The sequence below is a fragment of the Papio anubis genome, chromosome 12, assembly GCF_008728515.1.
Source record: "Papio anubis isolate 15944 chromosome 12, Panubis1.0, whole genome shotgun sequence".
In the NCBI taxonomy this organism is placed as follows: domain Eukaryota; kingdom Metazoa; phylum Chordata; class Mammalia; order Primates; family Cercopithecidae; genus Papio; species Papio anubis.
The window spans coordinates 59,035,348-59,323,705 of NC_044987.1; the positions used below are offsets into that span (position 1 = coordinate 59,035,348).

Here is a 288,358-nt window from a genome sequence, read left to right on the forward strand (position 1 = left end):
AGCTGGATTTACTCCTGGATGGCCTTGGCTGAGGCTAATGTTTGTTAGTCTAACTCCATCCCCACCCTGAAGATGAGGAACGGGAAGAAAGAGGATGTAGAGGAAGTGTTGAATCCCACTTTGGCTGTGCATAACCCCTCCTCCGGTGATAGAAAGCAGGCTGGCTTGGGGAACAATGTCATCCCAATGGGAAGTCCCTCCATGTATCTAACCTTAATCCTGCTATGTGCAATCAGAGCCCATTTCTTCTCCCACAGTCTGGGAGAACGCATCAACGGTCACTGCCCCACCAAAGACAGGTCCAAAGAGTGTCCCCTCCCACCCCCATCAGCACCCCAAGGTCAGCAGGAATGATGTGGCACCACTAACAAGAGTAGAGTATCTGAGATTATTGCAGACTTTATAGAAAACTGCTCAAGGGAGATCCACATTTTCTGGGTATGGGGAGGGAAGGCAGGCCTCAAGCCAATATATTAAAGGAAGGTGACTTCCTGTGTGCAGACGCAGCACAGGCCAGCCATTCTGCCTGCTCTAGAGGGTGGCGAGTCAGGGAGAGGGCATCCTCTCCCCCTCTCACCAATTGTGCTTTGGGATCATGGAGAAGGCAAGGTGCTGAGGTTCTGACCCTGAACCAGGAGGGCTCGTGCCTGAGGCAGGAGGCAAGACCCACTTCTCTTCCAGAAGATATACGGGGTGAGGTGGTGGTGGTAGTGGTGGTGGCAAGGAATCCCCAAGGGCGAAGAGCCACAGGCATGGGAGAGAGCATGGAGAAATCGAAGGGCAGCAGCTTCCAGCCCTTCAGAGCCCACTTCCTGCCCCTCTCTGAAGCCACGATGCCCCACTATCCCTTTCACACACTGAAGGCTCTCTCCTTCCCCACAAGGATCTGCCAGGATGCACCAGGGGTGCATGGCACCTGCACCTATCTGGCAGGACTGAAGAGCTCGTCCTGGGAGGAAAAGGGGATGAGGACATCCCAGGGACCGATTCCTCACTGGACCTTGACTAGTGAATGGCAGGGGTGGCTGCTGAGTGCCAGCACTGGGTATGGGGGGGGGGGGGGAGGTCAAGAGCCTAAGGCTTGGGCAGGGGGATGAAAGTTAGATCGGGGTGAAGAGCTGTCTGAGACTGGGGACCAGCACTGAGTATCGGGAGGTCAGCGCCCTGGTGGGCAAGGCTGAGAGTCGGCTCCACACTAAGGCTAGATGGGAATGTGCTTGCCCCTGGGATGGGAGGGACATACTAGGAGCTGAGCCCCACGCCTGAGCCGAGGAAGAGAAGGGCCTGAGCCAGAGGCGGGGGTGGGTGACGGCGGGGCAGGGGTATGAAATATATTCTTGGATGAGGGGAGGGTGCCCAATCCTCAGAGCCCCAGGGTTGGGCCTCCATGCAGGATGGAGGGCTCTGAGCTCTGGGATGGGACAAAGGGCTCAGAATCCACAAAACCATTCTGATGGGGGTGCTGTGCTTCGAGTCCAGAATGGAATGGGAGGGCCCACGAGCCCCGGAGGGTACTGCGGGCTCCGAGCTGGCGAGGGAGGTCAAGGCAGTCTCGGGTGTAGGAGCTCCAAGCACAGGGTGTTGGGGGCAAGTCTCAGAGCTTTGGCCTTTAAGAACAGAGTCTCTGTGTGAGCCCTGAGGTGGGGAACGGACTTTTAGTGGTTCAGGAGGGAGGTTTCGGAAACTAGGGTGGGCGGGCGGGGTTTCTGTATTCGGACCGGCTATCTCTGGGTCTTTGACGGTAGGAGCTCTCGGAGGCGGGAACGAGAGGGTACGGCTTAGTGCCTCCGAGTCGGGGGAAGGTCTCAGAGCTCGGGGCTCGCGGGCGTCTCATCTCCACGGTTTCGGGCCAGGCAGGGGCAGCTCAGAGCCCCGAGCCCGGGGAGGTGGCGCGGGAGCCCGCGGGCGCGGCGGGCGCGGGCGCGCGGCGCGGGTCGGCGTCCTGCTCGTAGCGGTAGTGGTAGCCCTCCATCTGGTCCCGGCACGCCTCGCGGAGGTTGCGCATCCAGCGCTGGATGCCGCGGCGGTTTAGGTAGAGCACCATGAGGAAGATGAGGCCGATGAGCGCCAGCACCAGCCCGAAAAACACGTAGGAGGCTTCCAGCTCCGGGCCGGCGGCCTCCGCCTCCTCTCCGCGAGCGTCGGCGCCGCTCTCCGCGCAGCGCAGCCGAGCCCCGTCCAGGTCCAGCAGCGGCCGGTCCAGCAGCGCCCGCGGGGCGGCGCAGCGCAGGCGTCGCGCGTCGGGCACGCGCTCCGTGGCGTTGCGCAGCCAGGCCAGTAGGGGGCGCGCGGCGCAGCCGCAGCGCAGGGGGTTGTCGGCGAGCAGCAGGCGCGGCCCGGGGAGGCCGCCATCGCGCTCCAGCGCGCGCAGCTCGTCGGGGCCCAGGCCGGCCAACCCGTTGAGGCTCACGTCCAGCTGCTCCAGGCGCGCCAGGCGCAGCGCGGCTGGCGGCAGACGGCTCAGCGCGTTGCCCGCCAGGCCCAGCAGGCGAAGCTCGGCCAGCGGGGCCAGCGCAGCGTCCAGCGCGGCCAGCAGCGCGGGGCCGCCCCGTACCAGCGCGTGGTTGAGCTGCAGCGAGCGCAGCGCGGGCAGCCCGCGGAAGGCGCCACCGCCCAAGGCGCGCAGCGGGTTGTGGCTGAGGTCGAGCGCCGCCAGGCTGGGCAACCCGTCGAAGGCGCCGTCCTCCACCACCTCAATGTGGTTGTGCGTGAGGCGCAGCGCGCTCAGGAGCGGCAGGCGCACGCCCGCCGCCTGGTCGCCGTCCCCGTCCGCATCCCCGCCGGCGAAGGCGGCCGCGCGCAGCACCGTCAGGTTGGCGCCCACGATGGTGAGGTTGCGCGCGTCGGGCGGCACGTCCCGCGGAGGCTGGCGGAGCTCGGCGCCCGACGCGCAGCGTAGCAGCAGCTTGGGGCCGCCGAAGCAGTAGCACTGGAAGGGGCAGGGTGCCGCGGGCTGGCTCAGCGCCGCCGCCACGAGCAGTAGCCCCTGGAGCCCCGGCTGTCCAGCACGCGGGGCCATCGCGGCCGCCCCCGCATCCAGCGCCCGGGCCGCCGCGCTCACCAGTGAGTTGGGAGCGCCTGGTGGGGGCACGGGTGGGGCGAGTCCTTGACCCGGAGCGGCTGGCAGTCCCGGTCGGTCCGTTCGTTGTCTCGAAAGTCCGAGGAGCCGTAGTTATTGGCTGACTGGCCAGGGGCGAGAGGGGTCAGACGGGGAGCGGAGCCCCCCGCCCCCGGTGCCCTCGCCCTGCGAGCCGGCCTCCGACTTCCGCGGCCGCTCCGGGCTCGGAGCCGAGTGGGCAGGGTTTGCTTCCCCCCTCCCCGCCTCCCGGCCTCCTCCTCCGCCCCCAGCGGAGTCTCCGCTCCCTCTTCGCCGTGGGAGGCGGGGTGGGAGGCTCCCGAGAATCAGGGCTGTCGGCTGCTGCCCTTTCTCTTTACCCTCTCGGCCCCCGTCCCCCCGGGCTGCCGAGAAGTTTGCCTCCTGGAGACTCCGACTTGGTTTCCCCCTCCTCCACCCCCCACGTTTAAGCTGGGTCCTTCCTCCTCCCTCTCCAGCACGTGTGGGGCGGGGCCCGCCTTCGGAGAGCGGGCAGGTGGGTCACCACCAGGAAGAATTCGGGGGTTGGGGAGGACTTTAGAGCTGCTCCTACTACAGAAGGAAGGGATGAGGGGTGGGCTGAGAAAGTTACTTATTTTCCAGCCTCTTCCTAAGGTAGAGAGACTGGAAAATCCCCGGTCTCTGCTTTCTCCTCTGCGACCCTAGTTCCATTAGACCCGGCTGTGTCACCACCCCTGTAGGTCCTGTGGGACCAGCTTTTTCTCCATACCATCCCATCCCATTCCATCATCAGGAGAAGTCTGTGGCACCCGCTCCCCTCCCACCCACCAACTCTGGCTGCTCTGTCTGTGCCAGGAGTTCCCTCATCTGGTTTCCTCCACCAGGCTGGACTCCTCTGCCAAGCACTGCTCTAGGCACAGAGACACGGGGGTGTAGTGATTCTGCTCTTTGCTCTCATTCCCTGCCCCCAAACGTCTTAGACTCCTGGGATTCCGTTGGACACCATCAACCAGTCCCTCCAGGCTTCTCCGCCTGTGAGTGGGGTTTGGGGCACCAGAGGTTGGGAGAACAGGAGCAGATTTTGCAGCATGGAGTGGGGGGTCTCAGAAGGGGCCAGGGCTGAGGTGGGGGCTGAGCTGTTTACAGATTTGTTTTGTTCTGGATTTTTTTTTTTCCCCCAGAACTGGGAAGCTCCAAACCTGATTTAAAGAGACAGGCTCCTGAGAAGGAAGCATTCCTGCTCTTGGCATGAATTATTCAGGCTGGAGAGGCTGACACTTGATCCGCAGGCCATTCGGGTATCAGCAGAGCTGCTTGGGATAGAGGCTCCCCCCTCCTCCCAAGAATCAGTCTCTTTCTCCTGAATTGGGGACGATTATGTTGACTCCTTTCCTGAGGTTATATTTAACAGATCGACAAAAGGATCAATACCACTTAAGGAGAAGAGGCAGACCCTGCAGTGGCCTGGGTCTTGGGCACAGACCAACATTAAGGGGCAGGGCTGGTGATGGTGGGGGTCCCCCAGCTCTCCCCTCCTCCCAACCCTCTCTTTTCCCTACCCCTGTCATAACTCTCCCAGGTATGAGAGCTCAGATGTGCTTCATGCAAGTCCATGCAGACTCATTCATATGTGCGCATAGGATTGTAGGTTTGAGTGCGTCCTGGCATGTGTCCATAAATTGATAAAGACATACATATTTGAATATGCACACTTCTGAGCCCATGCAAGTTCCTGGGTACATTCTCAGAGGGCAAGCTTACAGGCCCATGCATAAGCCATGCCAAACATAGGGACCCAGAGATTGGCTAGCACAGTCAGACCCTACTCCTCCTGCCTTGCACCATGCCCTTGGTCTGTGGAGGTAACAGGCTGGTGGTGTCTTTTCTCACATGGGCACACGTACTCAAGTAGATGCCATTGGGGCTGGGCCCCCAGCTGTAGCACTCTCCTAAACCCCGGCCCACACAGCAACATGCCCAGTTCTGACATCTCCCCTGGTAGGAGGCACTGGGTCATCTTCACTTTTGTGTTTCCAGTATAGGGACTATCATCACAGAAGAGTGTGTAGTGCAGATGACAGACTGAATGAACAGAACAATCTGTTTCCTTGTCTGCTTCCAGGCCCGGAGAAATCACAGACCACTGCCAAGGCTGGAACTCCTTCCCCAGGCCCCGTGGTGGCTGGCCTCAGATTGGCTGATGCCCACCCCCTCTTCTGCTCCCCAGGAAAGGAGTTGCATGGCCACAGGCACCCTTGATTGGGGGGGTGCTTGACACCTCATTTGGGGAAATGAGGCGTGGGGAGAATTTAGAATCATCAGGTGCCAGAGAATAAGGCAAATGTCCTCTGTATTGCACAAATGGGGAAATAGGCCAAAGGGGCCCCAAGGCCCCTGTCAAAGTTTCAGGGTTTAGCCTAGAAACCTGGCCCCAGGGTCCTTGCCCAGGACTCTGTCCAAGATGGTGGGGTGCATCTGAGAGGGTCCTGCACCACAAGGAAGTCTTATCCTGACCCCAGGAAGCTGAGGCTGGGAATGGATGCCGTGGTTGGTCTGGTGTGACCTCAGGCTTGTGTCAATCTTGGGCTGTCACCTTCCTCTTCTGTAAGGTGGATAGGCTTTGAATTCCTGTTCTTCCTGTTTCTCTCAGGGCTGTTATGATAAAGTGAATTGAAAGTGCCTCAAAACAAGAAAAAACATTTCACCTGGGTCTGGGGGCCTAGCACCCATGCTGTCAGACCCTGGATAAGGCATTGCCCCTCTCTGGGACTAATAAGCTCCCTTGTCATTTTTCCCTGTTCCATGTTCTTTCCTTCTCCAACATAGCAAATTTGTGGTAGATGTTAATAAAATGAGTTTCTGCTTGTCTCTCTGTATGGCCTCTACTCAGCCTTCTCTCCTCTCTTCCCACTTTGTATAGGTGTTTCCCTTCTAAATTCTCCTGGAACCAATTTCTCTCTGTCCAAGTTCCCCAAGGAGTCAAATCTGCGAGCCACTGGGGCTGAGGGATCTCTGTTCTTTGGAGGAACAGCGCTCTCCATCTTAGATTTGCCAGTGTTCAGTATGCATTAAGTGTTCAATAAATGTGTGTCCACTTGAGTCTGAGGCTGTGTGTTTATTCTCTGATGCATCTGGTGGAAGTCTCTTCTCTTGGACTGTTTCTTCCAGCTGGGGTGCTCTCTTGATTCTGTTTCTCCAGTCCAGTCTGCTGTCCCTCAGGACTTGTGAGTTTTGCCCCCTTCAGGGAGCCCTCATGTCTTCGCTCTCCATCCTTTGAACTTCATTTATCAATCAGAGGGTTAAGACTCCCCTGATCTTCTTGACTGTCAGCAGCTGGGGCTCAGGACTGGTCTAATTTCTTAGGAATCAGTACAGAGAAGGCATCAGGGAACATTTGCTGGATGAAATAATGATTTAAAAGTCTGTGACTTGAATCTCCCATCCCTATGAGGCAAGCTTGGTGAGGATCAGTCATCTACACTTCATACCAGGAGATAGCCGGATAGCCGCTCAGAAATGTTAAGTGCTTTCCCTAAGGTTGCACAGCTGACTGGGACCTGAGCCCGATAGAAGCTCAGGTTTCTTGCCCATCTCCTTTGCCGCAGCCCCCCTCATCCTAGGATCCCTCTCTCCTGGGAGTGTGGCTGGGTCAGATCCCAGGGGAGCCTGTGGGCAAAAAGCTCCCACCCTCAGGGTTTCCTTAGGACTCGGAAGAAGCAAGGTACCCCTTGCCACCCGTGGAGAGTGATCATCTGCCCTGTGCCCAGATGAATATCCCCCATGTCAGCCACGCTGGATCTCCATGCTTGAATTTATTACTCCACTAGGTCCCAGAGCCCCTCTGTGAGTATTCCAAGATGTTGTCTCTACCTGAGCCTCTAGTGCCTTCACTGGGCCTTTTCTGCTGGCGCAGACCCTGCTCTTGGTGAGCTCCACTAAGCCTTGGTAGGGAGCACAGAGTGTGATGACGTCCCTGAGATCACCCAGCAAGTAGCCCCTTCTCCAGCTCCATTTTGTCATCAGAGGTGTGTCAATATTACTGAAGTCCTTGGACATACCTCAGTTTCCCTGTTGCAAAAAAGTGTGTGTGGATGGGATGGTCTTGGGGGACCTAGTGGTCTTGTGCCCCTTGGCTTTTTAGGGATGGGGGTCAGGGAGGGGAAGGTCATACTGGGATTGGCCCAAACTGGTGCCCCCACCTTCTCAATATGTGACCTTGAACTTGGCACCACCCCAATTAAGGCCTTGGTTGCCTGACTAGAAAGTGGTAGGGGTGGCCTGGGGTCCTTCTGGGGTGGATGCTGTAGCGTCCTGAGATCCAGGCTCCCTTTGTCCTCTGTCCCAGCAACCCTCCTGTTGCCTCGCTGTCCCTCTGTTTCCCCCTCCTCCAAGGCAAATGGAGGAGCAGCAGGCAGCCTGATGTGATGAACTCAGCCATGAGGTAGTAGTGGGGGAGGCCCCAGCTTCTCTCTTCTTGTTTGACTTCCTTGCCATCAGGGATAGGAAACTTCACTGTGGACCTTGCCATTCCCATTTCTCACTCCCCCTCCCCTCCCCGCTGCTGCGAAACACAGGAAAATCCATAGGCCCAAGATTCATTTTCTCCATTGAGTCAGCAGAGGCCCGTGCTGCTTCTGAGGGGCAGGCAACTGGCTTTTAAATAACTCTCTGCTATTTAATACCCTCCTCCTCCATTCAGTGGCCTGGGCCTCTGGGGAAAGGCTGGAATAAATAAGCTGGATGCGTCCTCCAAAAGTCCTAAATGTTCTTGCTCCCACCTCAGTCTTCCCCCCAACCCCCAACTCCCAGACCATTGGAAAAGATGACTCCTTACTACATCTGTACCTTGCTTTACAGTTTCTAAGTGGTGCCCAGGCTGGGTTTGTTATCCCAGTTTAGAATGGGAAATGGACATTTAGAAAAGGAGAGATCCCACTTGACTTTTGGTCTTTGCTGTTGGCTGGCTGTGTGGCTATGGGCAGGTGGGTCCCTGTGCCTCCCTGGGCTTGTGTTTCCTCATCTGTGCTGCAAGGTGGTTCTGCCATTGGGTTGTCATTGGTCCCCTTGGCTGTGTAATGTTATGATTTGCTGTGCTGGCCTAGGTCTCCTTCCCTAATGAAGCTTCTGTTTCTGCACTCCTCTTCAAGGAAAGGCTAAAGAGCAGAGCTGACTGAGGCTAAAGGCCAGCTAGGGTCTGGCCCCTGGGATTCCACTCTGTTGAGTCAGGGACAGGAGTGGGTAGGGGAGACAGGGAAGGGAAAGAAGCAGAGTTGGGTGCCTTCCCTCCTCTCCCCTCCCCTCCCCTTTCGTTATTTCTTTTTCTTTTTTTTTGTTTTTTGAGATGGAGATTCACTCTTGTTGCCCAGGCTGTAGTGCAGTGGCACGATCTCGGCTCACCGCAACCTCTGCCTCCCAGGTTCAAGCGATTCTCCTGCCTCAGCCTCCCTAGTAGCTGGGATTATAGGCATGTGCCACCACGCCCGGCCAATTTTGTATTTTTAGTAAAGACAGGGTTTCTCCATGTTGGTCAGGCTGGTCTCAAACTCCTGACCTCAGGTGATCCGCCCGCCTCGGTCTCCCAAAGTGCTGGGATTACAGGCGTGAGTCACTGCACCCGGTCCCCTTTCGTTATTTCTTGTTTTTGCCAGTAGAGGTTGGGACAGACCAAGGGCAATAACCTGTCTTGGTTCTCTTAAATCCCAAGGGCTCTGCTGCTGTGGATGCAGTTTAATGAGGTGGGAACAAAACCCTCTTCCTCAACTGTGTCCAGGCCCAGGCTCCTGATAATGGAAGTTAGTGGGCCCAGTTCTCCTGGCTTTGCCACTGTTCTGCATTATTCAGAAGACAGGGATTGATATCTCTGTTGGCTATATGAGAACACTGGAAGGTTAAGAGCTGTGCTTGGGGTCATCCCAGATTAATGATGGAACAGGGCCTATAATCTAGGTTTTCTAATTCCTTACTCAGTGTTCTTGCCACTTCCCTGATCCAGGCAGGAAGTTGGGACCTGAGGGATGAGCATAGGAGAGGCAGCTGGTTCTCTAGGGGTGACCTTAGTTTGCCCAACTTCTTTAGCCTCCTCTTGGGTCCTCATGCTCTTCCTCAAATGTACTGAGCCTTCTACTTCTAGAATCACAGAATCTTGGAATCAAAACATTGACTGCTAAGAACCACAGACTCAGAGAGCCATAGAACTGTTGTCCCTTTGAATCAGAACAAAGACTTATGGTGTTGGTAGTATGGGTGGTGGTGAATGAGACACTTAGAGCTTGTGGTAGATTGTTGTATTGATGGTCCAAAATGAATTCTGCCTATCTGAGTCCATACTTTTATGTTGTCCCTCCCCACACTGACTTTGGGTTGGCCGTGTGACTTCCTCTGCCTCTGGTTAATGAGACATCAGCAAATGTGATGCAAGCAGAGTCTTAATAAGTACTTGTGCATTGGGATTCACCTCTTCTTGCTCCCCTGAAACTGCCATGTGTAGAAACACAAGCATGCCTTTTAGAGGAAGAGACCAGAAATAAACCATACCAGCTGAAGAGCAACCAGCTCCCTGATGGTCTTCCACCTGCCTCCAGCCACCTGAGTGACCCCAGATGAGACCAACAGAACTACTCAGCTGACCTGAGCCCAAATTTCTGACTCACAGAATTGTGAACAAATAAAATGGTGGTTGTTTTAAACCACTAAGTTTTGGGGTGGTTTGTTACACAGCAGTAGATAACTGATGCAGAACCTCATCATTGTACGATCTTGGTCATAGATTCAATATGCCCTGACAGTCACAGCATCATGGAACCCCAGGGCCAGAAACGAACCACTGATGTAGAATCCAAGGAACAGAAGAGTCCTGAAAACACCTTAACTCCCACCCAGTGGTACCCTCTCCTTTCACTGTCAGATCACGTGACCACTCACCGTCTTTCAACATTAAGCCCTTTCCCCACCCACAGATGTCCCTTATTCTTTAGCGTTCTGCCCATTCTGTCACACAGTCTTCTGGTTCCACCCCTCAGCTGGCTTCTCAATCCCTGCTCTAGGAAGACTTCCCATATCGATCTGTTTGCTCTGGTCCTGGGAGCCAAATGTGGACTTTGTGGAAAGTAGTCTTAGTATTCATCCCAGTTCCTAGCACGGTGTCTGGCCCAGAACTTATCTTGAGGACAACAACAAGCACCACCAACCACTTCTCACTTTCTGCCCTGTTGCCTCACGACCGGCAGTCCTGGATCTGTCCGTGGTCCTGAATGTCTTTTTCCGTCTTGTCACTGTCTGCATCAGACTGGCCACTTCCCACATTCCCCAAATTCCATTGTTTCCCCCTCCCCCATATATAAATCATTAGCCTGGACTATTAAATGCAAAATAATATGTGGTGATGATGATATATATTAATTAGGATTAGTTTCAACTATATGTGTCAGGATGCCCAAATGAATTTCTTAAATGATAGAGAAATAGAAGTTCAGTTTCTTTTTCTCTCATGAAAGAAAGTCCAGATATAGTAGCCCAGAGTCTGAATGGTCTCTCCAAAGTCATGAGGACCTCACATCCTTCTAGCCTCCCACTCTGCCTTCCCGATAGTCCTCATTGCCATGGTCCAAATGGCTGCTAGAGCACCAGCCTTTCCTCCATGGCAGATGGTGGAAAGCTATAAATAAGGGTACCCCCTTCCCTTCGTTGGCACTCTCTATACTTTCATTCAACACTTTCACTTACATAAGCACACCTAACTAGCTTTAAGAGGCTAAGTAAGATAATGTGTCCAGCAAAAAGTTATGGTCCTTACTACTGAAGAGGAAGAAGAAATAGCTATTGAAAAGCAACTACAAATCTCTGATATTAGTAACGGAACAGAGGTGTTGATGGTGACAGAGATTGTGGTATAATAGTTGTAGTGTTAGTAATGGTGATGGTAATAGTGATGGTGTTGGTGGTGGGAGAGTGGGGGTGATAATGGTGATGGTAGCATGGATGGTGATGAATGAAGCTGGTGGCTGGTAAAACTCAGATCCAGGAGCACACCCTCCCTTACACATTAGCCTGGACCAGGAGAATACTGGGAGATGGACCTGGTGACTACAAAGTGTCTGAGCCTTGGGGCCTGCTCCAAGCCATGCGGGAGTGATTTCTGGCACCCCTGCTATTTGCACTTCATCAGTTACAAGCCTCCCTCCTTCTTGGGTACAAGTTATCCCCAGCAGAACATGAATCAGATTCCCCCATCTAGTCTAGAAATAACTCTGGAATGAAAATTTTACGCCTTAGGGATGTGAAGCAGGAAGGGCAATATTGGACTTCCATTTATTAGACAATAAGCACTGATGGAATTTGTGGTTATAGTTAAGGAAAGCTTTGCTGTGAAATACACAGAGAAACACATGGACACGTAGCTTCTGAAATAGAATCAAGTCATTACAAAAACAGAGAGAGTTACAGAGATAGAGAAAGAAACAGGCCGACAATCAGAAACCAACAGGCACAGACACATTAGTCTCACAAGGATGGCCAATCTGTCTCCCCAAAGAGATAAGGATACCTGGCCATCTTTTTGTTGTTGTTGTCTGTTTGTTTGCTTGCTTGTTTGAGACAGAGTCTTTCTCTGTCTTTAAGACTTGAGTGCAGTGGTGCAGTCATAGCTCACTGCAGCCCTGAACTCCTGGGCTCAAGCGATCCTCCTGCTTTAGCCTCCCAAGTAGCCGGGACTACAGGCACATGTCACTATGCCTGACTAATATTTAATTTTTTTTTGTAGAGACAGAGTCTCACCATGTTGCCCAGGCTGGTCCTGAACTCCTGGTTTCAAGCAGTCTTTCCACCTGGCCTCCCAAAGTGCTAGGATTACAGGTATGAGCCACTGCCCATGGCCCACTCAGCCATCGTACTCCAATGGACAACTTTCATGTTACCAGCTGGGTCCTATGCACTGAAGATACCTAGGAGCCAGAAATAACAGTGATGAGGGGCTCAGAGGTCAGTAACCAATCACAGAAGCGGGCAGTCTGACCTTCCATGCCGCTCTCATCTGCAATGTGATATTGCACTAGTGCACCATGGCCTGCACCAGGCTTTGTGACTGAAGGTGATCAGAGGGGTGAGGCTTGGGTAGGAGGGGGTGTGTCCTCCAGGAAGTCTCCCTCCAGGGGCCCAAGGACACATCTGGAAGCCATTAACAGAGGGACCATCAGGCAGCAGGCTCTGGCTCCAGGTGAGAAGGCGTGATGAGAACATGTGGCAGCCTCCCGCTTGCTGGAGCTGGCACATGGAGGACACCTTGGCACTGAGTAATTCCAGAATCACCCTCTGCCCAGCACTCACCTAGAATGTAGAGCTGTCCACAGGGCGGGCCCTGGAGCTCACCTCCAGAACCTTTGGTGATCCCACCTCCAGTTCACCTCTCGAACCTTTGATGCCAGCTTTTCTGACCTCCGTAGTGGCACTCTTTTTCCAGAAACCCATCCTGATGCCTCCTTTGCCCCTCCCCCCTTAGTCTCTTTCCTTTTCTGCTTCTGCTCAGAGCTCCTATAAGACATTGCTCTGACAGGCCTCCCATTTCCATTGATCTGTGCTTCTTTGGAAGTGACAGCCCTGCCTAGCTTCAGCTGCTGCAGTTCTTCTCTCTGTCCTGCTGGAGCATCTCCATTTCATGGCACTTGCAGTCCTTTCCTAGTGACTGAAGATGTCTGGGTCCCATGGTGGGTCTCAGCCCCCTTGCTGCTAACCCTTGGTCCTGGGACTCATATGAATGACTGTCAATTAATTTCCTGCCACTGCAGCACTGGAGCTCCGAGTTCATGATGGAGCCCCGAGAGATTCCACTCTGCAGACAGATCATCTATTACCACCAGCCTGTACCTCCAGAACTGGGGGCTTCTGCCACCCCGGAACTTCTCCCTTCCCAGCATCATGTTGGCTGTTTACCAGGATGTTCTATTCCTGGCTTCCCCCAGTGGATCTGGTTCTAGGTTGCTGGATTTCCCTGACTGCGTTTCAGAATGATAGAAAAAGCATTTAGTCCCAGGTGGCGTTGGGATAACTTCTTCCAAGCCCATACGGGTATAATAGAGATCCCTGGGGATCTCTATGAGTTCGTCACTCACTGGAAGGCTGTGAGTGGGCAGGAAGACCTTGAAGGCTGGCCAGTGCATTGATTATTGGCTGTCCCACATATTCCTGGACATAGGACACGAACCTCAGAACAGATGGGTGAAAAGCAAGTTGTGTAGGCAAGAAGTTCCCTTGGGGCAACCCCAAACTCTGGGTCTCAGCAGCCCCCACAGCTCAGCCAGGATAAGCAGCTCTCACCCTGTCCTTAGCACAAGGACTGACTGTGGTTGGGGCCTTAGCTTTGCCCTGCCAGTGTGTCCCCATCCCTGCCCTGGGGAAGGGAGAAAGAAGCCAGTTGGAAGTTCAGAAAAGGAAAGGCTAAAAAGGAGCCCACAATCAGCACTAATTAGCCACTGGGAGAGAGGAAAGGAGGTCAGAGGACTGAGTCTACTTCTGAAAGAAAGCATCTGGCAGGCAGAACCCCGGTTGGTCATCACCCCCGACTGCCCAGCATGGGCTTGGCCCCACACAAGCCCATCTGACACTGCCCCAGCCCTGCTAGGGGCAGGGCTCCACCTCTGCCCATATACCCTGTTCAGATCTTCAGACCTTCTTCTCTGGAAGAGACAACTGGCTAAAAGGAAAGAGGGAAAGAGGTGAAAGAGGGAGGGAGGGAAGGCAGGCAGATGCGATTGAGCACCCACTGTGTGCAGTGCACTGAGTTGAGAGCTTTGCATACAGGATTATGTTTAATTCTCACAATGGTCCTGAAATGTGGGTACCTTGGCCCTCAGCCTCCCAGGTAGCTGGGACTACAAGTTTTGAATACAGAGGTAGACACTCAGGTTAAGTAATTGATCCAAGATTACTGAAGAGAGTCTGGTTCAGGCTGTATATGCTGCAGTCTATATTCTCAGTGCTGTGCAATGAGCACTTGGAGGGCAGAGCCCTTGCCCAAATCATCTCTGTGCTCCCAGTGCTCTGCCCAGGCACATGGCAAGTGCTGAGAAGAGCTGTTGAACCTGACAGGCAGAAGAGGCTGAGCCAGGAAAGGACACAAAAAGAGGGAGACGGTGGAATGGTGGAGGTGTAGCAGGTGACTCCCATCCCACGGGACACCGAGCAGGGGACCTCTGGGGGGAGCTTTCCTGGGGCCCAAGACAGCCTTTTACCCAGCCATGGGGGGAGGCGGGGAAGGTAGAAGTGGGGGAACATTGTATTTATTCTCCCCTCTTCTTCCAATTCCCAGGTAGTTACACTGAAGCAGAAAACACAATGAAGAACCTTTAAGCTCTTGCTGGAGCCAAGCCACCCGTGCTGGAGCCAAGGCAGATCACCAGCAGGCCAGCTGGCCCAGAGCCAGCTTGTGGCCCAGGGTTGGGGGACCAAGGGGTGTTGAGGGGAAGAGGGCCTCTGGGTACGGCCACTGTGGGCATGATGCCCTTCCACATGGGCTGGACCTTCTGGCAGGGCTGAGTGTCCCTAACGAGGAAGACAGGCAGTGGCATGGGGGGAGGGAAGTGTATCGTCCTGTGTCCCTGAGCACCCCAGTAGCAACTGGGGAGTAGGAGAGACACACTGTGGGTCAGGCCGACTTCACATAGTGGCTGAATCAGTCCTCACAACCATCACCCTGAAAGGTGATGATTCTCAGTCCTGATTTTTTTTTTTTTAAATGGAGTCTTGCTCTGTCACCCAGGCAGTGGTGCAATCTTGGCTCACAGCAACCTCCGCCTCCCAGGGTTCAAGCGATTCTCCTGCCTCAGCCTCCTGAGTAGCTGGGATCACAGGCGTGCATCACCATGCCTGGCTAATTTTTGTATTTTTAGTAGAGATAGGGTTTCGCCATGTTGGTCAGGCTGGTCTCAAACTCCTGATCTCAGGTGATCCTCCTGCCTTAGCCTCCCAAGTGCCGGGATTACAGGCACGAGCCACCACATCCGGCCAGCCATAATTTTAAAGATGAGGTACTGTGGTTCACCCCTGTAATCCCAACATTTTGGGAGGCCAAGGCAGGAGGATCACTTGAGGCCAGGAGTTTGAGACCAGCCCAGGAAACTTCAGGAGACCTTGTCTCAACAAAAAAATAAAAAAAGGTAATTGGGCATGGTGGCACACGCCCGCTGTCCCAGCTAGTCAGGAGGCTGAGGTGGGAGGATTGCTTGAGCCCTAGGGGGTGAGGCTGCAGTGAGCCATGATTGCATCACTGCGCTCCAGCCTGGGTGACAGAGCAAGACTCTGTTTCAAAAGAAAAAAAAAGAAAACAAGGAAACTGAGGCATAGAGAGGGTAAGTAACTTGCCTAAAGTCACAGTTGAGTTGGAGGAGGGCTGGGATGCCTCCCCTGGCTGTTTGGCTCCAGGCCTGCTCTTAATCATTATGATCTCCTGAGAGGAGCAGCGAGAAGCTTGCCTGCCTGCACCCCCCAGCAATTAAGGACCCCTTGGTATTGTGAAAAATGTCAGTGGAGTGTGTCTGATTAGGCTCATCAGTGCCCAGCATGGGACACATGTGTTTTTAAGATGGATCACCATTATCCCTGGCTGAAGAATTGCATGGGGTTTTCTAATTACAAATTATTCCTGCTGGATTTCATTATGCTTCCTCTTGTACTGGCTTTTTGTATTTTCATTAATCTTATAAAACTTTGAAAATCATGATCAGCCAAGCTTATTTTCTAGGTCTTAAAAATATACAGTTAAACTTTTATTAAGACACAGTATTGTTATATTTTTTAAAAGTTAATGTTTGACTCAATATTACAAAACAGCAATTACTTGAATTTTACCATTCCACAGTTATAATGAGTCAGAAGAGAAAGCTGAACATTTATCTTCCTATAGAAAACCTTCATTCACTCAGAAACCAAATTTTCTGTGGTAGAGAAAAGTTTTCACTTAAGTGTTTTAAACTGTTTTCAGCCAACAACCAAGTAGGCAAGAAGCCTGTGTTAATTTCATAATTTCTAACAGACTTTTCACTGATCACTGAAAATTCTTCCAGTTTAACAGCATTAACAAAGACAGCAGAAAATGAATGGTATATATCATTTTAAAAAGAAGAATATAGTTCAAATCCTACCTAGGAAAAAAAAAATTTAAAGAAGAATAAAGCGTAGTGATCACCAGGACCAAGCCTAGGTTTACTTAAAAGAAGTCAGGCTAATCTCTCATTTCTCTTACTTTGGGAGAACCAAAATTGCAATAGATCAGGGGTCTGTTGAAGTCTTGAGAATCTTGATTTCAAAAAGGCAATTGGAACATCTGCCAAGTGACTTTTTTTTGTTTTTGAGACAGAGTCTCGCTGTGTCACCCAGGCTAGAGTGCAGTGGCGCAATCTCGACTCACTGCAACCTCTGACTCCTGGGTTCAAGTGATTCTCCTGGCTCAGCCTCCCAAGTAGCTGCGACTACAGGCACCACCACGCCCAGCTAATTTTTGTATTTTCAGTAGAGATGGGATTTTACTATGTTGGCCAGGCTGGTCTTGAACTCCTGACCTCAGGTGATCCGCCCACCTTGGCCTCCCAAAGTGCTGGGATTACAGCGTGAGCCACCATGCCCAGCCTCCCAAAGTACTTTTATGGCAAGCTACAGTCGGGATCAAATTGTGATACACTAGGGGAATCCCTGGCTGCCTGGACAGCAGGTGGTGGAGAACAGATAAGTGGATCAATGGCAGCTTAGAGGGAAGACTAGTGCCCTGCTCCGGGCTTGGTCCTCCCTGCTGTCTTGCTCAGTCTGATGTGTTTTTTCAAGCACTTGGATTAGGCCAAATAAAGCATGCTTATCAAATCTCGGGGGGAGAGTGATTATGTCAGACAGCAGAACTGGGTTTCAAAATGATCTGGATTACCTTGGCCCATAGGTGATGACCATAGGTTCATGTTCATGGAGGTAAATGTCAGGTCCTCATCAGGGCTCAAAGGTTGGGCTGAGGGAGAGGAGAAGGAATTATTGAGCACATACTTCGTGCTTTATCCTAACGTAAGATAACTCAGTTAATAGTAAAAACCTTAAGAGGAGGATGTTGTTCTCATTTTATTTTTTTTAAATTATAGATTCAGAAGGTACGTGTGCAAATTTGTTAAACAGATATTTTGTGTAATGATGAGGTTTGGGCTTCTAGTGTATCCATTACCCAAATAGTGAACGTTGTACCCAGTAGATAATTTTTCAATCTCACCCACCTTCCACCCTGTTCTCATTTTATAATGGAAGAAACTGAAAGCCAGAGAAGCTGAGCATTTGCTCAGGTCACATAGTAAGAGATGGAGCTTAGATCAAAGCCAAGGCCCCTAAGACTCTTAGGTCCATCTTCATAAAAAGTTCAGGATGGAGGAAACAGCACTTAATAGCAGTTTATGTGGAAAGATAACAAAACCACACATTTATGTGATATTAGTCCTGAATTCATATGCTAAGTCTTCTCTGAGCCTCTCTTCTGGGGACCATCCTTGAGCTAGGCTCGGGGTGCAGAGATGAAAACTCACAGCCCCTGAGCAAGTTGAGCTCCTGGTCTGGGGGAAGAGCAACCAACACTAGAACAGGTGAATTTGACAGTGCTGGGCATACAGGATACTGTGGGAGTCCAGAGAAAACCTGAGCCCTCCAGAAAACTGTAGAGGAGGCAGTGCCTGGCCTGAGACCCGAGGCTGGATGGCTTGTCTGGGAGTCCAGGGAGGACATGGATTGTAGGTCCCGGCAGGTTGACCCAGTCTGGGCCTCACTTCTGCCCCTCAGTGGTGAGGGGCACTGAGGCCCCGGAAGGGGCAGGGCTGAGGGAAGGAGGTTTGCCAACTCTCCAACAGAAATGGAAGAAGAGAGCAGGAGGGGGGCGGGGCGTGATGGCTCACACCTGTAATCCCAGCACTTTGGGAGGCCGAGGTGGGAGGATCACTTGAGATCAGAAGTTCATGACCAGCCTGGCCAACATGGTGAAACCCCATCTCTACTAAAAATACAAATATTAGCTGGGCATGGGTGCCTGTAATCCAGCTACTTGGGAGGCTGACGCACAAGAATTGTTTGAACCCGGGAGGCAGAGATTGCAGTGAGCTGAGATCGTGCCATTGCACTCCAGCCTGGGCGACAGAATGAGACTCTGTCTCAAACAGAGAGAGAGAGAGAGAGAGAGAGAGAGAGCACGCAGGAGGGGAGTGGGAGTTCTGGAAGGCATCTGAGAGCCAGGCGGGGACACGCCTCTGTGGACTCTGGGAGGTTCTGGGACCTTAGCTCCAGATAGGCCAGTTACTTTGTAACACCCCACTGTGTCCTGCAGCTGATCCTTCAAGTGAGAAGGGCTAGAGACTGGTGTTCAGGGGCAGTGAGCACGTAAAAAGATGTCCTGGGAATCATTTGGAAGAGGAAAAGAGGGCATCCCAGGTCTTTGTGCTCACAGGAAAGACAATCTGAATAACACATATGGAAGTTTCTAAGGTGGGGAATGAGGCCAAGTGGGCTGGAGACAGGAGGTCAGGAGACAGAGAAGGGGGTTGTTGAGATACAACTGGCACTGTCAGCAAAGGCCAGGCCATGGTGGGCCTTGCAGGCCTTGAAGATTTTAACCTTTGTCTCAAAGGCAAGGAGAAGCCATTGGAGGCTTTTAAGTAGAAATGTGACATAATTTTGCTTGCATTTTGTAAAGATCACTCTCACCACATGATTGAAAGAGGTGAAAGGCGATGGTGCTTGTGCTGGGTGGTGGTGAGGAGGTGGGGAGTGGTGGGTGGGTTTGAGATACTTGGGGTCTCATGACAGGCTGGATACAGGATGAATGGGAGGGATGGGGTTTCTGCCCTGTGGGTGGTAGAATTGACAGAGGGAAGACCAGGTGTGAGGTGGCAGACAGGGTGAACTCAGTCTTGGTCCTGATAAGTTAGGGATGCCAAGATATCCAAGTGGAGACATTGACTGGGCAGTGGGATATTGAAGCCTAGAATTCAGGAGCCATGTCAGGGCTGGGGGTGCACAGCTGGGATTTGCCAGCACTTAGAGGATAATTGAAGCTACAGACCCACCATACCTGTATATTCAAGGCCCTTCTGGGTCCCCTAGCTGCTCTGGGAAGCCATTCCTGTCCCCTACGCCACTGCAAGGCTAGCTTAGGGCACCCTCCAGCTCCCTCTGCTTCCCGGTGGTGGTGTCTTACCAGTTTCTGCCACCTGCTCTCTGCCTGCCCCCAGATGGCGCGCTCCTGAGGGCAGGGACCACATTCATTCCTGCTTCCCCAGAGCCCAGCACAGGCTGTGGCTCAGAGAGGCATTTCAGCAGTTTGAGTAGAGTGGGCTGCCAGAGAGGGAAATGAGCTTCCTGTCCCAGAAGGCATGAGAGCCAGGGCTCTACAGCCAGGGGATGAGAGAGAGCCCTCCATTCAGCAGATGTCCTTTGGAGTCTAGTTTTCCAGGATCTGAGTCACCTCCCCAAGGGAAGAAGAAGCGTTTTCACCTGAGTCCATGGTCATTCTGTGGCCTCCTGCAGAGAGGTTTTTAGAGGCTGTGCTGAGCTGAGCAGAATGCCCTCCTCCTGCCACCAGCCTCTTTGGCCCTGAAGCTGCCACCCAAGCATAGATGCCTTGCTAGAGTTTAGCAGAAGCTGCTGAGGTGGCTCTGGTCTGGATTGTTAGGGTTGGCTGCTTGCCCTGCCCAGCCTCCTAGACCTCAGCCTTGGCCTGGGCCCTCCTCCTCCCTGCCGCCTCTGCTTTACCCATGGCATCTCTTACTGCAGTGGCTTAGCTACCGGGGCCGAAGTGGGCCTCAGCCTAGAGATTCTAGGGGCTCGGCAGGGAGTGTACTGGGAAGGAGAAGGAGAGGGAGGAGCTTGGTGAAGAAGCTGGGAGGGAGAGAGAAGGGAAGAGGTTTGGGGGAGAGGAGAAAGAGACACAGAAAGTCAGCACTGGGCTGGGTGGCCTTGAGGTTACCAGCTCCTCCCTAGATTTGCCCAGGAAAAAACTGAGAAGAGAGGGGGCCTGACTTACTAGAGGATGCACGGGGCACCAAGAATCCTCCTTGCACTTGGAAGGGCGAGAAAGGCCAAGCAAGGCAGAGGGCCCTGGAGGCCAGGGGAGGTCGCGGCAGTGCAGGGAGGAAAGGGGGCTGTGGGCTTGCCACTCAGACAAGAAAGATACTGAAGGCACCAGGGAGAGGCCCACAATTCACACAACTGAGCAGCCCTGCCCCATTTGCAGAGGAAGGTGAACCTTGAAGCCTGGGAAATGAGAGATGAAACCAGCAGAGAGGAGGATTCCAGCTACCGGAGCTGGAGTCCTCATAGTGCAGAAGGGCTTGATAACATACACGTTGTTACAAGACGTGGGCACACTGGGCTCTTCCCACCCTGGTTCTGAGTGGTCGGCCGGAGATAACTGTGGTCACTGTGCCCTCATGCTGGCCACACCAGCTTGGTTAGTGAACGCTGCAGGAACTGCCAGGCTGTCCCAGAAAACGCAGAACTACTTATGCTTCCAACCATGATAGGATATGACTATGAGAACTTGAAAGGACCAAGGCATGTCAGTACCGTCACTAGGGTAATATCTTATTTATGCTTGTTTCTTCTTTTTCTTTTTTCTTTTTTTTCTTTTTTGAGACAGATTCTGGCTTTGTCGCCCAGGCTGGAGTGCAGTGGCAAGATCTCGGCTTTATTGTAACCTCCACCTTCTGGGCTCGAGCCATCCTCCCACTTCAGCCTCCTGAGTAGCTGGGATTACAGGCGCTTGTTACCACATCTGGCTAATTTTTGTATTTTGTGTAGATTCAGAGTTTCACCATGTTGGTGGGACTGGTCTCGAACTCCTGGGCTCAGGCAATCCACCCATGTGGGTCTCCCAAAGTGCTGGAATTACAGGTGTGAATCACTGTGCCCGGTCTATGCTTGTTTTTAAAATAAAATTTATTTTACTTTTTTTTTGGGTGTAAAAATTTGAAAAACAGAAGTTGGAAGAAAAATAATTATGCTCATAGTCCCACCATCTAGATACTTTTTTTGATGGACATCTTTCCAGTCTTTTTTCTATGCATATTTTCTTCATAATTATTATAACACTGCTATAATCCTTAAAATGGTTTTATAGCTGGGCACGGTGGCTCACGCCTATAATGTTAGCACTTTGGGAAGCCATGGCTGGAGGATTGCTTGAGCCCAGGATTTCAAGATCAGCCTGGGCAACATAGTGAGACCTTATTTCCACAAGAAATAAATAAAAATCAGGCCGGGTGCAGTGGCTCACACCTGTAATTCCAGCACTTCGGGAGGCTGAGGCGGGCGGATTGCCTGAGCTCAGGAGTTCGCGATCAGCTTGGGCAACATGGTGAAACCCCGTCTCTACTAAAATAAAAATAATTAGCCAGGCGTGGCAGCATGTGCCTGTAGTCCCAGCTACTTGAGAGGCTGAGGCAGGAGAATTGCTTGAACCCTGGGAGGCGGAGATTGCAGTGAGCCGAGATCGCACAACTGCACTCCAGCCTGGGCAGCAGAGCGAGACTCTGTTTCAAAAAACATATATTTATATATATTAGCCGGGCATGGTGGCATGTTCCTGTAGTCCCACCTACTTGGGAGACTGAGGTGGGATGGTCACTTGAACCTGGGAGGTCAAGGCTGCAGTGAGTCGCACCACTGTACTCCAGCCTGGGTGACAGAGTGAGACTCTGTCGGAAAAGAAAAACAAAAAAACCCCAGCCAAACAAACAAAAAACTGTTTTTTAGCTGGGGTGTGGTGGCATGGGCCTGTGGTCCCAGCTACTTGGGAGGCTGAGGTGGGAGGGTCACTTGAGCCCAGGAGTTTAAGGCTACAGAGAGCCATGATTGTACCACTGCACTCCAGCTTGGGTGACAGAGTGAGATACTGTCTCAAAACAAAACAAACAAAAAAACAGTTTTACGTTATTTTTATTTATGATTGTTAAGGTAAAGTGTGCTCTCTCTCTTTTTTTTTAATAGGGAAGTACAGAAAAACATTAGAAAGCTAAAAAAAAAAAATTACTCATGATCCCATCAGTCATCGTGTGAAGACGTTGGAGCATTTATTTCCAGTAATGTTTTTGTGCCCCACACTTTTTTTAAAACGTGTACAAGTGCTTTGTGTTTACAGTTTGGGAGGCAGCATAATGTGTTTATGAATAACAACAACAAAACCCACCAGTTTTTGAGTCCTGGCTTCATCAGCTACTACTAGCTGAGTGACTTTGGGAAATTTATTTCACCTTTATTAACCTCAGTTTCCTCAGCTGTAGAATGGGAGCAACCATTACCTAGCTTATAGAGTTGCCTTGAAAATTTGTGTATATACTACACAGCCATAAAAAAGAACAAGATGTCCTTTATGGGAACATGGATGGAACTGGAGGCCATTATTCTTAACAAACTAACACAGGAACAGAAAACCAACTACCACACGTTCTCACTTATAAGTGGGAGCTAAATGATGAGAACGCATGGACACATAAAAGGGAACAACACGCATTGCAGCCCATTGGAGGATGGAGGGTGGGAGGAGGGAGAGGATCAGGAAAAATAGCTAATGAGTACTCGGCTCAATACCTGGGTGATGAAATAATCTGTACAACAAACCCCATGACACAAGTTTACTTATGTAACAAATCTACACATGTACCCCTGAACTTAAAAGTAAAAAATAAAAAAAAGAAAAAAATAAATTGTGGATATAAAACTCCTGGCAAGGCAGAGGCCTTGGAACCCTATATAGTGCTGGGCCTTTACTGTAAAAAAACAAAAACAAAAACAGCTCGTGGCAATGAATTGAGCCCTTAGTGGGTCCTCAATAAAGGGGCAGCGAACGTTTGCCACATTTTTTTTTCTTTTTTTTTTTTGCTGCATAGGACTAATCCATTGCTTTGTATTTTGAGTAAATCTCCCACTAGGTGAGGCTTTATGGAAACTAGGATCCCATCTCCCCCGTCAAAGTCAAACGTGGCCAGATACTCTTTCACTTCCACTCCCTGCAATTTGGCCGACAGGGTGCCTGGCTCAGGATTTGATGTGAAAATTGGTGAGGCTGGGAGGAAGCTTCATTAGAACTCATTGTGCTTTTGTCATGCCACAGTCTGGGTATGCAGTGGGGTGATGTTCAGAGGCCAAGATCATGCTGTTGGAGACATTGGAATCAGCTGTTCCTATGTTATGAACTTGATTGTGAATTCAGCTGTTCATTCATCTCCAGCTTTCTCATCCATTCTGAGATGCCTGGTGGAACTTTCAATAGGTTTTTTCTGTTTTGTTTAACCTGAGTCAGTTTGTTGCTTGCACCACAATGGTTAGTTCTTATCCACATATTTATTTATTTATTTTGTAGAGACAGGGTCTCACTGTGTTGCCCAGGGTGGTCTCAAATTCCTGGGCTCAAGCAGTCCTCCTGCCTTGGCCTCCCAAAGTGTTGGGATTACAGGCATGAATCACTGTGCCCAGCCAAGGTTAGTTCTTAAATCTTTCCAATAATAAAGTAAATTTGAAACATTAGCTTCAATTTCCAGCCCAAGTTTTCATGCAGAAAGGTCCTGGGGGATATGCTAGAAGTACCATTCTCTGTGCTGGCCTTTTGGACAAAGAACAGGATGACCCTCAGATCTTTGCCTCTCTGCTTGGTCCAGAGCCAGCCTGGAAAGGGGAGGTGCTCAGAGAGGGCTGCTGATGGAAAGAGTAAAGGAGGGAAGGGAGAGAGTACAAAGAAGATTTCCATGTGAAGAAGAAAGCTCCTGAAGGCAGCTTATGTGTGGTGCATTTGAATTCCTAAGGCTCTTGGGCCTCTACCCAATGAATCCTGATTCCAGCAGCCTGGAACAGTTCCAACTCATTTTCCCTTTCTGATCTCACATCCTCCCATGTTTCCCAAGGATGGCACTGCCCAATATAGAAATCCTGAGTGCCATCCAGGACACTTCCCTTGATCTCTCTTCCCCAGCATCCAGCAGTCCTGGTGAGTCCACCTACTAAACATCTCTCAATCCATGTCTTGCCCCCATCCCCAGGGTTCTAGTTTATCCTCTCATCCATCTGCATTTCTCCCCAAGGCCCTGGATTACCATAAGATGTATCCTTGGGAGGCCAGGTAGTTGTCAGGGGCAGGCCCCCAGATGTCAGCTCCCCTCTGAGCAGCGAGACTGCTTGTCTGGATATCTCAGTCCGTAGGCAAGGGGCTGTACACAGGTCTAGCCAACAATTGGAGCCCCAGAAATACCATGTCTGGCCTGAATCTCACTTGGAGCCAAGTTGGTACTAACCAGCTTGAAAAGAGGGAATATTTGTGTGTCCTTCTAGAGTCCCCATGGGTGCAGGGACTGAGTCAGGTTCATCTCTGCTCCCCCACTCTCACCCCACCCCGGTTCTAGCATGGGACATGGCCTGCCATCAGTGCTTAGAAAGTGTGGAATGACAGTCTGGGATGATTGCCTCAATCCTTTCTTGGCATCCCATCAAAAGTGAGACCTAAGCCTGCCTACCTATCCTACCTTGCACCCCCCATCCCTACCTCACTCTCCAGGCTCCATCCACAAGACTCATTCATAGTTCTCTGAATGCGTGCCAACCCACCTCACCCACCATGCCATTGTACATGCTTTTCCCTCCACCCAAAGCCTTCCCTCAACCAGGTCAGCCTGAAGACCTCCCATGAATCCATCCTTCCTTTAAGGCTCAGGGAGTGCAAGTGCTGCCTCCTCTGGGAAGCCTTCTGGAACTGGCCTTGGGAGGCCTCCCTCCCTTGTGCTGTCTCCGTGCCTGCCCATGCAGAACTCTGTTTGCCACTTGGCATGGAGTGTTGTGAGTATGTGTCCCCCCACGAAGCAGTACCCCTGAAGGAACCAGGTTTGTTTCCTTCTGTACCTCCAGGGTCTAGCTGGTACCTAGCCCAGAGGGAATGCCAGAACATGGTAGTTCCTCTTCACTCATACCCACTTTTTGGAGGCAGATGATGCAGCTAGAGAGGTTGCAGGGCCTTGAATGCCAGGCTAAAGAGAGAGGCTTGGCTAGATTTGCATTGTTCAATGATACTGGTGGCTGGGACACCCTCATTTGGGGACTGGACAGTGATTTTTTTCAATTTTGGACCTCTTCCAGCCCAGAGGACAGGGATTAGTTCCTTAGCAGGAAGATAAAAGATGAGCCTGAGCTCATGACTCCCTCCTCTCCTGGACTCCCTTTCCCCTTCTGCATTCACTCTCAAGTCCCAGAGTCCCTCTCTAAAGGCCTGGGATCTGGAATCCACCCCCACTACTCAAGGACCAAGTCCAAACCTCAATCCCCAGTTATGTAAGTGAATTATCTGCTGTCCCCAACCAGCGCCAGCCAGATCTCCTCCTCCTCCTAATTGATTTAATCTTCTCATACCAGAGAGTGGGGCCGGGTTTGGGGAGATGGTGTTGATCAGAAGCCAACACATCAGTGACGTAGACTCATTAATTACAGAGAATCTGGGTCATGGATTGGCTCTTAGTGGCTCTGATCCTCCTCCTCCTCCCTAGTCATTTGGGTCTATGAAAGGACATTTTCAGCAACTCCTCATTCCTCAAGCCCCTGTCCTACATATAGAGAAAGACAAGGGTCCCTAAGACCCTGTCTGTCTCTTAGATCCCCCTAACCCTTAGCTATGAACAGAACTTCCCTGCATTCCAGTTCTGAGTGCAGGACATAGATAAACCTAATTCATTGAAAAATGAAGAGATGAACAAACTATTTAACTTTAGGCTGGGACGATACCTTAATTTACTTTCCACACCAAGCATGCCTCTACTTTGCAGCTTCCTGGATAGAGGATGCCCAGACCCTATTTGTACATCCTCAGGAATAGGGAGCTCACTGCCCTGGGATAATCCTTCCCTTGTGTGATGACTCCACGTAGGAGAAAGTCCTTTTTCACATGGGGCTGGGATACCAGCCTGGTGACTTCCCCTCGGACCCAGCTCTGCTTCCGAGGACATAGGGCATGCCCCAGGACAGCCAGCCAGATCCTGGGACACAGTGGTTGCCACTACTGAGTTTGCTTTTCTCCAGGCTGAACACTTAAGGTTCTTTCACTGGTTTCTCAATTGTTGGACTTTAGAGATTACTCCCTACCGTATCTCCTATGTGCATATCTTAGTTCATTTTTGTGCTACTATAACAGAATACCTGAGACTAGGCCATTTATAAGGAACAGAGATTTATTTCTTACACTTCTGGAAGTCTAAGATTGAGGGGCCCACATCTGGTGAGGGCCTTTGTGCAGCGTGATCCCACGGCAGAGGGGAGAAGGGCAAGAGGGGGTGTGTGTGTGAGAGAGAAAGAGAGATAGAGAAAGAGAGAGAGAGAGTGAGCAAGAGAGGGCTTGCTTTTATAACAAACCCACTTTTTCAATAATGAACCCATTTCCATGATAGCAATATTCATTCCTTCATGAGGGCAGAGCCCTTATGAACTAATCCCCTCTTAAAGGCCCTACCTCTCAACACTGTTTAATTCAGTTTCTAACACATGGACTTTGGGGGACACCATAGCAATGCACAAGTTTTGGATGGCATCATCTATTCAGAGGTACAGAGCAGAGCACAGATTCCAGGGAAGTGGAACAGCTCAGGGCAGGATAGAATCATCACTCTTTTTGGTCTTGTTATTCGATTTCCACTGATACAGCCTGAAATTGCCTGAGATCTTTGGGGGTGTTAACACACTTTGACTCAGCTTAAGCACAGAGTCAACTAACCTCCATCATAACTTTTCTGGCACCAGCAATGGAAAGTTTCTGTGAAAAAGATATTAGGAACATCTCCATGTCCCCCCAACAAATAATTCTCTCCACCTACTCTGACATTTGTCTTTCCAGACAATGATGCAATTATTCATCTACTTGTTTGCCCATGCAACTACCCAACCACATATATATGCAGGTTTGTTACATAGACAAACATGTGCCATGATGGTTTGTTGCAACCTATCACTTAGGTATTATGTACCATATGCATTAGCTATTTATCTTGATGCTCTCTGTCCCCTCACCCTCTGACAGGTCCCAGTATGTGTTGTTGCCCTCCCTGTGTCCATGTGTTCTCATTGTCCAGCTCCCACTTACAAGTGAGAACATGCATTAACCAACTATATATTAACCCATACATTTACCAGCCCAACTAGCCGCCCACATTCCCTTCCATTCATCTGTCCATAGAACACTCATTCACCTGTCCAACTACCCACTCATCCACAAATCCACTTACATTTAATCAATTGTCTACCCTCCTATCCAATGATATACTTCCCTATTATTCATCCATCCATTCACCCACCCACTTACTTACCCACATATTCATCCCTTCATCTACCCTCTCTCCCAATCACCCATACACCTGTATTCATCATCCATCCATCCATCCATCCATCCATCCATCCATCCATCATCCGATTTTTTTTTTTTTGAGACGGAGTTTTGCTCTTGTTGCCCAAGCTGGAGTGCAAAGGCATGATCTCAGCTAACTGCAACCTCCGCCTCCCGGGTTCAAGTGATTCTCTTGCCTCAGCCTCTCAAGTTGCTGGGATTACAGGCGTGCACCACCACATCTGGCTAATTTTTTTGTAGTTTTAGTAGACACAAGGTTTCATCATGTTGGCCAGGCTGGTCTCAAGCTCCTGAACACAGGTGATCCACCCACCTTGGTCTCCCACAGTGCTGTGATTACAGACATGAGCCATCATGCCCAGCCCATCCATCCATTTTTTTAGTGAGATTCTATGGCGTGTCAAATCTTGTGTTGAGTATTTTGTGCGTGCGCTCTCTCTCTCTGCCCTTCCTTTTCTTAGGGGAAGGAATAGGAGCAGATAAAGCAAATGGTGTGAAATACTATAAAACAGAAACAAAGAAAATGCTTTGGAGATTTGGAGGAGAAAGTGGCTTCTGGATGAGGTTATGGTTGCCTTCCTGTCAGGGGAGACATTTGGTTTGGGCCTTGATAAAACAGCAGTATTTGGATATACCCGAGTACATTGGAAGTCATTCCAAGTAGAAGAAGCAAAACATCAAAGACAAGGTGCCTAGAGAGCAGCATTCATATCTTATGCTTTATATCCCTCCTAAAGTGCCTAGTAGAGAACTGGGCACACTTCAGCAACCTAATACATACTTGCTGCTTCATATTGTCTCTCTCTCTCTCCTTCTCTGACAGGGGCACCCCCAACACTTAATTAAGGTGAGAATTCACTCTTTCTCTTTAAAAGATTCAAGAGTTGCCTTATAGATCGCCTTGGGCAAGTCACAAAACCTTTCTGGGATTCTCTGAGTTTGGGGTTGATTTTCTGTCTCTATCAGGTGATCCTTTCCCCATAATCTTAATTACTTATGCCATGCTCTCTGTTCTCTTCAGAGAGATTAGCATTTACACATATGTTTAATGTTATTTTCTTTTGCTAACACCAATTAATGTAATCCTATCTGTTTTTAACTTCCTTAGCCTCGATCTTCAGGCAAGAAAGTCTGTGATATGAATGAAGGGGTAAGTTTGTGGAAATAGCATTGGGGTAGAAGCCAGGAGCCATGAATTCAAGCCAGCTTTGCCATAAGCTTGCTGTGTGACCTTGGGCAAGTCCCTTTCCCTCTCTGTTTTAAAGGTTTTCCACTATAGCACATTAGCACTGAACTCAGCATCTGATATTGTCTAGTCCAATATACATCTTGCAAATGGAAAAACAGGCTCAGAAAGAAAGGGCACATGACCTGTTCTAGATCATATCTGGATTAGTGGCAAAGCTAGGACTAAACTAAACTTCCTGACTTCCATTTTAGGGATTTCTCTACCCAACCACCACATTTCAGCCTTCATTCACAGCCTCTGTATATCTCAGAGACAGCTTCATCTCCCATTTTCATTCCCTAGGAAGAAACGTGTGAATCTTCCAAGTATTCTGTCTGTTTTACTGATTCATGCCTGGGTGGGGGCTGGGCAGGCAGTATTTAAGAGCAAGCATTCCCAGCCTGACGGAGTTAATTATGTTCATCAGGAAGGGAGAAGAGAAAGGAACAAGGCGCTCTGGTTATCTACTGGGCTTTAATCAAATTGAGAAGAGAGGAAATCCATCACCCAGAGGCTGAGGGAGGTGGAGACCTTGGCTTCCGCTGGCTCCGCGTCCTGTAATGGGTTGGGCGCTGTCCAAGGTGCTGACATCTTCACTTACTGCTCTGAGTTGCTGGGAGGAGCTGGGAGAGGCCCCCTCCTGGCCAAGGGACATCAGCTCTTAGAAGAGGGTCCAGAAGAGACTTAGAGAGGGTGTGGGCATGTTGGGAGAGGCTCGAGTTCCTACTCTGCCTCCTGAACCTTTTCTTTTCCGTATATTTGTCTATCTGCTTTAAGAAAAATATTTCTTCTTATGGCCAGAGTCCTGGGTTGGGATAGAGGGAGGGAATACACAGACTCCTTGCTGTCAGGGAGAGGGGCCCGAGCTTGAGGGTGGAGGTACAGTCCTTGAGGACTTCCATATCTTTTTTTTTTTTTTTGACTTAGTATTGCTCTGTCGCCAGGCTGGAGTGCAGTGGCGCAATCTCAGCTCACTGCAACCGCTGCATCCCGTGTTTAAGCGATTCCCCTGCCTCAGCCTCCCGAGTAGCTGGGACTACAGGCGCACACCACCACGCCTGTCTAATTTTTTGTATTGTAGTAGAGATGGGGTTTCACCATGTTGGCCACGATGGTCTCAATCTCCTGACTTCAGGTGATCTGCCCGCTTCAGCCTCTCAAAGTGCTGAGATTACAGGCGTGAGACACCGCGCCCAGCCGAGGACTTCCATATCTTAAAGGGGAGATGTGGCTTCTGCTTTTGTGAAATCGTTAGTCCAATGGCAGAGACATATACTTGCCTTTGGGAGTTTGTTGATCTGATAGAGGAACATTACTGTACCTCTAACTCTACTCAAGTATGATACAAGGGAACATTGGCCCATGTCTACATGGAGCCTCCAGTCTGATGGAGAAGACATGGTCTTCTACTGTAAAATTCCCAGTCTCATTGAGGAGCCAAACTCTTGATTCAGGGGGAAATCTCACATACAATCAGGGAGACAGGATAGACAGATAAGTTACAGGTCTGTACAATAACCAACCAAGGAACTCATATCTTCACATTTCACACTCAAATTAGGTTGTTGGTGTTAGAGATTTAGTGTCAACCATGGAAAGCCTCCTGGAAGAGGTACATTTGAGTTGGGTTAACGGGAAAGGAAGGGACATGTGTCTCTAGACCTTGGGTCACGTGAGAACCATAACCATGTCTTCCCATTTTTTATATTCCCTTTGAAATAAGTATAAGCCTCGTCACAGTGAAGACTCTTCTTTAATAAACAACAACCAGCAGGTAGAGAGTAATGTACCTCTTTGGTAGGCTGGGAGACAGCAGAGTGTGGATGGGCTCAGAATTAGGGAGGAGGGTTAGTTGGGACAGAAAGCCTGAGGCTGGGGTGGGAGAATGATGGTGGAATGACAGGATAGGCAGAAGGAACAGCCCAATGTGTGTCCAGGCCACTGAACCACAGCATTTGGAGTAACTCCCTTGTATTTCTGGAGCTGGTGAGAGACACTTTATTGAATCTTGAATTGTTAAAGCTAGAGACCATTACATTATAAAATCATAGGCTTCTCAGCTTCTAGAGCTACACAATTATGGAAAGTTCTAGTATTAAAATCATAGCATCTTAGCAGGGAAGAATCACAGAAATTATAGAACTGTAAAATATTAGAGCCAGAGAGCCAAAACTCCATATTAGACAATTTTAAAATCCAAGAATCTCAGTGTTAAAAAGGAAAAAGAGAACTCAACAATTTATTGATCCTCTTTATTTGCACTGGTTATGATGTTAGGAGCACTCTCATATGTTATCCCATTTAATTCCTACCACAAGTATTATGTCATTCAGTCCCATACCTGTTCAAACCTTTGTCAGTAATACTGCATTATCAAACACAAGCTTGCATAACCTTTATGACATGGGAGTCATCACATCTGGGCATAGCTCTGCCCTCTGCCAAATGGTGCTAGAAAATTCTCCCTTACGTAAGTTGCACTCTATCTCCCTGTCGTGCTCCCACACCGGTCCAGTTCATGTCCTCTGAGCTACACCGAGTAAGTCTAATCTCCTGCTCACATGACAGCTTTTCAGATGTCTAAAGACAGTCCTTATTTCTTTCTTCTCTAGGCTAAGCTGGCTTGTTGATCATGTAGCTAGAAATGGGACAGCAAATGAAAGAATATTTGAGCTTAAGAGGCCCTTAGAGGTCACCTTGTCTGGATACTTCCTTTTACTGCTAGGCAATATGGCTTTATAGTCAGGATCCTGGACCTCATGTTTCTGGGCCTCTTTATTTTATCCCTAAAATAAAGATAATAGTAATACTGCCATAACAGAGGTGTTGTGAAGATTGAATGAGATGATTCAAGGGAAGCTCTTAGAAGAGCGCTGGGCACACAGTAAACAGCCAATAAATATTAGCTGTAATCACTGGAGGCCCGGAGGGGGAAGGGACTTGCTCAAGATCACACAGCAACTCAGAGGCAGAGCTGGAGTTAGACCAAGGACACCTGCCTCCCAGCCTGGGCCCTTTCCCATTCCACTCTTCCCTCTGTCTTCCTCAGAAAAAGAAAATAGTCCCAGAGGGGACCAGGATACTTCTCACTGAATCATTTAGGATGCAAGGAAGAGGTCACCTGCTTTAGAGTGGCTTAAAATTTTTGTTTCTTAATGAGGCCAGAAGAAGGTGGTACCAGGATTGGTCTGCTGATTCAACAATGTCTTTGATGACCCAGACATTTCCCATTCTGAGCCTTGAGGGTGACTACCCCTGTGATTGCAAGAAGACTGAGTGCCATCAGGAACCATGTCCTCCCAAGCAGGGAGAAAGGGCATGGTAACAAAAAGGGTGTTCTCCTTTCACATCATCCTCTTATCCAGGAGAGAAGCTTTCCCAGCAGACTATCCCCAAACATGTCATTGACTAAGATGAGGTCACATGTCTACTCTTGGACCACTCTCTGGCAAAGGGGAAGGCATTTCCATTGCGGCCTTGGATCATCCCTTGGCTGAGCACCTTGCTATCGGAATGAAGAAGAGAGCATTTGCCATGGGAAGGCAACCAATACCACCTGCCATACTCACCTTCTGTTTTCTCTCTGGATTGCCCTCCTACCTCCTCTCCACCTCTGCCAGGAAGTCTTCCCTAGTTGCCAGGCCCTTGTCTAGGACACCCTCTTCTAATGTAATTGAACGTTCTTTAATTCAAGTTACATTTCACTTTGCCAAAGATCTCTTACCTTATCATGTCCAGATCTTGTCTTCTCAACCAGGCTGTGATAGGTCATTGCAAGAGTTATAGCAGCGACTAATGAATAAGAACCTATTGTGGGTCAGGCACTGGTCTGGGTGCTTGTTGTAACCAGCTTCCAAATGGCTCCCAATGATCCATACCCCCTGGTATTCATGCCCTTTTGTATTCCCCTCCCACATTATACCAGGGTTTGTCTATGTGACCAAGAGAATATGGCAAGTTATGGTATGTTAATTCCAATATTAAATCATAAAAGACATATGGAATCAAAGCTTTTGGTCAACTGCCAACAGGGTACAGAGGCCCAACAACAATCATCGAATGAGCTTGGAAGTGGATCCTCTCACTCCAGTCAAGCCTTCTGATGACTGCAGCCCTGGCTGATGCTTGACTACAGCTTCATTAGAAATCCTCATGAAGATCCAGCACCTTCCAGTTAGCCCATCTGTGGGTTCTTGACCCTCAGAAATTCTATGAAATAATAAATATTTGTTGTTTTAAGTTGCTAAACTTTGTGGAAATTTGTTTTTTAGTTTTGGGGTTTTTTTTGAGGCAGGGCCTTGCTCTGTTACCCAGACTGGAATGCAGTGGTACAATCACTGCTCACTGCAGTCTTGACTTCCTGGGCTCAAGCAATCCTCCCACCTAAACCTCACAAGGAGCTGAGACTACAGGTGTGGGTGCTACCACACCTGACTAAGTTTCTTTTTTTTATTATTGTTTGGAGAGATGGGGGTCTCTCTATGCTGCCCAGGCTGGTCTCAAACTCTGGGGCTCAAGTGATCCTCCTGCCTCAGCCTCCCAAATGGCTGGGATCACAGGTGTGAGCCACTGTGTCAGCCAGGAAATTTATTACTCAGTAGTAGATTACTATATTGCTACTTTATCACATTAAATCCTCTCAACAATTCTGATGGGCGAAACTTATTTCTCCCTTTTATAGATGAGAAAACCAAGGCTCAGATGAGTGCAGTGACTTCCCATGCCTGGTAAGCGGCAGTGCTGGGATTGGCCCTCCTGTCTATTGGATTCCAATGCAGAGGGACCTGGGTTCTGTTTTCCCAGCTGAAATGTCCCCAGCTGCAGGATGAAGGCTGAGGAAATGGGGACATAAAAAGGAAGCCTCTTTCTCTGATGTGTTTTCTCTCTTCCCCCCTTTTTTCATCCCAACCACATTAGTTAGTACTTACTACATCTATTGTGTATATGTGATTCAGGGACAAGTAGGTTTATTAGCAACAACATGGGAGTCTTAGGAGGGGGATACCTGGGCTCTTGAGTGACCTTGGGCAAGTTTCTGCACTTTTCTGGGCCTCCGTTTCTTTACCTACTACATGGCAATAATAATCCCTTTCCTGACTTCTTCACCAGGAAACCATGAGGATGGGGTATAAAAGGACTGTGTAAAATGTGAAATGTAGTGAACATGAAAAAGTTTGTTTGGACTAAGGAGCGCCCCTGACCTAGGGCTCAGACCTGTACAGCCACCTCTGTACAGAGGTGAGGGCTCCCTCTCCTCTCTCACCTGGGGCTAGGTTCAGGATATGGACAACACTGAGTGGCATTGAGAGCGTCAACCCACTTCTTCAGCCTCACCCTCCCCATGCCTTCTCTCTTAAGCCATGCTACAGCCATACTAAACTAGTGGAAATACCCCAAGCCTGCCAGGAGGTTTCTGTCTACTTTGTGCAGTTTCTTCTGCCTTGACACCCTTCCCAACTTCTCCCCTTGGTGCGTTCCCACTCATCTTTCAAGACTCACCTTAGATGTCCCACTTTTAGGATGCCTCTCCTGACCCGGGTACAGTCCTCCTACTTCTCTTGATTGTTGCATCTGCCTCCTGCCTGAGCTCTTGGCCTTCAGCTTCTCTTTCCCGCTCAAAGACCCCATGGTGCAACCAGTGACTTTTCCAACATACAAATCTTGTCATGTCACTCCCTGCTTAAAATAACTGGCCAATGGAATAATCCATCAATCAATGCTTCAGGGGTTCCTCCTTGCCCTCAGGAAAGCGTCCACACCTTCGGCTGGATCTCCATGCTTGGTCCCTGCTGGTCTTTCCAGCCTCTGCTCTCTTCTCTCTCCTTATTGCCCTGCACATGCAGTGCCCTCCAGCCACATTGCTCTTGTCACTGTATCTCAGACACACCTCTCTCTATCTTTGCTCATCCTGTTGTGTTTCCTGCCCATTCCCACCTTGTCCACTTGAGGAAGTCCTGCCTAATCCTTAACACTAGGTCTGATATAACCTCTTGGAAGCCTTCCCTATTGGCCCCAGGAAGAGTCCTTGGCTTCCTCTTCTTCCCTCTCCTGTATGACTAACTACTCATGCTTTTGTTACTGTTTGTCAGCTTGTCTGTTTACACTGAGAGTTTGCTGAGTAGAGACTCTATCTGACACATGGTTGTGTCCCCAGCAGTGCCAGGAGAGGGGCACAGAGCAGACATGTAGGATATGTTGCTCATGTGAGTGGTTGAATGAATGAAGGGTGAGTGAATCCAACCTTGAACCATCACTTCTTGGCCAGCCCCAGAATTGCTGTTTCCTGGGGTAAGCCCATTTGATAGCCAAAGGGGAAGCAGACAGGAGGGACTGCTCTAGGAGGGAGAAAGAAAATCAATAAAAATGTAAATCTGGTTGAGAAAAGCTGTCCCAAGCTGGCTGTGGGGAGAGATAAGACTGGGCTGGCTGAGCCCTGGCTGACAGTGGAGGAGAGATTGGGGACAACGGAGCTGCGGCCAGGGTAGGGCAAAGGAGGTATGTTCCTTCCTCTGTTGTCACTGCCCCCTCCCACCCTGATGCTCTCTGTGTTTATGAAATTTTTTCTGGGACAGAAGGAGAAGGGAGCTTACAAATCCTGATCATCAGGTGTGGTGCCTGTGAGCAGGTACATGATCTTACCCGGTCCTCACAGCTTCTGGGAGATAGGAGCTAGGCATGCTCAACCTCACTTGCAGGTGAGCAAACTGAGGTGCAGAGAGGTTAAATCATTTGTTCATGGTCACACTGTAATAAGTGGCAGAGTCAAGATCTGATCCCAAGCCTGACTCTCTCCACAACTCTATAATCTTTTCACTCCATTAAGGGCTTTTGACTGGGGATCTGGGATTCTTAGGAGGTCTACACCCAGGCATCAGATGGTCTTCAACCTCTGAAATCAAATGCACAATTGTGTATTTGTCTGTGTGTGTGTTTTGTTTTATGTTTAGTGGACAGTCTATGTCTTTGATCAGATCCCCAGAGGTGGTTGTCACTTGCCCCCCATTGCCTGTACCATGTTGCCTTCCTGGAGTTGGTGGCCTTTGAGCTGGGCCTGGAAGATTGAGTAGGACTTTATGAAGTGGGGATGGAGAGACAAGCAGTGGGGTGGGGATGAAGAAGATAACCCAGGTTAGAGGGAACAGCATAAGCAAAGGTATGTGAAGGGGAAATAATTCAACACCTCCAGGCAATGGTGAGGATGTCCATGAGTTCTCTTTCACTTATGTGCATGTCAGTCATGACCCTTGGAGGCCAGCTCATGATGGGTCATCTGCCTGCCCTAGAACTTACCAGCCTCTAGCATTCCAGACCTTCCCAGGGTCTACAAGAAAAGAAACCTCAGGCCTAGGCATCAGGATGTCAGTTCTGGTCTGAGTCCTGTCCTCTGCTGACTTTACACTGGCACAATCTAGCAGGGAGACTTAATGTCTTCTCCTCCCAGCTTCCTGGTACAGGGTAAGAAAGAAAGCTCACAGATGCAAATGCTTGTGGCTCTTCATTGACCAGAGGCTATGTTAGGGGAGAGGACTTCCCTGGGGCCCCCACAAGGCCTGGAAAACCCCTCTGGCCCTGACCTGCTCCACCCCTTGGCTCTCGACCCATTTCTGTCTTGGGTAACTCCTGAGTCTCTTCACCATGGCCAGTTTGGAAGACTTTAGGCACAAGGACCTCGTCTTTTCCTTCAGATCTTGGCTCAACAAAGAGGCAGACTCACCGTGATATGGATACAGCTTGAGCGTCCAGGAGTCTCCCCAGATCCACGGGAGGGCCTCGGTGGTGTGTTCATGTTGTCATATTTTTGTAAAATTTGCAAAGGTAAGATACTTTAACCACAGTAGAAATTACTATTTTCTTCCCACTCCAGCTTCGTTTGTGTTTCAATTTTCCTTTATATGGGATAATTGGAGTGGCCATGGGCACTTCTGGGATCTGACCAAGGGGAAGCTGAGTCGGGGACTGATTTGAGTTGGGTTCATTAGGACATGTTTATGTGGTCCTCTGAAACACAGGATGTATTAATATTTATGTGGTTCTCTGTGTATAGATAAATCATTGCTAGTAATCTCTGTGTAGAGAATAGCTTCTAGGAATTCTACCCACTGCCCAACTCACTTGGCATGGTGATATTAAGTTGCCATATCGTGATATGAATGTGTCTCATGGCACCCAGCCCAGGAAGTATATGGTCAGTAGAGAAGAAACAGGAGAAACCAGGCTTGAAATGTACAGAGCCAGAAGCTAGTCTGTGGAAAATTCTTCTAATCATCGGGGGAGAAAATGTGTTTTAGAGGTTATGCAGGGCAGTTAATAAAAGTATTACACATTTTTGGGGGATTGTGTGATGTATCTGTTTTGCATTCTTTTCTCATTACAGGTAAATATAGGTACTTTGTACCTAATTTTATGTTTATAATTTTGTATATTTTTCTTAAAGAGGGCTCCTCAAATTATAAAACCTTCAGTTCCCACAAGGTCTTCACATCCAACCTTGGCTCCATCATTTATTTTCTGTGATCTTGGGGAACTCACTTGTGCTTTCTGAGCCAGTTTCCTCTTCTGAAAAATGTGAATGATAATTTGGACAGGTGAGGATTCAGAAATCCTCGTGACCTTATTCCATTTTTGAAACCATTAGTAGAAGAAGTCACTCGGTCAAACAAAAATTAAACCAGAATATAAAGATAGGAAAAGATGTAATATACAAGCAATAACGGTGAGCAATGAATCCAGTAAAACTTAAATCTAAGTTAATGGAAATGATGTGGTTGTTGCAAACCTCTAATGCAGTTTATAAAGAAAGAATTTTTGTAATAGAAGAGACATTATGCAAGAACAAATTTAATAATAAGCTGTATCTATAATTCCAGACTTTTTTTCCCCTGCAAAACCTGGGAAGCAAGAGGGATGAAGGAATATAAACATCCTAAAAGCCTCATATTGTTGGAGACTTTGAAATTCTTGGCATTGATACATACATGCTTAGATATTTGTTAAACATTTACAGATACCAACCAGCAAAATAAAAAGGGAATTGGAACTTCTCTACCTCCCTTTTCTTTTATCATGTGGAAAAATCTCAAAGCCCTGGCACTGGGAGCTGCTCAGAAGGCAAGGGCCACATGTGACCCCAGCTTCCCCCCACCCCAAGCACAGGGCCAGGAAGCCACTGCTTGTGGCTCCCTATCTGCTGCCTCCCAAGCAGCAGGTCCCAGTGAGGTGGGGTGGCAATAGGTTGGGCTGGGAGCAGATTAATAAACTCTCTCCTCCCCGCAGGGAAATAACCAGGCCAGATAAGACTAGCCTTAAAACAAAACAAGGGCCGATGTAGAAAAGGATTGGATCATAAGACCTGAGCAAGCCATAGCATCACTCATTACACAGAGCTGAGCTTTACTGCTCCCGGCATTACAGTAATGGGCCTGACGCCAGCCCAGGAATCCAGAGAACCAGGTGCCACCCCCCAAAAAACAGTGTCACAGAACTAAACATTATGCATGCTGCCCCAAGTAACACAGACCCAGGCACTCAGGAGAAAATAGAGAAATTAGGATCCTAGTCACAAAGGTCACAGGGACTTTGGTGGCCCCTGGTCACATGTGTGAAATCTTGGCAATGTGTAGGAATCAGTGAGTGCACGCTGAGTATGTGTTTGTCTGAAATTAGAAAATACCCAAGTGTGGGCCTGAGTCTTCCTCCCTGCCCCAGGGCCCAGACTTGCCCACCCAGGGCCCCTAAGGCAGGTGTTGGGCCTCACCCTCAACCATGGCTCCCTGAGGGCAAGGGCTAGAACTTCCTGAGACGGAGAGTGAGTCTCCCAGCTTCAGCTAAGGCTTCCTGGGGCCCCCACACAGGCCTTCTGAAGGCCCTGCCAAGTCTGGGTGTCCCACACCTGAGGCCAGCTCCTTCCTCCCTGTGGGAGTCTACCCAGGGGCCAGCTCAGTGCTCTGCCTCCAGGGGGCGCCAAAGGGACACTTCTTAAAGGCTGCTGGAGTTGGGGAGGAGACCTGAGTGTACACTGACCGCACAGATGGTCACAGCTGAAAGAGCCTGAAGGCTGGCAAGTTCATTCCCACCTGACAGGAGATGGCTGAGGCTCAGAGAGGGTGATCCAGGCGAGTGCAGACCTGGGCTGGGGCCCAGCATGGGGGGCAGCCTGGCCCACTATGGCTCACTTTGCTATCCAATGGCCCCAGGGAAAGGTATGCAATCTTTCCACCCAGGAAAGCCTGGCTCCAGGACAGCTGGCTGGCTGGGGGAAGGAGGAGGAAGACCCTCTTGCTTCAGAAATGGCCAACACAGCAAATGCCCAAACAACTCTTTGGTTCAGACTAGCAAGCAAAGGCTCAAAAAAGCATCAGTGTCTTGCCTGAAGCCACACAGCAATTTAGTGGAGGAGCCAGAATGGAACACAGGGCTCTTGACACCCAATCTTGGGCAAAGGACTCAGAGGAGGTACTGCTATGGCTGCCACTCTTGGCCAGGTGGGGCCCCAGGACGGCTCACACTCGGGAATCCTCCGGCTTCTTCCCTGGCCCTGACACTAGCAGTTGCTGCGCTACAGCAGGGCTGGATCTGCTCTCCTTGGTCCTTGCCTCTTTGTCCTGCTGCCTCAGGATGGCCAAAACTAAGGCGAAGCAGATCACGGAACCTGTTTTGAAGAAGAACTGGAGGCCGATGAACCTGGGGAAAGAATGGGAACCCTTGAACTCAAGAGCGGCCAGGCCAGGGCATGGACATCAGCAGTCATCACTCATTGTGAAATCAGAGGCACCGAGGCCTCAGGGAGACACTGACCTCTGCTGCAGCTCTTCCCTGAAGGAGAGGGAGAGGCTCTGCAGAGGAGCCCTGGGTGGGAGCAGAGGCCTGGCCATCTTCATCGCCATGTCTTGGACTCTGCTCTGTGGCCTGGGCTGGCCCTGCCTGTCTCCGAGCCTAAGGGCTCAGAGGGCCTGACAAGTAGAATTTTATATTGCCCCATCTGTCCCAAGAACAAACGGGTTCCCGCTCCCCCGTTTAACTATCAAGGCCCTTGTCTGACTTTTCCTCTTCTAGGAAGCCCCCTGTGGACAGTCCCAGCCCACAGGAACTGTGCCCTCCTCACCTCCTCACAGCTGAAAGTGAACAGCTCCTTGTCCCCAGCCCTGCTATCAAGTCCTCTCCACATCCATCCCAGGCCAGCCGCCTCTGTGCCTTCAGGTTCCTTTGAGTTCCCCATTGTACAGATGGGAAGACTGAGCCCCAGGTAAGTCCCATGATGAGGGAGACAGAGCTGGGCCTGAAACCCAGGCCTCCTGTGTCCTAGACAGAGCTTTCTCCCCAGCCCTTCACCCCAAGTCCCTCTTGCAGCATGGCTGCTCCTCTGTTTCTCCCCAAGTTCCTGCATAGACGCTGTGGTCAAGGCCCAGCTCTGCCAGTTATTAGCTGTGTGACCTTGGGCTACTTGCTTTAACTCTCACTTTCTTCATCTATAAAAGGAGGGGGGCAGTGTCTAGCTTGAAGGGCTGGTGAGCTCGGCACTGAATATATAATGGCACCTGTCACCTAGCAGGTAGACTTAAATGAAACCTCCCCTGCCTGCTGGTATCCTGCCTGGGACTCTGAGAGTATTTCCAGCACCCTTCCCACAAGCCATCAAACCAGGTCTCACCGGTTTCGGAGCAGGTCGTTATTGTAGTAGCGACAGACAGCTCGACGCCCACAGCTCAGGGCCCAGTGCACACAGGTGGTGTCGATGGCGCTGCCGTGGATCACGGGGCTGGGCATCCAGGCTGAGGGAGGCGGTGCTCAGGGGATAACGAAGGCCCACTGTCCTGCCCTGCCCCCTCCCTGGCACATACAACCCCTCAGGGGCTCTGGGTTACTGGGGCCTCTTGGCTCTCTGGCCCTCAAGCCCGCCCCACCCCTGTATCTGAGGTAGCTTCCTGATGGGTTGTCTAGTCTCTGCCTATACACCCCACTGTAGGAGAGCTGGGCCAGGTCTGTCACCCCATGGGCTTGTGAGCCCTAAGATCAGGGATTGAGTTCCGCTCATGCCTGTGCCCCAGGCCTGGCACACAGTGGGCATCTGGACCCCATCACCACCAATGGTCCCAAGCAAGATCTTTACCCAAAATCCTCAGGAACATGAACTGGATGCCCACGGCCAAAGTCTTGTCTTCTTTCTTCACTCCTCTAACAAGCAGAGACATGGGCAACATGAGGTTGGAGGGGTTCCAGCCCCCAGGGGCCAGGCATCAATGGTGAAGGGTTCTCATCATGCCCTTCTCTCCCACCACCCAGCACCAGCCTCCCTCCCATCTGATGATCTAAGCTGGGGGGCTCAGGGACGTACCCCATCCCTTTTCAACCTGCAGAGCCTGGTCCCATATACAAGACAACACACCTACTGACCATCAGGGTCCTGTGCTGACCTCTGTATGTTTCTGGTCACAGACATCACTCCTCTTCCTCCACCCACTGGTCCCATCAAATTCTCCCCTTACTCCTACAGTTGGCAAGACCTGGAGCTGGGACAGCCAGACACTTCCCCAGCATCCCCAACCACTGTAACGCCACAGCCTGCGATCCTCTGGCTCCTGCCAGACAACACCAGTGGCCAGCATTTATGGAGCACTCACTACGGGCTCAGTAATTCTGCCCTGCAACCCTACATCACTCCCATGAGTGAGATGTACATTAGCCCCATTTTATAGATAACGAGACTGACACTTAGACAGATTCAATAACTTGGCCAGGATCTCATGGCCAACAGCGGTCAGGGCCTTCTCCACGCAGTCCTGAGGCTGTGTTCTCAACTCCTTTTAGTCAGGCTGCCTGTTGGGCATCTGATTCCTCTATTTTCTCTCCCAGGCCGGCTTGTGTTCTAGATCTACATGTCTTCTAGTATTTGCGAGGGGCTCTATTTCCCTTCTAATTTCCTAGAAAGTAGATAGTGAATAAAATAATCCCAGGAGAAGGAAAATGGAAATTATCTTGCTCTGAGGTCCCTGTGATATTGTGAGATACGTATTTGGTCTTCCCGGCATACACTCCTACAATTCTTGGACTTTTCAAAGTGAGAAGTGTCTTTTTGTATGCTAATAAGTGGACTGATGGTGAGCAGCCCCTAGGGAGCTTCAAGTTGGGGCTTGGTCACCAGAGGGACCAAGGCAGGATTAGAGGGTAGGGACTTTCAGCCCCAACCTCCAGCAAGGGGAGAGAGGCTAAAGGTTAGGGTGACTGCCAATGTCCAGTGATTTAATCAATCATGCCTACATAATGAAGCTTTGGAGAGCTTCCGGATAGCTGAACACACGGAGGTCCCTGCAGGGTGCAGCCAGGGAGGGCATGACAACTCCTCCCCCATACCTCGCTGTGTGCATTGCTTCATCTGTATCCTGTGTAATATCTTTTATAATAAACTGATAAAGTAGATGTTTTCCTGAGCTCTGTGAGCCACTCTAGCAAATAAAGCAAACTCAAAGATGGGGCTGTGGAAATCCCAGCGTATGGCTGGTCAGTCAGAAGCACTGGTAAAACAGCCTGGGGCTTGCGGTTGGCGCGGGAAGTGGAGGGGAAGTCTTGTGGGACTGAGCACTCAGCCTGTGGGATCTGATGCTGTCTCCAGCTAGATCGTGTCAGAATAGAATTGGAGGACACCGGTTGGGGTCCACTGCAGAATTAATTGCGTGCCTGGTGTGTGGGAAAATACCCCCACACTTGTTGCAGAAGTCTTCTGTGTTGATTGTTGAGTGACAGAATAGAAAAACTGTTTTTCTCAGCCGAGTGTGGTGGCTCACGCCTGTAATCCCAGCTGTTTGGGAGGCCAAGGTAAGTGGATCACTGAGGTCAGGAGTTCGAGACTGGCCTGGCCAACATGGTGAAACTCCATCTCTACTAAAAATACAATTAGCTGGGTGTGGTGGTGGGTGCCTGTAATCCCAGCTACTAGGGAGGCTGAGGCAGGAGAATCACTTGAAGCCAGGAGGAGGTTGCAGTGAACCGAGATTGCGCCATTGCACTCCAGCCTGGGCGACAGAGCAAAACTCCTTCTCAAAAAAAAATTTTTTTTTCTCATTCAGTCCTCTTATCCCAGTCCTCACCCCAGGAGACCCTGATTTTGAACTCAGGTGACAATTTGTCAGGGCCAGCAGGCACTCTTAGGATGAGGGCCACAAAGATCTTGGCCCAAAAGGCAGTGCTCAGCATGGGCTGGGTCCACAGTGGGCACCTGATAAGCGCTTATATGTAGCCTTGAAGCAGCATTCAGAATCATGCACCGGACTGACACAGTTTGGTTTCCTACATGCACCTCCTGCAGCTCATCCATTGCAGGTATGATGTCCTCACCTCCAGAGGCCAGGACAGGGCCCTAGGTATGTCCTCCTCTCCCCTGGGCAAGTAGGAGCCTGGGCTCTGGGCCAGGGAACCAGTACTATTCCACCCAACACTTGCTATGTGACGGGGGCCAGCTCCTGAACTTCTCTGAGCCTCAATTTTCTTATCTGCAAGATGGGGAGAAAACCTTGCCTCAGTAGGTTGCCATGGGATGAACACAGTTAAGGCCATGTTGTGGGGGCCAGGACACCCAAGTGGCCTCCTTCCTTGAACTCCCCCCTCAGAATTCCTTGTTCTGCTTCTGGTTAAGGACCTCCTGGTATCCACCTGCCCCTGCCCCACCCCCACCTTCACCTTAGGATGAGCATGAAGGAGGGTGTGTGGGTGAGACAGGCCAGGGCCGAGCCCAGGCTGACCAGGAGCAGGAAGGGTACCACCAGGTGGCTGCAGGTCGAGTCGCAGGATCCCGCCATCACGGGGTTGCCCTCCGCCACGCAGCTGCAGTTGGTATAGAAAACCTGGAGTGGGAAGAGGAGGAAGAGACTTCAAGAGCTCCAAGGGCGGGCAGCTGGCCAAGGGCTTGCAGCAGGGAAGGCTTGTGAGAGGCCCAAGTCCCACGGCCATTTGGGGTAGAGCTGGCTGGGCGTCCGAGATCCTGACCCATTGGCTGAGCAAAGATGGCTTGAGGAGCAGGCACCTCAAGGGCTCTCTATGCTCGAGTTGAGCCTGGGCTGAGGCTGTGAGCAGGGAGAGGGAAACAGAGAGAAAGTAGAGAAGAGGCAGGGACCCAGAAGAGCATCATTCTCCCACATTCTACACCCCAACTGTAAGAAAACATCCCCAGACTGGCCACGCCCACAGGCTGGTCCCCTGGAGTGTTTGATCCCAGCCTGCACTCACTCCTTAGGTAGCCAGGAAAACCTCCAGCTAAGGACTCTGAGAAGTGATCTGGAATGCCAGGGCCCGCGGGCACCCGATAGAAACCAGGCCAAGCCAAGAGGCCTGGTCTTCTCTTTACTTTCCCATAGACCAGAGCTTCTAGACTCATGTGCCCCAGCCACACAGGGCCTCAGATGGGAGACAGGTGTGCAGGGATTAGTCCCATCAGCCCTTAAAGTGGCCAGCTGGCCTGGGCAGCTAGAGCCCTCTGAGCCTCTCACCTCCAGCCCTGGCAGCTGCAGACACTTCCCAGTGTGAAAAGGGTTCGGAATCCCTGAGGTGGATGCTGGGGGCCTTGGGAGAATTTTAAGCCAGGAGTAGATGAGACTGGATGGTACAAAGGGTGTTCTGGGGGCTGCACGGAGGAGGGACCAGATCAGGGATGCAGGCCAAGGGGCCCATCACAGAGTGGGCTTGGGGGTGTATGGATAAAAGGGTTTAGATTTGAAGTTACTTAGCAGGTGGAATAAGAGAAAGGCAGGAGAGAGTGAGCATGTGAGCACTTAGGCTTGGGTGACCAGGCACTCTCCATTGGCCGGCAGAGCCAATGTGCATGATGAAGCTGTGCTGATCCTTCACACAAGGGTCTGAAGACCTTTCACACAAGAAGCTGTGTGACCCCTAAGTGCATATCATCTTACATTGCAGGAAAAGTGGCCCCTGAGCCTCCAAATACAGGCTGGAGATACAATGGAGGGACAAGAAATGGAGAAATGCTAAGGCAAGGTTCCTGGGAGAGAGACATCCTTACCTGCTCCTTTTCTCAAAAGCAGAGGGTTGCTGGGATAAACGCAAAGGCTGGATTTTTCCTGACCCTTGGGTTTTTCCTGACCCTTCAGTTGGGTTTTTCCTGACCCTTCATATTCATCTAATTCCATGGCAGGAAGTTTTTCTCATGAATGACTTCAATCCCTCTGCTGCCTCAGAGTCTCATTCCCCCAGAGCATTCAGCACCACACCTGTGCGGTCACCCACCTGCCCCATCTTACCTCATTCACTCACGTACTCATAAGCTGTTACTGCGCAGCTGTGCTGGGTGCTGAGCCACCCATCCCTGAGCCAAGATGCTCACAATCCGAGGAGGCAGACGTGTCAAGACACAATTCCAGGCCAGCATGACAATAGTCCCTGAGTGCTAGCCTGGTCTCAGCTGCACCCTCCTCCAAATACTGTACCTAAATCCAAGCCTCCGTGATGTTCCAAAGAGGGGGCTGACTGGGAGGCCAGGGCCTTGGTGTCTAGTCCCAGCCCTGGTATTGAGACTCTGGGCAATGTCTGGTCCTTTCCTGGGCCTCCATTTCTCATCTGTACAATGGGCGTAATAGGAATGTGTATTACTGAGTATTTAAAATTGCCTAGGCACTGTGCTGTGTGCTTTCGTGGATAACGTCATGTGGTTCTTTGCTTACTATTTAATGAATTCATCCAGGTAAAGCATTTAGTCAGTACATTCCTGCTCTGTAGTAGGCACTCAATAATATCTCCCCTATTTTACAGACCAAGAAACTGAGGCACTGGTTAAATAATTTGCCTAAGGTAACAGAGCCAGTTAGAGGCAGAACAGGGATTTGAACCGGGTCCCATACCCACAGGAGTTCACTGCTCCACCTGCCAAGGCCTGGGGGCCTCTGGAAGGGCTCTCAGGCCCAGGTGGTGCCTGGCTGGCTTCTAAAGGACTGTGCACCATCAACATGTTCTTCTGCACCAGCCGGTGCAGCCCAGGTCTCTCCCTGGAGGAGCCTCAGCTTTAGATGCTGATGCCCAGCATGAGGGTGGGAGGTAAGAGGACTCTGGAGAGAGGGAGATGTTGTCATAACAACCAGCCTGATGCTGCTGCCCCGACAAATCCCCCAGGCTTCACTACAGCCTGGGGGCCTGAGAAGGCAGACATTGTCCCCCTTTGTCATTTTGGGAAACTGAGGAAAAAGGGGAGGAGGAACCGGCTGGTCTTAGCCTTCCTAAGATTCAGAATGCACTGCTGCTGATTACATTGCCTTCATTTCCCCACTGGGCCCCTTGGCTCTGAGTCCTCAGCTCCTAGCACAGGGCCTGGCCCAGAGGAAGAGATCAGTGAAAGTTTGTTGACTGACTGACTGACTGAATGCTCGCTGGCCTTCTATGTCCTGTACTCTGCTCGCCTGCCCCCACACTATGGCCTCAAGCGTGATCAAACACAGATCTGAACTTGTCACTCCCTTGCTGAAAACCCATCCATCGCTTCCTACTGCTCTCCAGAAAGTCCCCATTCTTGGCCTGGCATTCAAGGCCCCTCTTTTTCTGGGCCCTGCCTTCCCTTCATGAACCCTTGTGCTTCCACTCCAACAGAAATACTGTGTGTGCATGCTTGCACATGTGTGTTCCTCCAAACCTCTGCTTAGGCCATTTCCTCCTGCCTGGAAAGCTCTTCCCTCCCAAGTCCTAGTTTACCCATTCATTCTTGAATGTCTGGCACAAATGCCACTTCCCATGAAGCCTTCTGGGACCCACCCCCACCCAGGGGGGATGTGTCTCTTTTCATCCTTGTACGTACTTGTAGCGACCAGTGGTCTTACCTATCAGCACCTCTGGAATTCCTGTGAGTTATTTCCTTTTGCATCTCCCCTGCACAGAGATCTGGAAGCCAGAATGGTTCACCTCTGTGCCCTGGGCCCAGGCTGGCAATGAAAGCTTTATTTTTATTTTTTGAGATGGAGTTTCACTCTTGTTGCCCAGGCTGGCGTGCAATGGCATGATCTCGGCTTACTGCAACCTCTGCCTCCCGGGTTCAAGTGATTCTCTTCTCTCAGCCTCGTGAGTAGCTGGGAGTACAGGCACACACCCTGACGCCTGGCTAATTTTTTGTATTTTTAGTAGAGATGGGTTTCACCATATTGGTCAGGCTGGTCTGAACTCCTGACCTCAGGTCATTTGCCTGCCTCGGCCTCCCAAAGTGTTGGGATTACAAGCGTGAGCCACCGCGCCCGGCTGATGAAAGCTTATTGAGAGAATAATGTTCTACATCTGCCAACAGAGAGAGACAGAGAGAAGAGAGCTAGAGAGTGAGAGCTTGCAGAGGTGGAGAGTATGACAGGCCCACAGAGACAGGGCAGGCAGGGCCCTGAGGGGCAGAAATTGCCACCAGAGGCCTGACTCACCTGGCTTTTGTCCAGAGCATCCTGGACCACCTGTCTTGAGCAGCCTGCGTGGCAGGGTGTGATGTATTCCACACGAGTGCTGGGGTCGCAGACAGGGTTAAAGCCGTCCGATGGGCAGGAGCAGACCTCCATGCAGCTTGGAAACAGCTCCGGCCCAGGCTGGGCACTGGTGGGAGAGAAGGTCAGTAGGGTTGGCCTGGCTTCCCTCCCTTAGGCCACTAGCGGGGACCTCCTCAGCCCTGTAGCTGAGAGCAATGGCCAGAGATTTCAGCTCCACACGGAGGATTTTCACCATCAGGGCTGCCCGATGATGGTGTGATAGTGAGCTCCTTGCAATGAAGGTGTGCAAGTATGGAGACAGGCCCCCTAGATCCTACGAGCCTTTGAGCTTCTTCAAACATCTCTGCACCTCAGTGACCCTTCTACAGGGTATACAAGATAAATTCCTCCCAGAAGTTAGTGTCGGATGAAGAGTATCTTTTCCTCAATGAGCTTCCTTTCTCCGAAAATCAATGATTGCTTCCTTTCTCAGAAAATCAGAGCTATGAGTGTGGGACCCGACCAGGAGAACTGACCACCCGTGGGATCTCCAGCCTGTTCCTGCCTCTCTGGGCTTCAGTTTCTCTGCCTGTCATGACCATCCTGCAGTCTCACTCCCACAACCCTGTTCACTGTGTCCAGGAAACATTTTAGTCTCACCTGCCTCCCTCCGAGGGCCTGCCCCCAAATCCCCGGGGTGCCCCAGCTCCAGGTGACCAGGGCAAGGTGAAGGTGGGCAGGGGCAGGAGGTCAGAGGGAGGCTTAGTCTGAGGGGGAGGTCACCCTGGGAGGAGGGCAGGGAGGTGGCCCCTGGGACTTAGAGTGTCACCTGGCTTCACACTAGGGGGAAGCACAGCTAACCTGCCAGGGAGAGAGAGGCTCAGAGAGGCTGGGCCTTTCAGGGTCACACAGGGGTCCAGTGGCCAGGCTGCGGAGAAAGCCAGAGGTGGAAGCTGGAGGTCCCTGTCTTGGGCTTGGGGTGGGTGTGGGGCAGAGGCCAGGCTGATCAGTGAGGCTGGGACTGGAGCTTAGTGAAATCTCAGTTCCATGGAGAAGAGGGTGAGCAGGAGCTGGAGACAGTCTCTAGCCAGGGTGCGGAGTGGGGAAGTGGGGCATGGGGCAAAGTGAGCTCCTCTCCCTCCCTGGGGTGAGGGGGCACTCCATCTGAGAGGGAAGGAAGATCATCAAACACAAAATATTTCCTTTTCCTCCTCTGCCAGACAGTGCTGGTGTGTGTCTGACAACGTCTTGGCACATCTCCCTCGGGGTGGGGGTGGGAGTGGGAAGGCTGGCACTGTCTGCACTGAGGGCCCATCAGGAGGCGGTGCCAGGGGACTCTGCCAAGGGAGAGGCACCTCCCAGAACCCTCTGCCAGCAGCTGGAAGGCTGAGCAGATAAGAGTTAGGGGGCCCTTCCTCTGCTCGTCACTCTCATTGACCACCTGGAGCTGATTGCTTCTGTGGGGACAGTCCTGGCTCCAGGCTCTACCCGGTTCCAGCTGTGGGGTAACTTCACCTCTCTGAGCCTTGCTGTACTCATCTGTGAAAAGGGGCCAATAAGAGGACCCATTACAGAGATCCTGTGGGGGTTCAATGAGATGTAATAGGGGAAGACGCTGAGCGAAGGGAGACCTTCGGTTCTTGCAGCTGTTGGGACCTGTGGTTGTGCAGGAATAGGGAAAGTTCTTCTTGCCTAGCTCAGTTGGTCCCAAATGGTCTCTTCAGTGAATTAGAACCCAGAGCTTAGTGAATAAACCGCAAGAATTTAGGTGAGAACACAGGTGACATGAGATGTCAAAGCTGAGGTGTGAAAGGGAGAAGAAAAGAGAGATGGGGCGTGTGGGATGAGCTGACTTTTTCTCCCACGCACTGTTGAACACATTGTGATAAAATATCCATTGACTTTTTACTCTAAAAATCATTTGTTTGAGGACCTGGCTCCCTTCTCAGACCAGGGACTTCCTGAGGACGTGGCTAAAGCCCCCGCTGCAGTGCCTAGAACAGGGCTCTGCACACAGGAGGCCCCAGTCTAGAGAGCGGAGTTGCCTCCCTGTTTGGGAAAAGAGGGGCAGAGAATGAAAGGGGGAGGAGGGAAGGGAGATGGGGGAGAGATCAGCGAGGGTGGGAGCTGGGACAGATGGGGAGGGGCTGGGTGCTCCTTGGCCCTGAGCTGAGCCCCCGACAGCCATGCAGGAGGACCCCCGGTGATGAAAGCTGGCACCTGGGTGGAGGCAGAAGATGCCAAGGAAGAGGCGGGGACAGAAAAAGTTGGGAAATTCTAGCTGAGTGTTGGGCCAACTTAAGCCTGGAGCAGTTTCCAGGAAAAATGAAATCATTCTGGAGAAGAGGCAGGAATGTGATTTCCAACATCCTCTCCAAGAAGGCTCCCAAGGGTAAAGGTGTGATGGAGAATTGTGGAGCTAGAAATCGAGAGACTTCCTCCCAGAGGGTGGAGGCAGGTGCTGCCTCACAGATGGGGAAAAAGAATTCTGTAATTTTAGAGTAGTGGAAAAACAGAATTTCAGCTCCCAAGCTCTAAAACCCAAAATATCAGAGGTCTGCTGTCCAATCTCTTCCCAGTGCCTGAGTCTCCTCTGCAGCCTCTCTGATAGGGGCCATCCAGTCCCTTGCTCACTCTCTCATCTCCTCTCGTCCTGGGATGGAGAGCATGCTCCCTTCTGGGCAGGCCATTCCTCTGGCTGAGCTGGGTCCTGGCTCCTGTGATGCGGCCTCTGTCCCATCTCCGTTGGGCCCACAGGGCTTAGTCACTATGGAGATGCCATCCCATGGGTGGCTCTGCCCTGTCTCAGCCTCCACACCCTCCTGGACTTGAGAGTTTCTGCCCCTGAAGTCTCATCCATGCCCCTTCCAGTGGTGCCTGACACCTACCCTGGAGCCTTCTGGAGCACCCCACTGCTTGACTCCAATCTCAAAGGGCTGTTAAGCAGAGGTGGGGAGGCAAGATTTGAGGCAGCGGGCGCCCCACCATCCTGGCCTCTGCCCAGGGCCCCTGTCCTCCCTGTCCTGTCCTCCCAGGCTTGCCTTCATGTGCCCACGCACACACTCACCTGGTCTGGTGGGTGATGCCCGCAATCTGGTGACTGGGGCAGCCGATAAAGAAGAGCGGCAGGCTGAAGAAGAGGCATAGCAGCATCCCCAGCAGGCAAAGGGCACCGCATCCCACGGGGCCCAGGTGGAGGCGCTTGACCAGGACGCCACCCACCACGATGCCCACGATGACCGAAGGGAAGGAGAGGCAGCCGATGAGCAGGTTGGCGTAGGAGGCTGTGATGGAAAACTGGCGCTCCAGGAACTTGGGCAGGAAGGTGGCCATGCCGGCAGCCATGGATGACAAGCACACCTGGGACAGGACCACCAGCAGGAAGATAGGGTGGCGTAGGGTCTGCAGCAGCACCCTGGGGAAGACTGTGGGGGTGAGTGCAGAGGAGGTCAGGGCAGGCAGGGCAGCCAAGCCGTCCAGCAAAGACTGCCCTCCTGCCCTGCTCAGTTCAAGCAGTTCCATTCCTTTCCAACCTGTCCCATTCCACTTAAATCTACTGCAGTCAATTTTATCCCACTTGATTCCAGTCCATTTATTCTAGTCCTTTTTTATTTTATTTATTTATTTATTTATTTGTTTATTTTGAGACAGAGTCTCTCTCTGTTGCCCAGGCTGGAGTGCAATGGTGCAATCTCAGCTCACTGCAACCTCTGCCTCCTGGGTTCAAGTGATTCTTGTGCCTCAGCCTCCCGAGCAGCTGAAACTACAGGCGTGTACCACCATGCCTGGCTAATTTTTGTATTTTTTAGTAGAGATGGGTTTTGCCGTGTTGGCTAAGCTGGTCTCGAACCCTAGCCCTCAAGTAATCCACCCTCCTCGGCCTCCCAAAGTGCTAGGATTACAGACGTAAGCCACCATACCTGGCCCTTGTTCTAGTTCATTTTTGAAATTCTGTTTCATTTCGTTCCATTGAGTTAGACTTTATCTTATTTGATATATATATATTTTTTTGATTCAATTCTATTCAGTTCCATATAGTTCTGGTCCATGCCATCCTGTTTGATTCAATTTCATCCATCCCATCCCATGTCATTTCATTTTTTCTATTCTACGTATTCATTCCTCTTCCCTGCCCCACACAGTTCTTTCCATCCTGTCCTGCTACAGCTTTTTCCACGCCACCCAGGCCTTCATCCTCCCTTGCGTCCCAAACACAGGTCTCAATTCCTTGCCCTGACCTACCCATCCCTAGCTTGTATTTCTCCATAGCCCTCTACCTAATGTACTATATTTTCACTCATCTAGCTGTTTTATTGTCACCCTACCAGAATATAAGCTTTCTTTAAAAAGATCAGGGGGTTTTGTTTGTTGTGTTGATTACTAAATCTCCAGAGCCTGGGATATAGGAGGCACCTGAATTCATGGGATGAAGGAAGGAATGAATGGATATATGGACTAATATGTAATCAAATGTCAATATGTCTGGGGCAGAATCAAAGACCTCCAGAGAAGGTGAAATCTGAGTCGGCTTGGTGCTGGGAGACTTCCTGGAGGCGGGACAGAGCTAGGGCCTAAAGAATTGGTGGAGCGGGGATCTGGGGAGGTGAAGCAAGGAGGAAAAGAATTGAGTAGGGACCCAGGAGGGGCAAATGCTTGGAGGTAGGAAAAGAAGTGAGTGTTCTGGCAAAAAATTACCTCCCCAGTCTCCTGCTAGCTCCTAAAATGGTGCCTCATTCACTGGTGCCCCCATTGCAAGTCTGCTAAACTGAAGGGCACAAAAGGGTGGGAAAGTCCTTTCCTCTCTGGGCTCCAGCAGCCAGGTGATGCTCATTGGCAGGGGCAGCCCAGGTGAAAGTGTCAAGGACACTTTCTGTTCGACACGTGAAATCCTCTCTCCACTAACATGTGTTTCTGCCTGCAGTAGGCAAGACTGAAGGCAAATATAAGATAGGGAGGGAGAGGAGCAAACCACTTGCCAGACCAGGCTGGTGGGGCCATGGGGGTTCTCTGGGCCAGGTGGGGGCTCCTTCTGTTCCTGCAGCAGCAGGACCAGGGCCTCTGTCATTGGAAGATTTCTGTCTGTCCTCAGAGCAGGGCCAAGTCAGCTGGTTCCCTGGCCCCCTTGGGCCAGGCTAGGATCTGTTTCCTTGGGAGGCAGAAAATAAAAGACACAAACAGTTCGGGCGGGGTGGGTGGGGACTGTGGAATTCCCCCTTTTTTCTGTGCCAGGTCTGCCTCCTGTCCCTGGTTCCTTGCTGCACACCACGCATTTAACCAGCATTAGAGTGAAGAGGTGTGAGGCTCGCTCTGACCCCAGGTAGCTGCTCAGCCTTCTTGCCATGAACTGCTCTGGCCGGGGCGTCTGAGGCCTTATATTGAGCCATGAATTTCAGTCTGGCATGGCCCAGGTTGTACAGGTGCCCCTACTGCATGGTAGAGTCCAGAGAGGGACAGGGGCTCGCCCAAGTTCATCCAGAGGCCAGTGTAAGGCCAGGAGTTTCCTAGGGTCTCCTGACTCCTAGTACAAGGTCCATCCTCCCTTCTATCCTCCCTCCCCCATTCCTGTGCCTCTCTGGCTGCCTGACTCCAGAGGGCTCCATTTCATGGATTGCTTCCAGTCCATTCTCCTGCACTGATCACTGCAGTGTGCTTTATAGCCATCCCCCATCTCTCCTCAGCATCCACAACCTGGCTCCGGAATAGGTGGAAAATTCCTGGAGGGCAGAGGCTATGCCTTTCACTAAGATAGGGCTACCTGCAGGGGAATCCCAGGGCCCATCTCCAGCTCTGAGGCAGATCTTTTCCATGAGACAGGGCTTCCCTTAGCACAGCGCAGTGTCTCCCCCATCAGACAAGTCAGGGCCTCCCTCAAGTCAGTGACTCTGTCTTCTTCATCAGCCAGGAGCCTCACCCAGCTAGACGCCAGGTATCCTCTGTCAAACAGAACAGGTTCTCCCTCAATCTAGGGACTATGCTTCTTCCAATTAGTTAGGGGCTTCCCTTAACTCAAGGGCAATGTCTCCCCCCTTAGACAGGAACCTCCTCTACTTCAAGGACTACGTCTCCCTCATCAGACAGGGGCGTTCTCCATCACAGAGGTCAGGTCTCTTCCATCAGCCAAGGTAGGGTCTCGCTCCATTTGGGGACCACGTATCCTCCATCAAAGAGATTGTATCTTTTGCATTAGACAGGGGCTTCCCCTAGCTCAGAGACTGTCTCCCTCATCTGACAGGGGCCTTTCCTAGTTCAGGAATTATCTTTCCCCAAGAGTATAGGGCACCTCCAGCTGAAGGACCATAGTTCCTCCTCCCTTGGCCTTCCTTTTGGCACCAGGTGGTCAAGGCCAGACCCTAGAGTCAGACTGGCCCCTGGAGCTCAGCAGAAGCCAGGCTGGCTCACTGGCCACAGGGCCTGAGGCACCCCTGCCCTGATTCCCTGCAGGCTCATGTAGAAGCTGAAACTACCAGAGACAATCTGGCCTAGAACACTTGCTCTAGGTTCCAATTTCAGCAGCTTCCCTCCGGGCAGAAGCCCAAGCAGTGATTAATAAGCAATTCAGCAGCACAGCGTTCTGGGGCCTAATAGCATCTGGGGGTGGCCTGAGGCTAGGGAGTCCCAGCCCCTGCCTCTAGGCCCAGCACCATGCATGGAGTCCAAGCCCTCTCTTTCCCTGAGAATGCTGAAAAAACTGGGGGCTAGATTACCGATATCCCAACATCAAGTCTTTTTTTTTTTCAGACAGGGTTTCTCTCAGTCACCCAGGCTGGAGCGCAGTGGTGAGATCACAGCTCGTTGCAGCCTCAAACTCCCAGGCTCAAGCGATCCTCCCACCTCAGCCTCCCCAGTAGCTTGGACCACAGGCATGCACCACCAAGCCTGGCTAATTCTTTAATTTTTTTTTTTTTTTTTGGTAGAGGCAGGGTCTCCCTATGTTGTCCAGGTTGATCTCAAACTCCTGGGCTCAGGAGGTCCTCCTGCCTCGGTCTCCCAAAATGTTGGGTTTACAGGTGTGAGCCACCATGTCCTGCCCCAACGTCAAATCTTAGGAAGTTCTTCCCAAGAATAGGCCTAATTCCTTCCTGTTGCAGAAATCCTCAGTAAGGAATGAAGCAACCCCTGTGGATAGTACCCTCCTAAACCACAGGCAGCTCAGTTTACTATCCTAGGGCATGGTCAGAACAACAGTGGAACAAGAGTAATAATTGAAATAATTGTACCTTATATATGAGTGCAGTTTTTTTTAATAGCATAAAGAGGCTTTCCATTTTTCATCTCATTTGATTCTCATGATAGCCCTTGAGACAGGCAGAACAAGGATTATTGACCCAATCTTCCAGATGAGGAAACTCAATTTAGAAAAGGAAACTAACTTCTTTAAGATTGTGCACTGGTCACTGTTACGGGCAGGACTCAAATCCAAGTCTTCTGACCTGCCATCCGGAGCTCTGTAAGAGCTGGGCACACGGCAGGCACTCACTCAATGCTCCTGGGGTCATGCTCTTGAGAAACAATGGCCTGGTCATAATGCGTACTCTGGTTACTGATAGACTGCGTTCATAGTCTCAGGATAATAGCCTCATGGACCTTAGATCATTGAGTCTCCTCCTTGCTATATAGATGGGGAAGCAGAGGCCCAGAAGAGAGCAGGGATCAGGAACAAAAGCCCAGGTTCTGGATTTTATCCCAGAGCTCTCTCTGCCCATGCCACTGCCTGGGAATTTCACAATTTCCTGATGGCCTCCCATTTGCAGGCTCAGTGGTGGGTGGGAGGGGAGGAAGGGTCATAGAGGAAGGGTCATAGAAGGCCTGACCTTCAGGAGCACAGGCTCAGACCTGAACTCATCTAGAAGCCCTGAGGGTTCTGAGAGCCAAAGAGGGAGGGAAGTGGCCTTGCTGGCCCATGCCTGGCCCATAGGGGAGATTTTGAAAGCAATAAAAAATGATGGTCCAGGCAGAGAGGATTGCATGTGCAAAGACTCACAAGAAGTAGATGGTGCTCACACGGGGTCTGCAGGTAGAGAAGATGAATCAAGAAAGGCGGGAAGGACTGGATCCCGTACAGCCTCGAGGGCCCCTCTGGCCCTCGCTCCCCATAACCTGGTCTAAGCTGACTTACCTTTAATGAACTGGATCACAGTCAGGTTTGGTGCAATCTGGACTAGGCCATCCTGCTTCTTTGTGGACTCCCCAGGGCTCTGCTTAGAGGGAGAATCCTTGTCCTGAAGGAGACATAAAACCAAGGACAGTCTGCTGGATACCAGCGATCCCATTCAGAGTGGGCTGTGGGCTGGGGAGGAGAGCTCTTGGAGAGGAGAGGGTGAGGGCCCTGTCATATCTTCAGGAGCAACTGAGGCCTGCAGTGTTCCATTTGTTCTTGGCCCTACAGGTACCCAACAAGTGGTTTTGAAAGAATGAATGAAATTCTTGTGGTTAAACTTCATCATCACCAGTATCCACATGGGTTAGTTGTCATGACCACTATTAACATCATAATAATCACCAACATTTTTAGGAAAATCACCACCATAATCATCGTCATCATTTCTATTCCTTTCAGCTTAAATATCACCCTCATTCACATCACCCATATCATTGTGACTAAATGACAAATTTAGTCATGACATTACCACCACAATATGATGATTGCTATTGTTATCTCTGTCGTGATCACCACCACCAGCACAATCATCATTATCACTGTCACCTGAACCTCCAGAATCACCACCACCATGATGATAATCAGAATCATCAACGTCATTATCACTGTCTCTATCATCATCATCACTACCATTGTCTTCACTGAGATCAGTATCACCAGCCTCATCTCCATCACCACTTCCATCATCACCACCAATGCTACCCAAAACACCAACACACCAGTCCCGTCAATCTTCACTCCCACTGTCACTGCTCCTCTTGGATGAATCAGGTCATACCCAGAGGATGGGCTCAGCTTTGGGTCCAAGCTGTGAAGATGCCCATGGACACCCTGGAGTATGTCCCTCCACCTGGGTGGGGACCGCCTATGTGCAACTTTTGAAAAAGAGGGGACAAGAATATTGTGTGTGTGCAGGGAGGGGGCGCAATCACCATCTTCTGATTGTCAGAAATAAGAAAGGAAATAATGATAAATAACGGTTAATGCCTACTAAGCACTTACTATATGCTGGGCACTGTTCTTTTTTTTTTTTTTTTTTTTTTTTTGAGACGGAGTCTCGCTCTGTCACCCAGGCTGGAGTGCTGTGGCCGGATCTCAGCTCACTGCAAGCTCCGCCTCCCAGGTTCACGCCATTCTCCTGCCTCAGCCTCCTGAGTAGCTGGGACTACAGGCGCCCGCCACCTCACCCGGCTAGTTTTTTGTATTTTTTAGTAGAGACAGGGTTTCACCGTGTTAGCCAGGATGGTCTCGATCTCCTGACCTCGTGATCTGCCCATCTCGGCCTCCCAAAGTGCTGGGATTACAGGCTTGAGCCACCGCGCCCGGCCAAGCTGGGCACTGTTCTAATGACTAATGCGTAACTTACTGAAACCTCACAACCTCCTGAAGTATATACGTCCCTACCAACAACTTGGAGAAGGAAATAAGCGTCAAAAATCATTTTTAAGAAATGAAGTAGATACCATAATCATCCCTTTTTGTCATGTAATAAAACTGAGACACAGAGAGAAAATAACTTGTTTCAAGCCACACAGATAATAAGTGGTCCAGCTAGGATTTGAATCCAGACATCTTGGCTCCAGAGTCTGAGCACTTCACTGGTATACTCTGCAGGAAGGGGGCAACCAACGCCAAGGGCACAGAGTACTCTGCCTACATTTCTCTAACAAAACTCTGTGAGGCAGATACTATTACTGTGCACATATTTTAGATGAGGAAACTAAATCTTGGAGAAGTTGCTATGGGCACAGGGTCATTTGAATATAAGTGAGCAAGTGGAGTGCAATTTAGTTACATTTTTCTATGTAGGCTGAGGTCAGAATTAAAAGCGAAAAATTCCCTGGAGGAAAACTTATGCCGAGGCCGGGTGTGATGGTTCACAGCTGTAGTCCCAGCACTTTGGGAGCCTGAGGTGGGAGGATTGCTTAAGCTTAGGAGTTCAAGACCAGCCTGGGCAGCATGGCGAAACCTCGTCTCTAATAAAAATAAAAATAAAAATAAATCAGTCAGGCGTAGTGGCTCACCCCTGTAATCCCAGCACTGTGGGAGGGTGAGGCGAGTGGATCACCTGAGGTCAGGAGTTCAAGACCAGCCTGGCCAACATGACAAAACCCTGTCTCTACTAAAAATACAAAAATTAGCCAGGCATGGTGGCGCGTGCCTGTAATCCCAGGTACTAGGGGGGCTGAGGCAGGAGGATTGCTTGAACCTGGGAGGCAGAGGTTGCAGTGAGCTGAGGTTGTGCCACTGCACTCCAGCTTGGGCAACAGAGCAAGACTCCATCACAGAAAAAAAAAATTAGCCAGGTATGGTGGCATACACTGGTAGTCCCAGCTACTCAAGAGGATGAGGAGGGAGGATCATTTGAGCCAGGGAGATGGAGATTGTGTCAGAGGCGTTAGAATCAGAACGATTCCATGTTGACTGAGGGTTAGGAAAAATGAGGCTGGGACTTGCTGGGCTACATTCCCAGAAAGTCAGGGCATTCCTAGCCTCTAGATGTTGATGGTTAAAGGAACAGATTGAAAATGTTTACTAAATAGACCCAGACTTAGGAGTGTCCTGATATCCCGATGTCCTGAGAGCAGAAGCATTCCTAATTTTGCTTTAAAGATAATAATATCGATTCTTGCAAAATATAGTAATTAAGAAAATCCTTGATCACAAACCCTTGTAGCAGAGCACATCTCCCCATGATCTTTTTTCATCCTATATAAACATATATTGTACCTAGGGTGGATGCGTTCCTCCTCTTACCTTCGGGAACACCCTGCTCTGCCTATGGAGTAGCCATTCTTTATTCCTTTACTTTCTTAATAAACTTGCTCTCACTTTATGGACTTGCCCTGAATTCTTTCTTGCATGAGAGTCAAGAACCCTCTTTTGGGGTCTGGATCTGGACCCTTTCTAGTAACAGTTGCAGTGAGCTGAGATCGTGCCATTGCACTCCAGCCTGGGCGATAGAGTGTTTCAAAAAAAAGACTTACACGCAGTGTGGACAGTAGTTTAGAGGAGGCTGCCCTGGAAGGAAGCAAGCTCCCTGTAACTAGGAGTGTGCAGGCCAAGGCTTCCCCAAGTCCAGGGCCAGGATGCCATGGGCCATAGGGAAGGAACTGTTGGGCTGGAGAGCGCTCATTTGGACTTCCTGGTTCTGCCTCCTCTTCCCATGTTGCCTGTGAGGTTCCTACAGGACTTACACTCTGGTTGGGTCTGACACTTTCTCTTTCTTCTCCCATCTCATTTTCTCTGAGATCATCATGAGGCAAATTCTGGATTTCCCCACATTTCAGAAGCTTCATGTCAGCCACCACCTCTGGGGGGATCCCCTGTTCCATGCCTCCCCCACCTGGCCTCCTGATGTGGCTGGTTCAAGACTAGTCTGTCCCAGCAGGACAATTCATTCAAATATTAATTCATGTGTTTGTTCCCTTGGGCTTTTTTCCCTTTCTTCTCTCTGCTTTCATTCCAGCAGGGAGCGGGCTCTGGGGTTCCTGTCCTCAGGGGATGTTTGTGACATGTCAGAAAGCAGTAATAGGTTGCAAAGATTTCCCTTCCTGTCTTTTGTTTCCAGAGTTTGAGTCCCTTGAGGAGATTCTGCTGGGTGTTGTGGTGGGTGTGAGCAGAGAGGGAGGCTCTGAGGATGAGGGGAAAAGAATACCATCTTCCCTAAAATAAAGCCTGGAAAAGAGGAAGGGGCAGAGACAGAGCAGTCTGTGGGTTCCATGAGCAGCAAGGTGCCACGTACCCTCTGAGACAGGGCCCACGGAAGCAATTCACCTCCAAGGGGCAGGATGCACGGTGACCTAGGGAGGCTGGGCTCCCATGTTCCCAGCCTCACCAAGACCTCTTCTCCAAGCACAGTAAGGGAACCACATGGGCCAGGATGGCAAGTGGGCATCACCATAGTGACCACAGTGGGCTGATGCTGATGTCTGCTGAGCGGGGGGCGCCCTGGTGCTTGGGCACTGTGTAAGACACAGGACCTTTGCTTCACCTTGGTCAGAGAGCTCTGAGAAAGGCTGAGATTGAATTTCTTGATGATCTGGCAGGATGGGCATTCACAGTAGAAATTAAGTTGATTTTTAAATAAAATAAAGAATGTCTATTTTATACATGCTTTAGGTCTGAGGCAAACCTTATTTGACAGCTTTCTCCCCTGTGGACCCTGAGCTCTGCAAGAGCAGGATTCACGTTTATCTTGTTTTCTGTTCAAACTCTTGTGCCTAGCAAGGGCCTAGGGTGAAATAGTGGTTCAATTGAAAGAGGAGTGCAAGAGATGGTTCTAACCAGCAGTGGGTGTAGCCAATGCCAGGCTTTTGGGGGAAAAAATGAAAGCAAGAGGAGATGCCATCATGCTCCCAGGGAGTTCTTGAACTGCTGATGGTTCCGAGACAGGCCAAGGGTCCACAGAGCACACCAGGGCTAGCGGAACTACCATTCCAGGACATGCCAGGCCACTGGTATATGGGCTGGTAGCTATGCATACATGAGCCTGCTCCATCTTCACTGGGACCTGCCAGCCATTCCTACACTCCTTTACACATGAGCAAACAAGCTCTGAAGGTAGGCAACTTGTTCAGCATCACATAACTAGAGAGTGGCAGGACTCAGATCCGAGCTCAAGCTTGCCTGAGTAGAAAACTCATGCTTTGATTGGGCTCGCATCTATAATCCCAGCACTTTGGGAGGCCAAGGTAGGAGGATTGCTTGAGGCCAGGAGTTTGAGACAGTCCTGGGCAATATAGCAAGACTTCATTTCTACAAAAATGTTAAAATTAGCTGGGCATGGTGGCGTGCACCTGTGGTCCTAGCTACTCAAGAGCCTGAGGTGGAAGCATCACTTGAGCCCAGGAGTCCGAAGCTACAGTAAGCTATGATGGCACCGCTGCACTCAAGCCTAGGTGTCAGAGCAACACCTTGACTCAAAAAAAACCTCATACTTTATCCACTAAGCCCCCTGAGTCAGACAGCTCTGATAAAGGACTGGAAGAATGTTTGTGGTATGATTTGAAGGAACCTGAAATCCTACCTTTTCTTATTTTTTTGAGTAAGGCAGCCTGCGTGGATTATTCATTTATACCTTAGAGCTGCACTGCCTCATACAGCAGCTACCTGTCACGTATGGCTCTAAGCAATTGAAATGTGGCCAGTCCAAATCGAGATGTGCTGTAGGCATAAAATACACGTTGCATTTTGAAGACTTAGTATGAAAAAAGGAAAATGTTTCATCATTAATTTTTTACTATTATATGTTAAAATGAGAATATTTTAGATATAGTGGTTTAAATAATATGTATTATTAAAATTAATTTCTTTTACTTTTGCATGTGGACAAAAAAATTAGAATTACATATGTGGTTCATGTAACATTTCTTTTGGACATGCTGCCTAAAAGAGATTCAGTGAATCCTTGCTCCCTTCTGAGTCCCATCTGAGCTCTGGGAGAGTGGTCTGGGAGGGGCGCCACAGTGATGGGAGGGTCCTGGATAGCTGAGAGAGAGTGCTGGAGTGAGTGCTGCCCCAGGAAACAGGAGGACAGGCTGGGGACAGACTGATCACTTCCCAACATTTTTTATCAGGAAGGGGCAGGGTAAGCAGAATCTTCTGAGTTCCTTGCCTGGGTTCCCTATTCTCATAAAGAGTAAAAACAACCACAATGTCGTCTGCTCCCATGTGTACATTCCTATTTGGTCTACACTGCACTTTTTTTTTTTTTTTTTTGAGGCAGAGCCTTGCTGTGTCTCCCAGACTGGAGTGCAGTGGTGTAATCTCAGCTCACTGCAACCTCCGCCTCCCAGGTTCAAGCAATTCTCCTGTCTCAGCCTCCCGAGTAGCTGAGACTACAAGCACACACCACCACACCTGGCTAATTTTGTATTTTTAGTAGAGACGGGGTTTCAGCATGCTGGCCAGGCTGGTCTTGAACCCCTGACCTCAGGTGATCTGCCCGCTTTGGCATCCCAAAGTGCTGGGATTACAGGGGTGAGCCACTGCGCCCAGCTACACTGCACTTTCTTATCCATCATGTCGTTTAATTCCCACAATGGTCTGTCTGGTGCAGGGATTATTATTGCACCTATTTTACAGAAGAGAAGACTGAGGCCCCAAAAGGGGAAGTGTCACCCAGGCAGTTATTGGCAGAGCAGGCTCTCAAACCAAACCCAGGTTCTCTAGTCTCCCTGTCTCAGTCCTGTCTCCTGCTGTGAAAGAGCATGGGGTTTGGAACAGGAGAGGAGTGACAGACCTTCAGGGCCTGGGTGGTCAGGGGCAGCATCCAGGGAGAAGTGAGCTTTGGGGTTTGGGTAGATAGAAAGGGAGAGCAGATTTGAAGCAGAGGCACGGTGGTGGAAGGAGCCTGTCTTGTGCAGGACGCAGTGGGGACACCAACCTGATTACAGCGGTGCTTGACTGGGGCAGGGGCTGGGGCCAAAAGACCGGCCAGAGCCAGACTTGGGTGGTTTGGAAGGCCAGGCTGAGATTTTGGCTATATTCTGTGGCTATTGGGAGCCCTAACTGTCCTTAGCTCCTGACCCTGTGTTCTCCACAGATTTCTGCTGCTTGCCCCCTCATCTGTTTTGAGGACAGCTGAGTAACAATGGGCTCCAGAAACAGGAAACGCCTCTGCTCAGTGCAGGGACTGCAGTGCGACCCATCTGGGCTGTGTTTGCCTGGGTCAGCAGCCCTGGATGGAGAAGGCTGCTGGAACTTCCCCTCTGGGGGCTCTTTGCTGATTGCTGCAAGCCTGCTGGACACCATGTGCTGTGTGTGGCTCAGCTCATGGAAGGCCCTCCTGTCTGCTGGGCCCCCAGGGATCCAGGCACTATCTGTGGTGACAGCTGAGTTCCTGTTAAAAGAAGGCTTTGTCCAGGGGCTAGGTTCCCTGACCCACAGAGCCAATGTGGACTCTGGGGTGATATGGAACGCTCTGCCAGCCTCGGGTTCCTTCACATGTCATCAAGGGAAGCACCACGGGGATGGGAGATCTGCTTAACTTCCTCCCATCCCATGAAAGAGAGTGTTTTTTCAGTAAGAGCTGAGTTTCCGTGAAGAATGAAACACGTTCCCAGCTTTCTTCTTTTCTTTTTTGAGGCAGAGTCTTGCTCTGTCACTCAGGCTGGAGTGGTGCAATGACACGATCTCGGCCAACTGCACCCTCCGCCTCCTGGGTTCAAGCGATTCTCCTGCCTCAGCCTCCCAAGTAGCTGGGATTTCAGGCGCCCACCACCACGCCTGGCTAATTTTTTGCATTTTTAGTAGAGACGGGGTTTCGCCATGTTGGCCAGGCAGGTCTCGAACTTCTAACCTTAGGTTAGAAATCAGTATATTAAAGAGACAGAGAGCTGAATTTATTATACATTTAAAAATAACAAAGACACTTTGGGAGACTGAGGCAGGTGGATCATCTGAGGTCAGGAGTTCAAGGCCAGCCTGGCCAACATGGCGAAACCCCAACTCTACTAAAAATGCAAACATTAGCCAGGCATGGTGGTGCATGCCTGTATTCTAGCTACTAGACAGAAGAATCGCTTGAGCCCGAGAGACAGAGGTTGCAGTGAGCCAAGATTGCGCCACTGCACTCCAGCCTGGGTGACAAAGCGAGACTCCATTTCAAAATAAATAAATAAATAAATAAATAAATAAATAAATAAATAAATAAATAAAACTAAGAGAGGGACCAGGGCCAGGTGTGGTGGCTCACGCCTGTAACTCCATCTCTTTGGGAGGCCAAAGCAGGCAGACCACTTGAGGCCAGGAGTTCAAGACCAGCGTGGCCAACATGGAGCCTGTAGCCTATAATCCCAGCTACTTGGGAGGATGAGGCAGGAGAATTGCTTGAACTCGGGAGGTGGAGGTTGCAGTGGGCCAAGATTGCACCACTGCACTCCAGCCTGGGTGACAGAGTGAAACTCTGTTTCAAAAAAACAAAACAAACCAAATAAAACCAACAACTAAGAGAGTATAATTGGAACATTTGTAACACAAAGAAATGATACATTCTATTGATTGGTTATACATTGAAAAATAAATTTAAAAAATAAGACATGATAAATTCTTTCTTGTTTCTTGAGGTGTTGGATACCCCATTTACTCTGATATAATTATTACACATTGTACACCAATTCAAAATATCTCACGTAGGCTGGGCGCAGTGGCTCATGCCTATAATCCCAGAACTTTGGGAGGCTGACGGGTGTGGATCACTTGAGGTCAGGAGTTGGGGATCAGCCTGGCCAACATGGTAAAACCCCATCTTTACTAAAAATACAAAAATTAGCTGGGTATGATGGCGGGGACTTGTAATCCCAGCTACTCAGAAGGCTGAGGCAGGAGAATCACTTGAACCCTGGAGGCAGAGGTTGCAGTGAGCCGAGATTGTGCCACTACACTCCAGCCTGGGTGACAGAGAGAGAGAGACTCTGTCTCAAAAAGCAAACAAACAAAGAAAACCAACCAACCAACCAAACAAACAACTCATGTACCTGATAAACATATACACCTACTATGCACCCATAAAAATTTGAAAACATTTTTAAAAAGAAAATGAAAAAACACAAATTTTCAAATAAAAGAATATATTTAAATCAAAGAAAAGAGAGAGAACTGCACTCCCACGCTTATTGCAGCACCATTCACAGTAGCCAAGATATGGATTCAACCAAAGACTCCATCAATGGATGAGTGGATAAAGAAAATGTAGTACGTATACCCAATGGAATACTATTTGGCTTTAAAAAAGAAGGAAATCCTGTCATTGTGAAAACATGGATGAACCTAAGGACATCATGTTAAGTGAAATAAGCCAGGCACAGAAAAACAAATACTGCGTGATCTCAGGTGTGGAATAAAAAAAGTCAAACTCATAGAAGCAAAAAGCAGAAGGGTAGTTACCAGAGCAAGTTGTTAGTCAAAGGATACAAAATTTCAGTTAGACAGGAGAAATAAGTTCCGGCAATCTATTGTACATCATAATGAGTCCAGTTAATAACAATATATTGCATACTGGAAAATTGCTAAGAAAGTAGGTTTCGAGTATCCTCACCACACACACACAAAGATAAGGAAGTGAGGTAAGGCATGTGTTAAACAGCTTGATTTATCCACTCCCCAATGCATACATAGATCAAAACATCTTGTTCCACCATAAATACATACAATTTTTACTTGTCGGTTGAAAAACTAAATTTAAAAAATAAAAAAGTTAAAAACCATGTAAAAAGGAAAAGCATATAAGGTTAGAAAAAAGACACTTTTTCTATTAGTTTTCCCCTTCAGAGCTGGCCTGCTCCGAGAAAGATGCCAAGAACAAGCCCTCCTGTTTCCTGTGCCTGCGCTTTGGCACTGAACTGCCCACCTCACCGCTTTGCCTCACTTCATTCTTACAAAGACGCCGAGATGCAGATGTTACGGTTATACCCATTTTACAGATTTCAGAATTAGTAAGTAGCAGAGCCTGGCTGGTATGGTGCGGCCACCATATTGCATGGTAGATGCACCTGACAGTACTAGCTTCTTAAGCATATCCTGAGAATGATCCTATGGCCTAAACAGAATGTGCGTTTGGAGTTCTTTTTTTTTTTTTTTTTTTTTTTGAGATGGAATCTTGCTCTGTTGTCTAGGCTGGAGTGCAGTGGCGCAATCTCGGCTCACTGCAACCAATGCCTCCCAGGTTCTAGCGATTCTCCTGCCTCAGCCTTCCAAGTAGCTGGGGCTACAGGTGCACGCCACCATACCCAGCTAATTTTTATATTTTTAGTAGAGACAGGTTTCACCATTTGGCCAGGCCGGTCTCAAACTCCTGACCTCAAGTGATGTGCCCACCTCAGCCTCCTAAAGTGCTGAGATTACAGGTGTGAGCCACCACAGCCAGCCTCATTTGGAGTTCTGAGCTAAGGAATCTGGGAGTGGCCAACCCAGAGATTCATTTCTTATTTATGAAGGACATCTGAACCCCCGGCTCATCCCATGAAACGAAGGCTGTATGAAGGATCAAAGCCCTTTGTTTTGGGTTAAGTGAAGGTGGCCAGGTGGAGGGTGCCATATAATTTGCATGGTTTTTTTTTTTTTTTTTTTTTGAGACGGAGTCTCACTCTGTCACCCAGGCTGGAGTGCAGTGGCCGGATCTCAGCTCACTGCAAGCTCCGCCTCCCGGGTTCACGCCATTCTCCTGCCTCAGCCTCCCGAGTAGCTGGGACTACAGGCGCCCGCCGCCTCGCCCGGCTAGTTTTTTGTATTTTTTAGTAGAGACGGGGTTTCACCGTGTTAGCCAGGATGGTCTCGATCTCCTGACCTCGTGATCCGCCCGTCTCGGCCTCCCAAAGTGCTGGGATTACAGGCTTGAGCCACCGCGCCCGGCCAATTTGCATGGTTTTTACAAATGGTAGTGATTCTCTGTCCAGCCCACCACCACTGGACCACCCTGTATGTAAGTTCCCTCAATAAACCCGATGTCGCCGGGCGCGGTGGCTCAAGCCTGTAATCCCAGCACTTTGGGAGGCCGAGACGGGCGGATCACGAGGTCAGGAGATCGAGACCATCCTGGCTGACACGGTGAAACCCCGTCTCTACTAAAAAATACAAAAAACTAGCCGGGCGAGGTGGCGGGCGCCTGTAGTCCCCGCTACTCGGGAGGCTGAGGCAGGAGAATGGCGTAAACCCGGGAGGCGGAGCTTGCAGTGAGCCGAGATCTGGCCACTGCACTCCAGCCTGGGCGGCAGAGCGAGACTCCGTCTCAAAAAAAAAAAAAAAAAAAAAAAAAAAAAATAAACCCGATGTCTTGTTTGCTGACTCCGAGTCTTCTCTTCAGCCCCTTGAGCATGGTGCCATCCCTATTGAAGTCAACAGGCCTCCAGCATGACATGTGTCTAACCCCTGCCATGTCTAGCCCTGTCCCTGCCACTGCAGGATGCCTTAGACACTAAGGAAGCTCACATGGTGCCTCTTGGGCCTGATCAGCTACCTTTCATCTCTTCTTTAGCCTCAGTCTCCTCCTCTGACAAATGGCAGTATTGGACTAGCTCAGCTGGTTTTTAGGAACAGAACCCTTTTCCCAATTGAAATCTCATTCTTTAGATTTAGTCTTTAGACAGGTATGAAAACACACACTTCAGTCCGAGTAGTTCTATATTTTGTGTGTGTGTGTAGAGGGGTGGAAGGCCCTTAGCCCTGCTCGGTGATACCCCTCCTCCTCCTCCCTATGGTGGTACCCTTGGGGTTCTGTGGGGTTCAATTCAAAAAACCAGTCAAGCAGATCGCCCCAACAGGGCCTCAAGCCATGATGTTAAAGGAAGCTCTATGTGCAGACCTGGTGGTCTGGGGGAGCCTTTCCTCAGCTCTTTGGTGCCAGGACCTGGCTTTGTACAGACCAGTACAAGGGCCTGTGGTGCTGTCCAACCTCTGGACATGTCTTTAACTCTCTATGGGCCAATCCATCCATCAGTGAGATGCAGCGGGGTCTAGAGGCAGTGCCTGCAAAGAGGAGGCACTGGGGGCTAGGAGGCCTGCAGCACCTCAGAACTCACAGATGCTGCCGTGGAGACACAAAGCCCCAGGGAAATGGGGGCTTCCTGGCTGGGCAAATCCTGATAGACCAGCCCTAAGTCCTGGGTTTTAAGGACCATTGCCACCTCACACTCCTGTCCTCCATCTCTGACCATTCTCCCAAAGAAGTACATGGAAATTAACGACTGGAAGACAGTGGACATCACAGGCTTACAGACTCTTAGCCAAAATTGCAGCCATTTAGAAATGTGGATTTGGGGAGTCATAGACCATTCCAGGCACAGACTTTTAGAATAATGTAAGTACTTGAGAAGCTCTATTAGGAACACAGACTTTAAAACCATATAATTTTAGAATCCCAAACTCTCAGACATATTCCAGAAATAACAGACACATAGATTCCTGGTCTCTGTGGTCAGAGTCCGGTGGTGCTCAGAGGCTGGAGAGGGACAGGGGTCCTCATGGAACAGGCTTGCCTGCCAGAAAGTAGCTCTATGGGCCCCTCTGAGCCCCTGACCCAGCCCCAAGGGCAGGTTCTCAGAAGGACCAGAGGGCATGGTGGGCACAGGAGAGTTGCTGGCTGAATGGGAGCACCACCACCACCACAGGGACAGATGGGGAAGAAGAATCTGTCAGGAAGCCCTCAAGAGACCATCTTTACCCCACAGACCCTGCAGAGCCATCTGCCAGGAGTCCTTGGGCCTAGCAGGACCTTGGGGACTGGCTGATTGTAGACAGGAAGACTGAGGCCTAGAGGGAGGTGAGGCCTGTCCTGGGTCACTCCTATGAGGGTCTCTTGGTAGCACCTGAGCTCCGAGGCCACAGATACAGGGACAGAGCCAAAGGCAAGAAAGTAGGGCTCCTGTCCCCTCCCATCCCCTGCATGGCCTCCCCCAATCCCATCTCCTACTCTTCTACTCTACTCTTCATGGGGACTGCTAATGCCCCCTGCCCCCCAGGCAGAGAATCCCATAATCATGGCCATGGGAGAAACCTGAGCTGTCATTCATCATTCCCCATCTCTCTGCATCTGGCCTTCCTTCACCTTCTCAGACCTCCTTGGGGCAGGGGCTGTGGAATGTACCCCTCTTTTCCCCTGTCAAAATGCTCACATATTGCTCCAGAGACAGTGAGTCATTTAGAGATGGCCTTGAACCTGTCAGGGGCAACAGACCTTGTCTGATCTGCTACCCATTTGATAGATAGAGACACTGAGGCCAGAAACCTTCTCTGGGCCACATAATTCTTGTATTACATACTGCCATATCTTTAAAAACAGCATTTACTTCGAAGAGGGTATTTAGGGGACCTTGGAACCCTGAGCCTGGGAGGGGACGCCTGGTGAGATTTCAGGGTTAGCTCTGCCCTTCACTTTCTCCTCTTGCCCATTCTCTCGCCCTGCAGAAGATACACATCCCATGTCTGGAGGTCTGGACTTTCTGGAAGCCAATTCAGCCTCATTGGGCCTTTGCTCCTGGTTTATTCAACTCCCGATTGGTGGCCCTTCTGAGCCAGGCCAACCAGCTTTACTGCAAGCAGACCCGGCCAAGGCAGCCTCAGGGAGGTGGAGGAACAATTCCTCCCACATCAATATTTATTGCCTGAGAGCTGCTGGAAGCAGATCATCATGTTCTTAGCCCTTGTTTCTTTTTAAAGAACCTCTCAACCCCTTCCCTCCCCACTCCCCATCCCCAATGTGCTGACAGAATGAATCCAGACAGCCAGACAGGTTCACAGCTGGGGAGCCAGGGTTTCAAAGCATCATAGAGACACAGCTCTTAAAATTTGAGTCTCTGAATCATAGCAGCTCCGACTCAAGGAATCGTGCATTCTCGGAATCCGAGGCACACAGGATATTGCTCCAGGAGCCTAACCTCAGCATCTTACACAGCAGCACAGAATGCGGAAGTGGCTTGCTGCTCAAGGTCATATGGCTGGCATGTGACAGAGCCCAGTGCAGTCTCCCACCCCTAAACTTTGCTTCTGCCACCTATCCCACCCATGGCTCAACTGGCATTCTTCTCTGTTAAAATTTAGGACTCAATTTGGAGATCATCTGTAACCAGCAATGTAGGCTCTCTCTCTTTCTTTTATGAACATCACCCCACCTCTAAGTTCTAGGAATTTCATCGTATCCAAACTTTGGCCTGAGCTAGGCAGAATCAGAAAGGCCCCGCTGTGGTTTCAAACTGTCTTCTTCCCCTGAAATTGCTCACTCCCTGGCAGCTGCTTCCCCCTGCCTCTGAGACAGCTGCACCCAATCCAGCATCAGCCCAACTCATCACTGTCTTGGGGACATCCCGCAGCAGGGCAGCTATGTGTAGTCCCCAACCTGGGTAGCTCCCAGATGCACCTCTATCCCCTCACTGCCGATGCATGGCTTCCACCTGGCCTGGACCACCATCAGAGCTGTCTGATTTCTCTCCCTGCCCCCACCCTCTCCAAACATATTCAAATGCATCAACCTGACACAGAAATGCTCTTGCAGCAAAAACATTCAACAGGATTTTTATAAATTGTCCCTTTGAAATTAGAATTACTTAGCAACAAGTAAGTTACTTAATTTATGATTGTCTGTGATTTCTCAACAGCCACCTCCCATACTTGGCAAAGAGGAAATCTAATGCACAAATTTTCAGAATGTAATGAAATGTGTATAAGTATTTAAAAAAATTAGTGAACTTGACATTACTGGCATGTAATTAAACTTTTAGGCCTGGCACAGTGGTTCACACCTGTAATCTCAGCACTTTGGGAGGCCTAGGTGGGCAGATCACCTGAGGTTAGGGGTTCGAGACCAGCCTGGCCAACATGGTGAAATGCCATCTCTACTAAAAATACAAAATTAGCCAGGCGTGGTGGCACACGCCTGTAATCCCAGCTATTTGGAAGGCTGAAGTGGGAGAATCACTTGAACCTGGGAGTTGGAGGTTGTGGTGAGCCAAGATCTAGCCTGGCCAATAGGGTGAGACTCCGTCTCAAAAAATAAAAATAAATAAATAAATAAACTTTAAAAATTGTTTCTATTTTGTCATTTTCTTTTTAATTTGAAGCCAATTTGTTGTTTTTCAGGCCTCGTGTTTTTGTGGGTACCTGGAAAACTTGGAAGTCCCTGGTCCAGAATACTCTGTTCTGCCTAGTGGCTCATGTGATCCTGTCCTCTCCTACCAGCTTTGTGACCCTGGGCAAATCCCTGCACTAGGCTGGGCCTCCGTGTCCTCTTCGGAGGAGAGACCCACCTGCCGCAAGAGTGGAGAAGGGGGATTCTAGACACCCTGGAGCATCACACCGGTCGCGACTTGTCCATGAGTCTGTGTCCTCCCTAGACTGTGCCCGCTGGAAGGGTGGAGGCCATGGACTGATCTTCAGGTCCAGCCTGGGCCCTGCACTCCGTGCATGTTTGTCCCCTTCACTGTCCCCGAAAGGGCCAGGTTTATTTCTATAGCCAAATCTTTCACGCAGGATGTTTCTGTGCCTGGAATCTCTGATCCTCTCTCCTTTCTGTGCTTCCACACACCCTTCAAAGTCCAGCTGAAATCCCTCCTCTTCAGGGAAGTCTTCCCAGACTGTCCTACCCACTCTCCCAATTCTTAACATTCCTATGGCATGTTCAGAATTTACAAAAACTTTAAGTGATGAGCACAGAGGCCATACTGTAGTGGTTAGCATGAGGGGCATGGGCTCAGAGAGGTGCGGGTTCTCATCCCAGCACTGCCCTTGCTTGCTGGCTTTGTGATCTTTGTGACATTGGCTCTGGGTCTCCTCAGCTGTGGAGAGGGCAGGTGATATTCACTGTGCAAGGCTGTCAGAAAGATGTGATGGAGCCCAGGCAGAAAGCATAGCGCCCAGTGGGGATGCAGTGTAATTTTTTTTTTTTTTTTTTTGAGACAGAGTCTTGCTCTGTTACCCAGGATGGAGTGCAGTGGCGTGATCTCGGCTCACTGCAACCTCCACCTCCCGGGTTCAAGCGATTCTCCTGCCTCAGCCTCCCGAGTAGCTGGGACTACAGGTGCCTGCCACCACAGCCGGCTAATTTTTTGTATTTTTAGTAGAGATGGGGTTTCACCATGTTAGCCAGGATGGTCTCGATCTCCTGATCTTGTGATCTACCCGCCTCGGCCTCCCAAGGTGCTGGGATTACAGGCGTGAGCCACCGCACCCAGCCGAAGTGTAATGTTACAAAGGAGAACAAGTGGGTGGGGCTGGAGCCTGGACCCAGACAGGTAACATGGAGGGAGCTTACCTTCCTGGCAGGTGAGTCTGTGACTGCTAAGACCTTTCGCCGAAACTGAAGCTCATGTTTTTCTTTGGGCATTTCCTTGGGGAAGAAGAAGTAGGGGATGGCAGCCAGGGCCACTGAGCCAGCAGCAATGAGGAAACCCAGCCACCAGGCACCCACCCATCGGGGGTCCTTTATGGTCAGGCTGATACCACCTGGAAGAGAAGAGCATGGTGACGTTAGCGTCAGGATGATAGGCTGTCACTTCTAAGCCACCATCCTGGGACTGGCCTCTGAGACATGAGGTGGCCCAGGCTGGGAGTCAGGAGACCTGAGTTCCAGTCTGCTCTGCCAGGTGTGTCCTGTGTGACCCTGGGCAAGTCCTTGGCCCTTTCCGAGTCTTGGCTTCTTCAACTACTGAGGCAATGTAGTGCAGTGGTCAAGGCCATGGACTCCGGAGGTGAACTGCTGGGTCTGAACGCCATTACTAACTCATAACCTTGGGCAAGCTACGTAACCTCTTTGTGCCTCAGTTTTTGTCCTTTGTGAAATATAGATATTAGTAGCTTCCAAATCATAGAATTGTTGTGAAAATTAAAGAAATTAATAGATGTGGAGCACTTAGAAGAGTGTGTGCCATAGAGGTACCTGCCCATCCTCCTCTTCCTCCTTCTCATTACTATTGTGATTATTATTCTTAAATGAAGGGTTAGGATTACTGTTGTGTTTCTCAGACCTGTGTTATCCCCAGGGATGTTTGTCAAAAATTGCCTTACCGAGGACCCACTTAGAATGACCACAGAGTGGGGTGGGAAGGTGATCAAGGAACCCATACCTTTAACAAGTTCCCCAGATGATTTAGATCCCTACCTAGGTTTAATTAGAACTAGATTATCCCAGATGTGCCTCCTGGCTGGCACATCTCCTGTCATACTTCTTAATCCCAAGGCTGAGTTGCGTACATTCTCCTTCAATTTCCACAGCATCCGAAAATGCTTCATAAAAATACAAATGAGCTGGGTGCAGTAACTCAAACCTGTAATCCCAGCACTTTGGGAGGCTGAGGTGGAAGGATCATTAGAGGCCAGGAGTTCGAGACCACCCTGAGCAACATAGTGAGGCCCTGTCTCTACAAATAAATTAAAAAGTTAGCCAGATGTGATGGTGCACACCTGTAGTCTCAGCTACTCGAGAGCCTGAGGTGGGAAGATTGCTTGATCTCAGGCATCCAAGGCTGCAGTAAGCTAGGATAGTGCTACTGCGTGAGGGGCAGAGTGAGACCCTGTCTCAAAAATAAGAAAAACCAAATGCTCCTTGATATAACAACCCCACATGCAGAGCTGGTTCCCCTCGTGCTTGATCCTAAGTTCCTCCCAGGCAGGGACCAGAGGACTCAGTTGGCACTTAGCAAATGTACCTGTAACGCTGAGGATGGGTTTGGCTTTTGCAGTGATTAGACTTGATTCTCTCCTTACTTTTTAATCTCCCCTGCCTGCATGTCAGGCTGGTGAGAACTCACACATGCACCTCTCCAGCCCCTCTGCTTCTCTCATATCAGTCTGTGCCTGCAGCTGGCATGATCTGCCTACCTTGTGAAATCCCCCATGGAGAAGGGAGTTTTGAGGTGGCAGGTTGGTTCACAGAAATGTCACATCTGCCTGTGGAGATGCCCCATCTGCCTGGACAATGTCAACAGTCAGAAAACACACCCCCTTGCACGGAGCTGAGGTGTGTTGGGGGAAATCTAGGGAACCCCTGACTCCCAGGACTTTTCTTTCAGGGGAGGGAGAGGTTGCAGCCAGAGCCCACACTCTGGACCCAGCCTTCCAGAAGGAAAGCGGGCGGGGCAGGGCTGTCCCTAGTGGCTGCTGTTCAGAGCTGTGCAGACCTGTCCTGGCTGCAGGCACTTGTGGGCAAAAGCTGGGGAACAAGAAGCAGCGTCTGCATGTTCATTCACACACACACACATTACCTGAGGCTCCCAGGACCTGGCAGAAAGTCTGCAGGTGAGAATGGCAGGAGGCAGGAGGCACCTCTGGAGCTGCTTGGTTTGATGAGTTAGGAGCTGGGATGCCACAGTGACACGCTCTAACAGGAGTACCCTACTGCTCTCCAAGGACTCCAGAGCCCCGGAACCCCCAACACCCCTCCCTCCTGGCCAGCTTCTGACCAAGCGTCAGTCCCACTCCTTGGCCCACTCTGACCACTGCCTGAACCAGAGACTACTGTTTCCCAAATGGTGCCCCTGGCAGTTTCCTAGGCTCTGAGCTGGTCAGAACTAGAAGGATTCTTAGAGGTCATAGTAAATGCCCCATCTGAGAGAGGCCCAGGGTAATACTTTGAGTCACCAAGTTCTGCTCCAAAAGTTCTCTCCAGTGTGCACTGTCCTTTCTGTTTAACTCAAGTCTTGTTTCCCCCTAAAGACGGAGGCTCCCTACAGGTCAAAAGAGTGCGCTCTTTCACCTGCCCCACAGCATGTGTGAGCAGGGGGCTGAGGGCCTGGGGAAGGTGGGGTATGGAACAAGGCGAAGACTCCTAGTAATAGTAGTGACAGCAACCACGGTTCCTCATCTGATGGCACTTTACAGTTTACCTCCACCATCTCACTGGACTCCAATTGCAGCTTTAGGAGACAGACAGGACAGAGATTTTCTCACAGATGAGAAAGCTGAGGTTCGAGAGGCTAAGAGGCTTGCCCAAGGTCAGTGGTGCTGTTAGGATTTGAACCGAGGTTCCCTGGCTCAGTGTCTCCTATGAGAGTGGCAGTCAGTTAGCTAGGGTCTAGCAAACGTGTGCTCCTGAGGCTCACCTTCTGGCATCTGGTTAATGTCCACATAAAGGCGCAGCATGAGGCTGCCCAGCCCAAAGGCCAGGCCTGGCCCCATCATGGTCACTGCAAACAGGATCCCTACAACACAAAGCCTGGGTTAGGATCCTCTGGTCCTGGCTTCCCTCCGCAGACCAGTGCCTGCCCAGTCTGTGATGGGCAAGAACACTCTGTCTCCCCTGGTCAGGGATGGGGAAGTCTCCAGGGCTTCCCTGGACCTTTCCTGGCCAGATGGGGCAGGGGGCAGGGACTCCATCTCCAGCCCCAACCCTGGGTCTCTCTTCCTCCTAGCTGAGCCTGGCCTGACCATCAGAGGCCAAGGGATGAGACGGGTCCTCACCGAGGTAGAGGGGTGAGTTGCTGTTGTGGGCAAAGTCATCGATGTAGGAGATGCCAAAGGGCTGAATGGGCACCCCACCCACGCCCAGCAGGGTCTGCGCCACGAACATGATCCCCACCACACTCAGATGCCGGGTTTCTGTGTAGCTCGAGCAGTTTCCGTTGGAGTGGGTCCGGGCTGGGGCTGAGGTTGTGGGCAGGCACAGGGAAGCCTTGAAGTCCTGTGGCATATCCTCTGAGAGACGACAATGAAAAAATGTTACAACAATAGCTAAGACTTAAATAGCACTTCCCCGGGGGGAGGTACTCTTCTAAGTGCTGTGTGTAAAAATAATTCGAGCCCCACAGCAAACCTCGACGGGGAGTGCCCTCATTATGCCTGTTTCACAGGTGAGGAAACTGATGCTTAGACAGCAACTAGTAAGGGGACAGGGCCAGGATTGGAACCCAGGGAGTCTGGCTTTAGGGTCCATGCTCTTAAACTGCCCTACACCACCTTTCTGACCAGAGGCATTTGCAAGTGCCACAGCAACGGCGGCCCCTGCGTGGGGCGGGGCGGTCAAAGGGGGTGCAGTTTGAACTGGGTCCAGAAGAATAAACACAATTTACCAGAAAAAGAGGGAGGGGAGGGGTGTTCTAGGGAGAGGTCACAGTACAGGTAAAACCCAGGGACTTGAAAGGGCACCGTGCCAGGAGAATGAGAAGTTCAGAATGGCTAGATCACAAAGTGTGAGGGCAAGGCCAGGGTTGAAGTCACGGTGAAGCAGGGTGGGGCAGCTGGGGCTGGATTGTGGAGGGCCCTGGGGCCCTTGGTGTTCACTTTGGGGGAGGGTTCAGTGTCAGCTTGGGACACAGATGCAGTGTACAGAAAAGAATTTCTTAATTTAGTTACCTGACATTTGTTCCCTGGAGCTCACCAATATTTGGTGAGCAAACTTGAGGAGACCCTCACACTATTATTATCCCAAATGTGGCTGTAGAAGCAGCCTTCTCTCTGCGGCCCTCCATTTATGGAGCTGAGACTCTGAGCTGTGTCAGTCCAGCCAGAAGAGCCACTTCCTTGGGCTGCAAACAGCCATGTGAAACAAGGTCAAGAACCTGAAAGAAGCCTTCCATGGAGGCTGCCTGGGACTTGCTGTGTGACTTCACAGAGGCCCTTACCCACTCTGGGCCTTGGTTTCTTCATCTTTCACACGAAAGAAAGAACAAAGTTTACCCAGGTGCTGTGGCTCACGCCTGTAATCCCAGCAATTTGGGAGGCCGAGCGGGGTGGATCACTTGAGGTCAGGAGTTTGAGACCAGCCTGGCCAACATGGAGAAACCCCGTCACTACTAAAATACAAAAATTAGCCAGGTGTGGTGCTACATGCCTGTAATCCCAGCTACTCAGGAGGCTGAGGCAGGAGAATTGTTTGAACCTGGGAGGTGGAGGTTGCAGTGAGCCAAGTTTGCACCACTGCACTCCATCCTGGGCGACAGAGTGAGATTCCATCTCAAAAAAAAAAAAAAAAAAAAAAAAAAAAAAGAACAAAGTTCTCCAGATAAGGAATTCAGAAGTGGAAGAATTCAGCAGTTCAGAGCAGCAGCTAAGGTAGCGCTACCTGGGTGTGTCCTTGGGGCAGTTCCTCCCCTCTCTGAGCCTTGGTTTCCTCACTTGTGAGGAAGTAGTGATAATCCCTGCCTTCTGGGGTCATGAACGTTAAGAGTGGTGGGTGGTGAGCGTGCCCAGGCATGGGGCCTACTAGACGTTAGATGCGACAATTATTAGAGAGGTTATGTCTGCCTTCCCCATCCCTGTGTCCCCAGTGCCCCGCAGAGGGCCTGGCACAGAACACAACTTCATCAGTATTGGATGAAGAATGAGTGAATGGAATAACCTGGACTGTCAGGACAGGAGGGGAGTTTAGAGATCCCCGAGTCTCTCCCATTCTTTGGGCTGTTGTAAAGACGGAGGCTCAGACAGGAGAAGGGATTTGCTTAAGGATTCAGGGGCACCTATTGCAGAGGGAGGTTGTATGGTAGTGAGGATGAAGAACATGTGTGTCCTTGCACAGAAAAACCTCTGTAAAGTGAAAATTCTGTACAAAGAAATGTGAGGAAGTATTGTTTTTTGGTATTCCAAGCAGTTCTCTTGACAAGTTTCCATGCAGGCCTAGAGAACCACTCCGCATTCTTCACGCACGTGCTGGGCTTTCCCATTTCCCTGCCTCTGCACCCATGCCCTCCCCTCCACCTGCAACTGCCACCTTCTCTCTAAGCTGCAGCTCAAGTGCCACCTCCTCTAACCCCTCCAGCTCCCTCCAGTTGCCAGGGTCCTTCCCTTACTCAGGACTCTAATGGCCTCCTCTGGTCACCTCCCAAGGTGCTCGGCTCTATACCTTGTGGCAGAGTTGCCCGTGCTCATGCCAACCCTGCACCCCACTGGGTCATGTCTGCTTCATCTTGTCTCCCCTATCCCTGTCTTCTGGTCTGGTACAGAGTGGGACTTCAGAGGTGTGAGCTGGTGGGAGGGTGAGGGAGGAAGGCTGTTCTCTGACAGTCTTCCTCCCCTAGGAAGGCTTCCTCCATGCCAGGCTGGAGTGTGGGCTCGCCCCTGCCCTGTGCTTCCCTCATCACACAACTGTTTTTTGTTTTGTCTGTCTCCTCTCCCAGGCTGGGAGCTCCCTAGAGTAAAAAGAACTGATTCCTCTGAGAGGCTCAGGCACGAAGTAGGCAGCATTAAGAGTTTGTTGGGTGTTCCACTGGATGGATGAATAGATAAATAGATGGATGAGTAGGTGGATGCATTGATGGGTGGATAGATATGGATGAATGGATAGATGGACAGATGGGTGAGTGGGTAGGAGAGGGAAGGAATAAAGTGAGGGCTCAGGTTGTTAGGGTCATTCTCTAAGAGACAGGCATCCCTTTGTCAAGTAGGGCCTCAACAAAATCCCACTGGGCTGAACATGGCTTCACCATTCCTGTCATTTTTAAAAATTTGTTCATTCACTCATTCATTCTTTCTTTTCCCAATGTCTTTTATGAGGATTAAATGCATGACTACACATTAAGTGCTTAGAGCAGTGTCTGGTGCATAGTGAGTAGTGTATGACGCTATTATTACCACACAGGCAATTCCTGAGGGTCTACTGCATGCCAGGCCCTCAAAGTAGGCTGCACTGTAAATTCACCCCCACTGAAAAAAACCCACAGTGACATACAAGCAGGCCCTCACCCCTCTGCGCAGGGCCTACTTCCTGCCCCACTCCCCAGGTCTGCCAGAGACCCACCGGGGCTGGGGCCTGAGGAGCCGGGTGGGGTGGGGGACTAGCAGCTATCCTGGGGTGCTGGGGCATATCCTGCCCGATGAAGGCCTGTGGGTGGGCCCTAGTGCAAAGCAATGCAGAGGCTCACGTCCCATTCCTGCCCAGCCCTGCTGCTCTTACCGGGGCTGGTGTTGTCGTAACGGTATGGCTCTGAGATGAAGTGCGGGAGAGTCATGAGCAGGCCCGCCAGGGCCACAAGGATAGCCCCATAGCCAATCATTCGCGGTCGGTGCACCCGGCTGCCAAAATAGCTCACAAACACAATCAAGGCTGTGTTCCCCACCTGCAAAGGGACCAGGCGACCCATTAAGGTGGAACAGTGCCCAGGGCTGGGGGCCTGCACCATCCTTGTCTCTATCTCCAACTTCGGTATGCCCATCTGAATAACGGACTGAATAAAAATCATCTGGGTCCCTCTCCTGGGTCCCCCTCAGAAGGGCCGCACTGCCCCCTTAGAGGAGAAAAATGAGGGCAGAGCGGAGAAATCTAGGAGTTCAATTCCATTTTTGAACACAGATTGGACTCCATGTTAGAACATGAGGAGGATGGGCCATCAAATGAAGGGATTTTGAGTTTCAGGAATGTCATAAACAAAGTCTAAAGCCAGGTCAAGGCTTGGATTGGTACAATCTCGGCTCACTGCAACCTCCTCCTCCCGGGTTTGAGCAATTATCCTGCCTCAGCCTCCCAAATAGCTGAGACTACAGGCATGTGCCACCATGCTTGGCTAATGTTTGCATTTTTAGTAGGGATGGGGTTTCACAATGTTGGCCAGGCAGATCTCGAACTCCTGACCTCAAGTGATTCACCCATCTCGGCCTCCCAAAGTGCTGGGATTACTGGTGTGAGCCACCGTGCCTGGCCTAAGGCTTGACATTTTGAGCCTTAGGATCACGATCCTAGGATGTGAGTTCAGGAGGGGACTTCAGAGCTTGCAGGGCAGGGACAGTCTCTGCACCATGAGCAGGGAGCGCATTGGCTCTGCTGCTTATTGGTTGGTAACGGTGGGTGAGTCCCAGACCCTCCTCGCTGGGGGAGTGGGGCGGTGTCGGCAGGGGAGCCAGGGAATGGCTGACCCTGGAAAGGACAGCCACACTCCACAGTGGCCGGACCCTGGAAAGGACAGCCACACTCCACAGTGGCCGTATCCATAGATAGGGCCCTGAGGCCCAGAGACAGGGGAGTGACTTGCCCAAGCTCCCAGAGCAGGGTAAGGACTTTCCCCTCCCACCTCTGATGCAGGTGCTGAAGAGGATCCGGGGACACTGCAGCTGGACGGCCTTGAGTTGTGAGGAATATGACACAGTGAGGAATATGACACATTACCCAGGGGGAGAATTTCATGGGAATCTGCACGGGGGACGGGGAGAAAGACAACTTTCTTCAGGGTAAAAACATCTGGCAGGGGAAGGACTGAAGGACTGGGACACAGCTGGACTCTGATCTCCAAATCCACCCAAAGCAGATCATCTGCTCCTCCCTGGTGGCTGTGGGCCCCACAGGCCTGTGAATCCCCGGGCAGTTCTAAGGACAGACACCCTGCACCATGGTATCCCTCCCCCAACCACCCTAAGGCCCAGAGGTTCTGCTCTTGATGCAGTTTAAGCCTCTCTCACTACCGTTGAAGTGCTTTCTTTGATTCCTTCCTGGGACAGGCAATAACTGGGTGCCTGAAAAGGTAAAGGATGCAAAAGGGGACTGGGTGGATATGGGGACCCTGGCTAGCTCTGAAATATCCCTGGACCTGACACAGTAGAGGTTCCCAAGGGGAGACAACCAAGTCCAGGTCCTAGAAGACAGCTGCAAACGCTCTGAGGTTTCAGGCAGGCGCTGAGACAGGGGTTGCCTGAGGGCACTGGGAGGGGAAGGCCTTAAGATGGGGTAGTGAGAGGGAAGGTTGGTGGAAGGTGCGGTGCAAGTCTCCCTCAGTGTCCACCCCTGTGGCTGGGCGGGGCCTGTACCTCGTTGAAGGAGACCAGCAGCCCTGATGTCTGGCTGGAGAGGCCGAAGCGCTTTTCCACTGTGGAGATGGAGCTCTTAAGGTAGCCGGAGATCATGAGCTGCGCCAGCTGCAGCAGACTGTGGCACAGGACGAACAGCTGTAGGGGGACCGGGTGGCAGGCAGAGGTGGGCAGTGCAGGGGGAGACAAAGAGAGGGAAGGAGGCAGAGAGAGCACCAAGGAACAGAGATGGGGGAACAGAGTCACAGAAAGAGATAGAGAGCGGGAGAGTGACCAACAGAAGAGAGACAGAGAGAGACCAAAGGACACAGGCAGAGGAGGAGGGAGGGGAGAGAAAGACAGACAGGGAAGAAAGGCCAGAGGAGGTGGGGGGCAGAGAGAGATAGTGATTGGTGTAGCTCACAGCTTCTCACACAGGACTAAAAACTAGAAAAGCCATCCTGAGTACACTCCAGGGACCTGGGGGTTGTTGAAGAGCCACAAGACCAAGAGCAGGGTCTTCCCGTGGCCAGGAACGGTGGGAGCCCCTTTGGCTCTCAGAGCCCCCCTTGGCTGGGCTGGGCTTTCCTCCCAGTTCCACCATCCTGCCCCTTTCTCAGGGAAGCTATCCCAGATTCACCCAGATCCTTCTCCATCCCACCCGCACTAGTCCTCTCCCAGAGGGACACTGTAAGGCCACCTGCACACATTGAACGCTACCCCAAACATCCCAGCCTGCCTGGAGTCTCCTCCTGAAAAACTCTAAGAGAATTCCTAAGAGAAGAAAAACTTCAAATGATTAAAAAATAGAGTATTTATGACAGAGCTTAATATATTCACTCTGTTCTGAGTCTCAGTTTCCTCATCTGTACAATGAGGACAACAGCCTGAGTTCCCAGGAATATTGTGAGAACTAAATAAGATCACGTGTGAGGGCACCCGGCACAGGGCCTGGCACCCAGTGGGCTCCAGTGGACGTTGGATGTTCACAGCTGCCTTTGGTGGAGCCAGGACTCCCAGTATCCACATAGGTTCGGGATCCCCAGGGTACTTCTCTATTTCTCTGGGAAAGTGGGAAACAAGGGGTGCCTCATCCTGTACTCCTCCAAGAGCACCCCTTTCCTCCCTGGGAGGAGCGAACACATACTGGCCACCTTCCATGTGCCCGAAACCCAGCTGAGTGCTTTTGTAGATCATCCCTTTGATCCTCACAGCCACCCATTGTATAGATGAGGAAACTGAGGTTCAGAGAAAGTCTTCCTTGGCATTACACAGCCAGTACGTGGCAGAGCCTGCTCTTTTAGACTCAGGGTCCCCTGCCAGGCCCTGAGAGGTACCTTGATGTTATGGAACACACTTGGCCGCACGTCCTGAGGGTCTGGGCTGGCTTTGCCTCCAGGTGTGTTTTCTGTGCCCATCGTGGCCTTGGTTTCCTTGTCTGGTACCTGGGGTCCCTCACCCGCTGGCCCTGAGGGACAGAAAACCAGGGAAGGAGAATAGATAGAATCCCAGAGAATGGCCCTGGCCTGATCAGGTAGCCCTAGACCTCAGAACCAAGGTCTTTCAGGAGGAAGGGTTCTTAGTGGTTGATGAGAATCTGAGAATCAAATCACCTTCAGCCTTCCTCATTCTTAGGTCACAGTTCTGGAAGGGACTTTCCTAAAAGGATGTGTGTCCTTGTGCCCCTACTGACCCAATGCCTACTGGGTACCTATTTCACACTTCACTCTGGTCCCAGCAAAACTTCCCCTCTGGGGAGAAGTTGCTGACCTCCCCACACAGCAAACCTGCAAGTAGTGGCCCCGCGGGAGGGTGAGCCGTGCACATTCTCAGCCTGTCTTGGGTTGTGAGACAGCCTGTGCTCTTGGAGACTGAGTCTGGGCCTGGGACTGTCTGGTTCAGTCTAGGATCAGAGGTCTGGAGCCAGGGGCAGGGTCAAGGCTAGGTCCATAGTCAGGGAATAAAGGCTTTTCTGCAGTGTATTGGAGTAGATTCCAACCCCTGCACAGGGAACCCCTGTGCACGTCATCACAGAGCTAACCAGCCTATCCCCACATCACACCATCAGACCATGTTGCTGGTCAGGGCAGAAAGGGCCCTCCGAGCTCGTCTCATTTAACACCTTTGTGGACAGAGGCCCGAGGGGTGATAACTGAGGACACAGAGCTGTCTTGGACCCTCGACCTCCTTTACGCATGTTGGTTTTCCTCACATGGTAACTACGGTAACCCTCAGTATCTCACTCACTGCAATGAGAGGAAAGTTCAGCCCCTTCAGAGGCATCTCCCAGGGTCTCCTGAGCTCACTCTCAGTGGGGAGCCTGGAAGTCCAAACTTCAGACTCCACCCCTCCATTTAGACTGAAACCACCTGCTCTTCCTGGCAGCCCTGGCCTCCCTGGCTTTCCTCCCCTCCTGCGGCTTCACTTCCTGCCGGAAGCCTCCATTGTTTTACGTCCCTCTCACCACCGGCAGGAGTTTCCTCTCACTCAGCATGCTCTTTCTGGAGCCTGAAAATTGACCTCAGGATTCCTCCTGACCTGGGGGACTCTCACTGTATCTCTAGGGCTGAAAGACAAACTCAGGGAGGGGGCTACAGAGGCCCTGAACCACCACAGGTGAAGTTTTTGTGCTCCTCTTACAGGGTACCTGGGAACCTGAGGATTTTTAAAATTGAGATGTAATTTATAGTCATAAAATCCACTCTTTTAAAAGTGCACAATCCAGTGGGTTTTAGTATATTTACAAAGCTGTACAACTATCTCCACTATCTAATTCCAGAATATTTTCATTCCCTCATAAGAAGTCCCGTACTCATCTGTAGTCACCCTCCATTCCTCCCTCTTCCCTGGCACTCATCTACTTTTTGTCTCTATGAATTTGCCTATATTCTGAACATTTCATATAAATAAAATCACACAATATGTGGCCTTTTGTGACTGGCTTCTTTCACTTAGCATAATGTTTTCAAGTTTCAGGTATTACAAACATTCATGTACAAATTTTTATGTAGATATACATTTTCAATTCTCTTGGGTGTATACCTAGGAGCAGAATTGCTGGGTCATACGTTCATATAAAATAATTCTGTGTTTAACTATGTGAGGAACTGCCAAACCATTTTCCACAGTGGCAACACCACTTCACACTCCCTCCAGCAATGTTCCAATTTCTCTACATCTTTGCTAGTACTTTTATTGTCTGTCTTTTCAATTATAGCCATCTTCATAGAGTACAGGTGGTATCTCAGTGTGGTTTTGGTTTGCATTTCCCTAATGACTAATGATGTTGAGAATCTTTTCATGTGCCTACTGCCACTTGTATATCTTGCTTTGGAGAAACGTCCATACACACAGGTTGAGGAATTTGGCTGAGGAAATGGAAGTGCGTGTGGCTAGGGAGGAGTCCCTCTTGGGGGCATAAACACTCAGAGGAAGCAAAGAACTGTTGAAACAAAACTGACACCTGACAGGAGTAGATGGGAAATTGGCCTAGGGAAGAGGAATGTCATGGGACATTCAGTGGGAGTCACTTTAAAGGCAAGGAGGAAGTAAGGCAGTTCAAAGCAAAGGCGCCCAGAGGAGGTGGAGGGGACCATTTCTAAGCCTCAGCTCCTCTCACTAGCAGCAGTGGGTTACCTGCTGTAGTCTGGGCTCTGTGCCACAGGCTTTCTGTGCACTGGCCCATGAACCCTCTCCACAGCTCTGTCCCTTTGGTGTCTTATTATCTCTATGCTTCCGATAAGGACACCCAGGCTCAGAGGAACTAGCTTTGCTGGTTAGTATTGATCCCAGGACTCAAGTCCAGGTAGGTGTTAAACTCAACGTCACTCAATGCTCCTTGTACAAGTTTGACAAGGGGAAGAAGCACAGTGCTTTTCTCTGTCTTGGCCCAGCCAAACCTAGCAGGTCACTTCATAGGTAGCAGTGCCAGTCCACCAAGGGGCCAAGCCAACCAGATGAGAGAGCGGGAGCTGAGGTTGGGAGCAGAAGTCCCTGACCTGGAGCCTCAGCTCTGAAGGAAACCCAAGGAATGGATGGGGGAGAGGGGTGGAAGGCCTGTGGGCTGGCTCAGAACATGAGGCCCCCAGCTCCAGGCCAGACCCTGGATCCTCCATTTAGCTTCCTGGGTATACTGGAGACATTCTTGCTGTGCCCCAGCCTGTCTAGCCCCAGTTCCAGCCCCACAGCCTCTCACCTGCCCACTCATGGAACATGCTCACCTGCCTCAGGTGAGCTCCCACTCCAGCCTCACTTCTGGCTCTCCCTGAAGCTTCAATCCCGGCCTCTTCTGTCAAGACTCAGAGCCTTCCTGGGATTACTTTATCCTTTAGAGATATGGCTGTTTGTGGAGGGCAAAGTCCACAGCCTGTGCCTCTGGGCAGGGGAGGGAAGCACTGGCTACATTCCTCCTGGCTCTGAGAGGTGCACGAGTCATGTATTTGCGGGGGTCAGTCGGTCACTGAATGGGGCTTGTCAGGCAGGCCGTCCACCCCCTCCAAGACTTTCCTGTGGGCTGGGGTCTCTACTGATGCCCTGACAGCAAACCTTTGCCTCCCTGACTCAGGGCGGAACTCCCCTTGGAAGGATGGTCAAGTCCAGGGCTGCATGTCCTCCTGTGGAAGGGCACTGAGGCCCTGCCCTGTTCTATGGGGACTTTGTCAGGGGCCACCCCTGACAGGAGAAGGGGATGGCCATGGGACTGAACCTGGGCTGGGCTGGCAGTTGCCTGTGGGAATGAGGGGACCTGGGGCAGAGAGCCAAGTCCTAGTTTAAAAAACCCAGTCTCTCTCTCTCCCAGGTGGGCAGCTAAGTTTTGGGATCCCAGGTAGGCCAGGTGGCTCCAGGGGCTAGGGACCCGCAGCAGGTCTGTGTGCCCGACTGTCAATCAGTCACTTGGCTGATCACTCGTGCAGGCACACTGTGTCCACCTGCTGGTAAGCCAGCCAGCCAGCGGGCCACTGTCTTTCAGGAGAGCTGTCCGTTCAGACCGTCAGTCAGCCACCTGCCTGCAGCTCCTCATAAGACAGTCAGACAGGTTCCTGAAAGTCTGTCAGCCACAAACTTCGTTTCCCATGTGTCTGGTCAGTTGGAGACTCCCCCTTCAAGGCTGCCCTTCATGGGTAGAGTCAGCATTCTCCACACCACCGGAGTCTGGGTAATGAGGAGCAGGGTTTCAGAGACCAGCCTGACTGCAAGGACCACCTTCCTTTACCTGTTCTCTGCGGGAAAGGCCCAGGATTCTGCTTCCTTTGGCTGCCTCCCAGCTACAAAGGGCAGATCTCAGGGAAATGTGAGGCTGAGAATAGGCTTTAAGGCCTCAGACCTGGGTTGGAATCCCAGCTGTGCTACAAGCCCATTGTGTGAGCCTGGGCACATCCCTTGAGCTTTCTGAGCCTCAGTTTCCCCATTTGTAAGGTGACGATAACAGTATTTACTGATGGAATTCAGGGCACACTACTCCCCAAATATGGCACCTTGGCCACATTTGAGAAAACAGTAGAAGCAGGCCATAAAACTTAGGATAGTCACACCGCTCTGACCTTCTCCCGCCTTTCACCCTGAAACAGGTCGTAAGATCCTCATTTGAGAGTTACTCTCTTTCTACCTGGAGAAAAGAAACAGCCTTAACTTTGAAGATGCAAGGACACAGAGAAGAATCTGAACAAACAGGCCTTGCTAGATTTCCCCAAGTTTATCACCATTAACACACACCCTCTTTGTGCAATACTTCTCCACAACTATATACTTCTTTTCAAACTTGGCATAAAAAGTCACAAGTTTTTGACATTTTAGGCTAGATGATTAAAAAATAATAAACCAGCCTGGACAACATGGTGAAGCCTCATCTCTACTACAAACGCAAAAGATTAGCCAGGTGTGGTGGTGCATGCCTGTAATCCCAGCTACTTGGGAGGCTGAGGCAAGAGGATCACTTGAGCCCAGGAGGCAGAGGTTGCAGTAAGCCGAGATCATGCCACTGCACTCCAGCCTGGGCAACAGGGTGAGACCCTGTCTCAAAAAATAAATAATTAAATTAAATTAAATTAAATTCAAAATAATAAAAACTAAAAAATTTAAGAATACATGGGTTTTCCCATTTCTTTGGGTCTTCATTTCTGAAGGCCCCCGTGTCATGGAAAACTTACATTAAATAAATTTGGGCCAGGTGCAGTGGCTCATGCCTGTAATTCCAACACTTTGGGAGGCCGAGGTGGGAGAATTACCAAGCCCAGTAGTTCCAGACTAGCCTGGGTGACATGGTGAGACCCCATCTCTATGTAAAAATAATAATAATTAAAGTAAATCAAATTTTTAAAAGCCAAATAAATTTGTATGCTTTTCTCCTGTTAAGTTGTCTTTTGTTATAGTGACTTCAGCCACCAGCCTAGCAAAGAGTGAGGACAAGAAATCTCTTCTCCTCTATACGACCTCAAAGAGGTAAGGCCTCTGCGGCAGCTGGCCTGACATATAGGTGGCCCTTGCTCTCCTTTTCTGGGGGCCATTGCTCTCTTTTCCTGATAAATATTCAAGCACATCTAGGCAATCGGCCCAGCTGGACCCATCCCCTTCCACACACACCTGGTCTTCCTCCAGGTAAACCCCTCCATCCTGACATCGCCATTCATCCGTCTCTGGATCATCTCTTTCCCTCTCTCATTCAAGCCGTAACCAACCACAGGACCCAAGGAACTGGACCCCTTCTCTCCAGGCACACTCACTGGCTAGGAGGCAGTGATACAGGCTTGAAGCCCCCAGCTACAATGCAGGGACTATAATCCCACCTTCCTGGTGCAGAAAGCATCTCCTGAGGACGAAAACCATCTATCCCCACATTCAGCCTGAGTGCTAAAAACCCCAAACTGTACCTTACACATCTACATACACATGATGCTATTTGCTATTTCACTGTCTTCATTAGCAATTTTTTTCCTCTTCCTAGACTGTCCGTCCAAAGCAAATGGTTTGATTGTTCTTTAGAGAAACTTCCTGAAAGATGGATCAGCCCTTCAAAGGAAGAGGCTGTGGCCCTCAGATTCTCAGACTCTCTCCCCACAAAATCCAAAACCATTGAATTGAGATTCTTACCCATCTCCATCTCCATCTTCATCTTGAATAGGGGTTGGGTAAAGTAAGGCTGAGACCTACTGGACTGCATTCCCAAACAGTTAGGCATTCCAGGTCACGGAATGAGATAGGAGGTCAGCACAAGGTACAGGTCCTAATGACCTTGCTGATAAAACAGCTTGCAGTAAGGAATCCAGCTAAATCTCACCAACACCAAGATGGCAATGAGAGTGGCTTCTGGTTGTCCTCACTGCTACACTCCCACCAGTGCCATGACAGTTTACAAATGCCATGGCAATGTCAGGAAGTTACCCTATATGGTCTAAAAAGAGGAGGCATGAATAATCCACCCCTTGTTTAGCATATCATCATGAAATAACCATAAAAATGGTCAACAAGCGGCCCTTGGGGCTGCTCTGTCTATGGAGTAGCCATTCTTTTATTCCTTTACTTTCCTAGTAAATTTGCTTTCACTTTACAGACTCACCCTGAATTCTTTCTTGCACGAGATCCAAGAGCCCTCTCTTGGGGTCTGGATCCAGACCCCTTTCCGGTAACACCAGCAGCAGATGCTGGGCAATCCATTCCTCACGATAACGGCAGACGTCCCCCTCCAGAAGTGTTGGGGTGGGAGGCAGCCAACTTCAAGGCTACAAAGCCCTGCCTTGGGCCCTTCCTACCTCCTAAGTTGCCTGAGATTCCCTGGGCCTGCAGATACCCCTGCCAAGCTCCTGCAGCCCAGCTCATCTCTCATCTCTCCCTCCATAAAACCCCCTCCCAGGCCAATTTCCGCTGGTCACTCTCTTGCATTACTTATGTTTCCCTCTTCTCTGCCTGACTAGGCAATAAATTCCCCCAGGGCAGACGTTGTCCTGTACTCCCCCAGTCCTGGTGGATCATGTTAGTTCCCTGCTGAAACCCTCTGGGTGAGAAGACTTTGGATTCAAATATTTGTTTTGTCATGTCGTAGCTGTGTGACCTAAGACAGCTTATTTAGCCTCTCTAAGCCTGTTTTCTTCTCTGTGAGTTAGTGAGCAGTGTCTATCTCCCAGTGTTTTTATTACGATTAGAGGAAAATGTCCTATGCCTGATATACTGTGGTCCTCAACAATGGTTAGCCCCTCCCCAACTCCCAGCTCCATCTGCAAACTGTGAGTATAGGCTCAGCCCCAAGGAGGTCAAGGTTAGTGGAAGCCAATCCCATCCCATGTACCCCCCACCCTAGTGAGCATGTGTCCCTCATCCCCAGCAAACCACTTATCTTTTGAGGCCTGGCTCACGCCTGGCCTTATGGTGGTTCATGCCTGTAATCTCAGCACTTTGAAAGGCTGAGGCAGGTGGATCACCTGAGGTCAGGAGCTGGAAACCAGCCTGGCCAACATGGTGAAACCCTGTCTCTACTAAAAATACCAAAACTAGCCGGGCGTGGTGGTGTGTACCTGTAATCTCAGCTACTTGGGAGGCTGATGTATGCGAATTGCTGGAACCTGGGAGGCCGAGAGTGCAGTGAGCCGAGATTGTGCCATTGCACTCCAGCCTAGGCAACAAGAGGGAAACTCTGTCTCAATAAAAGAACAAGATTGTTGAATTGAACTAAACTAAATGAAGGGGAAGAGAAGGCTGGAGCATGGGGTCTGTGGGTGGGGACTGCGGTGGTGCACATGAGTTGGGATGGGGGCAGCATGAGGGCCCTGAATGCTCCAGTTCCTTGTTTGGCCTGGCCCAGCACTCTGGAGGAGAGGGAGTCAAAGGCAGGAAGGGGAATGTCTCCAGGCATTGGGCTTGGCTGTCATATTTGGGAAATTCCTCCCAGCAAGACCTTGGGCGGTCTGCTGGGAGGACAATAGCATGCTTGAGGTCCAGCTTTGTGAGACTCCAGCTGTTGTTTCTTGAAGGAGATCTGGCAGGGTCGCAGAGGGGCCAGGCAAACTTTCTGGTGGTTTCCCAGCTCAGTCAGGGACCCTGAGTTGGGACTTTCTGTTCCCAGTTGTAACTCTGGCTACCCCATCTAGACCTAGGATGACCTAAAAAATGGCAACTACAGCCTGAAAGGAGGGTCTCCCTAGGCCTAAAACAAGGAGCCAGAGGCTCAGAGATATGCAGCTATGGCTCAAGGCCATGCTCCATCCGCTCCATGTGATCCCAGCTAATCTCTCTCTGTACTTAAATTGATCCTTTAAGGGGTCCATGTTATCCCATCTCACTCGGATCATGAATCTTTAGTCCTCCAAACACAAGGTGACCCTGGTGACCCTGGGGTCTAGAGAGGACCTCAGGGCAGGCTTCCTGCAGAGCCAGCTCCCTCAGGCCTATGTTCACCAGGCACAGGCTGGGAACATTGGAGCCTTCAGTACAGACTTGTCCAGAAAGAGGGGAAGAGAAGGCCTCTGTTACCAGTGGGGGGCTCGAGTTTGAGGCCCAGCTCTGTTGCCGAGTAACTGCATGGCCTTGGGCAGGTAACAGAGCTCCTCCTGGCTTTTGTTTCCTCATTTGGTTTTGATTTTTTGTTTTGTTTGTTTTTTTTTTTTGAGACGGAGTCCTGCTCTCGTTGCCCAGGCTGGAGTGCAATGGTGCGATCTCGGCTCACTGCAGCCTCCGCCTCCCAGGTTCAAGCAATTCTCCTGCCTCAGCCTCCAGAATAGCTGGGATTACAGGCGCCCACCACTACACCCAGCTAATTTTTTGTATATTTTTTTTTAGTAGAGATGCGGTTTCACCATGTTGGTCAGGCTGGTCTCGAACTCCTGTCCTCAGGTGATCCCACTGCCTCGGCCTCCCAAAGTGATGGGATTAGAGGTGTGAGCCACCATGCCCAGCCACCCTCATTTGTAAAATGGGCCCAGAGTGCTTTGTCATCATAAAAGTGCTGCACATGGCTGGGGGTGGTAGCTCATGCCTGTAATCCCAACACTTTGGGAGGCTGAGGCGGGTGGATCACGAGGTCAGGAGCTCGAGACCAGCGTGGCCAACATGGTGAAATCCTGTCTCTACCAAAAATACAAAAATTAGCTGGGCGTGGTGGCAAGTGCCTGTAATCCCAGCTACTCCGGAGGCTGAGGCAGGGGAATCGTTTGAACCCGGGAGGTAGAGGTTGCAGTGAGCTGAGATTACGCCATTGCACTCCAGCCTGGGTGACAGGGTGAGACTCCATCTCAAAAAAAAAAAAAGTACTGTACACATGAGTGGGGTTATTATGAAAGTTCCCAGGCCACAGATTCTCTGGGCCACTGAAGCAGGGCCACTTCCTCCTCAGATACTTTCTATAGCTCCCAACTGCCTTTAAGACAAAGTCCATGTGCCTAACCTGGCATACACGTTCCTTGTGACTGGGCCCCATCAGCTTCTTTGGCTTAACTTCCCACGGTGTTGCCAGTGGCCCCCGCTCCTCCAACGGTACTGGGCAGCTCACCAGCTCCACAGACATGCAGGTGTAGTCACTTTTCTAAGCATTTGCAGTGCTATCTCCTTCCCTGGCATGCTCACCCTGTATGGGATTGGTGGAAGGGAAGAGAAAGCCCCAGGGCAATGGCATGGAGAGGAAGAGCTCCGGTACCAGGCAGACCTGGGGGCTGGCCTCCACCCTGCTGTTTACTTTGGGGTGAGCTTGGACTTTGCTTGCCCCCTCCGAGCATCAGTTTCTCACCTATTAAAAAGGGGAGGACATTTCACTGGGTTCTCTTAAAGCCAGTGATGCAGTGCTGGAATTTGAACCTGGGACTGCTGGTTCTTTCCCTCGCCCCACCTGTCTGCCCTAGAATGGCTTACATTTGAACACAGATGGGCTGCAGAGAGGAACAGCAATACCGGAAACAAGGAGGGATGAACCTCTAAGAGAGGGTCAACAAACAGCATATGGGAGAGGTTACCCCCAGCTAGAAGAATCTGGAACAGCTTCCTGGAGGAGTTGGCATTTCGAAGAGTTGGAAAACAGGCAAATGTCACCAGGATGGGATGTGGGCAGGGGCTTCCTGAGCAAGGGTGAACAAGCGGGAAAATGAAATCTTTGCGTCACACCATGTGTGTGTCAATGGCTGTCCTGGCACTGGCAGGGAAACTGCTGCCTAAGAGGTATGTGGTGAGTTGGTGAAGGGGCTCTGCTGGAGCCAGATCTGACCTTCACTCCTCTCTGGTGTCTGCCCTGACTGGGACAGCTTCCCCCTCTCCCTTGGGGACTCTTCCCAGGCTGCAGGCTCGGTATCCTACCCCACCCGCATTCCTACACCCCTCAGAGTAGTGTGGTGAGCCTGGCCACAGCCCAGAATGGGTCTCGGGAAGCAAGGCTAGAGGTGGCACCTGATGGCCCACCAGGCAGATGCTGGGGTCAGCTTCCTGCTGTCTGTGTGGGAAGTCAGGGGGCACCTGGAGAATATTCCAGAACTGGGCCCTGCAGGGATCAGAAAAATAGTCCTGGGGGGACTTGTGGTGGGGGGTACAGTGCAGCCAAAGTCTCTAGTTAGTTCCCACACCCCCAGCTCTCCATCCCTCCCATCCACACTGAGCCAAAGCTGATGGGGAATTTGGTTTGTCAAAGGCCCATTCACATCGCCCCCCCACCAAACCATCCCACCCAAACTGACTTCATTCACATCTGTCCTGTGAGGTGCCCTGAGAGGAGGCATCTATCCCACCCTTCCTGCCATGCTACAGTCCCCAAGCCGTGGCTGCGTTCTCCTGGAGTCCCTGCAGCTGCGCCTCAGCTGGGCCTGTCTCCATGGCCTATAAAGCCCTCCCTGCTGGGCTTCTGGGAGCAAGTGGGGCCTTGTCCAAATGGCAGTGAGGCTCACACAGCCCAGGGGAGATTCAACAGCTGGGAAAGAGGCCAAAGGTGACCGCTATAGGGCGTCTAACCTGGAGTTCTCCCGATCCAAAGATCCTTTGTTTCTTCTACCCACACTGACTTCCCAGGAAATGCTGGGCCAGGTGCTCTGTTCCCAGAAACACTGCCCTCGCTTCAGGGGGTTTCCTTGTCACCCTGCAGGCAGAGCTTCAAGACCTTTTTCCTCCAGCCTCCTCCCCTCTCCACAGTAAGAGACCTCACTGTGCAGAGACCCATGCAGGTCTCTGCAGGTCACTCTCAATCCCCTGGTCTTCTGGGTGGATCTTCTGACTGCCTGCAGGTCTGTCTGTAGCTCTCCGGCACCTGTCCCTGTCTGATTCTCTTTCCTGCTTTGTCTCCTTCGTCTCTGTCTCTTGCAGTCTCTGCTGCAGCCCTCTCTCCAGGTTTGACCTCCCTACCTTTCCCTGCATTCTCCTGCTGACACCTGTTGACACTGCATTCTCCGACCTGTGTGCCTCTTTGTTTGAGCCTGCCTGTCTGCACTGTCTAACTACACTGTTCTCTTTTTCTCTGCTCTGTCTGTCTCTGTCTCCTTCGAGAGGGGAAACAGGGCTTGATGAGGGGGTCAGAGGCCTGTCTTTCTGTTGTCCTGTAAGTCTCTGTGTCATCAACAAGGTTTGGCTGGGTTCCCTGGCTCCAGCTGAGTAAATAGTGTCCCTTTCTGCTCCTCCAGTCATCCACTCATTCATTTAACACACCTTTACTGAGCTCTGGCCATGTGCCTGGCTCTGTGCCAACAGCTGTGAGCACCTATCCCACCCACTCTGGCTCTACGGCCTCACCCTTTTCTCTGGGAACATGTTCCCCAGGCTCACTCTCCATGCGCCTTCCTTACTTTGTCTGGACTTACCTATCCTGGGTCCCATGACTGCTGCAGTGCAGTGAGCTCCAGCCCCTAATTCAATCTCAGGACCTGGAGCTTAGCAGGGGAGAGGAAGCAAATCTTCTCGGGGGCTCCTGGAGACAGCAGCAGGTGAGCCACAGCAGGGATGCAATAATGGTGGGAGCTCCAGACACTGGGTCAGTTCCTCTTGGGCCACACAGGACATGAGATTTGTCCAGGCACAGGTTAGGGAGTCCTCCTCAAACTCAACCCCAAGTGTCTCCAAGTATCTGTCTCCCTGGATCACTTGCTCCTTCTGTCTCTCCCTTGCCCTGGCTCCACAGTTGTGCAGGAGGCTGGATTTATTCAAGTCCAGCCTCTCTGCGAGGAGGAAGCTGTGCCCCGCCTCCCTGAGGCTCAGCCTCAGCCTGTCCTTTTCCAGACTCTTGCCTCTGCATTTCCCTTAGATATTTTCCCCTGCTCTGTTAGCAGCAGAGAGGTGGGGGCGCAGAGGGGATGTTGATAGGTCTCCCCAAGCTCCCCAACCTTCCACACTCATCCCCCAGTCTCCTCACTGCACTACCATTTTCCACCCGAGCCCTTCTCCTACCAAGTTCTTGTTCCCTTCACAGAACTTTTGTTGCCCTCCCTTGATAGGAGGGCCCCATGGAGAGCCCTTGTTCCTCCATCTAGCAGTTGTCCTCTTTCACTGAACCCCTGTCCCCCTCAAGCCTACGTCCCCTCTCACTAAATCCCTCATCTCCTCCCTGAGCTCCAAGGATCCAGAGCAAGAAGGGGCTCTGTCCACTAAGTATCCAGTGGCAGCCTGCCTGGGTGGAGCTCATGGTAGAAGGTCCATCAGTTTCAGCCATCTAGGCAAAGGGAGGAGGGGAACAGAACGGAAAATATGAAATTCTCAGCATTTTCTGAACTGAGGACTGAGGATGGAGGTCCAGGAGCCAGACAGATCTGGGTCCCATCTCAGCTGTCATTTGCTGGTCCAGTGATCTCAGACAAGTCCCAGCATCTCCCTGAGTGTCGATTCTCTCATCTATAAAGAAGGGACAGTAATCCCTTGCAGAGCCACTGTGAAGGTTCAGCGAAGGAGAAAGAAGCCAAGCCTGGAGGCCTCTGAAGCTCAGAGAAAGGAGTGGCAGAGGTGGGGCTCAGAACAGGGCAGCAAGGGAAAGCAAATCCACCTTGCCTTTCCCAGCTGGCACAGCACTTTCACACACAAGGCCCCACTGGGTCCTCCCCTTGACACTGTAAGGTCAGGTTATTTATTCCCTGATTTTACAAACAAGGCATTGAGTCTCAGTAACTTGCCAGAGATCACCCAGCTAGTAGGTGGTGGGTGCCTTGAACCTCTAATGCTAGAACCAGGCTTTTCCCTCCACCCAGGCTATCTTCTCTGAAGAAGATCTGGGTTTCCCCAAATCCAAGATACAGAAGTGAACCTGACCCTGTCCCTGGAATAAAGTCTTTTTGCGTGGAATGAGGATGTGGGTTTGGAGTCTAACTTTTGGGGTGCAATAACAGAGAAACATACACCAGCTCCACTTGGCTCCTATTTGCTATATGAGGGTGCTAGTAGGAAGTAGGGAATGTGTGAAATAATCACAGATCTCCCTGGCACTCAGGAGGCACTCAATAGATACTTGTTACATGAATAAATGAGTCTTTGAGAAACAAGAAATGTGAGTGCATGACCATTCATTCCACTGAGAAAGGTCAAGAACTGGCTTGGATTAATAGAAAGACCAGATCCTGATGGGTTTGACCCAGGGTCTGACCTGATCAGACCCTACTTAGGAAAACCAAATTGGGTCTGTCTCTCCAAATCCTTCTGATCAACGTCAGCATTGTGAATCCTCACCAAGATTGGCAGAGGTGCAACCTCCCAGACTCCAAATTACAGTATAAAGATCCCTTTAAACTTTCTGGAAGCCCAGTTACCCCCACCTTGGCCCCAGGGCCTGAAGAAGTTCTGTGCATGAAATGGTCTCGGTTGGGGGGGGGGGGGACCAGCTTGTCTGGCTAAGTTTATCTCATTGATCTTTTTGTTTTTGTTTGTTTGTTTTTGAAATGGAGTCATTCTCTGTTGCCCAGGCTGTAGTGCAGTGGCACGATCTCGGCTCACAGCAGCCTCAGCCTCCCAGGTTGAAGTGATTCTCGTACTTCAGCCTCCCAAGTAGCTGGGATTACAGGCGCATGCCACCACATCTGGCTGATTTTTGTATTTTTAGTAGAGATGGGGTTTCACCATGTTGGCCAAAATGATCTCGAATTCCTGGCCTCAAGTGATCCACCCACCTTGGCCTCCCAAAGTGCTTGGATTACAGGTGTGAGCCACTGCACCTGCCCGGCCTGTCTCATTGATCTTTGAGTCAAGCAATGCACACTACCCCCCAGGGCATGGTATGTACAGTAGCCTCTGGTATGAGCAGCTTTCATTTATTACCTCAACTTTCCCAGGCTGGCAAAGCCTGGTCCAAGAATATTCCTGAACTTGAGCTGTGGAACTGCAGCAAGGGTCAGGTACCCAGGAGCCTCTGAGACTTAGGCTAACATGCCTTCAGACTAGCTCCCTGGTGAACCCCATAGTCAGCTCCTGCTATGCATGGCCCAGGTCTGAGGTTTGACCACATTGTTTTGCACCCGGGCTTTGCCATTTGCCAGTGTGTGGTGTTTGCTGTGTTTTGTTCAAGTATTATAAGAAGGTGCATTTTACAGAGTACCACGATGCATGTGGATCATAACACCATCAGTGGATTCCCACAGTTTACAAAACTTGATGCCTTTTTTAGAGTCATGTGCCGTTGGCCTAGCCCAGTCTGCAAAACTTTGCTGCTTCCAGGGCCCCATAATATTCACAGAGCCCTGTGTCTCGTCTCTTCTTTTTTTTTTTGAAATGGAGTCTCGCTCTGCCACCCAGCCTGCAGTGCAGTGGTGCGATCTTGGCTCACTGCAACCTCTGCCTCTCAGGTTCACGACATTCTCACGCCTCAGCCTCCCGAGTAGCTGGGACTACAGGCGCCCACTACCTTGCCAGGCTAATTTTTTGTATTTTTAGTAGAGACGGGGTTTCACCGTGTTCGCCAGGATGGTCTCGATCTCCTGACCTCATGATCCACCCTCCTCGACCTCCCAAAGTTCTGGGATTACAGGCGTGAGAGAGCCCTGTGTCTCATGCTAAACCTGATGTTGTTCATAACCCCTTGGGCTGTTTGCAGAACCTAATCCCTTACCTTCTTCAAGCCAACCCACTTAGGAAAATGCCTTTTGGTAAACTAGGAAAAATAGGAGACTCTTCATTTTATAGAACTATCTGCTTGGGGGTACAAAGGAATAGTGCTGGGCCCAGATTAAAGACCTCAATGCTGGTCTCAGCTCTGTTATAATCCTGCTGGAGGACTTTGGGCTGATCCTTTGTCCTCTCTGGGTCGCTGTCTTCCCATCTGTTAAATGGAGATCATGGCATCCAACCATCCACCTCAGGCCTGTCCTGAGGATACTGTGAGATTGCCCAGAGGACGGGGTGTGGGCGGGGTGAAAAGGGGAAGAGTGCCCAGAGGCTTCTTCCTGAAAACGGCTCCAAACTGCCACCTCAGCATCTTTGTTCCCACTTCCCTTCTGGCCTAGCAGCCAGGAAGGGGATATCTATAAATGAGCCACGGGCCAGGCAGACAAGTAAGGGCCTCAGCCAGAGCCTCGGCCTTCCCTGCCCCCCGGAGGCCGCCTTGGAGTCAGGCCCTCGCTGTGCAGACACACTCCCATGTATGGCTCGTTAACTCTGCTCAGGGAAGGCTATGTCTTCCTTATTTCACCCATGAGGACACTGCTGCTCAGAGAGGCCTCGTGTCTTGCCTGAGGCTACATGTCAAGTATACAGCAGGGGCTGGGATCTGAGCCAAGGACAGCAAGGATGGATGCCTGGTCCTCAGAGGTTGGAGTGGGAAGGAATGTGGAGCTCCTTTAATTCAACCTTTCCTTTTTTCAGATTGGTAGATTGAGGCCAGGAGTTTGTGGAGTCCACAGGAGAGTCACTGTTTATCTCTCCCTAGATAAGCAGGCCTCAGTCTCTCTAGCTGATCGATGAGAAACAGGCCCCATCCTGCCAAGCATTCAGGGCTTCTCCTGTTTTTGTTGGCACAACTTCTCCATCAGGACACAGCTCATCTCCTAATTGTGAGGAGAGGAGCAGGTGTGCAGGCGGGGTGGGTGTTCAGGTTGCACAGCCACCTAACCTCAACACAGCCCCTGGCTCTTCCAGTGCCCCAGTCTTGTATAGGCCCTGCCGTGCTCCCTGTAGCAGCTTAAACCCCACCTGGAGCTTTCTCCCTACCTCCAACCACTCCCTGGGGAAGCTGCCTTCCCCAGCCCCCACCTCCAGGCTCTTTCACCCCACAGCAGCCTCATCCTAGTTCCAGCTCCCCCCATCTCCCAGCAGTTTCTGCCTCCAGCCTGTGAGAATACACACTGTGTTGAAAACTGTGTCCCTCCCTGAAAGTGGCATCTCTGTGCCCCAGAAAGCGCGTGAGCTTGGGTGTCAGTTTAACCCTGACCCAGTCCAAAGCTCTCTGAGGCTGTTTCTTCATCTGTGAAATAGAGATGAAACGTGACAACTGAAACATCATGAGATCTATACATTTGGAGAGAAGACTTTATTTCTTTTCTTTCTTGCTTTCTTTTTTTCTTTTTCTTTTTTAGAGACAATGTCTCACTCTGTCCCCCAGGCTGAAGTGCAGTGATGCAGTCATGGCCTACTGCAGCTTCCAACACCTGGGCTCCGGCGATTCTCCTGCCTCAGACACCCCAGTAGCTGAGACTACAGGTGCATGCCACCACGGCTGGTTAATTTGGTAAGTTTTTGTGGAGACAGGGTCTCACTGTGTTGCCTAGGCTGGTCTCAAGCAATCCTCCCACCTCAGCCTCCTGAAGTGCTGGGATTATAGGTATGAGACTTACTTCTTATAAAGAGTTACAGCCTACAAGGTGGCCATTCTTTTGGGCTGGGGAGCTCAGTCTTTGGCAGAGTCCAGAGACAGACACTTCAAGGAAGGAGGGGTTAGATAGAAATTTAAGCTGAATGCGTTGCCCAAATACACATATTCAACAGGTTATAGGAGGAGCTATGAATATTCATGAGGTGGTCCTAATGTATGCATATTGAACAAACATGCGTGTTACATATGACCCATGCTCACCTTGGGTTGGAGACTTAACATTTAAATGCATGCATACATCAAAAGGTGAAGCAAGGACACGAAGGACTCAAGTGCGGTGTCTATAAACTGGCCAGAGCCCATCCATGGTCAGCGGTCTCTTATCGGAAAAAATTCCTGAAATCAGTCACTAGTCCAATTAGACCTATAGTTATGGCTGGTGGAACGGGCATCAGTTAGTTAGCGTCTGGCGGTGGAGGAGCTGCAAATTGTTTTACCATTGCTTATCTCAAGACCAGGGCTTATTTAGCTGCTAGAGAAAAAGAGAAATGTTGTGGCGGTGAGAACATAGTTTATTCTTTAGTGTATGGGTGTGGGACTTAACCCTTGCCTGGAGTGACCCTAGGTCTTGTTTATAGTTCAGCATCTTATTGCCACAGAGAGTCCATTCTGTCAGTCTTATGATCTCTGTTTTAACATTAATGCTGCTCAGGTGTAGTGTCTAAGCCACAAAAGGGAGGGGGATAAACGAGGTGTGTCTCTTGTCCCTTCATGGCCAAAAACTCAGTTTTTAAAGGTTTCTCTGGGGTCCCCTTGGCCAAGAGGTGGGTTATCCATTCAGTGAATTGGGGGGCTTAGGATTTTAGTTTTAGTTGACACAAGAAACCTCCTGGCAGGACTGTCCTAAACCCTGTTACCTTGCCCGATCTCCTAAGCATGTGGTACAGCTTCTTCCTTCTGGGAGACTGCCCCCAGCCTCGCCCAGTGACCTGGGGCTGGTCACTTGCCCTCTCTGATCCTTAGTGCCATTGTCTACAAAACGCCTTCCCAGAGCAGTCATACAGCTTGGATGAGCTGATGGATGGATTAGTGCTTCCAAAATTCTGAGAGCTGAGCAGACATGAGCCATTATTAATATGGCAGTGATGGTGATGGTGATGACTCTTATAATTCTGGAAGCAGAGGATGAGGAGGAAGTAAATCATGACACGTACGTGCCAGGTCAGCCTGACCTCACCGACAACTCAGGGGAATAAATCACTAGGAAGGCCCCCTGAGGTAGGAGGAAGCTCAGGAGCAACAAGGGGACTCTGCAGGTGGGCGGGGGGACCACTGTTCACAGTTGCTGTTCTGCAGGTGCTGCAGGACTGCAGCTTGGGCACTGGCTGGCCTTCAGCCCCCAGCCTCGGCTCTGCCACTGACATGCTGGTCAGGTCTCATTCCCTGCCTGGTCCTCAGTTTCCTTATTATAAAACGGTGGAAGGTGGGGGTGCAGGTGCAGTGGCTCATGACTATAATCCCAGTGCTTTGGGAGACCAAAGCAGGAAGATTTCTTGAGGCCAGGAGTTCGAGGCAAGCCTGGGAAACATAGTGAGACCCTGTCTCTACCAAAAATTTAAAAATTAGCCAGGTGTGGTGGCACATGTCTGTGGTCCCAGCTACTGGGGAGGCTGAAGTGGGGAGGATCCCCTGAGCCCAGGAGTTGGAGGCTGCAGTGAGCTACGATCACACCACTGCACTCCAGCCTGGGCAGCAGAGCAAGACCCTGTCTCTAACAAAAAAAAGAAAAAAAAATTTAACGGTGGTTGGGGGTGGGGGGGGGGGGGGTTGGGGGAAGAGTCTCATTCTCTTCTGACCCTGTCTTTTGGAGTCTCATTCTGCTCATGGCCCACATGAGCTAATGGCTGTGCCACTGTTTTCCTAAAGTGTCAAGTGTGGGATTACAGTTTTTAATAATGTGTCTCCTTGGAGAGAGGACACGGTAGAGGGGTGGTGCAGCAAAGGCTGGGAGGGACGCCGAGGGTGGGGGCTGGGGATGGGGTAAGGGGGAGTGGAAAATGCCGGATGGGAGCAAGCCCCTGCTCGGCTGTGGATAATTTGGAAGAAGGGCCCTGCTCCCCAAAGACTTTGCAACACTGCCCCCTGGGGTCTGGAGAGGAAGCCTGTGCCCTGACTTTTCCTCTGAGACTTCAGTCAGGGAGGGGACCTTGAAGGATCACTGTCCAGAGGCTGAACTGGGTGGGCCAGAAGAAACCCAGCTAGGGCAGTCATTGCCTGCCTGCCTTCCCCACCTGTCCATTCCACTTCACGAGCCTCTCAAATCTGCAGCCCTGTCCTGGTCTAGCCCACCACCACTCTTGTCTGGGCCATGTGCTGGCCTCTTTCCCACCTCCAGTCTCACACCAGCCCATCTTCCTGCAAGCCAGAGGGAACTTTCTAACCCTTAAATCCTACATGCCCCGTTCTGTGTAAAACTCTGACCCAGCTCCCAGTGCCCCCAGGAGAGACCATCCTTCTCAGCCTGACACTGAGTGGCCCCTGTCTTTCTGTCCAATCACGTCTTCTGCAGGTCACTATCCTCACTTGCAGATGAGACATTACAGGGGTGTTTAGAGCAAAGAAGGCTCTGGGGTAGCACTTTTTGGGTGTGACTGCTGGCTTCCCCCCTTGGTAGCTGTGTTACTTAATTCTTAGTTTGCACTTTTTTTTGTTTTTGTTTTTTTTTTTGAGACAGAGTCTTGCTCCATCTCCCAGGCTGGAGTGTAGTAGCATGATCTCAGCTCACTGCAGCCTCTGCCTCCTGGGTTCAAGCAATTCTCCTGCTTCAGTCTCCTGAGTAGGTGGGACTACAGCTGTGTGTCACCACACCTGGCTAATTTTTGTATTTTTAGTAGAGACAAAGTTTCCCCATGTTGGTCAGGTGGGTCTCGAACTCCTGACTTCAGGTGATCCGCCCATCTTGGCCTCCTAAAGTGCTGGGATTACAGGCGTGAGCCATGGCGTCCAGCCTGCAGTACTTTTTTAAATTGTAAAGTATATATAACATAAAATGTTAACATAAAATTCAGTGGCATGAAGTACATCTACATTGTTGTGCAACCATCCTCACCCTCCATCTCCATACCTCCCTCATCTTTCCAAACGGAGACTCAGATTCATGTGTTCTTCATTCCACCTCTGTTTCCTCATCTGACGGATGGAACTAATCACTGAGTGTGCTTTGCACGTGCTTATAGGTGGGTAATAGGTATTCAGGTAATGTTACGATTGTTTTCTTCTCTTGAGGAAGCTGCTCTGGAAAGTCAGTGCAGCAGCACCGCATGGAGTGGTCTCTAGAAACCCACGGCCCACCGCCGCCCGGCTTCATTTCTGTGGCTCGGGTACATTTTCTGAGAGCTGCTGGGGAAGCATGCCGCCCATCTCTTCTGGGAAGATGAGTCACTTCCTCTGCTGATGGGTTATGAGCCTAGGGATGGGGAAGGCAGGAAGCAGAGCACAGGCAGCTGCTTCTCGGCTGGTCGGGGCCTCCGTAGCGGCTCACATAAGAACCATGTGGCCAGGTGGATTCTCTCTGGTGTCTGGACAGGGTAGGACACCCTAACTTGCCTGTGTGCCAACTGTCTCAGGAGGGGCTGGAGCAGGCTAACTTCCTTCCATCAGTGCTGCTTATTCAGAGCACATCAGTTTGCATTTTGCTTGATTCTCTCCTTTTCATATCACACTCCCAACACATCACTCCCCACCATTCTGCGCACACACTTCCAAGATTCACTCACTCCAAATCTTCCTGGCATGTGCGTCTAAAATCATCTCACCTTCTAAGTGGCACTGTCCTTATTTAAATGCATGTCCTTTTTTTTTTTGTCCCCTAGGTGGAACTAGGGGAGAGACCAGGCCTCAGGTGTCCCTGATGGATCCTGGTTTCTGGCCTGCTCTCTGACTAGGGGAGCAAGTGGATTTATCCAGCAAACAGGCTGAATGGTGGTGTCAGAATCAGAGCTGGGTCCATACAGGACGCTTAGAGGGCCACAGAATCTCCTCCTAAGAGTCCTTCTGCTGGGGACTCCAGTCTCTTCAGTTAAAGACACCAACCATCCTCCAGAAAGAGCCAGGGGTGGCAAGCAGTCAGCTTAAGTGAACCAGTCAAGCCTTTGGAGTAGCTTAGGCTGGAACTCGGCCAACATTAGTTGCGTGGCATGGGGCAGATACTTCATTTTTCTAAGTCTCAGTTTCTTCTTCAAAATGGATGCAACGATTACGACTAATACTCATTATTTGCTAAGCACTATTCTAAGCACTTGTATCAGCTCCGTTAATGCTCCCAGCAACCTATTATAACCCCCAATTTACAGATGAGGAAACTGAGGTACAGAGAGACCTGCCAAGGTCACACAGTTGGTAAGAGGCAGACCAGAATCTTCACCTAGACAATCTGGCCCCAGAGTCCAAGCCCCTGAGACGGCACTTAACTGTCTCAAAGGGCAAATTTGAGGACTTAGTCATCATCCACTGGTCCCTAAGCCATGAGGTTGAATACGGAATGAGCCAAGTACTAAGCTGCTGCCTTTGACGGACCCTGGGCATTTTACTTTCCTTGTCAAATCTCAGGTTTCCCTCCTACAACAGGAGGGGCTTGAACCCCAGCTCCGGTTCAGCAAAGAGCTCACCATTTGCCTGGAAACCTGCCCCTCCCAGGTCCCTGTTCTGAGCCCCTCCTGTCTCCTCAGAGTCAGCCCCCATCCCCACAGCCTGTGTGGCAACTCTGCCTTCATATTCCTCTGTCTCTTACTCCCTCTTTTCCCTAAATTCAAAGCCCACTCCTTGTTCCTGTGGAACCCTGCACAGCTTCCTGAATCTTCTGTGACTCCTGTCTCCCTAGTTCTAATCCATCCTCCACATTCTACTGGAGCCATCTTTCCAAACACTAATCTTTTTTTTTTTTTTTTGACAGGACCTTGCTCTGTCATTCAGGCTGGAGTGCAGTCGTGCCACCTTAGCTCACTGCAGCCTCAAACACCAGCAATCCTCCAGCTTCAAGCTTCCCAAGTAGCCAGGACCACAGGCTTGCACCATCATGCACAGCTAATGTTTTTTTATTTTTATTTTTGTAGAGACAGAGTCTTGCTATGTTGCCCAGGCTGGTCTCAGACTCCTGGGCTCAAGTGATCCTCCCACCATGGCCTCTCAAAGTGCTGGGATTACAGGTATGAGCCACTGTGCCCAGCTCCAAACCCTAATCTTATTGTGCCCAGCCTTTCTCCTCAGAGCAAAGCCTATTTCTTAGCCTAACATTTGCTGCTTATCACCACACACCTATAACCTACCTTACACTTTCATCCCTGGCGCCTGTGTATGCACAGTTCCCTCAGCTCAAATGCCCTTCCTGCCTTTTACCACGGGATAAGCACAGATCCATCCTTCACGTGATAAGGACGACCTCCAATCCCTCCCAGCACCACCCAAGTGTTCTCTGCTTCCTCCTGAAAGAATACGCATGTACTCACGGTCGTATTCTAGCTTTCCACGTGTCCTTGGCTGACGAGCATCGAGCTGGCTGGACATTCCCTCAGGGAGCTTCCCATCAGCCAGTTCCTCTGCCTGCAGCCTTCCTCCTGTTCATTCATCTGAGCTGCTCCAATGCTCCAATGCAAATGGAGTTTTTCTTCCCCTTCTCAGACACTGGACTAAGAATGGGGGCAACCCAGGGTCACCTGTCACAGGACTGGCATAATCCCAAAGAGAAGCTGAGCGCGAGAGTCTCAGGCTTTGCAGGGTGAGAAGCCTCAGAGGGAAAGGCTTCCAGGGAGTGGAATCTCTGTGGCTGTGGTGGCGAATGAACTGAGGCACTTGATTTGCAAAGCACTCTCACATAGAGCAGCTCACTAAACCTCGCTCGAGCCAATATTGCCGTGATTATTACCCCCATTCACAAAGAGGAAACAGAGGCAGAGAGAAGTGAAGTCACGCGCCCAAGGACACGCAGGCCATACTTGGAGCTGAGATTTGAGACCAGTGCGTTTGGCCACCAAAGCTGATGCCCTTACGCTGGGGCCACACTGCCCCCTGGTGGCAGCGAGGATGGTGGCGGTGATGAGTATGTACTAAAAAAAAAAAAAAAAAAAAAAAAAAATTAGCCAGGCGTGGTGGCAGGTGCCTGTAATCGTAGCTCCTCGGGAGTCTGAGAGAATTGCTTAAACCAGGAGGCAGAGGTTGCAGTGAGCCAAGATCACGCCACTGCACTCCATCAGCCTGGGTGATAGAGTGAGACTCCATCTCAAAAAAAAAAAAAAAAAAAAAAAAGAAAAGAAAAAGAAATACCTGATGATCAATCCTCCATTTCGCAGAAGAGAAAACAGGTTCTCAGAGAGCTAAATGCCAGGCTTGAATCCAAATTGGTCTGGCATCAAGATCAGAGCATTTAACCACGATACTGCCTCCCGGTCGCATTCAATGGGGGAACAAACACTTCTACAGTCTCAATATCTTCACAAAATTCCCCCACCACTCCAGCCTTAAGTGAGGGTAGGAACTCCCCCTGCAGCGCCAAATCTGCACACTGACCTTTATTACACTCTTTCTACTCTCTTGTCTCCCACTCAATGCCCTGGGAGCCCAGACACTGGCTTCGGAAGCTCTCCTCCTCCTTCTCCTCCTCTATTGACCATCCTCTTCCTCTCCCATTCCTTCAGCCTCTCTACTGGCTGCTTCCTACCCATGAATGGTGGGAAATACGCTCAAGTATCTCAAAATTTTAAAGTACAACAAAATTCTCCCTGACTTCCTGCTATGGTCTGAATGTTTGTGCTCCCTCAAAATCCATATCTTAAAACTTGGCCAGGTGTGGTGGCTCACACCTGTAACCCCAGCATTTTGGGAGGCCTTGGTGGGAGAATTGCTTGAGGCCCAGGGTTCAAGACCAGCCTGTACAACATAGTGAGACCCTGTCTCTACAAAAATGGAAAAAACTAGCCAGGCATAGTGGCATGCGCCTGTAGTCCCAGCTATACGGGAGGCTGAGGTGGGAGGATCACTTAACTCCAGGAGTTTGAGGCAGTGAGCTATGATGGTGCTACTGCATTCCAGCTGGTATGAGTTGGAGTGAGACTTTAATCTAAAAAAATTAAATGAATGCATGAGTGAATAAATAAATTAAAATTTAAAAGGTCAGACATGGTCTCAGCTCCCACCTACTTGGGAGGCTAAGGCAGGACGATTGTTTGAGGCCAGGGGTTCAAGACTAGCCTGGGCAACAAAGCAAGATCCTGTCTCTACAAAAAAAAAAAAAAAAAAAAAAAAGTTTTTTTTTTTTTTTAAATTTAAATAAAGCCAACCTAACCTCTAGGGTGATGGTAATTAATGGTGGGGCCTTTGGGAAGTGATTAGGTTGTAAGGGTGAAGCCCTCTTGAATGAGATTACATCCCTTATAAAAGAGGCCTGAGAGAGCTTGTTGGTCCCTTCCACCATGTGAGGACACAGCTAGAAAGTGCCATCTATGAAGCAGAGAGCAGCCCTCACCAGACACCGGATCCACTGGCACCTTGATCTTGGACTTCCCAGCCTCCAGAACTGTGAGCAATGAATTTCTGTTGTTTATAAACGACCCAGTTTAAGGTATTTTATTATAAAACCTTGAACTGACTAGGACACATCTCATCAGTCTCCAACCATCCACATCTCTCTCTCTCTCTCTTTTTTTTTTTAAGACCACAGAAGCCTGACCTTTCTGTTTAATTATCTCTAATAATCCTTAAAAATCAGCACACAAATCCATTCCAGGTAGCTTTGCCTCTCCACTTGCTGTGGTGGCATTTGTCCAGATGCCACTACCCCCCTAAGAGTGGGTCAACTTGGGGGAGCAAGGCCTGAGAAAGGAAAGGAAAGGAAAGGAAGGGAAAGGCCCCCTAGTGCCTGCCCCACAGCCCTGGGACAGGCACATATTTAGCCTGACCTGAGACAGGGCAGGAAGAGGCCACAGGGCTGAGTGCAGAGACAAAGGGGCCAGGGTCCCAAGTGTCTGGGCCCCCAGCTACCCACCCCATGTCTGTTTTTGGTTTTGTCATTAAAAAAATAAAGTGACAAATACTGGTGGAAACCAGTTGTTGCACTGTCTTCTGTTAAAAATACGGACCAAGGGCATAGAAAGTCTCCTCTTCAGCAGGTCCTGCTTCACAGGATGTCTGCCCGCTTGCTCCGCACACGGCTTCGAGCCTTGGTCCGGGCTTTGAAGGTGGCAGTATTGTACAGGTGCTTCTCGAAGCGTGGAACCTTGCAGGCCTTCAGGGCAGTGGCATCCAGCACCAGCACAGGGCCCAGGCCAAAGATGTCACGGAGTAGCTCATTGCTCTGGAGGTGGTGGTGCATAGCTGAACCCAGCACTTCCTTGAAGGCAGTGTAGATCCGGTGCCCAGCCCAGCTGTCCCTGTAGAGCACCTCAAAGCCGAAGCGCACTATCTCTTCTTCACGTTCACCGCCACACTTTCACTGGACAAGAGCTGGGGCAGCCAGGGCAGCTGCCTGTCAAGGATGTGGCTGATTTGGGTGCTGGGGAAGATGGTGAGCAGCAATGCCCAGGTCTGCAGGGCAGCACAGAGCAGGCCGTGCAGGCTGGCAGGAACCACAGGAGTCGTGGAGCTACCCAAGCCATAGAACCGGCTGAAAACACTTTCTAAGCAGGCAAGGCAAGAGACTAGGTCCTGGATGTCGGCAGCAGCCACGTAGCAGCCCAGGCCAAGAGCAGAAGCACAGTGGAGCCGGGCAGCAGGGCTAGCTGTGCTGTCACTGAGCACAGAGACCAGCAGAGGCTGCAGGCTGTGGAACAGCTCCTCACCCTTGGGTTCAGGGCCCAGCTGCACGCAGAGCAGGCCTCGCACAGCAGCAGCCAGGGCTTGTTCCTCTCCCTTCCCTTTCTTGAGGCACTTTTCCAGGGCATCAGCTAGTGTGAGGCGGCGCTCCAGCAAGAAGTCGGGGAGTAGGCGCGATGCCAGGGCCAGGCGCAGGCTCTTGAGAGCACCCTGCCGGGTCTTGGGACTCTTGTCTGTGAGGCAGTCCACATACTCCTTCAGCTTTTCCTCAAAGTCTTCCTGCTGGCCCTGCTCATCCACGACATCCCCCCCAAGGCTGTCCTCTGCAGTGGTGCTGAGAAGGCTGGGGCATTCACTGGCGGTGCTGCGGGCCTCACTGGCTGCCTCATCATCACTGCAACCCGAGTCAGCTTGGGTACTGCTCCGGGCACCTCCTCCACGGCGCGGACCACCCTTCCGGAGCGTGTTGCCTGTAACGGGCGCGAGGCATGCCGGGAACCGGGCGCTGGGGGCGCGCGGGGGGGGGGGGGGGGGGGGGGCGCGGGGTCCGGGGCGCGGGGGGGCGCAGGGTCAGGGACCCGGTGGGTGTGGGCTCCCGGACAGCGAGATGCCGGCCGGTGCGCTGCGCTGAGACTTGGCCAGACCACGGGCACCACACGCCGCGCGCGCCACCATCTTCGCGAGGCGCCCATCCACGTCGTCTCTTTACAGGCAAACATCTTGAAGACGTTATCTATTCTCTCTCCATTTACTCACTCTCAACCTTCCATGCTCACTGTTCCACTGGCCTGTTCACATCTGGGGCACCAGTTCACACCTGGGGCACTCTTCATCACTGGACCCCACAGACACTTTTCATCTGGTTCTTGTCCTCTTGGGCACATCAGCAACATTTGATGCTGCTGACCACAGCTGCCCTAGGGATCCTCTGTGATATTACACTCTCCTGGTTTTGCTTCGTGCTCTCTGGCTGTTGTTTCTCAGTATCTTTTGCAGACATTTCTTGTTCTGCCTCAGTCTCATGTTGTTTTCGCCCCAAGGTTCTGTCCTTCTCACACTACACTCTCTCCCTAGGTGATCTTGTTCACTGTCGTTAGTATATGCTTCCCAAGTCTTCGCCTGCATCCACTCTGTCTCCTGAGCTCCAGACATCAGTCAACATCACCACCATGTCTTGTCCCCCAAACCAGAATACTGGGCATCATCTTGGACCTTTCCATAATCAGTTGTCAAATTCTGACTATTCTACCTCTTGAAGATTCTCCAAATTTTTTTTCCTCACTCTGTTGCCCAGGCTGGAATGCAGTGGCTTGATCTCTGCCTACTGCAACCTCTGCCTCCCAGGTTCAAGAGATTCTCCTGCCTCATCCTTCCAAGTAGCTGAAATTACAGGCATGTGCCACCACACCTGGCTAATTTTTATGTTTTTAGTAGAGGTGAGGTTTCACCATGTTGGCCAGGCTGATCTCGAACTCCTGGCCTCAAGTGATCCACCCGCCTCAGCCTCCCAAAGTGGGATTACAGGCGTGAGGCACCATGCCCAGCCAGATTCTCTAAGCTTTTACAGTTAAGAGGTATGGCTTTGCAGATGGATTGGACTCTACACTAACTCACTATTTGTCCAGCAGAATGACCAAAGCAGGCTTAGTTACTTGACCCTCTGAGCTCCCTCATCTATAAAACAAAGGTAATGGAAATTGCTCTTTGGATTAAATGAAATGAAGTATGTGACTACCAGGGCACAGCCATTAGTACAAGTAAGCTCTCAATAAAGGGCAGCCATCATCTGCTATCGTTGTCATTAATACTCCTCCCTCTTCTTCTCCTCACCACCAAGCTTCCTGGCTGGTTGCCCTGCCTCTGGTCTCTCTCTCCCACTCCAAGACATTCTCTGTGCACAGTGGGTATGAGCCTTCTCAAACATGTAGCTACCTATGTTAGTCCTCTGTCTGAGGCCTGGTTCTGGCTTTCCAATGTCCTCATGCTGAGTGTTTAGTCCTTGGCTTCAAGACTCTCTTCCCTCTGGCCCCTGCCAACCTCTTTAGCCTCATCTTTGGAGACCCCCAGTCTCTCTATATTGCAGCCCAAACCAACTTCTATCTCCCCTCTAACACACCTCCTGCTTTTTCTACACTTCATGACTTTGTTTACCCCCTCCTTTGTGGCCTGCACTCTATTCATCTGTTTGAAATTTATGACCCATTTAAGAGATGTCTTCCATGATGCAAGTCGGCTTCATTTCCTCCTCTGGGCCCTTCAGCTCTACAGTAGCACAGATCACAGTGGATATGATGGACAAGGGTTGGACAAGGTTTTGACTGGCTACCCCACTAGACTGTGTCAATTGCCTGTGACCACACACCCGGTGCAAAGCCAACCTCATTCAATGTGGAATGAAGAATGAGCCTCAGCTATCCTAATCTTTAAAATGGTGGCATTGGCAGCCAGTCCTGGTCAATCCAGAGGAGAGAAAGAGCACTGGAGGCTGGAGGAAGACGAAGTCACAGAAGGCTCCCTCAAGGAGGTTGGGCTTAGAATTATAAGGCCTCTGTATTAGTCTATTTTCACACTGCTGATAAAGACATACTCAAGATTGGGCAATCTTCTGAGCCCTCCAAACTGTTCCAACCTGTGCCTGTTACACAGTTCCAAAGTCGCTTCCGCATCACAGAAGGCTCCCTGGAGGAGGTTGGGCTTAGAATTATAAGGCCTGGGTATTAGTCCATTTTCACACTGCTGATAAAGACATACTCAAGACAGGACTTCTTCTGAGCCCTCCAAACTGTTCCAACCTGAGCTTGTTACCCAGTTCCAAAGTTGCTTCTCCATTTTTGGGTATCTTTTCAGCAATGCCCCACTCTATTGGTACCAATTGACTGTATTAGTCCTTTTTCACAATGCTGATAAAGACATACCTGAGACTGGGCAATTTACAAAAGGAAGAGGTTTATTGGACTTACAGTTCTACTTGGCTGGGGAAGTCACACAATCATGGCAGAAGGCAAGGAAAAGCAAATCCCGTCTTACATGAATGGTAGCAGGCAAAGAGAGAATGAGGAAGACGCAAAAGCGGAAACCCCTGATAAAATCATCAAATCTCGTGAGACTTGTTCACTACCAAGAGAACAGTATGGGGGAAGCTGCCTCCATGATTCAATTGTCTCCCACTGGGTTCCTCCCACAACACGTGGGAATTGTGGGAGTACAATTCAAGATGAGATTTGGGTGGGGACACAGAGCCAAGCCATATCAGCCTCTAAGAAAGATTAAGAGTGAGCAAGAGAGGGCAAGAGTGTGGATTTGGGAGACTGAGTGGCTCTCTGTTCTGTCACGCTTGTTCCTCCAGCTTCAATACACTTGAAGGATCCCAGCAGCCAATAGCACAGCATTTTACATTTACACAGAAAATTTTCACAAACTTTTTCATTTGTGTCATTAGTTGGTGCAGAGGCTGGAGTGAGAGTTAGGAAATCTGCCTTGTCTTTGGATTGCTGTGTGACTTTGGGCAATCCCTTTCACCTCTGAGCTTGTTTCCTCATCTGTCACGTGTGGATACCAATAGTTGCTCCATACGTGGGAAAGTCCCCATAGACCATAAAGTTCTGTGTCCCACTGAGCACTATTAATCTTGTTGTTCTAATTATCAGCAAAGCCCATGGTAACTGCTAACCAGCCACATGGGGGTCCCCAGAAAATATTATTCAGGGCCCAGTAAAAGGGAACCTCTGGGGGTCAAGGCCTTAGCAGGCCAAGAAGCGGTAGAGCTTGGGGGTTTAATGGGATAGGCTCAGCTCCAACCTGGTTCTTCCCACTGAGGCAGCACTGGCTTGGGGAGAGGAAGGAGCAGCTGGCATGGCCTGGGTTGGGCAGATGAGCTGGGCCGACCTGCAGAGGTCTCGGGTATGAAGGCTGAAAGTGAAGTGCCCAAAGCCTGTCATAGTCAAGGAGGGGCTAGGCTCTGGGAAGACAGCGTCTGGGGAGGTGGGCAGTTAGGGACCCTCATCCCGCTAGGAGAGGGGCTCTAGGAGAAGGTATCTGAGCCAAACTCTTTGTGCTCTGATTTAGAGCATTCCGGGTGGGCAGGCTATGCTGCTGGTTTACCATCTGTGTGACTGTGGCTGGGTCAGAACCCCCTCTGGGCCTCCCCCTGCCTATCAGCAGCAATACAGGAGCTGGACTAGGAGCTCTCTATAGAGTCCAGTGTTGTCTGATTCTGTAGCAGCACTGGACAGGAAGCCCTGAGGTTGTCAGGACAGTCATGGTCCAGTCTGCCTGTGGAAAACTGGGAAGCCAGGTGCCCAGACCCCACTGATATGCTGGTTTTGTAAAAGAGGAGTCAGAACACATCCCAGGCCCCAGGGAACCCCTAGTCTGGTGAGGAAGCAGATGTGAACATGGATAGCTCCCAGCATTGTCTGGGCTGCCAGATGGGAAAGCTTCAGGGACCCTCCCATAGAGGACACCTGGGAGCCCTGAACAGGGAGCAGGCATCTGGCTTCTGGTGTGGCTCTGCCACTAGCTCTCTGTGTAGCCTTGACCAAGGTCAGCTCTCCTTTCAGCTTTAAAAAAAAGTATTTTAAAATTATTTTTATTTTTTATAGAAACAGGGTCTCGCTATGTTGGCCAGGCTGGTCTTGAACTCTTGATCTCAGGTGATCCATCTGCCTCGGCTTCCCAAAATGTTGGGATTACAGGCTTGAGCCACTGCACCCAACCCAGGTCTGCTTTATCTTAATAGGGAGTGAATTTATTTTCAACTTGGGTTCCATTCAGGAAATAACTTCTTCTATCAAAGGCATATACAATGTCTCTGCCCTCTGAAAGTGACCAACAGAGGAGTTTCACAGGACATCGGACTTTCAGTACTAAAACCAGGACAGTTCTGGGCAAATCAATATGGTTGGTCACTGTATGATACGACAAAGAGAAAGGATACAAAGACAGATCCTAGGGCACCCAGGTTAGACAGAGACAGACAGAGCAAGCCCCTGCACAGGCACACAGAAAAGGAAGCTATTTCTGGGGTAAGCAGACAACATTTTGTAGTGCTTCTTGGAGGAAGCCACTAAAGAGAAAGATATCACAGAAAAGGAATTCTCATGTGAATGGAAATGGAGAGACTAAAACAAAGGGCACTGATTCAGACATAACATTCCGTCCCAGATAGAGTGAGATGAGAATGGAGCGGGGCATAGAAGAGGAATGGAATCCAGAGCACCACAGAAGCTGTTGTTTCGGTTATCCCCAAAGAAGGTTTCCCAGCAGCTCCCTAGAGTTCATGAGCTAGAAGTCTTTATCAGTGGCCCCTGACAATCCTCCAGACTCAGAGGAACACAGCGTCAGGGGAACCTTAGAATAAATGACATAGTTTTCACTCCAGGGTTTAGCTTTACTCACTCGCAACCAGTGATTCTGCTGTCTTCACAAGGTCCCAAGATAAAGAACCCCGTTCAGGAATCATGCAGGCATAGCTGGACCAGATGGGCTTATGTCAAATGACTACAGTCAAGATCCTGGTGCTTAGAGTGGGCAAAACCTGGTAAGTGTATTCATCAACATTACCATACCTAGAAGATTACTTCACCTGTGCTAGTGGGAACTGGGCTAAAAACCAGACATCCTTAAAGGAGCTACGTGAACTAATAGAAGAGCTACTTGATTTTTTAATTGGCACTTGAACACAAGCAGATGCCTCTCAGATTTTTTCTCTCCAATAGGTTAAATTTGCCCACCAACATTGCAATCTTATTTTTTAATTTTTGTAAGATAAGGTCTTGGTCTGCTGCCCAGCTTGGAGAGCAGTGGCGTGATCATGGCTCACTGTAGCCTCAAACTCCTATGCTTACCTTAACAGCTGGAGTAGTTATGATTACGGGTGCATGTCACAATGCCTGACTAACTTTTTTGACTTTTTGTAGAAAAGGGGTCTTCCTATGTTGCCTGGCTGGTCTCAAACTCCTGGCCTCAAGCGATCCTCTGGCTTTAGCCTCCAAAAGTGTTGGGATTACAGGTATGAGCCACTGTGCCTGGCTACAATCTTATTCATATGATTCATTTATGTTATTATTATTATTTTTAGAAGCAATGAATCTAGGGTTAGAAAGTTACTTAAAGGTTTTTAATCTAGCTGCTATCCAAATATTAAATCTCTGTAGCATTCCAGACAAAGACCTCGGCCTTACAACCTCTAGTTACATGGACTTCACTAATTATCAAGCCTGTTTTTGCATTAATGGAGTCTTTTTTTTTTTTTTCCTTCCTTCCTTCCTTCCTTCTTCCTTCCTTCCTTCCTTCCTTCCTTCCTTCCTTCTTCCTTCCTTCCTTCCTCTTTCTCTCTCTCTTTTTTTCTCTCTCTTTTCCCTCCCTCCCTCCCTCCTCTTTCTTTCTTTCTTTCTTTCTTTTCTTTCTTTCTTTCTTTCTTTCTTTCTTTTCTTTCAACTTAGCTTTTAACTCTTTCTTTCTTTCTTTCTTTCTTTCTTTTTCTTTCTTTCTTTCTCTTTCTCTCTCTCTGTCTTTCAACTCTTTCTTTCTCTTTGTCTTTTTCTTTTCGGGATCTCCTCTGTTCTTGAACCTGGATCATGGGTGGGACAATCTCAATCCTCAAACTCACTCAGGATTCAGTTCATTATGCCTCAAGCCTCCTGAGTGGCTGGACTACAGGTATGTGCCACCACCTGGCTAATTTTTTGTGTTTTTAGTGAGGGACAGGTTTTACCATGTTGTCTAGGCTGGTTTCAAACTCCTGAACTCTGGTGATCTGCCCGCCTTGGCCTCCCAAAGTGCTGGGATTACAGGCATGAGCCACCGCGCCCGGCCTTCATTATGGGGTCATTCTAATGATAAGAAACTTCTTCCATATGTGGGACTGATCTCTGGGCCCCTGAAGCTGCTAACAGTGGCCCCAGTTCTTTGTAAGTGTTGCTCCTTCTCTTTGACAGTTCTTAGGTGTTTGTGTCTACCTCTCTTCCCCCCCAAACAGGACCAGCTCTTTCTGCCATTGCTGTTAGACATCTCACCACTCCAGGAATCTTAATTGTGCAATACAATTCCTGGCACAAAGAAAGTGTTGGGACTGAGATCCATAGTTGGAAAGGAAAAAGATACATGTTCTAGTGAATGTTTCCTTGATTGTTCTGGTTTCCAGATGTTCCCAGTGTGTATCTACAGACATCCAGCTCTGACCCACTATGGGGGCCATAGCCTGTAATGGATCAGAGGACTCCTAGCCTGTCTTCTGTCTGGTCAGCATTCCCGCTCTGCCAGAGTCCCTCTTCCCCCAACCCCCATCTTCGTGATTTTCTTTCTTCTTTCCTCTTTTCTTCTTTTCCTTTCTTTTCTTTTCTTTTCTTTCCTTCCTTCCTTCCTTCCTCTTCCTCTTCCTCTTTCTTTTCTTTTCTTCTTTCTTTCTTTCTTTCTTTCTTTCTTTCTTTCTTTCTTTCTTTCTTTCTTTCTTTCTTTCTTTCTTTCTTTCTTTCTCTCTTTCTTCTTTCTTTTTTTTTTTGATGGAGTTTCACTCTTGTTGCCCAGGCTGGAGTGTGATGGCACAATCTCTGCTCACTGCAATCTCTGCCTCCTGGGTTCAAGCAATCCTCCCACCTCAGCCTCTGGAGTAGCTAGGATTACAGGCACCTGCCACCATGCCTGGCTAATTTTTGTATTTTTAGTACAGATGGGCTTTTACAATGTTGGCCAGGCTGGTACTGAACTCCTGGCCTCAAATGATCTGCCTGCCTTGGCCTCCCAAAGTTCTGGGATTACAGGTGTGAGCCACCATGCCTGGCCTTGATTTTCTTCTTAATCTATCTGCTTATCCTGGTGGGTGACGCCCTTATCCTGGTTGTTGTGATGGCAGAGCCCAGCCTCCACAAGCCCATGTACTTCTTCCTGATAAACCTCTCAGCCCTGGATATCCTCTCCATTACAGTCACCGTCCCCAAGATGCTGTCCCTATTCTTGCTTGGGGACCACTTCCTCAGCTTCCCTGCCTGCTTCCTGCAGATGTACCTGTTCCACAACTTCTCCTGCTCAGAAGCCTTCATCCTGGTGGTCATGGCCTATGACTGCTATGTGGCTATCTGCTGCCCACTGCACTACCCTGTCCTCATGACCCCACAGACCAACGCTGTTTTTGCAACCAGTGCCTGGCTCACTGCCCTCCTCCTGCACATCCCAGCAGTGGTACAGACCTCCCAGATGGCATTTGACAGCATTGCCCGCATCTACTACTGCTTCTGCGACCACTTGGCTGTGGTCCAGGCCTCCTGCTCTGACACCACCCCCCAGACCCTCATGGGCTTCTGCATCGCCATGGTGGTGTCCTTCCTCCCCCTTCTCCTGGTGCTTCTCTCCTATTCCCACATCCTGGCCTCAGTGCTTCACATCAACTCTTGAGAAGGGCGCTCCAAAGCCTTCTACACCTGCAGCTCCCACCTCCTGGTGGTGGGCACCTACTACTCATCCATTGGCATAGCCTATGTGGCCTACAGGGCTGACCTGCCCCTCGACTTCCACATCATGGGCAATGTGGTACATGCCATTCTCTTCTTCTTCTTCTTTTTTTAAATACCTCCTTCCCTCCCTGTATATGCCATGCCATTCTCACACCCGTTCTCATCTGCATGCTGAGGAACAGAAATGTCAAATCAGCCATCACCAAGATCGCATATCCCCAGGAGCCAGGGTGTTCTGGGGCCCCTAGATTCCTAGATCCAACTAATTCGGCTCCCAGGATACCAGTGACAGCACCTAGCTAAGAAGAACAACTCAATAAATATTTTTAAATGAATTACAGCAATCTAATTTGGTTTCATTTAGTTGAGCAGATAGCTACAATCTGGTTCTCAAATACTGGATCAGGAAGTTTTCCCAATAGTACTGTAGAATAATTGAAGACTTCACAATTTTCTTTTCTTTTCTTTCCTTTCCTTTTTTTTTTTTTTTGAGACAGAGTCTCACTCTGTCGCCCAGACTGGAGTGTAGCGGTGCGATCTTGGCTCACTGCAAACTCTGCCTCTTGGGTTCAAGTGATTCTCCTGCCTCAGCCTCCCGAGTAGCTGGGATTACAGGCACCCGCCACTACACCCAGTTAATTTTTGTGTTTTTAATTGAGATGGGGTTTCACCATCTTTGCCAGGCTGGTCTTGACCTCCTGACCTCAGGTGATCTGCCCACCTTGGCCTCCCAAAGTGCTGGGATTACATGCGTGAGCCACCAGGCCTGGACGACTTCACAATTTTCATCCGTCATTAATGTACTAAATAAAATTTTATCATTCAGTCATTCATAAAAATTCTTATTGGGTGCTAGAGACAGAAATGAACCAGACACAAACTGTTTCCCTGGAGTTATCTATAGTTGAGTGTAGGAGTCAGACCCAGAGAGAAAAAAACATCTGGTCATAGGACAAAGAGAAGCGAAAGGGGTTGAAGGAGCTCAGAAGTTAGCATTTCATTCAATGTTAACATTTTCTCCTATAAGTTCTTATATTTTTGGCATTGAGTATCACTTATTTGTTAGCAAGTACTCATGTATCAGCAACATGGGCAGTGGAGGGTTGGGGAGCTTGGAAAGATCGGGTAACCACTAGCTGCTCCAGCCAGGAAGTGGTAACTGTCCATGTTCCTGCCCAGTTGGAAGGATTCATCTTTAGTTTGAATGACCATCCAAATAGGATGCTTATGACCAGGCGCGGTGGCTCACGCTTGTAATCTCAGCACTTTGGGAGGCCAAGGTGGGCAGATCACTTGAGGTCAGGAATTTGAGACTAGCCTGGCCAACATGGTGAAACCCCATCTCTAGTAAAAATACAAAAATTAGCTGGGTGTGGTGGCGGGCACCTTTAACCCCAGCTACTCAGGAGGCTGAGACAGGAGAATCGCTTGAACCTGGGATGTGGAGGTTGCAGTGAACTGAGATTGCGCCACTGCACTCCAGCCTGAGCAACATGAGCAAAACTCCATCTCGAAAAAAAAAAAAGAGGCCACTACTACTTCTGCTGCCCTCCTCCCCTCCACCTTGCCTAGTTCACAAGAAAGGAGGAAAGAGAGAAAGCAAAAAGTTGGAAAGAAACAAAAGTAAGATAAATAGCCAGACAACCTTGGCACCACCACCACCCGGCCCTAGGAGTTAAAAAATTAAGAGTAATAACGTCAACCCCTGACCTAAACTACTTGTGTTATCTTTAAATTCCAGACATTGTATGAAAAAGCATTGCAAAACTTTCTGTTCTGTTAGCTGATGCACGTAGCCCTCAGTCACGTTCACCATGCTTGCTCGATTTATCACGACCTTTTCACCTGGACCCCTTAGAATTGTAAGCCTTTAAAAAGGCCAAGAATTTCTTTTTCAAGGAGCTCAGCTCTTAAGACACAAGTCTGCTGACACTTCCAGCCAAATAAACCTCTTCCTTCTTTAATCTGGTGTCTAAGGAATTTTGTCTGCAGCTTGTCCTGCTACACTGCTAAAGGAGTTTAAATCTCATTTCTCCTTAGAAATCACACAAGGATCAGAGTGAGGATGGACAGAGCTGCATTGTGTCCCAATCAGGCAGAAAGGAACAACATTGCCAAGAGAGCACACAGCAGGAAGCTGGCACTTTGTGGTGCATCTTGTAGGGAAGTAAATCTGCGAGAAAGCCTCGGCACTTAGCCGGACCCTGAAAAAGTGGATAAGAAATGAGAATTTTTCACAAACCCCATTAATAAGGGTATTCATATGAGGAAATGACATCCTGCAGACCCATAGGCAACAAGCCTATGACATCTGTAGAACCAGACTCTGTGAGAGATGAGGAACACAGGCGAGTCTAAGATCAAAGACTTTCTTAGTTAGAGCCATGGATTCTTGGTAGTTCTTAGAGGAAATTGCAATTATTATTATTATTATTATTATCAGAGACAGGGTCTCACTCTATCACCCAGGCTTGAATACAGGGATGTGATTATAGCTCATTGTAACCTCAAACTCCTGGGCTCAACTGACCTTCCCATCTCAGCCTCCCACGTAGCTGGAACCACAGGCATGCACCACCATGCTTGGCTAATTTTCTTATTTTTATTTTTGTAGAGATGGGGTCTCATTATGTTGTCCAGGCTGGTCTTGAACTCATGGCCTCAAGCCATCCTCCCACCTTGGCGTACCAAAATGCTAGAATTCCAGGCGCCTGGCTGTAAATTGCAATTAGTATTTCCTTTAGGTTTTGTGGCATAGTTTTATGTTTATGTCAATAGTATAATAAACTACATATAATTCTCAGTTCAGAGTTTGGGTTCAATTATTCCCAAGCTGAACTCCAAATTAGCTTTTTAATGTATCCGTTAAGGAATTAACCCAAGTATCATAAACAGATTTCTGCATGAAGTGGAAACATCTGACTGTCACTCTTAATAGTTTGATGCCCATGGTAGGACAGATCAAATAACCAGTCTCTTCATTTCCTTCCAGAACACTCTCTTAGCCTGAATTACATCGTTAGGATATGCTATATAACATGTTAGTGGTGGAGATAGGAATACATAAATACCAAATATATATTAATTGGAAAATGTGGAAGAGGTTGAGATGGGTGGACCACCTGAGCTGAGGAGTTTGAGCGGAGCCTGGGCACATGGTGAAACCCCGTCTCTATAAAAAATACAAAAATTAGCCGGGCATGGCAGCACGTGCCTATAGTCCCAGCTACTCAGGAGGCTGAGGTAGGAGAATTGCTTGAGCCCTGGAGGTGGAAGTTGCAGCGAGCTGAGGTCACGCCACTGCACTCTAATCTGGGGGACAGAGTGAGACCCTGTCAAAAAAAAAAAAAAAAAAAAAAGAAAGAAAGAAAGAATATGTGGAAAGCCAACTAGTTAAAAATTTTCCTTTCCTTTTTTTTTTTTGTTTGAGATGCAGTCTCATTCTGTTGCCCAGGCTGGAGTGCAGTGGTGCAATCTCAAATCACTGCAATCTCCGCCTCCCAGATTCAAGCAATTCTCCTGCCTCAGCTTCCCTAGTAGCTGGGATTACAGGCACACACCACTATGCCTGGCTAATTTTTGTATTTTTAGTAGAGACAGGGTTTCACTATGTTGGCTAGGCTGATCTCGAACTCCTGACCTCAGGTGATCCACCTGCCTCATTCTCCCAAAGTGCTGGGATTATAGGCGTGAGCCACCACGCCCAGCCAAACTTTCCTTTTCAATTACATATGTATTCTTGGTTGTAATTTTATATGGTCCATGCACAATAAGATCCTGTACAAGGGAGCTTATGCCTCATGAGAATGACAGAGTGAAATGTTGGTTGCATCATAGTGTTTCACAGGGAGCGGAATGGCTTTCACTCCCACCATCACTGGGAGACATTTGAGAACATTTTGGTTAGAATGAGGAGTCCCAGAATATCAGGGCTGGAAAAAACAGATCATCTAGTTTTACCCTTCCCATTTTATCGTTATGAAAACTGAGGCTCATAACACTTGCCCAATGTCACACAGCAAGTCAATGCCAGAGCCAAGACTCAAACACAGATCTCTTGTCCTATAAAACAGGAGTCCTCCTGGAATATTACAATGACTAGGAGTAAACTTGGGCAAAACTGTAACCTTAGGTTTAATGATAGATTGTCTCAGACTTCAGAACTGTCTCTCTGTCTTGCCTGATAAGATTGCCAAGCTTCCTTTGCCATATTCTTTACTATGACCAAGAAGTACTCATTGAAACCCCCCCAAAATACTCGGCCATTAGGCAGTTATACATGTCAATTTACCGATGTGAAACATAACCAGTTGCAAGGTTAGCTCTTCCTCCCAAACCAGAAAGAATGGGTTGGGGAACAAAATGGAACATTTGTTATGTATGTCTTATCTATGTACAATTAAATCTGTCCATATGTCAACAATGCTCCCAAGAAGAGGTTTGAAATGTAAAACCCTTCTTTTACCCACATAGTGGTATTTTCTCTCCTATTGTAGCAACAAGTACCTGAAATAATTCAGTTGATTCCTCAATAGCACTGAGAAAAACTAAAATAAAAAACCCATTAGTCAACCAACAAGTTACAGCATCCCCCATATACAAGTACTGAATAGCTCAAAAAGAAATGGCCAGCACTGAATAGCTCAAAAAGAAATGATTCTTCCTGATGTTTCTTCCATGTAGAGGGAATTCAGTTCATGGAAAGCTTTTGACCGGTCCCATTGGCCACAGTATCCTGGGACATTTAGGATGACTTAACCTAAAGTCTGCTTGGGAAGACTAATCTGAATAAGCTTAGCATAACTTCTCTCTTCTCCCTCGCCTCTGCCCTTACATGCTCCTCTGCTCCTCCATTTGGGCATTTTATAGAGACTTTTTCTCATGCAGGGATATTTGGGGTGGTTCTAAAATGCCTAGGGCTGGGCAGGAATCTCTCTAATTTTGGAGTTTCGTTTGAAGAAGTCCCACGCTCTCGGATATATGCCATGTCCTTCAACCTAGTGATATTTACATGCCCTCTGCTGATGCTTTTGTTCAGACCCACAGTTCATTCAGAACTGAAGTGGGGAAGAGAGGTGCCCCACTCTTGGGCCCCCTCAATAACCCTCAACTGTTAACTTGACAGCTAGTCACTGAGTATACTTGATTCCAAAACCACACAGCCTGTCTGATTTGAAATGTCACTGGATTAGCTGAAAATGAACCAGCTGTCTTGGTCTTGGGCTACCAAACCTAGGAGTCAAGACTTCACTGAGCTGAGATAATATGATGATTGTAGTAAGCATTAGGGTTTTCAAGTAGTTACCAGTCTAGAAAAGGTCATATTTTGAACCTTCAAGTCCTTTGAACCATAATCTAAAAAGGCTAACACAGAATTTGCATTGCTCATCTCTAGAAGTATAATTTGGTAGAGGGGGCAGTTGGACCATCAGGAAGAATGCTGATTTTTCAGAGTTGTTCTTGTCCACAGTGGAGAAGCCCCAAGATTACTTTTACTTAGTGTCAACCCCCTAAACTAAACCCTTGCTCCTTCCATACCTGTTATCCTTTGCTTAATGACTGAGCCTCAGGCCCTGACGCAGAATAGACTAATGTGGGTAGGGGAACAAGATAATGGGGGAGCAGATCCCTGTCTTTCCTAATCTGCCATTGCATATTGCCACTTCCACTGCTAACTCTGGGATTTCAACATTAAACACTGGGCTGGCTTCATAATTAAAGGCACTGCCACCTTTATCAAGTGGGAGAATGTGGAGGATAGGGTGGGATGTGTTTCAGAGGAGCCTGGAGAGTCAAGCATCCTCAATTCCTCTGGCTCTTCCCATATATCCTCTACCCAATTGCTACAGTCTCACTGTTTGCAAATCACAGCGACACTGACCATAAAACAGACTGTATTTGAGTAATTGGAGTATCTGATTAAGCTGTAGTTTTTACAATGCATGTGATGAATTTCTAATTTGGGCATTAGCAATCATACAGGTTGTAGGTTTGCATGACAGCTATATACTTTCTTATCTACGTCTAGCTGTACTCCCTGCCTTTTCTTTTCTTTTCTTTTCTTTTTTTTTTTTTTTTTTTGAGACAGATTTTTGTTCTCTAAGCTGAGATCATGCAATGGTACGCCTCTGGGGTTCAAGTGATTCTCCTGCGTCAGTCTCCTGAGTAGCTGGGATTACAGGCACACACCGCCATGCCCAGCTGATTTTGTATTTTTAGTAGAGACAGGGTTTCCCCCTGTTGGCCAGACTGGTCTTGAACTCCTGACCTTGGGTAATCCACCTGCCTTGGCCTCCCAAAGTGCTGGAATTACAGGCATGAGCCACCCCACTCGGCCCCCTCCCTGCCTTTTAAATCTACTTCACTTAAGCCTGTAAAAAGTAAACTAACTCAATTTTATCCTTAAGTTTTTTTATTCTTTTGAAATTGTTCAGTGGTGGGTTCTGATGGATTAGGTTATTCAGATTAAAAATCCTGGTGAAAAGAATGAAAAATTCTAGATTGCATATTTAAATTTATCAATTACATTATAGAGTTGATAAGACACTATGGAACAATGAGGCCAAAATTGGAAGGAATACAAACAGGCAAAGAAGAGAAACAGAATTTTCTCTGAGGGAATTTTCTAACCTTGAAAATTCAGATTTTTACTTGTTTGCCTCATAGGATGGGGAAGTGGGAGGGGACAGAAATCAAAGACCAAAGATGCTTAAGGTGGAGAATTTAATGAAGAGTTACTTCACCACAATAACCTTGAACTTCAATGGGCTACACCCTTTTATCAGTGAGCCAGAATTGTGATAAACCTTCTGAAGATCTGGATCCCAGGATCATATCTCCTGGGTATTTTAAGGAACCTCATAACTTACCTTTGCTTAAGGTGGTCCTGAAGTGTTCCCAAGTGCCTGATAAAAACAAACATAAATTCTGCTAGAAGAAATTTGGTTCATCCCTAGATTTAAATCTTTCTTTCTTTCCTTCCTTCCTTCCTTCCTTCCTTCTTTCTTTCTTTTTCTTTCTTTCTTTCTTTCTTTCTTTCTTTCTTTCTTTCTTTCTTTTCTTTCTTTCTTTCTTTCTTTCTTTCTCTCTCTCTCTCTCTCTTTCTTTTCTTTCTTTCTTTCTTTCTTTCTTTCTTTCTTTCTTTTTTCTCTCTCTCTCTCTCTCTCTTTCTCTCTCTCTCTTTGTCTCTCTCTCTCTTTTTTTTTTCTAGGATATCCCTCTATCACCAGGCTGGAGTGCAGTGCTGTGATCTTGGCTTACTGCAACTTCCACCTTTCTGGGTTCAAGAGATCCTCCCAACTCAGCCTCCTGAGGAGCAGCTGGGACTACAGGTCCATGTCATCATGCCCAGCTTATTTATTTATTTATTTTTGTAGAGACGGTTTCACCCAGGCTAGTCTCAAACTACTGGGCTCAAAGGATCCACCAGGCCCACAAGGAAATAAATAAAAGCACCAGAGTGAGATTAGGCAGAAAAATGTAAATGAGTATTGGAATAAACAGTCACATACAAAACTATTCTTATTATGTTTAAATAGATAAAAGATGATTGAAAAGTATTTGAATAAAACAAGAAAATATAAAAAGTGACCTAAAACTTTTGAAAAAAGAATGAAATGTAACTTTTAGAAATAACTAATAAAATAGCTGAAACTCAAAACTCAATGAACAACTTTAATAGTAAGTATGATACAATTTAATAAAGAGTTAGTGAACTGGAAGGAAGGTCAAAATGAAGCTTGGAAAGACAAAAACTATAAAAAGCGCAAAAGAGAGAGTACGAGCCTAAGACTCAAGTAAAAAGGTCTGATATATGTTAATCATATTCCCAGGAAGAGAGAAATACATGGTGTACTAGGGTTCTCCAGAGGGACAGAACTAATGGGATATGTGTATATATGAAGGGGAGTTTATTAAGGAGTATTGACCCACATGATCACAAGGTGAAGTCCCATGATAGGCCATCTGCAAGCTGAGGGAGAAAGATGCCAGTAGTGGCTCAGTCTGAGTCCAAAAGCCTCAGAAACAGGGAAGCTGACAATGCAGCCTTCAGTCTGTGGCCAAAGGCCTGAGAACCCCCACCAAACCATTGGTGTCAGTCCAAGAGTCCAAAGGCTGAAAAACCTGGAGTCTGACGTCCAAGGGCAGAAGGAACAGAAGGAAACATCCAGCACAGGAGAAATATGAAAGCTGGAAGACTCAGGAAACCAGCTTATCCCACCTTTTGTCTGCTTTGTTCTAGCCAGTTGGCAGCCCATTGGATGGTGTCCACCTGCATTGAGGGTGGGTCTTCCTCTCCCAGTCCACTGACTCAAACGTCAATCTCCTCTGGCAACACCCTCACAGACACGCCCAGAAACAATACTTAGCAGCTATTTAGGCAACCTTCAATCCAATCAAGCTGATGCCTAATATTAACCATCACAAATGGGTTGAGATAATATTTGAAGAGCAAATGGCTAAGAATGTTCGTAAGTATAAAGACATCAAACAACAGATTTAAGGAGCTCAAAAAAGAAAACTCAAGCAAGATAAATAAAAAGAAATACATTACCTAGATACATAATAATGACACAGTAGAAAACAAACAAAGAAAACTAAGAGAAACCTTAGAAGTAACCAGATAAAAAAAGGTTGCTCAATAGTGACATTAGAAGCCAGAGCCTTTGGAATTATTTCTTCCAGAAATAATTATAAAATGCTGAAAAAAATAATAACTGCCAGAATTCTAGCCCAGTGAAAATATCTTTCAAGCCCAGGCTGGAGTACAGTGGCGCAATCTCAACTCATTGCAACCTCCACCTCCCAGGCTTAAGCAATCTTCTACCTCAGCCTGGCTAATTTTTGTATTTTTTGTAGAGATGGGTTTTGCCATGTTGCCCAGGCTGGTCTCGAACTCCTGGGGTCAAGTGATTCACCCCCTTGGCCTCCCAAAGTGCAGAGATTACAGGCATGAGCCTCTGCACCAAGCCCGTTCAATGTATTTTTAAATGTCCCTTGGTACAGTGTATTGAAACCAGGCTTAAATTATTATTATTTTTTAAAGATTTCCCTTGAGATTTTCTCTTTGACCCATGAATTATTTAGGAATATGTTGTTTAATTTTCAGTGTTTGAAGGCTCTCTTGTTAGGTTTCTGTTATTGATTTTTAGTTTAATTCCACTGTGGTCAGAGAACACATTCTGTATGACTGCAATTCTTTTGTATTTGTTGAGATTTGTTTTATGGCTCATGGTATAGCTTATCTTCATATATGTTCTGTGGGCACTTAAAAAATGTGTATTTTTTTTTTTGAGATGGAGTCTCACTCTGTTGCCTGGGCTGGAGTGCAGTGGCACGATCTCAGCTCAATGCAACCTCCACCTCCTGGGTTCAAGTGATTCTCCTGTCTCAGCCTCCTGAGTAGCTGGGACTACAGGTGTGCGCCACCACGCCTGGCTAATTTTTTGTATTTTAGTAGAGATGGGGTTTCACCATATTGATCTGGCTGGTCTTGAACTCCTGACCTCAGGCAATCTGCCCGCCTTGGCCTCCCAAAGTGCTGGATTACAGGCGTGAGCCACCACACCTGGCCTGAAAAAAATGTGTACTCCTTTCTTGTTGAGTGGAGCATTCTGTAAATGTCACAGTCGACCCTTTTGGTGATGTGGAGTTCTCTATTTGTACTCATTTTCTGTCTGGCTGTTCTATCAATTGCTGAGGGAGGAGTGTTGAAGTACGTCACTATAATTGTGGATCTGTCTTTTCATTTCAGTTTTCAGTTTTTGCAGTTCCGTTGTTTGGTGCATACACATATAGGATTGCTTTATGTTCTTAGTAGATTGGCCCTTTTATCATTATGTAACTTCCCTCTCTGTCTCTGATCATTTCTTTGCTCTGAAGTCTACTTTATCTAATGTTGGTATAGCCACTCTTGTTTTTTGTTTTTTGTTTATCTTTCTTTTTTAAGGAGATGGGGTCTCATTCTGTTGCTTAGGCTGGAGTGCAGTGGTGCAATCATGGCTCCCTGCAGCCTCAAACTCCTGGGCTCAAGATCCTCCTATCTCAGCCTCCCCTGTAGCTAGGACTACAGGTATGCACTACCATACCTGGCTTTGTGTGTGTGTGTGTGTGTGTGTGTAGACAAGATTTCACTATGTTACCCAGGCTGATCTCGAGCTCCTGACCTCCAGAGATCCTTCTACTTTGGACTCCCAAACCACTAGGATTACAGGTGTGAGCCGCCATGCCTGGCCTCCTGTTTTCTTCTAGTCAATGTTTGTATTATACATCTTTCTCTATCCTTTTACTTTCAACCAACTTTATTATCATAGTTGAAGTGGGTTTCTTGCAGGATCATAAAAGAAATCCACTCTACCAATCTGTGTCTTTTAATTGGTCTGTTTAGACTATTCACATTTACTGTAATTGTTGATATGGTAGGCCTTAAGTCTGCCATGTTATGTTTTGCTTTCTGTTTATTCTTTTTTTTTCAATTATTTGTTTTCTTTATCCTGTCTTCTTGTGAGTTACCTGAACATTTTTTAAGCATTCCATTTTGATTTATCTATAATATTTTTAGTGTTATCTCTGCATGTAGCATTTTTAGTGGTTACTCCAAGTATTACATTATATATATAAAAAACATCACCATTTATTGCTGTTGACATTTTATCAGTTTGAGTGAAGTCGAGAAACTATTGACTAAAGGAAAAAAATCTAGCCTTTAAAGTTAGTTTTATTCAGAAGTCTTAATGAGGACTATAGAATGAGGACTACAGCCTGAGAGGAGTTGTTCGGAGAGATTCTGTTAGGCTGATCTGAAAGTGTTTTAGCTTAGAGTGTATACACAGAAAGTGGGGGGTTCAGTACATGTAAAATCACATCAAAGTTTGGGGGCAAGAGTACATCTGGTTATAGATTACTAAAGTACATCTGGTTATAGATTATAGAAACATAATCACTTACCCTGTCAAATGTTATCTCGTGTGTAGGAAAAGGCAAGGACTAGGGTCATTGATATGGTTTAGCTCTGTCCCCACTCAAATGTCATCTTGAATTGTAGTTCCCATATTCCCCATATGTTGTGGGAGGGAGCCGGTGGGGGATAATTGAATCATGGGGGCAGTTACCCCCATGATGTTATTGTGATAGTGAGTGAGTGCTCACAAGATCTGATGGTTTAATGAGGGGCTTTTCCCGCTTTGCTTGGCACTTCTCCTTCCTGATGCCCTCTAAAGAATGTGCCTGTCTTCCCTTTTGCCTTCTGCCATGATTGTAAGTATCCTAAGGCCTTCCCACCACAGGGAACTGTGAGTCAATTAAACCTCTTTTCTTTTATAAATTACCCAATCTTGGCTATTTCTTCATAGCAGCATGAGAACAGACTACTGCAGTCATTTATCTTTTAAGGAATGTAGTCACTCAGGAAAGAGACCTGAGGGGCCATGTGCTCTATCCCATCTTGTTTTCAAAGCATCTCTCTGGAGAGCTGCACTTGTCATAGAGTCAGGGGCTTTGTGAAACTATGCTGGCAAGCAGAAATGGGCAAACGTGGCTTCCTTATGTTTGTTACTTTGTCTCACAAAATCTTACCTAAATTTCCTTTCCTTTACACTCCTTCTTTTATAATATAATTGTCCCAAATCTTTCCTCTATATACACTTAAGACCATATCAGCAGTATTTATAATTTTTGCTTCTATTGTCAAACATGACTTGGAAAGCTCAAGAGGAGAAGAAAAATCTGTCTACCAATATCTTTATCAATATTCCTGATGTCTCAAGAGCCCTTCTTTTATCATTTCCTTTCTGCTTAGAGAATTTTCTTTAGTCATTCTTTTAGAATAGGTCTTCAGGCAACAAATTCTCTTAGTTTTCTCTCTTCTGATAATATCTTAACTTCTGTATTACCAAAGAATGTTCTTGCTGGATAAAGGACTCTTGGTTATACAGTTCTTTTCTTTCAGAACTTCAAAAATGTTCCACTTCTTTCTGGCCTCCATGGTTTCTGATGATAAACCTACTGTCATTTAAATGGTTTTTTCCCTACAGGTAAGGTGTCATTTCCCTCTTGTGCTTTCAAGATTTCTACTTTGTCTTTAGTTTTTTGAAGTTTGACTATTATGTGTGTTAGGGTAGATTTCCTTGGGGTTCTCTATTTGGGGTTCACTTAGTTTCTTAAAGCTGTAGGTTTATGTTCTTTACCCAACTCAGGAAGTCTTTAGCCATGATTTCTGTAGGTTTTTTTTTTTTTTTCAGTTCTACCTATTTCTCCTATTCTTCTGTAACTTCAATGACACTAGATCTTTTGCTATCCTTCCACAGGTCTCCAAAGCTTTATTATTTCAGTCTGTTTATCACTGTTCAGACTGGTGGTTTCTTTTATTCTATTTTTCTCTTTATTGATTCTTCCTCTGTTTATTCTTCTGTTGAGCCCATCCATTGAATTTTTTATTCTGTTTATTATAATTTTCAGTTCTAAAATTTCCATTTGATTCTTTTTTACATCTTCTATTTCTTTGTTGAAATTTTCTATTTTTTGGCTGTGGTTCATGCCTGTAATACCAGGACTTTGGGAGGCTGAGGTGGGCAGATCACTTGAGGTCAGGAGTTCAAGACCAACCTGGCCAACATGGTGAAACCCCATCTCTACTAAAACAAAAATTAGCTGGGTGTGATGGCACATGCCTGTAGTCCCAGCTACTTGGGAGGCTGAGGCAGGAGAATTGCTTGGACTCGAAAGGAAGAGGTTGCCATGAGTCAAGATTGCACCACTGCACTCCAGTCTGGGTGACAGAGTGAGACTGTGCCTCAAAAAAAAATCTATTTTTAAATTTATTTCCAGTGCCTTTGTTATTGCTCATTGAGGCATTTTTATAATGACCGCTTTAAAATCTTCATCAGATAATTATCCGACACAATGGTGAAGGGGCTGTAGGGGAGCTTGAAGTACCTAATATCAGCCTGGAACTGGTGGACGTTTAGGCTCCCCATTTGGCTTTTGCTGGTGGAGGTGGAAGCTGAGCCACAGTTTTCTCTGTGGTATTTGGCAAGTATACAAAAGTTGCTTCCTAAAAGTTTCCTGTCTCGCTAATTGCCCCTGTTCTGGCCTTTTGGGGTTAAACAGACTACCCTGTCATTGGCTTTTTTTTTTTTTTTTTTTTTTTGGTTTGAACCTGTTGACATTTCTAGGTTGTTAGCTTCTTCAGCTCCAAGTCTGAGATTTATGAAGCAAAAGGAAAATTCCTGGAACCCAGTACCGTGCTGTTCTTTGTGTCCCAAGGTCCTAAGCCACTCTGCCTTCTTCTTTCTCCCTTTCATAGTCTTCTTTTGTTTGATTTATACATAACATCCAGGATTTTAGGTTGTACTTAGCAGGAGGAATAGAGAAAAGTACATCTACTCCATCTTCATGAAAGCAGAAGTCTACATTGCTTAATTTTATCTTTTCTGTTTTTGAAGTTTATTTGAAGTTCATCACTATGAACATCTCTTCTGGATCAATTACTGACAAAGTTTTAAAAACTCTGAACACTTCTAGAAAGAAAAAGCAGATCATCTGCAAAGAAATGAGATTCAGATTGATATCAAATTTCCTAACAGGAGCACTGGATACAAAAACACATAGAAGCAATAATTTTAAAGTACTGAAGAAAAGTAACTTTAATTTACAGTTTTATGTCCAGCTAAATGTTCATTAAGAATATAATGGCTAAATAGATTGTATATTTGCACCATTTTATAATGTATACTAGATATTATAAAACAAACTCAACAATATTATAAACATAATACTGAAAAAAAAAAAACCAGACACAGAAAGGTAAATACCATATGTAGAAGTCACTGTTGGTAATCCATCTATCTGCTATGAATATTAGCTGCTAACAGCTCACAGCTATACTATTCTCTAGAGTGTTGCCTTCAACTCATTTTTCCTGCCAGGAAAAATGTCTGGTAGTTGACACCTTTTCCCCAGGGATAACCTATAGTGATGACTAACTGATGAAGGGATACAAAAGGTATCCCCCACCCCAAGGCAGAACAATGCTATAGTGCCTTTCACACTCCAGACACCTATGGCATGAGGTTCAATATCAGCTGAAACTCGTATTTGCCTAACTTCTCCTGCACTACCCCGCTTCCCTCCTTACAGGTCTCACCTGAGAATACTCCCTCAATAAATCACTTGCACAAGAATCCCTTTCTCTGGCTCGGCTTCTGGGAAGCCCAGCCCAAGAAAGTTGGTGCCAGGAGTAATTCTAGAAGACAGATTCTGAGGATGAGATTCTGTAAGTGGATCGCTCACTATCTGAATGGCAATGAGGACCCTGTCACTGATGGTAAACAAGAGATTGTGGCCTATGCTATAGGAATGTGATTGCTAAGCCTTTTATCTGCTGCAAGCTGGCTGGGACCTAGATAAAGCAGCTGCAATAGCGTGTGCATCATCTCTAGTGTTTTAGAGATATGACAGAAGTAAAAACTTTAAAAACTGTGGGATTGGAGGATGTTGCTAAAAGGACAATGATGTATTGAAGGGTAGAGAGAAAACAACAGACTCAGATCTATTAATCCCCAGTGCAAAGTGTGAGAGTCAGAGGCTCTCCTTGACAGCATCCTCTGCAGAGGGCAGACTGAGTTGAAGACTAAGCAAAGGGCTTAATCACAGAAGTGTAAGAACTTTGGAGAAACTTCAATTCTCAGAGCATCCACAGCCAAAGAGGCATGAAACAACCAAGTGGAGAGGATGACTTGGCCAGGCACATGCATGTGTAACCAGCGAAGCAGGGGCACCAAAAATACTTCTTGAGATAATTTGACCTTTGATATTTCAAAGCACCATTCAATTATTCCATCACAGGAAATACCAGAATTTGGCTGGACTCTCTTACACTTATTTTACAGAGTAGGGTTCTTGTTTAATTTGAAATTATATAGTGGATCCTAAGTAATGCAATGTGGTGCATACGGCCAAAAAGACACTGTTTTCTAGGGCATAGGACTTGCCCCAGAAGGTCCTCCCCATTTTACGGAAGGAAAACTCAGAGAGGCTAACTTACCTAAGGTGACATAACTAAAATGTATTATAACTGATATTCAAACCCAGGGCTTTCTAACTCTGGACCCGATGCCCTTAATCTCTATGGAATACGATAGTGCACAGACCTGGGAATCAAGCCCTGGGTCTGAATTGCAGCCCTGATATGACACGTCTGTGTTAGTACTGGCACATCATTTCACCTCTCTTTAGTTTTCTCCTCTTGGCTGTCTATCTCCCCTGGCTCTTCTGAGGACCAGATGGAATAAGGTAGGTAAAAGCTGCCCATTGGTTGTAAAGTTCTGGAACCCATGAGGGCTGTTAATGATGTTTTTCTCATTATTGGCAAATTCCAGGGGCAAGTCTCCTCCCAACATATGCTCCACAAAGGCCCAAAAAGTTCGTCCTGGGTGCCTGGGGGCACAGTGCCCAAAGGAGCACCATCTTGAGGGAGAGGCTCCAGCAGGCCTAGCTGAAGGGAGGGGCCAGAGGGTTTAATGGGCCACAGCTCAGCACCTACCTGGCTCTTCCCTCTGGGGCCAGATTTGGAGACACAAAGGGGACACCATGGGAGACAGCATGGTGGACAGGGCGTGGCAGATGAGTGAACTGAGTGTAAAGTGCCCAGAGCTCAGCAAAGACTAGGATAGGAAGACAGGGGTAGAGAGGTGGGGAAATGTGGAGTGTGGGCCAGGGATCCAGAAAGATAGACGGGATGTGCCCATAGGCAGGTTCCCAGGATCCAGGTTGGAAGGTGCCCAGGATCCAGGTGCATGCCTGGGCTGTGAGACCTTTGGCCAGATATCCTGGCAGGCCTGGGCAATGAATGCACTTACAGACGGGATTCAAATCTTCTTGGCCAAGGCCTTCCTGCAGGGAGAAAAGACTGTTAACAGCAGGAACCACTGGAAACACTAGCAAACTTTGTGCTCTTCCATGTTCCGGGCTCTTTGTAAGCGTATCTAAGCGTTCTCTACATAAAGAAAACCCCATGAGGACACAGATCAGGGGCAAAAGGCTCAGAGAGGGGAAAGTGACTTGCTCAATGTCACACAGCTGGAGTTAGAAGCAGGGATTGACTCCTGAGTCCACACACATAACCACTAAGGTGCACATGACACAATGAAGGTCAAGAACCCAGTTCTGCTGCGGTGTTCCCTCAGTGCGAGAGCCCTCATCCTCTCCCTTAGAGGCGTGGGTCATGTGACATCTGTCCTGAACCTCCACTCTGCAAAACGCAGAGGGACACTCAGAAAATGGCTCATTGAATTGGAAACCTCTCAGAGATGATTTCCTCAAACCCCTCCCTGTATGATGAGAAAATCAAGACTTAGAGCCCCACAGTCACAGAAAGAGAGTGTCAGAGCTGGCCCAGGAGGCAGGACTGTGGGCTGCCAGGCTCCAGGAGCAGTCTCTGCTCTCACCCCTCACCAACTGTGACCCTGAAGGAGGGTCTGGCCTTCTCTGACCCTCAGTTTCTTCATTAGCTGAAGGGGCATAAGCACTTCCTTGCAGGGCTGTCTGATGGGGAGAGATGATGTACAGAAAGTGCAGGATGAACATTCAGATGTTGGTTTTTCTGACCCCTCTTGCCCACCAGCACTGTAAAAACCCAACAGGAAAGATCTGCTCGGGCAAGTTCTGTGCCCTGGGAAAATGTCTTTTGGCCCTAAGCACTGGGCTGTATTACTCAGATGTAGTATATAATTCAAAATAAAACAAGAAGCCTAACCTATAAAATAAGTGTTGAGATGGTCCAGCCAAATCCTGATATCTCCTATGATGGACTAGTTGAATGATGTTTTGAAAAATCAAATGTTAAATTCTCTCAGGAAGTATTTTTGGTGGCCTTGCTTTGCTGGTGACCCAAGCCTGATGTGACCCTTGGATAGTCCTGGCAGTGAAAAGCCTCAGACCACCTCTCCACTGGGGTGTCAGCAAAGCCGTGAACAGAGGAGCAGGGAGAAGAAAGGGCAGCTGGACTGGATGACGTCTTAGGGCCCCTCTGGCTTTGACCTTCTTAGTTTCTGTCGCTCAAACCCCCCAACTCAGCCTAACCTGGGGACAGTCAGCCCATGACTCACACTCTGAGTGCAGCAATGTCCAGGGAAGTGCAGTTTGCATCCTTTTGGGTTCAATGAAAACCTGTCTATTAGATCTGTTGGGATGGGGCTTTAGTTAACTGAGCATTAACCCTTTAGAATCATGATAGTCCATATTCAACTCCTGCACAGCTCATGGGGGTGACCTCTGAGATTCTTTATCAGGGAGCTCTCACACAAGAGGGTCATCTATTCCATGTTCATTTTAGACAAAGCATTTTCCAGTCACCACTTCCAAATCTGGGAGCCAGGCTTCACAATAAATCAGAGCAACAAGCAACCCAGGACTTTCTTTTTTATTTTTATTTTTATTTTCCAGACAGAGTCTCACTCTGTCACCAGGCTGGAGTACAGTTGTGCAATCTTGGCTTACTGCAACCTCCACCTCCTGGGTTCAAGTGATTCTTCTGCCTCAACCTCCTGAGTAGCTGGGATTACAGGTATGCGCTGCTATGCACACTCGGCTAATTTTTGTATTTTTAGTAGAGACGGGGTTTCACCATATTGCCCAATCTGGTATTGAACTCCTGGCCTCAAGTGATCTCATCCACCTCGGTCTCACAAAGTGCTGGGATTACAGGCATGAGTGACTGTGCTTGGCCTTGATAGGTACTTTTGTGATCCTCACTTTCCTCCCACCCTTCACCCTCAAGTGGGCTCTGGTGTCTGTTGTTTCCTTCTTTGTGCCCATGTGTACTCAATGTTTAGCTCCCTCTTAAAGTGAAAACATGAAGTATTTGGTTTTCTGTTCTGCATTAGTTCACTTAGAATAATGACCTCCAGCTCCATCCATGTAGCTGCAAAGGACATTATCTTGTTCCTTTTCATGGCTGCATAGTATTCCATGGTGTATATGTATACCACATTTTCTTTATCCAGTCTACTGTTGATGGGCATTTAGGTTGATTTCATGTCTTTGCTATTGTGAATAGTGCTGTGATGAACATGTACATGCATGTGTCTTTATGGTACAGTGATTATTCCTTTGGGTATATACCCAATAATGGAATTGGGGGTCTAATGTTAGTTCTGTTTTAAATTCTCTGAGAAATCACCAAACTGCTTCCCACAGTGGCTGAACTAATTTACATTCTCACCAGCACTGTATAGGCATTCCCTTTTCTCCACAACCTTGCTGGCATGTGTTATTTTTTGACTTTTTAATAATAGCCACTCTGACTGGTGTAAGATAGTATCTCATTGTGGTTTTACTTTACATTTATCTAATGATTAGTGACATAACCTTTATTTTTTAAGTTAATATGTGCATTTTAGGATACTTAAAAACACAAGAAGTAAAGAACAAAGTCACCTACAATCACAAGCTTTTACAGTTTCCAGGTCCTCTGTGCATATAGGTATAACATCCAGTTTTATGAGATTGAGATCGTACAGTACGAATCGTGATTTTTTTACACATCATGAATGCTTTTGTTCTAGAAAAGAATGTAGACGTAGTTCCAAGAAAATCAAAGAAAAACTGCTCACGGAATCACTGGAATTCAAAGATCTGCAATGTGGATATGAACCTGAAGCTGACAGGACCACCCATCAGAAGCTTCTCCTGAAGTAGGCTAAGCCAGTATTTCCCTCAGCTCCAGTGCACCAGTCCAGGGCTGACCCAAGCACAAACATAGTGAGCATGTGTCAAAGTTTTCAGAACAATCCCTGAAAACTTTGAGACAAACTTCCCTTGTCTTTGGACAGCTACTGCTTTCAGTTATCTGGGTCCCTTCTAGCAACAATGGCCCTCGTGACTGCTCCTTTTGGCTTTGAGGAGGTGGAGCCAACAGCAGAGTGGCTTTCTTTTTATTTTTTGAGACAGGATCTTCTTCTGTTGCCCAGGCTGGAGGTCAGTGGCACAATCATGGCTCACTGCAGCCTTGACCTCCTGGGCTCAAGCGATCCTCCCACCTCAGCCTCCTGTGTAGCTGGGACTACGGGCATGCACCAATATGTCCAGCTAATTTTTTTGTTTTTTAGGAATGGGGTCTTGCATGTTGCCCAGGCTGTGACTGACTTTAGATAAGGGCATGAAGAGTTCATCTGTGGTCACAGACAGGAAAGTGCAGTGTGTGGGTGCAGAGGCTGGTAGGTGGGTGGTTGTGGGATGACAGTCTGTGGGAGTTATCGCACGATTGCTGGAGTGGCGATGGGAAGAGGTATTGCTGGATTGAGGAGTGAAGAGAAGGTGTGAAAAAGTCACTGAAAAAGAGGAGATGAGAGAAAAGAACGGAGACATATAGGATGAATGTCTGGCAGCATCAAAGTCCCACTTGAGTTAGGTTTGTTATCTGAAGAGGCTCCTCACACTAAACTCACAGGAGGCATACTTACATCCAGAAAACACTGTCTTAAAATTGATCTCATTTTTATCTCAGAGTGCAGTGCTCATTCTGAGTCACAGTATGTCTGACTAATGGTCCTAATTTTACTGATTCTCTCCAGTAGAGCTTTGGGTTTTTTTAACCAAACATTGGGATGCTTACATAAACTAATGTGTTTTACATGTGGCAATGATCTGAATTTTTTTAACCTAATCATTTATCTGTCCTCAAAAGTGGCTACCTAAACCTCTTGACAAGAAAATTAAAACAGTCAGCTAAATGACATAGCTGTCATTCACATAGTAAGTATATATATCATGAACCTACTAAGTGCTATATTTTATATCTCAATGTAGCTGGGAGAGGTAGAAAGAAAGATAAAAAGATAAACTCTAAGATATCAAAAGCTAGTTTAAAATATTTCTAAAATCAAATAAAACATTGAGCTCAAAACCTGACTTCAATTATCACATGTGGTAAAAATATTTAATGTAGTCCTTTTGCAGTCATGAGACAATGATTCCATTACAAGAATAATATTTATTGAAATGCTATTTCTTCTGCATTAATTTAACATATATATTTTTGAGACGGAGTGTCGCTCTGTCACCCAGGCTGGAGTGCAGTGGCGTGATCTCGGCTCACTACAACCTCCGCCTCCCAGGTTCAAGCAATTCTCCTGCCTCAGCCTCCCAAGTAGCTGGGACTACAGGTGCATGCCACCATGCCCAGCTAATTTTTGTATTTTTAGTAAAGATGGGGTTTCACCATATTGGTCAGGCTGGTCTCAAACTCCTAACCTCAGGTGATCTACCTGCCTCGGCCTCCCAAAGTGCTGGGATTACAGGTGTGAGCCACCACGTCCAGCCAATTTAATATATTCTTAATGGTAAATAAAATAAAATACTTATACTAAATTCTTATTTTGTGCTTTCTGTTTATATTTCAAATACCATGATTCAATTTAATTCCTTTTATTCTCCTTTTATTTCCAGAATGATGTACATGACTTGGTCTAATTTCAACTTTGAGGGCTTCATTTTTTTGTAAACTTTCTTTAAAACATGTTTTTTTTTTTGTTCTAAGCAATATATGTTTTAAATAACCTGTCTACTTTTTCTGTGCTATCTTTAAAATAATAAAACCTCTATCACTACTTCCACATATATGTGGAAATTAAACAAGAGACTTCTAATAACCAGTGGGTAAAAGAAGAAATAACAAGGGAAATTAGAAAATATTTTGAGATGAATGAAAATGAAAACAACATACCCAAATTTATGGGTTACAGCTAAAGCAGTACAGAAAAGGAAATTTATAGCTGTAAATGCCTATATTAAAAAGAAAACAAATCTCAAATCAATACCCTGTTTATCTTTAGAAATTAGAAAAGAAGCAAACTCAATTCAAACAAGAAGTGGGCATAAAATAACAAAGATTAGAACAGAAATAAATGAAATAGAAAATAGAAAAATAAAGACAATAACAAAACTAAAGTTGGTTCCTTGACTATATTAACAAAACTGCTAAAACTTTAGCCCACCAATATAAAAAGAGGTAAGACTCCCATTACTAAAATCAGAAGTGAAAGAGGGGACATTACTATAGACCATATAGAAATAAATCAGAAATATTAAAGGAACAGATCACTACTCAATGTCAGAAACAAAAGGCTGAATGTGTCACTAGCGTAAGCACAGGCTGCTATGGTTTATGATATAATCTGTTCTTGAGAAACACAGGGAGCTGATCTTGCACAGGGCTGTGGAAAATGTGGAGATCTGGGGTTGGTGGATTTTCAGAGGTGGGGATGTTTAGGGATTAGTTTGCCTTTAGCTATGGAAGTGTGGGTACTGGAGTTAAATCATTGCTGAGTGGCTGACTTCAAGATTCGCTGACTTTCAGAAGTGTGTGTACTGGCTCAAAGCTGTAATTAAACAATTAAGTATGTTTCTTTGTTTTTTTGGGGGGGGGGCTTTTTTGGAAACAGAGTCTCATTCTGTTGCCCAGGCTGGAGTGCAGTGGTGTAACTTGGCTCATTGCAACCTCCACCTCCTGGGTTCAAGTAATTTTCATGCCTCAGCCTCCTGAGTGGCTGGGACCACAGGTGCACACCACTGGGCCCAGCTAATTTTTTTTTTTTGTATTTTAGTAGAGATGGGGTTTCAGCCATGTTGCCCAGGCTGGTCTTGAACTCCTGAGCTCAGGCAATCCACCCACGTTGGCCTCCCAAAATGCTGGTATTACAAGTGTGAGCCACCACGCCCAGCAAGTTAAGTATGTTTCAGACAAGTTCTGATCATTGTTACCATGGCTATAGAATAGCCAGTTATTTCCCAGCAGGATGAGGACAGTTTTATTCTTAGACGCAATAAAAGAAATCCTATTTTATCCCATAATGTTATAAAAGTGAGTCTTAGAATGTTGGCTTTTCATACAAAGAAATCTCAGCCAACAGTTTTACTCTCTCCTATTTTGGTTCATTCTCTTTAGTAAAATAAAATAGGAAATCCAAAAGGATTCTAAATTGTAGTTTTTGTTTGTTTTCTCCTACTTATTGCAATTCTCTTAACTGTTGCATTCCATATGGGTTATTTTGGCCCAAGTGCCCAAGTCTTTTAGTCACTTTCATACATAACATCTCAAAAGCCTTAAGTCATTCTTATGCTGCCAAAAGATGGCTTTTTAAGGCTTATTAAGGATATCATCATGTCTAAGAAACAGAAAAGAGAACAAAAGAATCCACCTAACATCCTGGTGATTTTGCGGGATTCTTTGCCTTTAACTTAAGAGAGCTTAGTCTTCTCCCCCAGAAACATCTTTAGCACTTACCTTTATGGCACCAAAGTGAAGATCCACATAAACAAATTTATCCCAAACCATAATTCTTCTCTGATCTACTCACTACTACTAGCAAGTAGTGAGTAGATCTAGACAGGAGGAGACAGCACATATAGTTCTGCTTGTGATTCAAAGAAACTTCCCAAACCATCTTCAGCTCCATCATGAAGTTTATCAGGTCAGGAGAGGGCTGTAACCTCTGTTGTACCATGTTTTCATTTCCATCATGTTCTGTGCTCAGCTGCCAAGGCCTTAGTAACCTCGCAGTCTGCAGTTGAAAGTCTGCAATCTGCAGAGGTCTATTAGGGAAGTCTCTTCTGCAGGCTGAAATGAACCCTTCATGCATGGGTTTCCCCTGGTCCTGGGCAGAAGCATCAGGCCGGGTGTAACAGGGTCATCTCTGTCATCACTGTGACTCAGTATCCTCAAAGCCTCTGGGTTTGAAGCTGGGATAGTCCCTGCACATGCACACCCCATTCCATTTGAAAATGTGCTGACTGCTTGGCCTGGAAGTTCTACATCTAAGGATCTGTCTATCTCAGAGAAATATTTGAGCACATGTGACCCCAAATGCATGTTAAATTATAATAGTGTTCCTAATAGCAAGAATGAGATACAACTTAAATGTTTGTTATTAGACAAACTATGTTGTATCTGTACTACAAAATGTCAAATATCAGATACAAAAAATGAAGCAGATCAGACACAGAAAAATTCCAAGACTTATTAAATTAAGATATGCTATACAATAAATACAGAATGATTCAATGTAAAGTGAAAGAAAAGCAAAACTGTACACACACACACACACACACTTAGAAAAGTCTGGGAGAAACATATCAAATCAGTAATAATGGCTACTTCTGGAGCAGGGAGGAAAAATGTGGGTAAGAATTGGTGTGAAAAAAACTAACTTTTCTTTCTTTCTCTTTTTTCTTTCTTTCTTTCTTTCTTTCTTTCTTTCTTTCTTTCTTTCTTTCTTTCTTTCTTTCTTTCTTTCTTTCTTTCTTTCTTTCTTTCTTTCTCTTTCTTTCTCTCTTTCTTTTTCTTTTTCCTTCCTTCTTTCTTTTCTCCTTCCTTCCTTCCTTCCTTCCTTCCTTCCTTCCTTCCTTCCTTCCTTCCTTCCTTCCTTCCTTCCTTTCTGACAGTGTCTCACTCCATTGCTAAGTCTGGAGTACAGAGGCACAATTGTGGCTCACTGCAGCCTCAACTTCCTGGGCTCAGGTGTTTCTCCTGCCTCAGCTTCCCTGGTAGCTGAGACTACAGGTGCATGCCACCATGCCCAGCTAATTTTTTTGTATTTTTCAGTAGAGATAGGGTTTTGCCATGTTGTCCAGGCTGCCCTCTTACTCCTGGGCTCAAGAGATCCTCCCACCTCGGCCCCCCAAAGTGCTGGGATTACAGGCGTGAGCTACCACACCCGGCCTAGAACTTTCACTTTTGACTCAGTAAAGCTCTGTATTGATTAAAATGTCTTACGATGAGGTTCTGTTTATTACTTGTGAAATTAAAAAATATTGAAATTTTATGTGTATTAGTAGGAGTGACCAAGTCAGTCAAGTCAGAAACATAGAACACTGGAGCCAAAGGAGAGAATCAGAAAGATTGAGGCAGGAAGAGTCTGTGACTCTTGACTTTGTCCTGTCTGGGGTTGGGGCAGAGACTTCCACCCTCACATTCTTTCCACAAAACCTTTGCAAGTTCTCACTGCACGGCAGCAGAAGTATCATATTCATTCAACAGGGCTTTACTGCTTTGGTTCATTAAATAATAGCTCTCACTTATTGAATGCCTAATAAGCGGCAGGAACTGGGTGAAGCACCTCAACCTGCCCAGTCATCCTGTGAGAGAGTTAGTGTCGTTATACCCATTCTACAGATGACAAAATGAAGACCCAGAGAGGTTAAGGGATTTGTTCAAAGTGATATTACTGGGAATAACTCGGGTCTTAGTCATTAGATAACATGTTGCTGAACCACTGAACCAGAATTGGAGCCTTGGGTACAAATCCCAGCTCTGCCACCGGCCAGTCATGTGACCTTTGGCAAGTCACCTCACTGTTCTAGATCTCAGTTTCCTCAAATGTAAAGTAGTGGAAATAATCCTGACTCTGCCTGTCTTCCCTGGCTGTTGTGAGGGCCAGATGGGAAAATAGGAATAATACTGGTAATAAAGTTCTGGGACCCATGAGGGTTGTTAACGATGTTTCCATTATCAGCAAAGCCCAGAACAAAGTCCCCCGCTCCACCCTCGGAAGTTGTTCTCAGCTGACTGGCAGGTCTCTGGTCCCACAGGAGAGCCATCTTGTGGGAGAGAGCCCCAGTAGGCCTGGCTGCAGAGAGGGGTCCAAGCGTTTAAAGGGCCATGGTTGAGTTTCTACCTGGCTCTTCCCACCCAAGGCCAAGTGTGACGACTCCACACAAGACATCAAGGCGGACCAGACTTGGTAGGTGAGCTGGGCTGGAGATGGAGTGCACAGAGCAGGCAGAGGCTGGGATGGGGAGATAGGCTCAGGGAGGCTGGGGGCATATACAACCATAGTAGAGATCCTGGGAATGTCAGGGTCCCATGATCCAAGTCAACCATGCACAGTCAGCCTGGGTGAGTGCAGACCAGACACCCTAGCAGGCAGGGGCAGGGCTGTGCAGTCACAAGCAAGAGGCTGATGATCTTGGAAGAGAATTCCTCACAAGGAGGCAAAGCTGATGACAATAAGAGAAATGGGAATAATTTGTGAGGGAATTGCAGTCCATAGGAGGAAAGTGGTAGAGCCAGGAAGGAAACTCAGGTCTTTCTAACTCCGAAGTTAATAGACCTAAATTCTGTGCTTCAGGTATATCCTGCTCCTTTTCTATGGGAACAGTGCAGGGTGGTGAGAATATCATGAGAGAACTGCATGAGTTTGGGGGTCGTAATGATGTGTAATGGCATAATGACTGTGAAGAATCAAGCATGCAGCAGAGGCTTAACAAATGGGAGCGCCCTTACTTTCCTTCCTAAGAGGCTGAGGCCATGACACATCCATCTTCGAATCTCTCATTTAGCTAAGCACAGAGTGGATACTCAAAAGTGTTTATCAAGCTGGAGATCATTGCTTCCAAAGTCCTCATTTTATAGATGGGAAAACTGAGGCACAGAGACCCAGCATCACAGGAAGAGAGTGGCAGAGCTGGTCCAGGAGGCTGGTGAGGCTCAATCCCTTGCAGCAGGCTGGCTCCAGGAACAGCCTCTGTTCTCATCCCTCATCAACCATGGCCTTAAATGAGGGTCTGTCCTTCTCTGACCCTCAGTTTCTTCATTAGTTGCAGGGGCATGACCACTCCCTGGCAGGTTTGTGTGATGTAAGATGACATATGTAAAATGCAGGTTGAACATTAGGGTGACTGGTGGTTTTGTCCTTCTCTCTCCTCAACCAGCACTATAACTGACTCATAGGTAATCCTGGCAGGGAGGGTCCTCCTAAGGAAATGTTCCCCTAAATTATGCTTTCAGTGACTGGAAGCACTAAAAACATCCCTGCAATATGTAATTCAAACTAAAATCACTTAATCTAAACCACAAAGCAAATGTAAAGAAGCCCAACATTTTCTGATTTTTACCATGATGCTACACAGTAACGTTTTTTTAAAAATATCAAATTCTGAATTCTTTCTTTCTTTAAAAATAATTTTTTTAAAGATAGTGTCTTGCTCTGTTGGCCCGGTTGGTCTTAAATTCTTGGCCTCAAGCAATCCTCCTGCCTCTGCCTCCCAAAGTGCTAGGGTTATAGGAGTAAGCCACTGTGCCTTGCCCTGAATTCTTTCCAAAATTAATTAATTAATTAATTAATTAATTAATACAGTGTCTTGCTCTGTCGCCCAGGCCAGAGTGTAGTGGCACAATCTCAGCTTACTGAAACCTCTGCCTCCAGGTTCAAGCAATTCTCCTGCCTCAGCCTCCCAAGTAGCTGGGACTACAGGGAAGTGCCACCATGCCCAGCTAATTTTTTTTGTATTTTAGTAGAGTTGGGGTTTCACCGTGTTGCCCAGGCTGGTTGTGAACTCCTGAGCTCAGGCAATCTGCCCACCTTGGCCTCCCAAAGTGTTGGGATTACAGGCGTGAGTCACTGCGCCTGATCTTTTTTTTTTTTTTTATGTTCCTATCTAGCTGGTGCCCTAAGCACATGCTCTGTTTTTCCATTGCATAGGCCTGCTCTGCCAAGACAGCAGTTTGAGGGGAAGGAAGTGCTTCTGGGCCTTTGGACTGAGAGAAGCACAAACACCTCAACTGGTTGGTCTGTCCTGTGGCCCCATGTAGGTGGGGCAGCCTGGGCTCATCACCGAGTTACCCCTGGCTCAAGGTGAGTTGATAATCTAGCCCTGTTGAGAGTCTAGTTCTAGTTCTATCGCCTGCTTACTGTGTAACCTTGGGAAAGTCACAGCCCATTTCTGGGACTCCCTTTTCTGTCCCCATCGGTATAATAAAGAGGTTAGGTGAAATGCCAGCACTTTGGGAGGCCGAGGCGGGCGGATCACTTGAGGTCAGGACTTCAAGACTAGCCTGGCCAACATAGTGAAACCCCATCTCTACTAAAAATACAAAAATTAGCCAGGCACGGTGGCATGTGCCTGTAATCCTAGCTACTCGGGAGGTTGAGGCATGAGAATCGCTTGAACCCAGGAGGTTGCAGTGAGCCGAGATGGTACCACTGCACTCCAGCCTGTACGATAGAGCAAGACTCAGTCTCAAAAAAAAAAAAAAAGAAGAAGTTAGGTGAAAACTACTTAATCACTAATGACCCCTTCATTCCTATTTGATGATTTATCAGCAAAACAAGGCCAGTCGGGAAAGCCGCATTCTGGAGCACTAAGCTCCTGGGAAGGGGGTGCAGTATTAAATAGAAATGATCGGAGAGTGCTTCTGGTGTGGCGAACACATAAATAGACAGTGACAACCCAGTGTAATCATAATTACAACAAACAGAAGCCCAGGAACTTCAAGAGCCCAGGAAAGAGGCTCCTGATATGGTCCAGCCAGGAACATAGAAGACCTCTTGGAGGAAGTAATTAATATTTGAGCTGAGTTTGGCAGAAGCACAAGGCAAGAGCAAGGAGTTGCCATTTGACTAGAATCAGGAGAAACAAGGCTACAAGAAGACAGGTTTTGAATAGCAGGCTAAGGAATCATCCTCTCATGAAAAATCCCACAAAGACTGGGTGGGAGCCAGGACACCGGCTTTAAGCCCTACTTCTGCTATGAATTTGTTGGTTGACCTTGAAAAGACACTATTTCTGGACTTCAGACTCAGCATCTGTCTCTCCTGCTGTTTAACAGAAGTGAGGGAGGAGGTTGGAAGAGAGGCTCAGTCAGGCTTGACGGCTCTGAATTTCTACCCCTCAAACCCCAACTCAGCCTAACTCAGTGGCATTCAATCCATAATTGACTTCCCTGAGCTGTAACAATGTTCAGAATAATGTAGTTTGCATCTCTGGGTATCAGAAAAACCTGGTGATTTGCTTAGGCAGGTTGGTTCTGTTAACTGAGGGTTATCTCTTAAGTGGAGGTGCAGCAGTTTTGCTTTCCTGCTTGCGTAATGGGGGCCAATCTGTAGAATACTCTTTCAAGGAAGCATTCACAATGGAGTGGTCTGTCCCATGTGTCTTTTTGTTTATTTGTTTTGTTTAAAAGACAGGGTCTCCCTCTGTTGCCCAGGCTGGAGTGCAGTGGCATGACTATAGCTCACTGTAGTCTTGAACTCCCGGGCTCAAGTGATCCTCCTGCCTCAGCCTTCTGAGTAGTGAGACCACAGGCACAAGCCACTGTACTTGGCTAATTTTTTAATTTTTTGTAGAGACAGGGTCTTGCTATGTTGCCCAGGCCGGCCTCGAACTCCAGGTCTCAAGCATTCTCCCACCTTGGCCCCTCAAAGTTCTGGGATTACAGCTGTGAACCCCTGTGTCCCGCCTCATATGTCTTTTAGAAAGACGTTTTACCAGCCTTCACTCTCTGACAGAGAACCAGGCCACCCCACGCTTAGGAAACTAAAGAACAAACTCTGAAATTTACAGTTTGCTGCTGATAATATCAGCCAAAGATGGAGAAGGAAAGAGAAAACATTTGCCCCAGTCTCTCCCCTCATGAAAACTTGAACTTCCAGATTCTCCAGGGAACTGACTATAGAAGAATGCTGCTGGGAGTTAGAACCTGGGCTCCAGTCTATCTCTGTGGCTCGCTGGCCATGACAGTATGGGAAAGCCCTGGATGTTTTTGTCTTTTGCCTTTTCTCTATTAAAAGAAAAAGCTGGCCAGGTGTGGTGGTTCACACCTGTAATCCCAGCACTTTGGGAGGCTGAGGCGGGCGGATCACTTGAGGTCAGGAGTTCGAGTCCAGCCCGGCCAACATGGTGAAACTCCGTCTCTACTAAAAGTACAAAAACTAGCTGGGCGTGATGGCACATGTCTGTAATCCCAGATACTCAGAAGGCTGAGGCACATGAATTGCATGAACCCAGGAGGGCGGAGGTTGCAGTGAGCCGAGCTTGCCCCACTGCATACTAGCCTGGGCGGTAGAGCAAGACTCTGTCTCAAAAAAAAAAAAAAAAGGAAAAGCCGACTGGATATTTCCAGGTTTGGTACTTTTACGATTCAACAGCATGAGAGATATTTTATTAGTGGTAAGAGAAATAGGGAAAATCAGAGAGAAGGTACTCTTAGAATCTTCAGGGTCAAGAGGCAATGATATAAACATAAACGTGAACTTGCTCCTGGATTGTTTATTCAGAGAGACATCCCCAACATAGCAGAGCAGTCAATATTCTCCCTCAGTTAAAGATCTCTGGTTCTGTGGGCAGACAAAAGCACACATCTCTTCTTCCTTGACAGGGGGAGAACAACCTCTAGGATGGGGTCTTCTGCCTTTGGGCACTTGTCACAAGATGTTCTCTAGCAACAATGGCTCCCAAGACTCCCAAGTTTCCAGATTCCTGTAGTACCATCTTATCTGGGGTTAGGGAAGACTACAGGATAGTGATAATGACATGGTTAATCAGGAACACCTGCTGAACAGCGCAGCTGATAGGAGAGAACAAAAGTCATGCTCTTACACAGGGACATCCTCCAATTTCTGTTTCTGCTATTGGGTAGAACACACCTTTAACTTAGATTCCAATCTGGAAGCAAGTCCCCTCACAAAAGGCATCTTTTGCCCTTCCTTTTACTGTAATATGACAATAAACACGTATGTATGTATGTATGTATGTATGTATATATTTATTTATTTATTCTTGAGACAGAGTCTTGCTCTGTCACCAGACTGGAGTGCAGTGGCACAATATCAGCTCACTGCAACATTCACCTCCCAGGTTCAAGCGATTCTCCTGCCTCAGCCTCCTGAATAGGTGGGATTATAGGCATGCGCCACCATGCCCAGCTAATTTTTGTATTTTTAGTACAGACGAGGTTTCGCCATGTTGGTCAGGCTGGTCTCAAACTCCTGACCTCATGATCTGCCTGCCTTGGCCTCCCAAAGTGCTGGGATTACAGGCATGAGCCACTGCACCCAGTCTTATCTTTTTTTTTTAATCTTATTTTTCATTTTTAAATTTTTTTGTAGAGACAGAGTTTTGCCATGTTGCCTAGGCTGATCTCGAACTCCTGTGATCTGCCTGCCTCAGCCTCCCAAAGTATTAGGATTACAGGTGTGAGCCACCATGCCCAGCCTAACAAAAGCCGTTTAGAGGAACATCAAAAACAGAAAAATGTAACCAATGGTGACAGAACTCACAACAATAGCTACATTGGGGGTAGGGGAATTTATTGGATCTGGTGCAAGGGAGCTTTCTGGGTTGCTAGAAATGTGCTATATCTTTAGCTGTATCACTAGTCGTTTCTGGGTTGCTAGAAATGTGCTATATCTTTAGCTGTATCTCTATATAGATTTGTATTTATATCTATAGTTATCTTTATATTATTCATCCCATATAGTTATGGGCTTTATTACACCTGAGTACCTTAAACAAATGAACAAACAAAAATAGCTGAATACCTCTTGGTTATATGTCTTGATGTGAAATTGCTGAGTCATAAGTTTAAGAAGCTGTGGCCACACTGTTATCCAAAGTGGTTGTATTAGTTACCATCAATGTATGAGGGTACCAGTTACTCCATATCTCACCAACACTTGTGGTCATTTTAAGTTTAGCCATTTTAGTGAGTATGTACTATTAACATCCTGTATTTTAATTTACGTTTCTAGAAGGCTAATTTTTTCGTATGCTTATTGGCCATTTGGATGTTCTCTTTTGTAAAGTGCCCACTTATTCAAGTCTTTAGCCCATTTGTCTATTAGGTCATCTATCTTTTTCTTACTGGTTGTCGAGGTTTTTATATATACTGGATACATGGCCTTCGATAAATATATTGAAAATAGGAAAATATCTTCTAGTCTGGTTCCTGCCTTTTCTTATTCTCTTTGTATTGTATTTATTATTGTCTTTTTTTGAGCGAAGTAAAATTTACTTCTACTGATCTATTTTCCAGGTCTCTAATCCTATCTTCTGTTGTGTCCAGTTTGCTATTTTACCTATTCAGTGAGTTCTTTTTTTTTTTTTTTTTTTAATTTATTTATTATTATTATACTTTAAGTTGTAGGGTACATGTGCATGGGATGCAGGTTTGTTACATATGTATACTTGTGCCATGTTAGTCTGCTGCACCCATCAACCTGTCATTTACATCAGGTATAACTCCCAATGCAATCCTCCCTCCCCATGATAGGGTCTCCGTGTGATGTTCCCCTTCCTGAGTCCAAGTGATCTCATTGTTCAGTTCCCACCTATGAGTGAGAACATGCGGTGTTTGGTTTTCTGTTCTTGTGGATAGTTTGCTAAGAATGATGGTTTCCAGCTGCATCCATGTCCCTACAGTGACGCAGAACTCATCCTTTTATGGCTGCATAGTATTCCATGGTGTATATGTGCCACATTTTCTTAATCCAATCTGTCACTGATGGACATTTGCTGATTCCAAGTTCCTTGCTATTAGAATAGTGCTGCAGTAAATAAACATACGCGGTGCATGTGTCTTTATAGCAGCATAATTTATAATCCTTTGGGTATATCCCCAGCAATGGGATGGTTGGGTCATATGGTACACATCTAGTTCTAGATCCTTGAGGAATCGCCATATACTGTTTTCCATAATGGTTGAACTAGCTTACAATCCCACCAACAGTGTAAAGTGTTCTATTTCTCCACATCCTCCAGCACCTGTTGTTTCTGACTTTTAATGATCGCCATTCTAACTGGTGTGAGATGGTATCTCATTGTGGCCTTGATTTGCATTTCTCTGATGGCCAGTGATGATGAGCATTTTTCATATGTCTGTTGGCTGTATGAATGTTCTTTGAGAAATGTCTGTTCATATCCTTTGCCCACTTTTGATGGGGTTGTTTGTTTTTTCTGTAAATTTGTTTGAGTCTTTTGTAGGTTCTGGATATTGCCCCTTGTCAGATGAGGATTGTAAATTTTCTCCCATTCTGTAGGTTGCCTGTTCACTCTGATGGTAGTTTCTTTTGCTGCAGAAGCTCTTTAGTTTAATTAGATCCCATTGTCAATTTTAGCTTTTGCTGTCGTTGTTTTTGGTGTTTTAGACATGAAGTCTTTGCCCATGCCTATGTCCTGAATGGTACTACCTAGGTTTTCCTCTAGGATTTTATGGTATTAGTCTAACATTTAAGTCTCTAATCCATCTTTGAATTAATTTTCGATATGAGTAAGGAAAGGATCCCAGTTTCAGCTTTCTACTTGCATTAGCCAATTTTCCCAGCACCATTTATTAAATAGGGAATCCTTTTCCCATTTCTGTTTTTCTCAGGTTTGTCAAAGATCAGATGGCTGTAGATGTGTGGTATTATTTCTGAGGACTCTGTTCTGTTCCATTGGTCTATATCTCTGTTTTGGTACCAGTACCATGCTGTTTTGCTACTGTAGCCTTGTAGTATAGTTTGAAGTCAGGTAGCTGGATGCCTCCAGCTTTGTTCTTTCTTTTTTGACTTAGGATTGTCTTGGAGATGCTGGCCTTTTTTTGGTTCCATATGAACTTTAAAGCAGTTTTTCCAATTCTGTGAAGAAACTCATTGGTAGCTTGATGGGGATGGCATTGAATCTATAAATTACCTTGTAAGGGTATGGCCATTTTCACGATATTGATTCTTCCTATCCATGAGCATGGTATGTTCTTTTCCATTTGTTTGTGTCCTCTTTATTTCAATTGAGCAGTGGTTTGTAGTTCTCCTTTGAAGAGGTCCTTTACATCCCTTTGTGTTGGATTCCTAGGTATTTTATTCTCTTTGAAGCAATTGTGACAGTTCATTCAAGGATTTGGCTCTGTGTTTGTCTGTTATTGGTGTATAAGAATGCTTGTGATTTTGCACATTAATTTTGTATCCTGAGACTTTGCTGAAGTTGCTTATATCAGCTTAAGGAGATTTGGGCTGAGACAATGGGGTTTTCTTTAAATATACAATCATGTCATCTGCAAACAGGGACAATTTGACTCTTCTTTTCCTAACTGAATACCCCTGATTTCTTTCTCTGCCTAATTGCCCTAGCCAGAACTTCCAACACTATGTTGAATAGGAGTGGTGAGAGAGGGCATCCCTGTCTTGTGCCAGCTTTCAAAGGGAATTTTCCCAGTTTTTGCCCATTCAGCGATATTACGTGGGTTTGTCATAAATAGCTCTTATTATTTTGAGGTACGCTCCATCAATACCTGAATTTATTGGAGCGTTTTAGCATGAAGGGCTGTTGAATTTCGTCAAAAGCCTTTTCTGCATCTATTGAGATAATCATGTGGTTCTTGGTCTTTGGTTCTGTTTATATGTTGGATTATGTTTATTGATTTGCTTAATGTTGAACTGTACCTTGCATCCCAGGGATGAAGCCCACTTATCATGGTGGATAAGCTTTTGATGTGTTGTTGAATCCAGTTTGCCATATTTTATTGAGGATTTTTGCATCGATGTTCATCAGGATATTGGTCTGTGCTTTTTGTTGTGTTCTGCCAGGCTTTGGTATCAGGATGATGCTTGGCCTCATAAAATGAGTTAGGAGATTCCTCTTTTTCATTGATTGAATAGTTTCAGAAGGAATGGTACCAACTCCTCCTTATACCTCTGGTAGAATTCAGCCAGAATCCATCTGTCCTGGACTTTTTTGGTTGGTGGTATACAATTATTGCCTCAATTTCAGAGCCTACTATTGGTCTATTCAGGGATTCAACTTCTTCCTGGTTTAGTCTTGGAAGAGTGTAAGTGTCCAGGAAATTATCCATTTCTTCTAGGTTTCCAGTTTATTTCATGTGAGGTGTTTATAGTATTCTCTGATGGTAGTTTGTATTTCTGTGGGTCAGGTGATATCCTTTATCATTTTTAATTTTCATATTCAATTTGATTCTTCCTCTTTCTTCTTTTATTAGTCTTGCTAGTGGTCTGTCAATTTTGTTGATCTTTCAAAAACCAACTCCTGATTCATTGATTTTTAGGTTTTTTGTGTCTCTATCTCCTTCAGTTCTGCTCTGATCTTAGTTATTTTCGCTCTGCTAGCTTTGAATGTGTTTGCTCTTTTGCTTCTAGTTCTTTTAATTGGCGATGTTAGAGGTCAATTTTGATCTTTCCTGCTTTGTGGGCATTTAGTGCTATAAATTTCCCTACACACTGCTTTAAATGTGTCCCAGATTCTGTATGTTGTATCTTTGTTCTCATTGGCTCAAAGAACATCTTTATTTCGCCTTCATTTCTTGCTATGTACCCAGTAGTCATTCAGGAGCAGGTTGTTCAGTTTCCATGTAGTTGAGCGGTTTTGATTGAGTTTCTTAGTCCTGAGTTCTCGCTTGATTGCACTGTGGTCTGAGAGACAGTTTGTTATAATTTCTGTTCTTGTACATTTGCTGAGGAGTGCTTTACTTCCAAATTATATGGTCAATTTTGGAGTAAGTACGATGTGGTGCTGAGAAGAATGTATATTCTGTTGATTTGGGTGGAGAGTCTCTATAGATGTCGTTCATTAGTCTGCTTGCTGCAGAGATGAGTTCCACTCCTGGATATCCTTGTTAACTTTCTTGTCTGCTGGATCTGTCTAATGTTGACAGTGGAGTGTTTTAGTCTCCCATTATTGTATGGGGTTCTGCCCTTTGTGTCTCTAAGGACTTGCTTTATGAATCTGGGTGCCCTGTATTATGCATATATATTTAGGATATAGCTCTTCCTGTTGAATTGATCCCTTTGACCATTATGTAATGGCCTTCTTTGTCTCTTTTGGATCTTTGATGGTTTAAAGTCTGTTTGACAGAGACCAGGATTGAAACCCCTGCTTTTTTTGTTCTCCATTTGCTTGGTAAATCTTCCTCCATCCCTTTATTTTGAGCCTATGTATGTCTCTATGTGAGATGGGTCTCCTGAATACAGCAGACTGATGGGTCTTGACTTCATCCAGTTTTACAGTCTGTAAGTCTTTTCATTGGACCATTTAGTCCATTTACATTTAAGGTTAAGATTGTTGTGAACTTGATCCTGCCATTATGATATTAACTGGTTATTTTGCTCAAGTAGTTGATGCAGTTTCTTCCTAGCCTCGGGATGGTCTTTTTACATTTTGGCATGTTTTTGCAATGGCTGGTACCGGTTGTTCCTTCCATGTTGAGGCCTTCAGGGTCTCTTTGTGTAAGGCAGGCCTAGTGGTGACAAAATCTCTAAGCATTTGCTTATTCGTAAAGGATTTTATTTCTCTTCACTTATGAAACTTAGTTTGGCTGATATGAAATTCTGGGTTTAAAATTCTTTCTTTTTTAAGAATGTTGAATATTGGCCCCCACTCTCTTCTTGCTTGGAGAGTTTCTGCCGAGATCTGCTGTAGAGTCTGATGGGTTTCCCTTGTGTGGGTGTAACCCGACCTTCTGGCTGCCCTAAGATTTTTTCCTCTTCATTTCAACTTTGTGAATCTGTAATTATGTCTTGGAGTTTTTCCTTCTCGAGGAGTATCTTTGTATGCTTCTCTGTATTTCCTGATTTGAATGTTGCCCGTCTCTACTGGCCAGTTCTCCTGATGATATCCGAGTGTTTTCTCCAACTTGGTTCCATTTTCCCCTCACTTTCTTTCAGGGCACCCCAATCAGACGTAGATTTGTCTTTTATAATCCCATACTTCTTGCAGGTTTTGTTCATTTTTCTTTTCTTTTTCTTTTGGTTTCTCTCTTTCTCGCCTTTATTTCATTCATTTGATCCTCAATCGCTGATACTTTTCTTCCAGTTGATCGAAAGTCGGTTACTGGCTTATGCATTTGTTTGATTTCGTGGTCATGAGCCACCTCTTCATTTCGCTATGACCTTCTCTGCATTAATTACTCTAGCCACAATTCTTTTCCACTTCAAGATTTTGTGGTTTCTTTATGCTTGCAATGCATTCTCCTTTATTCTGAGAAATTTGATGGACTGGCCTTTCTTCATCTCACAAGCTTCATTCGGTCCAGCTTTGATCCTCATGTTGATGGCGATTACGCCTTTGCCGGGAGATGTGCTCTTATTTTTGAATTTCCAGCTTTTCTGCCCTGCTTTTTCCCCATCTTTGTGGTTTTATCTGGCTCTGGTCTTTGATGATGGTGGATGTACTGATGGTTTTAGTGTAGGTGTCCTTCCTGTTTGATAGTTTTCCTTCTAACAGTCAGGACCTCAGCTGTGGTGGGTCTGTTGAGATTGCTTGAGGTCCTCCAGACCCTGTTTGCCTGGGTATCAGCAGCAGAGGCTGCAGAAGATAGAATATTTCTGAACAGCTAGTGTACCTGTCTGATTCTTGCTTTGAAGCTTCCTCTCAGGGGTGTACTTCACCCTCTGTGAGGTGTGGGGTGTCAGACTGCCCCTAGTGGGGATGTCTCCAGTTAGCTACTCAGGGTCAGGGACCCACTTGAGCAGGCAGTCTGTCCTGCTCTCAGCCTCCGTGTTTGGAGATCCACTGCCTTTCAAAGCTGTCAGACAGAGTCGCTTTATGCCTGCAGAGGTTTCCCTGCTGCTTTGTTGTTGTTGTTGTTGTTGTTGTGTAGCTGTGCCCTTGTCCCCAGAGGTGGGAGAGTCTACAGAGACAGGCAGGGTTTCCTTGAGCTGCTGTGAGCTCCACCCAGTTGGAGCTTCCCAGCTTTGTTTACCTACTTCTAAGCCTCAGCACGGCGCGGGCTTCCTCCCCAGCCTCACTGCTGCCTGCCGGGTGATCACAGACTGCTGTGTTAGCAATGAGGGAGGCTCCCTGGGCGTGGACCCTCCCCGGCCAGGTGTGGGATATGATCTCCTGGTGTGCCTGTTTGCTTAAAAGCGCACACATTGGGGTGGGATACCCGGATTTTCCAGGTGTTGTGTGTCTCAGTTCCCCTGGTTGTAGTGATTCTCCGCGCTCCCAGGTGAGGCGATGCTCCTCGCCTCTGCTTCAGCTCTCGCTGGTCGGGCTGCAGCAGCGACCAGCACCCCATCAGTCCGCACTCCCCAGTGAGATGAACCCAGTACCTCAGTTGAAAATGAAATCACCGGGGTCTTCTGTGTCGCTGGCTGGAGTTGGAGACTGAGCTGTCTTGGCCTGGCCATCTTGTTCACTTCTCCTCAGTGAGTTCTTAATTTCAAATAATACTGGATATTTCACTTAGAATGTTTGTTTGATTCTTTTAAAATAGATTCACCTTTTCATTGAAATTGTCCATTTTAAAATCCATTTTATCAACATTTCTCTATTTTCTTTAATATATAAAACATAAAGGCGCTAGGTCCTTGTTTGCTAACTCAGGTAATGGATCATCTGTATGTCAACTTTTATCATATATTTTCCCTCTTGATTGTTGGTCACATTTTCCCTGCCTTTTGCACAATTCATGTTGTTGTGCACCAAACATTATTTATATTAGATTCATATAGAGGCCCCAGATGGTGCCCTCATCAGACAGATTCCTCCTCCTTTCTTGTTAGGCAGGTGAGTAAGGTAGGCTGGCTACCTATAATTTCTCATCATAGTTTGATAGGTTAGGGCTGAGTTTCAGTTCTAGTAAAATTTAGTCCAACTTTGGCTTGTTCTGTTCTGAAGTTAGACCCTCCTGAGTTTTGAGCTTACAGCCTGGCTGGATCCCTTGTCTCTCAGCCCTGGAAGGAGTATGGAGACGGTGACCATCCTTTGGTGGTTTTGAGCTTAATTCATTAGCTGCACTCCTCCCTCCTTTCACCCCACCCACCACATACAATATTTCAAATCTTGTAAAATGTTTTGAGAGGAAATACCAGTGTGTGTGTGTGGAGGAAATCCCTCTTCCTCTATTCTTAAGCATCATGGGAATCATGGAAGATTTTGGTTTGTCTTTTTAGAGGCCCTCAGCCCAGCTTTTCTAGCCTCCCTTGTAGCCAGAATCTCGATGTCCCATAGGAAAAACTTGTTATGCATTTAGAGGCCTCTAAATTTCCAATATGTTTTGTTAACTTTTTAACTATCACAAGTCTTACTGGTTTCTCTTTCTCTCATATATATGACTCTGCCTAGTCCAAGTCTCAGCCACACCATGGTTCCCAAATCAAATAATTCTGGAGAACAAAAGAGCTGGTGATTATTAGTTAACTCTTTGGAGGGTCCCCCACCCATTGAGCTTGACTTCACTACATCCTATGGCAATCATATTCCTGCAATTTGTTTAAAAATATGATTTGTGTAATTTATCCAGGTTTCTAGTCGTTGCAGTGGAAAGTGTTGGGCTATCATGGTCTATTATATCCAATGCAGGAGCCAAGTCCAGACACCTAGCTTTCTAAATGGAGTCAGAAAGAAACCACTACTCAAGGCATACAAGACATGGCTCAAGTCTGTAATCCCAGCACTTTGGAGCCGCAGACGCATGGATCAACAGGTCAGGAGATGGAGACCATCCCATAACACGGTGAAACCCCGCCTCTACCAAAAAATACAGAAAATATGCCGGCTGCAGGTGGTGGGCCAGTCCCAGCTACTTGGGGGCTGAGGCAGGAGAATGGCTATGGACCGAGGCGGAGAGCTTGCAGTGAGCTGGAGATCTGGCCACTGCACTCCACCCTGGGCGACCGAGTGAGACTGGCTCAAAAAAAAAAAAAAAAAAAAAAAAAAAAAGAGTTAATAAAGAGGTGAGCAGCTGCATTACACACAGCCTTGGAGAAAGGAGCCCTCAGTGGAACACATGGTAGAACTTTGAGGAGTGCAAAAGTAGAGACATGAGCTAAGGACTTGCTTTACAGGATCTGACATCAACCTAAACCACACAGCATTAGATGAACCTTAGATGAAGACCAGCAGAAGCCTTTCCAAAGCACTTCATAATTATAATTCAACAATCAACTGTTTAGATTTGATTTTTCCAGTAAAATATAAACTCTGGGAAGACAAGAACTTTGCCTGCCTTCTTCACTTTGATCACTTCATCACCTAAACAAAGCGTACAGACTTCTATTTGGTAGGTTATTAATTAATTAATAATCAATATTTGACAAATTTTGGGTTCACATGGTAAAAGTCAATACCATAGCCCCTCATCAGTCCTCTACAGTTGGTTGTAAATAATTGTGCTTATATTACCCACAGAGTAAACATTATAGAATTATCACTCCAGAATCCTTTGTTTCTATGGTTTCCAGATGTTTCCAGTGTCTAGATGTTCCAGCTGCTCATCTCTGAGAAATCCAGCTGTGTCTCACCATGGATGCCACAGCCTGTAATGAATCAGTGGATGGCTCACCCATCTTCTATCTGGTGGGCATCCCCTCTCTGCCAGAGATCTTCTTCCTCCCTGTGTTTTTTATTTTCCTCCTCTTCTACCTTCTCATCCTGATGGGTAATGCCCTGGTTCTGGTGGCTGTGGTGGCAGAGCCCAGCCTCCACAAGCCCATGTACTTCTTTCTGATCAATCTCTCCACCTTGGACATCCTTTTCACCACAACAACTGTCCCCAAGATGCTGTCCCTATTCTTGCTTGGGGACCGCTTCCTCAGCTTTTCTTCCTGCTTACTGCAGATGTACCTCTTCCAAAGTTTTACATGTTCAGAAGCCTTCATCCTGGTGGTCATGGCCTATGACCGCTATGTGGCTATCTGCCACCCACTGTACTACCCTGTCCTCATGAACCCACAGACCAATGCTACCTTGGCAGCCAGTGCCTGGCTTACTGCCCTCCTCCTGCCCATCCCAGCAGTAGTAAGGACCTCCCAGATGACATACAACAGGATTGCCTACATCTACCACTGCTTCTGTGATCATCTGGCTGTAGTCCAGGCCTCCTGCTCTGACACCACCCTCCAGATCCTCATGGGCTTCTGCATCGCCATGGTGGTGTCCTTCCTCCCCCTTCTCCTGGTGCTTCTCTCCTATGCCCACATCCTGGCCTCGGTGCTTCGCATCAGTTCCCGAGAAGGACGGGCAAAAGCCTTCTCCACCTGCAGCTCCCACCTCCTGGTGGTGGGCACCTACTACTCATCTATTGCTATAGCCTACGTGGCTTACAGGGTTGACCTGTCCCTTGACTTCCACATCATGGGCAATGTGGTATATGCCATTCTTACACCAATTCTCAACCCCCTCATTTACACTCTGAGAAACAGGGATGTAAAGGCAGCCATCACCAAAATCATGTCTCAAGACCTAAGCTGTGACAGGAGCATTTGACCTTTAAATGCAGCTAATTCTGCTTCCAGGACACCAAATAACAGTGCTTAGCACAGAGTAAGGACTCAATACATAATAATGAAATAATGTTAATTTTTATAGGAATCTTAAGTTGTTGTATAAAATTTTGCTATTTAGTAATCCAAGAAACCTTTACTAAAATAAAAAATCTTCATGGCAAAAAATTCTTATAAGCAAAGTCAAAAAAACAAATAAAAAACATATCACAGGGAAATGCAAATATTCATATTATACAAAGAATGTAGAAGACTGAAATAAACATTTCAATAAAAACATGGGCAAATATATGTGTAGACAAATCACCAAAAAAATGCAGTGGCCTTTAAATAATGAGTCTTCACTTTATAAAAAGAATACGAATTTAAATTGTGCTGAAATGCTATTTTTCACTTAATCAGATTAGCAAAAATCCAATATTTTGACAATATGCATGTAGAAAAACAGAACTTTTATAACTTGCTTGTGAGGATACAAATTGGTATAACACTACCACAATACCTACCAAAAGTACATATGCATTTACCCTTTGACTCAGCAGTATCACTTCTAGGGATCTATCCCGAGGAGTCACTGTCAATCATTCATTAGGTTACGTATTCATCACTATACAGGGAACTTATTGAATAAACTGTGAAAATGCATGATGCAGTAATAAAAAGGAAATGAGGAAGCTCTCTACTGATATGGTATCATCTCTAGGATATGTGTTAAGTGAAAAAAAGCAAGCTGCAGAAAAGTGTTTTTGTAAGAAAGGAGATAGTTTGCTTAAAATTTCAGGAAAAAACTAGGGGGAAAATGCGAACTCATAAAGATGGTTATCTATAAGGAGAGGGAGGGAACAGGAAGGGACGGAACCGGAATGGAAGCAAGACTATATATATGTAATTATTTTTACATAGTTCAAAGAAATCAGAAAGAAAAACCCCACAATTCCCTCAATTTAAAATAAACAGAAGCACTTGACCCTGGCTGTCTCTCAAGTTAGTGGCATGACCACACAGAAAATTACTATAAGTGACTTTTAAACAATGTTTTGATATACATCCTAAAAGGGGTATACTAAAAGGACAAGAAAAATCACATCTTAAGCTGCATTGAGGAGTTTTTGTTTGTTTGTTGTTTGTTCTGAGAAGAGGCCTTGCTCTGTCACCCAGGCTGGAGTGCAGTGGTGCTATCTCAGCTCATTGCAGCCTTGACTGCTAGGGCTCAAGTGATCCTCCCACCTCACCTCCCTGAGTAGCTGGGGCCACAGGCACATGCACCACTACTCCTAGCTAAAGGAGTTTTAAAAACATACATATTACAGTTTTACTTCTTTAATATATATTAGATGTAAATTACGTATTTCTATAACCAAAACCATTTTTATCATTTTATTTTACCATGCATGGTTTTATATTTACAGAGAGTTCCAAAGATATGAGAGTTCCCATATATCCTTCACCCAACTTCCTCTGTGTCAACATCTTACATAACCATGATACACTTATCAAAAGTAAGAAGTTAACATTGGTAAAATACATACTATTAATTATACTAGAGATTTTATTCAAATTTCTCCTGTTTTTCCAGTAATGTCTTCTTTCCATTCCAGGATCCAATCCAGAATGTCACGTTGCATTTTATTATATCTTCTTGGTTGCCTGACCTTTTATTGGTCTTTCCTTGTCTTTCGTGACCTTGACACTTCTGAAGAGTCAATAGTAAATTTGGCTAAGTGAAAGAATCCAATCTAAAAAGGCTGCATACTGTATGATTCTAACTGGAATTCTGGAAAAGGCAAAACTATGAAGACAGTAAAAAGCTCAGGGGCTGCCAGGGGCTAGGAGAAGGGAGGGATTAATAGGCAGAACACAGAGGACTTTTAGGACAGTGAAACTATTCTGTATGATACTACAATAGTGGATACATGTTATATATTTGTCAAGACTCATAGAATGTACTACACCAAGAGTATACTATGGCCTTTGGGTCATAATGCTGTGTCAATGTAGGCTTGAATGTAACAAATGTAACCACTCTGGTGGGGGATGTCATTCTAACAGTTATGTAGTGGTATCTTATTGTGGTCGTAATTCAATTTAATTACATTTCCCTATAACTAATTGTGTTGACCATCTTTCATGTGCTCATTTTCTATCCATATATCTTTTCTGGTGAAGTGTGTTCAGATCCTTTGCCTGCTTTTTAATCCAGGTTGTTTGTTTTCATAACATTGAATTTCAAGTGTTCTTTATATATTCTAGGTATAAATTTGTTATTAGATATTTGATATACAAGTAATTTCCCCAGTCTTTGAATTCTCGTACAGTGTCTTTTGCAGAGCAAAGGTTTTCCATTTTGATAAAGTCTAACTTATCATTTTTCCTTTATGGATTATGATGTTTGATAACATATCTAAATACTCATCACCAAACCAAAGGTCATGCAGATTTTGCCCTATAGAAAACAACATTTCTAGAAGTTTTCCATTTTTGATTTCATTCTATGAACAATTTTGAGTCAATTCTTGGATAAGGTGTGAGGTTGAGGTTGAGATTTTTTTTTTTTTTTTTGCGTATGAGCATCCAATAATTCCAGCACCATTTGTTATAAACCGTTCTCTATCAAATTGCGTTTACACTTTTGTCAAATATCAGTTGATTATATTTGTGTGTATCTATTTGTGGGCTCTCTATTCTGTTCCACTGATATATATGTCTATCCTTTACCAATACCACATAGTCTTGAATACTGTAGCTTTATAGTTAGTGTTGAAATTCCGTAATGTGACTCCTCTGACTTTGTTAATTTTTTTTATAATTGTTTGGTTATTCTAGTTCCTTTGCTTTCTAATATAAATTTTAGAACCAACTTACTGGGATTTGGGGAGGGGAGGGACTATGTTAAATCTATAGATTAAATTTGGGACAACTGACATTTTAACAATGTTGAGTCTTCCAATCCATGAATATAATACATCTCTCCATTTACTTAGCTCTTTAATTTTATTCATTACAAACCGCATTCTTGGGATGAATGAACCCCATTTGGTTGTGACATATTTTTCCCTTTATATATTACTAGATTTGACTTGCAAATATTTTGTTTAGGATTTTTGCATCAAAATTTATGAGAGATATCAGGGTGTAGTTTTCTTGTAATTTCTTTGGTTTGGTATTAGATAAATGCTGTCCTCATAAAATGAGTTAGGAAGCTTTCCTGTCTCTTCCACATTCTCAAACACATTGTATAGAATTGGTGCTATTTCTTCCTTAAATATTTGGTAGAATTTGCCTGTAAAATTTCCAGGGCCTGGAGTTTTCTTACAGGAAGTTTTAAACTACAAAATTAACTATTTAATAGATACAGAAAATTTTCCATTATCTATTTCTTCTTGAATGAACTTTATAATTTCTGCCTTTTAAGAAATTAGTCCATTTTGTCCAAATTTTAGAATTTATAAAGAGTTGTTTGTACTGTTCCCTTATTATTCTTTTAATGTCTGTGATGTCTACTCTTTCATTCCTAATACTGGCAATTTGTGTTTTCTGTTATTTTTTCTTGGTTAGTTTAGCTTTAGGTTTACCAATTTATTGATTTTTCAAAGAATCAGCATTTAGTTTGTTTATTCTAATTGTTTTCCTGTTTTCAGTTTTATTGATTCTTCCTCTAATCTTTATATTTTTTTCCTCTACATATTTTGGGTTTAATTTGATCGTTTTTCTAATTTCTTGACGTGGGAGATTAGATCATTGATATGAGACTTTTCTTTTTCTTTCTCTTTTTTTTTTTACTTTTGAGACAGAGTCTCGCTCAGTCGCCCAGGCTGGAGTGCAGTGGCCTGATCTCGGCGCACTGCAAGCTCCGCCTCCCGGGTTCTCGCCGTTCTCCGGCCTCAGCCTCCCAAGTAGCTGGGACTATGGGCGCCAGCCGCCGCGCCCGGCTAATTTGTTGCATTTTTAGTAGAGAGGGCTTTTCACCGTGTTAGCCAGAATGGTCTCGGTCTCCTGACCTCGTGATTCACCCGCCTCGGCCTCCCAAAGTGCTGGGATTACAGGCGTGAGCCACCGCGCCCGGCCGAGACTTTTATTTTTCAGTGTAAGCGTTGAAGTCTGTACATTTCCCAATAGCTCCCACATTAGCAACTTCACACGAATTTTGATATGTTGCATTTTTATTTTCATTTCATTCTAAATGTATTTTAAATTTCCCTTAAAACATCCTAATTGACCCATGGTTATTTCAAAGTGTTTTTATTTTATTTCAAAATATTTGGAAGATTTTCCCAATCACTTTCTGTTACTGTTCTCTAGTTTAATTCCCTTATGGTTCAAGAATATGCTTTGTATGATTACTATTCTTTAAAAAGCTTTTCTATTCTTTTACATTTTTTGTTTAATGGCCTAAAATATGATCTATCTTGGTGAATGTTCTGTGCACTCTTGGAAGTGTATTCTGCTATTATGTGGAGTGTTTTATAAATGTCCATTAGGTCTAATTGTTTAACATTGTTGTTTAGGCCTTCTATATCTTAACTGATTTTCTATCTGCTTGATCAATTCCTGAAAGGGAAATATTAAAGTTTCTAACAATAATTATGGATTTGTCCATTTCTCCCTTCAATTTCACCAGTTTGTAAGAAAATTTCCACTTTTTAGATTCGGGGGTACACATGCAGGTTTGTGACACAGGTAAATTTCATGATGCTGAAGTTTGGGATATGAATGATCCCGTCACCCAGATAGTGAGCATAGTACCCAACAGTTAGTTTTACAAATCTCACTACCCTCCCTCCACCCTCTATTAGTCCCCAGTGTCTATTGTTGCCATCTTCATGGTCATGAGTACCCAATGTTTAGCTCCCACTTATAAGTGAGAACATGCAGTACATGGTTTTCTGATCCTGTGTTAATTAGCTTAGGATAATGGGCTCCAGCTGCATCCACGTTACTGCAAAAGACATGATTTCATTCTTTTTTATGGCTATGTAGCATTTCATGGTGTATATAGGCCAATTTTCTTCTTCTTCTTTTTTTTTTCTTTTTGAGACGGAGTTTTGCCTTGTTGCCCAGGCTGGAGTGCAATGGCATGATCTTGGCTCACCACAGTCTCCACCTCCCAGGTTCAAGGGATTCTCCTGCCTCAGCCTCCCAAGTAGCTGGGATTATAGGCATGTGCCACCATGCCTAGCTAATTTTGTATTTTTAGTAAAGATGGGGTTTCTCCATATTGGTCAGGCTGGTCTCGAACTCCCAACCTCAGGTGATCCGCCTGCCTCGGCCTCCCAAAGTGCTAGGATTACAGGCGTGAGCCACTGTGCCCGGCCATATTTGGACCAATTTTCTTTACCCAGTCCACCGCTGATGGGCATCTAGATTGAATCCATGTCTTTGCTATTGTGAATAGCAATGAACATATGAGTGCATACGTCTTTTGGTGAATAATTTATTTTCTTTTGGATATATACCCAGTAATGAGATTGCTGGGTCAAACGATAGCTCTACTTTATGTTCTTTGAGAAACTGCCAAACTGCTTTCCACAGTGGCTGAACTAATTTACATTTTCACCAACAATGTATAAGCATTCCATTTTCTCTGCAGCCTGGTCAATACCTGTTCTTCTCTGACTTTAGTAATAGTCATCCTGACTGGTGTGAGATAATATCTCATGGTTTTGATTTAAACTTCTCTGATGATTAGTGATGTTGAGCATTTTTTCATGTCTGTTGGCTGCTTATATGTCTTCTTTTGAGAAGTGTCTGTTTATGTGTTTTGTCCACTTTTTGATGGTATTATTTGGTTTTTGCTTATTGAATTAAGTTCCTTATAGATTCTGAATATTAGATCTTTGTCAGATACATAGTTTGCGAACATTTTCTTTCTTTTCTTTCTTTTCCTTCTCGCTCCCCACCCCTCCCCCGCCATCCTTTTTTGAGACAGTCTTATACTGTCGCTCAGGCCGGAAGGCAGTGGCGTGATCTCAGTTCACTGCAACCTTGACCTCCTGGGCCTAAGCAATCTTCCCACCTCAGCCTCCCGAGTAGCTGGAACTACAGGCATGTGCTACCACACCTGGCTAAAGTTGCCCAATTGTCTCAAACTCCTGAGCTCAAGGGATCCTTCCACCTCCGCCTCCCAAAGTTCTGGGATTACAAGCGTGAGTCACTGAGCCCGGCAGTTTACAAATATTTTCTCCCATTCCGTAGGTTGTCTGTTTACTCTTTTGATAGTTTCTTTTGCTGTCCAGAAACCCTTTAGTTTAATTAGGTTCCACTTGACAATTTTTGCTTTTGTTGCAATTGTTTTTGAGGACTGAGTCATAAATTCTTTCCCAAGGCCAATATTTAGAATGGTGTTTCCTAGGTTTCCTTCTAGGATTCTTATACTTTGAGATCTTTACATTTAAATCTTTAATCTATCTTGAGTTATTTTTTGTGTATGGTGAAAGGTAGGGGTACAGTTTCATTCTCCTGCATATGGCTAGCCAGCTATCCCAGCACTATTTATTGAAGAGGGAGTCCTTTCCTCATACTTATTTTTGCTGACTTTAACGAAGATCATATGGCTGTAGGTGTGCAGCTTTATTTCTGGGTTCTCTATTCTGTTCCATTGGTCTATGTGTCTGTTTTTATGCCAATATCATGCTGTTTTGATTAGCCTTAGAGTTTCAAGTCAGGTAACGTGATACCTCCAGCTTTGTTCTTTTTTGTTTAGGATTGCTTTGGCTATTTGGGCTCTTTTTTGGTTCCATATGAATTTAAGAATAGCCTCTTTTTCTAATTCTGTGAAAAAAATAATATTGGTAGTCCGATAGGAATAGCATTCAATCTGTATATTGCTTTGGGCAGTATGGTCGTTTTAATGATGTTGATTCTTCCAATTCATGAGCATGGAATGTTTGTCCACTTTTTTGTTTCATCTATAGTTTTTTTCAGCAATGTTTTGAGTTCTTCTTGTAGAGATCTTTCACCTCTTTGGTTAGGTGTATTCCTAGGTTTCTTGTGCTTGTGTGTGGCTATTATAAATGGGATTGTGTTTTTTTAAGTTGATTTTTAATGTTTATACACGTTATAACATTACGACATGATGTTGTAATGATGTACAAAATCTTTATGATAAATAAAATTATTGCACTTAATGTCATTTATCTGAAAAAGGACATTAATTAATTTCATTTTTATGAATTTAATTTCATTATTGTGAAAACAAAAATCATCAAATTCCTTAATGCTGTATCAAACATAAGCAATACCAGTTCAAATTAGAGAAAAGGTATGCCAACACCAGATTTTGACACCAAAAAGAAAGTTAAAGCCCTAATACTTGTCTAATCTAGGTCAGGTAACTGTGGAAATGAAAGAATATTAAAATTATTTCTTTTATTATAGCATAATAATTTTTTTATGCTTTTTATTATAGCATACATTGAAGAAAATCATAACCCCATTAAAAAGTGGACAAAGCAGGAGTTCGAGGCCAGCCTGACCAACATGGTGAAACCCATCTCTACTAAAAATACAAAAAATTAGCTGGGTGTGGGCCGGGCACGGTGACTCATGCCTGTAATCCCAGCACTTTGGGAGGCCAAGGTGGGTGGATCACGAGGTCAGGAGATGGAGACCATCCTGGCTAACACGGTGAAACCCTGTCTCTACTAAAAATACAAAAAATTAGCTGGGTGTGGTGGCAGGCGCCTGCAGTCCCTGCTACTCAGGAGGCTGAGGCAGAAGAATCGCTTGAACCTGGGAGGCGGAGGCTGCAGTGAGCCAAGATCATGCCACTGCACTCCAGCCTGGGCGACAATGCGAGGCTCTGTCTCAAAAAAAAAAAAAGAAAAAAGTGGGCAAAGGACATGAACAGATACTTCTCGAAAGAAGACATACATGTGGCCAACAAATGTATGAAAAAAAGCTCAACGTCACTGATCCTTAAAGGAATGTAATCAAAACCATGATAAGACATTACCTCACACCAATCAGAATGGCTATTACCAAAATGTCAAAAAACAACAGATGCTGGCAAGGTGGTAGAGAAAAAGAAACACTTTTACACTGTTGATCAGAGTGTAGATTAGTTCAACCAGTGTGGAAGACAGTGTGGTGATCCCTCAAAGACCTAGAGGCATAATAGTACCATTTGACCCAGCAATGCCATTACTGGGAATATACCCAAAGGAATATAAATCATTCTATTATAAAGATACATGCATGTGTATGTTCATTGCAGTATTATTCACAATAGCAAACACAGTAAATCAACCTAAATGCCCATCAATGATAGACTAGATAAAGAAAATGTGGTACATATACACCATGGAATACTATGCAGTCATAAAAAGGAATGAGATCATGTCCTTTGCAGGGACATGGATGGAGCTGGAAGCCATTATCCTCAGCAAACTAACGCAGGAACAGAAAACCAAATACCGCATGTTCTCACTTATAAATGGGTGCTGAATGATAAGAACTCATGGACCCATGGTGGGGAACAACACACACTGAGGCCTGTCAGAGGCTGGTGGGGTGGGAGGAGGGAGAGCACTGGGAAGAATAACCAATGGATCCAATGGATGCTGGACTTAATACCTAGATGATGGAATGATCTGTGCAGCAAACCACCATGGCACCTGTTTACCTATGTAACAAACCTCCACATCTGCACACATACCCCTGAACTTAAAAGTTGGAAATTAAAGAAAAAAAAAAAACACAGAAAATCCCATGTGTTATTAATCCCAACTATCAATAATAATTATTGCCCTGGTGTGATTCCATCCTGCGCAGCTGTTCTCTTGAGCAGTGGTTGTTTATCTCTCTCTGCCTTCTCTCCCACCTAACGGCGTGCCGCCACTCATTGGCAGATTCGATGGACCTACACATGTGCCCCTGAGGCCCCAGAACTATCTTTTCAGTTGGGAAGTAAAGGCCGACAAAGATTATCACTTTAAGGTGGATAATGATGAAAATGAGCACCAGTTATCTTTAAGAACGGTCAGTTTAGGGACTGGTGCAAAGGAAGAATTGCACATTGTTGAAGCAGAGGCAATGAATTGCGAAGACAGTCCAATTAAGGTAACATTGGCAACTTTGAAAATGTCTGTACAGCCAACGGTTTTCCTTGGGGGCTTTGCAATAACACCACCTTATGGTTGAAGTGTGGTTCAGGGCCAATACATATTAGTGGGCAGCACTTAGTAGCTGTGGAGGAAGATGCAGAGTCAGAAGATGAAGAGGAGGAGGGTGTGAAACTCCTGAGTATATCTAGAAAGCAGTCTGCCCCTGGAGGTGGTAGCAAGATTCCACAGAAAAAAGTAAAACTTGCTGCTGCTGAAGAAGATGATGATGATGAAGAGGAGGGTGATGATGATGATGATGCTGATGATGGGGAAACTGAAGAAAAAGCACCAGTGAAGAAATCTATACAAGATACTCCAGCCAAAAATGCACAAAAGTCAAATCAGAATGGAAAAGACTCAAAACCGTCATCAACACCAACAAAAAACAGGAAAAAACTCCTAAAAACACCAAAAGGACCTAGTTCTGTAGAAGACGTTAAAGCAAAAATGCAAGCAAGTATAGAAAAAGGTGGTTCTCTTCCCAAAGTGGAAGCCAAGTTCATCAGTTATGTGAAGAATTGCTTTCAAATGACTGGCCAGGAGGCTATTCAAGATCTCTGGCAGTGGAGGAAGTCTCTTGAAGAAAATAGTTTAAGCAATTTGTTAAAAATTTTTTGTTGCCGGGCGTGGTGGCTCACGCCTGTAATCCCAGCACTTTCGGAGGCTTAGGTGGGCAGATCACGAGGTCAGGAGTTCAAGACCAGCCTGGCCAACATGGTGAAACCTAGTCTCTACTAAAAATACAAAAATTAGCCGGGCATGGTGGTGCATGCCTTTAATCCCAGCTACTCAGGAGGCTGAGGTAGGAGACTTGCTTTAACCCAGGAGACAGAGGTTGCAGTGAGCCAAGATTGTGCCACTGCACTCCAGCCTGGGCAACAAGAGCGAGACTCTGTCTTATTTCATTTCTGTAACAGTTGATATCTGACTGTCCTTTTTATGATGCAGAATGAGAACTTCCCCTGCTGTGTTTGATAAATGTTGTCCAGGTTCCATTGCCAAGAATGTTTTGTCCAAAATGCCTGTTTAGTTTTTAAAGATGGAACTCCACCCTTTGCTTGGTTTTAAGTATGTATGGAATGTTATGATAGGACATAGTAGTAGTGGTGGTCAGACATGGAAATGATGGGGAGACAAAAATATACATGTGAAATAAAATTCAGTATTTTAATTTAAAAATAATAATTATCAAGCAACCATGCTGATAGGAACAGCTGAATTATATTTCTCTTTTCTTCTTTTCTTTCTTTCTTTTTTTTTTTTTTTTTTTGAGACAGAGTCTCACACTGTTGCCCAGGCTGGAGTTGCAGTGGTGAGATCTCTGCTCACTGCAACCTCTGCCTCCTGGGTTTAAGCGGTTCTCATGTCTGAGCCTCCCGGGTAGCTGGGACTACAGGTCATGCCACCATACCCAGCTAATTTTTGCATTTTTAGTAGAGATGAGGGTTTGCCATGTTAGTCGGGCTGGTCTTAAACTCCCAACCTCAGATGATCCACCCACCTCTGCCTCCCAAAGTCCTGGAATTACAGGCATGGGTCATCATGCCCAGTAATATTTCTATTTTCTTTGCTAAATAATTATTTTATAAAATTACTGACACATTGAAAGACAATCAAAGAATATAAAGCCAAAGATATGTGGGGGGAAGCATTAGATATGTCAGGGGGCTCAGTAATAAAAATTTGCATTTTTTTCTGGATTTGGAGGCATATGTAAGTCTTTTTTCTTTAAAAAAAAATTTTTTTTTTTGAGATAGAGTTTCGCTCTTGTTGCCCAGGCTGGAGTGCAATGGTGCCATCTCAGCTCATTGCAACCTCTGCCACCCGGGTTCAAGCGATTCTCCTGCCTCAGCCTCCTGAGTAACTGGGATTACAGGCGCACGCCACCACGCCTAGCTAATTTTTGTATTTTTAGTAGAGACAGGGTTTCTCCATGTTGGTCAGGCTGGTCTCCAACTCCTGACCTCAGGTGCTCCGCCCATCTTGGCCTCCCAAAGTGCTGGGATTTTGGGCGTGAGCCACCGTACCCGGCCTTATTCATCTTTCTATAGATTCTAGTTCTCTCTTTAACTCTCCATTTCTCATATTTTATTTATCTTTTCCTCTTTTTTGTAATATATTTATTAATCATAGTTATTTTAAGGTCCCTGCCCGATAACTGTATCTGAATTATCTGTGTATTTGCTTCTACTCTCTTTTTCTCCTCTTGTTTTTGTTCATTTGATCTTTCATTTTATTTTGTTTTAACCATGACTCATATTTTTTGATTGGTTACCTGACGTCAAAAATTTTTAAAATTCAAAGCTCTGGATAATTCAGTTTTTTCCAGAAAGAGTTATGTTTTTCTAGCAAAGAGTACTAATGGATTGCCTTGTTGTGGCTTGGTTTTAGGTTATATTATGTCATGTTTATTTCAATTTTGCTATTACTTTTAGGGTTTAGCCGTAATTCTAAAGCCTGGAATTTCCAGGGTCTCAACTGAAATTCTGGGGTGCTTACAATGGCCCCTCCATTTGCATGGGGCTAAACTCCAACCACTGAATCTCCAACATCATGTGGCTATTACAGTCTTTCTGAAGCTCTCTGGCTTCCCAGATGCTGTATTCTTCTGGGTTCTTTGAGTCTTTCCCTGCATATACGCACCTTAGGAGTTGGTCAATGACAAGAGGTAATCTGTACACAGGTTTTGGTGTTCCTTCTCTGCACTGTCATCCTCTCCTAGAATTTGCTTCTTAAGTTCCAGTCACTTTGGTAACCTAAACTCCAAACAGTGGGGCTTGTGTTTCCTAATTGGGCTCTACTTTGCCATCCTGCAAGCTGGGAAATACCTTAGGATAAAAAGCTGGAGTCAGGTGGAACTAGCCTCATGTGACTCCCCTCTCAAGGACTGCAGTCCTTCAAGACCTGCCATTGGTTGCTCTCTGAGGTCTTCAGACCATTGTTTTACATCTTGTCCAGCTTTTACGGTTGTTTTTGGCAGAAAGTTTAGTCCCAGACAAACCACACTGTCATACTCAAAACTTAAAAGTCCCCTTTGAATTTTCTTTTCTTTCTTTTTTTTTTTTGAGATGGAATTTCACTCTTGTTGCCCAGGCTGGAGTGCAATGGCACAATCTTGGCTCACTGCAACCTCCGCTTCCCGGGTTCAAGTGATTATCCTGCCTCAGTCTCCCAAGTAGCTGGTATTACAGGTGTGTGCCACCATGCCTGACTAATTTTTTATTTTTTTAGTAGGGACAGGGTTTCACCATGTTGGTCAGGCTGGTCTCGAACTCCTGACTTCAAGTGATCCACCCACCTCGGCCTCCCAAAGTGCTGGGATTACAGGCATGAGCCACCACGCCTGGCTCCCTTTGAATTTTTGAGGTAAAATACACTATTGAATCACAGCGCAGCCCACTTGAATTTTAGAGAAAATTCATGCTTTTTTCTGTAGTTAACTATTCTCCTTCTGAAAAATAGTGCCTGGCCCTGGAGCAGACTGAATGGCTGACCAGGGAACACTGAATGAATATGAGTCCCACACTGTTGCTTATGAGTTGGATATTAATTTGAACAAACCAAATATAAAATTGAACATGTACAGAAACATCCCTTCTTCAAATGGAAGTAATAAATGTTATTCTATTAGGCTCAAGCAGATCTCGAAGGAGCTATTAAATTGAGTGAGTAGGCAGCTCACACTCCCATGACACCCAGTCTTGCTGTGTTGGCAACTTTCCATCAACTCTAACATATGATCTCATGGGAAGTTCCCTATAACCAATTCCCTGACGAATAAAAACATTCAAACCTGGTTTACAAATGTTTCTTCAAAATATGCTGGGGCCACCTGAGTGGACTGCTGCTGCATTGCAGCCCCATTTAGGAGGGCCCCGAAGGATCGCCAACAAGGTAAATCCTGCCAGTGGGCAGAACCCTTGGCAGTGCATCTGTTTTTTCACCCTGGTAAGTTCATCTCACCTGAAAAGTGAAATGGAAAGAGGTATGGATCCATAACAGAGTATGGGCAAATGCTAATGGTTTTGCTGGGACATTCAAGTAATTAGAAAGAAGATTGGTGGAGAGGAGGTATGGAGAAGATTTAAGGTGGTAGGCCTCTAAGAATGGGTACAGATTGTGAAGATATTTGTGTGCCATGTGACTATTTACCAGAGGGTATCATGGCAGAAAAAGCTCTCCAAAATCAATAAGAGTAGGCAAAATCAGGTAAACAAGATGATCCATCCATGAAAATCAGTTAGACTCTCTTTCCTAGATGCTTCAGTGTTTGCTCAATAGATTCATGAATAAAAGGCACAGTGACAAGGAAGGAAGTTGTGCATGGATTCATAAAGGCTGGTCTGGCTTAGCTTCTGCTATATATCCAATATGTCAGCAACAAAGACCAACACTGAGTCTATGATATGAACCATTGGCCAAGGAAACTGGCCAGCTATGGGTGACAGGATGAACACACTGGATCCCTTCCATCATTGACGGGGCAGTGGTTTATCTTTATTGGAATAGAAACCTATACTGGATATGAATTTGCCTTTCTTACTCACAATGTTTCTTCTGTTACCACTTTCTATAGATTTAATAAATGCCTTATTCATCATGATACTATCCCATATGGCCATGTTTTTGACAAAAAAAAAAGTCAATTTTAAGGCAAAATAAGTGAAGCAGTAAGTCTCATGCCCATGGAATCGCTGATCTTACAATGCACCCCATCACTCAGAAGCAGGTGGCCTGCTAGACTAGAATAATGACTTATTGAGACTCAGTTTTGGGTGTTGGCTGAATGATAATGCCTCAAAGGGCTTGGGTGCTGTCTTGTAAGCTGAAATACATACTTGTAACCAGTATTCAATATTTAGAGCAGTTTCCTGTCTAGCCAGAATACACAGGTCTGAGAACCAAGGTAGGAAGTGGTAGTGCTTCCTCTTATTACCCCTAAGAACCCAGTTCTAAAATACATAGAACCTGAAAGGGAATTGGGGGGAAAAAAATAAAAAAGGAGAATCAAAGTACGTGCTTCCTCCTCCCTAACTTTGGATTCTGCCAGTTTATGTATTTTAGTTCCTAAGCATGGAATAGATCTATTGAACTGGAAGTGGAGATTGCCACCTGAACTTTTGGGTCTCCCCATGCCACTGAATTAACTGGCAAAGAAGGGTACAACGCATACATCTGATTAGAAAGAGAAACCAGGGTTGTGACTACGTAATGGGAGGAAGAGGAGGTATTTCTGGAACCAAGCACTTCTCTGAAGTGCATATTAGCACTTCTGTGTACATTTAGAAAAGTAAGTGGAAAACCAGCAAACCAATAAAGGAGAATCTTTAATATTTAATAGCTCCAGGCCCCATCTTCTTGATTATTATATACTTCTGTTGCAGCAGTCAAGGCACTAGGCAGGGAATAAAGCCTTAGGTCTAAATTCCAGCTCTTCCTCTAGCCATCAATGTTAAAATGGACCAGCTGTTTCACTTCCTAGACCTCGTTTTCTTTCTCTTGGACTTACTGTATACCCTATTGTTAATTCCTGTCTTCTCTGCTATTGTGAGGATCAGAGAGGATAATGAGGATAAAGGCTACACCATTGGTGTAAAGTTTTGGGCCCTTGAGGGCTGTTAATAATGATCTTGTTATTATTTGCAAAGCCCAGGGACAAATACTACTTCTATCACATACAAGCTGAAGGAGATGCCAGGGAGTTGATCCCTGAGGGATGGTGAGTGTGGTGTGCCATGGAAGCACCATTGAGAGAAAGTACCCCAGGAGGCCTGCCAGAAAAGAGGGGCCTGAGGGTTTAATGGGCCATGGCTCAGCCCCAGCCTGCCACCTCCTCCAAGGTCTCTCATGGAGGAACACAGGAGATACCAGTGTGCAGCAGGCTCAACAGGTGAACGTTGCTGGAGATGGGGTGCCCAGAGATAGGCAGAGAAATCTGGGATGGAAAGACAGGGACAGGGTGTCCAGGGACTACAAACCTGGGCCAGAGGTCAGGAAGACAGATTTAGTATGCACAGAGCAGGCACCCAGGATCCAGGTTGGAAGGTGCCTGGGATCCACGTGCATGCCCGGGCTATGAGACCTTTGGCCAGATATCCTGACAGGCCTGGGCAATGAATGCACTTACAGACGGGATTCAAATCTTCTTGGCCAAGGCCTTCCTGCAGGGAGAAAAGACTGTTAACAGCAGGAACCACTGGAAACACTAGCAAACTTTGTGCTCTTCCATGTTCCGGGCTCTTTGTAAGCATATCTAAGCGTTCTCTACATAAAGAAAACCCCATGAGGTCACAGATCAGGGGCAAAAGGTTCAGAGAGGGGAAAGTGACTTGCTCAATGTCACACAGCTGGAGTTAGAAGCAGGGATTGACTCCTGAGTCCACACACATAACCACTAAGGTGCACATGACATAATGAAGGTCAAGAACCCAGTTCTGCTGCGGTGTTCCCTCAGTGCGAGAGCCCTCATCCTCTCCCTTAGAGGCGTGGGTCATGTGACATCTGTCCTGAACCTCCACTCTGCAAAACGCAGAGGGACACTCAGAAAATGGCTCATTGAATTGGAAACCTCTCAGAGATGATTTCCTCAAACCCCTCCCTGTATGATGAGAAAATCAAGACTCAGAGCCCCACAGTCACAGAAAGAGAGTGTCAGAGCTGGCCCAGGAGGCAGGACTGTGGGCTGCCAGGCACCAGGAGCTCTCACCCCTCACCAACTGTGACCCTGAAGGAGGGCCTGGCCTTCTCTGACCCTCAGTTTCTTCATTAGTTGAAGGGGCATAAGCACTTCCTTGCAGGGCTGTCTGATGGGGAGAGATGATGTACAGAAAGTGCAGGATGACATTCGGGTGATCAGTTTTTCTGTCCTTTTCTCTCCCCCACCAGCACTGTAACTGACTCATAGACAAACCTAACTGGAAAGGTCTGCTGGACAAGTTCTGTGCCCTGGGAAACAGTGTCCTTTTAGCCCTAAGCACAGGGCTGCATTACTTAGAGATAGCAAGTAATTCAGAATAAAATAACTCTAAATTGTACAGAAAGTCCAGCCAAATTCTGATATTTCCTATGATGGGCTAGTTGAACGGTGCTTTGAAAAAATACATATTAAATTCTCTCAGGAAGTATTTTTGGTGCCTCTGCTTTGCTGGTGACCCAAGCCTGGTCTGCCTGTTGGGTAGTCCAGCACCACCTGGCTGTGAAAAGCCTCAGGCTGTCTCTCCACCAGGGGGTCTCAGCATCCATGTCTCCTTCTGCAAAGCAGTGGATACAGGAGAGAGGAGGAGGGGCAGCTGGACTGGATGGCCTCCAAGGGCCCCTCTAGCTTTGACCTTCTGAGTTTCTGTCCCTCAGACCCCCAACTCAGCCTAATGTGGGGACAGTCAGCCCATGACTCACTCTCTGAGTGCAGCAATGTCCAGGGAAGTGCAGTTGCCCACTTTGGGTATGAGGACAACCTAGCTACTGAATCTGTTGGGACAGGGTTCTGGTTAACTGAGGGATAACCTTCTCAACTTGGGACAAAGCAAGTTCACTCTTGCCAGGTCTTGCGACATTATTTTAAAGGAGCATTTACATTGCTAGACAGTGATTTAGTACCTACCGTATAGAAACCCAGAGGAAAATTTGAAATTTAGTTTTGTTTGATGTTATCAACTAGAAAACAAAAAAGGGAAATAGAAACCTTTGTCTTAAAAGACTTCCCCTTGGAAACTTGGACTTCTGTATTCTTCAGGAAACATGTATAGAAGAAAGAACCCTGTCCTGGCAGTGTTTCTGGCTCCGCAGCCAGCTGTCCGTGGCACCCGGGAAAGCCCCTAGCCTTTCTGTGAGCAGCCTCTGGACTATGGGGGGTAAATTATTTGGACTTGAAAATAAACATCTTTTCCATTTTTTACATTAGTGATTTTATCCATGAAAGATATTTCATTAGAGGAATGGGAAATTAGAAGTGACTTGGGAAAAATAGTGGAAACTGCTCCTGAATCATTGGGATTAATGAGACAGTAATACAAACGTCAACAAAGACTTGTGCCGGGGATCCTTTAGCGCAAGAGACAAGCCTAAAGTAGAGGGTGAATCAGTACTTTCCTTCAGCTCAAAATCCCCGTGTTTGTGGGATGAAGCACTCATTCCTGGTTCCAAAAGGGGTTCTTTTGACTCGGAGCAGCTACTACAAACAGATTTCCAGGTGGTTCTTTTCTATCAATCATGCCTCCCAAGTTTTCCCAGGTTACCATGACACTTTCTGACTAGCAAAGAAGCAGAGAAGCCTGCTGGGTGGTGGGAATGCAGTGGTCAAACAGGAGCACAGCTGAGCTGCAGCAGCCAGCAGGGAGGGAAGCTCAAAGGAGTTACAGAGACTGTCTCTGTTGTTGCCCAGCTGTGGAAGAAGCCATTATCAGGAACCCAGTCTGGAATGACTCTTCCTACCAAGAGCATTCCAGTGTCACTCCCTTCACGGTAACATAACAAAGAGCCCCACAGTCAGAGACAGGATACAGAGAACTCAGCTTAGATGGAAACAGCAGAACCACTGCACCAAGCAAACAAGAGAGAAAGGAGCCATTCCCTAGTTAATAATTATGATGGAAAGACAGCATGTTGCAGTAAACCTGGGAGACATCAGCCCTCCCTATTCGATGTGGTAACAAAGATGCCATTTTAAAAAAACTTAAAGCAAATGCCAAAAGAAAAAGGAACTTGGTGTTCTGGTTTAAGAGATCTGATATCCCCAAAATAATCACATGGAACATGGAAAAGTGGACTAGAAGTTCTTCCAAAGCACTTAACACAATTGCAATTAAATAATTATGTGATTCATTGCTTAATGTCTTTCTTCAGCCCCACTAAGTTGTCTACTAATAACAAATAACACATGATTTATATATTGTAGGTACTTTTTCCATACTTGATTTAAAAAGGAAAGAGAATTCTGGGATAGGATGAAGAATTTTGAGATAAGATCGAGTCCATCATCTATTTATTATACAGTGATCATTTAGTAATTCTCCTTACAGAAGCTCTGGTTGTTTTGGCTTCCAGATGGGCCTGGTTCCCAGGTGTTCCCAGTACTCAACTTCAGAGCCTCCAGGTTTAACCCACCATGGAAACAATCACCTGTAATGGATCAGGGGACTCCTCAACCATCTTCTACCTTATGGGCATCCCCTCTCTGCCAAAATGCCTCTTCCTTCCTATTTTCTTTGTCTTTCTCCTCCTCTACATGCTCATCCTGATGGGTAATGCCTTGATCCTGGTGACTGTGGTGGCAAAGCCCAGCCTCCACAAGCCCATGTACTTCTTCCTAATCAACCTCTCCACCTTGGACATTCTTGTCACCACAACCACTGTCCCCAAGATGCTGTCCCTATTCTTGCTTGGGGACCGCTTCCTCAGCTTCCCTGCCTGCTTCCTGCAGATGTACCTGTTCCACAGCTTCTCCTGCTCAGAAGCCTTCATCCTGGTGGTCATGGCCTATGACCGCTATGTGGCTATCTGCCGCCCACTGCACTACCCTGTCCTCATGACCCCACAGACCAACGCTGTCTTGGCAACCAGTGCCTGGCTCACTGCCCTCCTCCTGCCCATCCCAGCAGTAGTAAGGACCTCCCAGATGGCATTTGACAGCATTGCCCACATCTACCACTGCTTCTGTGACCACTTGGCTGTGGTCCAGGCCTCCTGCTCTGACACTACCCCCCAGACCTTCATGGGCTTCTGCATCGCCATGGTGGTGTCCTTCCTCCCCCTTCTCCTGGTGCTTCTCTCCTATGCCCACATCTTGACCTCGGTGCTTCGCATCAACTCCCAAGAAGGACGCTCCAAAGCCTTCTCCACCTGCAGCTCCCACCTCCTGGTGGTGGGCACCTACTACTCATCCATTGCCTTAGCCTATGTGGCCTACAGGGCTGACCTGCCCCTCGACTTCCACATCATGGGCAATGTGGTATTTGCCATTCTCACACCCGTTCTCAACCCTCTCATCTACACACTGAGGAACAAGGATGTCAAAGCAGCCATCACCAAGATTGCATGTCCCCAGTAGCCAAAGAATGCTAGGAAACCCTGATTCAAAGAAATAACTTCATCTTCTCTCATAAACATCAATAACATAGAGGGGAAAAATGGCAAATTTAGAAAGCCCAGTAGTCAGAACACTCAATCTCAAAATATAGTCCTAGGTAGTCCTCCATTGTAATCAAATAATAATTTTTTTCTTAATTCATAGAAAAAAAGAATAGGATTTTTAAATTTAATTTTAAGATGTGAACCCCAAATTTCACAAGACTGTGAATATAATTGAGGTCACATTACCATTAATTCAAACAGTTTTGATTCTTGGAGATTCCAAGTATTTGATTAACAAGAAACTCTGTCTTTTCCCTTGGATCTCTTCTTTCGATGTTTCTGAAAATCCCTAGCATTGCTGGCTATTGGATATGAATTATTCTTGCCCTTTTTGGTGAAATAGCAACTTAGATAGAAATATCCCTCAATAGAAAAACTCTGAAACCGCTCACATCTCAATCCTTGTTGCTTGAAAATTCACTGCCACCACTGATTTTCAAAACCAGTCACACAGGAAATTTGCCTCTGCTATCTAGACCTGCGTGATGCCCTAGAAGCAGAGCATGCCCCTCACGCAGCTTATGCTCAGGCAAGCAGTGTCCCTTAGCACACCTGTTTGGGTAAAAAGCAGTAGTTATTTTAATTCTCAGCACACCATAGTTTCCCCACGGTGGCTAAGTAGAGACACTGGGTGGCTGAGTGGAGAAGTTTCTCCTTATCAGAGGTATGCTGTTCCTGGGGCCACCACCCTTTCTCGAAGTATGGTCCTAGATATTCCTCTTCCTGCCCCAAGCGGCAAGCCCAGTCTCCTTATTCCCTTCTCCTGTGGCAAATTTCCTCTTGAAGACCTGTCAGGTTTGTCCATTGAGGGACATGTAGAGCAATGAAAAGTGTTAAGGGGGAACCCAGGTGACAAATATCCTCATCGTTGGCTCTTCACAGATAGCCTCATTCCAATTTCTAGAGTCCCAGTTTTTGTCAATCAAGGCAATACTGTTAACCATTCTCCCATTGCATAAGACCCAATGTAAATGGGACCTCAATGGGTGCAATTCAACAAAGGATATGATTTGTTCCTGGACTCAGCTTTCTGTGATCTCAGAGATCCTGCTATGGTCAGAAAGGGCTTCCCAAAACAGGGTGATATGAAGTCTCTGAGTTTCCTTGTTTACTGACCCTGGGCAGCTGGGATTGGGATTCATGTTCTTTTATCTAAACATTACTAATTTTGCAAGACATTTATTTCCAGCTCCTTGAAACTGATGTCTAAATGTCAGTGGGACCACATCCTTAAGGTCTAAAGGAGGTAGCCTAGTAAGTCGCCTTGCCCTAGAGTTCCATGCACTATCAGAATTTAACCTAAGGATGTAGAGGGGAAATTTTTTTACTGTCGACTCCACCACCACCCAATAAACAATTCCCAAAGTACTCCTGTGTTACTACCAAAGTTCTGTCTGGGGTTTATCTGTTCACAACCTCCCTTCTGGTACCAATTTCAGTTTCAGGTCAGGGCTTTGGTTTGCTGTGTCCCCAGATCATGACATCTTTTCATCTTCAGCTCCCCTTCTAGATGAACAAAGAATTAATCACATGTTAAGTGAATTGTAGTGATATGGAATCTCAGGCTAGTTCTACCCTCACTCAATATTTTCCTGTGGTTTCTCCTAAACATTTATCCGAGTAGACATGAAATCATAGCAACAACAACGTTTTTCACTTGTAGCTATACCTGCTAATTGGTAGTCTCTCCGTATTTCCCAAGTAAGAAAAAATTGCCTCAATTTTTGTACATCAAAGGACACTATCAAGAGAGTGAAAAGACAATCCACAGAATGGGAGAAAATATTTGCCAATCACATATCTGATAATAATTAATAATTATTATTAATAAAATAATAACAGATAATCAATAATAACTATTAATAAAATAATAATCAATTATTATTATTATATTAACACATCATATAATAACTTTATTACATTAGTATATGTTATATATATATTATATAATATTAATATTATATTATTATAATGACATAATAACTTATAATGATAATAAAATATTTAATAATAAAATTATTATTAATAAAATAAATCAGAAAATGATAAGTGTTGATAAGAATGTGGAGAAATTGGAATGCTTGTGCATTATTAGTAGGAATGTAAATGGTGCAGCTGCTATGGAAAACAATATGGCAGTTCCTCAAGAAATTAAACACATAAATACCACATGACCCGGTAATTCCACTTCTGGTTATATATCCAAAAGAATTGAAAGCAGGGTCCTGAAGAGATGTTTTTATCCTTATGTTCATAGCAGCATTATTCACAATAATCAAGAGGCAGAAACAACCTAAATATCCAATGACAGATGAATGGAAAAACAAAATGTGGTATATACACTAAATGGAATATTATTCAACCTTGAAAAGGAATGAAATTCTGATACATGCTACAACATGGATGAACCTTAAAGACATTATGCTAAAGGAAATAAGCCAGACACAAAAGGACAACTATTATATTATTTCACTTACATGAGGTGCTTAGAATAATCAAATTCGTAGGGACAGATAGTAGAACAATGGTTACTAGGAGCTGAGGGGAGAGGAGAATGGGAAGTTATTGTTTTATAAATACAGAGTTTCTGTTTGGGATGACTACAAGGTTCTGGAAATGGATAGTGGTGATGGTTGGACAACATTGTAAATGTATTTAATGCCATTGAGCTCTACACTTAAGAATGGTTAAATGGTAAATATTATGTTACGTATATGTACCATAATTTTTTAAAGTTAAATAGTTTCAAGCCAGGCCATAGATCACAGGTCACGGATAGCCTGGGAGTTGGCTGCTTTTTGTCAGATGCTGGCTCTGGACCAAACTAGCTGTGGCCAGAGGGAAATGCATGAGTTCAATCATATGATTTAACAGGGGCACCTAATCGGTGGAAGCGACTAGGGGAGGGAGGGTGGGTGGATTGGGAAGATATCAATCAAAGGATACAAAATTTCAGCTAAGCAGGAGGAATAAGTCCAAGAGATCTATTGTACAACATGATGACTATAATTAATAACAATGTATTGTATACTTAAAAATTGAAAAAGAATAGATTTTGTGTTCTCACTACAAAAAATAAGTATTTAAGGTCATATACATGTTACTTAGTTTGATTTAGCCATTCTGCAATGTATTCATATTTCAAGACATCATGTTGTACACCATAAATATATAGAGTTTTAATTTTTTTTTCATTTTTTTTTAATAAAAAGAGATGAGGTTTTGCCATGTTGCCCAGGCTGGTCTCTAACTCCTGGGCTCAAGTGATCTGCCCGCCTCTGCTCCACAAAGCACTAGGATTACAGGCGTGAACCACCAAGCCCAGCCAATATATACAGTTTTTGTTTATCGATTAAAATAAATAAGTAAATAAATAACCTACAAAAAGAATCAGTGGAGCAGTTTGTCTTAAAAAGAAGGGTGAGAGGGAGTTTGAAGCCCTATACACTTGGTGGAGTCTTTTCACCCCTGTGAACCTGAGGTGGTGGTTGTGAAGGTATCCCTAGACACCTTGGCTCCTCTCCATCCCCACATCCTTGACCCGGGTGCAGATGTCACCATCTGATCTCTTCTGGATGAGCACAGCATTCTCTTCACGGATCTCGTGTCCATGTTCCCATACATAAAGTGGCCAGAGCAGGCTTTCTGACACACAGATCTGGTCATATTACCACCCTCCATGTGACTTAAAGACTCTCCCTGATCCAGTCCTGAACGATCTGTTTGGCCTCAAGTCTCGCCATTATCTCTTGCATGGCAATTCTGAATTTCTTTTCAGTTTCTCAGACACACCAAGTTCTCATTCTCTCTTCAAACTCTAGCAAACTCTTCTCTCTTCCTGAAGCACTTTTCCTCCTTGTCCATCTCACTTGCATACATTTTATTCAGGTTCCTCCAGGGAATCATCCAGGAAATTAGAGAATTAGAAGCCTGTCCTGGCTCTTAATTCTGAAATGTGAGGTAGATGTCATTCTTTACGTGTGTGTATGTGTGTGTGTGTGTGTGTGTGTCTGTGTGTGTGAATACATACATACATATATATATATATATATATGCACAGAGTGGCCAAAATTCCCAGTCACCCTATGAACGAGAGAAAGAGAGAGTCTCACTATGTTGACCAGGCTGGTCTCCAGCTCCTAGTCTCAAGAAACCCTCCCACCTCAGCCCTGCAAAGTGCTAGGATTGCAGGTGTGAACCACCACACCCAGCTGGTGCCCTGTAGCACTTTATAATTCCACTGTTACGGCACTTTTTTTTTTTTTTTTTTTTTTTTGGACTTTAGGGGAAAAGAGTTCAGAGCATGGCATACTCATTAGTTTCTGCAGGCCCCTTGCTTGTTTTACTTATTTTCCCCTTTCATTCTCCTTCCCACGTAAGCACAAAGCATAGTGCTGCTTTGTGCATGTATGTGTAATTTTAATTTACAATAAAAGAATTGTTTCATGTCTCAATTTATTTCTTACATTTTTTACTCATTCTACTTTTAAAAGATACTTTTACGTTGTTATTTATACATCTAGTTTCATTAGTTTCAACTGATACATAATATTCCATAGTATGATTTGATCACATTTTACTTTTCTCCTAGTGAAGGGCGCCTAAATTGCCTCTAACTCTTTGCTACCTTTATGTCTTGATGAATGTCCTTGTGTTATGTCCCTTTACAGACCCATGGAGCTTTTTCCTGAAATATATACCAAGGAGTGAAATACATTAGTCATAGGGTATGCATAACCTTTAGCTAAATACAGTCATCCTCATCGTTTGAAGATTGCAAATTTGCCTGCTTGCTAACCCCAACACTCACAGAGCTCGCAGGGTCATTCTCGAACATGCACACAGTGGCCAAAAATCTGAGTCACCCTATGAGCATGTTCCTAGCTGAGATCGAACATAATGACGTTCTGCCTTCGTGGTTCAGCTCTGTAAATAAGTGTCCTTTCGGCGGGCTATTTAGAGCCAGGTTTTTCACATTTTTGTGCTCTTTTTGTTGGTGACATCACTGTTTAAAATGTTTCCAAGCATGGTGCTGAAGTGCTGTCTAGTGTTTCTAATGCAAGAAGGCTTGTGGGAAAAAAATTTTGTGTTAGATAAGCTGTGTTCAGGCTTGAGTTATAGTGCTGTTGGCCATGACTTCAATGTCAACAAATCAATAATACATGTTAAATACAATATCTTTAAACAGAAACATATGTAAAACCAGGTTATGCATTGTTTGATTGATAAAAATGTTGTAACCAGAGGCTTGCAGAAACCTAATCCTGTATTTCCCCTAGAGAAATGATTCAGTATTCACTAATTCAGTGTTTGCGGCAACTTTATAAAACATAACTACTGTAAGTAATGACAGTTGACTGTACTTTGAGATTGTTTCCTAGAATGGCTGTGCCATTTACACTCCCAGCAGTAATGAACTAAACAGTTCCCATCTTTCCACATCTTCAGCAAGACTTGCTATTATCCAGTTTTCTAATTTTTGCCGTTCTTATCAGGCTAAAGAGCTACTTCGTTCTGCCTAATATACACCTTTCTGATTACTAATAAATATAAACACTCTTTAAATACTTGTTAGCACTTAGCATGCCCCGTTTGCAAATCTTATTGAGAAATTTTGCTCATTTCTTTGGATCTTCTATCTTATTGTATTGCTTTGCAGAACTTCCACATGTTCATGCCGTGTCGACTTTAAATTGCAAATATGTTTTCCCAGTTTGTAATCTATCCTCCATTGAGCAGAAATCTCTAATTTGATGTAGTCAAAACTATCACATTTAAACTTTATGGCCTGTGGAGTTTTAGTCTTCTTTTTGTATCATAAAGGAATTTCCCAGCAGTTTTTTCATTAGCTTCCCAGTTTTATTTTTCAAACTTATATCTTAAAATCATGTGGAGTTCCTCTCTGTTTAAGTGTAAGGAAGAAATTAGTTTCTTTTTCTTCATACCAGAAGCCATTTTTTTCTAAAATCTTTCTTTTAAAAAACAATCTGTCCTTCCTCATTGTTTTATAGTACCATCTTTATCAATATCAAATTCCTACACACCTCATCTACCTCTGAGCTATTATATTCTATTATTATTTTGTCTATTGTTATGCCAGAACAATACTATTTTATTATTGTAGCTTTGAAGTATGTCTTTTATCCTAGCTGACAATGGAAGCCTCTTCAATCCTTTGGTATTTTTAAAAATTGACTTAGCTATTTGCTTGTCTTTATTCTTTCATTTGAATTTTGGACCAGGTGTGGTGGCTCATGACTGTAATCCCAGCACTTTGGGAGGCCAAGGAGGATGGATCACCTGAGGTCAGGAGTTCGAGACCAGCCTGGCTAACATGGTGAAACCCTGTCTCTACTAAAAATACAAAAATTAGCTAGGCATGGTGGCGGGTGCCTGTAATCCCATCTACTCGGGAGGCTGAAGCAGGAGAATTGCTTGAACCCAGGAGGCAGAGTTTTCAATGAGCCAAGATCATGTCATTGCACTCTGGGTGACAAGAGCAAAACTCTGTCTCTAAATAAATAAATAAATTTTGCAGTAAGTTTGCAAGCTCTCTCAAAAATTCAGCACAATTTTCAGGGGGTTGCATTATGCTACTCCTCCCACTTATCTGATATACCTCCCCGTTTATTTGAATCTTCTTTCATTTAAGTTTTTAATTTTTTCCAACAAACTTGGTAGTCATTTTTGGTAGGATAAACTTTTTTATTTATGTTACTATCATGAAAAACATTAAAATTTTTTTCTAATTGTTATGCTAGAGAAAGAAAACCAGTTTCTAGCTAGTATATTGGTTCCCAACAACTGCCCTTATCACACTGAATTATAATTACCTTGTTGTTACTTATATGTGTTTTTATGAGAAGAATGAAGCCATGTGAGGATGGAAACTGGGTCTCTTTTTCATCTCTGTATCCACAGCACCTCTCAGAGGGCCTGGGACACAGAGTGGCTTAATTAATTCAGCCCATGGCCCATGGTGTCACTCACCATTAGTTCCCTCCCTCTCTCTGAACAAACATTTCATCAGATTCTACATTGCATGGATGGATAGACTCATGTCCAGAGACAGAGGACCAGAGAAATTAAAGAAAAACTAGAGCTACAGCCCCAGTGTCCTGGCTGAGGTCCATTTCATTTCCATTAGGCTGTCTTCGCTCATTAAGTGCCCCTCCCCTTAGCCTTACAAGAAGAATGAGTAAAAACAAAGTCAAAGGTCCATTCTCCTCAAGAGGCTTGATGATATGGAGGGTGATTCATGGCGACACAGAATTCCAGGGTGCCCATTCTTTCAGTGCCTGATCCTCTACACTAGGGGTTCTCAAACTTTAGTGTGCATAGAAATCATAGTGACAGCTCATGAAAACACAGGTGCCTGGGCTCTAACCTGATTTTTTAAATCACATAGATCTTGGGTGGTGCTGAAGGATTTGCATTTCTTTTCTTTTTTTCTTTTTTTGTTTTGTTTTTTGAGATGGAGTCTTGCTGTGTCACCCAGGCTGGAGTGCAGTAGTGCGATCTCGGCTCGCTGCAACCTCCGCCTCCTGGGTTCAAATGATTCTCCTGCCTCAGCCTCCCAAGTAGCTGGGATTATAGGCATACGCCATCACACCTGAATAATTTTTGTATTTTTAGTAGAGACAGGGTTTCACCATGTTGGCCAGGCTGGTCTCAAACTCCTGACCTCAGGTGATCCATCCACCTCGGCCTCCCAAAGTGCTGGGATTACAGGCGTGAGCCACTGCACTCAGCTGGGTTTGCATTTCTAACAGACGAAAGCACATAGCAAGCACTCAGTAAGCATTAGCTTTTAATATTATTGTGCAGAATTGATTAATTTAATGTCATCCCCATAATATTACTCAGTGTTGCCCAATAACTTTCTCCTTAAAGATAGTGGAAGAAAAATGTTTTACATAAAAGCAAACTATTTTCCTTTTTTTGCTGGGTAATGAAATGTTTCTTATCCAGCTAGATTCTTTTTTGCCTTAGCTGACAGGAACTCAGCTGCTTCCTCATCTTTTGCACCTCTCTTGTTCAAGTGCCTAAAAATATCAGTTGTTCTTCTCTCTCCTCCTAAATTATTTTTTGTTATGTTTTTTCCTTTTTTAAAAACTTTGTCTATAGTTTCTAAAGCTATCTCAAATCTTTCTGATACATAGAATATAAATAAATATATATGTATTATAATATAAATGCATAGATATAATTATGAAGACTTCTGCTTAAAACAAATTAATGACCATCAGAAAAACCTTCAGGAGTGTATTAAGTCCATTCTTGCAATGCTATAAATACTTGAGGTTGGGTAATTTATAAAGAAAAGAGGTTTAATTGGCTCATGGTTCTACAGGCTATATAGGAAGCATGATACTGGCATCTGCTTGGCTTCTTGGGAGGCTGCAGGAAAATTACAATCACTGCAGAAGGCCAAGGGGGAGCAGGCACTTTACATGGCCAGAGCAGGAGCAAGAGAGAGAGTGAGGGGGGAGGTGCCACACACTTTTAAACAACCAGATCTCACAAGAACTCACCCACTATGATGCGAACAGCACCAAGGGGATGGTGCTAAACCATTCATGAGAATTCCACCCCCATGATCCAATCACCTCCCACCAGGCCCCACTTTCAACATTGGGGATTATAATTTGACATGAGATTTGGGCAGGGACACGATCCAAACCACATCAAGGAGTAAATATTATTTTGTGTTACCTTTTATTCTCAGTAGATTGTCTTGAATAATCTCTAGTTTCAGGGAAATTTCTTGTCCCTAAGCTGCTTAATTAATGCTCCTTATGGAGAGGTGGCTATCAGACCTGAGTAGTATGAAGGAAACATTAGGGTGCTACTGAATATCAGACCCTAGACAAAGCCAACAGTTGCTCTATGGCACCTTGCAAGAGCCTTGTGAGATTCCACTGGCATTTCTGTATCTTACTGGATGACTGCTCTAGGTTCCAGAGGCATAATATTCAGAGAAGGAGTCCTAGCCTCCAGAAAGCTCAGAGAGCCCTAGGAAAAGGTCTGGGGAAGGAACCTATTGTCCTCTCCAATGGGCTCATCTGCCCAGTTTGGGATCCTATTCATGTGAGTGGTCACCAGGGAAGGCTTGGGCACCCTAGGCATAAAAAGAAAAAAAACAGCCCTAAGAAGATGGGGTGGCATGGGTTGGGGGTGCGGCAGATTGGGGCTCTAGGCTCTGAGGGAGACTGTGAGGTACCTGGGCAAGGATCAGGTCAGGTTCAAGATGGGACAATCAGAACGGAAACTGACCCCTGGGACTGTAAATTCACCATCCACCCCAGTGCCTCCTTATAAAGGTCTGAGTTGCCAAATATGGTTCTTTCCTGACTTTAAGTCCCTGACAGCTCAGAGATTCTAGGGTCAGGAGACCAGGGGTCTGAGCCCAAGCTTCTCTGATTTGGAAGACACATGACCCCCAAGGCAAGATTCTGAGATTCAAGATTTTCCTTCAAATATCGTAATATTCTATTATGTTAAAACCATTCTTAGAGTGTAAGATTCTAAAGTTCTCAGGTTTGAGGTCTATGGTTTGAGATTGTAAAGTTTTAAAATTTAGAAACAAAGATTCCAAGGGGAAGAATGTAAACATCTAAAATTCCATGATTTCAGATATTTTAGACTTTTGGAGACTAATATGCTAAAATCTTTAGAATCTAAGTGTCAATGATTCCAAATTCTTAAAATTTTAAGTCTAAGAGTCTAACAATCTGGGATCTTTAGCTCTATGATTTTATACCTATTCACTGGTGGTACCTGAACAAATAAATAAACTTTCCAGCCCACCTGCCAGGAAGTGCTTGGCACCTTCCAAGATGATACTCAGGGGCAAACCTACATGAAGGTCATAGCTGCCAAATGGTTCAGTCACTTCCTGGTAAGGTCAGATCATTTATGATGTGAACCTCTTCTCCACCTTCAACATCTTCACTGTGGTGCTGGAATGGATACCTATTACTTTCCTGTGTGCCCAGCAGCTCTTGTTTTTAGGAACTGCAATTCCGCCAACTCCGTGTGATTCCAGTGGGGCTGGTGACCACACAGCACCACGTTCACCACCTCAAGGATGGGCACGTGACCCGGTCTAACTAGAAAATTCCCGTGTCCTGAATGCAGCAATTCTTCCACAAATGAGCCAATACTTCATACGAGAGACAATTGTGCACTTTCATCACTTGGGATCAGGAGCTGCAAGGATGGAGTAAGCTCTGTTAGTCAGGATTTGCTACTGGCCAACTCCTCCATCCAGGGAAAAGAGCCAGGGCTGAGTTATTCATTAGGGACAGCAGAAAAGTGCCTAGGGCCCACTATACTTTCAGGAGCCCATGAAAATGTTTTAACTCTTTTAAAATCAGAAGAAAAGAAATACAGTTCAGCCTGGATTATATTCAACTTTATACCCATGCAACTGTAAAAATATAATTTTTAATATTGTTGTTTGGAGGGAGGAACCCAAAAAGCAAAAGTACCAAGGGCCTATGAAAGTTATAATGTGACTCTGGAAAGGACTTACCTGAGAATGAAACCAATATGGGGAAAATATCTTTGAGAGATGGAGCAAAACAGAATGATTGGTTGAATTCTTGGGTCAGCCACATTAGAAGCCAAACAGTCCCCATGGACATCCCAGTTAAGTGAACAAATGAATTTTGTGTTTACTCAAGCTGGTGTGTTGGACGTTGTCATTATCTTGGCTGCCCAGAAGCTTCCTATGTTTGAGGAGTTTCCCACCTTCTCCTGCCACTGAAGAAGCCTTTACTTGCTTTCCAACCTCCCTTGCAAGTAGAGCTCAGACATATGACCCAGATCTCTGACCCCATATAGATATCGTGAGATACCTAATATCCTTTGGTAAAATTATCTGTTGATTAAACCAGTCAGAGTTGTTTTCTGCTATTTGCTAGACTGGTACAGCTAGTTTGAGCTGAACTTCTACCCTGTGCAACCAAAAATGTTTTGACTAATACAGAGCAGAGCTCTCCTCTGCCTGTCCTTTTTCAGGGTTCAGAGACATCAGTTGTTGTATCTTCCCAACAGTCCAGCTACTTTGTCCCTGGAGAAAGGATAGGTCAGGGTGAGTCCTACCCAGGACAGGATCACAGGGACCAGAACAGCTGCAGAGCACAGCTTGAAAAGTCAGTGTGATTTCAAGACTCGTTAATGTTTTTGTCCTTTTTCTCCCAGACTCCAGCCTCTTCTTTACTCAGGACTTTACTTCTGACATCATCTTTAGAAGGTGGGGTGCAAAGAAAAATTATTTTGTTTGTTTCCTTCTCCCACCCACAAGCACCATAGACATTCTCCCACAGGAAAGTATAAGAAAGGTGCCTCCAAGTTGCCTAGATGGATGAACCTGGAGACAAAATCAGAACCAGCTGCAAGGACAAGGCTGCTAGGAAAAGCAGCTGATGGAGAAAAGCTCAGGAGGAGGAAATACTCCCAAGAGCGCTGTGGAGGGAGGACAAGGGAAGGGCTCAGGAGACTCAGACCTACAATTTAGTCTAAGTACCTGTGAAGTGGTCTCTCTGCCCCATGGCCGCACAGCCAGCACTATTGCCTCATTCACCACCACCATCCTGAGGCCTTCATCCCAACCCATCCTGTACTCCCAACCTGATTCTAGTATTCTGAAGATACTGACTCCTCATTCTCTTTCCCACTGATGATCTGGTATTCCCCTACAGATCTGATGCTTCAGATCTGTATCAACTGCCTTATTTGAGTATAGCCCCTACTTTGCTCTTGGGCCTCTTGCTCATCTCAATTCTGCTTCATCTTCTGATTGTACCTGTGTCCTCTCATTACCCTGCAAGGCCTGGAGGTGGAGACCAGGTGATATGGTTTGGATATTTGTCTCTGTCCAAATCTCATGTTGAGATGTAATCCCCAATATTGGAGGTAGGGAGCCTAGCGGGGGTGTTTGGGTCATGGGGGTGGATCCCTTATGGTGTGGTGCTGTCCTTACCATAGTAAATGAGTTCTCATGACATCTGGTTGTTTAAAAGTGTGTGGCACCTCCTACCTCCCTTGCTCCTGCTCCCGCCATATGCAATGCCTGCACCCTCTTCACCTTCCACCATGATTGTAAGCTTCCTAAGGCCTCCCCAGAAGCAGATGCCAGTGCCATGCTTCCTGTACAGACTGCAGAACCCTAAGCCAATTAAACCTCTTCTCTTACAAATTACCCAGTCTTGGGTTATTTCTTTATAGCAATGCAAGAACAGCTTAATAAACCAGGTGTAAGTCTTCTCAGTCCTTGGGACTCAGCACAGAGTCTGGCACAGAACAGGGGCTAAATCTTGTGACCGAATGAATTGTATGGTGAATAGCAGGTCATCAGTGGATGTTGGTTGATTGGTTTTACAAATGTACTCATTTAATAGAGATGTTTATTGGATTAATTTACTGATGACTTCCAGGTTACAAAAAAGAGAGAGGCTCTCCCTCTTCCCAATGCCTAAATGGAGGGAAGATAAAAAGTAAAAAGAAAATTGTTTACCAGAAGATTATTTGGTATCCTTGAAGTAGAAATCCCAGTGAATGCAATGGAAAGTGTATTCAAAAATAAACAGCAGAAAAGTTCCTTGAAATAAAGAACTAATTCTGCAGCACTCTAGGGTACCTATTCTTATTTCAAGAATAATTGGTGCAGGAAGATCAATACCTACACATACCTTGATTAAGTTATCAAACTTCAAGGATAAAGATAAAATATTTCAAGCACTTCAGAAGGAAAAGTCTTCTCCTCAGCATTATTCAATGTCACAGCATTGTGGAACAATGTCTCTGAAGTCATTCAAGCCCAAAGACAACAGGCAAATATTCTCAGGAATTCAGAAAGTACAGCACCTATGAGCTTTTCATTAAAAAACCTACTACATAAAGAAATTCAGAAAACCAATGGTTAAGTCAAAATAAAGCATTATGGAATAGAGAAGCCGTGATAAATGAATGATTATGAGGACTGCAAAATCTGTTTAAATGTAGAACTAGGACTAAAGAACTTTGGGAATTATAACTACACAGTAGAAATCAATGTTTTAAACCTTGACCAAATAAAATTAATGATATAACTAACATTTCTGAGAATCAAAGGAAAGTAAGAATAAGTGTACAAAGTTAACAGAGTCATGCATCACTTAAAGTCAGAGATATATTCTGAGACATGCATTAGGCAACATCATTAGGCAATGTCATAGTGTGCTTACACAAACCTGGATGGCATAACCTACTACACAGCTAGGCTCTATGGCATAGCCTGTTGCTTCTAGGCTACAAACCTGTACAGCGTGTTACTATACTGAATACTGTAGGCAATTATAACACAATGGTAACTATTTGTCTGTCTAAACGTATCTAAACAGAAAAGGTACAGTAAAAATATTATATAAAAGATGAAAAGGCTACATCTCCATAGGCCACTTACTATGAATGGAGCTTGCGATACTGGAAGTTGCTCTGGGTGAGTCAGTGAGTGAGTGGGGAGTGAATGTGAAGGCCTAGGACATTACAGTACACTACTGTAGAGTTTATAAATACTGTATACTTAGGCTACATTAAATTTGTTAAAAATATTTTCCTTTTCAATAATAAATTAACCTTAGCTTACTATAACTTTTTAACTTTATAAACTTTTAAATGTTTAGAAGCTTTTTGACTCTTTTGTAATAACACTTGGCTTAAAACACAAACATACTGTACAGATGTACAAAAAATCTTTATATCATTGTTGTATAATATTTTTCTATTAAAAAATATTTTTTACTGGCTGGGTACGGTGGTTCATGCCTGTAATCCCAGCACTTTGGGAGGCTGAGGCGGGCAGATCACAAGGTCAGGAGATCGAGACCATCCTGGCTAACACAGTGAAACCCTGTCTCTACTAAAACAAAAAATTAGCTGGGCATGGTTGCGGGCACCTGTAGTCCCAGCTACTTGGGAGGCCGAGGCAGGAGAATGGCGTGTCCCCGGGAGGCAGAGCTTACAGTGAGCCGAGATCATGCCACTGCACTCCAGCCGGGGTGACAAAATGAGACTCTGTCTCAAGAAATATACATATATATATATATACACACACACACACATTTATTTACCTTTAATGTTTTTGCTCAAAACTAAGACAGAAACACACACATTAGCCTGGGCCTACATGGGATCAGGATCATCAGTATCACTGTTTTCCACCTCCACATCTTGTCCCACTGGAAGATCTTCAGGGGACAATAACATGCATTGAGCTGTCCTTCTTCTGGAATACCTCCCAAAGGACCTGCCTGAGGCTGTTTTATAGTTAACTTTTTTTAGTAAGTAGAAGTACGTTCTAAAATAATGATAAAAAGCATAGGATAGTAAATATATAAACCAGTAACATAGTCCTTTATTATTATCAAGTATTATATAATATAGATAATTGTATGTGCTATACTCTTATATGATTGGCAGCACAGTAGCTTTGTTTATACCAGCATCACCACAAACACATGAGTAATGCATTGCATCATGAGGGCTATGATGTCACTAGGTAATAAGAATTTTTTTTTTTTTTTTTTCAGATGGAGTCTTGCTCTGTCACCCAGGCTGGAGTGCAATGTCACAATCTCGGCTCACTGCAACATCCGTCCTGGGCTCAAGTGATTCTCCTGCCTCATCCTCTCGAGTAGCTGGGATTATAGGCATGTGCAACCATGCCCAGCTAATTTTTGTATTTTTAGTAGAGACGGGTTTTTACCATGTTGCCCAGGCTTGTCTTGAGCTCCTGACCTCAGGTGATCCACCTGCCTCAGCCTCCCAAAGTGCTGGGATTAGGTAATAAGAATTTTACAGGCTAGGCGCAGTGGCTTATGCCTGTAATCCCAGCATTTTTGGAGGCTGAGGCAGAAGGATCACTTGAGGCCAGCTCAAGCAACATAGTGACACGCAGTCTCTACAAAATTTTAAAAAATCTGCCAGGTATGGTGGCATGTGCCTGTAGTCCTAACTACTTGGGAGTCTGAGGTGGGGGGATTGCTTGAGCCTGAAAGGTTGAGGCTGTAGTGAGCTGTGATGCCTCCACTGCACTCGAGTCTGAGGAACATAGTGAGACCCTGTCTCCAAAAAAATTTCTTTTTCAGTTCCATTATACTCTTATGGGATTATCATTGTATATGTGGTCCATCATTGACAGAAACGTTATACATGCATGACTGTTTCTTCTAAAATTGAAATGAGAAATTTAAAAAAATGACTCCAACGTCAGTGTTTTTCATAATCTTTTAATTTCTTAATCCTTATGTTTCTTTAACGAGTTAACATCTCTTGAGCTGAAGATACATTTATCTGAAGTTCATTGATTTCTTTAGTTTCACCTCAGTTCTTTTTTTTTCTCTTAAGTAAAATAAAAGTTATTTAATAGGTGCAGGGTTTCAGTTTGGGAAAATGTAAAAATTCTGGAGATGGATAGTGGTAATGATTACACAACAATGTGAATGTACTTAATGCCACTATATTGTACACTTGAAAATGATTAAAATTTTTAAAAATTCCTGTTCTCTTAGGAAAGCACTAACTGTGGTTGGCCATATAAACAAGTAAGCACCAGAACTGGATTTCAAACCTGTTCTAATCAATTCTGCTATAGGTATGGTAGAGAGAGCTCCTAACAGACTTCCTCTCCTTTCCACCCTTCCCCACAGATAACAATTATAAACTCTGGGGAAATTTTTTTTTTTAACTACTTGAAGATTCTGGAGAGCAACAAAAAGCAGGCAGAGCCTAAAGAGATGTCAAAAACTTGAAAAAAAGTATAAGTGCAGGATGATTTTCCTGATTTTACATACTACAGTTATAATGCCAAGCACAATGACTAACACTTTAATAGAAAATCTGCGTCCCTCAAGTCAGAAGAACCAGAAGACAGACGAGAACAACCATCATGTCTGAAAAGTCAGCAGTAAGATGGGGTAGGGAAGTCAGGGTAGACCAAGATACATTATAATCAAATTGTCAAAAGACAAAGAGAGAATCTTGAAAGCAGCAAGAGAGACCTGAATAGTCACATGCAGGGGATCCTAAGGAAGACTTACAGCTGAGTTTTCATCAGAAATCACAGAGACCAGAGGGCATCCAGAAAGGAAAGAACCAGAGAGAAGATTGAGTTCTATGTAGAAACTCTTCCTACATTCCCAGGATGACCCTGAACCATGAGTGTCTGGGGAAAACTCAAATCAGCATGCAGCTAAGTCTTAAAAAACTTAATTGATACTTTAGTTACAACTGACTGCAAGCAACACCAAACTTATAGTTTGAGTCCAATCAAGTAATTTGCTTTAAAAAAATCAACCAAGTAACATCACTGAGAATGATGAAATAGAAAGTGCCAAGAATTTGTTTCTCTACTGAAGCAACTATGGAGTTGGCAAAAACTAACAGAATCAAACTTTTTTAGAACCCTGGATCCAATTAAGAAAAAAACTTACAACAACCATGGAGTATTTCATGAAGAAAGAGGTGCTACATTTTAGCATTTAAGGAAATCTCTTTCAAGACACTGACTGACCACTGAACTAACAGATATAGAATTCAGTGACCATATACAACAAAGAATACAGTCTTTGCCAAAAACAGTTTGAAAAAGTCACAAAAGAAAAAGATGATGGCAGCACATAACAAACAACAGCAGCAAACGCTGGGGAGGGTGAGGAGAATCTGATTTCCAGAGTTACCACATTAGAATACTCAAAATGTCCAGTTTTAAACCAAAAAATTATAAGGCATGCAAAAAAACAGGAAAATATGGCCCATTTACAGAAAACACAAATTAACAAAAACTATCCTTGAGGTAGCTCAGACATTGAGCTTCCTAGACGAAGAGTTTAAAATACTTGTCTTTAGTATGTTCAAAGAGTTAAAGGAAACTATGAACAAAGAAACAAATAAAACCAAAAGATGTCTCAATAAATTAAGGATACCAATAAAGAAAGAAAAATTATAAAAAGGAACTAAGTAGAAATTATGGAGTTGAAAACTATAACTGAAGTGAAAATGTTTATTATGTGGGTTCAACAGCATATTTGAGCAGGCAGTACAAAGAATCAGTGAATTTGAAGATAGGTCAATTGAGATTACCCAACTGGAGGAGCAGAGAGAAAAAAGAATGAAGAAAAATAAGCAGAGCTTACAAGACCTGTGATACATCATCAAGCATACCAACATATGCATTATGAGAGTACCAGAAGGAGAGGAGAGAAAGGTACAAAATGAATATTTGAAGAAATAATAGCCAAACATTTCCCAAATTTGCTGAAAGACATCAATCTACACATCCAAGAAGCTAAACAAAAAACCTCAAATAGGAGAAACTCAAAGACATTCATACCAATATACATTACAATCAAATGTCAAAAGACAAAGAGAGAGTCTTGAAAACAGCAAGAGAGACCTGAATAGTCACATGCAAGGGATCCTAAGGAAGATTTACAGCTGATTTCTCATCAGAAACCATGGAGACCAGAGGGCAGTGAATTGATATATTTAAAGTGATAAAAGAAAAAAAGTCTGTCAACCAATAATTCTATATATGGCACAATGATTCTTCAAAATGAAATAGAAATTAAGACATTCTCAGATAACAAAGGCTGAGGGAGCTCATCACCAGCAGACCTTCCCTATAAGAAATACTAAGGAAAGTTCTTTAGGATAAAATGAAAGGACAGTAACAATAAATTGATGCCACATAAAGAAAAAAGATAAGATCTCTGGTAAAGACAACTACACAGATAAATATAAAAATCCAGTATTAGTGTATGTTTGGTTTACAAATCACTTCTTTTTTCCTATATGATTTAAAAGACAAATGAATACAAGAAAAATTATTAATCTATGTTAACAAGAACACAAGTTCTAAAGATGTAATTTGTGACAATAACATAAAGGAGGAGAAGACAGCAGTACAGGCACAGACTTTCTGTATGCTATTGAAGCTAAGCAGGTATCAATTCAAACTAGATTATTATGAATTTAGAATGTTAGTTGTAATCCTTAGGGTAACCATTAAGAAAGTATCTTTGAAATATCCAGAAAAAAAATATGAGGAGGGAATCAAAATGGCACACTACAAGAAAACCAACTAAACACAAAAGAAGGCAGTAATGAAGGAATTAAGGAACAAAAAAAGATACAACATAAAAAACAAATAGCAAAATGGCAGAAACAAGCCCTTCTTTACCAGTAATTTCTTTAAATGTAAATGGATTATACTCTCCAGTTAAAAAGCAGAAATTAGAAGAATGTATTTTTAAAAAGGTATTATCCAGCTATATACTATCTATAAAAGACTCATTTTAGATCCAAAGACAAATACATTGAATGTGAAAGTATATCAAAATATATCTCATCTGGGGAAAGATGGCAGATAGGAGGCAGGACTAGCTTGCAGCTCCCACTCAGATGGACAGGACAGTATGTGGAGACTTTTGCTCCAAGAGCTACCAGAGGAACATACCAGGAAAGCCAAGAGAATCTATAGAGCCTTTGAAGGAACTGGATCACCAATTCAGGCTCCCTGAGATGCCAAAAAACTGTGAGTCTGCTTGGTTTCTCAACAGGAAGGCTCGTGGTCTGGGGCAAATTCTCAGCCTAGGTCACTGGCTGCCTAGAAATAGACATGGTGCTGTTGTGGGGGCACAGTGGGAGTGAGGCTGGCCTTTAGCACTGTGGGCTGCATGGGAGCAAGGTGAGGTCTTAGACTGCCAAATTTCCCCCACTTCCCTAGTGACTCAGCAGAGGCAGCCATAATCCCCTTGGGAATATAACTCCATTGGACAGGGAACGACACCCCCATATGATACAGGAGCCACAGCAAGCCCTGCCAAATGAGAAGCTGAGCTCAGACACACCTATCCCTGCTCCCACCTGGTGGTGTTTCTCTACCTGCCCTGCTAGCTTAAGACAAAAGTTACAATCTCTTGGAAGCTCTATGGCCCTGCCTACCGCCTGAGAAACCAGAATACTTAACCAGGTTTGCATCCTTCCTATAAAACCACAGCTGATGTGATCTTGCAAGTGCCACCTCCTGACTGAAGGTCAATCAACACAAAACCAGTGCATTAAACAAAAACACAACCAAGGACCCTCACAAAATCCACTTCACTCTCCTGCTACCTCCACCAGAGCAGGCGCTGGTAGCCACAGCTCTAAGACCTGAAGATAGATCACATCACAGGACTCTTTGCAGACACTCCTAGGACCAGCCCAGAGCCTGGTAGCTCCACAAGGTGGCTAGATTCAGAAGAGCAAGAACAGTCACTACAGTTCAGCTCTCAGGAAGCCCCATTCCTAGGGGAAGCGGGAGAACACCACATCAAGGGAGCACCCGGTGGGACAAAAGAATTTGAACAGCAGCCCTTGAATCCCAAATCTTCCCTTTGACATAGTCTACCCAAATAAGAAGGGATTGGAAAAACAATTCTGATAATATGACAAAGCAAGGTCTTTAACACCAAAAGATCACACCAGCTTACAGTGTGAACTCAGATAATCTGAAATAGGTCTCAATTTAGGAAGTTTGTTTTGCCAAGGTTGAGGACACACCCGTGACACAGCCTCAGGAAGTCCTGACGACTTGTGCCCAAGGTGGTCGGGGCACAGCTTAGTTTTATACAGTTTAGGGAGACATGAGACATTAATCAACATATGTAAGAAGTACATTGGTTTGGTCTGGAAAGGCAGGACAACTTGAAGCAAAGGTAGGAAGACTCAAAGTGGGGAGGACGTTTCCAGGTCACAGATAGGTGAGAGGAACAGTTGCATTCTTTTGAGTTTCTAATCAGCCTCTTCAAAGGAGGCAAGTGAGTGGAGGGGTGACTTTGAATAGAATGGAAGGCAGGTTTGCCCCAAGCAGTTCCCAGCTTGACTTTTCTCTTTAGCTTAGTGATTTAGGGGCCTCAAGATTTACTTTCCTTTCACAACAGCAATGGATCCAAATCAAGATGAAATCTCTGAATTGCCAGAAAAAGAATTCAGAAGGTCAATTATTAAGTTAATCAAGGAGGTACCAGAGTAAAGTGAAGTCCAACTTAAAGAAATCAAAAACATAATACAGGATATGAAAGGAACATTATTCAGTGAAATAGATAGCATAAATAAAAAACAATCACAACTTCTGGAAATCAAGGACACACTTAGAGAAATGCAAAATGCACTGGAAACTCTAAGCAATAAAATTGAAGGAGTAGAAGAACTTCAGACCTCAAAGACAAGGTTTTTGAATTTACTGAATCCATCAGAGACAAAGAAAAAATAATTTTTAAAAATGAACAGAGCCTCCAAGGAGTTTGGGACTATGTTAAACGTCCAAACCTAAGAATAATTGGTGTTCTCAAGGAAGAAGATAAATCTAAGAGTATGGAAAACATACTTGAGGAAATAATTGAGGAAAACTTCTCCAGCCTTGCTAAAGATCTGGACATTCAAATACAAGAAGCTAACAGAACACCTGGGGAATTCATCACAAAAAGATCATCGCCTAGGCACATAGTCATCAGGTTATCTAAAGTCAAGACATAGGAAAGAATCTTAAGAGCTGTGAGGCAAAAGCATCAAGTAACCCATAAAGGAAAACCTATCAGATTAACAGTGGATTTCTCAGTAGAAACCCTACAAACTAGAAGGGATTGAGGTTCTATTTTTAGCTTCCTTAAACAAAATAAGTATCAGCCAATAATTTTGTATCCAGTGAAACTAAGCTTCATAAATGAAGAAGAGATACATTCTTTTCCAGACAAACAAATGCTGAGAGAATTCACCAGTACCAAGCCAGGACTACAAGAACTGCTAAAAGGAGCTCTAAATCTTGAAACAAATCCATGAAATACACCAAAACAGAACCTCCTTAAAGCATAAATCTCATGGGACCAAATAACAATAACACAATTAAAAAAAAAACAAAAAAACCCAAGGTATTCAAGCAAAAAAATAGCATGATGTATAGAATAGCTCTCCACATCTCAACACTAACATTGAATGTAAATGGACTAAATGCCGTGCTTAAAAGATACAGAATGGCAGAATGGATAAGAATTCACCAATCAAGTTTCTACTGTCTTCAGGAGACTCACCTAACACATACAGATTCACATAAACTTAAGATAAAGGGGTGGAAAAAGATATCCCATGCAAATGGACACTAAAAGCGAGCAGGAGTAGCTATTCTTATATCAGACAAAACAAACTTTAAAGCAACAACAGTTAAAAAAGACAAAGAGGGACAACATATAATGATAAAAGGACTAGTCCAGCAGGAAAATATCACAATTTTAAATATATAGGCACCTAACACTGGAGCTCTCCAATTTATAAAACAATTACTACTTGACCTAAGAAATGAGATAGACAGTAACACAATAATAGTGGGTTGGACTTTAATACTCCACTGACAGCACTAGACAGGTTATCAAGACAGAAAGTCTACAAAGAATCAATGGACTTAAACTATATTCTACAACAAAAGGACTTAACAGATATTTATAGAACATTCTACTCAACAGCTGCAGAATATACATTCTATTAATCAGTACATGGCACATTCTCCAAGATAGACCATATGATAGGTCACAAAACAAGTCTCAGTAAATTTAAGAAAATCGAAATTGTATCAAGTACTCTCTCATACCACAGTGGAATAAAACTGTAAATCAACTCCAAAAGGAACCCTCAAAATGACACAAATACATAGAAATTAAATAACCTGCTCCTGAATGATCACTGGGTCAACAATGAAATCAAGATGGAAATTTAAAAATTCTTTGAACTGAATGATAATAGTGATGTCACCAGTGGAGAGTGTCCAGGCTCTTGGCATCTTGAACAAAGAATTGGACAAAACGTACAAACAAAGCAAGGAAGGGAGGAAGGGGTTTACTGAAAATGAAAGTACACTTCACAGCGTGGGAGTGGGCCTGAGCATAGGAACTCAAAGGCCCCATTACAGAATTGTGGGGAGTTTAAATACCCACTAGAGGATTCCATTGGTTACTCTGGGTACACCCTATGTAAATGGAGAGGATGAAGTAAAGTTACAAAGTCATTTACAGCGTACGCCCTATGGAGAGGATATTTCCTGTCATAGCTGAAGTGTGAATCAGCTTTATGTTCCCTGCCTCCAGACCTTATTTTCCTGTCTTGGTGACATAACTTATCAAAACCTGTGGAATACATCAAAAGCAGTGTTAAGAAGAAAGTTCATACCATTAAATGCCTACATCAAAAAGTCTGAAGGAGCACAAATAGATAATCCAAGGTCACATCTCATGGAACTGGAGATGTAGCAGGACAAGCCACAGACAAAACTCCTCAGACACTGGGTTAAAGAATGAAGGAGCTTTATTCGACTGGGAGCTTCAGCAGACTTGCATCTCAAAAGCTGAGCTCCCCAAGTGAGCAATTCCTGTCCTGTTTAATGGCTTACAACTCTAAGGGGGTCTGCGTGAGAGGGTCATGATGGATTGAGCAAGTAGGGGGTACGGGATTGGGGGCTGCATGCACCGGTAATTAGAAGAGAACAGAACAGAACAGAACAGGACAGGGATTTTCACAATGCTTTTCCATGCAATGTCTGGAATCTATAGATAGCACAGCAGTTAGGTCAGGGGTTGATTTTTAACTACCAGGCCTAGGGTATGCATCGGGCTATGTGCCTGTGGATTTCATTTCTGCCTTTTAGTTTTTACTTTTTCTTTCTTTGGAGGCAGAAATTGGGCATAAGACAATATGAGGGGTGGTCTCCTCCCTTATTCCCCCTTGAGAACTTCACTCATTAGTGGGAGTTCTCACTTTCACCCTCACTGCCCATGTCTTCTTATAGGATAGATAGTGATTTATATAGTATACTTGTGCTGAAGCATTTTGGTGAACTAAGGTAGCGATGAAGCTTTTTATCATTTGAAGGAGTACAGGTAGCAAACAAGGGAGTAGTAAGAAGGTTCCTATTACTATTATAATCTCTATTATAAGAGTTTTAAATCCTCCTAGCGCTGGGAACCATTTTCTAAACACGGCCCTAGGATTAAATCCATGCCACACTTGCATGGGCACATGTGCCAGTTTTGTCATATCTCTAACTATGTCTTCAACTACTTGCCCTTGATCATCTATGTGTAAACAGCAATTGGTAAGGTTAAATTTCCCACAGACCTCTCCCTCAGCTGCTAGCAAGTAGTCAAGAGCCAACCTATTTTGATAGATAGCATTTCTCATCTGAGTTTCTTGCCGGGTCAGAATAGTCAAGACTCTGCCGGTTTTATTAGTGATTATTTCTAAGACAGCTTGTAACTGTATGATTTGGTTGAGCATGTAAATGGGAGTCCAGTATCCCCATAAGCCATCTTGTGCCTAAGTAGCAGGTCCATAGTATTGTATGACTTTCTTAGGGGGCTGTTTATCATCTTTCCAATTAGCTATAGCTATGTTTCTCTTTCGGCGGGAAGCATAAACAGGGAAGCCCAGGAGTTTGCCTGTTTTTATGGGCAGTAGGAAGAAGGAAGGTTTAATAGTGCCAATAACACAACTACCTGCCCACTGGTTGGGTAATCTGGCATAAGCTCTATGCCCGCATATCCAGTATAATCCAGTGGGGATATGTCCAGTCCTGGTGGAACTCCGGGTGGACCCACACGGTTTGCAACTTTGGGAATTTACTAAATGGATTCTTTTTAGTATGGTTTAGACCTCACCAGGTGACTGTTTTTAATTTTATTTTAACAACTGTGACTGGCCGGGCATGGTGGCTCATGCCTGTAATCCCAGCACTTTGGGAGGCCAAGGTGGTGGATCACAAGGTCAAGAGATCAAAACCATCCTGACTAACATGGTGAAACCCTGTCTCTACTAAAAATACAAAAACAATTAGCCAGGTGTTGGCAGGCGCCTGTAGTCCCTGCTACTCAGGAGGCTGAGTCAGGACAATGGCGTGGACCAGTGAGGTGGAGTTTGCAGTGAGTTGAGATCGCACCACTGCACTCCAGCCTGGGCGACAGAGGGAGGGCAAGACTCTGTCTCAAAACAAACAAACAAACAAATAAAAAAACAAAACTGTGACCATAGGGGGTTCAGATGGGTTATAACACATGTCAGGCTGGTCACTTCTTGGGCTACACACCTTGTACTGGGTGGCATTATACAAACAAGTCCTTTTTAGAGTTCCAGCACATTTGTAATAACTATAGAACAAAAAGACAGTTTTAACTTTTTGCTCTACCTTAGTGACCTGATGTATATGCTGGGAACAGCCCTTAGTTTGAGGAAGGTCCGTTGAAGTCCGTACTGTACAAGTCCAAAACTTAAGGAAAATAAGTCCCACAGTGAGTTTCCTCATGCTTTGGCTGTGCGTGGACCAGTCAGCTTCTTGATGTGACTGGAGCAGCGCTTGCCATCTTGTTCAGTGTCACTTTGTAGGGATTGTCCGGGCTTGGTCTCTCCTCCCAGGTCTCAGGTGCTGCGGGTTTCACGCAGCTGCGGTAGATCCAGGCTGGGATTCCTTTCACTTTTACGGCCGTGGGAGTGGTCAAGATGACGGTCTGGGGTCCTTTTCACCGTGGCCGCAAGGGGGCTCGTTCTAATCCTTGATCTACATCCGATCACCTTTGCTGTCTTCTGTACCAAGTCAGTCACAAATGCTGGCCCATTGTCCGAGCCAATTTGTAAGGGCAGTCCAAATCTAGGGATGAGATCTCCACATCTGGGCATCTCGCTGAAGTCTACTTGGAGATCTTCAAAGGGGGCTGCTCTATAAGCCTGTATGCCGGGCAGGATGGTTGGACCTTGCCTAGCATTGTGCTGCTGGGAGGTGACACACTGCTGCGCCACTGTTTTGGCAAGGGTTGACAGACATGAGATGTAGAAGTACCAGCCTAACAACTTTTCAAGTGACTCTTGGCCTTGGTGGGTGGTCTCATGCACAGCCAGTACGACTGCCGCTCCTAGTAGTCATGGCACAGCTATTCTTCCAGCTGATAACTGGATCCATCCTTCTTCTATTACCTGCCCTCCCTCTGGTTGATGAAATGCCAGGGTGAAAAGGATAGCCAGTTGGACTAAAGCACAAGTGCCACTCTAGTTATTAGGCAGAGTGTCCAGTAAAAGGTCCACCACAATACCATCACACATCCGCTCAGGGATGAACAAGAGCTGATTTATTGGTAAGCTCTTGAAAATTCTTAAGCTCACTGCATCCCTTCAGGTCTCCAAAGAACGCTGTTTCCTCCCTGACATGAGAGACACGAAGTGAACTTAGTGTTGGGAGACGGAAGCTGGATAGCCCTTGGGGGCTGACCCACAGGGTGTCGAACTTCAGGATATAGCAGAGAGAGAGCCTGGCATGACTTATTACTCCAGGCTGTAGAATCCTGGAAAAGAGCTACCATGCAGTCCACGCCTGGTCGACTGGAGGACCACCTTAGTGGAAAGGGGACAGTCTGGACCTCTGGCCTGCCATGTGCACAAGCATAACAATTGTTTTTGTTTAATCTGCAGATCAAATATTTGATTTATTCCAACCAGGCATTTGCATCTTGGTATCCTGTCTTAATTGTTGAGGTTTGTTTTAAGTCTATAACTTCTATGATCCTCTAGTAAAATGAATGTATGCTTTTAGGAAATTACAAAAACCGGTTGGGGCAGTCCATCCTTGCTCTTTAGTGGTTCACAGAACGTTGGACCAACTACAGCATAAAAACTCTATATCAGGGGAAAGACTCCTGGTTGATACTGGGGTCTTTATCAAAATCTCCTCAGATTAAATGGTCCTAATGTACTAATGCCTAGTCTGAGGAGAGTCAGGAGGGACAGAGGTACTCTTCTGAAGTAGAGAGCAGTCTTTGACTTGGCAAGTCCCCACAGGGTGTAACAAGGCAAGCATTAAATGCAATAGTTTGAGGTGAAATTGACTTGGTTATGTTAATAACTAGATGGTTAGCAATAGAGCGAGGAAAGAAGAAAGTGTAATAGATGAAACAGTTAAATTTTTCTTAGCTGTAGTTTGGTAGGGTTTTCCCCTGTGACTATGGCCCACGACTCTGGAGGGGGTGGGGCTTTCTTGACTCCAGTGTGATGAGTCCATCCCTTTTTCACTATACAAACAGGAGTCTTGGTCGTTAGCAGCACAAGGTAGAGTCCTTCCCAGGCTGGCTCGAGTTTTCCTTCTTTCCACCCTTTGATGAGAACCTGATTTTCAGGCTGGTGCTGGTTTATGGGAAATTCTAGGGGTGGTACATGTGCTAAAAGACTTTTAGTTTTGAGGGAAAGGAAAGTGGAAGATAAACCAAGTACGTAAATTTTAAGAAATTGACCTTTTGTTTTAAATGTGGGGACATCAGCAGTGGACTTTATAGTCCTTGGTGCCTTCTTACAGAGAAATTTCCTTTAGCAACTATTTTATTAGTTTTTAGACCAAAGAAAGCCAAACACCATTTTATATTTGACAATACTTTCTGTATGATTTTTATACCAGATAAGCTAAATTTCACCTTTATATTAGTGTGTTATTAATGTTAAACTTAGTTTTAATAAAACTTTGTAGACATGTTTATTCAATTTTTAATGTCTGACCATAAGGTAAGATTTTTATAGACTCTTTTTAACCTTTTATAATTTTTGTTAAAGAGTAGGTTAGTGCTTTTAGAAAAACCTATTGTGTTTTTACTTTAACGTCCGGTTCACAGAAAAACTGGATGATACCCCTTTAACTTTTGCTAATACGTTTACACACAGAATTTCCTTTATAATTAATGTTTCAAAACTTGTTTAAACCTTCAAAACAAATTTTTTTAAATCTTTCAATGTAGGCAAAAATTCACATTCTTATGCCTCCTTATAATCCTTTTACCAGAGGTATATTTTACTTTCCTTACACACCTTGCACATAAACTGTTTTTTCAATACTTTTACATTCAGGAGGCCTAATTACTTTTAAATTATGCAACATTTCTTGCATACTTTTTTTTATAACTTTTTTTTACTACTTTCACAGACAATTCTTTGACATGTTTCAACTTTCTGATTTATTATAAACATTTCTTTCTTTAAACAACCAGTTAATATATTTCAGGACAAGAATTTACCGTATAACATTCTTTTTACATAAATTCTGCTCTCCTTTTTTTCGAAGATGATAACCATTCTTTTCCAAAGTGAACTTCCTTTATGTCTGTGGACTAGACTGTCTAAGGCCACAAGATTAGAAGTTACTATAATACATGTTACACTGTTAACTTTTAGCAAACTTTACTTTTGTTGAAAACCTTGTAAGTTTGGGATTTCCATTATCCTTTGCTATTAATAAGACTTTGTTTACTCCAAATTAACTTAGAATTGGTATAGATAGCTTTTTTTTCCCCCTTCAATTACCCTGGAGGAACCATCTATCATCCTGTCCTGAAGGAAGTTCCTCCTAGGTCTGGTCGGACCTTTGTATGGTAATTAAGATTTAGATCCCCTGTTAGGAAACCTGCTGGGTTAAGGAAATTTTCAGTGATTAATGTTAAATCATTTTTTTTTTAACAGGATGGCCCTATACTTTAAGATTTTTAAATTAGTAAGCTACCTTTTTGCCTTTTTTTTCACCCTTAGGATACTTCTGAACTGGTGAGGTGTGCTCACAATGAGGTTTCCTCTAAAAGTTATTTTTCTACTTTCTTTGGTTAGCAAAGCAGTTGCTGCTACAGATTGAATGCATTTGGGACATCCATGGGTTACTGGGTTAAGGATTTTTGATAGGAAGGCTATGGGTTATCAGTGGCCTCTGTGCTTTCCTTACAAGGGCATATGCCTTTATTTACATTGACAACAAAGTGGTATTGGAGTGTTATAGGGTTATGGAGAATACCTTTAATTATCAATTATAGGTTTTAAATTTACCTTGGCTTTTAAAGGAATAGGGTAACTGTTTTTTTCTTAACTATTTGTATCTCTCTTTGTCTCTTTGACTTTCTCTCTCTCTCTCTGACTTTCCTTTTGCCCCTGTCTCTTCCTCTTTCTCTGCCTCTCTCTCTCTCTCTCTCCTTGACTCCCTCTTTATCTCTCTGTATCTTCCTCTCTCTCTTTGCCACTTTTCCTCTCTGTCTCTTTCCTCTCTCTCACTCTGCTGGTCTTTCCTTGCCTCTGCCAGCCTGTTATGCTGCTGTTCTCCCACCTCAACCACTGTGGGAGGTTGGGGGCCATCTAAAACCAGCTGTAATCAAGTATCTACGTATGGGAACTGGTCTGGGTGCCCTGGCTTACAGGTTACCTTGTGCTATACCTTTGAAACAAGGGACCTGTCCAGGCTTCCTTCTGATGGTCAACCCACTTGTAATGCTGGCCAGTCTATTTCATACAAAGTTCTAAGTTTTCCTGGTGTCACAGTAACACTGTAATCTCCCTTAAATCCTTGCTCGAAATTTTTCAACATAGTTCCTAGTGGGGTGGGCTTACTTTGTGCCTGACCCAGGCTTCCTCGAGACAAAACACCATGTTCATACCACATGCACACCACAAAATAAAGAAAGGATAAAAAGGACACACACACACTTTTACAGTTTATACCAAACCAGATCAAAACCAAAATCAGAGTATCAAGAAATCCAAGCCAGGTCAAAACCAAAACCAAAGTATAAAGCAATCCAAGTCAAGTCAAAAACAAAAACCAAAGTGCCAGTACAGGCACACTGTGGGTGATCAGGCCATGCTTCCACTCAAATGGAGTGGGCAAGTTCCAAAGACCAGTCTTACCAAGTTTCAGACATCTGGACTCCAAGTATCAGTTCCTTCCCAGGGTTCAGCCACTGTGTTGATCCTCCGTGGGGGCCTGCCACACGCTGCTCTGGCAAGGCATCCCACTGGGGCAATTGCCTACCTGGGAGCGCTCTTTGGATCCGTGTTGCTCAGGCTTGTCTGAGTACCCCACAGGGATGCTCCACAAGGTTGGGCTAAGTCGCCTAAGGGGCTGCCTCAACTGTCCACCAATCACCTTGCTTCCCAGTCAGGGAACCAAGGAATGAAGTAGGACGAGCCGCAGACAAGACTCTCAGACACTGGGTTAAAGAATGAAGGAGGTTTACTTGGCTGGGAGTGTCAGCAGACTTGCGTCTCAAAAACCAAGCTTCCTGAGTGAGCAATTCCTGTCCCATGTAATGGCTTATAACTCTAAGGGAGTCTGCGTGAGAGGGTTGTGATTGATTGAGCAAGCTGTGGGTATGTGACTGAGGGCTGCATGCACCAGCAATTAGAACAGAACAGAACAGGACAGGGATTTTCACAATGCTTTTCCATGCAATGTCTGGAATCTATAGATAACACAAGCAGTTAGGTTGGGGTTGATTTTTAACTACCAGGCCCAGGGCATGCGTTGGGCTATGTGCCTGTGGATTTCATTTCTGCCTTTTAGTTTTTACTTCTTCTTTCTTTGGAGGCAGAAATTGGGCATAAGACAAAATGAGGGGTGGTCTCCACCCTTAGAGAAACAAGAACAACTCAAACTCATGCGGTGGTGCATGCCTGTAGTCCCAGTTACTTGGGAGGCTGAGGCAGGAGGACTGTTTGAGCCCAGGAACTCGAGGCTGCAGTGAGCTATGATTTTGCCACTGTATTCCCACCTGGGTGACAGAACGAGATCCCATCTCAGAAAGAGAGAGAGAGAGAGAGAGAGAGAGAGAGAGACAGACAGACAGACAGACAGAGAGGTACTGGCATAGATATAAATGTATAGGTCAATGGAATAGAATTAAGACTCCAAAAAATAAACCCATGCATCTACAGTCAATTGATTTTTGACAAGAATGCCAAAACCATTCAATGAGGAAAAAATAGTCTCTTCAAAATATGGTGTTGAAACAACTGAATAATCACATGCAAAAGAATGAATTTGGCTCTTTACCTTACACTGTATACAAAAATTAACTCCAAATGGATCAAAGACCTAGTGTAAGGGCTAAAACCATAAAATCCTTAGAAGAAAACATAGAGGTACATTTTCATAACTTTGGATTTGGCAATGGTTTCTTAGACATGACACAAAGAAACACAGGCAACAAAAGAAAAATAAATAAATTGGACGTCATCAAAATTTTAAATTGTTATACTCCAAAAGACTCTATTAAGAAAGTAAAAAGACAACCCATAAAATGGGAGGAAATATTTGCAATTTGTATATCTGATAAGTTACTAGTATCCGGAATACATAAAGAATTTCTACAACTCAACAACAAAAAACAAACAACTCAATTTTTATTTATTTATTTATTTATTTATTTTTATTTTATATATTTTTTTGAGACAGAGTTTCACTCTTGTTGCCCAGGTTGGAGTGCAATGGAGGCGATCTCAGCTCACTGCATCCTCCACCTCCCAGGTTCAAGCAATTCGCCTGCCTCAGCCTCCCAAGTAGCTGGGATTACAGGTATGCACCACCATGCACAGCTAATTTTTGTATTTTTTAGTAGAGATGGGATTTCGTCATGTTGGCCATGCTGGTCTCAAACTCCTGACCTCAGGTGATCCACCCACCTCAGCCTCCCAAAGTGCTGGGATTACAGGTGTGAGCCACCGTGCCCGGTTTTCAATTTTTAAATGGGCAAAGGACTTGAATAGACATTTCTCCCAAGAAGATATACAAATGTACAATTAGCACATGAAAAGATGCTCTACATCATTAGCCATTAGGAAAATGCAAGCCAAAACCACAATGAGATACATCTCACACTCACTAGAATGGCTGTAATCAAAATGGGAAAATAACAAGTGTTAGTGAGGATGTGGAAAAACTGAAACCCTTATACATTGCTGAGAGGAATGTCAAAGATGCAACCATTTTAGAAAAACAGTTTGGCATTTCCTCAAATAAACATGGAACTACCATATAACCCAGCAAATCCACTGCTGGGTATATATATCCAAAATACAAAATTTGTACATGAGTGTTCACAGCAGCACTATTCACAATAGCCAAAAGGTGGAAACAACCCAAATGTACATCCATTGATGAAAGGATAAACAAAATGTGGAGTATATATACAATGGAATACTATTTAGCCACAAAAAGAAATGAAATTTTGATGTATGCTACAACATGGATGAACCTTGAAGGCATGATGCTTAGTAAAATAATCCAGACATAAAAGTACAAATATTGTGTGATACCACTTATATGAGGTATCTAGAAGAGGAAAATTCACAAGACAGAAACTAGATTAGAAATTACTGGGGCTAAGGGGAGACAGGATAGAGAGTTACTGCTTGATGTTTATAGAGCTTTTGTTTAAAATAATGAAAAAGTTTTTGGAAATAGATAGTGGTGATGATCACAAAACATTGTGAATGTAATTAATGCCATGAAACTGTACATTTCAAAATGGTTACAATGGCTAACATTATATTGATTTTACTATAGTTTTAAAAAGTTAATAATTTCATATATCAAAACCCATTGAATTGTACACTTTAAATGGATGAATTGTCTGTGTAAATGGGTGAACTATATCTCAATAAGGCCGTTTTTTAAAAAAGGAATGACATATTGATGAATTTACTACAACATGGATGAACCTTGAAAACATTATGCTAAGTGAAATAAGCAAATCACAAAAGAGCACATATTATATTATTTCATTTATATGAAATATCCAGAATAGGCAATTCTATAGAGACAGAACATATATTAATGGTTTCCTGGGGCTGGGAGGAATTGGGGAGGGGGTAAGGAAAGTCACTGCTAACAGGTGATAAAAATATTCTAAAAGTGATTTTGGCAATAGTTGCACAATTCTGTGAATATGCTAAAAACCATATAAGTGTACACTTTAAATGAATGAATTGTATGATATGTGAATTATTATTTCACTAAAGCTGTTTTGTTTTTGTTTTTGTTTTTGTTTTTCAGATGGAGTCACGCTCTGTCGCCTAGGCTGGAGTGCAGTAGCATGGTGTCGGCTCACTGCAAGCTCTGCCTCCACTATGCACTACTAAAGTCCTGCACCACTAAAATCCTCCTCTTAGATGATAAAAACAATCTGTGATCATCTTTGCACTTGTACTTTTGCTGCAAATGGACAGGGTGCCCCCAAGGTCTGCCAATCCCTGAGGGGCCCAGCCCAGCAGAGGAAAATGGGCCTGTCTCAAGCACATACATACATATTTACCTCCCCTTTTCCCACCTCCCAAGCTTCCAGTTGTCTTAATTGGCCTCCAAAAGAGAAACATTTCATTGAAGGGCCCTAATTAATCCCTAGGAATCTGGGTCCCCACATTCTCCTCTCACCCCACCCCAACTCCCCAGTTATTTGTTCCAGACAAAAAAAAAACTTTGTAGACTCCCCAAGGAAAGAGAAGTCTTAGGAGAGGGCCACATGTACGGTCTGTGCTGGGTGTTGTAATGAGGCCCCAGGAGGCCCTTCCTCACCAGGGGCCCAGCACTTGAAAGTGAATGCTGAGTGCTCTTCCCTCACACCTGCAGGAGAGTTCCAGCAGCATGCCCACAGCCACCTTTACCCCACATTACAGGCATTTCTGCTCTCACCTAGCTCCTCACAGACGTCTCTGTTCATACAGCTCTGTATGTCCTGCAGTTCTGGAGGCATGGTCTGGGTCACTGCCATGACAGAGTGTCCCTGCTGGAGACGGTTCTGCCCTCACAAGGGCCACCTCACCCACCCTGCTTATCTTTCAAGGACCAGGGCAATCGCTCCTCTTTGAAGTCTTAGCCAAGTGCCAGACAAGCTGCCTCACCCTCTCTGGGGGCATCCATGGTTTGTGGCTCCTGGCAGAGTTCTTAGCACTGCAGGCTCTGGAGCAGAACTGGCAGTGTATGTATTATACTCCCTGGCCAGATCGCAGATCCATAAGCATGGGGAAGCCAGATCTGAGGCAGAGACCTCAATGTCAGTTCTGCTGTAGTGCTGTCTTTACTCCGAAGTGGAATGTTCTGTGGTGTGCTCATAGCTGTTATTTTAAAATGGGGTCTATACTCAAATAAAATTGTGAGCCAAGACATGAAAGTTTCGTTACTACTTGTTAGTATACATTGTGAATCTCTAAGAAGGTGACGGTTCTTATGTAACAGTTCCTAGACTTTTTTTGACTATGGGATCTTTTTTATTCCTGAACATCTTACAGGATCAGTATTCTACGGAATCATTCTGGGAAACTCTGACCTAGATTACAACTCATATGTACCCAGACCAATTGGGGGAAAATTTAGAGCTTCGCCTCATACCGTACACCAGAACAAACCCAAGATGAGTTAAATAATTAAATGTAAAAATGAAACTATGAAAACTAAATGAGGAAAAGAATGAAAGGAAAATGTAAGCAGGGCCTTTGGATTCCCAAGCCTGGCACTGAGCCTTGCCACTGTGCTCGATAATTATTCATGGAATAAACACAGGGTTTATGATGTCACTGATGGACATGCTATGTAGATAACATTCATTTTTGCTTTTTTTTTTTTTTTTTGAGGTGGAGTTTCACTCTTGTTGCCCAGGCTGGAGTACAATGGCACAATCTCGGCTCACTGCAAGCTCCGCCTCCCGGGTTCAAGTGATTCTCTTGCCTTGGCCTCCCAAGTAGCTGGGATTACAGGCATGTGCCACCACACCCAGCTAATTTTTTTGTGTGTTTTTAGTAAAGACAGGGTTTCTCCATGTTGGTCAGGCTGGTCTCGAACTCCTGACCTCAGGTGATCTGCCCGCCTTGGCCTCCCAAAGTGCTGGGATTACAGGCGTGAGCCACCGCACCTGGCCAATTTTGCTTTTTAAATAGGCTGCTTTAGCTTAGATGAACAAGTTTCCATTTTGGCCAAATTCCTCCTATGAAATTGCATCTAAGAAACTAATAACCTCGTACTTGGAAAAGCTCCCTAATGGTGCGACTTAATGTGGCCACCAATTGTGCCTGCTCTTTACTACAGAGGCATGAAATAGCCTTTCATTCAAAGCAGTGATTTCAGACCTGAGTCCATGGTTCTGATGGTTGGCTGGGAGGTGGAGAGGGACCGACTCACACAGGCTCTTCCTCAGGCAGAAGCCAGTCTTTCTGACCAAGAAGTCATCCTCTTAAAAGGTCCTGTGGGCCTGGGCCTCAGAAACAACCCATGAGGTCACATGTATCCTAAGCTCCTAACTGGCCACCCTCACCTGTGGGTACCCAGGAGCCTGAATACCTCACGTCCTGTATCTGCAGTTGGCCACGAATTCCTGCCAATTCTACCTCTACAACATCCTTGCCTTCCTCTCTACCCACATCACTGCAATGATTTAGCCTCATCTACTCCCTGCTTAAGGGTCTCTATCTCCCATCTCCTGGCCTGTGAGGTATGAGAGGTCAAAGACCAAGTGTCCCTGATACCCAGCAGAGGAGCTCATGTTTCTGAATGGGTGGGTGGCTGAACCTGGCAGGGGCAATTCCTCATCAGAGACGGAAATCAGGTTGGGAACTTCAGCAAAGGCAAGCTCAAGAGAAGGAAGGAAGTTGAGCCTCTTCCTAGTGAACTGGTGCCTATACAATGCCATGAAGCTGTCAATGGCTAACATTTATAACTCTAATACTGATCTCATCAGGATGGAGACTCCCCAGCCCCAAGCCTGCATGAGCAATAACTTTCTGGGAAGAAATGCCAGCCAGTTATATATATCACCTTCTCCACGGGCAGAGGCCAGCAACCAGATGTACTACTAGGATGAAGGAGAGTCAATCTCTCTCTCTGGGCCCACAGAAGCCGAGATCAGCACTGGTTATTTTCTGAGTCCTTGGCGCATGGAAGCCTGGCAAAAGGGAAGGCTTTGGTGAGATATGGATGGATGTGGGTAGGTAGGTGGGTAGATGGGAAGGTGGATGAGTGATGAATAGCTAAAGAGGTGAATGGGGTGGCCTCAAGGTTGGGCCCAGAGCACTTCCCTATAGGAAAGCCTGCTTTCTAGCACTCTCCTAGCCACCACCCTAATCCCTCAGGTCAACTGTAGGCCATACCTTAACTCCTCTTCTCTCATCCCATCTGCTATTCACTTTGGGCTGGACTCAACTGTCAGGAGATCTCTCAAGTCCATCCTCCTGACCTCTTCCCACATTGAACTTCATTATCCTTCTCTGGCATCATGGCCCCAGCATCCTTCCTGACAACCTGTCTTCTGTGGCGCCCTCCAACCTACCTTCCTTTTTACATACCAGAGATCTTCCTAGAACACATGTGACCGTGACATTCTGTACTTGAAAACCTTCATTGCATCCTCATTTCTTGTGGGACAAAGTCTGGGCTCCTTGGTCTGGCATTCAAGGCCCTGTCTCTCCTGGCTTCAAACTACTTATCTGCAGGTGTTTACATGGCCCAAGCCACCATTATCCTATACCACAGCCAAAGAGAGGATTTATGCAAATCCCCTCATGGCAGATGGATAGTAAAAAAGCCCACTTTTCCTGGTGAATGAATTAGAAATGGTGTCCATTGAGGGCAGAGGCAGTCCGCAGACAGACAGACAGACACACACACACACACACACACACATGCACACAGAGAGGGCTTCCTGGGTGAGCAAGGGCTAAATGGTGGCCTTTGTGCACAACTGTTGCTGCCTCCCAGACGAAGCATGCACTATCCTGTAGGGAGGGACAAGGAAGCCTTCCCTTGCCTGTGGCCCTCTCCCTGGACTCTGAGCTCGTGCAGGGAAGGCTTCTATTCCTCTATCACAAGCCCTTCTCAGCACTTACTCCTCTCTGTCTCTTTGCAAATCCCCCACGCCCCACACTCCATGCCATAGAGTGGGAACATAGTGCCGGGAGGGCTCCCAGCTAAGACCTGGGGCCTTGGTTTCTGGTCTCAGGCCCAGCCCTAAGATGCTGGGGGAACTAGGCAATCCTACCCCTACCCTGGGTCTCAGTCTTCCCTTCTGCAATCTCTGAGGATTGGATTCAGTGGACCAAAAGCTCTGATAAGGGACCCTGTGCCCTGGGAAGGGGCCAGAAACCACAACATCTGATAATTGATTAGGCCTGGAGAAATGCCCTCCTGGAGGTGGGCTGTCTCTCTCATCTTCTGCATCACCTGATGCTGGGCCCAGAAGCACACCCTGCAGATAACCCTAGCCTCTCCTGAGAAGTCTCCTTCGCCTGGGCCAAATGTCTCCCAAAGAGTGGTGCTGTTCTAGGAGAAAGTGAGTCCCTGTCACTGGCGTGCCCGAAACATACTAGATAGGTACTTGGCAGGATGTTGTAGAGGTCCTCACAGCTCTGACTGTAAATGCTCACAAATGCTCGCCCTGGCTACCTTGATTCCCCACTTTCCCTATCCCACCTCAGGAAGGCTGGACATGTGGCCAGGAGGTAAAGTACAGAGACCTGGAAGCCCTAATGGGACAGAACCAGCAGGGGGTGAGGTGAGGATGGGAATGAGACTGGCAGAAACCTCTTTCCCTGCCCTGAGTCTCCTGCTGAGTATCTCACCTCCACCACTGAAGGGAGGGCTGATGGCCCCTTCTGTCCCAGCACATGGAGCGTTCTCTCTATGGCTACCCTACTCCAGCCCTGTGTCCCCCACCCCATGGAGCAGGCACAAGGCAGAGCTCCAGCCCTGCTGTACACTGACTTGCTGTGTGACCACTGCTTCTCCCTGGGCCTCAGTTTCTCCATCTATACAATGTGGGGTTTTAGGAGGTCAAGGTCACCTCTGGGGCCCCTTTGGCTCAGACATTCTCTGGTTGTCAGCAGAAGGAGGGAGAACAGGCAGCATTCACACCTGATGCTCTGGGGACTCCATGGAGCAGGACCCCTATGGGGCGTGAAACTCCAGAAGCTTCTGGAAAGGCAGAACAGGAGTTTAGGCACAACACTGACCCCACCTACTGCTGTGTTCAGGGCCACAGGGCCTCCTCCTGGCCAGCTTGGGGAAGCCTCATCCTAGAGTCTGAGCTGGAGAGAGGGTGGTGAAGAGGCCAGGCTGAATGGTACAGATAGCTGGGGCACAGGAGGAGTGGGAGAAGAGACAAGATAGAGCCAGATCATGCAGGACCTTCCATGTGACACTCAGGAGCTCGGCTGACAGCTGTGTGGGGAGCACAGGAAGGACTTGATGCAGGCGAGGGGCATGGTCAGGCACATGCTTTCTGAGTCACTCTGACTGGAGTATGGAGGGGGTGGATGGAGGCTGGGAGGCCAGAGGCTACTGCACTGGTCAGGAAGAGAGAAAGGAGTACTGAGGTGAGACAGTGATCATAATTAGAACGGAATGGGGGCGAGGGAGGAATGGATTTAGGGAATACTTAAAGGGAGAAAGGAAAGGATAGAACTTGGCATTTGACTTGCTCTGGGCTTGGGGACCCTAATTACTTCATAGATCACCTATGTAAATTTTACAGATGGGGAAACTGGGACCTGGAGATGATCAAGAACTTGCCAAAGATCACAGAGCTAGATAGTGGTGAAACTGGTCCAGAACCCAGGCTTCCTGGCTGCCAGCCCCAGACACTTTCCCATAATAACACAAATACTAGAGGTAGGACTATGCAGGTTTCCCAGCCTTGAATGCCAAGCCTGGGAATTTGGACCATTTCTGTGACCAATTAGGAGTCATTGCAGGTTCTTAATATTTGGCAGCATTTCTTGTTTGTCTTCCCCCAACCAGAAGGTTTCCAGTTGCTAAAATGCACAAACTGGCTGCTCCTAGGCCAACCCAACCCCTTCAGTCTTTATGGAGAAGAGGGAGGCATCCTTTCCCCTTTACAAAGAGAAAGCACAAAGCCCTTAGAGGTAAAGAAACTCACCTAAAGCCACACAGCAAGTTAGCAGCCCAGATTTTCCCAACTCCCAGAATGGTTTTCCTCAACCCTGATAATGAAATCAAGAAGGCTAAAATTACTGGCCTAGAGAGGGGAGGGTCTGGTTCAAGGTAATCACAAGTGGGTAGCAGAGCAGGACCTAGAACCTGAGTCAGACCCCAGGGGCCAGTGCAATAGCCAGCTAGCTGTCCCCACTCCCCACCATCGCCTCCCTTCTGTGGCTGCAGTCCTGTGAGAAAGTCTGTATCCTGACTCTCTGCCTCCACAGTCATTGTGCCCTCATCTGTCTTGTCAGGGGCCAATGCTGGGACATCTCCAGGCTGCCTTCAATTATGAGCCAATAAATATGAGATGCACTGTGCAATGAGCGGCTGCTCGGGCCACCAGCTCCACCTCCACCCCCGCCAGCTTCTGTACCAGGCAAGATTGGATTTTGTGTCATTCATTTTTTATCTCTAGTCCCTGTCAGATGGGGAGATACATGACGTGGGCAGTGGATAATTTTATCCTTCCCCCATGTAGCAGATGCAGCACTGAGGTGGAGCGTGGGATGTCCTCAGGTTGCCTGCTGCCCTCACATGAGGAGGTCCCTCACCCCCAACCCACTAACCCTGCACTCCTGTTCTCCACTGGGGCAAAATGGCATGTGTAGAGGAGAATCCTAGGCAGGAAGATGAGAGACCTGGGTTCAAGCCTCAACCCTGTTGCTGACCCCTTTTGCAACCTTGAGCAAGTGTCTGAAAATATTTGATGAGGCCTTCTTTATATCAAGCCCTGTGCAGGATGGCAGGGGGCCACAAAGAAGAATCAAACCCGATCCCTGACCTCAAGGAGCTAGCAGTTGACTCAAACAGACATCCCAAGGAGGGGTGGCATTCATTGGCACTGGGTGTGACGAATGAGAATTTGCCAGGTAGGATGTGAGGGAGGGGAGGGACAGAATACATTCGGGCTTAGGCAGAGGGAACTCCTTGAATAAAGCATGGCAGAAGGGAGTGCGTGACCAATGTGTGCTCAGAGACCTGCAAGTATGGCTGGGGCATAGGGTAGATGGAATGGGGGGAGAAATCCATTTTAAGCAGGTGAGTGTCATGATCAGATTTGACACTTTAGAAAAATTTTTTCTAAATTCACTTTAGAAAAATTTTTCTGACTACTATGTGAAAAGCAGATTTGGCAGTTAACAGAGAGTGAAGACAGAGAGCCCAGTGAGGAAGCTGATGTGATGGTTCAGGAGAGGGAAGACCATATCCTAGATAAAGCAATAACAGTGGAGCCAGAAATCATCATCATCATTATTATAATGAATACTATCATTAAGTGTTGCTAGGGACAGGCAGTCTTAAGTATGCACATCATTGTTTCTAATTCTCACAATAACTCTTCAAAGTAGATTATTATCCCCATTTTGTAGATAAGGAAATTAAGACTTGAATGTATTAAGAGAGTTGCCCTTAATATACAATCACACAGCCGATAAGTGATAGAGGCAGGATTTCAACCCAGGTCTGTCTAACCCTAAAGCCTATACCTGTCCAACCAGGTCTTTCTACTGTGTTCTACTTCCTAGAAAGGAAGGTACAGTTTCTAGAGAGCCTAAAGGGGCATAGACTCTACCATGGTTTGGATATTTGTCCTCTCCAAAACTTATGTTGAAATTTGATCCCCAGTGTTGAAGGCAGAGCCTAATGGGGGGCATTTGGGTCACGGGGGTGGACCCCTCATGAATAGATGAATGCCCTCCCTTAGGGGTGAGTTCTCAGTCTATTGGTTCTCATGAGAGCTGGCTGTTAAGAAGAGCTTGGCACCTCCCCCCTCCCTCTTGAGAGCTTCCCCTCTCTCCATATGATCTCTATACACACCAACTCCCCTTCACCTTCACCCATGCGTGTAAACAGCCTGAGGCCCTCACCAGATGCAGAAGATGAATGCTGAGCTTTCCAGCCATCCAGAATTGGGAACCAAATAAACCTTTTTTCTTTATAACTTATCCAGCCTTATATGTTCCTTTATAGCAACACAAAATGGACAAAGGCAGACTCCATCTGATTTTTGTCAATCTTTGGAAATGGAAAGCAAAAGACAGAGAGTGTTTAAAAATTATGTGCAAGCTTCTGGGCAGGAAGACTGAGTGGACAGAGAGAGAGAGAGAGCACAAAAGGAGGAGCAGGCTTGGGAGAAACAGGTGAGTTTGGTTTTGGCCAGTTGAACAGGAGGGCAATTGAATATTTGGGTGTGGAGCCAGGACCTGTCTGGAAATAGAGATTTGGGAATTGCTGACAAATGAGTACTCACAGTGTGTGAGTGGTTTAGGTCATTAAAGGGAGTGTGTATGGTGAATGGAAGATAAAGTGTGGGATCTTGGAGAATTCCAGACCTTAGAGGATGAGCTTAAGAGGGCAGATGAGAAAGTAGAGTGACACAATATGAAATTGCTTCAGGAAGGTCAAGGAGTAAATGGTCCCTGATGCTGCCCAGCAGTCAGTAAGGTGAAAGCTAAAAACTTGACCTGGGTTTAGAGACCAGCAAGCAACAGTGGGGCAGAAAAGCTCCATGCAGCAGTCACTGGAAACCTTGGCAAGGTAGTCTTCATGGACACAGTGTTAACAAACAGTTGGAGGGACCTATACATACTCTACCTGTGGCCCTGAATTATCTCTGGGCTCTGGGCATGGGGAGAGTTTTGACCAGCGTTACTGGGACACTAGTAACTCCTATCCAACCTCTCCCAGAAATCCTTAGCCAAGTGAGGGAAGTACCAGTATTAGGAAGGGAAACAGGAGAGATGGGGGTATGACAACTGAGAAACCACCAAGAAGGTAAAAAGGAGATTTATTTCAATACTGTTTACAAATAATTTTAGCTACCAATAAAGAACTCACAGTCCACCATGGCCAAAATGTTAAATGGGTGAAGAAGAATAAAAACTGTGTGGACGAAGCGAAACAGAACAGTGCAGGTATTGGTCTGTTGCCTTTAAGGACACTTTAGCTGTTGTCTTTATACTTGAATGATACCTTGGCATAACATTAGAGGGCATTTGAGCAGAAAAGCAAAACTCCAGCTGCATAGAGAAGGCTCAACTGAGGTGTCATCACCAATTGAGTTATACCAAAGTATTCAGTATTTATCTTTGCTCATCTTTTAATCTTGATAAAAAATTTGTTTCAGAACTACTAGAGCTGTGACATGTCTTACAATTTACAAAGCTGATTTCAAGTTTGATTGACAGTATTTTTAGGCTATTGAAGGGAGTATTTTTTTCCTTCGGAAATGTGGCGGCACAATCTTCCTAAGCTTAGGGCAGTTTAGGTAGAGGGGGCGGGGGAGTGGATGCTGGTGTGAAGAGGGGTAAGGAAGAATAGCTAGCAAGTAGAGAAACTCAAGAAATTGGGCTATGACAGAGAGGAAGGAAAGAATAGTGACTGCAGAGTAACATGGGTTTGAGGACACTTTTGAGATGGGAAAGTTATAAACACATTGAATGCTAAGGAGCCAGGGGAGAGAGGTAGCTTAAAGAGGTGAGGGAGGGATTGATGGAAGCAGTTCCTAGAGGAAGTAGGCAGAAAATGGGCTCCCAGGCCTTGAACTGGAGTGAGGCTTTGAATCCTGGCTCCACCAGGACCATGTGAGTTTGGTCCTTCCTTAAGCTAAGGCAGAGATTTGCAAAACAGCGATCCTGATAGTGTCTATCCTATAGAGTTGTTATAAAGATTGAATAAGTTGATACAGATAAAGTGCCCAGAACAGCACCTAACACATGTTAAGTTCTTAACAAAAATTGTCTGTTAGTGGTAATAAAAATCAGCTGTTAGCTAATTCATTTTGTAAGGCCAGAAAAAAAGGGGAAAATATTGGTGTGGCCTGTGGAAACTCCATTTGGAAAGGAGAAATGATGATAGAGTTCACACCAACAGCTTTGCTCTTGAACGAAGGATTTGGAGTTAGAACTGGGTTCATATCACTTCACCATGCTCAATCTCAATTTTCTCATCTGGAAAAACTCCATCTCAAGGGAAGATTGCAAAGAGTTCTTAACATAAATGGGTAAAGCACTGAGCATGGGGACAGGTACTTAGAGGTGCTCAGTGAATGATAGCTACTTATAAAGCTCTCCTACTCCCTTCCCAGTGACACAGACCTTGGCAGGGAGTCTGCTGATGGGGAGAGCAGAGCTGAGGTTGGGAGATTTAAGTGCAAAGTTTTTTGAAGAGCAGGGTGCTGTAGAGGATTGGGGCAGGAGGATCACCCTACCCCAAGTCCAGGCTGGCCAGGGAAGGAAGGGAGGCCAAGAAAATCTGCAGGAATAAGAGGGATCCAAGGCTGGAGGCCTCTGCAAAGGTGAGGGAAAGGGGAGGGGTCGGGAGAAGGGTCTATGGTGGGAGAGGAAGATTTCTGAGTTTCATTCAATCAGAGTTTTCTGAGTCCTATAGTATGCCAGGCACTGTTGTAGCACTTTATATACATGAGGTAATCCAACTTCAACCCCTCCCTGCTGCCCATCCAGGGCCTGTCACTCCCACAAATCTATGAGGGCTTTGCAGACCATAAACCAGTCTACAAATCTCTGGCAAGGTTGGGCAGGAAGAATCAGAGGGCCAATCAGACTCCCTCTATCATGCATGTGAATTGAGCAGGATGGGGAGAAACTGCTAGTTTCTACAAAGGAGCCCAGAGGAACAAACTGTGGAGTTGAGTTGTAGCCATGAGCAGTCACATGTAAGAAAAAGTTGTGCTAGAACAGAGATTTTGAGGAAGCAGAAGCTGTGAGACAGACAGGAGAGAGGGAAAGAATACACCTATGAGTAGTGGAAGGTGAGCAGATAGCAACAGAGACCCATTGACAAAGAAATGGAGGAGAAGCTAGCCCCCAAGTGACCTGTGTTCCTTCCAATGTGCAGGTTCCAGTTCCGGTCCCCAAAGTTGGCTCCTTCCCCAACCCACTTGGTTGGGCTCAAGTGGTTTGCTGTTCTTTGCAATGGAATAAATCCAAATAAAGCCTATTCCCATTTTGCAGATGAGAAAACTAAGGCTGAGAGGGAAAATGACTTCTTCTTGGGATCCACCCCTGTCCCCCATCTCCCAGTCCCTTTTAGGTTCCTACTTGGGACTTGACATTCACGCAGGAAGTCCCCACAGTGGCTAAGGATCAGGTTTTAGGGCTTGATGAGAAAGCAGGGAAGGGATTCACAGGACCCAGGCAGGAAGGACGAGGGCCAGACCTGAGCAGAGGGGGTAAGAATGAAAGTTGTCTCTGAGTGGATCCTAGATCTAAATAGGACCCAATAATCTCCTTGGAGCCTCATGACTTCCTAGTAAAGTCAACGCCATCATCTCCATTGTACAGCTGGGAAAACTGAGGTTTGAAGAGGCTAAGTCACCTTCCTTAGGTCACATAGCCAATAAGAGACAAAGCTGAGGCTTCCCCTCTGGTCTCAGACTCCAAGTGCAGGCCCTTCCTGCTGCTGTAGCTGCCCATCTTTTCTGGAAAATCAGCTTCACTCAGAGAAGAGCTCTCAGCCTGCCTGGCTGTAGAATGGTTGTGGCCTTGGCCCAGTCCAGTTGCCTCCCTCCCTGGATCTTAGCTGAGTGGGGAGGGGGTCCACTAGATGTCTGAGGTCTGCCTGCCTGCTCTTCTAGTGGGTTCCAGTCTCTCTACAGCTGGGCACCATCCAGGCTACTCCCTATCCTACCTCCTTTCTCTAATAATTAATCTCCAGCCAACAGTCCTAGCTGCAGTGCTTTCATCATCCAATTACCAGAGTTGCGGGCACAATAAATCTTGGTCACACAAATGCAGGCAAATCTGCAGCTATTTTCATGGCCATTACAGTGCATAGGACATTGGGACTCAGGTCATTTGCCTTTCTGACATGGAATCCTGCCCCCACCTCCTATATTCCCCAACTTCTTTCATTTTTCAGTGGCAGCTGCCTCCCTCCCCTATCATTTCCCAAGCACCTGCTCCTCCCTTCCCCTCTTGGGCTGTAGGCCAAAGATCAGAAGACTGTGTGACCTCGGCCAAGTCAATTCTCTGACCTTCAATTTCTTCACCTATAAGACAGGAATCATGATTGACCTTATTATGGTTTTGTGAAAAGTAAATAACCCAAGTGCAGTATACATCTCACTGGCGGCAGGTACGGCCTACTTCAGTGGTCTTTGCTATTTTTTTTAATAGCTATGTATATAATTTAATGTATATTAGGAAAGATATATAAAACCAATGGTTTCATGAATATTATTCCTTAGGAGACCATGAATTAGGTATTTTCATAAAATATGCTAAAGAAAATTATTAAGAATCCATGGATTTAGCAAAAATCATGGAGGAGTCATATGAATGAGAGAAACTTGAGAAACGTTAACATAATGGCTGTGTGCTGCTTGCCTTCATCAATATTTGCTCTGTTCTCCACCTTCCCTCAGTTTCCGCAGAGGGGTATGTGGCACCCTACAGAAGGAGGGGACTCATTCTGTTCTGAGAGGCTAACTTGCTCTAGTACATGGCCCTTCATTCATGTGAGAACCACCTCCCTCCCCCTGGGGCCTGTCCCATGCAGGCCCTGTGCTGGGTGCTGGGAACACACAGCTCAAACAGCAGCCCTGTGTTCAGGGAACTCCCAGGAACTCTTCTCTGAATCTGGCAAGGGAGCTGTCATTACCTTTACTTGACAGGATGTAGAGCAGGACTTTCCTTGAGTTCTGGATTTGTGGAATTGCAGTGAAGGCCCAAAGCTGAGGACAAGAGGCTCTAAGACCACACTCTGTAAAGAGAGATATGAAGGAGCGTACACGTGCACACACACTCAAAGAGAGGACATAGGAGGGAAGAGGGGAGAAGTCGGGGTGGCCTTGTGAACAGTGTGGTGTTTATGCTGAGAGTCACTGCCATGATGGGGAATGGAGAGTGTGCCCAAGCCCTGCACAGAAGCTGGGCGTGCCTGCCAGAAAGGGAGCCTCACCTGGCATCTGGGCAGAAAGCTTGCTGCACCGAGAACTCACAGGCCCACCATGGGGCTGCCACTGAGCAGCACAGAGGTAAAGGAGTATCCAGTGGCAGGAAACCTGCTGAGAGGGTCTGGTCCATCCAGCAAAGCCTTAAGGGAACATGGTGAGTTCTGCAGGAAGACTGCACAGGACTCTCTCCCAGTGTTTCCTGGCTGTAGGCAGGCATGGAAGATGACAGGAGTTTCCATGGCTCCATGCAAAGAAGCACACAGATTAAAATAGGGGAAGGATTCACAGGGCTGTTCAGATGGCCTCAGACCAGGTAAGCCTGACCCCACCTAAACAAGAGGCTGAACCGTGGGCCTCTGATGGAGTCCAAGGAAAACTCAGCTGCCCATCTCTGAGTGGGGCTTGGCAACAGCAGGCACAGAGGAGAAAATGAACATTGTGCCAGGAAAGTCATGCCCACCAACTCCCAGCTAACAACAGGTCGGCAGAGTCCATCAGCCTTGGAACCAGAAGCAGATCCCATGCTCACATGCACACACACATAGAACTTCTTCACTTGTAAAGCCACCATCCCTCTCGGGCATCAATTTCCCCCTAGGGACAAAAGAGTTTCAAAACTGACAAAAGAGTTTCCAGGCAGAGACTGCTGTTCTGCCACCAACCACAGGCATTACTGCTTAAAATTCCAGGGTGCCTGTGGCCTGCAGGAAGTTGGGGGAGATTGCCACCTGGTGGTCAATTTTGGCAATGCCATGGAGCTTGTAGCAGAGCCTGGGACTAGGAGTCCTCAGGCTCGCCTGGCCTGACTATCTGTATGACCTTGAGCAAGTCACTTCCACTCTTGGAGACTGTTTTCTCAACTAAAATGGGGAATAATGATGCCAGCCTTGCAGAACCATAGTGAAGATTAAACCCACTGCACTACTGTGCCTGTCTTGAGCAGGGCCTCAGTAAAGGTTTGATTCACCTGGGTCTTGTTCCCACGGGATATAAGCAAGGGTCATGACGCTCCAGGAGACAGAGGGGGAGGTGAGCCACGCTCATGGAGATCCCCAGCTCCCCAGGTTTCTTTCACTGCCTGCCACCCAGGACCGTCTTTCTGTGTGTATGGAATTGTTCTTAACCTAAACCTGGACAGCTCTTTGGATTCCAGAAGTTCAGAACTGTGAAATGCTGATTCTAGAGTCTGGATCAGGAGAGCTCATTCCAGGCCTAGTTCTTTCACCAACTTGCTGTATAGCTTTAGTCAAGTCACCTGGTTAATATTTAAGCTTTTGTTTTCTCTTTGTACAAAGCAGGTAATGATTCCTGCCCTGCCTTTCAGCTCTGTATTGTGCTATAACTCACTTTTTTACCCTCAACTCTTGAAGGAAAGTCTGTTACATGCACATGCTTGTGCCTGGTGCTTTGGGGAATGAGGCAGCAAGGGCAGCATCAGAGTCTGGAGCAAAACAACTCAGTCACAGTCACAAGAATGCAATAGCAGCAGGAATTAAGAGTGAGAGGTGATCAGAATATAAGCTCCCAGGAATTCTCAGGATCTTGGGAAAGACTACGCTTTGCACAGAATATAGGATGATGACTTGCAAAATCTTTTTCTTTTTTTTTTTTTCTTGAGACAGAGTCTCACCGTGTCACCCAGGCTGGAGTGCAGTGGCGAGATCTCAGTTCACTGCAACCTCCGCCCTCCGAGTTCAAGCAATTCTCCTGCCTCAGCCTCCCAAGTAGCTGGGATTACAGGTACCCACCACCACGCCTGGATAATTTTTTGTATTTTTAGTAGAGAGGGGGTTTCACCATCTTAGCCAGGCTGGTCTTTAACTCCCGACCTTGTGATCCACCCACCTCAGCCTCTCAAAGTGCTGGGATTACAGGCGTGAGCCACTGCACCCGGACAGTGACTTGCAACATCTTAAGAAACTGAGGGAAATTGTGATCCCAGAAGGGTGGAGGAGCAGACAATCTGAGGACTTCCATGTTACCCAGATCTCTGACTCACTAGAGGGACTATTCTGGGACTTGCGGGACTGTTTGCTGGGAGCCTCACTCCCACATGGGAAGGACTGACTACAATATTATTATCCATACCTATCCACCTGAAGTTGTTCCCGAGCCTTGGACAGAGCTGTGTGGGGCCCATGGTCTCCTCTGACTACTCCTTACAGATACCTCAGATTTTAGACTTTTGTCTTGCTAGCCCCAGGCAGTCTTACAGATAACATGTCCTAATTTCTGAAAACAAATTCAGACCTAATCTCGTTTGGTAAAAGAGACCAAAATGATGAGTTCTCAACTCCGTACCCAGTTCAGGTGACCCTCTCAGGCTTGGGGACAAAGCTACTTGCCACTCGCCACTTACCCACAACTGCCCACCCTGTCATTTTCACTTATATACACACTCATTTAACAAATTCTGTGAGGCCCATACTCTGTGCCAGGCCCTAGGCTGGGCACTGGGAACATAGAAAGGATCAGATGTGGTCCGTGTCCTTGAGGAGCTCACAGTCTAGAAAAGGAGCCATATATAGCAACAGAACATTCCACACAGAATGGGCAGTGCAACGTTAGAGAGGGCACAGTGGAAGGCCAGAAGTGGGCCTACCTGATCTGTGGTCAGGGCAGGCTCCCCAGTGAATGGCATATTTAAGCTAGATCCTGAGAGGAAAAGGAGGAATTCTATCAAAGAAGGAGAAAGAGCATTTCAGACAAAGCAAGGTGTACACAGAGGCATAAATACTGTGACCTGTTCAGGAACATTGGGCTGTGTATGGAGGACTGTTGTGGGAGATGAGGTAGAGAGATCAGGCCCGGAACACCAAGATAAAGGCTTCATCCTCCTGGTGAAGGAGCCATTACGTGGGAGAATGGATTGGAGGGTGGCAGGGAGCTGAAGGAGCAGTGAGGACCTGCTTGAGCAGTCTTGACTAGATAGGCCCATAGCCTTCACTGCCTCCAGTCCCCCTAAGTGGGTCACTGTGGTTCCCTCAGACACAGGAGAGACCCCTTATGGCCCCAATCCCACTGACAGACTCTGCCTCCCAGGCCCACTGGCCCTGCCCAGACATGAGAGTGGTGTATTAGTCTGTTTTCATGCTACTGATGAAGACATACCCAAGACTGGGCAATTTACAAAAGAAAGAGGTTTAATCGACTTACAGTACCACATGGCTGGGGAAGCCTCACAATAATGGTGGAAGGCAAGGAGGAGCAAGTCACATCTTACATGGATAGCAGCAAGCAAAGAGAGGGCTTGTGAAGGGGAACTCTGCCTTATAAAGCCATCAGACCTCATGAGACATTCACTATCACGAGAACAGCATGGGAAAGACCTGCCCCTGTGATTCAATTACCTCCCACTGGGTCCCTCCCACAATATGTAGGGATTTAAGATGAGATTTGGGTGGGGGCACAGCCAAACCATATCATTCTGCTCCTGGCCCCTCCCAAACCTCAGGTCCTCATGTTTCAAAACCAATCGTACCTTCCCAACAGTCCCCCAAAGTCTTAACTCATTCCAGCATTAACTCAAAAGTCCACAGTCTAAAGTCTCATTCAAGACAAGGCAAGTCCTTTCCACCTATGAGCCTGTAAAATCAAAAGCAGGTTAGTTAATTCCTAGATACAGTGGGAGTACAGCCATTCCAAATGGGAGAAACTGGCCAAAACAAAGGGGTTACAGGGCCCATGCAAGTCCAAAATCCAGCAGGGAAGTCAAATCTTAATGCTCCAAAATAATCTCCTTTGACTCCCTGTCTCACATACAGGTCATGCTGATGCAAGAGGTGGGTTCCTATGTTCTTGGGCAGTTCTGCCCCTGTGGCTTTACAGGGTACAGCCTCCCTCCTGGCTGCTTTCATGAGCTGACATTGAGTGTCTGCAGCTTTTCCAGATGTACAGTGCAAGCTGTCAGTGGATTTACAATTCTGGGGTCTGGAGGACAGTGGCCCTCTTCTCATGGCTCCACTAGGCAGTGCCCCAGTAGGGATTCTGTGTGGGGGCTCCAACCCCACATTTCCCTTCTGCATTGCCCTAGCGGAGGTTCTCCATGAGAGCCCTGCCCTTGCAGCAAACTTCTGCCTGGACATCCAGGTGTTTTCGTACATCCTCTGAAATCTGGGCAGAGATTCCCAAATTCCACTTCTTGACTTCTGTGCACTGGCAGGCTCAACACCATGTGGGGCAGGAACCATCACGTACGCATTGTGCACACATTATGGGCTAATATGATTACTGTAGGAAAAAATAATAATGAGGGCAGCTCCCATGTTTTGAACACTGTGGAAACTGCCAAGGCTTGATGTTTGCACTCTCCAAAGCCATGGCCCGAGCTCTACATTGGCCCCTTTCAGTCACAGCTGGAGCAGCTGGGACGCAGGACACCAAATCCCTAGGCTGCACACAGCACGGGGACCCTGGGCCCAGCCCATGAAACCATTTTTCCCTTTATGCCTCCAGGCCGTGATGGGAGGGGCTGCCATGCAAACCTCTGACATGCCCTGGAGACATTTTCCCCATTGTCTTGGGGATCAACATCAGGCTCCTCTTTACTTATGCAAATTTCTAGAGCCACCTTGAATTTCTCCTCAGAAAATGGGATTTTCTTTTTTATCGAATTGTCAGGCTGCAAATTTTCTGAACTTTTGTGCTCCACTTCCCTCATAAAATTGAATGCCTTTAACAGCACCCAAGTCACCTCTTGAATGCTTCACTGCTTAGAAATTTCTTCTGCCAGATACCTTAAATCATCTCTCTCAAGTTCAAAGTTCTGCAAATCTCTAGGGCAGGGGCAAAATACCACCAGTCTCTTTGTTAAAACATAACAAGAGTCACCTTGGCTCTAGTTACCAACAAGTTCCTCATCTCCATCTGAGACCACCTTAGCCTGGGTTTCATTGTCCATATAATTATCAGCATTTTTGTCAAAGCCATTCAACAAGTCTCTAGGGAGTTTCAAACTTTTCCACATTTTCCTCTCTTCTTCTGAGCCCTCCAAACTGTTCCAACCTCTGCCTGTTACCAAGTTCCAAAGTAGTTTCCACATTTTTGGGTATCTTTTCAGCAATGCGTCACTCTACTGGTACCAATTTACTGTATTAGTCAGGGTTCTCTAGAGGGACAGAACTAATAGAACAGACATACAAAGGGGAGTTTATTAAGTCACATGATCACAAGGTCCATAGTAGGCCATCTGCAAGTTGGGGAGCAAGGAAAGCCAGTCTGAGTCCCAAAACTGAAGAACTTGGAGTCTGATGTTTGAGGGCAGGAAGCATTCAGCAAGGGAGAAAGATGTAGGCTGGGAGACTAGGCCAGTCTAGTCTTTTCCCATTTTTCTGCCTGCTTTATAGTCTAGCTACGCTGGCAGCTGATTTGATGGTGCCCACCCAGATTAAGGGTGGGTCTGCCTTTCCCAGCCCACTGACTCAAATGTTAATCTCCTTTGGCAACACCCTCACAGACACACCCAGGATCAATACTTTGCATCTTTCAATCCAATCAAGTTGAGTCCGTTTTAACCATCACAAGTGGGAAAAAGGCAGGGAGGGGAACAAGCTCACTTTATCTCCATCTCAAGCCCATTACACAAATGCATTCTAGATCCTCTCAATAAGCTAAGAGGTGAGAGTTGTTGTGCCCACTTTACCGAGGAAGAAAAGTAGGCTCAGAATTTAGTGAATTGCCCAAGGTCTCACTCAGCTAGTTAAAAAAGGCAGTGGGTGGGTAGGGAGAGGAAGGAAGGAGGGAGGGAAGGGAGGGCTTAAAAAAAGTGCTAAAACTTGAGTTAGAATGAAGACTTGTCACTTCTGCTCAAAGCTCCTCTTCACTGCAAGCATAACCTTAATTTTTCTCTCTTCTCTAAGACAGAAATGACATTCTCCTAAATGTCATTTAAGTGTTTTCCTCCCTACCTCCCAGTCTTGTCACAGAAAATAGATTTTACTAATTCCTATCCCAAGATCAGAGGCCCCACTATCTAGTACAGAGGTCTTTTTCAAGAGTGGTCTAGAGTGCTCTAGGCAGAGCAGGCATATCCTAGAGGCATCCCCGCATAGCCCTGAGAGAGGAGAACTCAGCCTGGCTCACAGGCCCAGGTCAACCTCTTTCAGACAGTACAAGGAGAGCCAGCCTTTGGCCCCAGTATCCCCAAAGAAGCCAGGCAAGGACTCCTCAGCCCAGCATCCTCAGGCAGCCATGATCAGCCCTACCTCAGACACCCTAAACCAGGATTTCCCAAGGTCTACCCTGTGCTAATTAGAAAAGGTGCCCCTTCTGACAGTTGCAGCCTTATAATTGCAAGGGCTGGGAGCTCAACTCTTGGCTGGATTTCAGGCCTCATTTGCCTCTTGGTCAGATACCTCTGTGTGGGGCACCAACAGTAGCAGCCCTGCTCAAACACATCCACCTATCTGAGCCCCTGAATCTGGAACCTATCTGTCCCTAGCTGGTGGGATCAGCCTCAGCACCTTAGCAAGTATAAGTGTGTCTGCAGCCCCATCAAATTCAGGAAGTCTGACAACGATCTGCCCCAACTCTGGGCCTAGTACAAGACCTATGCCCTCTCATTTGGAATGCCTGAAGCACTGGAATACTCACTGGCATTGGAAGCAGACATGGAAGCCTACCCTCCCAAGAGCTGTAAGGACATTGTAGCTTTCCTCTAAGTGAGCATCTTCATATGAGGGGTGGAGATTCTTGACTCTGGCCTCAAGATTTATCTTTCCTGTTAGGTCTTCCCTCACTGATTTCTACTGCCACCACCATGCTGGCCTTTGGGAGCCTCACTCTCCACTTTCAGGGCTCTAGGTCGGATGCGTTTACCCAACTATTCCTTACAGCCATTGACACAGCAGATGCCAGGCTAGAGTGTTCAGACCAGGCTTTAGAAAAGGTTTCTGAGCAGCAACAAAGAACATACTATGAACCTGGATAATTGGACTGGCAAAGTAGATCTTTCTCACCTCCAGTCTGGGATTCTCTCAATGGCACCTTCCTGAATCCATGGCTCACTTTAACTCGGGCTGCTGGGGATCATCCTTAGGGTCACTTCAATGCCATAAAGTCTCAAATGAAAGGAGTGTGTCAAGAAAGGCAAGAGTGTCCTATCCTGCCCAGGACCTACCTTCGAGTTTCCAATTTTGAAAGATCTCTGCTTCTCCAAGTGATTAAAAATAGAATGGCCATTAATTCTTTTTTTTTTTTTTTTTTTTTTTGAGGCGGAGTCTTCACTCTGTCGCCCAGGCTGGAGTGCAGTGGCACCATCTCGGCTCACTGCAAGCTCCGTCTCCCGGGTTCGCGCCATTCTCCTGCCTCAGCCTCCCGAGTAGCTGGGACTACAGGCGCCCGCCACCGCGCCCGGCTAATTTTTTGTATTTTAGTAGAGACGGGGTTTCACCGTGTTAGCCAGGATGGTCTCGATCTCCTGACCTCGTGATCCGCCCACCTCGGCCTCCCAAAGTGCAGGGATTACAGGCGTGAGCCACTGCGCCCGGCCAGAATGGCCATTAATTCTTTCAACAAATACTTAAGTCCCACTATGCTATGGGATGGAATAATATGGTAAACAAACAAACTTGGCACCCCCCCTCAAAACCCATACCTGCCCATAGGACTTGGCGTTGACCCAAAATACATGGCCTATAAGCATAATTCAACTTCAAAACAGAAACCTGAGCTTCCGAACCAGGCACATAGAGTAGCAGGAAAGGCACTGCAGCTTCTTGACAATTTTCCAATGCCTTGACCCCAAAGAAACCTGAATCTGGGGTCGCTGAGGGGAGGGAGCTAAGGAGAGAGGTATCAAGAAACACAGGAGGACCTCTGTCTTTGGCCACAGTGTGGCCACCAAAGGCAGAACATGAGAGTCCAGATCAGACAAAGGGTCAGGTTATTGTCTGGATGATGGGTACAATGAAGCCCCACACTTTTCACCCTTGAATCTCATATTTGACCCATAAACCCATGGAGTTCAGCAATCTCTAGCTTGGCAACTGTCCAGACATAGCTTATGCTCTGAGGTCTGACCCTTCTTCTCCCCTTTGCAAGGATAAAAAGCCCCTTCCACACAGCTGAGTCCTTGGCAGCGCAAGTAACTCGAGGTCTGTTTGTCCACAGCCTATCCAGTCCTCGGGTGAGCCCAGAGTCTTACAAACATGCTGTATGGGTGGTGAAGCATCCTGTGCCCACTTGTCCAGATCCGTGCTCATGCTATGTTACCTTTATTGGAAAGACTATCAGTAGGAATTCCAGGTAATTACGATGTCATGAGAAAGCTAAATTTCTGACCAGGAAGGATACAGCTGACTAACAGACTAGAGACACAAGTTGGACACCTGTTTGGGAAGTGAAGCTTGATTCCATAGGAACAATAGTAGTGACAGTCTGTATTCCTCCTACCTCATGAGGCTGGCAAGAGTGTGAGTAGGAGGCAGGTAAGTCAATAGATGAAAAGAAACTACCATAACATAATTCTACTCCAAGAGTGGTCTGTGCACCTGCAGCATCGGCATTATTTGGGAACTTGTTACAAATGCTAATGTTCAGATCCCATCCCAGATTTACTGAATTAAATTCTTGTGGAGGGGGAGGCTTGAGGGGCAGTGAGGCCAGGAAGCTTTTTTTTTTTTTTTTTTTTTAAACTTCTACAGGTGATTCATATGCACACATAAATTTGAAGGTATTGCTAACACGTCTTAGTTCAGGCTACTATAACAAAAACACATTATACTAGGCAATTTTTAAACAGACACTTATTGCTCAGAGTTCTGGAGGCTGAAAAGTATAAGATTAAGCTACCAGCAGATTTGGTGCCCAGTGATGGCTTGCTTTCGGTCTCACAGATGGCACCTTGTTGCTGTATCCTCACATGACTAAAGGGCAAAGGGGCTAACAAGCCCCCTTGGGTCTTTTATAAGGTCACCAATCCCATTGATGAGGACTCTGCCCTCGTGACCTCATCACCTCCCAAAGACCCCACCTCTTAAGACCATCATCTTGGGTGTTAGGTTTCAACATATGAATTTGCGGAGGACACATATATCCAGACCATCACATACACATTGTGCACACATTATGGGCTAGTATGATTACTATAAGAAAAAATAATAATCAGGGCAGCTCCCATGTTTTGAACACCTTCTATGTGCCAAAGGTTTAAACTTTTATCTAAAAAAGTTTTATCTATCTCCAAGTTGTGACTCAGAGATAAAAGGTATTTTTATTATTCTTTTTTTCTTTTTTAGAGGCAGGGTCTCACTCTGTTGCCCAGGCTGGAATGCAATGGCACAATCACAGCTCACAGCAGCCTCAACCTCCTGGGCTCTGGTGATCCTCCCACCTCAGCCTCTCGAGTAGCTGGGACTACAAGTGTGTGCCCCCACACCTGGCTAAATTTTGTATTTTTTTTGTTGTTGAGACAGGGTTTCACCATGTTGCCCAGGCTGGTCTTGAACGCCTCACCTACCTTAGCCTCCCAAAGTGCTGGGATTACAGGCGTGAGCCACCATGCTCAGCCTATTCTAGTTTTTACAGATGAAAAACTTATAAAGATATTTTCCCAAGTGACTCAATCTTTCCAAGGCTCAGTTTCCTGATTTGCAGGCTGGGGACAATGTTTTGCTTCTTTGGTTGTTGTGAGGATTAGGGATGACATGTGAAGGACCATCCACATTGCAATGGTGGGCTGAGACCTGGCCACTGGGTACAGCTTCAGAGACTGCCCCATAGTGGGGAAAGGCAGAGACAGGGTTACTGGCTGTAGTCCCAAACAGAATCTATCTCCAACTTGTGACTCAGAGATCTGCCTCGTGTCACTTGGCACTAAGTCAGCTTCATCTGCTATCAAGTTCTGTTTACCCCTTAAGATAATCCAGGTTCTCGTTTCTGATTCTATTCCTAGTTGGTGACAACAGAAACTATGTTTAGGATGACTCTGAGTCTTGGAAGCCATCTGATCTGAAGGTTGGGGGCACTGGAAAATAATCTCCAGCTAGGTCTGGGCTTCTGAGGAGAGAAACGAATGCATTTCTCTTGGATAAAATGGAAGGGGAAAACCTTTGGTTTGAGAGGCGACTCTAGTGCACGCTAAGACACATTATTACAGTTGCCTCTTCAGCTGCCTCTTACCAGCTGCTGAATGTCCACCATGTTCCAAGGACTTAACAGGCACTATCTCTGCCTCATATCAACCTGCAAGGTAAGCACTGCCCCTCAGTTCTGCCTCTTCTTTGCTGTATGACAAAAACAGAGGTTTTTGTCACACTTACTGGTTGTGTGACATTGGAACATATTGTGTAACCTTGCTGAATCTCAGCTTTTCTAGCTCTAAACAGGCTTGTTGAATTAAGTGAGAGAATGTATAACCCAAAGCACATAGTAGGCAGTTTACAAATGTTATTCCCCTTGAACTCTTCTTCCTATACTGTAATATGCCTGGCCTTGTGGTAGGCACAGAGGACAGAGACCACTTAGACCAAGTCCCTTCCCAACTACTTGGGGCTGAGATTTCCCTCTTCCATACCCAGGCTGGGTTGTTCCTCATAGCAGGGGAGCAAAAGGTCTGGGGCACAGTCAGAAGGTTGGTGAAAATCATCAGGCCTGCAGTTGCTAAGGATGGACTGAGGCAAGGCATGATGGCCATCTACCTTGGAGTGCCCTCCTCAGTGGGCCCTGCCTTCCTCCCCACTTTCTGCATCACTCTCATTTTTAGCATCCAACTGTCAAACCTTGCCAGTGCTGAAGGATAATGGAGATCAAAGGGAGGACGGCAATTTATCTTCTTCCTATTGACACAACACTTCACTGTTTGCTTAACCCTTCTGAGGATTCACTAGCTCATCAGATCTACACCACTCTCTGGTGAAGGGGCTGGGCAAGGGTTGTGCTCATGATAGAGCCGAATCAACTGGTTCCCAGGAGGGCCAGTGACTTGCACAAAGTCATCCATCAGGTTACTGACAAGCTCTAGGACAAGGACCTTGAACTCCTGGCCCCTCCTAGTCCAGTTCTCTCTCTGTTCTAGCCCAGTGTCTCTCCTGGTAATGTACTGGTAGGTAATAGTGTTCATTAAACTTTAGTATTTAAAGTAATTTCTTGGACAATCTTCATGCGACATCACCAACAGGCTAACAAAGCCTTTAAAGCTCATAGTGATCGGAACCTGCAAACGTGCCACTAGAACTTAGCGAAGTTGATCAACCTGTGATTGTGTTGCCTACCACTTAAGATGTGTATGCTGCCTGTTGCATGGCTCTTGCTTCAATTCCAAGAGCAAACTTTCACTTTGGGAGGTACTGTGTCAGTTACTATCACAATGTTCATTGCTACTTTTGATCAACTTTATACCCTCGTTCCAGAGCTTAAAGAATTCACTACTCCAGACAGATCAATCATGGGAAAAGAGGGTCAAAATGCTCCATGGTTCATGGCTGACTGGAACAAAATGAGCAACTTCAACACAAGTGCAAAGTCGCTAAAGCTGTCTTCTGATATATTACATTGTGTGCAAGCTGAGTGGCAATCCAAAGCAACAAATCACCAAAAGGTTTAATGCTCTACTATCTGCTGTCAGGTCTGGAGGTGTCTCTGTCAGTTGATCTAGATCCTGCGCTTGACTTTAAAGAGGCTGCATCATGGTTAGCATGCAAAGGCCTTGACATCAAAATCACATACTTTTGTTTTAAACTTGATGCTGACCCAAGCCTAGGGATGACCCTGTGTGCCTTTATAAGCCAATTTAAACTCATTGCCACATTTTCTGAAATGACACCATATGTGATAATGCATAGGTTCACTGAGGAAGGTTTCAACCATGCAGCTTTGTTGCCTGGAGTAGGTCGTGACATCATGAGGTTCCTGAGGGTTGGAAGACGCCTGACTGAGGAACATGGTGAGGAACTGTTTCCTTTCCTCAAAGTATTTAGGCTACGAGGATGTGAGGAATTATCACCCACTAAGTCCCCAAACCTCTGCATGGCTGTAAATGCATGCAGATGGAAACTGGACACGTCATTCAGGGACTATCAATCAACCAAGGAATCTTTGTCAACACTGCCAGGTCATGATATTGATAAAGCAGTCTCAAAGCCACACCTCAAAAAGGCACTTATAAGCAAAGTGGATGAAGATGGATTACAAACTACATACAACGTAACCAGAGAGGAGATCAAGGTAGCTGTAACACCCAAGCCAGGCAATGAGCAAGTGGGGATTCTATCAAGGCTTCTTGAGGCGACAGAAGGAAGAGAGTGCATGCAAACTAAGGGAAAAAAAAAAAGTTAACTCCTCATGGCTTACATTTCAGTTCCAGGTAGTGACTAACAGGTTTAGGTACCAATTAATCAAGTTTTCTGTGAGGATGGGTACTTAAATTCTTTTGGTTGAAAGCTATATATATATATATATAAATAAAATTCAAGCTAGCTTAAGAAATAAACGCTGGTAGGTCACTGGTTCCCACAACAGTGAAGGACCCTACTGGCTATCATCAGGACTCTTGCTGCCTCTCAACCCTTATCAGTTTCTGCCTGGCTCCCTTCTTTCAGTTTTCTACTGACACAGGCATTCTCCACCAGCCAAAGATGTTTTTCTGTGATTCAGTGTTCCAAAAGTGCTGGGATTGCAGGTATGAACCACCATGCCCAGCCTGAAAGCTTTCCAACAGTGAAATTAAGAGAGCAGACTGACCTACTAACAGAGCTTATGCTGAAACATTTGGCCAAATTCAGTAGTGCCTTAAACATCTCAATGGAACAAAGTCAAGTAAAAATTAGCAGTTAAGTTAAAGCTATCATTCCACTTGATTTGGCTAGTAATAAATATTTGTGGCCCCTTCAGCTACAAGTTGGGAACAATCTCAAGGTGTTTTGAAAAAAGGTTAAGTGACGCAGTGGCAAGCACCAGTATTGGTGTCAGTGGTGACTCTGTACCTCTGGCTCCTCCTCTTAAAAGCTAGTGTATGAGATTGTGCTCCGTAACTAGGCATTGTAATCCCTGTTCTGCTTCCCTTAATAGGTAATTATGTTCAAATAACAATGTGTAAAAGTCCAAAGGATTATCATTAGTAAAGTTTCTGAGAGTAAAAGTTCTTATGAGAAACCAAGAAATTGCCTCAAACTAGATATTAGTATAATAATCATCTTACAGTTTAAGAAAAAAAAAACCAATAGTCACCAGAATTAAGTTCTTTATTCCTCTTTGTTGTTTCAAAGAATGATGGTAGTTTTCATAGTACAGAGTATTTCTGGCGCTCAGTATCACAAAGCCAAGACATAGTCAGAACACATCGAGCCTCAGCAACTCCCTTAGAAGCCTGGAAAAGTTGTAACTACAGAAAATTCAACTGGGGACAAAGGGAAAATACCAGTGAAGTGAGAACCCCAAATCAAGGCTTGGCTTGATTAGGCTGCCCACTCTTCTCGAATAGGCCATAAATTTTCCCCACTGCACCTTTTGGGCTGTGATCCTTGGGAAAGCCAGGGACAACCAAGCTTAAGCCAGAGAAAGGCCCATCCCAGGAAGTGTATAACTGACCTGGAAGCAGGCCAGAACAGAGAATACACATTGAGGGTGAGTGTTCAGCAGGTTTTGAATGCTACACAATCTACAAAGGGATGCAACATCCTTCTCCCTAAAGCAGAACTGCCCCTGGCCTTCTCAATTAGCTCCAGAGGCCAAGGATCGTTGACTCATTCATTCATTCAGTGTATCTTTACTGCTGGCTACTCTGTTTCAGGCTCTATGCTGGGTGCAGAGGACAAAGAGAGGAATCAGACATAGTCCTTACCTTCAGAGAATTCAGAATACGATAGAAAAAAAGCTTATACTTTTAGATAAGCCACTGTGATTCAAGGTAAAAAGGACACAGTGAGGAGTCAGTTAAGGAGTTCACAGCCTAGCAGAGGCCTAGAGGGCACAACATAGACAATAATACATGGCAGCCTATGGTAAGGACCAAAGGGAGGCCCAGACTGTGAATTCTGGCACCGCAGAGACGGATGCGTGGCCTACTGAAGAGGTGGATTATGGTCTACTCGAGAAGAGTGAGAAGCCTAATCTGGCGAAAGTGAGATATCAATTTCTACTGCCCTGGGGAGGAGGCTGTGCAGCCTCAGGTTGACCTTTGTGGGTCCTTTGGGCTACCCAACAGGCAGAGTGAAAAACCTCTTACCCATGGCTGAAGCTACTTGACGTCCTGTGAATATCTGAGGGGAGACTGGTGACCAGGGGAAACAAGTCCAAATTAAGTACCCAGACAATGGCCTAAGGTGAATAGTGAGAACATGAACACAGCCAGTAGGCTGTGTCGGCAGGAGGCTGGCCTGGGTATATATCAGCAGCAGGGGGCCCCTACCCATGCTTCCTGCACTCTCAGTGTTGGGCCATGTGTGCTGGAAGGATCCATTCTAAGAGTCCAAGGGACAGGAAGGGGGCTCCTGAGGGCAAAGGACCGAGGCCTATGTAGTCCTCTCTACATGCCTGTAGACAGGCTACCTGTCTGTTTTCCTCTTTTCTTCACAGCTGCTACCACCTGCCCTGTCTTTTCTACCCTGTCAATCTGAGTGGCTGAAATGGGTTCACTTAGGGTACCAGTATCATGGAATAGCTCCCAGGTTGGGTAATGGGCACAGAGTTGGAGTGTCTATAGCTGTCTTTGTTGGTCATCTGGAACTTGGACAAGTTAAGCCAGCTTAAAGTTGCAGTGTTGGGTTAGGACCTTCTCCACAAGCTAAGTGCCAGCCTGTGCAGGTCTCTCTTCCTTTCCACAGGTTTCAGGGAACAGCTCCAGCCTGTTGTCATTTCTTCTTCACAGCAGCTACCACCTACATCATCTCTCCAGCCTAGGCCTCGTGTCTGTGACACTTTTTCTTCCTAAGGTGCCAGGACTCTTCTGATCTGTTCTTTTTCTTCACAGCTGCCATCACCCACTCTGCTCCTCTCTCAAGTCCTTATTCTGGATTTCCCCTGTTTCCAATTCCCTTTTCTTACTATTCCTGAGATAAACACATAGGCCTCCCCCAATTAAAGAGTTTCGATGCTAGTCATTAAAGAGAAAAAACATGAGGTAAGGGGAATAAGTAAGAGGAGGGCAATTTAGAGATGGACCTCTTATGAGTACTGGTATTAGACATCTCTGGGTCACAATGGCACAGGACCAAGGTCCCTGCCTTGATTCCCTTCTTGAGTAGTACTAAAGAAGTTGATATTCTCATTCTTTTCATCCTTTAGCCCTGGTTGTAGGACTTGGCCATCCTCCCTATTCCTATCCACTTGCAGTACAGTGCTCAGGAAAGCTTTGCTTAACAAGGAGTTTCTACCACTTAGGAGGGGGCTGCCCTTTTAATCCTCTCCCCTTCCCCAATTCCTCCCTGCACCAACCCTGCCCATCCCTATACCACCACCACCCTCCACCTGTCAACTTGACAGAGGTTTTCCCTGACACTGGGCCTCATATAAGGAAGTAAAGTGTGCATTATTTCACTCAACAGCTGGAAGGTCCTACATGTCAGGCTAAATGTAAACATCTTTACATTATAATAGGCAACAGGGAACCACAAATGATTTAGAGCCAAGGAATGGCAGTAGAAAGTACCTTGTATTAGGCACTCAAGAAATATTTAGATAAATGTATGCATGAGTGAATAAATAATTGTGTATTGGGAAGATTACCTTGGCAAAGGTAGGAGAGGCTAGGGGGATTTTTAAAAGCCACTCTAAGCCATGGCTTAAGCAATCTGCTAAAGTAGGTAAAGTTAATCTCAACTTTCATCCTGTAGGACTCTCTCTACCCAACTAGTGCAACAGTAACCCCTAGCCTCCTAGGCTATATTTCATGACTAAGACTTGTTCTCTGTGGTCATTATACAACACCAAATATATTTAGTTGATACCAGTTTAAGCATTAGCCTCCTAAAATAGGTACAAAAAATAAACCTCTCATGATAGAATTTCTGTTGCAAGAACAGGCTATGGGGGAAACAATCTAAGATAGGAACAACCAATGTGGTATCATCTAAGAGACTCAGCACGGACTAAGTTCAGCATGAAAATCATTAGACAAAAAGGCATCCCTACTTCACAAGTAGTGATTTCCATGGGCCTATACAAATAGGCCTGATTCTTAGATTTGGGGGTCCAGAGATCTTCCTAATGGTGAAGATCTTCTCACAGGTAAAGGAGTAGCTGGGCCAGGACAATATCCTGAGAAAAAACAAAACAAAACAAAAACAAACCCAGAAGCCTGGACAAGCCTTGGACAGACGATTCCAGGCACATTGAAGATGCAACTAAGAAAATTATATCAGGAGCTACCATCACCCCAACATATAGCACAACATCTACAAACTCTCCCACCAGCTACATTTATTTTCTTGAATTTTCTCCCTCTTCTAGCCCCATAAACTGGTGAACTCCTTGAGGGCAGAGACTGTGGGAAATTCTGTCCAGTGTTTTAAAGTCCTAATCCATGTCCTTTTCCCATCGGGAACATCCTAATAAATGAACTTAAGCCCATCCTTCATCAGGGTAATGCCACCAGAAGCAATACACACTATTATCCAGTACTACTGGCACTGAGATTCTCATTGTCCTCCCTAGAAAATGATGTTTCTGGATGAGGAAGAGAAGGTAAGCAGAACTACAAAGCTGTAGAAGGTAGGAGACTTCATGATTCTTCTGTTTTGCTTAATTCCTCTAGGATAGAGTGCCTACAGAGCTCTGACCATTATTAGAAGGGTGTGGATATTTTTGTTATTAAAAATGGAACAAATCATATAGATCTGGTCTTCCTTCCTGCCATGACACCTGCCTGTAACCTCACACTTGGAAAAGGGGTAAGTCATGTGAAAAGATAAGTCCTCTGATTTCCATTTTGACATCAGAGTCTTCTATACAGCCAGGACTTACTGACCATGAAGGATGCAGGCACTATGCTTCTCCTAAGGATGAGAAGATAAGAAATCTTAGAACCAATACTCTCATTTTACAGATGGAAACCTGAGGTCCAGAGAGTTCAGGTGACACATCCAAGGTCCAAAAGCAAGCCAGTGGCAGAGCCAGAACCACGTCCTGGTCTTTGAACTCCTAGTTCAGTGCTCTTTCCACTGCAGTAGCTAAGGCAAAATTTTCATTTTGCTCTTTGGAGGGGGAGAAGTGAAAAAAGGTAGGGAACAGAATATTAAGTTTTTTGATTCTCTGTAGACTTCAGTAGCTTCTGTTAACCTGGCTGTAATTGCCATTTGCATCTATGGAAATTGGGTCCTAAGCCAATTAATTGCTTTTGAATTGGCTCGGGTTCCTACCAGGGCTGGTGCAGTGCCCCTGCAGGTGGCTCAGGATCTCCCGGTCTGTAAACAGGCGGAAGGCAATCTGCTCACACTCTCGCTTGGTCCCACATTCAAACAAACACCCAAACAAGCCCTCCTCCTCCAGAGCAGCCAGATCAGAGTAGCCACAGGGCCCACAGTGCAAGATCCAGGGGCGGGACCAGCAGGCAGCCTCCAAGGGGGTCTGGTTGAGATAGATACCTAGGTCAACCCTCCGTTTCCTACTGGTTGGGTGTGAGTACAAGAGCCATGATTCTGACGGTGTTCCAGCTTCCTCCTCCAGCCTCAGTGAACTGCCTGGAGAGCTCTGCTGAATGGTAGGTACATCTTTGCTATTAGAGTCCTGGCACCTATGCGGGATCTCCAGGGGCCGGAAACTTACCACACTCCCTTGGCAACCATGTGGGGGCTCACAGAGCTGTTGACTCAGGGCCAGCCTCTGAAAGCCTTCACCATGGTCAGTGCTGAGAGCCTCTGCCCGGCACCTGTTTGGTGTCCGGGCACTGCAATATAGCACAGGGTGGCCAGCCCTCCCAGTCACCTCTGCCACTTCGCATTCTACTGTAACCATAGGCCTAATAAGTCTCCCATGGTGCCATGTGACCCCTAGGTCATCACTATAGATCATCAGAGAATGAGGCCTGGTTTTACATGGTAGCTGGAAGCAAAAGAACCAGGAAGGGATGTAGTAGGTATATGCAGGGATGACGAGTCTCCCTGACTGCAGCTGGATGCCATGACCTGGGCCCACAGCAAATGTGGCCCAGTGCTTCAGCTCTGAGCCAATGACCTCCTCAGTCAAGTCCCTCACCTCACTCCATGAACATCCAGCATCCTGACTGCAGATGAAGCAAAGGCGGGCAGCATTCCTGCCTGATACAATCTGTTGACGCTCTGTGACATGGCCCCGCACACAGATGAAGAACAGGAACACACAACCACTCTTCCGTTCCCATACAGGACAGGGGTTCATGGTCCGATGCCCAGGTAGTGTGGCTTCCATCAGTGGCTTCAGGGGCCCCCACTAGACAAGGAGAAGGGAGAAAGTAGGAGTGAGATACTAATAGGAAAATGTGAAGCTCATTAAAAGTATTAGTATTTTTCATAAATAAGAAATGATATTGAAATCTATAAAATCATGAAGGCCTAACTACTCACTAAATTCTCAAATATTACAGGATAACTTACAAAGCTGGAAAGAGACAATGCTAAATGTTGTACAAGCTGTCTCCTCTGTCTGGAATGCTCTTCCTCATTTTATCTAGATTTCCAAATCATCCTCCATACCCAACTCAAAAGTCACCTCCTTTATAAAGCCTTCCATGAAACTCACTCTCCTCCCCTAATAAATTTATTGTATAACATTGTAACTTTTTGTGACTGTCTTCCTTTTCTAGACTATGAGCTTTTTGAGGGCTTATACTATTAGTTACTAATATTGATTCTCCAGCACCTGGTACATAATAGGAGCTAAATATTTTTACAACGAAAGAAAGAAAAAAAAGAAAAGGAAAGGAAAGAAAGAAAAGGAAGAGAAGAAAAGCAAGGCAGACAAATAGGGAAATTTTAGGCAAATAAAGGGAAATTTAAGACAAATTTTTTTCCTTCCTGTACTACACTGGGAAGGCAATTCATAACTTTTGTTGAAAGCTCAAGCATAGATTCAGAGACACCTAGTTCAAACCATGCTTTCATCACTTATTTTGTGACTATGGGCAAGTTGCTTAATCTTACTTTACCTCAATTTCTTCATCAGTTAAGTGGAAAGTTTAATAACATCCTCACAAAGGAGTTATTATAAGGATACAATGAGATAATGCCTAATCAGACATATTGCAAATAAAGAAAGATCTAATCTCCCTAACATATTTTCAAAACAATAGTAGAAATTGGTAAGACAATTTCCAGGAACCCAACAGAAATGGGCAAAGAGCAAGATCAGACAACTTACAAAAAGAGAAAAAAAGTTCAGCTTCACTTATAAGAGAGAAATGCAAATTAAGACTAAACTGACAATGGCCAGGCACAGTGGCTCATGCTGTAATCCCAGCACGTTAGGATAGCTTGAGCCCAGGAGTTCGAGACCAGTCTGGGCAACATGGCAAAATCCCATCTCTAAAAATAAAAATAAAACAAAATAACTAAATTGATATAACTTTTACATCTGTCAAATTAGCAAAATCATAAAGCTTGACAGTACTGTGTTGGCAAATGTCAAGAAACTGGCACTTTCATATATGGATTGAAGTGCAAATAGTTCAACCTGTATGTAGGACATATATCAAAATTACAAACAACATTTATCCTTTCCCATCATGCCCAATTCTGGGAATTCATCCTAAGATATATCTGCTCATCAAATTAAGTATGTATAAGATTATTCAAATGCAGCATTACTTGAAGTAGCAAAATACTACAAACAACTCAAATATTCATCAATAGAGGATGGGTGAAATAAACATGCAATACATGGGGTAAAACCTTTTTTCCATGTATAGTGATATGGAAAGATTTCCATAATTTTTTTTTTTTTTTTTTGAGATGGAGTCTCTCTTTCTGTCAACCAGGCTGCAGTGCAGTGGTGCAATCTCAGCTCACTGCAATCTCTGCCTCCCAGGTTCAAGCGGTTCTCATGCCTCAACCTCCTGAGTATCTGGGATTACAGGCTTGCACCATCACGTCCAGCTAATTTTTCTATTTTTAGTAGAGACGGGGTTTTGACATGTTGGCCAGGCTGGTTTGAAATTCCTGACCTCAGGTGATCCACCTGCCTTGGCCTCCCAAAATGCTGGGATTACAGGTGTGAGCCACCGCGCCCTGCCTGATTTTCATAATATATTCTTAAACAAAGAAAGCAAAACACACAATAGTGTATGTAGTATGCTACTTTTTGCATCAGAAATGTGGAGGAAAGGGACTTCTGGTTACAGCAAACTAAATAATTGGACCAATCCTTCCACTGAGAACTTGAAAAAATAGATAAAACATTTAAACAAAAACAAAATATATGAAAGCACCAGAGAGCAGAGAGCAAACATAAGAATGAAGAATTACACACTAAGTTCATTCAGAGAGGTTGGCTGGTCCCTTTTCCCCTTAGGGCATCCTACTAATTCTCAAAGAAGTAACTGAAAGGCTGAGAAGCTGAGCAAGTCATTTGACAACCTTATCGAGTAGGAGGACAAAACTTGAAGGCCTGGTAAACTGTCATGTAATTTGAGATGGAACCTTAAAGGGCCAAATCCAAGGAATAAGGATGGAACTGAGGCAGAACAGCCCTTAAAACCATCACTTGAGAAAATTGGTTGACATTATCTACTGAGGTAGAACGTACACATACCACATGAACCAGTAATTCCACTCCTAGCTACATACCCAACAAAATGTATGCCTGCAGTACCAAAAACATGTATAAGAATATTCATAGCAGTATAGTCTATACTTATAATAACTAACCCAAGTATCCAACAACAGTAAAATGGATCACTTAATTGTGGTATGTTCATATGACAGAATACTATGTAACAATGAAAAACAAATTAGGGTTACACACAACAATTTGGATAAATCTCAAGAATACTGAACAAAAAAAGCCAGACCAAAAGACTACATAGATTAAAAAAAGCAAAACTAAACTCTAGGGCTATAAATCAACTTAATATAATTAACTTCTCCTTTGGGAAGAAGGGCGGGGCCATAAGAGAAACTTCTCAGATGCTGACAACATTCTATTTCTTGGAATATTAGTTCTATATATGATGAGTCCAGAAGTGTTGGCTTTGTCATAACTCACTGAGCTGACACTTAGGTTTTGTGCATTTCACATTTATGTTTTATGTTTTCTGCATATGTTATCACTTCACATTTTTAAAAGTTTTTAAATGGGCAATTAAGAGTACACACTTGTTTTGCTTTGCTTCTGTATGAAGTAGCACCGAAAAGATAACAAGAAATAATAGTGATTGCCTATAAGAGATACGGGAATGGAAATGAGAAATATATCTTTTTATACTATTTTTATTTTTCAGCTATATGAAATGTATTAACTACCTAAAACAAAAAATAAATTTAAAAAATTAATTTCTTTTTTCTTTTTTTTGAGACGGAGTCTCGCTCTGTTGCCCAGGCTGGAGTGCAGTGGCCAGATCTCAGCTCACTGCAAGCTCCACCTCCCGAGTATACGCGATTCTCCTGCCTCAGCCTCCCGAGTAGCTGGGACTACAGACGCCCGCCACCTCGCCCAGCTAGTTTTTTGTATTTTTTTTAGTATAGACAGGGTTTCACCGTGTTAGACAGGATGGTCTCGATCTCCTGACCTCGTGATCCACCCGTCTCGGCCTCCCAAAGTGCTGGGATTACAGGCTTGAGCCACCGCGCCCGGCCTAAAAAATTAATTTATGTATAAATAGACAAAACAGATTAAGCAGGCTCAGATCATAGACTCTCAGAGCCATTTGCCTGAGGCCAGGAGTTTGAGATCAACTTGGGCAACATAGTGGGTCCTTATCTCTACAAAGCATTTTTATTTTTATTTTTTACATTATCTGGGCCTGGTGGTAAGTACCTGAAGTCCTATCTACTTGGGAGGCTGAGGCAGGAGAATCAATTAAGCCCAGGAGTTTGAGGCAGCAGTGAGCTATGGTCAATCACTACACTCCCCTCTAGGTGACAGAGCAAGACCCTGTTTCAAAAACAAAAAAGAAAACTAAGCCATAATGGACCATAAGGGTTATCTAGTGCTAACTCCCATTCCACAGAAGAGACCCCTTGCAGTCTTCTGGATAAAAAACCATTCTGTCCTTGAACTACGCTAGTTCAAAAGGGAATTCAAGATCTCTGGGACAGCCCATTCTATACCAGAGTACCCTAAGCACACTAAACATGCCAGAGGTAAGTGATCAAGTCAGCTTACTTATTAAGCAGTCTAGTTTTTGGGAAGTCAGAAGTTTAGTCATCCTTAGTGGTTGAGAGGAGAAAATAATTTGAGCCAGATATATCTAACATATAGTTGACATGAAGGTGGAAGAAAGAGTAAACAAAGCATGAAAGCCTTGGAATCTAAGATGATCTCAACTAGCTGGAGCAATGGGACATATAAATCAAGCTGAGGCTTGACAGAGGTAAAACACGTTGTGGCTTAAAAATGTGCATGGGGAAAACTGATTAAAGAACAAATGTAGGCCAGGTGCTGTGGCTTATGCCTATAATCCCAATACTTTGGGAGGCCGAGGTGGGTGGATCACTTGAGGTCAAGAGTTCGAGACCAGCCTGGTCAACATGGTGAAACCCTGTCTCTACTAAAAATACACACAAAAAAATGAGCCAGGCATGGTGGCACACGCTTGTAGTCCCAGCTACTTGGGAGGCTGTGGCAGGAGAATAGCTTTAACCCAGGAGGCAGAGGTTGCAGTGAGCCGAGATCGCGCCACTGCACTCCAGCCTGGGTGATGGAGTAAGACTCCATCTCAAAAAAAAAAAAAAAAAAAAAAAAAGAAAGAAAGAAAATGTAAAACAAGAACAAATGTAATCAACAAGCATATGAAAACATGTTCAGCATCACTAATTAATGCAACTAAATGCAACTAAAAACCACAATGAGGTATCCCGTATCCCCCTCACAACTATTTGGACAGCTACCACACACACACACCAGAAAATAACAAATGTTGGTGAGGATGTGGAAAACTAGAACCATTGTGTACTGTTGGTAGGAATATAAAATGGTATAGCCACTATGGAAAATGGCATGACAGTTTCTCATTACATATAAAATTACCAAATGATCCAGCAATTCCACTTCTGTGTTTACGTCCAAAAGATTTAAAAGCAAAGTCCCAAAGAGATATTTTCACACCCTTATTCATAGCAATGTTATTCACAATACCCAACAGGGAAAAGCAACCAAAGCATCCATCAAGAGATGAAGGGAGCCCGGGCAACATACAGAAACCCCGATTTCTACAAAAATAAGATAAAATAAATTAGCTGCGTATGGTGGCATACACTTGAAGTCCCAGCTACTCAGGAGGCTGAGGATTGCTTGAGCCCAGGAGTTCGAGGTTGCAGAGCCATGAGCACGCCACTGCACTCCAGCCTGGGCAACAAAGTGAGACCCCGCCTCAAAAAAAAAAAAAAAATGAATAAACAAAATGTGGTATATACATACAATGATATATTATTCAGCCTTAAATAGGAAGGAAATTCTGATACATGCTACAACATGGATGAAACTTGAGGACATTATATAAGTGAAATAAGCCATCACAAAAAGACAAACACTATACAATTCCACTTATATGAGATATCCAGAGTAGTCAAAATTATAGAAACAGAAAGTAGATTAGTGGTTGCCAGGGACTGAGGAGGGAGAAATGGGGAGCTGTTTAATGGGTGGAGACTTTCAGTTTTGAAAAATCAAAAGTTCTGAAGATTGGCTGCACAATTTGAATATACCTGGCACTAATGAATTATACATTTAAAAATGGTTAGGATGGTAAAATTTATGTTAGATATATTTTACTACAATTAATTTTTTTTTTTTTTAAAAAGAGAACAACAAATGTGAAAAAGACTTGGAGGTTTTGGCTGACCATCTACTCTACATAGTCTACATAGTCTACACAATCTATATAGTCAATTGTGCTATGTAGCTACCAAGAAAGTGCTATTTTACCTTCAATTGCATTAAAGGGAATACAAGATAGGATAGCTCACCTCATTGCTGAGCTGGTTGGTCTACCCTTGGAGTCCCAAGTTCAGTTCCGAGTATTCTACTTTAAAAAAGGACACTGCCATCTCAGACCGGATCCCAAGGACAGTAATCACACTTTTCAAGGGACCAGAAACCAAATCAGGACTGTGCCCTAAGAAGTTACAGAAAGAACTGAAGTTGCTTAGCCCAGAAAACAGAATACTCAGAGGGCATGGATGCAGCTTTCAGGTACTTCAGAGAGTAGTTCTCTGAAAAAGACATTGTATCTACATTTTGTATAGATTGACTGCCCCAGAAGGCAGAATAAACCAATGGGTAGTTATAGAGAAGTAGAGATCATCTCATTCACAGACAAAAAACAGCTGCCACAGCAATCAGGTGCTCATTTGAAGAGCTGTGCAAGGAGACCCTTAATGGAAAATGACAAATGTTTAGTTCTTACTATGTGGTATCTATTATTAACTATATGTTGCAGATGATGAAACAGAGAAGAGTCAAGTATCCAAGGTCACAAAGCCAATAAATGATAGGTCTTGACTGACTCCAAAGCCATGCTCTTAACCACTAAGATTTTAGTAACTACCAATAGAATACAGATTTCTATATTGGGAAAGAAGTTGGGCTTATGATTCTTCTAACTTCAAGATTCTACAATTAAATAAATCAGAGAATGAAATAAAGAAAGAATGAATTAAAGTGGACATGTTTGTGAATGTGTATGACTACTGAGTAGTGAAGTTATACAACAGTTGTGGTCTGATAAAAAATGCTTGCTTGGCTCAGTGGCACCTGCCTGTAGTTGCGGCTACTCAGGAGGCTTAGGCGAGAAGATTGCTTGAGGCCAGGAGTTTGAGGCTGTAGTATGCAACGATCACATCTGTGAATAGCCACTGCACTCCCACCTGGGCAACACAGAGAGGGCTTATCTCTAGACAGACAGACAGACAGACAAACAGATAGTTAAAACTTAAAAGGCTGGGCACAGTGGTGTACACCTGTAGTCCTAGCTACTCAGGAGGCTGAGACAGGAAAATTGTTTGAGCCAGGAGTTCAAGACCAGCCTAGGCAATATAGAAGTTGTATCTAAAAAAATAGTATTTTTAAAAAATGCTTAACAGCCTACTGTCTTGATCAAAAACAGTGCAACATGACCGATGACCACAGGCAATGCTTGTCCTAGAAGAAAGGAAAGAGCTAGAATCCCAAGTTCTACTGGGCTGTAGGGCTGGGCCTCTGTGGAGGCTAGTTATACATGCAGAAGTCTGGTCCTGGGAGGCCATGAGAAAAACTCATATCAAGATAAGGTGAAAGAGCAGGAACCCAAAATCACACAAAATAAAAAACTTCACCAAGAGAAATGTGAGCCAATGTCATCAAAAGCAAAGATAGGGATTGATAGCAAGGCCCATGTTCAAGCAGAATAGCATTTGCACTGTGCAGTTTAACAGCAGAAGGTTATCTGCTATGGATATGAAGATTTAATGGTCAGATTTGAGGCATCTGTAGGTAAAAAAGCAGGGTAGGTTAGGAGTATTAAAGTGCCTACTATATAGATATAGAGAGATGACACAGCTATATATATTTTTACAAAAGACTCTCAAAACCATTGTCTCATTTGTCTCACTTAAGCTAGCCCTGGGAGAGAGGAAAGCAACAATAAGAAATACAGGTATATGTGATTTATTGCACTTTGCCCTACTGCATTTCTCAGATATTGTCTTTATAAACTGAAGGTTTGTGGCAACCCTGAAGTGAGCATGTGCTCACTTCATGTCTTTGTCATGTTTCAGTTAATTCTCACAATATCTCAAACATTGTCGTTATTATTATATCTGTTACGGTGATCTTTCATCAGTGATCTTTAATGTTATTACTGTAATTGTTTTGGAGTATGACAACTGTGCCCATATTACATGGTGAACTTGATAAATGCTATATGTGTCCTGACTGCTCCACCAACCGTTCCCTCATCTCTCTCCCTCTCCTTCAGCCTATTCCCTGAAACACAACAATATTGAAATTAGGCCAATTAGTAACCCTACAATGGCCTCTAAGTGTTCAAGTGAAAGGAAGAGTCCCCCATCTTTCACTTTAAATCAAAGCTAGAAATGATTAAACTTAGGAGGAAGGCATGTTGAAAGCCAAGACAGGCCGAAAGCTACGCCTCTTGTGCCAAACAGCCAAGTTGTAAATGCAAAGAAAAAATTCTTTTTTTTTTTTTTTTGAAACAGAGTCTCCCTCTGTTGCCCAGGCTGGATTGCAGTGGCTTGATCTCTGCTCACCACAACCTCCGCCTCCTGGGTTCAAGCTATTCTCCTGCCTCAGCCTCCTGACTAGCTGGGATTATAGGCATGCACCACCACGCCTGGCTAATTTTTTTTTTTTTTTTGTATTTTTAGTAAAGACGGGGTTTCAGCATGTTGGTCAAGCTGGTCTCAAACTCCTGACCTAGTGATCTGCCTACCTTGGCCTCCCAAAGTGCTGGGATTACAGGCGTGAGATATCGCACCAGGCTGAAAAGTTCTTGAAGGAAATTAAAAGTGCTACTCCAGTGAATACAGGAATGATAAGAAAGCAAAACAGCCGTATTGCTGATAGGGAGAAAGTTTTAGAGGTCTGGATAAAAGATCAGACCAGCCACAGCACTCCCTTAAGACAAAGCCTAATCCAGGGCAAAGCCCTAACTCTCTTCAATTCTAAGAAGGCTGAGAGAGGTATGGAAGCTGCACAAGAAAAGCTGGAAGGTAGCAGAGGATGGTTCATGAGGTTTAAGGCAAGAAGCTGTCTCCATAACATAAAAGGGCAAGGTGAAGCAGCAAGTGCTGATGGGAGAAGCTACAGAAAGTTATCCAGAAGATCTAGCTAAGGTAACTGACAAAGGTGGCTACACCAAACAACAGATTTCCCTGTAGATAAAACAGCCTTCTACTGAAAGATGCCATCTAGGATTTTCATGGCTAGAGAGAAGTCAATGTCTGGCTTCAAACCTTCAAAAGACAGGCTGGTCACTTTAAATTGAGGTCAATGCTCATTTGTCACTCAGAAAATCCTAGGGCTCTTAAGAGTTATCCTAAATCTACTCTGCCAGTGCTCTACAATAAAAAAAGCCTGGATGAAGCACTTCTGTTTACAGGCCCCTGTTGAGACCTGCTCCTCAGGTAAAAAGATTCCTTTCAAAATATTACTGGTCATTGACAATGTACCTTGTCATCCAAGAGCTCTGATGGAGATGTATGAGATTAATGTTGTTTTCACAGCCACTAATACAACATCCATTCTGTAGCCCACAGATCAAGGAGTCATTTCAACTTCCAAGTTTCATTATTTAAGAAATACATTTCACAAGACTATAGTTGCCATAGATAGTGATTGTTCTGATGAATCTGGTCAAAGTAAACTGAAAACCTTCTGGAAAAATTTCACTAGTCTAGATGCCATTCAGAACATTCATGATTCATGGGAGGTCATAATATCAACATTAAGAGACATTGAGAAGTTGATTCCCACAACTCATGGATGACTTTGAGGGGTTCAAGACTTCAGTAGAGGAAGTAACTGCAGATATGGTGGAAATAGCAAGAGAATTAGAAGTGGAGCCTGAAGATGTGACTAAATTGCTGCAATCTCATGATAAAACTTGAACAAATGACTTGCTTCTTACAGATGAGCAAAGAAAGTAGTTTTTTGAGATAGGATCTACTTCTGGTGAAGATGCTGTAAACACTGTCAAAATGACAACAAAGGATTTAAAATATTACATCAACTTAGTTGATAAAGCAGCAGCAGGGTTTGAGAGGATTCATTTATGAGTTCTACTATGGGAAAAATGCTATCAAATTCTGTAGCATTGCATGCTACAGAAAAATCTTTTGTGAAAGGAAGAGTCAACTGTTTCAGCAAACTTCACTGTTGTCTTATTTCTTGTTGGGGGTAGACAGGGTATTGCTCTGTCCCCCAGTGGCACAATCGCAGCTTACTGGAGCCCTGAACTTCTGGGCTCAAGCAATCCTCCCCCTCAGCCTCCCAAGTAGCTGTGGACTACAGGTGTGTGCCACTACACCCACCTAATGTTTTTTATTTTTATTAGAGACAAGGTCTTGCTATGTTGCCCAGGCCAGTCTTAAACTCCTGAGCTCAAGCAATCCTCCCACTTTGGCCTCCCAAAGTTCTGGGATTATAGGTATGAGCCACTGTGCCCAGCCCATTGTCTTATTTTAAGAAATTATCTATATAAGTAAGAAATGCTTCAATAATAATAATAATAATAATAATAATAATAATAATACTACACTGAGTCTTCAGCAACCACCACCCTGATAAGTCAGCAGCCACCAACATCAGGGCAAGACCTACTCCAGCAAAAAGACTGACTAGCCAAAGGTTCAAATAATCATTAGCACTTTTCAGTAATATTTTAAGGTGTGTACTTTTTTTTAGACATAATGCTACTACACACTTAATAGATTACAGTATAGTGTAAACATAACTTTTATATGCACCGGGAAACGAAAAAATTTATGTGTCTTGTTTTATTGTGACAGTCACTTTATTGTGGTGGTCTGGAACCAAATCCACAACATCTCTGACGTATGCCTATCTGGGGTCTGAAATAACCCCGTAGCTTCCAGGTCAAAGAATAGCAACCTCTCTTTCCTCACTAAAAATACAGCCAAAATGTTCTACTGAAGAGGAAGGGCTCCAACTCCAGTTCTCCCACTTATTAGATGTGTGACCAAAGCAAATGAGCTTAATTCTCAGGCCTGGTTACCTCCTGCAAAGTGGAGATAATAAAATGTACCTCACATACAGCATTTAGTAGTAGAAGTGTGGTTATTACTGGTATCCCCCCGTCATCTGCTAAATGTGGTCCTGAGCAAATTACTTACCTCTTGGAGCACCAGGATCCACCATCAGCAAAATTGGACTACCAATGCTTACTTCCCTGGGTGATTTATGAGGATTAAATGGAATATAAATGAAAGGCACATCACACGTTAGCTGAATCTAAATAACTGTGGCGGTCTCTGGAGTCAGCAACTGAGTTTGAAGCCAGCTTCTACTGCTTTATTATAGCTGTATAACCTTGAGCAAATGGCAACCTCTCTGACTCTCAGTTTCCTTGTCTGTAAAATATGACTGAAAACAGTACCTACGAAACAGAGTGGCTGTGAGGACCCAGTGTGCCCCTGGAACACAATAAGCACTCAGTGAGAGCCACTGTTTTTGCTGTTTTTTCTGCCTCTGCTCCCCACATGGCTTTCCTGTACTGATGAGAAAAGGCACAGATCCTGAAGAGCTCTGAGCTTTGTGAAGAGAAACTGAGGCCCAGACTCAGATCTGGGATGAAGAGTCACCTGTACCAAGTGCCCAATCCTCAACCCTCGCCTCAGCACCAGGTGGAGAGCATCCTCATCCCTGCTCGTGGAACGCTTCTCTGCAAAGGCCAGGAAGGTGTGGGTGGGGGGTATGTAGAGCAGGGCTGGGATCCGGTAGGTAATCCCTCTGTCATCTTCCTGCCGGAACAGAGGGCTGTTGAAGGAGCATGTTGTCACTTCTTCCATGACCTCTGCAAGGATAGAAGGCAGCTCAATGTGTGTCCATACCCAAATGCTGGCCTGCATATAAATTCTGCTTCATCATTTCACTTCTGGAGAGCAAAGGGGAGGCACAGATACATATTCAAATGTTTATTTATACAAGAGTAACATATGCTCTCAATAGTACAAAGCAAGCAATATACATTCTTATTTAACAAATGAGAATTTCATTAACTCCAGACCCTGTGGGAATTCTGTGTGGCCTGTGTCAAGTATGTATCTTGGAGCAGAGCGGTTTTGCATTTCTTTTTGCCAAGCATCCAGGGGTATTACCAGCCTCAGGTGGTTTTTAATGTCAATTCTTGACTTGGAGTTTCTAGGCCATTTGGGTATCTGTACGAGTGAATGGCTGTGGTTAAGAATTTTCTGGGAAAACTTTTTTTCTGTACAAAAGCCTAGGATAAAAGGCAATCTTCTTTGTCTTCTCTCTGTGTCAGTAGGGAGAATTTTTTTTTTTTCCTAGTAGATCTGGTATGATATATGTCCCCTCCAAAACTCATGTTGAAACTTAATCCCCGATATGGCAGTGTTGAGAGGTGGGGCCTCTAAGAGGTGACTGGGTTATAAGGGCTCTGTCCTCATGAATGAATGAATGGATGAATGCGTTATCAAGGGAGTTGCATTAGGGGCTTTATAAGAGGAAAACCAGAGATCTGAGCTAGCATAGTCAGCTCCCTTGCCATGTGATGCCCTGTGCTGCCTTCAGACTCTGCAGAGTCCCCACTAGCAAGAAAGCCCTCACCAGATGTGGCCTCTGGACCTTGGATTTCTCAGACTCCATAACTGTAAGAAATTTCTTTTCTTTATAAGTTATCCAGTTTCAGGTATTCTGTTATAAGCAACAGAAAATGAATTAAGATACTAGTCCACCCTATCAGAAGGTATACACCCTACACAGGGTGCAGATTTTCAAGGGACCTAGTTTCATGTGAAGATTTCACATGCCATCCTCTGTCAAAAACTAGAGTCTAACCAGGCTGGGCACGGTGGCTCACGCCTGTAATCCCAGTACTCTGGGAGGCCGAGGTGGGCAGATCACGAGGTCGGGAGATGGAGACCATCCTGGCTAACATGGTGAAACCCTGTCTCTACTGAAAATACAAAAAAATTAGCTGGGCATAGTGGCGGGTGCCTGTAGTCCCAGCTACTCAGGAGGCTGAGGCAGGAGAATGGTGTGAATCCAGGAGGCGGAGCTTGCAGTGAGCCGAGACTGCATCACTGCACTCCAGCCTGGGCGACAAAGCAAGATTCCGTCTCAAAAACAAAACAAAACAACAACAAAAACCCACTAGAGTCTAACCCATGCGGACCTATAGCTTCATTTGATACAAAAACAGGCCTATTAAAGTCCAAGTTTCTAGGTGAGACATCCAGTACAGCTGAGGGCAGATTAAGGAGCTAATCACTCTGGTTTTCAGTTCACGCTTGGTTTCTTAGTCCCTGGAGATTTCTCTTACTTTCTCACAAATTCAGCTATAAAGGGCTTTGTTATTTTTTTTTTTCTTTTGAGATGGAGTTTTGCTCTTGTTGCCCAAGCTTGAGTGCAATGGCGTGAGCTCGGCTCACTGCAACCTCCACCTCCTGGGTTCAAACAATTCTCCTGCCTCAGCCTCCCGAGTAGCTGGGACTGCAAGCGCCTGCCACCACGCCCAGCTAATTTTTTGTATTTTTAGCAGAGATGGGTTTCACCACGTTGGCCAGAATGGTCTCAAATTCCTGACCTCAGGTGGTCCACCCACCTCGGCCTCCCAAAGCGCTGGTACTACAGGTGTGAGCCACCATGCCCGGCTGCCTTTGTTATATTTTACCCCCCATTTTACAGTTTGGCTACCCCGCCATAATGCTCACAATGGAGTCTCCAAGTATTCTTCTTAAAGAAAACCAGGTGTTCCACTTCTCAGAGGCCCAAAAGGGGAATCAAGCCAGACAGACAAAAGGCAGCCTTAGAATTACTTTTTCCTCTAACCAACTGTCATCCAAACCCAACTTTACAAATCATTTGTAAATATTATCAGGCTGTAAGAACGATTTATTCAATAAATATTTCTAGGTGTCTCCTCCATGTCAGGCTCTAAAATAGGTGCTGAGAAGATAGAGAAGGATCAGAGGTTCCTGCTCTCAAGAAACCCAATCAAGTGAGGGAAACAGACATATACATGGACAATTATAACACGATGTAATAAGTGCTACTTTAGAGGTAAACACAATAGCAAGTAGAAAAACATAAAAGTGGCATCTGTCCAGATCAAGGCACCAGAGAAGGATTTTTGGAGAGAATTATTGAGCCAAAAGAGCTCCTGCCTCATATAGTCACAGGCTCTGCCTGGAACACTCGTTTCAGATAGTCACATAACACTCTCTCAACTTCTTCAGCTCTGCTCAAACATCATCCAATCAGTAGGGTTTCTCTGTCAACTCCTTTGCCCCAGCCTATCTTCTTTCCTTGTTCTATTCTCCACACCACTTATCACACTTTGATGTCTCCTATGTTACATTTGTTTAATACATACCACAAAATGGAAGCTCCAGAAAGGGCAAGGGTATGTCTGTTTCTTATTGCTCCACCTTGACACGTAGAACTATGCCTAGTACATAATAGGCACTCAACAAATTTTTGTTGAATGACTGAATGAATGAGTGAGCCAGATCTTAAAGAATGAATAGTGGGTTAGCCAACTGAGGATGAAAAGAAGGGTAGAGGACGAGGATGTGAAAAGCGTATAGGTGACAGAAAACAACCTATAGGTTAGCCAACTGAGGGTGAAAAGGAGAAGGGCAGAGGACGAGGATGTGAAAAGCCTATAGGTGACAGAAAACACAGAGAATTGTAGGGCCTCTCAGTAGTTTAGTATGACTACAGTAAGATGGAGTGCAAGGGATGGGGCAGAGGTGGGACTGAAGGGGTCAGTACAGTCCAGATCCTGGGAGGCTTAGATACTTTATTAAGGTGTTTATTCCACAGATGGGAGACCACTCAAGAGTTCTTGACAGAGGAATGGCATGATGATTTTAGACCAATCTTCCAGGAAGCTTTCAGGACAATGAACTATAGGGCAAAGTTGCACTGCTTTTGGTTACAGCCTCCTAGTGTCAATCAAGACAAACTTTTATCAATAGCATATGAATACTTAGTCACTTGTTCCTAACTTAAAGAAGGGAAAAGAACTATGGCTCAGTATCATGAGGGGAACTGCGGGAGTGGCCTTGCTGAGTCCAGAAGAAAAGCCTCCCTTCATTTCAATCTCAGGCTCTCAACAGCAGAATCAAAAGATAAGCAAGGGGAGACCATCTTCTCACCCAATACTAGAGCACACTTCTCTCCCCTCAATTCAGGCTCTCCTCCCTGGGAGGGTCAGGCTTTGTTCTAAGCAAATAATCTGTCTCTGAGCCAGGCTGGGGTAATGGTTAAGAACATAGGATTTGGACCAGGCCAGGACTATGTGACCTTGGGCATGTTACTCAACTTCTCTATGCTTCAGGATCCTCCCCTATACAATTCAGTAGAGTAGGTGATAGAAATAAAATGCTTAACTACAGTGGCTATTACAAGGCCTGTGACATAGTATGAGTGCAATATACAACAGTTATTTTTAAACTACCAACTAATGTATATTCTAGTTTTATTCCTTGAATCCTGTGGATAACAATGACAATAATAACAATTACAACTCTTTCTTAAAAACATTTAAATCCCTCTTTATTGCTGAAAGAGAACATACTTTAAACTCTTACCACTTTAATTAGAAGTTAAACCAACACTACTATCATCAGACAACATGTGACTATTAGTTAAATTTAAACAGGAATTCTCCAGGTGATAAGAAGAATGGAGCACAGGATAGGCATGGAGTAGGATAGGGCTCAGAACAGGAAAGGAAGAGGCTGGGTGCGGTGGCTCATGCCTGTAATCCCAGCACTTTGGGAGGCTGAGGTGGGCAGATCACTTGAGGTCAGGAGTTCGAGACCACCCTGGCCAATATGGTAACACCTCGTCTCTACTAAAAATACAAAAAAAAATTGGCTGGGCATGGTGGCATCCACCTGTAATCCCAGCTATTCAGGAGGCTGAGGTGGGAGAATCACTTGAAACCAGGAGGTGAAGGTTGCAGTGAGCTGAGGTTGCACCACTGCACTTCAGCTTGGGTGACACAGCAAGACTCTGTCTCAAAAAAAAAAAAAAAAAAAAAAGGAAAGGGAGAGGAAATAGGGAAATCACCAAAGGAGAAGTACAACTTGTCAGATGGGCTGGATTCATGTCTCAGCTCCATTTCTTGCTGCATGACGTTTTGATGGTTACTCAACCTCTAGATCTTGGATTCCTTGCTTGTACACTATGGATAATAATACCTACCTAAGCAGATCAATATGAAGAACCACTCAAAAGTGCTTTATAAATTTTAAAGTCCTGTTTCAATAGGTGTGTTTAATTATAAATTTTGATGTCTTCACAGTTTCACTTATGCTTTATTATCACTATAACAATTACAGCCATTAATTTTTGTAATTATATTGATCGTGTTGATGACAGAAGTAACATAGATGGTGATTCTGGCATTGCCACCCAAACTATTTCACACAAATCAGGTGCTGGAAACTGGGGAGAGAAAAGAATCAGATATGGTCCTGCTCTGGGGTTCATTTAGGCAGAGAATTCAAATGATTAATTGCTGCTTGATATAATCACTTTCCCATCAAGTCCTCCCTGCTTTCTTACTGGGAGAGAGTATAGCCTAGCATGGACTCTGAAGTCTGACTTATCTTTGACACTTACTAGCAAGTCACTTTACTTCTGAGCTTCAGTTTCCTCACTTATAAAATGGAGATAATACCGCCTACTTCTCAGGCTATAATAATGTAATTCCACAGCCTCCAACTAACCCAGTGAGCCTCCAGTGAATCCCAGAAGGAGGCCTCCCTATCTCATCTATTCACTCCTAACAAGTAATATTTAAGGAGCACCTATCACGTGCCAGACCTTTGAAGATCTGTAGTCTAAACCACCTCATGGTATAGATGGGAAAACTCAGGCACAGGATGGGGGCAAAGCTTACTGAATGCCACTCCACAGTAAAATCTGGACCAAGACCCAGGTCTCCTAAGTTGAAACTGAAGCTCAGGGATCTTTCTGCCGACCAGAGACCTCTGGTAAGAAGGGGTTTTCCAGTCTCAGTCCCCTTTCATCTCTGTAGTGATAATTCTGAGGTTTAAGTTAGGCTTCAGTGAGAACAAATAAAAATAGGACTAGCCAAGAATACTCCGGCCAGGTCAGATTCTAGCGGACAGGGTGGCTCTGTCTCAATGATCCAAGGCTGGATTTCCCAAGCGCAGATGGTCTTGCTCAAACTGTCCCCACAGTTGAGTCCTCCTCGGGAGCTCTCCTGTCTCCCAACCCCGCTCACCTGCACTGGACCCCGGCTCCTCCGTCTCTGTCGGGGCAGAGCTGGACGCCGGGGGTTCTTCCATGGGGCGCGGGGGCAAGTCCCCAGGTCTCATTCGCCGAAGCCTGGGAGAGGCACCGGCCCCAAGGCTGCGGAGACGGAGACAGAGGAGGATAGAGAGGGAGAAACAGCAGAGACGGAGGACACGGAGACAAACCCCGAGAAGCAAAGAGCAGGTCGACTGCCGGAAAGAGGTAATGGCAACGAAAGAGGAGGACGCAGGCTGTAGTCAGTGGCGGCTGGGGCCAACCGTTGGCCTCCTCCGCGAGCCCGCCCCGTCCCGCCCCCTCGGCGCTGCCCCTCCCTCCAGCCCACAGCCCGGTCCCCACCACCGCACGGGACCAGCACCACCTCTACCCTCGCCAGCTCAGCTTAAGCCCTGGGCCCACCTCAGTTCCCAACGGTCGCTTCCTCTCTTCAGTCCCACAGCCCCAAACTCTTACATTGGTCTGCAGCTCGGTATCACCGCCTAAAATTTCCCCGGACAGCCTGAGAGTTGAGCAAAGGTTCCGGGCCTCAGAGGGTACCCTACAAAAAGGACCAGAGGTCCAGAGCATTGGCTATCCTTTTTGCAAAATATGAAAATGAAAATGTATTCATATGTATAATTTATGTGTGTATATACACACATTTACATACACAGATTTGTCACATAGCACTGAGTCCATTCTTCTGTTTCACAGTACCTGAATTTAAGCCCTCCTCTCCCCAACCAAGGAGGAAATGGCTGATCTAAGGTCATTTTTTATCTGGGACTAAGTATAACATAAAGGAAATAGGCTGGGCCTGGTGGCTCATGCCTGCAATCTCAGCGCTTTGGAAGGCCTACGTGGGAGGATGCCTTGAGCCCAGGAGTTGGAGGCTGTGGTGAGCTGTGATTGCACCACTGCACGCCAGGCTGGGTGACAGAGTGAGACCCTGTCTCTAAAATATAAAAATTTTAAAAAGAAGAAATTTTACAAACACCAATAAAAGGAAAGACAGACTGCTAACTTAGAGGACATAAAAATGTAAAGCTTCCATAAATTTGAATTCGTGATATTTTTTCTCATTAAAAAAAAAAAAAAAAAAAATCCTGTGCTGAGGCAGGGAACATACAAGATGAGTCTGGAACGTCGTGGTGCCATAAAGAAAGAACTCACAAAATGATGAGGGTTCTTTGAAAGAACACAGGAGCCAACCTCAATACAACCTGCTGTATTTTTCAAAAAAAAAAAAAAAAAAAAAAAAGGCCTAGAACCAGAGGCCAACTCAATCGTAATAAGCCCAAATAATGGGTCTTAAACTACTATTTTGTCCCCAAAGGAACCAGGGTTCCATGGAAAAAATGGCTGATTTTAGGTGCAGGAAAGAAAATTTATAAGATTAGCCTAGAACATCTTGTCTTAACAGAAAGCAAGAAAGCCATAAAAGACTATTTCAGGTCATGTCAAAAGAAGATAAGAGTCAATTTGAAGGTAATTCCACTGGCCAAATATGGAAAAATTAGAACATCAAAAAGAACAAGGACTGCAAAGAAAGTTCATATTGACATATGAAGAAAAAAGTCACTTTGGTCACCTCAGAGTTTGCTAAGGAAAGCAGCTTTTTATTCTGCCTTTCCTGTACAAACCATATTTCTGGGTAACTAAATAGTTGATGGGGAAAAGTTCTCCTTCATGAAATAATTAACTGACCAATGCCAAGTGAATGATAGAATTTTGTCATTTTTTCCTTTAATGACAAAATGAATTTAATGAATCTAGACAGCAATTATCAATAGCTACTAAAAGCTACACCCTTATTGCTCACCTTTTCTTCCCTTCCTACTTTCCCACCTCATTATGGCACTCCCTGCATCTCTCACATATACTACTGCCCTCAGATCCTGGTCTCAGAACTTGACTCTGGGAGAACTCAAATAAAGACCCTATACCAGGAGATAAGAACAACAAAACAGTAATGAGTTAAGGATCTAACTTAAGAATGTAGAAAAGGAAGAATAGAATAAATCCCAAAAAGGTAGAAAAGGAAATGATGAAAATAAAAACAGAATAAATGAAACAAGAAGCAAAGTACAATAGAGGGGACTGACAAAAGCAAATATTAGTTATCTAATATATCTAATAAAATGGACAAACCCTCTGGCAAGACTCATTTTTAAAAGTTATAAATGATATTAATGAAAAGGAGACTATAAGCAGGGATACAACAGAGATCAGAAAAATAATATTATACAAACTTTATTCATTAAGTTTGAAAATCTAGATAAAGTTAATATGGTTTTAGAAAAAGTCACCAAACTAAGATATAGAAAATGTGAAGTCTTACAACTAGTTAAAAATCTCAATCAGTATTTAAAAATCTGTTCACAAAGATAACACAACTATCCCAATTATTCCAATCTTGTATTTCCTTCATTAATAGAAGGAATGTAAATTGGTACAGTCACTTTAGAGGAAAATTTAGCAATACCTAGAAAAGTAAAAATGTATATCCTCTCCCACCAAAGAATCCCACTACCTGTATTAGATGTATCCATACAAGAATGTTCATAGCAGCAAATGTTTAATAGTGAAAAATTATTAAAGACCTAAATGTCCATTAATAGGGTAAATAAACTGTCATGTTTAACAGTTTACAGCAGTGAAATAGAATGAATTGTAGCTACAGGTATCAATCTAAATTACCTTCACAAACACAATATTGAACAAAAAAGCAAGTTGCACAATACAGAGAGAATGGTACTTGTGCAGATCTAACAGTGCTATCCTTAGAAAGGCCTGCTTGCAATTGGTGTTTTTTGACTGGTGTCTGGAAACCTGGCTCTCAAAGTGTTCCCAGTTACCAGTCAAGTGAAAACAGTAGTTGACTATGCAGACTGTTTGAATGCAGTATGATTTATGCTGGAAACCTGCTTGCTTTCTAGGGGTCTTTATTATGTGCTAGGCAGATGGTGCCCATATGACCAAACCTCAATAATCTGTGGGTACTCTCTAATGGGCTCCCTGGACAGAAACATTGCACACGTGTTGCTGCATTTTTGTTGCTGGGGCAATGTGGGCTCTTTGTAATCCCTCATGGGAGGAAGAGCACAAGGAACCTGTAAATGGATTCCTCCAGACTCTGCCAGTGTCCTTTTCCCTTATGATCCAGATATATGTCCTTATTACATCGAGGAATAAATCTTAGTCATATATGCTGAGTCCCATGGGTCCTTCTAGCAAATATCTGAACACAGGGGTGGTTTGGGAGACTCTCAATCAAAAACCACATATAAAGTTTAAAAACAGGTAAAACAATAACCATATATATCATATAAGAGCTCCCAAGGAGGTAAAAATAAAATTAAAAAATCACCGTATGTCTCTACATATCTGTATATATCCATATATATAATGGACACATAGGTATGAAGAAAATGCTTAGGAATAATAAATACCAAATTCCAGGTAGTAGTTACTTCTGAAGGTGCAGGAAGTAAGATGTGATTAAGGATACCCAGAGGACTTCAATTCTATTGGTAATATATGTATTTCTAATGCAGTAGGTTCACAAGTATTCATCTTACTATTCTTTAAGACTTATTTGTCTGAAACACTTCCTTTATAAAAACTGGGTCACTCAAGTCCTGGGGTTCTTTTTTTTTTTTTTTTTTTTTTTTTTTGAGACAGAGTCTTATTCTGTCGCCCAGGCCGGAGTGCAGTGGCTCAATCTTCTCTCACTGCAAGCTCTGCCTCCTGGGTTCACGCCATTCTCCTGCCTTAGCCTCCCGAGTAGCTGGGACTACTGGTGCCCACCACCACGCCCAGCTAATTTTTTTGTATTTTTTTAGTAGAGACGGGGTTTCACTGTATTAGCCAGGATGGTCACGATCTCCTGACCTTGTGATCCGCCCGCCTCGGCCTCCCAAAGTGCTGGGATTACAGGCGTGAGCCACCGCGCCCGGCCATCGTGGGGTTCTTTATCAGACTTCTTCAAGTTCACAATCACCAACTCTGTGGATCTCAAATTTTATAGACCCAAAGCTAATACCAAATCTTTCTAAATTCTTTGAGGTAAATTCAGATGGTCTCATCTTATGCCTGAGACAGTGAAGTTAAGGAGCAATTTCTGTATTTGGAGGTAGAGAATCCTGGCTCCAATCCTCTCTTCCCACTTCCTAGCTGAGTGATCTTGGCAACTTATTAAACTTCTGTGCCTCAGATTCCTCATCTGTAAAATGGCCCAAGTCCTCATTCATGGCTCAGTTTTCACTTCCTGTATGAAGACCTCCCAGACCTCCATACTAGAACAAATACTCCTCTTCAAGCCCCCATAGCACTTTGCACCTCCTTCTATTGTGTTGAGATTGTCTAAGTGTCTGACACTCTCAGCAGACTGTGAGCAACTAAAGTGAGGGGATCAGGCCTGGCGCAGGTGTTAGCACAGCAGAATTATGTAAAAGTTTGAAGGAAGAGGGATGCAGAAGGGTACTGAGAAGTAATGCGATCAAGTAAGACGGCACAGGAGTATCGGGGGAACTTCCTGTTACAGAAGTTAGGGAGCTTCCAAGATATGGGACAGGCAGAAGTAGGAGTGGGGCTGTCAAGAATTGTGAAGGGTCTGAGATTTTTATCTTACCTGCAAGCTAATAAGGTAGCCTGTTACTACCTGTAATAAGGATAGTTTGTTACTTACAGCAATAGTGGTAGCCAGAGTACCAGCATTTGTGCCAGTTCTGAGCTCCGGTTCCCATATGACGACGCAGAGAGCCAGATGATACCTGCACATGCAATGGAGTGCATTAAAGGAGAGGAACTTTGAGCGTAGGGAACCTGAATCTTCAATAATGGGCAGTGGGCATGGACACCTTTTGCTCTGATATCTCCTAAGGTTGTTTGCTATATAAACATTCCTGGACAAATAGTCTGGAACAAAGATAGTCAGTGTCTCTCTTTGCAAAATATGCAGAAATGCTAGAGACCCATGAAAAATTGTCTCCCAACAAGATGTACCTTTCATTTCTGTGCCATCTCGGCTTTTGATGAATTCTCCCATGAGTATGCCACTCCACCTGTCACTCTGATTAAACTGACAGAAACTGGAACCAGGTCCATTCAAAGTCTTTTATAACATTTAATTAAAGATACTATCAACAGAACTCCATGTAACAGGATAAGACCAATCAGTATTGACTTCAGTCATATCCAAGGGCCTGTATCCAAGAAGGTGGGAAAAAAAATCAACAAGCCATCAGGATCTACGTTAGAAAGTCAAGTGGCATTCTCGAGTTTCTGTATTGACCATGTACTTGGTCTGAGACATTAATCCAGTCACAGTGGGATGTATTAGTGATTGCACTGACTCCACTTTGGCCCACAGAGAGGAAGAGCAATTCTGTCACCCATAACCACACTGGCCAATGAGTTGAGGCTGATTTAAGTGCCATCCAGAGCTGAGGTGGTGTCACTGATGACTGCAACTAAAGTCAAGAACAAATTCCTTATCAACATTTCCAATAGGATGACTCTCAAGATAGTGATACTGTTGGGAGAGGCAATCTGCCACGAGCCCTGAGTGTTCCTGCATGTATGTTCTTCCTTCATATGAATTTAAGGCTGTGACGATTCTTCTTGGGCTGTACCTCAGTGTTCTGTTGGCAGTAAGCTACCTTGAAATGAGCAGGTTTACCTATTGCTCACTAAGTTTTGAGGACCCCACCCCCACCACCAAGCTTGGGGTCTGCATTTGTAGGCATTCATCTAGGCCTACCTTGTGGCACTTTTGGGGGTGTAGGCCATAAGGAGAACAGCTTTGTGTCAGTCAGCAAGGCCATGTATTTACTTTCAGTTCAAGTGGCTACCTACTTGGACTCAACAAACAGCTAAAGTTTTTAGTTCAAAGTTCTATATCCTTATTGCTGCCATCATTTATTTCATCTTTGGGAAATCATTCATCAGCCTTGGCCATACTGCCTTTCAGCTGGAGCCATGAGCTTGCTGCCTCATTGTCAAAACATCCTCCTGCCTCCTGCCCAGAGACTGAGCAATAACCTAAGTACAATTTGGGCAGCATGTTTCAATCCTACCTCTTGCTCCTTAGCCTCAAAATATTCTCAGGTAGGAGTCTTTCTTCAGGTGGGACTTTGCTCAGGACTCTTTCCTCCTCCCTCACTTGGGAATATCTGATTTGCTACCAGATCCCAGGGAATTTCTTTTATTTCTAATCCAGCCCATGAAAGGCCTTTGTCCTTTCTCTTCTAGAAAACCTGGTCAGGATCCAATTTTCATTACTAAAACTTTCACATCTGTGAATTTTATCCTACTTGTAAGCTAACAAGTTAGCCTGCTATGCTTTCATGGATGTTGCCAGAAGACATGAGATTCCTGGGTCAGAGACAAATAACTTTATTACTTATGGTATAGCTAGCAACATGAGCATGATGTTTGCACCAGCTGCCCATGGCCTACACCCCAAAAAGTGCCACAGGGTAGACCTAGATGGATGCCTACATATGCAGACCCCAAGCTTGTGAGGGGAGCGGTGCTCAAAACTTTCATAGTAAGCAACAGGCAAATCTGCTCATTTCAAGGTAGCTTACTGCTAACAGAACACTGAGGTACAGCCCAAGAAGAATGGTCAGTCTTACATTCACGAGGCAAGAATATACATGCAGGAACACTCAGGGCTCATGGCAGATTGTTTCTCCCAAGTTTCTCTTTCTCCAGTGGGTCACCTTTGACAGTATTAATCAACCAACTCTGGGGCACTAAGAGCCTGACAACTACTCAATCCTCATCAATTGCTTCTCAGAACAGTTTGTCACAGGGAAATCCCTCTGAAAGGGCTATTGCTCCTTTATAGCAGCCAAGAAAAACCTGAGACCTTTCCTGTTGTGTTGGCATGGGTCTAAGCCTGGAATGACAAACTGTAGAAGGGGGTTGGCTCTAAGATAGCCCAACAGTTTCCATTCTTCCTTAACAAGTATTATGTACCCTGAATCCCTCTATGCCCAAGTGAATAAACCAAAGTTCTAACAATTCACCTAGTTTCTGTCCACAGGAGTAGGGAATTTCCCTTCTTTCAAGCTCTTGTAAGGATGTGTCTCTGTGACTGTTATCTGAGAGGAGGAAGAACCCGCTGCCTATACAGGAAGAATGTTAGTAGCAGCAGTTAAAATGGGGCAGACCTGAGGCTGAATGCCAGATTAGTGATGAAGTACCTCTTTCTAGAAGACAGTAAGCAACAACCAGGACATAGTTTCAGCAACCATCTTTGAATCTGTTCCAGGAATTCTGGAACCACCTCCCTAGTTCCTTATTAACAGACAATGATGTGTGTATGTATTTAAAACATTATTCTTAGAAGGTGACCATAGGGTGGGTTGTTAGGAATACTCTAATTTAATAACAAAAAAGGCTGTCAGTAGGGACAGGATATATTCTAAAAGTCTAAATTAACGTGCTATTAACAGTTTTCTCTGATGACTTCCACCACGGAGAAAGGTTTGGGGTGTGGATAGGGCTAGCCAGGAGTGGATAAAGTAGAGTTAGTGAGAGATCGGGCTCTAAGCTGAGGAGGAACTTGGGTCCAGAGAATAACACAACTTGTGTGTATGCAAAGGGACTTTGCATCTTCTTCCATTCCCCGAAATTGTTCTGAAGTAAAACTTGTTTCTACACATACATAAAAGCATGACAAACATTAAATACACATTAGCAGCTGAAATTTGCAAATAATGAAAAAACATTAGGATCTTTTTCCACTGTCCTCAGTGGCCCTCTATGTTCTCAAAAGAAGTCCGTCTGAGGTTAAGTGTGAGGAACTGAGAACTTCACTCATGATGATGTGATGGGTGTCAGGGTTTCCTGGTAGCAAGGGTGTTGCAGACCTACTAGAGGGTACAGAGCAGCCCAGCAGCATTCTGGACTGGGCTGAAGTGGCCACTCAGTAGATGCATGTGTCAGAAGCTGGTCAGAGGCGCTCCGCAGCTCTACAAAGTGTGCCCTTGCTTAGGCTTGAGCTTGCAAAGGGTACTTTTTGTTCATGTGATGAGACACTTCTAAAATGCCACAAGTGAAAAGACAGGGGACCAATTGCAACATGTAGCTGGGCTGATAACTCACTTCTTCAGCAAACCTAAACTGCTTCAACTGGTTTCTGGAGTCAGGGAAAAACCTTAAAAGAGATCCATGTAGTCCAAGAAGTCTCAAGTGGGGCTTATAGGCACCTTTTGGGGATATGGCACCCAACATTTTTTTGTAATCATTAAGAGATGTTTTATATTTCCCAGGGGGTAAGGAGTCTTCATAATCTCAAAAGAATACATTCTCTCAAACTTTTTTTTAACAAGAGACTTCACCCTAGAAAAGGAATAGGATGTATTCAAGGTCACAAATTAGAAAACAGTTGCCAACAACCCAGGTTTCTCGTTTCTCATTTGAGGACCCATTTGCTTCCCCTCTCTTCAATCCACACTCCTTCCTGGAATAGTGAAAAAAACTGGGGAAAAATTATGATCAATAGGGAATTAAAGTAAAAACACTTATACTATGAATATTATGTAGCTATTAAAAATGAGACTGACCTGGCCGGCCGTGGTGGCTAACGCCTGTAACCCCAGGACTTTGGGAGGCCGAGGCGGGCAGATCACGAGGTCAGGAGATCGAGACCATCCTGGCTAACACGGTGAAACCCCGACTCTACTAAAAAATACAACAAAATTAGCTGGGCTTGGTGGCACACGCCTGTAGTCCCAGCTACTCAGGAGGCTGAGCCAAGAGAATGGCATGAACCCGGGAGGCAGAGCTTGCAGTGAGCCGAGATTGCGCCACTACACTCCAGCCTGGGTGACGGAGCAAGACTCTGTCTCAAAAAAAAAAAAAAAGAAACTGACCTATGTGTATATATATATATACACACACACACACACACAGGGGTTATCACCCCAGCTACTTGTTGCAATTGGTCCCCTGCCTTTGCACTTGTGGCATTTTAGGACAGTTTCTTTTATATATGTATGTCAGACTTTTTTTTTTTTTTTTTTTTTTGAGACAGAGTTTTGCTCTTGTTGCCCGGGATGGAGTGCAGGGATGAAACCTCAGCTCACCGCAACCTCCACCTCCTGGTTCAAGCCATTCTCCTGCCTCAGCCTCCCAAGTAGCTGGGATTACAGGCATCTACCACCATGCCCAGCTAATGTTTTGTATTTTTAGTAGAGATGTGGTTTCACCACGTTGGCCAGGGTGGTCTTGAACTCCTGACCTCAGGTGTGACTTACCTGTCTTGGCCTGCCAAAGTGCTGGGATTAAAGGCATGAGCCACCATGCCTGGCCTCAGACTCATTTTTAATAGCTGCATTATACACACACACAGGGAAAATGCCTAAGACATATTAAGTTTAAAACACAAATTACAGGACATATATCAATATAATTCAATTTTTGTTAAAAAAAAAAAGTGTATGTGGAGATACATATTTGCATGTACATGTAAAGAAAAAAGCATATTGGGGGAACTCTAAGGGATCATCATGGAGAGGGTTATTCACTGTCTCTATCTGCAAGCCTTGAGACCCCTGTGTCTAACAGTACAGTTGGCCCTCTATATCTACAGATTTAACCAACCATGGATTAAAAATATATTTTAAAAAATAACAAAAAATATAAATAAAACACCAATACAGTATAACTAGTTACATACCATTTACATTGTATTAGGTATTATAAGTAATCCAGAGGTGATTAAAAGTATATGGGAGGATGTGTATGGGTTATATGCAAATACACTACACATTTTATATAAGGGACTTGAGCATCCTTGGATTTTGGTATGCTTGGGGCTCCTGGAACCAATCTCCCACAAATACCAAGATGACTGTAACTCCTCCATTGTAAAAATACACTTATCTGGTTACATGCTTTCAAAAACTTTAAGAAGCTCACGGATTAGGATTATCACCTTGTGGGAGGGAAAGGAAGCAGAAACCGGACGCTCAGAGAGAATTCTGCAACTTACCCAAGGTTTATAGGAATGAAGAGTACAGAATCTAAGGCTTTAACTTTCTGTCCAGTGTTGTTCACAATTCCCTACTATGTGGTGTGAGATAGGACAACCTTCCCAAGACAAACAGGAAGTGCGATAATGGTAATTTCTTACAAACTAAATATAGTGTTGGGGACTAGGCTCAGCAGGAACTGATGTTTTGTAAATCTGCAGGGAAATATTCCTAAAGGTCAAAGGATCTTGGCAAGCACCCAGGTCTTCTCTGACCATACTGGGAAAACACTGGAAAAACTGCTGTTTTGTCTCTGCAGGACCACAAACTCTGAAGCCAGACTCCCCAGGTTTGAATCCCAGTTCTATCACTAGCTGTGTGACAATTATTTAACTTTTGTATCTCAGCTTCCTCATGTGTAAAATGGGGATAATAACAGTACCTACCTCTTAGGATTGCTGTGAGCATTATTAACACATGTAAAGTACTTGGAGCATTTCTGACACAAAATAAGCACAGAATGTTGTTATTATTGTTGTTATCACTGGAAAGCTAAGAGTTCCTCAGCTACAGGTTCTCAGGGGTCTCTGACAAGTAAAATAGCCTAAAAACGAAAAAAACCTATAGTAGAAAGATGTTAACACTTGTTTCTCTGTTCTCTCCATCAAGACTATGACTCATTTTTTTCACATCTTCCTTCCTTTTATTGAAAAAAATTTTAGAAAATGGCAGTTAATAAAAGGCACAAACAAATCAACAGGGATATACTAGTGGAAAACACAATATAAAACTAAAATGCCATTGGCTTCTTTAACTGGTTAAAAGCACAAAATGTAACAGGCAGAAAGTCTGTTTCAAACAAATTAAAAAGCTATGTTTTTTTTAAATTCTCCCCAAATCAGATATATACACACCCACAAAAATAGTGTGTGAAGGAAAGCTGTCATACACAAGACGTTGTATCCTGAATTCTTCAAGGAAACACATATTGAAATAGGAATTAACAGAGTCAGCAACAGATTAATAATTTTTTAAAATTCAGTCTTAAAATGCTACATGGCCCAAAGCTATACTATATAAAGTATGCTAGGTACAAAAGAAAACATCTGTATAGCTTTTAGCAAAACTACTTTCCCAGAAAAGCAAATTAAAATAATGTAATCAGCAGATCAAGGAGACTACAGCTAGACATCAGAGCTACAACTTCTCATATCTGTGTCAGAAAATCCTATTTATCCAGAATAGACTAAAATTTCAGGACAAAACAGGGACTTTTAAACATTTCTTACTTTACCCATTTTAAGTTCTTTTTATCTCCCCCACCCCCCAAGCCAGTAATTCAGCAAGATCCAGCAGAAAGAGGGCTACTTTTAGAATTGGCTATTTTATTTTTCTTTCTATGGCGAGACTGTCATGGAGCCTGGATATTTCAGGCTCATATGCATCCATGACCAGTGTCCCACTGTGGTCAAAAAACTTAGCAATGGACTTGGTGAACTCGGCTTCCCGCTGCTGCTTTGTTCTCCCACTGATGAAGGTCAGCTTCAAGGTGTATTTGTCATCAAACCTAAGCATGGGGGCAAAGATAACAAATCAAAAACCAAACACAGAGATTCAACCAGTAACAATACGGCACCAAGTGATTCCGAAGAAAAGGAGTAAGTTGGGCACCGGTGATACAGGGAACAAACACATCCTTTAAAAGCAAAAACAAAAACAAAACCCCAGGGCTCCTAACTCTTCAAGATACTAGTTCTGATTCTTAGGTGTTGATGTATCTTTCCTGCTTTAATTACTGTGTACCTCCTTTACCTTGCTGTAGACTTTTAAGCCATGTGGACCATCTTCTCCCATCTCTGGACTTTGTATTTGCCATGCTAGATAGGTCTTCCTAGAAGACTCTTCTCCCCTGTCTCACCTGACAAGTTCTTATTTGTTAACACTACACTTGGGCATAAACTTTTCTGGGAAAGCCTCCCAATCTGGGTCAGATGTGTCTCCTCTGTCTTTCACAGCACCATCAATCAACATTCAACTCAAATACTGACCTCCTATCATATGCCAGGCCTCATAATAGGATGCTATGGTATCAACAAAATTACCTATCTGTTGACATGATGTGTACTATGTTCTTCACTAGACTGGGAGGTTTCTTTTCCCTTTGTTTCTGGTGCTTGAATCAGGATTGTCTAGGAGATTCTTGAGCAAAGATTTTTGTCTCATTTCACACTCTTAGCTGGGTTTCTAGTAGGCAGTCAAATTTTTATAAATAAATGAAGAACCCTTGCTTTCAACGATGCTCTCCAATCCCAGGGTGTCTAGTCCTTACACTCTGTAATCAATCTAGCTCCAGGTTTTACTCTGATCACAGGCCAGGGATGCTAACTGCTTTACTAAATGAACTCCAGAGACTCCTTATCTATACTTTAAGGTACCCTGAAGGCCATTACTATGTCCATTCATTCAAGAGGGTTTAATGACACCAATTACTGGTAGGCTGACATCCCCCACCCTGTTTCCATTTATTGGGACATATTCAGTGGATTGTTAAGCTAGTATTATCTTTAGATGAAGCAGTTTCTTGAGGCTCTATTTCTGCATGTTTAAAATGGGAGAACTTCCATCTGCTTTTAGGATTACTGTCATAACTAAAACAGTGCCTATCATTAACTAGTGCTCAAAAGATCACAGCTCCTCAGTAATTGCTGGTCTAGGCAGTAACTCCCAACTTGGAGAGCTAGTCGTGAAGTTCCTTTAACTATCTTCAACACCTCAAAAGATTTTCTCAAGTTCTGACCAACTGCTACTAATTGATATCACAGTAATTTTTAGATTTCTGTGCCCAGTTTTATTGGCAGGTACATGGCTTTGGTGGCAGTCCATGAACTGATGAGTTGTGACCTGACACATTTTAGAAATGTTCATTAATTAAGATATTTATTAAGCCTACCTATATGGGTCAGGCAGTTTTAGATGGTAAGAACATATGGCAGTGAACATAATATAAATGTCTGCCTTTTGGGACTTTCATTTCAGTGTGTGTAGGGAACAGACAGTATAAAAAAATAAGATGTTCTCTTAAATAGGTGGGCAGAAAACCTTCACTAAGCAGATGTTTGAGCAGAGCCAAGAAAGGTAAGAGAACAAGCTCTCTGGAAAAAGAATGTTCCAGGCAAAAGCAACAGCAAGTGCAAAGGCCCTGAGGCAAGAACATGCCTGAAATGTCTTAAGAACAGAAAGGGGCGTAATGTGAACAGAATGAAGTGGGAGAGGATGAGAGCCATAGGAGATGAGGGGTATGTTTGCATAGGTGTGTGAAGTACAGAGAATAGACATGTATGGACTTCCAGGCCATCCTCAGGATTCTGGCGATTTCTCTGAGAGAGTTTTGAGCAAAAGACTGAGTTGATTATGTTTCAAAATGATCACTTTGCTTGCTGTCCTGGGAATAGACTATGGGTGGGGAGAGGGCTGCAGAAGTCCATTAGAACATCATTACAGTAGGCTGGGCGCCGTGGCTCACGCCCCAGCACTTTGGGAGCCCAAGGTGGGTGGATGACGAGGTCAGGAGATCAAGACCATCCTGGCTAACATGGTGAAACCCTGTCTCTATTAAAAATGCAAAAAATTAGCAGGGCGTGGTGGCAGGCATCTATAGTCCCAGCTATTTGGGAGGCTGAGGCAGGAGAATGGCGTGAACCTGGGAGACGGAGCTTGCAGTGAGCCAAGATCGCGCCACTGCATTCCAGCCTGGACAAAAGTGTGAGACTTCGTCTCAAAAAAACAAAAAAACAAACAAAAAAAGAACATCATTACAGTAACTTATGTGACAGAGAATGGTAGCAGCAGAGATGGTAAATGGTCAGACAATACATTTAGATGGTACAGCGAACAGGATTTTCTGACAGAAGGACTGAGAAAGAGGAGTCAAAATAACTCCAGAGCTCTGTAAGGACAGCACTGCCATTTATTGAAGTGGGAAAACTGAGGGCAGGTTTGGACGAGGCAATGAGTAAGGTTTTGGACATGTTGACTTTGAGATGCCTATTGGGATCCAACATCAAACAGAATGCCGGAATATATTTAGAGTTCAGAGAAGAGATCAAGGATGAAAATATAAATTTAGAGATCTTCATCATAGAGAAGAGGTTCCAGAACAAGCCCTGGTGGCATTTCAAATGTAAAAAAATGGGAGATGAAGAATCACAAAGGAGACTGAGGAACAGACATTAAGGTAAGAAGAAAATTAGAAGCGTGTGGTATCCGAGGAGCCTAGTTTAAAAAAAAAAGTATTACAAGGTAAGGGTAATTAGCTATGTCAAATGCTGCTGACAGGTCAAGTAAGAGGAGAAAAGAGAAGACAAGAGCAGATCCAGGTGATAGCACAAAAGGAAAAGGAGAGTAGAGAAATGAGGAGACTGTCTGAGGAGCAGAAGGGGAAAGAAAACTTTTTTTTTTAGTTGGGAGAAATTACAGTATATATGTATGTCAGACGGAATGATCCAGCAGAGGGAAACATCAAGTAAAGGAGAAGGGATAGAATCCCATAGACCAGGGAGGGAAGGTCTTAGATAGGTACTTGGAAGTAGGTAAGTAGTGATGGTAGACTTATGATGGCTTCTATCTTCCCAACAACAAAATACTGACAGTAAAGATAGGGGAGGAGGCCTAGGAGGTTTGAGGATAGGGAAGATATGAAAGATCCTCCAGGACAGGGAGAGAGTAACTGGACTACAGAAGTGTCATGGAATCTAAGCCAGGTAAGGAGGAAGTGAAGTGGGTTACAGATACTGCTGGGGCAGAAGAAATGCTGTGACAAGAGAACTAGAAGGAAATAAATTAGAATAACAGGAAGCAATGGTCAGGGTGGGACACTTAAAACTGAAATTATTGAATGTAGTTTGTTCTTAGTAATTGCAAGGTCTACTAGGGTATGTCTATGAAAGTAAGTGTTTAAGACATGATAGAAAACAGGATAATGGGAAGAAGGAAGTAAAACTGAGAGGCCAAATTACTAGAATAATCATCTATGTGAATATGGCAATCACCAAGACTTATGAAAGGACCAATGTTAGAGAGTGCCAATGAGCCAGGAATTATCTTCAAAAGAGCAGGTCTGTATTTAACTGCAAGGAAGAGGCATAGAAGTGGCACAATGTGATGACATGCATTCAAAGGGCGGGGGGCGGTTTAGGGAAGAGGAGGCATTGGAAGCTGCAAAGGGGAGACCCATCTCTACCTGTAGTACCAGAGTAATGAAGGCTGTGAGAGAAACATCAGCCAGCACTTGCAGTCTGCAGAGGAATTACGTCCTCAGGGGTTATGGTCCAGTTTCACTTAGGGCAAGAAAGAGAAGGGAATGTTCATAGAGACGGCTAGGTTATAGGGGACTTTGTGGATGGCTGACAATGACTTGGCTGCAGGCAGAGACTAATTAGGAGGTCATGGCTGCTGCCCAGCTCAGATGAACGTCAATCATTCACATAACAAAACACGCCACGCCAGGCCCTCGGCTGGGTCTGGTTACCAAGGGGTAAGTGAGAAAGTCCCACCTGGGCTTAGGTTTCTAGTGTATAGTGAATGGTAAAGGAGCTCACGCTTTGGAGGAGGGGGGCAGGCCCAGGAGGAGACACAGACAGTAAATAATTATAGCTCCATGTGGTAACTAACAGAGGTAAGCATAAAATGCTTTTAAGAATAACTAGGACGGGCTGGGCGTGGTGGCTCATGCCTGTAATCCCACCACATTGGGAGGCGGAGGCTAGGGGATCACTTGAGGTCAGGAGTTCATGACCAGTCTGGCCAACATGGTAAAATCCCATCTCTACAAAAAATACAAAAATTAGCTGGGTGTGGTCGTGGGTCCGTAATCGCAGCTACTCAGGAAGCTGAGGCAGGAGAATTGCTTGAACCCAAGTGATGGAGGTTGCAGTGAGCCAAGATCGCATCATTGCGCTCCAGCCTGGGTGTCAAGAGTGAAACTCCATCTCAAAAAAAAAAAAAAAAAGAATAACCAGGACCACCTAATTTAAACTAAGGCATGTCAGGGAAGGCTTCTTGGAAGTAGGAGTGAGCCAGGTTACAGAAAGATAGCTAAGCCAGAGAGAAGAACATGTTTAAAGGTACGGGGTCACTGGGAAACTTGGATAACTTAGCATCTTGCAAATTCCATATTGCCAGAGTGAGAGAATGGATTTTGAGAGGGGCATAAAAGAAAGCTGGAGATGTCACTAGGGGATGAATGCTGTAACACTTCATATGCTGAAGGAGTTTAGACTGTATAATGAATGTGCTGGGGAGTCACAAAATCACTTCTTGCGAGAGAGTCACATAGCTTGTGCTGTCTGCACATGGCAACTGGTAGTCTGTGAAACCTTTCATTGCCATTTTCACATCACGTGACCTGGCAGTAGGAATAAGATATCAGAATCAGCCACTGTTAAGCTACTAAATCCGTCTGTGAGGTGGGGGAGGGGGAAGACATCAGCAGAAAGTGGGGAACAAAGCAAGAACGTTCACACTTCCACTCCACCAACAATATGGCAGTTGGTAAAAATAGTAGGAAACGTGAAAAAATCAGAACCCTTGTACACTGCTAGTGACATTGTAAAATAGGGCAGCCACTTTGGACAACAGTCTGGCAGTTCCTCAAACAAAGAGAGTTACCATACGATCTAGTAAGTCTTCTCCTAGGTGTACTACCCAAGAGAAATGAAAACATGTCTACCTAAAAACATGTACACAAATATGGATAGCAACATTATTCGTAATAGCCAAAAAGTAGAAACAACCCAAATGTCTGTCAACTAACAAATGGATAAACAAAATGGAATATTGCTTGACTAAAGAAAGGAATAAAGTACTGGTACATGCTACAGCATGAATGAACCTTGTGTGCAGTATATATAGGAAGTAATGGCACTAAGTGAAAGAACCTAGTTATAAAAGACCACATATTGTATGATTCCATTCATATAAAATGTCCATAAGAGAGAACAGAGAAAGTAGACCGGTGGTTGCCCAGGGCTCAGGGAAGCGGAAGGATAGGGAAGTGATTAGCTAGAGTACAGAGGTTTTTTTTTTGAGGTGATGAAAATGCTCTAAAATTGACTGTAATAATGGTTGCAAATATCTGTAAATACACTAGAAACTTTTGAACTGTACACTTTAAATGGGTGAAATGTATGGTAGGTGAATTATATAAAAGTTATTAAAAAATACAAAAGTCAGAATAAAAATAATGAAATTACAATGCCGCTAAGTTTTAGAATTCTGCAACTCTGCTTCAGTGGCCTGGTAGAGGATGCAGATTATGATGGCTGAGGCCAAAGGGCAGCTCGAAGCCCCTGTTAGGAGATAAGCAAGGACTCAGCTGCAACAACAGAATGAAGGTCTGCTTCCCTTTCTCATAGGCGCCTCTACGAGTTGGCAATGAGAGAGCCTGTACAGCACAGATGCTACACTTAATTTCATATGTAAATAATTGTACTTATAATTTGTGGGGCTATTACGCACTAGTTAAGTATAATATGTTTTTAAGATAGTGACTACGAGTATGAATTCTGGTTTCAAACTTGGGCTGGAATTCCTGCTCTACCACTTTTGGGCTATATGATACTGGAAGAGTTGATTTAACCTTTGGGCCTGTATTCTTATCTATAAAATGAGTGTTCTAAAATCTAAATGAGATAATGCATTTAGCAGAATACCCAACATATAGTAAATGTTCAATAAACATTTGCTATTATTATAATTGGTATTTCATCTTCCCAGAAACTCTAGACATCATTTTTGACCCCACTAAACCTGATAATTTATATGATTTACCCAAAGTTATACAGCTAGAAAGAAACTGAACTGGAACACGAACGTAGTTCTTGGTACCTACAAAACACATGTGTGTCAGCTGCACAAAGTTATACTTAACACTGGTCAGAAATAGACTGTAGATTGTGCTTTTTTTGAGTTGCCCAGTGCACTGCTCCAGAGATTCTTGACTGTATTCACGGAGAGAAGACAGGATCATAGAAGACACAGAAGCTAATGGAGTTCTTCAAAGATAACTGATCTCTCATCTTTGGCCTTTATAGTTTTGTACACTTAATCGTCTCTGTTAACTGGCCACAGGAAAAAGAATCATTCTTCATTCTTCCACCAAAGCACTTTCTCCCACAGTTTATCCTCAGAGCATTTCTGTGATAATGCAATCTCAGAACTACAGAGCTAGGACAAACCTTCTAGATCATTCACACTCCTTTCTTCATTTTATATGACTAGCCCTATGATCCATGTAGAGTAGGCACATAATAAGTCTTCTGTTGATAATGATAACATGCCAGGGCAAATCCAACACCAGGATTGAAAAATCTGTGAAGATAGTCATACCTTTTAAGACTGGAGGACAGCTGCCAAATATCATCAGGATCCATTCCTGTAGGATCTTTCCTGTGGGCCACGAGAAAGATGCTCTTCTCCTTATATGAGGTATAAATGGTCAGAATCCCCATCATCACAAAATAGGTTCAAATAAAGTTAAGGGAAAAATACCCAAACATAAAAGAGAAGTAACACAAATTGACAAGCAAGAGATATAAAAACTTTCATAATGATAGTCCTAAAGAAGACAGCTTTGTCTTGCTGCAAAAACACTGAAAATTTAGCTATTTCATTTTCATCCTTATGTTTATGCACCAAGAGAAACAAGGTTCTCTCTGGTTAATTCTGCAAACATCTCAAAAAGGAAGAAAAGAAAAAGGTACAGAGCATAAACTAGCTCTCATCTTTATGTTCAAAGACAACATGTATAATAAGATACTTAGTTTGTCAAGACTTTGTCATAATAGTGCTTATTTCTTTATAAAAAACAACTAATAGTCCCAGTGGACTTGACCATGTTCAACTGATTTTAAGGGTTATAAGAAGAGAAGAAAAGTGACCCAAATAGTTCACTATAGGAGAGTATGTCAAATAGTACTACAATTACTTCCTGTATGCACATAGACTTATTATTATATTGTTTTTGACAGTATTAAGTACCATATATAATAAGCACTTACAGTTTGCCAAAAACTAGCATAAGAGCTTTGTGTACACTGTGCCATTTAAATTTCAGAAACAAGGCTGGGCACGATAGCTCACACCTATAATACCAGCACTTTGGGAGGCCGAGGCAGGCAGTCTGAGACCAGCCTGGCCAAAAGGGAACAATGGGAAATTCCATTTCTACTAAAAATACAAAAATTAAGGCTAGGCATGGTGGCTCACGCCTGTAATCCCAGCACTTTGGGAGGCTGAGGTGGGCAGATCACTTGAGGTCAGGAGTTTAAGACGAGCCTGGCCAATATGGTGAAACCCCATGTTTCTACTAAAAATACAAAAATTAGCCGGGCATGGTGGTACATGCCGGTAGTCCTGGCTACTCAGGAGGCTGAGGCATGAGAATGGCTTGAACCCAGGAGGTGGAGGTTGCAGGGTGGCAGTGAGCCGAGATCGTGCCACTGTGCTCCAGCCTGTGTGACAGAGCAAGACTCCATCTCAAAAAACAAACAAAAAAAAAATTTAGCTGGATGTGGTGGTGCAGGCCCATAATCCCAGCTACTTGTGTGGCTGAGGCAGGAGAATCACTTGAACCCGGGAGGCAGAAGTTGTAGTGAGCCAAGATTGTGCCACTGCACTCCAGCCTGGGCGACAAAGTGAGACCCTGTCTCAAAAAATAAAAATAAAATAAATAAAATAAAAATAAATTTCATGAACAGTGCTCGCTTCAGCAGCACATATACTAAAATTAGAATGATACAGAGATTAGCATGGCCCTAGCACAAGGATGACAGGCAAATTCATGACGCATTCCATTAAAAAAGAGTTAAAAAAGATAAATTTCATGAACAGGAAAGGCAGGAAAATATAGTGCAAAGTACATGGACTTCAGAGTAGAGATAATCCTAGATTTAAATCTTGGCCTTTAATCAGTATAATCATAACAAATAACTTCCTTGCCCAAGTCTTAGTATCCTTACCTTTAAAACTGGGATAATACTGATATTTTAGAATTATCATGAGATTTAGAGATGAAGGATACATGTAGTCTATGATACAGAAGAATTTTTTTTTTTTTTTTTTTTTTGAGATAGGGTCTCACTCTGTCACCCAGGCTAGAGTACAGTGGCACGATCTCAGCTCACTGCAGCCTCAACATCCCAGGCTCAAGTGATCCTCCCATCTCAGCTTCCTGAGTAGCTGGGATTATAGGTGTGCGTCACCACACCCAGCTAATTTATTTTTTAATTTATCTAATTACTTTATTTATTTTGAGACAGAGTCTTGCTCTGTCGCCCAGGCTGCAGTGCGGTAGTGGATCTCGGTTCACTGTGACTTCCGCCTCCTGGATTCAAGTGATTCTTGTGCCTCAGCCTCCCAAGTAACTGGACTACAGGCATGCACCACCACGCCCAGCTAATTTTTGTATTTTTGGTAGAGACAGGGCTTCTCCACATTGCTGAGGCTGGCCTTGAACTCTTGGGCTCAAGCAATTCGCCCGCCTTGGCCTCTCAAAGTGTTGGGATTACAGGCATGAGCCACGATGCCACAGAAGATATTTATAATGTAGTCCCTACTATTATAAATAAAACTGATATGACTAAAAATAAGACCTTGTTTTATTAAACAAATATAACCAAACAAATGAATTACCATCAAGGTAGTTCTCTTGGGAGGCCAGATGTTTGTAACAAGATTGCTATCATTTTCAAATCGCTTTGGAATTCCCCTGGGAACTGTCTCTAGAACCTATAGACTATTATTCTTTTGAACTGCCTTAACGGTGAAAAATCCACACTGGGATGATTAATCTGATGACTGGAAGGAGTCAAGGATCACCTGGTACCACTTCTGGGGGCTATGTAGGGCAAACTGGATAATACAATTTTTGACTAGGATCTGCTTTATTAGAGGTTTGCTAACTGCCTCTGAAGATAAATCTCCAACATGAAGTTTTAAAACATATTTCAGGTTGGCTGGGCACAGTGGCTTATGCCTGTAATACCAGCACTTTGGGAGGACTGCTTGGGCCCAGGAGTTTTGACACCAGCCTAGGCAACGTAGTGGGACCTTGTCTCTGTAAAAAATTTAAAAATTAGGTAGGCGTGGTGGCATGTGCCTGTCTGCTCAGGAGGTTGAGGTAGGAGAACTGCTTGAGCCAGGAGGCTGAGGCTGCAGTGAGTCATAATCACACCATTGTACTTCAGCCTGGGTGACAGGGTAAGACCCTGTCTCAAAAAAAAAAAAAAAAAAAAATTTAGGTAGTGGTAACATTGTTTAAAAAAGTAAACTGCCTACCAAAATTATCTGTTTTAATAGTGAAGTATAATTAAGTTCTTTTTTTTGGGGGGGGGGGGGGGGGGGAAAGGGGTCTCCCCTTTTGCCCCCGGGTGGGGGGGGGGGGGGGGTATCTGGGCTCCCTGCAAGCCCCGCCTCCTGGGTTCACGCCATTCTCCTGCCTCAGTCTCCGGAGTAGCTGGGACTACAGGCGCCCACCACTACGCCCGGTTAATTTTTTGTATTTTTAGTAGAGACGGGGTTTCACCATGTTAGCCAGGGTGGTGTCTCGATCTCCTGACCTCGTGATCCGCCCGCCCTGGTCTCCCAAAGTGCTGGGATTACAGGCGTGAGCCACTGTGCCCGGCCTTAATTAAGTTCTTTATATTCAACTTCTTGAGAAAAAAAATCAACTGGGTAGGCAACGACCATGATCTTATATTTATCATAAAAAAGAGGGGAAAGGAAATGATTATATATCAAATACAATATAAAATCTCTCATTTAATCTTCATGATAATTCTGAATGCTACCCATATTTATAAATGAGTGGTATTCAAATCATTTCAAAAATAAGTAAATTTTCATTAGCACAAGATCACAAATACCTTGGATTTCAAACCCACATTCTCTAGCTCCAGAATAAGTTCTTAATTCCACTATAATACAAGTCACACTTGTGTCTCATGCTAATTTCCAGTTCAGCTCCTCAGCTTCAAGTAAACCTGATACAGATCTGAGTCTCCAAAATCAGTTCCTTTCCTAATTTGAAGCAGCCACGTCTAATGGGAAAAGTTCTGGGCTAGAAATGAGAAGAGCTGGGTTCACGATTACTATGTGTTTTGCTATTAAGTGCTCATATTAGGATAATAACCTCTACATTAATAACAAAAATGAATTACGATAAAATAACCATACTAAACATAAAATATCAATGACAGTTACTATATAAAATGATAGATGTTTACTAGATAAACATCACAGCTCATAATATTAAATTCTAACATTAGCAAGCCCTAACATGAAAGTCTGTTTTGTTTTTTGTAGGGAGAAGTATCAGCAGATTTTTTAAAATGGTCACTAGAAAACAAACCTGGGCATAAAGGATATGATATGACGCACAAAGCCAAAACGGGTTTCGACTCTGGAAAGGGGTGCATATAATCCCAAATCAAAGCCACTATGGCAAAGAAACAGGAGATTGTACAGATGGTGAGGCGACCATCAATTAGACCAAAATTCTCCACGTATTTGTATTTTTCCAGAAGTACCTGGTGAGAAAAAGAAGGAATCAAGCTAATAGGAATACTTCCTTCCCAGTATCTGCTTTTATTCTTGATTTCCATGATAAAAGAATCTATGAATTACCAAGAAGTTCCCTCCAGTTGGGATTTTACCACACCAAACAAATAAGACTCAAGTCTTCTATAAAGAACCAAGAGAAAAAGTTCATCAATCCCTCATATAAAAACTTTAAACTCCTCAACTTTTCCCACAGCTAAAATGTTCTTCTGACTTTTTCTGTGAGAAATTTTAGAAACTGCTTTCTGACTCAATTTCTAACACTGAAAACTAAGGTCACTCCAAGTTACAAAAGGAAAAGATTTTCCAGGAGAGATGGCCATCAGCTGTATAGATACTAACCAACCCCTCCTCAAGAAAGTACCTTTTTGGCAGAATCATCCAAAGAGTTTTTCACAGCTGATCCATCCCACTTGTCAATTTTTACAGGCTTATCATCTATCTTCCACTGTAAAACAAACAGAAAAGTTGTGCATCAAGAAACTAGGCCTCTTACTGAAGGTAAAATGAACCACTTTTTAAGAGCATCTCTCATGCACACATAATATTTACTCTTTGTCTTCTGATGTTGCAGAACTAAAAGACAAAACAGGCTATTCTGGGCACACTCCTATGGGGTAGCCCTGCAAGAAGCAGTTAAAAACAAGCAAACAAAAAAGACCAAACAATTAAAATAGATGAGGTAACCAGAGTCAGGTGGTACTCATGTGATGTTGACGTTGCCAGTCTCCATGCAGAGAATATAAAAACAACCCCAAAACCAGAACACGTATATGGGCTGCAGAGACTGTAAGTTTAAACTTGCATATCCCACCTTCATTTTACCCAAATATGAGTATAGAAAATTACTCTATTTATTCATTCTTTCCTTCTCTGACCACAAAACTCACAAAATACAGATACATGAATTTACAGACACTAACAAAATGGGGAGGATCTCCTTTAATATCACTTTGTCAGCTAACAACTTTTATTATTTTACCAGCATGTCTTAACTTTAAGACAGCAATTCCAGTATAGCCTGTTGGAAACAACACTAAATTTTAAATTACAAACCAAGTCCCAGACTCAGTCCCATCATGAGTTGAGTGGACAAACTCTGCTTCTATTTCCCTTATCTATAGAGGTTTAGAAAGTTTCTCAAACACTACTATTCAGAGGCAAATAATTCTCACTCACTGCTCATGTAGAAGTTCAAAATGTTACAGCACCTACGAATGCCAATTTAGCACCCTGAATTCAGCTTCCCACTTCTGGGAATGTTTCTATAACTGAATACATGTGAAATGATATACAAGGCTACTCACTGCAGCATTGTCTGTAATAGTGAAAAGCTGGAAGTAACTCGAATGCTCATTTACAAGGGGATTGGTTAAACAAACTACAGTACATCCAGATATCTTATCAGGGTAGAGAAATATGGGGAAGAGTAAGACTACTTATGTGTGCCTTTAAAATTTTTTAACCATGTGAATGTATTACATAGTAAAAAATTTTCTCAAATGCAAGTATTTAAGTAAATGTAGCTTAAGAGGAACAGGGTGCTACAAATAATCTGATAAACCTGTTTTTTTTTTTGTAGAACATTAATGGCCAACTCTTAATTTTTTAGATCAAGTGAACAAATACTATATTCCATAAAAATCACAAACCAGCAAGCAATCCAAAATTCATTTGGATTTAGAATGGATTATTTTATGGAAAGACAGAGAATGTCATATTTATCTTTTGGATTGAGCACAAGTACAAAGATAATGCCTATAAGAAATAAAGAGATGGCAGTGGTGAGTACCTGCCGTCCCAGATACTTGGGAGGCTGAGGTGGGAGAACAGCTTGAGCCCAGGAGTTCCAGTCCAGCCTGGACAATATAGTGAGAACTTGTCTCTGGAAAAAAAAAATAAATAAATAAACAATAAAAAATAAAATAAGAAGTGGGATAAAAATAATTGTAAAGATTTTAAACAACTACAGAAATATAATTCATCAACTTTGATTTTTTAACTGTGATTCTATATATTATTATACAAAAGAGAAGGCCGGGCGCGGTGGCTCAAGCCTGTAATCCCAGCACTTTGGGAGGCCGAGATGGGCGGATCACGAGGTCAGGAGATTGAGACCATCCTGGCTAACACGGTGAAACTCCGTCTCTACTAAAAAATACAAAAAACTAGCCGGGCGAGGTGGTGGCCGTCTGTAGTCCCAGCTACTCCGGAGGCTGAGACGGAGAACGGCGTAAACCCGGGAGGCGGAGCTTGCAGTGAGCTGAGATCCGGCCACTGCACTCCAGCCTGGGCGACAGAACCAGACTCCGTCTCAAAAAAAAAAAAAAAAAAAAAAAAAAAAAAAAAAAAAAAAACCCGTTCTGTGAAGTTTGTTGGGAAAAATAACATTAGCTAAAAATAGCCATACTTAAAGTGATTAAAAGTCAATCAAGTTTTTTTTTCCCTTGGTGCCTTGTAAAAGCAAGTGTTTTTCTTCGAGAAAACTACTCATGGCAGCATACTGCGGTATTGACTGCCATAGACTGCCAGCCTACAAATCAAACATGACATCTAATTTTAAAGATGCAAACTGAACCAAAAAGAAATTAGCAGGCTTTCTAGCTAGATAGCTCATTTACACTGTCAAGTAAATCCCTCTTTGAAGACATGCAAAAGAACCAACTTGTAGAGCCAAACCCACCATAGCATTTGAATTATTTGTGAAATAAAGTCAGAATAAAGTCATTTAAAAATTATGGGTCATTCAAAAACAGGAAAATCATATTCTCAGACACCTAGCCACACTTCACTGCCTGCATTGCATCACAGAACAGAAACTTGCCTTTATAAGTCAGAAAATAATGTCTTAAAAATTTGGGGGAATAAAATGCAGAAGCAGCCATTACAATGTATTGAAATAGCCTCAGCTATAACTTCGCTGCCTGGTACCTAGAAGCAATCTTCAGTAAGTGGAACAGAAACATTTCCAGTGAATTACATGAAATCACAAGAAAGGTTATAATTTGACTTTATGGCAATATAGGCCATTTTGAACCTAACAGTGTCCCTGGTACAGTACAGAGAACCATCTGGAAAAAGGGGAGTTGCTATTAGGGGCTGATTTTTCTGATTATTATTTCTCATCATGCTCAAAAACTGCTCATCAACTAAAATGTATGCTGCTCCTCACGTTCTCTCTACTACTAATTCGGGTATTTTAGAAGCTATCTTTTTTTTTTTTTTTTTTGCCTCATTTTTGTCTTCCTCAACACTAAGTGCAAATTGCTTTCCTTTTGTAATAGATAAAGCAAAAATTAGTTTATTTTATGTAGGACCTCACAGGATAAATTACAAAGAAGGGCAGTGTGCAGAAATAAGTGAACTTGGGCCCAAGACTGCCATCTTCGGCAAGGCTTGTTTGCAAGGTTGGCCCCTGGCTGGCATCTGACAAGCTGGCTGATAAAACAGTTCCCTACACTGATATAAATACATTCCCTCAGTGATAAGAATGGCTCACTGTGCCTCAACTGTTTGTATAAATGATGTGATTTATGTTGAACACCTTTCCTCCTGGAAATCTAGAAAAAATTAAAGTTCTTTATGTTGGCAGTATCCAAAATTTCAAAATGATATCCCTTACACAGGTCAATTTTCACCCACTGTAAAACTGCTATTGCCACTCATCTTTTTATTGCAGCACTAAGCAGACCCTCAATCCAGACACCAATGTTCTTCAGATTAGAAAACGAGACTTCAAAGAGGTTAAGTGCCATACAACTAGTAAATGACAGGCCAACAAAATTCTTTAGGGCTAAATTACAAATACATGTCTCATTATAAAACTGTCTCTTCTTCAGTGATATAAATTTATTTTTACTTGCCTTAATCCCTGACCTCAATCCCAAAGAAGATTGTGGCCTTATACTTAAAGGTGTACTGTACTTCAAATCACAAGCTAACTGGTTTTGGCCAGGCGCAGTGGCTCACTCCTATAATCCCAGCACTTTGGGAGGCTGAGGCAGATGGGTCGTTTGAGGTCAGGAGTTTGAGATCAGTCTGGCCAACATTGTGAAACCTCGTCTCTACTAAAAGTACAAAACTTAGCCAGGCTAAGTAATCCCAGCTACTTGGGAGGCTGAGGAAAGAGAATTGCTTGAATCCGGGAGGCAGAGGTTGCAGTGAGCTGAGATGGTGCCACTACACTCCAGCCTGGGTGAACAGAGGAAGACTCCATCTCAAAAAACAAACCAACCAACCAACAAAAAACAAAAAACAAACTGACTGGATTTAGACTAAATACAAATGTATGCAGACAAATGCTTTTTTTCCTTACCCAATAAGTGAATCCTTATTATCCAAGGGAGAATGGAGTCAGGCTACTTTATTTTAATCTTCACTTTTCCACTTAATACTGGAAGGCACTGGACAAATAATTTAACCGTTCTAAAGCCTTATTAGTTTGCTCAATTGTAAAATAAAGACGGTGAAAGTATCTATTTCACAGGTTGGTATGAGAAGTAAATAGTGTAATTATAAAACATAGCACAGTGCACAGTACCTAGTAAGTACTTAATAAAAATTAGCTATTGCTGTTGCTATTAATGATATAAAACTATATAATACACTGCATCATGATTACCTGACTGTATGTATTATCTCCCTCACTGGGTAACAGGGACTACACACTTTTGTATTCTCAGAGCCTGGAACACAATATACTCTCAATAGCTTTTTTTTTTTTTTATGTCTAAATACTCACAAAGAAAAAAAGGGAAGAAAAATATCTCTAAAATGTTACCCTCCAGTCTAAATTTAGCAAATGTAGACATGCTCAAAATGATCTCACTTGGTTCTTATTCACAGAATTTTTTTTAAGGGATGGAGGGCAGACAGAAGGTATAATCATAGCTACCATTTCCTGAATGCCTAACATGTGCTATGTATGTGCAAAGTATTTTATATACACTACCTCACTTAATTTCCACAATAACTCTACAAGGTAAGAACAGTTAAAATCTTCCTTTCACAGATAACACTAAGGGTTTAAAAAATTCACCAAAGATGAAAGACAGAAAGTTGTAAAGCCAGGACTCAATACCCATGCTCTCTCACTATTCTACACTGCTTTCCCATGAAGAGAAAGGAAAGGAATTATTAGCCATCAAAAACACAAAAGAACAGGAAGCAAAAAGGTCCCTGAAGTGACAGCTATACAACGTATCTTGATTCCTAACAAGCTCTAGTTCATAACATTTTAAAAACCTAAAAAAAAAAAAAAAAAAAAAAGTTAATCTGAATAGGACCACAAAACTCACAGGGTATCAAAAATGTTGAACCTCCCCACTCAATGTAAAACCAACTGCAATTTGGCTGAAAACAGAGATCAAAAAGTACTATTTTAAAGAAATTACTCCCCTACACTACCCACTGAAGAGATAAAGACAACTTTTTTTTTTTTGGAGACACAGTCTTGCTCTGTCGCCCAGGCTGAGTGCAGTGGCATGATCTCAGTTCACTGCAACCTCCGCCTCCTGGGTTCAAGCAATTCTCATGCCTCAGCTTCCCAAGTAGCTGGGATTACAAGCATGTGTCATCACACCAGGCTAATTTTTTGTATTTTTAAATAGAGATGGGGTTTCACCATGTTGGCCCTAGACTTGAACTCCTGGCCTCAAGTGATCCACGTACCCCAGCCTCCCAAAGTGCCACCACACCTGGCCAAGATAAAGACAACTTTTATCAAACTAACATACCTGATGCCAGAACTGGCTGGCTAACTAGTTAAAAGAAAACAGGCATTTGATAGCTTTAATAGAACACTATGAAGAATCATTTCAGTTGCGTTTCTCCACTGCACATTTGAATAACAAAAAATTCTACGAAGACATTTCACTGAAGGTATGGCATCAGGAACTCCATAAGTGATTAGGAAGGATATTAAACACAACTCAGGTCTGAAGGATATGCAGGCAATGCAGAAAGGCATTTTCCAAATTAACTCATTTGAGGGAATACAGCCTTCTGTTCCCCATGCGTCACCAGGTTTAAAGGGATAGGGTGGGATCAAAAAAAGAGACAAAATAAGCCAGGCACAGTGGCTCACGTTTATAACTTCAGCACTTTGGGAGGCCAAGGAGGAAGGATTGCTTGAGTTCAGGAGTCTGAGATCAGCCTGGGCAACATAGCAAGACCCTATATCTAAAAAAAAAAAAAATTTAATTAAAAAAATTAGCCAGGCATGGTGGTGCCTACCTATAGTCCCAGGTACTTGGGAGACTGAGGCAGGAGGATGGCTTGAGCCCAGGAGGTGTAGGCTGCAGTGGGCCGTGATTGTGCCACTGCACTCCAACCTGGACAACGGAGTGAGACTCCATCTCACAAAACGAAAGGACAAAATCCTTGGCCATTAGGATATGTCCAACAAAATTGTTTTGAGTATGACAACATGAACACCTTCAATTTTCTTATTTTAATAACAGTGAAAACAGAAGTTATGCAGTGATATAAAAGACCTGAGTGGATTGCTTCACAAAGTTCCCTGGCTTGATAATAAGACTCAAAGGATTCCTCAATTCACACTGGAGAGATGAAGAATTACCAGGGGTGAGAGTGGTGTCAATGGTGACCCTGTTCTGATTTAGACAGAATTGAGCATGGCTTTAAGAAAAATAAACTTTTTCTCTCCTTTATCCCAGTTTAGAAAGTAGACAGAAGCTGCAAAGGGGGAAAGTAGCAGGAGATGAGGCATCTGAGAGAAACCATTTCCTAGTTATTAGGCTAAAAAACTTGAATTTTATTCTGAAGCGGGCAATGGAGAGTATTTTAAGCAGGGGAATAACAATCAAATTTACGTTTTTTTTTTTTTAAAGTCATTTTAGTGGCAACCTGGCAGATGATCTGGAGAGGAGTAACACTGGACATAGAGATGCAGATGGAGCCTGATGTAAGTGCAGAGCCTCAATGCTCAATAGAGCAGCAGTAGGGAGAATGAAAGGGAGTATTTCTGAGGTAGAATTGGCAGGACTCAGTAACAGACTAGTTATAAGGAACATGAAAGAGAAGAGACAGAGATGACCACCTACTAGAATTAGGGCTTGGATGACTTGTTGGAGCCATTATGTCATTTTCCAAGAAGGAGGAAAGAGGATACCCATTTGTATATGTGGAGTTCTAAACTAAAATAAGGAGATAATAAAAACTGATGGCAAACTCAGAAGCTGAGATTACAATTTCAGTTGGAAATACATATGTGACCATATCCCCCCACACACATATTTAGCAAGAAAAGAAAATGTTCAGTTTGGGGAGAAAATGATGTCTATCTTAAGAATGTGCACTGTCATCTAATTTAAATCCCAATTCAGCAAAAACATGGTATCTCAAAGAGATTATGCTCTTAGCAACACACTGAATCTTCAATTTCAATCTATTTTTTATAAAAATGGTCAAGATACACTGCAAAGAAAATTACTAGCTTAACAGTGCTTATTACTGACTGCATTCATCACTGGAGTTAGAAGTTAGGAAATTACCATGTGTTAATTAAATTATGAGCATGCACATTAGTGACAACCGCAGAGAAACTGATTCTTAGGTTTTATACTGCCTTCTCTACTCCACCACAAACTGCATTTAGCTGTGACAGGGCTGCTTCTACATCAACTCAGCCCATGATAGAGAAGCCTACATGACTGCAGCTCTTTGAGGGCCAGGTCACTGGATCCATGACTTAAAATCCTACCACTGAACCCAGAAAGTGTGAGATCTAAGGCTGAAAAGAGCTTAAAGTTAAAACAACTTGATTCAGCATATTAATCAGCAATGCTCCAACAATGAAGTATTTTTTCTACCAGCAAACTGAAATGTAGTCAACAATCCTTTCAATACTAGCAACTAACATCTTCTAAAGTCTGACTGAATTGTTGGCATAATCAACCAATATAAATTTCTTACCTTTGCAATGGGTAGACAAGAAATTAGATACACACAAAAAAATGGCCTTTACAATTGTGTTAAGGAAAATCTTATACTTAACAATGAATTATAAACTATGCTAAGTGCTAAATGGTAAGAAGTAGACATAGGGGGCAAGGGCACACTACAGGTTCAAGGATCTGCAAAAAAGATTCTGGATAAAATGTTACCTATTACCTCAGGGATATCAATCTGCAGCAAAGCTGACTGGGGAGAGTTGGAAGAGAGAGGGATGTTGCCAAGGAAGACCTGAATTAATAAGGCACGAAGACTGGCTAGGAATGTACTACATTGATACGGATGTGTGATGAGTCCTTATTCTAGAAAGGTAACAGATCACATACTCCATTTAAGAATTACATGCAATCAGTTCTGAAAAATGCAGCTGAGTGCAAATTCAGGCATAGGACCACACAGCTGTTTCATCTGATATCCATCTCCTACTGCCTAGAAAAATATTAACTGTTATATGACTCTTCTAGGTTTCTTTTCCTTTTTAAGGAAACTGCCAAGTCTCTCAATAGCAATTCATTCCAGTGTTGGACAATCTTTTAAAAGAAAAAAAATAATATTTTTAAACACAATCTTTTTGGCAATTACACTTCTTTATTTTCTTTAAATTAATATTGAATGGCTGCTTGCTATGTGCCAAGCACTGTTCTAGCCACTAGGGATATAGTCATAAACAAGACAAATTCTGCACTTGTAGAGCTTCTTCTTGTATGGAAGATAAAGAATAAGTAAACAAATATGCATATAATTCCAGGTTGTAAAAAAGATTACACAGAAAAATGCAATAGAGTTTTTAAAAAGACTATTAAAAAGTTATTAAATAGTGACGGAAAATAGTTAACATCTGAGCAGAGCTGAATAAACGAGTAACCCATGAGAAAATCTGAAGTGTCCTAGTGAAAACAGAACACCAAAATCCCCCAAGCTTAACGTGTTTGAGGAACAGCAGAGAAGCCAGGGTTTCCAGAGTCAGTGACTCAAGTAGAAACTGACAGATGAGGATGACAGAAACAGGCAGGATCAAGAACATGTAGTGTAGGGTCCAGTCCCACAGGGTCGGTGGGTTTTTCTCCCTGTATGCGGAGACGAGAGACTGTAGGAATAAAGACACAAGACAAAGAGATAAAAGAAAAGACACTTGGGCCCAGGGGACCACTACCACCAAGATGCGGAGACCAGTAGTGGCCCCAAATGCCAGGCTGTGCTGATATTTATTGGATACAAGACAAAGGGGCAGGGTAAGGAGTGTGAGCCATCTCTAATAATTGACAAGGTCACATGAGTCATGTGTCCACTAGACAGGGGGCCCTTCCCCGCCTGGCAGCCGAGGCAGAGAAAGAGAGGAGAATAAGAGAGACAGCTTATGCCATTATTTCTGCATATCAGGGACTTTTAGTACTTTCACTAATTTGTCTAAATCAGAACAGGGTCACCATTGACACCACTCTCACCCCTGGTAATTCTTCATCTCTCCAGTGTGAATTGAGGAATCCTTTGAGTCTTATTATCAAGCCAGGGAACTTTGTGAAGCAATCCACTCAGGTCTTTTATATCACTGCATAACTTCTGTTTTCACTGTTATTAAAATAAGAAAATTGAAGGTGTACACCGGCAGAACCGGGTGTACAGGATGGAACATGAAGATGGATTAGGAGCGTGACCACTGAAGCACAGCATCACAGGGAGATGGTTAGGCCTCCGGATAACTGCAAGAGGTGGAGGAGTACAGTCTTCTCTAAACTCCTCCGGGGAAAGGCAGACTCCTTTTCCTGGTCTGCTAAGTAGCGGGTGTTTTTCCTTGACACTGATGCTACCGCTAGACCATGGTCTGCTTGGCAACAGGCATCTTCCCAGACACTGGCGTTACCGCTAGACCAAGGAGCCCTCTGGTGGTCCTTCCGGGCATAACAGAAGGCTTGCACTCCTGTCTTCTGGTTCCTTCTCACCGTGTCCCTTCAGCTCCTATCCTTGTACGGCCTAGTTTTTCCTAGGTTATGATTGTAGAGCGAGGATTATTATAATATTGGAGTAAAGAGTAATTGCTACAAACTAATGATTAATGATATTCATATATAATCATATATATTATTTATATCTAGTATAACTATTCTTATTTTATATATTTTATTATACTGGAACAGCTCGTGCCCTCAGTCTCTTGCCTCAGCACCTGGGTGGCTTGCTGCCCACAATGTAGGGGCTACAAAATAGGCCACAATTAGGGGTTTGGATTTTAGTTAATCGAGATGGGAAGTTACTGGAGATATTTCAGCAAGAGAGTGAGTGATCCATGTTTTAAAACATCAGTCTAGCTGCTGTGTGGAGAACAAAATGTAAGGGAGCCAAGCACAGAAGCTGGAAGACCAGTTGAAACGGCTACTACAGCTGTCTAGGTAGGAGTGGTCAGATTCTGGATGTACAGCCAGGAAAATACAACGATGGGATGGCTGTGGAGTACAAGGCAAAGAGAAGATCAAGGGTAACTCTCAGGTTTTTGTTTGAATAAATAAGATGAATGGAGGTGTCTAACTGAAATGAGGAAGACTGAGAGAGAAGCATTTTGAGGGGTAAGCAGAAATCAGGAGACTGGCTGTGGCTATTGATGCCTGATACACGTTTTAGACATTTAAGTGGAGATGACAAGCAGGCAGTTGGACATAAAAGTCTGGGGCTTATAGGAAAGGTCCAGGTTGAGAATATAAATGTAGAAGTCAGCAACTTCTACATGTTATTTAAGCCACGACATTGGGTATCACCTTGGGATGAGGCTAGACAGAGGAGAGGGCCAGGGGTAATAAGCTCAGGGACTGGCAATATTTACACAAGTCAGGAAGAAGACCAAAGAATAATGAAGACAACAGAGACTAGTTGACGGAGGAGGAAAATTGGGGGCAAACGGTGTCCTAGAAGCCAAGTAAAGAAAATATCTCAAGGAAGAAGTGATCAATAAGTCAAATGCTACTGAAAGGCTAAGTAATATAAAAAAACTATTGAAATTTGGTAAGATAAGAGATCAGAGCAGGGAAATGGTGCTGGCAACAGCTGAAAAAGGTACCTTGGCAGGCAGATTATATATATATAGTATATAATATATATAGTATATATATATACACACTTTAATTACTAATTAAAAGACTCACTAAATATATGTATATATACTATATATACATACATAATACGTATATATAGTATTTTAATTAGTAATTAAAGTAATAGTACAAAAGTAATCAGTGTCTGTGATATCACTGTGTTACATGATACATAGTTTAAAAAAACAAATAATCTGAAACTTTAAGGGTTACTCCATGAAAGACAAAAGTAAGTTTCTAAAATTGTGATACAATTCACACACTATAAAATTCACTATTTAAAAATATGCCAATTCAGGGGTTCTTAGTATACTCACAAGGTTATACAACCATCACCACTATCTAATTCTAGAATATATGCATACCCTCAAAAAAGAAACTCCATACCTATTAGCAGTCACATCTTATTCCTGTGCCCTATCCCCTGGCAGCCAACAATCTACTTTCTGTCTCTATGGATTTGCCTATTCTGGACATTTCAAACAAATGCAGTCATACTATATATGGCCTTTTGTGATTGGCTTCTTTCACTTAGCACATTTTCAAGATTCATCCATATTGTAGTATGTATCAATACTTTATTCTAACAGTCAAATTATATTCCATTGTATAGATATATCACATTGTGTTTATCCATTCATCAGCTGACAGACTGTTTCTACCTTTAGGCCATTATGATAACTGCGTTATGAACATTTGTGTGCCAAGATTTCCCGTGGACACACGTTTTCAATTCTCTTGGGTATATACCTAGGAGTGGAATTGCTGGGTCATATGGTTAACTTTACGTTGAATTTTCTGAGGAACTGTCAAACTGTTTCCAAGAGTGCCACCACATTTTACATCTGTTAGCGATATATGAAGATTCTGATTTCTCCGTATTTACACCAAAACAGGTTATTTTCCTTTTTTTTCCCTTTATTATAGCAATCTTAGTGGACGTGAAGTGGTTTCTCATTGTGGTTTTACTTTGCATTTCTCTAATGACTGATGATGTTGCGTATCTTTCCACGTGCTATGGGCTATTTGTATATCCTCTATGGAGAAATGTCTATTTACATCTTTTGCCCTTTTAAAAACTAGGTCGCTGTCTTTTTATTACTGAGTTGTAAAATTCTTTATATAGTCTAGATGCTAGACCCTTACCAGATATATGATTTGAAAATGTTTTCTCTCATTCTGTGGATTTCTTTTTTCATTTTCTTGATAGTGGCCTTTGACACACACATACTTTTTATTTTGAGGAAATAAAAAATAATGAGTTTTGAGATCCTAATAGGATCAGTTTACAAAACAGTATTAAAAGGCCAGCACCTTGTTTCATTAAACAAACACATACAATTATAGTAATGTCATAAAACCATTCATCTTCCTTGTCAGAGCTAGGTAACAGGGCACAAGCATATCATC

General features: G+C 45.3%; 6 protein-coding genes, 4 long non-coding RNA genes, 1 other non-coding gene and 3 pseudogenes across 18 annotated transcripts in view; 8 read left to right on the forward strand and 6 right to left on the reverse strand.

Annotated features, from left to right (window-relative positions):
* Window positions 1-374: 374 nt before the first annotated feature.
* Window positions 375-3,288, reverse strand: TPBGL (trophoblast glycoprotein like). Its single transcript, XM_021926324.2, has one exon. It carries the CDS (start codon window positions 3,017-3,019, stop codon window positions 1,865-1,867), a length of 1,155 nt encoding a protein of 384 aa, XP_021782016.2. The 5' UTR covers window positions 3,020-3,288; the 3' UTR covers window positions 375-1,864.
* Window positions 3,289-18,218: 14,930 nt separating this feature from the next.
* Window positions 18,219-32,889, forward strand: LOC103877739. Of its 2 annotated transcripts, XR_001894998.3 has the most exons (4): window positions 18,219-20,630; window positions 28,246-28,269; window positions 28,531-28,572; window positions 32,682-32,889. It is a non-coding gene; the product is annotated as an uncharacterized LOC103877739 (long non-coding RNA). The 2 variants fall into 2 exon arrangements; XR_637545.4 differs by lacking the exon at window positions 18,219-20,630 and having other exon boundaries at window positions 27,711-28,269.
* Window positions 32,890-37,468: 4,579 nt separating this feature from the next.
* On the reverse strand, window positions 37,469-202,740 carry SLCO2B1 (solute carrier organic anion transporter family member 2B1). Of its 4 annotated transcripts, none has more exons than XM_031653102.1 (14): window positions 202,271-202,740; window positions 80,706-80,836; window positions 79,390-79,527; window positions 77,549-77,711; window positions 74,122-74,355; window positions 73,764-73,862; window positions 70,979-71,169; window positions 55,195-55,297; window positions 50,146-50,503; window positions 47,040-47,205; window positions 43,321-43,484; window positions 40,757-40,821; window positions 40,298-40,418; window positions 37,469-39,330 (listed from the first exon to the last, which is right to left on the reverse strand). In XM_031653102.1, exons 2-14 carry the CDS (start codon window positions 80,784-80,786, stop codon window positions 39,150-39,152), a joined length of 2,064 nt encoding a protein of 687 aa, XP_031508962.1. In that variant the 5' UTR covers window positions 80,787-80,836; window positions 202,271-202,740; the 3' UTR covers window positions 37,469-39,149. The 4 variants fall into 4 exon arrangements, with proteins under 4 accessions (XP_031508962.1, XP_021782014.2, XP_021782013.2 ...); XM_021926322.2 differs by lacking the exon at window positions 202,271-202,740 and adding an exon at window positions 92,121-92,571; XM_021926321.2 differs by lacking the exon at window positions 202,271-202,740 and adding an exon at window positions 83,564-85,208.
* On the reverse strand, window positions 104,750-106,372 carry LOC100998910 (annotated as a pseudogene). The gene has a single exon (XR_004177436.1). The product of XR_004177436.1 is annotated as an interferon-related developmental regulator 2 pseudogene (transcript).
* LOC100999273 lies at window positions 108,052-114,403 on the forward strand (annotated as a pseudogene).
* Window positions 153,301-154,263, forward strand: LOC116269714 (olfactory receptor 2AT4). The gene has a single exon (XM_031653103.1). It carries the CDS (start codon window positions 153,301-153,303, stop codon window positions 154,261-154,263), a length of 963 nt encoding a protein of 320 aa, XP_031508963.1.
* LOC100998569 lies at window positions 161,350-163,971 on the forward strand (annotated as a pseudogene).
* On the forward strand, window positions 172,485-173,631 carry LOC100997520 (olfactory receptor 2AT4-like). Its single transcript, XM_031653104.1, has one exon. The coding sequence runs from the start codon at window positions 172,485-172,487 to the stop codon at window positions 173,424-173,426; it is 942 nt and encodes a 313-aa protein (XP_031508964.1). The 3' UTR covers window positions 173,427-173,631.
* Window positions 202,741-208,040: 5,300 nt separating the features above from the next.
* LOC116269715 lies at window positions 208,041-219,918 on the reverse strand. The gene is made up of 2 exons (XR_004177437.1): window positions 211,282-219,918; window positions 208,041-210,683 (listed from the first exon to the last, which is right to left on the reverse strand). It is a non-coding gene; the product is annotated as an uncharacterized LOC116269715 (long non-coding RNA).
* Window positions 212,137-219,916, forward strand: LOC116269716. Its single transcript, XR_004177438.1, has 3 exons — window positions 212,137-212,209; window positions 213,312-213,481; window positions 219,879-219,916. It is a non-coding gene; the product is annotated as an uncharacterized LOC116269716 (long non-coding RNA).
* Window positions 219,919-225,676: 5,758 nt separating the features above from the next.
* Window positions 225,677-235,020, forward strand: LOC110741248. The gene is made up of 4 exons (XR_004177439.1): window positions 225,677-225,810; window positions 226,366-226,500; window positions 228,149-228,445; window positions 234,944-235,020. It is a non-coding gene; the product is annotated as an uncharacterized LOC110741248 (long non-coding RNA).
* Window positions 231,417-254,181, reverse strand: NEU3 (neuraminidase 3). The gene is given in 5 exon segments (XM_003910417.5): window positions 231,417-236,595; window positions 247,638-247,849; window positions 253,280-253,528; window positions 253,531-253,593; window positions 253,596-254,181. Coding segments are annotated over 5 exon segments (1,884 nt in total). The 5' UTR covers window positions 253,876-254,181; the 3' UTR covers window positions 231,417-235,515.
* Window positions 254,182-264,064: 9,883 nt separating this feature from the next.
* Window positions 264,065-288,358, reverse strand: part of SPCS2 (signal peptidase complex subunit 2) — a 29,889-nt gene continuing 5,595 nt past the window's right edge. Inside the window, exons 2-6 of one of the 3 annotated variants that reach the window (XM_031653113.1) lie at window positions 277,684-277,776; window positions 276,256-276,339; window positions 275,700-275,860; window positions 271,662-271,796; window positions 264,642-264,843 (exon numbers count right to left, since the gene is read on the reverse strand). In XM_031653113.1, the coding sequence (XP_031508973.1) occupies window positions 264,657-264,843; window positions 271,662-271,796; window positions 275,700-275,860; window positions 276,256-276,339; window positions 277,684-277,776 (660 nt within the window). In that variant the 3' untranslated portion in view covers window positions 264,642-264,656. Of the gene's footprint in view, window positions 264,844-271,661; window positions 271,797-275,699; window positions 275,861-276,255; window positions 276,340-277,683; window positions 277,777-288,358 lie in introns of all 3 variants that reach the window. The other 2 variants (XM_031653112.1, XM_031653111.1) reach the window with 2 other exon arrangements.
* On the forward strand, window positions 273,031-273,134 carry LOC116269848. The gene has a single exon (XR_004177667.1). It is a non-coding gene; the product is annotated as a U6 spliceosomal RNA (small nuclear RNA).

Excerpts from the sequence above, each read along its gene's own strand:
- LOC100997520 (XM_031653104.1), top strand. The coding sequence starts at position 172,485 with ATGGAAACAATCACCTGTAATGGATCAGGGGACTCCTCAACCATCTTC.
- SLCO2B1 (XM_021926321.2), bottom strand. Across the intron at positions 55,298-70,978 it reads CAGACTCACCTGCCAGGAAG|GACAAGGATTCTCCCTCTAA; the intron begins GTAAGCTCCCTC and ends TGTCTCCTTCAG. Across the intron at positions 40,419-40,756 it reads CATGTTCCTGAGGATTTTGG|CCTGGATGCCCAGCCCCGTG; the intron begins GTAAAGATCTTG and ends CGCCTCCCTCAG.
- LOC116269714 (XM_031653103.1), top strand. The coding sequence starts at position 153,301 with ATGGATGCCACAGCCTGTAATGAATCAGTGGATGGCTCACCCATCTTC.
- TPBGL (XM_021926324.2), bottom strand. The coding sequence starts at position 3,019 with ATGGCCCCGCGTGCTGGACAGCCGGGGCTCCAGGGGCTACTGCTCGTG.